The 220,787-nt window shown below is 40.1% G+C and overlaps 5 protein-coding genes, 1 long non-coding RNA gene and 1 pseudogene across 11 annotated transcripts; 3 read left to right on the forward strand and 4 right to left on the reverse strand.

The window, feature by feature from the left end:
- Positions 1–18,925: 18,925 nt before the first annotated feature.
- On the forward strand, positions 18,926–26,479 carry LOC137217190 (uncharacterized). Its single transcript, XR_010940039.1, has 2 exons — positions 18,926–19,051; positions 26,129–26,479. It is a non-coding gene; the product is annotated as an uncharacterized lncRNA (long non-coding RNA).
- Positions 26,480–32,528: 6,049 nt separating this feature from the next.
- LOC137217422 (heterogeneous nuclear ribonucleoprotein D-like pseudogene) lies at positions 32,529–33,669 on the reverse strand (annotated as a pseudogene).
- A 528-nt stretch (positions 33,670–34,197) lies between these two features.
- CENPI (centromere protein I) lies at positions 34,198–95,459 on the reverse strand. Of its 6 annotated transcripts, XM_067724220.1 has the most exons (22): positions 82,288–82,337; positions 81,108–81,177; positions 80,312–80,547; positions 79,552–79,689; positions 75,356–75,474; positions 74,967–75,074; positions 64,080–64,128; positions 63,764–63,810; positions 59,878–59,967; positions 59,411–59,533; positions 59,010–59,177; positions 58,740–58,860; positions 57,517–57,608; positions 55,542–55,659; positions 55,395–55,459; positions 52,016–52,107; positions 48,990–49,125; positions 47,971–48,095; positions 46,912–46,960; positions 46,564–46,782; positions 40,172–40,213; positions 34,198–38,241 (listed from the first exon to the last, which is right to left on the reverse strand). In XM_067724220.1, the coding sequence occupies exons 3-22, from the start codon at positions 80,532–80,534 to the stop codon at positions 38,140–38,142; spliced, it is 2,226 nt and encodes a 741-aa protein (XP_067580321.1). In that variant the 5' UTR covers positions 80,535–80,547; positions 81,108–81,177; positions 82,288–82,337; the 3' UTR covers positions 34,198–38,139. The 6 variants fall into 6 exon arrangements, with proteins under 6 accessions (XP_067580321.1, XP_067580322.1, XP_067580319.1 ...); XM_067724221.1 differs by lacking the exons at positions 81,108–81,177; positions 82,288–82,337 and adding an exon at positions 95,336–95,459; XM_067724218.1 differs by lacking the exon at positions 81,108–81,177 and having other exon boundaries at positions 82,288–82,374.
- On the reverse strand, positions 84,095–95,604 carry TMEM35A (transmembrane protein 35A). The gene is made up of 2 exons (XM_067724224.1): positions 95,336–95,604; positions 84,095–85,908 (listed from the first exon to the last, which is right to left on the reverse strand). Exons 1-2 carry the CDS (start codon positions 95,453–95,455, stop codon positions 85,495–85,497), a joined length of 534 nt encoding a protein of 177 aa, XP_067580325.1. The 5' UTR covers positions 95,456–95,604; the 3' UTR covers positions 84,095–85,494.
- Positions 95,605–109,288: 13,684 nt separating this feature from the next.
- On the forward strand, positions 109,289–193,284 carry TRMT2B (tRNA methyltransferase 2 homolog B; the record flags this gene model as incomplete). Its single annotated transcript, XM_067722701.1, is given in 13 exon segments — positions 109,289–109,550; positions 113,548–113,731; positions 114,432–114,486; positions 115,655–115,712; positions 116,273–116,343; positions 129,774–129,920; positions 131,103–131,197; positions 131,462–131,676; positions 131,847–131,948; positions 133,327–133,447; positions 133,657–133,776; positions 143,424–143,706; positions 192,742–193,284. Coding segments are annotated over 12 exon segments (1,557 nt in total), but the record flags the coding sequence as incomplete, so codon positions are not given.
- Positions 158,998–169,291, reverse strand: ARL13A (ADP ribosylation factor like GTPase 13A). The gene is made up of 8 exons (XM_067722859.1): positions 169,051–169,291; positions 168,612–168,682; positions 163,637–163,886; positions 162,638–162,743; positions 161,938–162,125; positions 161,007–161,097; positions 160,749–160,911; positions 158,998–159,437 (listed from the first exon to the last, which is right to left on the reverse strand). The coding sequence occupies exons 1-8, from the start codon at positions 169,107–169,109 to the stop codon at positions 159,430–159,432; spliced, it is 936 nt and encodes a 311-aa protein (XP_067578960.1). The 5' UTR covers positions 169,110–169,291; the 3' UTR covers positions 158,998–159,429.
- A 1,796-nt stretch (positions 193,285–195,080) lies between the features above and the next one.
- Positions 195,081–211,986, forward strand: XKRX (XK related X-linked). Its single transcript, XM_067722868.1, has 3 exons — positions 195,081–200,210; positions 204,440–204,708; positions 210,341–211,986. The coding sequence occupies exons 1-3, from the start codon at positions 199,876–199,878 to the stop codon at positions 211,084–211,086; spliced, it is 1,350 nt and encodes a 449-aa protein (XP_067578969.1). The 5' UTR covers positions 195,081–199,875; the 3' UTR covers positions 211,087–211,986.
- The last annotated feature ends 8,801 nt before the right edge of the window (positions 211,987–220,787 follow it).

Consider the following 220,787-nt stretch of genomic DNA (forward strand, 5'->3'; position numbering starts at 1 on the left):
CCGGATGGGGTACTTGCTGCCCACTTGTTTTTTTAATTTATTTATTTATTTTTGGTTACATTGGGTCTTCGTTGCTGCGGGCAGGCTTTCTCTCTAGTTGTGGCAAATGGGGGCTATTTTTTGTTGCGGTGCACAGGCTTCTCATTGCAGTGGCCTCTCTTGTTGCGGAGCACAGGCTCTAGGCATGCGAGCTTCAGCAGTTGTAGCATGCGGGCTCAGTAGTTGTGGCTCGTGGGCTTAGTTGCTCCGTGGCATGTGGAATCTTCCCGGACCAGGGCTCGAACCCGTGTGCCCTGCATTGGCAGGTGGATCCTTAACCACTGCGCCACCAGGGAAGCCCTTGCTACCCACGTTGACTGCACCTGGACTGACCCAGATCACCATGAGCAGTCAGAATCCTCCTTAATTTTTCTATCTCTAGAGAAAGCATTCAGGCTGCTGTTACAAAAAGACAATACAAACCTCCAGGAAAATAAACCCACAGAGTTTGTTTTGAGGGATACAACAAAATCTTTCCCTAAATCTCTCTCCCGTTGACTCAATTATGATGGAAAAGACCTCCCCTCCTTGTTCCTTTGCTTTAGGCACTCAGAGCTCTTGTGTAAAATGAGGGTATTACCAGTGAGACAAAAAACGTTATGCTATTATCAGCTAGCAACACTTAAGATTTAATTATTAGATTATAATTATGGCTAACATTATTGAGCATTTACTCCAGGCTAGGCACTGTTTGAAGTGCTTTGAACATGTTATTAGCTCATTTCATTCTCATAGCAGATTAAAAATAGCTTCTATTATCCCCCCACACACTTTATAGATAAAGCACTGTAACACAGTGAGGTTACATGACTTGCCCAAGGTCACACAGCTATGCATTATGGAGCTAAGACTTATCCTAGATCTCTCTGGGCAATGCCCACATGATTAACCATGATGCTATACTGTCTCCATCTATCTTGTAGTGGTCTGATCAGATGTCAAGCCTAGGTAGGTCATTGAGACAAATGTGACTAGGGCAGAAGTCCCTGGATAGTTTTTCTAATCTTTTGAGTCTTTTCTCAGGCTATTTCCTCTACTCAAAATGTCTCCCTTCCCTTTAGAGGTCAGAAACACAAGGGACCTTAGACGTAAGATTTCTCTCTCTGAGAAGTTCCAAGTGAGTAGATTCCATACAAATTTTGGTTAAGACTATGAATGGAGTATGAAAGGGAAAAGACAAATGACCTTGAGATGAGGTGGAGTGCTCCAGTTTGCTATGGTTCCCACACTGCCCACTGTACTCTAGTCGTTTATATTACCTGTTCAGCTCCTGTGGCTTTTCAGTGGGTGCCGTCTCATAGGCTACCGAAGGTACATTCCTTACTGTCATTGGTCTTCTGGTGTATTTAGAAGAGGATTGTTTGGGTTTTGCTTCCTGGAGAGTGTCAGGATGGGTAGAGTCTCTAGCTGTGTTTCAGGAAAGGTAATATCTTGGCTTGAACATCACAACTGGATAGAAAAGTTCACTCTGACATTTAAATCCCAGGGAGAGGCATTTTTACCCAGGAGACATCTCAACAAACCAGAGCAAGCACATAGGCTAGCTTCAACTAGTTTTCTGATGAGGACAAAGAAAGATGAAAGGGGGTCAGGCCACAAGCTTTGATTGTCTCTCCACCCTGGTAACCTACAGGAGGATGTTTGAGACCCATCCTAGTATCACTGAGCAGGACTTTGCTCAGTGGACAAGGATAGGTGGGGCATTTCAGGCAGAGAGAAAGCATGTGAAAAGGCACAAAGCTGAGAGAACACAGCTTGCTAAGGGACTGTAAGTACTAACTCACTTTGATTAACCTAAGATGGGGTTACAGGTGGGAAATGGCAGGATGTGGCAGGAGGTGAAGCTTTGGAAGCACACACAGAGGCACTAGGGTCATTTATGTTTTTGTTGTTTTTGTTTCAAGCAGGGAAGTGGCATGGTCAGATTTATGTTTTAGAAGTATCATTCTAATGGGTTTCATTGAAGAAACAATTTTTTTAAATTGAAGTATAGTTAATTTACAATATTAGTTTCAGGTGTACAACATAGTGATTCAATTTCTTTTATAGATTATTACTCCATTTAGAGTTATTACAAAATAATGGCTATATTTCCCTGGGCTGTAAAAGATATCCTTGTTGTTTATTTATTTTATACATAGTAGTTTGTGTCTCCTAATCCCCTCCCCCATCTCACCCCTCCCACCTCCCCACTGGTAAACACTAGCTTGTTCTTTGTATCTGTGAGTCTGCTTCTTTTTTTTATAGTCACTAGTTTGTTGTATATTTTAGATTCCACATATAGGTGACATCATACAGTATTTGTCTTTCCCTGCCTGACTTGTTTCACTTAGTATAATACCCTCCAGGTCCACTCATGTTGTTGTAAATGGCAAAATTTCACGAGCACTTAGGTTGCTTCCATATCTTGGCTATTATAAATAGTGCTGCTATGAACATAGGGGTGTATGTATCCTTTCTAATTAGTTTTTTTTCTTTTAATATATACTCAGAAGTGGATTGCTGGATCATATGGTAGTTCTATTTATAGGTTTTTGGGGACCCTCCATACTGTTCTCCATAGTGGCTGCACCAATTTAGAATCCCACCAAAAATGTCCTAGGGTTCCCTTTTCTCCACATCCTCGCCAACATTTGTGAAGAACAATTATTTATTTATTGCCCGCTACATGCTAGGTCTGTGCTAGACCCCAAGAGCACAGAGAAAACTTGAAAACTACCTTCAAGTTGCTCACAGTCTAATGGGTGAGACAACTAATGAAACATAAATACAATCGAGTGCAATGAACGATGAATTGGAGGAGAGGAAGGCTGGAAGCTTGGACACCTAGTAGGAGGTGGTTGTAGCACTCATCTGATGAGGGCCTGAAGCAGAGCAGTTGGTAGTGAGGGTGGGGCAGTGCCTCCAGCCTTAATGAATCTTCCTCATATTCTCCTTCCCTTTTATCATTTCTTCCTAGCCTAGCTTTACTACTTGCCAAGTTGCTAAAAGAGAAATAAACTGTGAATAGCTTTTTTGTCCTTGGTGGGTGGGGGAGAGGTAGTATAGGTAATTCCCATTGTCATTCCACAACCTTATTCATTGCCCCCCCCCACCGCCGACCATGTTTACCAAAAGTATTACTTCAAATCATTTCTACTCTTCTCAAACACCCAACCCATGCCCACCTACCTCAGCAAATAACCTCCATTCTTGTTTTGCTGAGAAGGTGAAAGCTATTCCTGCAAAAGTCTTCTCTGCCTCAGAACTTCTTTCTATCTTCTTCCCCTTCCATTATCCCCAGACAAAGAACCTCCCCCTGCTTTTTCCTCACCAAGGTCAATACCTCTGCTCATGACCTCACACCATTCTCTTCCTATCTTCTCTGGTAACTTCATAAATTTTTGTCTCTCTCTGGCTTTCATCTTCAACCTAATCCTTGCTTTTGACACTTTTCCCTGCTTTCTAAAAACATGTGAGGAGAAGGAAGTTTGCTGACTCCAGTGAGCTGGGAAGGGGGAAGAATGTTCCCCCACTAGAGAAAGCCCTCCCCTCTGCCCTGTAGGAACCCACCACACACACAACCCGGTCAAAACTGTCTTACCAACAAGTTTGGAGGGAAGAAACGTCATCAGGGCAAAGAATTCCCAGGTTTCAGGTAAGGTTAGGACATAAAAAGTAGAACTAAGAAAATGCAGAGAATAAGAATAATAAACATTTTTACCAAAAGGGAAAGGGGGGAGGGATAAATTGGGAATTTGAAATGAACATATACACACTATTATACATAAAGTAGGTAAACAACAAGGACCTACTCTATAGCACAGAGAACTGTATTCAATATCTTGTAATAACATATAATGGAAAAGAACCTCAAAAAGTTATATATATATATGTATAATTGAATCACTTTGCTGTATACCGGAAACATTGTAAATCAACTATACTTCAATAAAAAAATTTTAAAGTAAAGAATAATAAACCTTGGCCAGTTATTTGCAGAGTGCTTTTTGCCACATTGTTTTTTATTTTGGTTTTTTTTTTGTTTTTAAATAAATTTATTTATCTTTGGCTGTGTTGCTGCATGCGGGCTTTCTCTAGTTGCGGAGAGTGGGGGCTACTCTTCGTTGCAGCGCGCGGGCTTCTCATTGCAGTGGCTTCTCTTGTTGCAGAGCACAGGCTCGAGGTGCGTGGGCTCAGTAGTTGCCACATTGTTTTATTTATCTAGCAGAGATTGCTTCCAACGAATGGGAATTTCATGTAGCAAAACAGAAAGGATTAAGTAGAGGGGCAGACAGAGGTGAAATGCCTGAGAAGTTGGGATTGTGAGAATGAGTCAGAGAGTAGAGGGGAGGGAGTTTCCCCAAGTGTGTATGACATAGACAACAGAGCAGGAAATTGGGTGATAAGTTGGAGGAACATGTTAGGAATGTAGGGGCGCACTGCTGAAAAGGCTGAATTTTGTCATTGAAGTTGGTAAGGAATAAGGTGAAGCCACAACAGAGAAGGGCTGAAGAATCAGTGTTGTCCCAGTCAATGTCCTGAGCACCCTCTGCTGTTTCTGCTGAACATCTCAAAATGTGGAACTCATCTTACACACTTGGTTACCTCCCACCCTCTTCTCCTGCTTTTCAAGCTTCTGCTGCACCAGACCCAGCAGCTGGGATGTTATATAACCAAATATTATGTTCTATTTATGTTTTTAAATATATTCCATTTAGACCAAAACCATTCAAGCTACGGTAAAATTGGTACAGTGGAAAGAACACTGAATTAGGAGTCAGAAGACAAAGGTTCTAGTCCCAATTTTGCTATTAAATTGCTGTTAACCTTTATGAGCCTTAGGGTTTTTTGCTTCACCAGAAAGAGGGTAATATCTGTCCTATTCACATGATTAGGTTGAGAATCAAACAGGATAATGGATATGAATATATATTGAACATACTGAAATTATAAAATGCTATTTAAATGTAAGAGATTACTATTTCCATTGCTTCAACGTCCTGGTGATTCTTCTATCTGCAGTTGTTGTGAGTATTACACCTAGTAATTACACCTAGTGAGTATTACAAGAGGTAATAGCTGTCAAGTGTCTTACACTGTGTTTGGCACAGAGGATGAGCTCCAAAAATGTTAGTTCCCTTCTCCTCTCAATGCAAGTTACAAGCAAGAAATGGGGCTTCCCTGGTGGTGCAGTGGTTGAGAGTCCGCCTGCCGATGCAGGGGACACGGGTTCGTGCCCCGGTCCGGGAAGATCCCACCTGCCGCGGAGCGGCTGGGCCCGTGAGCCATGGCCGCTGAGCCTGCGCGTCCGCAGCCTGTGCTCCGCAACGGGAGAGGCCACAACAGTGAGAGGCCCGCATACCGCAAAAAAAAAAAAAAAAAAAATGCTCACAACAACTAGGTGAGGTAAGGATTATTGTTCCCAACTCTATAAACAAGGAAACTGCATCTCGGAAATGTTAAGTAACTTGTTCAAGTTCATTAAGCTAATAAGACATGAAAGCTGGAATTCCATCCCAAATCCATCTGACTCCAATGCTGATGCTCCTCCCACTTCTCTCCTTCTTCTAGGCAGGACATCAATATTCAAAGCAGGGCACATCCTAGAAATTACCACTTCTTGTTGCACTCAAAAGTACATATTGCCATAACATCTGGCAAGTACCTTGGCCACCAACAGGTAGAGTCCCCTTTCAGTGATGCCTCTAAATCCTGAAGTTGTTTTGGAATCTAAAGAAAGCCAGGACCTGGACTTCCCTGGTGGTCCAGTGGGTAAGACTCTGCGTTCCCAATGCAGGGGGCCCAGGTTCGATCCTCAGCTGGGGAACTAGATCCCACATTCATGCTGCAACTAAAAGATTTTGCATGTCACAACTAAAGATCCCTCACACCACAATGAAGATCCCACACACAGCAACGAACATCCCACGTGCTGCAACTAAGACTTGGCACAGCCAAAATAAATAGATAAATAAATATATTTTTAAAAAGAAAGAAAGAAAGCCTGGACCTAACAGACAAGAGCTATCTTTTACATCAAGTAGTGAGCTCTACACATCTCGCAAGACAGGCAAGATATTTGCTTGGCAGAGGCAAAGTGACAATTTCAAGCTGAGACTATCAGTGTTAAAAGGATGCCTCACACAGTGTTCTCTGGCCAATAACCAATCAAACTCAGAGCTACCACACTGGCCACTCCTTAGATTCAACCTTATAGGGGTGAATAGAGTTGGTAGGTATCTACCTGGTATGATTTGAGGAGAACTGAAATGCTATCACTAATCAAAATGATTTCCCCTCCTGGCCTTGCCATGAGACCTGCAATTTCCTACTAATCACTTCTTTCAGGTTAAGGCATCTGTCAAAATGTAAGTGCTGTCTTCAGTCATGATATATTATAATCATTCATTTATCACTTTCATTCTAATCACCAGACAGGTATGGGATACAGGGCAAATCATATTGAAGGAGAAGACAGAGAGGAAGCTTCAGTGTGATATATAATGGGCAGCTAGAGTCAAGCAAGTCCAGATCAAGACATTTAGAAACACTAAGCACCGAAGAGATAGTGTTACAAACTCTATAAACTAAACATAAGATGGAAACCTATAAACTAAGCATAAGATGGTTCAACACAATCTGACCTTTCCCGTAATTACAACTGCAATTCTTTTTTTTTTATTATTTTTTATAAACTTTGACTTCACAAAAACTAAAACTGATTGCTTAAGTTTTTAGCACTGATGAGTGCTAAAAAAATAGCACTAATTATGCTATTTTTACCCTATTTTTCATGTGTTCTTATTTGCATTACTCCTGATCTCTTTTTTTTTTTTAACATCTTTATTGGGGTATAATTGCTTTACAATGGTGTGTTAGTTTCTGCTTTATAACAAAGTGAATCAGTTATACATATACATATGTTCCCATATCTCTTCCCTCTTGGGTCTCCCTCCCTCCAACCCTTCCTATCCCACCCCTCTAGGCGGTCAAAAGCACCGAGCCGATCTCTCTGTGCTATGCGGCTGCTTCCCACTAGCTATCTACCTTACGTTTGGTAGTGTATATATGTCCATGCCTCTCTCTCGCTTTGTCACAGCTCACCCTTCCCCCTCCCCATATCCTCAAGTCCGTTCCCTAGTAGGTCTGTGGCTTTATTCCTGTCTTACCCCTAGGTTCTTCATGACATTTTTTTCTTAAATTCTATATATATGTGTTAGCATACAGTATTTGTCTTTCTCTTTCTGACTTACTTCACTCTGTATGACAGACTCTAGGTCTATCCACCTCATTACAAATAGCTCAATTTCGTTTCCTTTTATGGCTGAGTAATATTCCATTGTATACATGTGCCACATCTTTTTTTTATTAACATCTTTATTGGGGTATAATTGCTTTACAATGGTGTGTCAGTTTCTGCTTTATAACAAAGTGAATCAGTTATACATATACATATGTTCCCATATCTCTTCCCTCTTGCGTCTCCCTCCCTCCCACCCTCCCTATCGCACCCCTCCAGGTGGTCACAAAGAACCGAGCCGATATCCCTGCGACATGTGGCTGCTTCCCACTAGCTATCTACCTTACTTTGTTAGTGTATATATGTCCAGGACTCTCTCTCGCCCTGTCACAGCTCACCCTTCTCCCTCCCCATATCCTCAAGTCCGTTCTCCAGTAGGTCTGCGTCTTTATTCCTGTCTTACCCCTAGGTTCTTCATGACATTTTTTTCTTAAATTCCATATATATGTGTTAGCATACAGTATTTGTCTTTCTCTTTCTGACTTACTTCACTCTGTATGACAGACTCTAGGTCTATCCACCTCATTACAAATAGCTCAATTTCATTTCTTTTTAGGGCTGAGTAATATTCCATTGTATATATCTGCCACATCTTCTTTATCCATTCATCCGATGATGGGCACTTAGGTTGTTTCCATCTCCGGGCTATTGTAAATAGAGCTGCAGTGAACATTCTGGTACATGTCTCTTTTTGAATTATGGTTTTCTCAGGGTATATGCCCAGTAGTGGGATTGCTGGGTCATATGGTAGTTCTATTTGTAGTTTTTTAAGGAACCTCCATACTGTTCTCCATAGTGGCTGTACCAATTCACATTCCCACCAGCAGTGCAAGAGTGTTCCCTTTTCTCCACACCATCTCCAGCATTTATTGTTTCTAGATTTTTTGATGATGGCCATTCTGACTGGTGTGAGGTGATACCTCATTGTAGTTTTGATTTGCATTTCTCTAATGATTAATGATGTTGAGCATTCTTTCATGTGTTTGTTGGCAGTCTGTATATCTTCTTTGGAGAAATGTCTATTTAGGTCTTCTGCCCATTTCTGGATTGGGTTGTTTGTTTTTCTGTTATTGAGCTGCATGAGCTGCTTGTAAATTTTGGAAATTAATCCTTTGTCAGTTGCTTCATTTGCAAATATTTTCTCCCATTCTGAGGGTTGTCTTTTGGTCTTGTTTATGGTTTCCTTTGCTGTACAAAAGCTTTGAAGTTTCATTAGGTCCCATTTGTTTATTTTTGTTTTTATTTCCATTTCTCTAGGAGGTGGGTCAAAAAGGATCTTGCTGTGATTTATGTCATAGAGTGTTCTGCCTATGTTTTCCTCTAAGAGTTTGATAGTTTCTGGCCTTACATTTAGGTCTTTAATCCATTTTGAGCTTATTTTTGTGTATGGTGTTAGGGAGTGATCTAATCTCCTCCTTTTACATGTACCTGTCCAGTTTGCCCAGCACCACTTATTGAAGAGGGTGTCCTTTCTCCACTGTACATTCCTGCCTCCTTTATCAAAGATAAGGTGACCATATTTGCGTGGGTTTATCTCTGGGCTTTCTATCCTGTTCCACTGATCTATATTTCTGCTTTTGTGCCAGTACCATACTGTCTTGATTACTGTAGCTTTGTAGTATACTCTGAAGTCAGGGAGCCTGATTCCTCCCGCTCCATTTTTCGTTCTCAAGATTGCTTTGGCTATTTGGGGTCTTTTGTGTTTCCATACCAATTGTGAAATTTTTTTGTTCTAGTTCTGTGAAAAATGCCAGTGGTAGTTTGATAGGGATTGCATTGAATCTGTAGATTGCTTTGGGTAGTAGAGTCATTTTCACAATTTTGATTCTTCCAATCCAAGAACATGGTATATCTCTCCATCTACTTGTATCATCTTTAATTTATTTCATCGGTGTCTTATAATTTTCTGCATACAGGTCTTTTGTCTCCTTAGGTAGGTTTATTCCTAGATATTTTATTCTTTTTGTTGCAGTGGTAAATGGGAATGTTTTCTTGATTTCACTTTCAGATTTTTCATCATTAGTGTATAGGAATGCCAGAGATTTCTGTGCATCCATTTTGTATCCTGCAACTTTACCAAATACATTGATTAGCTCTAGTAGTTTTCTGGTAGCATCTTTAGGATTCTCTATGTATAGTATCATGTCATCTGCAAACAGTGACAGCTTTACTTCTTTTCCAATTTGGATTCCTTTTATTTCCTTTTCTTTGATTGCTGTGGCTAAAACTTCCAAAACTATGTTGAATAAGAGTGGTGAGTGTGGGCTACCTTGTCTTGTTCCTGATCTTAGTGGAAATGTTTTCAGTTTTTCACCATTGAGGATGATGTTGGCTGTGGGTTTGTCATATATGGCCTTTATTATGTTGAGGAAGGTTCCCTCTATGCCTACTTTCTGCACGGTGTTTATCATAAATGGGTGTTGAATTTTGTCAAAAACTTTCTCTGCATCTATTGAGATGATCATATGGTTTTTCTCTTTCAATTTGTTAATATGGTTTATCACATTGATTGATTTGCATATATTGAAGAATCCTTGCATTCCTGGAATAAACCCCACTTGATCATGGTGTATGATCCTTTTAATATGCTGTTGGATTCTGTTTGCTAGTATTTTGTTGAGGATTTTTGCATCTATGTTCATCAGTGATATTGGCCTGTAGTTTTCTTTCTTTGTGACATCCTTGTCTGGTTTTGGTATCAAGGTGATGGTGGCCTCGTAGAATGAATTTGGGAATGTTCCTCCCTCTGCTATATTTTGGAAGAGTTTGAGAAGCATAGGTGTTAGCTCTTCTCTAAATGTTTCATAGAATTCACCTGTGAAGCCATCTGGTCCTGGGCTTTTGTTTGTTGGAAGATTTTTAATCACAGTTTCAATTTCAGTGATTGTGATTGGTCTGTTCATATTTTCTATTTTTTCCTGATTCAGTCTTAGCAGGTTGTGCATTTCTAAGAATTTGTCCATTTCTTCCAGGTTGTCCATTTTATTGGCTTGTAGTGATCTCTCATGATCTTTTGTATTTCTGCAGTGTCAGTTGTTACTTCTCCTTTTTCATTTCTAATTCTATTGATTTGAGTCCTCTCCTTTTTTTTTGGAGAGTCTAGGTAATGGTTTATCTATTTTGTTTATCTTCTGAAAGAACCAGCTTTTAGTTTTATTGATCTTTGCTATCATTTCCTTCATTTCTTTTTCATTTATTTCTGATCTGATTTTTATGAGTTCCTTCCTTCTGCTAACTTTGGGGTTTTTGGTTCTTCTTTCTCTAATTGCTTTAGGTGCAAGGTTACGTTGTTTATTCGAGATGTTTCCTGTTGCTTAAGGTGGGCTTGTATTGCTATAAACTTCCCTCTTAGAACTGCTATTGCTGCATCCCATAGGTTTTGGGTCATCGTGTCTCCACTGTCATTTGTTTCTAGGTATTTTTTGATTTCCTCTTTGATTTCTTCAGTGATCACTTCGTTATTAACTAGTGTATTGTTTAGCCTCCATGTGTTTGTATTTTTTACAGATCTTTTCATGTAATTGGTATCTAGTCTCATAGCGTTGTGGTCGGAAAAGATACTTGATACAATTTCAATTTTCTTAAATTTACCAAGGCTTGATTTGTGACCCAAGATATGATCTATCCTGGAGGATGTTCCATGAGCACTTGAGAAAAATGTGTATTCTGTTGCTTTTGGATGGAGTGTCCTATAAATATCAATTAAGTCCATCTTGTTTAATGTATCATTTAAAGCTTGTGTTTCCTTATTAATTTTCATTTTGGATGATCTGTCCATTGGTGAAAGTGTGGTGTTAAAGTCCCCTACTATGAATGTGTTACTGTTGATTTCCCCTTTTATGGCTGTTAGTATTTGCTTTATGTATTGTGGTGTTCCTATGTTGGGTGCATAAATATTTACAATTGTTATATCTTCTTCTTGGATCGATCCCTTGATCATTATGTAGTGTCCTTCTTTGTCTCTTCTAATAGTCTATTTAAAGTCTATTTTGTCTGATATGAGAATTGCTACTCCAGCTTTCTTTTGGTTTCCATTTGCATGGAATATCTTTTTCCATCCCCTTACTTTCAGTCTGTATGTGTCTCTAGGTCTGAAGTGGGTCTCTTGTAGACAGCATATATATGGGTCTTGTTTTTGTATCCATTCAGCCAATCTGTGTCTTTTGGTGGGAGCATTTAGTCCATTTACATTGAAGGTAATTATCGATATGTATGTTCCTATTCCCATTTTCTTAATTGTTTTGGGTTCGTTATTGTAGGTCTTTTCCTTCTCTTGTGTTTCTTGCCTAGAGAAGTTCCTTTAGCATTTGTTCTAAAGCTTGTCTGGTGGTGCTGAACTCTCTCAGCTTTTGCTTGTCTGTAAAGGTTTTAATTTCTCCATCAAATCTGAATGAGATCCTTGCTGGGTAGAGTAATCTTGGTTGCAGGTTTTTCTCCTTCAACACTTTCAATATGTCCTGCCACTCCCTTCTGGCTTGCAGAGTTTCTGCTGAAAGATCAGCTGTTAACCTTATGGGGATTCCCTTATGTGTTATTTGTTGGTTTTCCCTTGCTGCTTTTAATATGCTTTCTTTGTATTTAATTTTTGACCATTTTATTAATATGTGTCTTGGCGTGTTTCTCCTTGGATTTATCCTGTATGGGACTCTCTGTGCTTCCTGGACTTGATTAACTATTTCCTTTCCCATATTAGGGAAGTTTTCAACTATAATCTCTTCAAATATTTTCTCAGTCCCTTTCTTCTTCTCTTCTTCTTCTGGAACCCCTATAATTAGAATGTTGGTGTGTTTAATGTTGTCCCAGAGGTCTCTGAAACTGTCCTCAGTTCTTTTCATTCTTTTTTCTTTATTCTGCTCTGCAGTAGTTATTTCCACTATTTTATCTTCCACGTCACTTATCCGTTCTTCTGCCTCAGTTAGTCTGCTATTGATCCCATCTAGAGTATTTTTCATTTCATTTATTGTGTTGTTCATCATTGTTTGTTTCATCTTTAGTTCTTCTACGTCCTTGTGAAATGTTTCTTGCATTTTCTCTATTCTGTTTCCAAGATTTTGGATCATCTTTACTATCATTATTCTGAATTCTTTTCAGGTAGACTGCCTATTTCCTCTTCATTTGTTAGGTCTGGTGGATTTTTATCTTGCTCCTTCATCTGCGGTGTGTTTTTCTGTCTTCTCATTTTGCTTATCTTACTGTGTTTGGGGTCTTCTTTTCACAGGCTGCAGGTTCATAGTTTCTGTTGTTTTTGGTGTCTGTCCCCAGTGGCTAAAGTTGGTTCAGTGGGTTGTGTAGGCTTCCTGGTGGAGGGGAGTAGTGCCTGTGTTCTGGTGGATGAGGCTGGATCTTGTCTTTCTGGTGGGCAAGTCCACGTCTGGTGTTGTGTTTTGGGGTGTCTGTGGACTTATTATGATTTTAGGAAGCCTCTCTGCTAATGGGTGGGGTTGTGTTCCTGTCTTGCTAGTTGTTTGGCATAGGATGTCCAGCACTGTAGCTTGCTGGTCGTTGAATGAAGCTGGGTGCTGGTGTTGAGATGGAGAACTCTGGGAGATTTTCGCCGTTTGATATTATGTGGAGTTGGGAGGTCTCTTGTGGACCAGTGTCCTGAAGTTGGCTTTCCCATCTCAGAGGCAGAGCACTTACTCCTGGCTGCAGCACCAAGAGCCTTTCATCCATACGGCTCAGAATAAAAGGGAGAAAAAGTAGAAAGAATGAATTACTAGAAGTAGAAAGAAAGAAAGAAAGGAGGGAGGAAGGGAGGGAGGGAGGAAGGAAGGAAGGAAGGAAAGAGGGAAGGAAGGAAAAAAATAAAGAAAGAAGATAAAGTAAAATAAAGTAAGATAAAATATAATAAAGTTATTAAAATAAAAAAATAAGGCTCGCCGTGCGTTCTCCTGGGGAAGTTGTCCCTGGATCCTGGGAACCTGGCAGTTGCAATTCTTTTTTATTGCCATATAATTCAGTCGTTAGAAGTGTACAATTAAATGGCGTATAATATATTCAAAGTTGTGCAACCCTCACAGCAATCAATTTTAGAATATTTCCATCACTTTTCCCCAAAAAAACCCCATATCAGTCACTCCCTTTACCCCCCACTCCCTCCCAACCCTAGGCAACCACTAATCTACTTTTTTGTGTGTGTGTGTGGTACCCGGGCCTCTCACTGTTGTGGCCTCTTCCTTTGCGGAGCACAGGCCCCGGACACTCAGGCTCAGCGGCCATGGCTCACGGGCCCAGCCGCTCCGCAGCATGTGGGATCTTCCCGGACCAGGGCACGAACCTGTGTCCCATGCATTGGCAGGTGGACTCTCAACCACTGCGCCACCAGGGAAGCCCACTAATCTACTTTTGGTCTATGTAGATTTTTCCTATTCTGGACATTCTCCATAAATGGAATCATACAATATGTGGTCTTTTGTGTCTGGCTTCTTTCACTCAGCATAATGTTATTCTCAGCATAATGTTATCAAGGTTATTCTTTGTTGTAGCATGTATCAGCACTTCATTCCTTTTTATGGTTGAATAATATTCCCTTGTATGGATATAACACATTTTGTTTAGCCATTCATCAGTTGATAGACATTTGGGTTGTTTCCACTTTTTGGCTATTATTGAGTATTGCTGCTATGAACATTTGTGTACAAATTTTTGTATGGACATATGTTCTCAATTCTTTTAAGTATATACCTAGGAATGGAATTGCTGGGTTATATGGTAACTCTCTGTTTAACTTTTGAGGCACTACCAGACTGTTTATCAAAGTGGCTGTACCATTTTACATTCCCACCACACCAATACTTGCTATTGTCTTTTTGATTATACCCATACTAGAGGGTATGAATTTGTATTTCATTGTGTCAATCCTTTTTTGAAATACCAAATATCCAATTCTTTAAAAAAATCTTTAATGCCTCTATTTAGTTGGTTTCCTAAGTATATGCTTGATCTGCCTATTATTAAAGCATCCAGGACTGGGATCAGCTAGAACTGATTTGGTTCCTCGGGTTGGAGGGCTATAAGGGAGGGCCTATCAGGTAAAACATTTCTAACACCAAACCAAGACACAAAGATGACTAAGCCACATTTCCTGTTTAATAGGGGAGCCAGTCACGTACCCAAAACAACTACAAAACAAAGTAGAATGAGGAAAGTGCTATAATAAGGCAAGGGAAGTACAGAGGGGTATCAGGACAAACCAGGTGCAGTTCTCTCAAAATACAGTGCTAAGCAACTCCAAACATCACCAAAGCAAACTGGCTCTCCATCCCTACCCAGCCACAGCGTGAATCCAGAGTCTTCTTGGAAACAGTTACAAGAGCAGGGAACAAGGCTCTTAGAGATATACTGTACTGAGCCTGAGAAGTATATTTGTCATCTTCTCATTTCAATTACTATTCATACTTACTACCCACTGGCTGGCTCTTTCAGACTTGGCCTCATTACTTTCAGTCTTACATCAATTTGTAAGACTGCACTGAAGAATGGTTGTAAAGTACTTTGTAAATCTAAAGTGCATTATAAATAATAATCTCCTATTGCAACCTTCTTAGCAACAAAAAACAAGTCTTATCCCGGAAGTTCCTCATTGCCCTCTCCCCAATCTACCATTTTACCTGAATTGTTCCCAACACACCTCTTTGCACCAGTACACCCCAACTTCTGGAGATGATGCTTACAATCAGCTAAGCCTTCAGAGAACCTTTGCAGTCTTAGAAGCATTTTGATTCTGTATTTTGCTTTGGAAATAGAAAGCAAGCCAAGGAGATTGCTCCCATTTCATCATGGAGAGGCTGAGGCATATGAAGATTAAGTGACCCAATAATTTTAAAGAAATCATGTTATCAGACTGAAGTTCTGTGTGTCCTCCCTGTTTTACCCCTACCTCTACCCATGAGAAAACTACAGCTATTGAGGTTGTGGGATTGGGATACCTACTCCCCAGGTTCCAAGCCTTTCTCCTGAGAGTAGCTAAGAGTAAGCAGGCTGCCTGAGCACAGCTCACTCATATTCAACAGACCAGAGAAGGTAATTTCACTTTTTTTTTTTTTTTGCGGTACGCGGGCCTCTCACTGTTGCGGCCTCTCCCGTTGCGGAGCACAGGCTCCGGGTGCGCAGGCTCAGCAGCCATGGCTCATGGGCTTAGCTGCTTCGCGGCATGTGGAATCTTCCCGGACCAGGGCACGAACCAGTGTCCCCTGCATCGGAAGGCAGACTCTCAACCACTGCGCCACCAGGGAAGCCCAGGTAATTTCATTTTTGAACTGCTCTCTACTTTTCTGAAGTGGAACTCAATTGTGCTTGAAAAAGTCAAGCACAACCTAATTGCCCTCAACCATCTGTCTAAACCCTGCTCAGGGAAATGGGCCAGGGCGTTGTAAAAACACATGATTCTGCCTGAGGGAGCACTTGGAGGAAGCTCTTTGGAAAACAGAGACCTCTAATCACCTCTTTGTTTATTCAAATATTTATTGAGCACTTACTATCTGAATACTTCAGAGTAGTAATAGCAGAGGGGTCACCAGCACAGGTTCTGAAGGCCAACTGCCTGGGCTCAAATCCTGACTCTAATGCCTGCTTACTGACTTTAGTTTCTCTCTTGGTAAAATGAAAATAAAATTACTCATGCCATAGAGTAGACATGAGGACGAAATGAGATCCACATGTGAAGTGGCTAGTGCACTGCTTGGCCCGTGGGAAGTTTTCAATAAATGCTAGCTAATATTGCTATTCATGCAGAATCAGAGCAAACTTGTCAGGGATCAATGGATGAGAGTAAAATTTTACAGCCCTTCGGCCAGTTTCATGGGCCCATTGCTAGAACTTCTCTGGGAAACAAGCACATGCTGAGAAGAGTGGTAGGAAAAGTGTCATGATTGGAGGAGGTAAAGTAGAAACACTTGGATTTCAGGGAACTACTTGTTGCACTATGGAAGTTTCAGAAGAATATCAACACCAAAGAAGAAGTTATTGCACATCAATGCATTCTGCTCTAGGGTAAATGATTCCTGCTATCACAACCCAGCCCCTCCCTGTCCAGTTTTCCATCACACGACAAAGAGGACAATGCAGACTTAGGGAAGTGATTTTTAGGTGCAAAGCCCGGAACCTAACAAATTATTTTAACTTCCTCCCAGCAACACTTTTCCTGGAATTAGTCCTGTGAGTTGGGGTACCCAATTGACCCCAAGGAAAGACAAATATGGCAGAGAGAAAATCCAGTTGATGAGCCAACTTAGGAGAAGACTGATTTAGGACTAACTTGAGGGAGTAGAGGGTCTTTTGCTGAGACAAGGCTCAAAAGGAACGAGGGAGGGTGGGGCATGAAAGTGAGAATACTGTTTTGACCATGCTAATGGCTGTCAAGCAGGAATCTTTAAAACCCTTTCCTGCTTTCATGTTTATCGAGTGTTTCCTGTGTGCACAGTAATGCTGAGTATTGCAAGGGTCCCAAAAGAAGCAACAAATGTGCTTCCTGCTTCCAAACTGTGATTAAACTGAAGTGGGAAAAATAGTCTACACTTTCTGCCTGTAACTTAATTCCAGATTGGAGAGTACAATGGTAACAGCTGCACTAACTGCTTTCATTTTACATACAGCGCATAGAGTCAGAACCTCTTGAACTCAATTCACAAAGTGACATAAAAGCATACGTGGGCACTTCTGTTTGTTATAGGATTGTAGCCAGAACTGTATTAAATTCTCTGTTTATGTTCTCTACTGCACCAGTCTCTCATTGAACTGGCATTCCATAGTCTTTAAACAACAACCAACCCAGTAAAATGTCTCTGGTCCTCCCAGGGAAGGGCTGGAGGGCCCCAAGGGCATACACACAGTGTGTTAACATCATTGGGCATTCTTGTGCCAGGTCTGCTGTTTCCTCTCAATCCCTGTGCCATTTGAAAGCCCTGTTTTTGTTTTCCACTCATGATGGGCTGAACCTCAGAAACAGTGGGCTGGTGAACAACCATTTGTGACCAATCTAATTGTGAGGGAACGAAGGCAATGGCAGACTGAGCAGAATGAACCCAAAGCTCCAATGAGCTACCAACCCACGCATCGGTACACTCTCTGGATTCCTGTATCCCAGTTCCTCACACCTCTCACTTAGGGTAACAAGGCTCACAGTGAGGGGGAGGTACCAGGCAGGGCAAGTAGTTTGCTAGGATTATTTTTCTCTTCTATATGACATTCTCAAAAAGTTCTCCTTTGCTTGTCTAAAGTGGGTTAGGTATAGTTCTGCTGAAAGCAAAGAGATGGCCCCTTCCAGCCATGTGAACCTCTGGTTATACTTCCTGAACCCCACAGAGATGAGCCACCTTGTTTAGTGTCCACGCTGTCTAGTCTTTTTTTTTTCCTGTTTAAATCTACCAAGGACCAAGCTATCCAAAAGATCTCTGCTTATTGAAAGCTTGCTGCTACTGCTATTACTACTTTTTATTTTTTACATCTTTATTGGAGTATAATTGGTTTACAATGGTGTGTTAGTTTCTGCTTTATAACAAAGTGAATCAGTTATACATATACATATGTTCCCATATTTCTTCCCTCTTGCATCTCCCTCCCTCCCATCCTCCCTATCCCACCCCTCTAGGTGGTCACCAGGCACCGAGCTGATCTCCCTGTGGTATGCGGCTGCTTCCCACTAGCTATCTATTTTACGTTTGGTAGTGTATATATGTCCATGCCACTCTCTTGCTTTGTCACAGCTTACCCTTCCCCCTCCCCATATCCTCAAGTCCATTCTCTAGTAGGTCTGTGTCTTTATTCCTGTCTTACCCAGAGGTTCCTCATGACATTTTTTGTTTTTTTTCTTAAATTCCATATATATGTGTTAGCATATGGTATTTGTCTTTCTCTTTCTGACTTACTTCACTCTGTATGACAGACTCTAGGTCTATCCACCTCATTACAAATAGCTCAATTTCATTTCTTTTTAGGGCTGAGTAATATTCCATTGTATATATGTGCCACATCTTCTTTATCCATTCATCCGATGATGGACACTTAGGTTGTTTCCATCTCTGGGCTATTGTAAATAGATCTGCAATGAACATTTTGGTACATGACTCTTTTTGAACTATGGTTTTCTCAGGGTATATGCCCAGTAGTGGGATTGCTGGGTCATATGGTAGTTCTATTTGTAGTTTTTAAGGAACCTTCATACTATTCTCCATAGTGGCTGTACCAATTCACATTCCCACCAGCAGTGCAAGAGTGTTCCCTTTTCTCCACACCCTCTCCAGCATTTATTGTTTCTAGATTTTTTGATGATGGCCATTCTGACTGGTGTGAGATGATATCTCATTGTAGTTTTGATTTGCATTTCTCTAATGATTAATGATGTTGAGCATCCTTTCATGTGTTTGTTGGCACTCTGTATATCTTCTTTGGAGAAATGTCTATTTAGGTCTTCTGCCCATTTTTGGATTGGGTTGTTTGTTAGAGCTGCATGGAATTTTATCACTGTTTCCTCCTCTTGGGGAAGCTCAGCCTGATAGCACAGTCACTAAGAAATTAATTCTGACCACAATGGGAGAGTCTGTGAGACTTCCAACAGAGGCTGATATTTAAATTGGTCACCAGACGGGGAAGGGCATTCCAGGATGAGAGCAACATGAGCAAGGGTTCAGGGGTACATAAGTGCATGGTGGATTCAAGAAAATGAATAGCTGAGCAGGACTACAGTGGAAGGTATCAGTGAAGTGAGAGTGATGCTCAGGAGACTGTAACAAGGTAAGGTGGGGCAGAATGTGAAGGACATTGAAAGCCAGGTTAAGTGGGTGGACTTACTCCTCTAGGCAATGGGGTGTTCTAAGCAGATGAAACACAATCCAATCCACATTTACAAAGAGAGCTCTGTGGGAGTATGGAGGCTTGATAGACAGAGGTAAAGAGACCATTGAGGAGGCTCTAGCAAAGGGCTAGATAAGAAATGAGAGCTATATCTAGGGTAGTGGTAGTGGGAACTGAAAGGTGGCAGATTTGAACACACTAAGAAGCAGTGATGTGCTGGTAAACAACTGGCTCTCCAGAAAAGAAAAGGAAAAAAAAGCCCCGATTTACAGTGTTTGTTGATTTCCATGGTGTAAATACTTCCCCATGGCTGATTTCAAGGTAACACTAGACGTCGCTGGATGTGGAATTGTGAAGAGGTGCGCTCAGTCAGCTCTCTTGAGCCAGTGTGTGCCGGCATACCACTACCAAGTGACCAGTTCAGTGTCGGGGAAGAAAGAGAAAAATCAAAGGTGATGGACATGGCTAATTTGGATGACTCCTTAGATGTTAATAGAGAAAGGGAACTCAGGAGGAAAAACAGACTTTATTTATTTATCTGTCTGTGGTGGGGGAGGATTAGGAGGTAAGAGGCATATCAGGAGGGAATTATGACTTTGGTTTTGGACATGTTGACTTGGAAGTCCTACCCTTGGAATTCAATTTTCAATGAGGCTCTGCCTTATAACAATAACTCACATTAATGGAATACTTATATTGTGCTAGGCACATTATATGTTTTTATGATCTTTCAGTTATACCACAACCCTATGGCTCTAGTAGAAAAGCTGGCAAATAGTAGTTACACAACAAATATCTTTTAAATGAACGAATGAATTAGGTACTCTTGTTTTTTTCATTTTATAAATGAGAGAAATGAGACACAAATTGATAGTAACTTTCACAAGGTCATTCAGCTGGGACTCAAACTCAAGCCTGTGTGATTCCAAAACCACTCTGCTATACTATATGTGTGTGCTGTGGAGATGAACCATGGCAGGGACCTTTTCTTTTTTATCTTTCTAAATCTAATCTATCGCAATGCTTATACATAGTGTTATAGACTGAATGTTTGTGTTCCCCCAAATTCGTATGTAGAAGCCCCAACCCCTAATATGACCGTATTTGGAGATTAGGTCTTTTCGGAGGTGACTGGGGTTAGATGAGGCCATAAGGGTAGGGCCCTCATCCGATGGGATTAGTGTCCTTGTACAAAGAGGAAGTGAGACCAGTGCTCGCTTGTGCTCTCTCTCTCTCTCTCTCTCTCTCTCTCTCTGTCTCCATTCACATGCACCGAGGGAAGTCTATGTGAGGGCACAACAAGAAGGTAGCCATCTGCAAACCAGGAATAGAACTCTCACCAGATGCCAAATTAGCACCTTGACTTTGGACTTTCCAGCCTCCAGAGCTGTGAGAAAATAATGTCTGTGTTTAAGCCACCTAGTCTGTGGTATTTTGTTTTGGTAGTCTGAGCTGACTAATACACAAGTACCGGATCATTAAATATTTGTTGACTGAATGAGGACTGATCCTAATATTTATACTGAAGTTACTATTTTTCAAAGATAAGGTCTAGTAGGACATAAGGAAGAGCTAGGAGTAAAAAGAGGCTCCACCTGAGAGATCTTTGGTAGGGGATTTTTCTCTGATGGAAGTTTTCCGCTGTGGGGCTGGTGAGGAGTTTCTTGCCAGGATTTTACAGCAGTATTACTGACCAGCCTCAGAAATATCCTTTCTTGGGGATCTTCATATTCTGCTTCCTCCATTCTTGATATACTTATGACATTAGGAATGCAATGGGATAATAAGAAAAGTATTTATTAATTTAACAAATACGCATTGAGTATCTTCTGTGCTGTACAATATGTACATTATGGTATTTATTTTTTTACCACAAGCCTGGGAGGTAGTTCATATTATCCCGTTTTTGCAATGAAAAAATTCAAGTTAGTAGAGGTTAATTTGCTCAAGGTTAAATTATAAGTGGAATCACACATTTGAACTTGTGTTTGACTTTTTAAAAACATTACCGTCTCTCTTTCTTCACCCTTCCTAACCAGAGAACACATTTTTATTTTAATTTTTTGCTGTTTGCAATCAAAGGACTCTGATTAAACCAAACTCAGTGAATGGTACTATTTTATTTACCCAGTAGGTTACGTCAGAAACCTGAGAATTCTGGGCTGATAAGATACTCCTATATCATCAGTCACAAGTCTGATACTGAGTCTACTTCTTAAATCTTTCTAATCAGTCTCTCTATTCTTATAGCTACTGCCTTGATTCAGGCCCCGTCTTGCCTTAATTGCAGCAAAAACCTCTTAGTTGGTCTTCTTGCTTTCTGAAAACCCAAATTGATCATGTTGCTCCTCTATTTAATACCTGTTGTGGTTCTTCATACCATTTAATATGAGTTTGAATTCCTTAGCTTAGCACAAAAGGCATTTATGACTAAGCCCCTGCCCACAATTCTCCCTCTTGAATAAAATGTAAAGTAAACCCACTATTTTTGTGCTAACATTCAACTACCCCCCGACACACACACACAGTACAAACCAATAGGCAGGAGATATTTTCAAAATATTCACCTAAAAGACCTTAACTCCTGGAGGGAGCAGACCTTTGTACAGTGCCTACTCATCATAGACACAATACTTAATTCCCTTCACTCTCTTTCCCATGCTGAATATTCCCCAGTAATTCCTCAGTGGTATAATTTCATTCCATTTCCTTCTTGCCTCGACTCTTCTCTACAAGCCAAAATGTACACATTATTGTCTTTTCTTTCTGTGGTGGTCCCCCAATGAGCCCATGCCTCCCTGTATTCACACCCTATGTGACCTATCCCATATCCTTCCCTTCCCCTTGAATCTTGACTGGTCTCGTGATTTTCTTTTAACCAATAGACAGAAGTGACTGTGTGAATGCTGAGGCAAGGTCAGAAAAAGCCTTACAGCTTCTACCTGGGCCACTGGGACCATTCCCTCTCAGAACTCAGCCATTATATTGTGATAAGCCCAGGACACACAGAGAGGGAGCAGGTAGTTGTTCCAGTTGACAGCCCCAGCTGAGTTCCTAGCCCAGAGCCAACATCAGCCACCAGTGATATGAATGATCCACCTTGAACATCCAGTCCAATAGAGCCTTTTGATGACTCCAACCCCAGCCAAGAATTGCCCAGCTGAGCCTAGTCAGCCCACAAAAATGTGAGGAGACAAAAATACAGTAATTTTAACTTTGGGGTAGTTTGTTACGCAACAAGAGATAATCAGAACGCTTTTCTCATTCCACCTTGTATCTAAAAAAAATTCTCATAGGTAAACTAGCTAATGTTGTATTGAACTTTCTTTCCTAGTCATACTATCATCTAGTCTAATAAGTTTTTCATCCTAGGACAAGCATTCAGAGACTCACCTAGATGATTCAGCCTTAATATACATCTTCTGCAGTTTCGAATTTCTCTTTATAAGATTGAATATACTCTTTTTAAACTTTTTAAAAAATAGGACTATTACTGATTACAGGATTTTAGTAATTGTAGGCTTGTGATGAAGTATTCTGAAATTCATCCTAAGTAATGGCTGGTTACTTTTTCTTTCAACTCTAAATGTCTGCCCTAGAACTCTTCTATTGGTAACTACAGATCCCATAGATACCTTTATCCCTACACTTGGTCTCCAGGAGTAAATCCCTCTTCTGTTTGTAATAGAAAGATGCTTAACAAGAGCAGACTACTGACATACCCATTTCTTTCCCAATGCTTCCCTTTCTTTTTTTCGTAGTGGCTATTCACTGGATTGTCAGTTTTACTTTCATTTGGTATGTTTTTCTGACAATATATATCAATGTCAAACGTTAAGAAGAACAAAGTTAACTATTTTCTCTATCTCACAACTCCTTCCTAAAAATCCTCAGTGTCTTCTTGACTAAAGATTCTCACTTCAAAGGAGAATTGCTAGGTAAGGATTCTGAGTCCATCAATTACTATCATGTTAAGCAAAATACTTCCTTCAAAACCAAACTGATGTTGGAGAAATGAAAGCTTATTGTTTCCTCCATATTAGTACTTAACGGTGGTAAATTGCATGAAGAAGTAATGATAATAATGGTTAACATTCATGAAGTGATCATTATATACTAAGCACTGTTCTAAGTGCTTTACATGTATTAATTCACATAATTTTTATAACAACCCTAAAAGGAAGGTGATATTATTACCCTTATTTTACATATAAGGAAACTGAGACACAGAGAAATTAAATAACTTGCCCAAAGCCACACACCTAGAGAGTGGCAGAGTCTAGATTCTAAACTAGACAATCTAGCCTCAGTGTCCACTCTCTTAACCACTATACCATTAGTTCAAGTTTTTATTCAAAGTTTCCGGATACTTAAACTTTAAAGAATGGAATAGAAAAAGCAAAATTACCCAGTATCTATTTTTCTTCTATTTTCTCTGTGTTAGAAAATGATTATTCATTGGTTTGGAAAGGGTAGAACAATTACTCATATGAATATTATATACAAAGATGAATTAAGCAACACTTAATACAACATCTCAACAATCTGTAAAAATTAAATTCTAGGGACCTGTGCCAGTAATTTACTCATTGCCCCTCAACTCTACTCCTACCATTCTATACTTCATGCATTTCCCAGGCTCTCTTGCTAACTAAGCTTACTGTTGGAGTCTGCCAATAAGAGGCAGTGACAGGAGATCAGAAGGTGGAGGAAGAGAGATGCTTCCTGCTTTTGGCTCTGATAGGTTGCAGTTGCTGATAGAAGATGTAGTGACAGCAATAGCAGTTTCTGGCCCTGGTTAGGTGATACTACTTTGGCAGATCTAGAATTGATTGTGATGTCTCTAACAGTGCAATAGTAGATACAAACTTGTGAACTACACTCCAAGAATATTAGTTTCTGATCTCTTGGTATCATCTTTTCTTCCTTTTGCCCACCCACCCTTCTCCATTTTGCTCTACCAGTCCTTTCAAAATTGTCGTAACTAATTCTTTTTATTAAATTCCCTGTTTGAAACACCAAGAGTAATTTCTTTTTACCTGTGTGGACCTTAAAACCCCAAAGAACTTACAGATGAGACTATTGGATCCCTCTCAATGATTTTTGAGAAACTGATAGTTACATCAGAAGATTGAAAGCAGCAAAACATTGTACTTAAAAACTTTTGGAGTTGGGTTTGGGGAAGGAGAGAAATAGGTGAGGGAAATTAAGAAGTACACACCTTCAGTTACAAAATAAATGAGTCATGGGTATGAAATGTACAGTGTGAGGAATATAGTCAATAATTATGTAATATCTTAGTATGGTGACAGATCATAACTAGACTTATGATGATCATTTTAAAATGTGTAGAAATATCGAATCACTATGATGTGTAATAGGAGCTAACATAATGTAGGTCAATTATACTTCAAAAACAAACAATCAAACTCATAGAAATAGAGATCAGATATTTGACCACCAGAGGTGGGGGCAGGGGGAATTAGATGAAGGTAGTCAAGAGGTACAAATTTCCTTTTATAAGATAAATTAAGTACTAGGGATCTAATGTACAGTGTGATAAAGATAATTAACACTGCTGTATGAAAGTTGTTAAGACAGTCCTAAGTGTAAAAAAATCCTAAGGTAAAAATTTTTTTTCTATTTCTTTAATGTTGTACCTATATGAGACGATGTAATCATTTCATGATGTATGTAAGTCAAATCATCATATTGTACACCTTAACCTTATACATGTGCTGTATGTCAATTATATCTCAATAAAACTGGAAAAAAATTAATAAAAGTTTTAAAACTTTTTGTATTGTAAAGAATAACACATACAGAAAAGTGAGCACACAAAAACATATAGCTCAATGTTTACCAAGAATCAGCCAAGTAATCAGCACCCAGATCATGAAACAGAACATTACCGGCACCCCAGAATCCCCCTGCCAATCACTAAGTCCTCTCTCTTCAGCAAAGGTAACCATTAACCTGACTTTTATGAGAATCATGTCCTCATCTTTCTTTATAGCTTTACCACCTAAGCATGTATACCTGAACATAAATGGTTTAGTCTTTCTGTTTTTTGAACTGTTATATACGTAATCAAAAAATATGTGTTCTGGGCTTCCCTGGTGGCGCAGTGGTTGAGAGTCCGCCTGCCGATGCAGGGGACGCGGGTTCGTGCCCCGGTCCGGGAGGATCCCACATGCCGCCGGGCGGCTGGGCCCGTGAGCCATGGCAGCTGAGCCTGCGCATCCGGAGCCTGTGCTCCACAACGGGAGAGGCCACGGCAGTGAGAGGCTCGCGTATCACAAACAAACAAACAAACAAAAAACCCTAGTCTTACAAAATTCTTAAAGAAACCTAATAACACAAAAATGCAAAATATGAAGCGTTTAACTTGTTAAAGTTAAACCTATTTGGTGTTAGAATAAGACAAAATGCTAAGAAAAAATTAACCCTTATTAATGTCAAGGAAAAATCTGAGGTCCAGGGTAAAAGGAGCTAACGTAGTTATTAGTCAATATGTCTCAATATGTCTACTCTTATGTAAATGGCTGATAGGGGTAGGGTTTTTCAAGTGTAGGTCCCAGCCAGACTCAATTACTGTCTGACCCCTAGACCCTAAGTCATAGACCAAGAATCCTCAAGCTGAGGGAAACTCAATTCCTTTCCAAACACAAGGGAAGTGGATCTTTGAAGTCGGGAAGGGCAGAAATCAGAAGAATTGTACTCTAGCTCCCCATTCAGCTCCACACACTCATTTCCTCTTCTTTCTCTGCACTAGGCAGAGGCTAAGTAGCAGAGGTCGAATTCTTAATTCCTTGTAGTGGGGTAAACGTCCAGCAGGGGGAGATGGTAGGATATCCTAGATTCAATAGTAATAAGGAATTCTAAACACAACCAAGAATGTTTTACACAGAGCATCTTAGAAACTCGGTTAAACAATTGAAATAAGGTTAACTTTTACAATTCTCACCTGAAATTAAATAGTTTAATACATTTTTCTTTACAATTATCCATATAAAGACGTGAAAATTGGACTTCCCTGGTGGCTCAGTGGTTAAGAATCTGCCTGCACATGCAGGGGACACAGGTTCGATGCCTGGTCCGGGAAGATCCCACATGCCACGGAGCAACTAAGCCTGTGCGCCACAACACTACTGAGCCTGCACTCTAGAGCCCGCGAGCCACAACTACTGAGCCCGCGTGCCACAACTACTGAAGCCTGCACGCCTAGAGCCTGTGCTCCACAACAAGAGAAGCCACCGCAATGAGAAGCCCACGCACCGCAACGAAGAGTAGCCCCACTCTCTGCAACTAGAGAAAGACCACACGCAGCAACGAAGACCCAATGCAGCCAAAAATAAATAAATTTATTTTTTAAAAAAACGTGAAAATTTTCCATTTCTATTTAAAATATCATTCACTCTGGCTGTATCCTCATTCAGAATAAGGAAAATTAACTAAATATTTTGTTAGAAATTCAGTTGCATTTTATTTGTTTGAATACATCCATTATAGCTATATTATATTTTTATTTTTGGTAGAAAAATATGCAAATACCTCTAAAATTGATCAGAAACCTTTTTAAAGAGAAACAATATTACAATGATTTTTACCCACTATTTCATAACCTACTTCCACTTGCCTATCTATACTTTAGAAAATTATTCCAGCCTATCTTTTTTCCTTACTGACCCTAAAATATCTCAAATAAACATGTAAATCTGGTATCTAACTTTAAAAATTCTTTAAAATGCTTGATGGCTGCACAATTACCACATAAAATTCTCTTTGCATATTCCTAATTTCCTAGACTGAAAGAGGACAAGGTATGACATAGAAGAGAAGCAAATAATGATTTTATGACTATAATTTTTCCAAATTTGTTATTATACAGTTAAGATAATCATTATACAAACATGCGATCTTTAAGATTACTCATCTCATCCTTTCCCAAAACAGGAATTGAAACAGTTCTTGTAAGTTTTTTTTAAGAGCTTTAGTGATATAATTTAATAACATAAAATTCAGTAGTTTTTTATTATATTTACAGAGCTTAGAACACTTTTAGCATCTTAAAAAGAAACCTCATACCCATTAGCAGTCACTTCCCGTCTTAGTCCTTTGGGGCTGCTATAACAGAATACCATAAACTGGGTAGCATATACACTACAGAAATTTATTTCTCACAGCTCTGGAGGCTGGGGAGTCCAAGATCAAGGTGCTGGCAGATTAAGTGTGTCTGGTGAAGACCAGCTTCCTGGTTCATAGACAGCCATCTTCTTGCTATAACATTACCTGATGAAAGAGGCAAGGAAGCTCTCTGGGGCACTCAACCCATTCATAAGGGGTCCACTCTCCTGACCTAATCATCCCCAAAGGCCTCACCTCCAAATATCATCACATTGGAAATTCAGCATATGAATTTTGGGGGCACACAAAATTTCAGTCTATAGTACTCCCCATTACCTCCACCCTATCCCTGTCAGCCCCAGACAACCATTTAACTACTTTCTGTCTTTATCAATTTGCCTACTGTGGAATTTTCATGTAAATGAAACCATACAATATGTGCTCTTTTGTGACTGGCTTATTTCACTTTGTATAATGTTTTTGAGGTTTGTCCATATTATAATATGTATGACTTCATTCCTTTTTTTTTTTTTTTTTGCTAAACAGTATTCCATTATATGGAAATAGCATATTTTATTTATCCATTCATCAGGACATTTGGGTTGATTCCACTTGGGGCTATTATGAATAATGTTGTTATGAACACTTGTGTACAAGTTTTTGTGAGGACATGTTTTCATTTCTCTTGAGTATATATCCAGGAGTACAATTACCATATCAGTCATGGATATGGAATACCATATCCGTCATATGGTATCTCTATGTTTAAAATTTTGAGGAGCTGCCAAATTGTATTCCAAAGTGGCTACAACCATTTATAGCCCAGGCAGCAATGTGTAAGTTTTAATTTCTCCACATCCTCACTTCTTTTTTATTACAGCCATCCTAAAGGGTGTGAGGTGGTATCTCACTATGGTTTTGATTCAATTTACCTAACGACTAATGATGTTGAGCACCTTTTCATGTTCTTATTACCCTTCTTTTCTGGGAAGAAATATTCAGATCCTTTGCCCATTTTTTAATTGAGTTATCCTTATTAGTGAGTTGTAAGAGTTCTTTATGGACTCTGGATACAAGACATTTATCAGATATATGATTTGCAAATATTTTCTCCCATTCTGTGAATTTTCTCTTCATTTCCTTGGTGGTCTCATTTGAAGCACAAAGTTTTTAATCTTGATGAAGTTCATGAATTTTTTCTTTTATTGTTTGTGCTTTTGTTATCAGAGCTACAAAATCAATGACTAACTTAAGGTCATGAAGATTTACTCCAATGTTTTGTCTAGGAGTTTTATAGTTTTAGACATTACATTTAGGCTTCTAACACACTTTAAGTTAATTTCTGTATTTGACGTGATAAACAGTCCAACCAGACTCTTTTGCATGGGGATATCCAGTTTTACCAGCACCACTTTCTTTCCCCATTGAACTGTCTTGGCATCCTTGTTGAAAATCAAATTGACCCTAGATGAATGGGTTTATTTCTGGACTCTCGATTCTATTCCATTGATCTTTGTGTATCCTTATGCCAGTACAACACTGTCTTGATTAGTGTGGCTTTGTAGTAAGCTTTGAAAGCGGGAAGTATGAGGCCTCCAATTTTGTTCTTCTTATTCAGTATTGTTCTGGTTATTCATAGTACTTTTCATTTCCATTTGAATTTTAGGATCAGCTTGTCAATTTCTGCAAAATGCCAGCTGGGGTTTTGATAGGGATTTCATTGAAACTGTAGATCAGTTTGGGGAGTATTACTATCTTAACAGTATTCAGTCTTCTGACCTATGATCATGGGACATCTTTGCATTTATTAGATGTATTTTTACTTTCTTTAAACAACATTTTGGTATGGTGTATTACATTGATGTTAAGCCAACCTTGTGCTACTGGGGTAAATCCCAGTTGGTCATGGATTATAATCCGTTTTATGTTGCTGGATTTGCTTCACTAGTATTTTCCCAAGCTTCTTGAATGTATAGAGTGTTTTTCATCAAATTTGGGGCATTATCAGCCATCATTTCTTTAAATATTTTTTGTCGCTTTGTCTCCTCCTCTGGTATACCCATCATGAGTGTGTTTGTGTACTTAATGCTGTACTACATTTTCATAAGGCTCTGTTCATTTTTCTTCACTGTTTTCAAGTCCAGCACTTCCATTTGGGGTGTGGTGTGTATGTATTCGATTCTTTACTGGTATTTTCTTTTCGATGAGTCATTGTCATTACATATTCCTTTAATTATTTAAACATGGTTTAAGTTCTTTGAACATATTTATAATAGCTGCTTTGAAGTCCTTGTCCACCAAGTTCAATATTTGATCCCCCCTCAAAGGCAATTTGTCTTTTTTTCCCCTGAATATGGGTCACACTTTCCTATTTCTTTATTAATCTGAACAATTAGGTAATATATTGTAACAGCACTGGATTGTCCCTGCTCCAGAGTCTTATAGCAACTTGGCTAGACTAATTCTGTGAAATCAGTTCCCCCATAGTGTGGAGCCTCTAATTTTCCTGTTTGGATTTTTTATTTTTCATCTTGACACCTGGGTTCCTAAGGGTAATCCCTGGGTCAGTATAGTTTAGCAGTCATCCACTGATTGATTGGAGTTGTACTTAAGCCCCTGAGCCAATAAGGTTTTCATTTTTTGCTGTTTGACCTGTGTGGCTTAAAGACTGCTTTCACACTTCAGGGAGCTTACAAGTTTGTCTCACATTTAGTCAAGGACTAATAGTAAAGCAGTTTCCTCTCCAGTTGCTCCTGAGAGAGTGTGGCCTTAGGTATGTACACACTCTTCCTTATCACCAGGCCTCCTTTGCTGGCTCTTTCTCTGGTCTGTTAAACTTCTGGCTGGTCTGCCTCTATTAGTATCATACCATGCTTTTGGCCTCCACTGATTGTTTGCTGATTTTTATTTTGGACAGTTCCTTTGAGGCACAAATTGCTCCACAATACAAATAAAGTCAGGTCCCTCAGGCAGGGCCAGGGTGTTGCCAGCCTTTGAGGTTTTCTCTGACCCTGTTGGAACCTCTATATTATGGAACAGTATCTGGGAGAGATAGGAGCTGCCACTTGGCTGCCAAGCTCACTGTAATACCTCTTCTGCAACGCAGAGTTGGGTGGGAAAATGGGTGTAACCTCTATCTCACATGTTAAAGACTCCTACTACTATTACTGAATTTTGTAGATTTTGAATAAATGATTTTCAATTTGTTGCAAATCCCTTTATCATTCTCCAGAGACTTTGAATGACTGTCTTTGCTAATTTTGACCAATTAGGTAGATATTTTTTTCTGGGGAGAAGTTCCATTGAGCTTGACTATGCAGAAACTGACGATCAAGTTTGTGAATTTAACCTAGTCCACAAAACTGATTACAAATAGAAAAAGGATTCAGTTCTATTTTTTTAAGTTGAAATTCACATCTAATTAAACAATTATATACTACCTTCTTCCTCACTACCCCAGGTAATAGAAAGTTCACCTACAAATAGATACAAGGGGAAAGTACAGCATATTAAAAATGCAATCTTGTTCAATTTCATATGTGATATTAACTATGTTATTGTATCCAGGGCTGTAATACTCATAAATGCTTAGGATGTCAAACTATTAAGTAGGTTCTTATTCATTCATACTTTCAGCACTTTTCTCAGAAAGGCTCAGGAAACCTCTGTTCACACAGAAAGTAAAGTACAGAGAACGTGCATTACTTCAGTAAGCCAATACCTCCTGGAATAGTCTTTTTGTTTGTTTGTTTGTTTAAAAAGCCTTTATTCATTTTTGATCAGGGAAAGGACAATCTCAATGTCAACTTGTCACCTAATCATAAATTTGAACTTACAGGATTCACTGCCCTAAAGACACTGCACCTACTGACTTTGACAAGATAACTTAAAATGAAAATCTCCTTTCTGTTCCCTAAGGTTGCATGTTGAACGAATCAAACAATCCCTTGCAACAGCCAACATTGGTACTTGGCCTAGGTGTAAGGTCAAATAGCAAAACAGGAGCAAAAGGCCAAAAGCATTGTAACTTGATAGCCCAGCAAGTACAAACATCATCGGAACAAAGAAAGTTGCAGGCACCAAATAAAACAAGGCAGGTTCATTAGCATAAAAAAATTTATACTTGGTTGAAGGTGAGGTCAACTATTCCACATATGAACTTGTATGCCAATCCTAATGGCTAACATGGAACCACAGAAACAAAAACAAAAACCTTAAATTCAATAACTACACTGAATGTAAAATTCAAAACTTGAGTTTACCCAGGACATCCTCCAAAATCTACAGCTAAAACTTTTTTTTAATGCACCAGAAGATCTGTTGTGATGACATGACTTGGTCACACTTAGATTTGCATTTACATAAGATTTAAGGGATACCTTTCCCCACTATTCCTTTTACGTTTGAATATGGATATGCTTAACTATTCAGCTCATGCACTAACTGCGCTAAAAATGATGAAACTTACTACCATGATTTTTTCTAAGAACTCACACCACGTAACAGTTAACACCCAATACAGCTTCCTAAAAATGCCCCAACAGAAAACATTTTGTTCAGTTTGGTGCTTGCTGTGACATAATACCAACAGAATAGTATACAATTAATTTACTCATCCACTACGTCATATATTTTAATCTAACTTTTGTTCAAATTTTAGTAACTTCATACCTATTTGCCAAAATCCTTGTGTTAAATGTAACTACATCTGATACTCTTAAACTGTGGCTCCTATAACACAGTTCAAGTGTTTTTTCCCCTGGGTATATTTAGACAGTTTAATCAAGAAAACAAAGTTATGGTATTATGATTAGCCAAAGCTCTTTCTAGCAGACCACTGAATACAGCAAGTCATAACAAATGCCTTTCCAGAGACAAGAGCAAAGCAAAATATTTTCTATTCATAAAAGGAGCTACCAGCATGCTTTGTGCCATTAAAAAGTTACTTTTCAAAATATAACCAGAAGACTTATGGTCTACTAGAAAGCTTCCACTCATCACAACACTATAACTACGCCACAGAAACTTTCATGACAAAGTCCCCAGATATACAAAGAGAAAACAACATTACTTAAAGGTATGTGGAAGCCTCAGTTAACAGGGAAATGAAGCCTTAGAACACAGAATACATCTAACAAAAAGAGAACAGAGTAGACACTGTAGCTGGCTATTTGTAAAGGACCACAGTTTCTCCCTATGGATCAACACTCCCTACAAAATAAACTGTGCCTTAATTATTGCTTATTTAAAATTACACTTTTACAGGGCTATTTAGTACCTGACGCAGAAAAACAATCACATAAGGAAGCATTTATTTGAGGTTTAACATGAAATCATACAAATAAAATTTGTATAAACACAAATCCACGTCGAGTCATAACACAGATAGCAAAAGACAAAGTAAAAACAAAAACTAATTGGCGGCTATATACAGTTGGACACAGTTGTGTCTTGTACACTAGAAAGTCTTTTACAAAATAATCATCTTAGATCAACAGAAGACCAATCTTCAATGTCGTCCTGCAAGATGGGTTACTTTAGCAATCTCTTCCTGTTTTCTCCAACGTCCCCTTTTAGTATGGCTGGTAATTATTTTGGTGATTGCCACCCCCTCGAGATGCCTTGCCATAAGTGCTCTGTTGGCCTCGGCCACGACCCCTAGTACCACCTCGTCCACCAGCTGCAGCACCTCTTCCTCCTTTTTGTTGTTGCTGTTGCTGCCTATATACCTCTTTGGGTTGTGCAACTTTGATTTCACACTTCCCAGAACCAATTTGATGGTATCTGCTTTCTAACAATTTCTTTACTGGCTCTTCGTCTGTATATGTAATAAAACAAAATCCTCTTCTTTCATTTGTTTTTGTATCCATGGGAAGTTCAATATTTTCAATCTCTCCAAAGGCTCCAAAATATTCTTTAATTTGTTCTTCTGAAGTATCTGGGCTCAATCCACCCACAAAAACCTTTTTAGGGGGTTCCTTCCCTTTTAAAGCTTTGGCTCTTTTAGGGTCTATCAATTTGCCATCCAGCTTGTGTTCTTTCATTTCCAAAACCTTATCAACACTAGCAGCATCTTTGAAAAGCACAAATCCAAATCCTCTTGATCTTCCAGTGACTGGATCTGTTTTAATTGTGCAGTCTACAACTTCCCCAAATCGAGACAAATATTCAGTCAGATCTTTCTTGCTTGTATTCCAGCTCAAGCCTCCAATAAACATTTTACCATCATCCTGCTGATTCTTGCTCGCGTTGATCTTAGATCCCTCTGCAAATTCCTCTATGTTGCTGTACTCGTTCATGTCTTCCATAGCGGCTGAGTTATCGGCTGGGAGGCGCTGGCGTGCAATCCGTGTCGCGGCAGTAGCGGCGACAGAACGTTGTATGGAGCTGGATTTAAAATGGCGGCGGAAGAGCTGGAATAGTCTTTAATTGCATTTCTATAAGATATACTTTGATCAAATACAGCTTCCAAAGTAGGAAAAACTTTTCTATCTCTTTTCCCCTTTGTGGGTTTTCAATGAAAATTCTACAAATTTTCTATCATTTTACATGCCAAACCTTTGAAAGACAGACATCAGAATCTAAATTTTACCAAAGAGAGAATCAAGAGGCAAAGTATTTAAGTGACTTCCAAGGTCGTACAATTCACTAATGATGAACCTAAAACTAGAAGCAATAGAAGGACTCCTTAACATCCAGCCTCCAGCTCTGTGCACCAAATCTATTTAGATAAGCTAATATTCTTCCTGGCAAGCTGAAAAATGTTGCATTCCTGTTATATACTTTAAAATGGACTTTAATTCACATGTACTATTATGCTCCTTGGGAAGATATCCTCTTATGAGTATTACAAAAATAAAGCATTAATGATTCTGGTCAACAGTATATTCTGTTAAACACGATTGCCCATCGTCTTAATCAGATCAGGCTGCTATATAACAAAAATACCACAGACTGGGTGGCTTTAAAAAACAAATTTACTTCTCACAATTCTGAAGGCTAAAAGTCCAAGATCAGGGTGCCAGCATGGGTCCTCTTTCTAGCTTGTAGACAGCTGCCTTCTTGCTGGATCTTCACACAGTGGAGAGAAAGACTGTATCTCTCTTGTCTCATCTTATAAAGGCACTAATCCCATTAATGGGAGCGCCACCCTTACAATTGAATTACCTCCCAAAGGTCCCATCTCCAAACACCATCACATTGGGGGTTAGGGCTTCAACATATGAATCTGAGGGAAACAAACATTCAGTCCATAGCATCCATCTTTAATAGAAACAGATTTTTTTTACATGACAGAAACAGAGGCTCTCTATATTAAAAAACCTAATAATTTAAACAAAGTGAAAAGTAGTATCAACTGAAAAAAATCTTAAAAATATAATACTAATTTTAGAGAATATTTTTTCTTCTATCTAGTAAACCATTTTGTGATAAAAAATGTATCTGATATAAAGAGAATTTCTACTATGTTAATAAAAGTTATGTGAGGCACCATAGACTTATCTACTTTTCTTTCCAGATTGTCCCCCAAGACCAAAGGAGAAGTTATGATAAAAAGAAAAATAAAATGTTAGAAATCTAATAGCAGTGTTATTATTGAATATTAAGTCAATATTTAAAACATCAACAATTTTACACAAATACTGGGTAAACAAAGTGTTCTTTTTGTACAATTGGGAAAATAAACCACATTTTCTATTTCTTTTCTTTTCTAGGCATGTTTGGTACTGAAACAAAATAGCTATTCTTATTTAAATTTTGTTTTTCTTTGCCATGAAGATTCTTCAAAAAAGACTTTTCAAATAACTAGATTTGGCATACTTGCATAGCTGTATATCTAATCTTAAGTGGGTTAAAAAATTGATCAAGAGAAGAATATGGTCAAAAAGGTACCCAGGGAATCATTACTGAACAAAAAGGCAAACTAAAGGAGAAAATTTTTTTCTCCCAGAACATAAACTTAAGTTTAGAAAAGTTTCTTCCATGATCTGAAGATTGTTACTGGTTAAATTTCATAAAAACTAATCAAACCCCTTCTCACAATTTAAAGTTCTACATGATCTTAAGGATCAAAATACCATGTTCTGAAAAACAATATGGGAAGTTATTTGGAGTACAAACTTAAAAAAAAAGAGAGAATTCTCTAAATAGTTACCCATTGGGGAAGCTATCAGATTTACTTCAAAGCAGCTAAAGCTTCTTTTATCCAGGTATATAGGCTACATTCCACACCATTAAATAACCCTTCCGTTTTGAAACACTTTCTGTACTTGGCTTCCAGCATACCAGTCTCCTGATTTTTCTTTAAGCTCACTGGTGGGTCCTTCTCAGTCTTTTGCTGGTTCCTCCTCTACTTCTTAACATTGGCATACTCCAGGGCTCAGTCCTTTGCCATTTTCTTTTCAAGCTGTACTAAGTGATCTCATCCAATGTCATGGCTATTCAGTAAAGATTCCCAAATCAATTTTGTCAGTACCAAACTGTACCCTGAACTCTAGATTTGGATAGCCAACTGCCTATTTAGCATCTCCAACCTAACATGACTGAAAAAGAACTCGTGATTCCACATTCCTCCAAATCTGTTCCTCATCTCTCTGTTCCAGAATTCACCCAGCTACTGTTAAAAACCTAGGAGTCATCCTTTACTCCTCCCTTTCTCTCTCCTCATATCCAAGCTATCAGCAGATCCTATCTTCTTTACCTTTAGAGCTTGCGTCCAGTATCTAACTACCCCCCCCCACTCTCCATCATCCACCACACTAGTCTAAGACTCTTGCCTGGAACACTGTAATAACCTAACTGGTCTCTCTGCTTTCACCCTTAATCCTCTTCAGTCTAACCTTCACACTGCAGTTCCATACAGGTAAGTAAAATGATGCCACTCCTCTGCTCTCAGTCCTTCTAATGGCTTCACATTACGTATCCATAACAGGCTATAAGGATCTTCATGAACTACTCTCTGGCTTTCTCCCCTATTTCTTTTCTTACCATGTTTCTCCCTTAATCACTATGGTGTAACCTTACTGGCCTCTGCTATTCCTCAAACATGCCAAGTAAGTTAACATTTTTAAGCCTTTTTACTTGCCTTTACCTCTTCCCGAATGCTCTTCCCCCAAATATTCACATGGTTCATACACTTATCTCATTAGGTCCTCTGCATTGGCCACCTCTTCAAACAGGCCTTCCCTAACCATCTTATCTAAAGTAGCAACCCCCTCAAACATGTATATCTCTTTATGTATAATTTGGTGGAAGGCAGAGTCTGATGATGAAGTCATTTTTCCCTAGTGGACTAAAGAATCTAGATCCTGAAAAATAAAATTAGCCACACTGAGGCTCTCTCTCCTTAGCCATGGATAGAAAGACAATCCAAGCACTCCCTAAGGATGGCAGTGTATTGGTGACGAGCATGGAAACTCAAGTGGAACCACTTGGCCTCTCTACCAATGAGGAAAGAATTTAGTCCCATACACTCAGTTTGTTTCTTTCTGTCCCTATTCCTTGCTTTTTCACCTGATATTGTACATTTGTTTACATCTGTATTATCTGTCTTCTCCAATGGAATGTAGTAAATTCCACAAAAGCAGATACTGTATAACCAGCACACAGAAGAATACATGGTATATGGTAAGCTCAATAAATATGTATTAAATCAAAAATGAATGAAAAAAAATGAATGAATAAATAGTATTTCTAGTTTGAACACCATCCAATAATATAGTTTAGGGTTCTGTTTTGCTTTAAAAGGAAAAAAGAGCCACAATGTGCACTTAAAAATAAAAATAGGGCTTCCCTGGTGGCGCAGTGGTTGAGAGTCCACCTGCCGATGCAGGGGACAGGGGTTCGTGCCCCGGTCCGGGAAGATCCCACATGCTGCGGAGCGGCTGGGCCCATGAGCCATGGCTGCTGAGCCTGTGGGTCCAGGGCCTGTGCTCCGCAACGGGAGAGGCTACAACAGTGAGAGGCCCGCGTACCACAAAAAAAATAAATAATAAATAAATAAATAATAAAATAAAAATAAATTCAGCTTGATTTCTTTCAAATGATACGAATTTTATTAAAAGAGGGACAGTTATTCAGTAGCGCTGAAGCAAAATTTTGTAGTCAATTTTCAGCAAGATACTCTAGCTATTATACAATTTTTTAAAAGCTTCAGAATTATTCCTGAAAATAGTTACAGTTAGTTAATTTGGACCTAAACACTAAAAAATGGGATATATACATACACATACATGTGCACACACACAAAATAGAGCAGTTTTGTGAAATCAAACTGGTATAAATAGGAATGTAGATTATCCCACAATCCTCTTCCCTTCCTTCTCTCATCAAACTGCTACCAGTGAAGGCCCAGAAATCTACCAACTACTTAGAGCCACCTTTTAGAGCTAGAAATGTATCCTCTTAACTTGGTGTTGGTGTGGTTGTTCACAATAAGAAAAATGGCAATATCCACAGAGGTTTTACAGAGGCAGCTGAGTATTTTGCATGAATATGTCTGTAGCTTAACTGCCACCATATATTATTTACCTGCTCTCTTCCATCAAAAATGCAGCTCATAGTCCACAAGAATGTGAAAAATCCCACCACATAACAGATATGTCTCTTTATGTATAATTTGGTGGAAGGCAGAGCCTGATGATGAAGTCATTTTTCACTAATGAGCTAAAGAATCTAGATCCTGAAAAATAAAATTAGCCACATTGAGGCTCTCCTGAGCCATGGATAGAAGGCAAGTGTAAGCACTCCCTGAGGATGGCAGTCTGTTGGTGAAATGAGTATGGAAACTCAAGTTGAGCTACTTGACCTCTCCAGCAACAAGGAAGGAATTTAGTCCCATATGCTCAGTTTGTTTCTGTCAACAATCATTTAATGTTGATCAGGTGGTTTATGCTCTCTGCTCAGGGGACAGAAGAACGATGAATACTGCTTCTTATGAAAAGTTTCAAGCCTTGTAACCCCTCTGAAAATAAATAGTCCAAATACCAGTTCCATTTCTTCCCCTGCAGGCACAAAAAAGGGAAAATTACTTATCAAATATTCCGTTTGCTTATTCTCTACCTCCTCTTCTTTGCCTAGGATAAGTTCCCAGCACCCTGGATGCACATACCAAGAGTTAGCTCGAGTGGCCAGGTTCGTAACTGAAACTCAGTCACTAAGTAACACTCAAACCAGAGAGTACCCGAATTTTAAGGGCTAAATATTCCTTTTATTATACTGGCAAAAAAATTCAGCTGTTCAACTCTATGACATAAATCACAGCAAGATCCTTTTTGACCCACCTCCTAGAGAAATGGAAATAAAAACAAAAATAAACAAATGGGACCTAATGAAACTTCAAAGCTTTTGTACAGCAAAGGAAACCATAAACAAGACCAAAAGACAACCCTCAGAAAGGGAGAAAATATTTGCAAATGAAGCAACTGACAAAGAATTAATCTCCAAAATTTACAAGCAGCTCATGCAGCTCAATAACAAAAAAACAGACAACCCAATCCAAAAATGGGCAGAAGACCTAAATAGACATTTCTCCAAAGAAGATATACAGACTGCCAACAAACACATGAAAGAATGCTCAACATCATTAATCATTAGAGAAATGCAAATCAAAACTACAATGAGATATCATCTCACACCAGTCAGAATGGCCATCATCAAAAAATCTAGAAACAATAAATGCTAGAGAGGGTGTGGAGAAAAGGGAACACTCTTGCACTGCTGGTGGGAATGTGAATTGGTACAGCCACTATGGAGAACAGTATGGAGGTTCCTTAAAAACTACAAATAGAACTACCATATGACCCAGCAATCCCACTACTGGGCATCTACCCTGAGAAAACCATAATTCAAAGAGTCATGTACCAAAATGTTCATTGCAGCTCTATTTACAATAGCCCAGAGATGGAAACAACCTAAGTGTCCATCATCGGATGAATGGATAAAGAAGATGTGGCACATATATACAATGGAATATTACTCAGCCATAAGAAGAAACGAAATTGAGCTATTATTTGTAATGAGGTGGATAGACCTAGAGTCTGTCATACAGAGTGAAGTAACTCAGAAAGAGAAAGACAAATACTGTATGATAACACATATATATGGAATTTAAGAAAAAAAATGTCATGAAGAACCTAGGAGTAAGACAGGAATAAAGACACAGACCTACTAGAGAATGGACTTGAGGATATGGGGAGGGGGAAGGGTAAGCTGTGACAAAGCGAGAGAGAGGCATGGACATATATACACTACCAAACGCAAGGTAGATAGCTAGTGGGAAGCAGCCGCATAGCACAGGGAGATCAGCTCCGTGCTTTGTGACCACCTGGAGGGGTGGGATAGGGAGGGTGGGAGGGAGGGAGACGCAAAAGGGAAGAGATATGGGAACATATGTATATGTATAACTGATTCACTTTGTTATAAAGCAGAAACTAACACACCATTGTAAAGCAATTATACTCCAATAAAAAAAAATTCAGCTGTTCAAATGAACAAGTACTGTGAAATGGAAATGGGTCATCATTCCTGCACTCTAGGAATTTAACATATAAAACAGACAACACAGACATTATTATATTACTTCCTATATTAAATATGTACACAGCAGAGTTTCTATATTGAGACAATTGTGCTTGGCTTTGTTAAATAAGACGCATTACAGTGACACTTTGACTATATGCAAGTGTATTATAAAATAAGATGATGCACAGACACAACAGCAAGAGTCAAACTATGAATAGTTTTATCTATGTAGAGGGTATGTGCCAACGAAGTCACATAAAAGTCACTGGAATTAATTCAGAAGGCAAACACTTCACTTTGACTTTGTCTAGGCATCAGACTTGGGATTTGGGAAAAAGTAAAGGTATAAATTCTTCTAATGAAATGAAGCTTTATGAAATCCCTGAACATGATGAAAATAAATTTACTTACCCGAATAGAGCTCAAATTTACTTTCCTTTCTTTTGGCCATTCCTTTCAAAACAAAAACAAAAACAAAAAAGAAAACGGAGAGAAATGGGGATGAAAATATTTGGTTAGCAAAAATTACCAGAAAATTAAGATGGCTCTTCACTATCTGATTCATTTGCTATGTTCTATTCCTACCAACACTCTTGGATTCCTTTTGAATAAGCACCCACTATAACCTTCCATATTTCTCCCTAGAAGCACAAACAGAAAAAAAAAATCACAGTGGATAAAGTGAGCACCATTTTGCTAATATTTGGCTTCATTTTTTAAAATTCTGTACTCAGCCACTGGGGTGGAGATGGAAGGTGGGCTTTTTCTGAGGAATATGAGTACCTGAATTGAGTTTTGAAGGATGAGGATGAAGTCTGGTGAGGTAGTCTGGGTACCCAGTAGATTCTATGAATTTGTAATTCTTTATAATATCTCAGAGCTATGTGAGCTAGCTAGTTATTCCCCGGTTTTAACTATCACCTACTGTACTTCATTGAAGAGCCATCAATTCTAACAAATTTTTATGTATCACTAAGAAAAAACTCTGCCTGTTAAACTACACATAACACAATGCATTTTTAACACTTAGAAGTTTTTATTTTATAATGATTGAAAGAGTTTTAGATGTAGGCAGATTTTGATCATATATCATTTTTACAAACATGAAATGGTAAATATAAACAAAATTAAGTGATGAAAGTATTTCTAAAACTTCACATTCAGAGTCCAACTCTTCTGAATTACTTTTCTACTCAAGGGTTGTGGATATCTATGTTTTTTCACACAATATCATCCTCTGTGCCAGAGTATCGATTATGTAGCATTTCTTAAAGGGACTAATAAAGGCTATGGTGCTTGGGTCCCAACTGCATAAATCTAACCTACTTTTGGCCCTTGCTTCAAGGAAAGTCCATAACATGTATGGTTCACCACTTCCCTCCCTTCTTCCTCCAAGTCATTTGGTTTTGAGAGCTTAAAACAGTGCTCCAGCATCGTCTCCTATCTTTCCCCCATGCTGCTGACATCCAATCTGCAAGGTCTGATTCTGGCAATCTGCCTGCACACACTCAAAAACAGCAAATGACAACTATATCATGATTGCTGCCTGGCTGACATCAATCACAAGATGCATCTTGATCTCTGAGAAGTTATAAAAAGTGAAAAAAATGTGTGTTTTTGGAACTGATGAAGTATAGTCCATGCTGATGAATTCCATATTGATTCCTCTCATTCCAACCACTCTCTTGAGTTCTAAGCCCCTATTTCAAACTGCCTACTTACACTTCTTCTTGGATATCTAACAGGCATCTCAAACTTAAGTACGTCAAAACGAAACTTCATTCTCAACTTGTCCTCTGCAAAAAACAAAATAACCTATCCTGTTCTTCTATCAGTATTCCTCTTATTAATAAATGGAACCACCATCAACCCACTTGCTCGATTCAAAAAACTCAAAAGTCCTTTCCTTTTTCTCATTCCCACTTCTGATCAAGCCATCAGGCCCTGTCTACTCTATCTCTGCAGTATATCTCCAATCAGTCCACTTCTATGCATCTTCACTACCACCACTTGCATACAAATCACTATCAATCTATTTTGTCTACACCAAGAGCCTCCTAATTGGTGCCTCTGCTTCCACTCAGGCCTCCTCTTATAACTCTATCCTCCACCAAAAAGCCAAAGTGATCTCCACTAAATGTCAACTCAGACCATACTACAACCCTGCTTAAAAATATTTCACAAAAGACCCCGAATAGCCAAAGCAGTCTTGAGGGAAAAAAAGGGATCTAGAGGAATCAGACTCCCTGACTTCAGACTATACTATAAAGCTACAGTAAACAAGACAATATGGTACTGGCACAAAAACAAAAACATAGATCAATGGAACAAGAGAGAAAGCCCAGAGTTAAACCCATGCACCTATGGTCAACTAATCTATGACAAAAGAGGCAAGGATATACAATGGAGAAAAGACAGTCTCTTCAATAAGTGGTGCTGGGAAAACTGGACAGCTACATGTAAAAGAATGAAATTAGAACACTCCCTAACACCATACACAAAAATAAATTCAAAATGGATTAAAGACCTAAATATAAGACCAGACACATAAAACTCTTAGAGGAAAACATAGGAAGAACACTCTTTGACATAAATCACAGTAAGATCTTTTTTGATCCACCTCCTAGAGTAATGGAAATAAAAACAAAAATAAACAAATGGGACCTAATGAAACTTCAAAGCTTTTGCACAGCAAAGGAAACCATAAACAAGACAGAAAGACAACCCTCAGAATGGGAGAAAATATTTGCAAATGAAGCAACTGACAAAGGATTAATCTCCAAAATATATAAATAGCTCATGCAGCTCAATATTAAAAAAACAAACAACCCAATCCTAAAATGTACAGAAGACCTAAATAGACATTTCTCCAAAGAAGATATAGAGATAGCTAACAAACACATGAAAGAATGCTCAACATCATTAATCATTAGAGAAATGCAAATCAAAACTACAATCATCTCACACTGGTCAGAATGGCCATCATCAAAAAATCTAGAAACAATAAATGCTGGAGAGGGTGTGGAGAAAAGGGAAAACTCTTGCACTGCTGGTGAGAATGTAAATTGATACAGCCACTATGGAGAACAGTATGGAGGTTCCTTAAAAAACTACAAATAGAACTACCATACGACTCAGCAAGCCCACTACTGGGCATATACCCTGAGAAAACCATAATTCAAAAAGAGTCATGTACCAAAATGTTCATTGCAGCTCTGTTTACAATAGCCAGGAGATGGAAGCAACCTAAGTGTCCATCATCGCATGAATGGATAAAGAAGATGTGGCACATGTATACAATGGAATATTACTCAGCCATAAAAAGAAACGGAATTGAGTTATTTGTGGTGAGGTGGATGGACCTAGATCTGTCATACAGAGTGAAGTAAGTCAGAAAGAGAGAAACAAACACCGTATGCTAACACATATATATGGAATCTAAGAAAAAAAAAAGGTCATTAAGAACCTAGGGGTAAGACGGGAATAAAGACACAGACCTACTAGAGAATGGACTTCAGGATGGCGGGGAGGGGTAAGCTGTGACGGGGTGGGAGAGTGGCATGGACATATATACACTACTGGGCGTGAGGTGGATAGCTGGTGGGAGGCAGCCATGTGGCGCAGGGAGATCAGCTCGGTGCTTTGTGACCTCCTGGGGGGGGTGGGATAGGGAAGGTGGGAGGGAGGGAGACGCAAAAGGGAAGAGATATGGGAACGTATGTATATGTATGGCTGATTCACTTTGTTATAAAGCAGAAACTAACACACCATTGTGAAGCAATTATACTCCAATAAAGATGTTAAAAATAAATAAATTTTAAAAAAAAGAATTAAACAACAACCAAAAAAGAAATAAAAAGTATTATCAAAACAACAAGGTCCTACTGTATAGCACAGGAAACTATATTCAATATCTTGTAATAAACCATAATGGAAAAGACATTTTTATTTTAAAAAAGTTATCAAGAAATTACATAAAAGCCCATGACCAGATGGCTTCAGGGGTAAAATTTACCAAATATTTAAAGAAGAATTAATGCCAATCCTTCACAAACTCTTCCAAAGAACAGGAGAGAGAATACTTCCTAACTTATTTTTTGAGGCCAGAATTAACCTGAAACCAAAACCAGACAGACATCATGAGGAGAAACCAATATCCCTTATCTTCCACAATCTACTGAGAGACCAAATCTGCAGGAAATTATGCTAGGTGAAATAAGCCAAACACAGAAGGGCAAATACTATAAGATACCACTTATATGATGAATCTGAAATAATCAAACTCATAGAAGCAGAGAGTATACTGGTCATTGCCAGGGGCTGGGGGGAGAAGGAAATGAGGAGGCATTAAAAAAAAGCACAAGCGATAAAAGAAAAAAGTAATAAATAGAGTTCATCAAAACTTAAACTTTTGTGCTTCAAAAGATACCAACCAAAAAATGAAAAGACACCCCAAAGAATAGGGGAAAACTTTGCAAATCATATATCTGATAAGCAACTTGAATCTACAATATAGACATGAGTCTTATAAGCCATTAAGACAAATAACCTAATTTAAAAAGGGGCAAAGGGCTGTTGGTGGGAATGTAAATTGATACAGCCACTATGGAGGTTCCTTAAAATAGATAGTTCTAAAAACAGAACTACCATATGACCCAGAAATCCCCCTACTGGGCATATACCCTGAGAAAACCATAATTCAAAAAGAGACATGTACCACAATGTTCATTGCAGCACTATTTACAATAGCCAAGACATGGAAGCAACCTAAGTGTCCATCGACCAATGAATGGATAAAGAAGATGTGGCACATATATACAATGGAATATTACTCGGCCATAAAAAGAAACAAAATTGAGTTATTTGTAGTGAGGTGGATGGACCTAAAGGCTGTCATACAGAGTGAAGTAAGTCAGAAAGAGAAAAACAAATACCGTATGCTAACACATATATATGGAATCTAAAAAAAAAAATAGTTCTGAAGAACCTAGGGGCAGGACAGGAATAAAGACAGACATTGATTGACATGTATACACTGATGTGTATAAAATTGATGACTAATAATGACCTGCTGTATAAAAAAATAAATAAAATTCAAAAATTCAAAAAAAAGAAAAAAAATACGCAGACATAGAGAATGGACTTGAGGACATGGGGAAGGGGAAGGGTAAGCTGGGACAAAGTGAGAGAGTGGCATGGACATATATACACTACCAAATGTAAAATAGATAGCTAGTGGGAAGCAGCTGCATAGCACAGGGAGATCAGCTCAGTGTTTTGTGACCACCTAGAGGGGTGGGATAGGGAGGGTGGGAGGGAGACGCAAGAGGGAGGAGATATGGGGATGTATGTATGTGTATAGCTGATTCACTTTGTTACACAGCAGAAACTAACATGCCATTGTATAGCAGTTATACTCCAATAAACATGTTTAAAAAAAAAAAAGCAGATCCTGGATATCACCCCAGTTAGTAAATCAAAATGTCAGGCTGGAAGCAATCAAGGATGTATACTTTGGAAAAGCAGCCCGGGTACTTCTGCTGCTGAGTCAGGGTAGAATCCCTGCTCAAGCCCTATAATTCTGCTTAAATTCCTCAAACATAGCATGCTCTAACATAGGGGTCCACAAACCACATCCAGTCCAATGCCTGTTTTTGTAAATAAACTGTTATGGAACACAACTATGCCCGTTTATTTACTCATTGTCTATAGCCACTTTCACGCTACAACAGCAAGGTTGAGTAATCTTAACAGAGACCATGTGGCCTGCAAAGCCTGAAATATTTACAGTCTGGCCGCACACAGAAAAAGTTTGCTGTCCCCTGTTCTAGCTTTACACTTTTCCTCAAATACTGCTCCTGTCTTGACAAGCTCATACTCATCCTTTAAAACTCCAATTAGCATCACTTCTGTAAAGCCTGAACTGGCTCTACAGAAGCCCCCCTGTATATTTTTTCATCATTCTCTGTACTTTCCCTATATTACTCATCATTCTTTATTGTAAGATGTCTGTTTAATGACTGCCTCCCTGACTAGATTCCAAGCTCTACAAGGGCAGTACTCAGATGTGTCTTGTTCACCACAGTGCCTGGTTCTTACATGAATATATTAAACATTTACTCAATGAATATCTCCCCCGTTCTATACACTTTTTCATTTTGTTAGATTTCTCAATGTTCCAGTCTGTTCAGGGAATTCTGAATCCAGATTCTAACAGTGTATTTGTAATCCCATCCTGTTGTGTCATCCACACATATGATATGCACACCATTTGAGTTCTGTGAGTCACTGATAATGTTGAAAATGACAAGGCTGGTGTAAAGTCCTGAGAAGACCTCCTTGCTTACATACTGATATCAACCCATTAAATCAGCAGTCTTTGGCTAAGACTCCAACTCTAATTATAACATCATCTAGCCTACATTTTCCATCTTGCCTAGAAGGATTTTACTAAAGCTTCAACTTCTCTGTACCCTTTTCTTACCTGGCACCACCTCTACGCAGGTAGAACTGAACTAATATTCACTAATTCTCACAATTGTATCTCTTCTCACTTCACCTAACTGTATTGCAGTAATGTTCACAAATTTGTCTCTGCCACAAGCCCAAGCTCTTTGTGGGTAGAAACTAATTACTTAATTTTGAATCCCCAGAGCCTAGCACAATGCCCAAAAGTTAGCTGATACTCAAAAAGTATGACTGAACACGTCTTGCAATTCAGACACGCTAAATTTATGGTGTTTCCTATTTCTGCCATCATAGTATTCCTATAGAAAATCTAAAAATCATTTAAATACTCTTACCTGTAGCAGAAAGAAAACAGCATAACCCAAAAGAGCAGGATGATGGACTAAATTTAAACTGTTTTTGTACTCTGCTACTGAAGCTTTTTCTAAGACTTTGGGGTCAATATATAATCCTTTCTGGAAGGGTTTGGATGTCCACAGGCAACCAACCGTGGCTGTCAAATAGTGATTAAATTCTTGATAGGTCTTGCTGCTGAAGCTGAACTCTGATTTTGTCTATTGGGAAAGAAAAAAAATTGTCATCATCACCTATTCTCCCTTTCCTTCTTATTCCCAACAGATCATATATCTCTACACTCAATTTTTAAACAATGGTGATTTAAAACAGAGATTCATCATCCATACCTTTTGTACCAACTCATTTTTCTTTGCAGCAGTCAAATTTTTACGATACCTAAAGACAGAGCAAAGAGAACTTTTACCATTAAATGCCTTTGATATGTAAACATAAACAAAAGTTTACATTTTAAATGTAAATATATGCACATACACAAATATCCAGCTGTCTATTTAAGTTTTTTTTCCTTTTGTGGTACATTTTCCTCAAAGAATAAAAATTAATAGAGGCTCAAATATTGAGTTGTACATTTAGGATAAGTACTTGTAAATTTAAGATATGCATTTAAGATATGACTCTAAATTATACTTCAGTAAAAAAGGAAATGCTTTTAATGTTTCACTGTTAAAAATTAATAGAGGCTCAAAAGCAGTCACTGATACAAAACATATTACAAAACGTATTTTCCTAATGTGGAAAAAAAGGTGCAGTAGAAAGGATAAAGGGAAAACTTAGAGATGTAATCTTTTCTTGCCTGAGAACTATTCTAAGTAGCTTTTCAACATTTTAACCTTGGCATAGTCTTATAAGTTATGCCAAAAGGGTCTACACTTATGGGCTAAAAAGAGCAATTTCAGTCCATAAGTGAAAAAATTAGAAGAGATCAGAAATAATACTTACAGTTTCATATAATTGGTAATAGCTCCCCTTATCTCCCAGAAAATGTTCTTTTTACCAGAGAAGCTATGTAGACTTAAACCAGTTGTCAGTAAATGACTAATTATTCTTTGAGACACAGCAGTGAGAATTAACAATGCCGAGTGCAACGGTACCACTGCACAAAAGATCCTTAACTGTGAATCCTTTTAATCCATATCCCCTCACAGTGACATTTTAAAAACATAGTTAAAATAGTCCCATGTTGGAAGGTCATTCCCTAAAGAAAGCCATGTTTCCTTTTTCCAAAGGTCCTGGCAGAAAATGGATAACAATATTATTGTATTTTATATTTCACTGTATTATGTACAATAAACTTATTGTAGTATATTCATAAATTATTGTATAGCTGGAAAATGAAGATGGAATTATGATGTATTAATTCATAAAATGGTAAAAAGGCTTTGTACCTGTCCATAATGTAACAGAGCTGGTTCAGGATACTGGAATCCAGGCTGAGGAGTGCAGGATAGAAGACCCCAGGAGGAAACAACACCACCAATGGAAGGTTATAATTTATATATATGTCACACACCTTTTGGGAAGAATGACAACACCAGTATATAAATTATTCCTCAGAACTCCTCAACCAACTTCACTCAAAGAATCACCACTAGAGAATAAGCAATAATATAACATCAGGTTTGGGCCTGCCTGATTCATAAATAGAATACGTAGCCACAACCTGCTTAAAAATGTACCTCACCAAACAGCAACCTTACAAGAGAGGATTATTTCTGCAAGGTAGTTATTAAACTCTTTTATTTTTTTCTGGGGAGAGATCTTAGAGTTAGGGAGAAAGGGGAAGGGAGGATTTCTTTCTTCTTAAGTCCTATAAATACTGAATTATCATATTAGTTAGCTGTCAACCTGGAAAACAAAGGAGCATGCTTCCAAGCAAATATAACACAAGACAACTAAGTATCAATGAAGGGAAGAAGCCAGGAAAACTGAGATTAGTGGGTACTTCCTGGATAATAGTTCTGTCCAGGTTGAATACTATAAAACAATAGAAGAGGACCAGAATCATAGGTACTGGGAGAAATAAGGCAGTTGAAAGGTGGGGGGTGGAGAGCTAAAGAAATAAAAGGTATTTTTGTTTTTTTACCAGGGGTTGGAAATGTACAATGGATGAGAAAAAAGTGATACTAAAGACAGACTTCTGTCTAGGGCCAGCATTATTCAGGGGAACGTCTATTAAAGTGGTACCTGGACTTCAAAAAAAGCTTTTGCTTTTTCCCCTTTGTTTTATGCATGTTAACTATTCAGGCCAGAATACAATCATTAACTTCAAAATACATAGCTTATCTCAAGTATGCTAATAAGGTCATAGCCCAACTTAATAGTTGTGCATAAAATTTAAACAATAGACTAGTAAAGCAGACAGCCATCACAAAAATCAAAGTAGCGAAAATGGGATGTGTACTACCTTCTCATAGAAATCCAAAATAAAGTGCAGCAAGAAGGTACTGTTGTTTTCCAAGCGCATTGCAGTAGTGGACAGCCACCCTACATAGTGAATCAGTTTAGACACAGAATTCATGGATCCACCTAAAGTTGTCTCTCTGCAATAAGAAACCAAGATCCATATTAGCAAAACTCCTCACATTTTCCAAGCTAAAGCTGGATTAAATATACAGCAGAAAGTCGGTGGGAATTTCAGAAAACGATCAGTGCTCCAATGTATAATTCACATTTTTTTTAACTGCAGTGATTAATCATAAAACTATACAGCCCTCTAGGGAACCATTAAGATCAATTCATAGAACATCCCTGAGCAACCATTCTACTAGTAAATACCAGAGAAAGAAAGGATTAAGCTCCAGACTTTAGATAATATCACCAATGTGCAGGGACCATAGCAGTCAGCAAATTAGTTTCTAAGTACACAAATCCAAACCGAGTTTTGCCTAAATTCCTGAACTAAAATGCTGTTAAAAATATTTTCACTTTAATTTAACTGGAATTCAATTCTAAAACTGAATGAGTAAAATTTTTGGCATCTTTTATTCTAGTAAAAACCAGATCTAGATATTTATATTCTTCCCAAATCAGTGAACCATGTCTCTTTAAATTACACATGGGTATAACTGGTTCAATCCATCCATCTCCCCACCCCTCTCCTTCAATCCACTGTTGAGTGGATTAGGAAAAGACTGGGAAATGTGATTTCATAGCTTTAACCTCAGATCTAGGTAGCCAACAACAGTTATGCACAAGGAAAAAGGAATAGCATATATATAGTCTTAAAGCCTGAGATGATGATAACTCTACCATTACCCACCACCATGATGATTCTGTGCCAGAGCAAGCAGGGAAAGATTAAGAGACTGTTCAAATAGGTGGGCATACATACAGTCAGCCCATCACTTGCAAAACTGTACTTTATGATTTCTGGCAGCATCTGACAAATATGTCTGAAATAATTTGTACAATGATGATTGCTCAGGTAGCATCTTTGAAAGTGTTTCTCCACAGGACACTACTGGCATTTTGGATGACACAATTCACCATTCAGGACTGCCTCCTACTCCCCACCCACTACAGAACGTTTAGCACCTCTGGCTCCTACCTACTAAAAGATGCTAGCACCCTCTTCCCAGTCACTGTGCCAACCAAAAATGCCCCCTTGAGAGCCACTGCTGAGAATGGTTTCCCACCCTTCTCTCCTTGTGATCTACAACTACAATTTACTCCCTCTTTGCCAGTCATATGGCATATTGTCATACGATGGAGACATAGCATTACACTCATATCTCCAAGATAGAAAAATTATTGAGAACTTAATAGCTATATTATATAATGCCAAGTAGTATTATGACAAGCAAAGTTACCTACAATTATGTCCATTTATTTGTTTTAAGAATTTTAGAAAGCAGAGCCCCTTTGTAAATGCCCTCTCAAAATTTATGACACTAATTAAAAAGGATCCTAGGATTTTTATAAAGAAAATATATAAATTATAAAGCACCTGTATTAGGGTGCCTAAGACTTACATTGCAAATTGGCCAAAGATTATAAATGCAAACATACTATTCTTAATAGAATTGAGGTGTTTGAAGAGGTTAACTATTCAAACGGAATTTCTTTATGATAGTGGTTCACAAACTTTAGCTTGCACCAAAATTATGGAAGCATTTGTTAAAACACAGATTACTGGGCTCTACCTCCAGAGTTTACTTCAGTAGGTCTAGGGTAGTACCTGAGAATTTGTATCTCTACAGGACCCCCGGTGATGCTGATGCTGCTGGTTCAGGGACCACACTTTGAGAAGCACTGCTTTACAAGATACTTTCACTACGCACTAATGCTCCATTTCCTTCTAAAAGTGATCAGACATACACGATATATGGAAGCACTGCAATAATGAATATGAAGAATTAAAAAGTTTCCAGGCAACTCCCAAGAAGCTTCTATTCTCCTAACAAAGTAGGAGATAACTATAAGGAAAAGAACATATAGAAAAATAGATCTGGGCTAATCTAACTAAGCCAACCACCAGCTACTTGCAGTTGGAGCTAAGGGATCCTTATCTTATAAAGTAAGAATGTGACTGATATTACAGGGAATCTGAACATCCATTAGATATTTGAACATATTAACAACTATTAATTTTTAGGTGTTATACTGGTATCATTTTTCAACAGCTGAAATGATGTCTGGGTTTTGCTTAAAAAATATCTAGTACAAAGGAGGAGGAAAGTGAGGGGTGTTATAGATGAAAAAAAGTTAACCATGAGTTGATAACTGTTGAAGCCGGGTGATGCGTACATAAGGGTAACAATTGTACTATTTTCTCTACTTTTGAATATGTTTGTAATTTTCTATAATATAAAAAAAATTAATGTTAAAAAAGAATACAGGAGAAGCAAAAGACTCTAGGTAGAAAGAGTCAAAAAAAACCTGATCAGGCAGTTCCTTGAAATTCAGTCAGGCTTTTACTTTCACTTTGAGGTTTCACATTTAACAGTAATGAACATAATGGAAATTCAGGGCTCTTTTTTAATTACGAAGTGAAAATAAATTAACATATATAAGCAAAATACATCAGAGAAACATAAAAAAAAATCTGTACAGCAAAATTACAGATCTTCCTAGCCATCATCAAAATTGACTTCACATATAAGCAAGAATACATTTTATAAAATGAGCTAAACTGAATGGAAGTCAAAGTTGCAAGTTCTAACATCAGCTGGCCATTGTTTTGCTATATTAACTCTTGCAAGTGACTCAGAGGCTTGGGGGTTGCTTTCTGACTTATAGAATAAAACTTGAAGAATTAACTTTCCTCACAGGATTGTAGGGAAGAGTGAAAAGTAACAAAAAACATTTTTTTTAGAAAAGTACAATTAAGCATTTACATGAAGCAATTAGGTTTTATGCCACACTATTAAACTCCATATGCAAACAGTTTTGTAGAGATCAACTCTTAAGGAGGGTTGTAAGATAACTCACAGAGGACTGTTCACAGATTTCACGTGGATGTCCATAGAAAGCCACAACAGCCAATTCTGCAGTAGCTCTTTCAGACACTGAAGAACACTACACTGTGGACACAAAACAAAAAAAATCATCAGACATACCATAGTGCTGAGAACTAACAGACTAAACCAGAGGCCTAGAGGTGGAAGGGACTGTGGAGATAACCACATCCAATTCAGAACCCAATAGCTGCTTCTCCAACCTAATCGGTCACCAAGAGACAGATTAATGCAAGTACAAGTTTATTTTACCATTTTCTCTACAAGCCTGCCCCCATCTTATCAGTGAGGAACAGACTCTTGTTTCTTTAAATTATATTCATTCATAACATATATTACATCACCCACCCCTTATTATTTCCCCTCAGAGATCCTTTGAAGCTGCTACAGATAGGAGTTTCCCACCCTTTTCGCCTTGTGTCTACAACTGCAATTTACTCTTTTTGTTGGTCATAAAATTTATCTTCTGTGATTGTGGAAAACAAACAATCCTATAGTTTTTCCTTTGTCAAGCCTTGCCTTGATTTCCCAGGGACTCATTCACATACAAAAAATATAGTCTTGAAATAAGTGTGCCTGGAACACTTATAAGGATAAATCATAATATCTATAAATTTGAAAGCAATCCATACCATCCCAAAACCTAACACAGGAAACCTTTCTTAAATATTCTTAATAAATGATGGTCTAGATACTATTTATATTTGAGTATCTCCAGTGATAAAATGCTTACTGCTACCTCATAGCACAGTTCAATTAATATTTTTTTAGGGACTTCCCTGGTGGCGCAGTGCTTAAGAATCCACCTGCCAATGCAGGGGACACGGGTTCGATCCCTGGTCCAGGAAGATCCCACATGCTGCAGGGCAACTAAGCCCGTGCGCCACAACTATGGAGCCTGTGCTCTAGAGCCCGCGAACCACAACTACTGAGCCCACGTGCTGCAACTACTGAAGCCTGCACGCCTAGAGCCCATGCTCAACAAGAGAAGCCACTGCAATGAGAAGCCTGCGCACCACAATGAAGAGTAGCCCCAGCTCGCCGCAACTAGAGAAAGCCCATGTGCAGCAACGAAGACCCCAACACAGCCAAAAATAGATAAATACATAAATTAATTAAGAAACATATATTTTTTTAGAAAGTGACACCTCACATTCAGGTTATAAATATGTTCAATTTGAAAGCAACCTTGGAATCACCTAAAACAATCCTCTATTTTGGTATCAATTTAACACTTGAAAAGATATTCGATATTACTATGACATATTCAGAAAATCTCCACTCACCTACTCTACCCCATCCAGCCTCCACATTAAAGGAAGGCATGAGATTCTTACGTTTATGAGAAGGGGGCATGGGCTTAAAACAAAAATGGTTGAGAAGCACAGCTCTACACTCCTAAGTTATGGTCTCCAACTTCATCTGGGCTCTTAATGAAGCTCAATAATCCTTTTTACTATATTTCTCTTCAATTAGCTGTCTCTCGCTCCCATTCTTTTTAATGGCTAAGCACATAACACCATCTTGAAGCCCCCTACTCAATTCTGTCCTCTACAATGCACTTCCTATTTTGAGAAATTTAACATTTTTAGGCACAAGTATTTCAATTTCTTGCTCTTTTTTCAAACTGTACAAATGTATCTATATGTCCACCTATCTCTACATCCTCATCCCCAATCTTAGAGAATAAGTAGTACCTCCCAACCTCTTACCAACCATTCAATCAAAGTCCTCTACCTAGTCTTAAACCAATACCTTCATGCTTTTTCTGAAACCCTGCCACTGTCAATTATCCCTCATCTTTCCCCCATTTTCAACCTCTCTCTCTTCTCATCTGGCTCCTTGCATCCTATCTATAAACATGTGCAGGTTTTTCTCACTCTGGGGACAAAGAAAATTACAACCTTCCCTTGATTCAAAGTCCCACTACAGCTCTCTCTCTCTCTCTCTACCTCTTCTTTTTAGCCAAACTTTTGGAAACACAGTCAATACTCATTGTCTTGTCTTCATTTCTCATCAACTCCTCAACCTCCACAATTTGGTTTTTACCCCCACACTCCACTGAACCTGCTCACAAAGGTAGCCAAGACCTCTGTATTATCAATTCCAAAAGAAACTTTTTTTTGGTCCACATCTTTCTGGACCCTCTTGGGATATGTAGCAACATTATCCCTTCACTCCTTCTTGATAGCCTGTATTCTCTCTGTTTCTTTGGCGCTACTGTTCTCCTGGTTCTTTTCATACCTCTTGAAAAGGTTCCTTCATAGACACCTCCTTTTCAGTGAGAATTAAACAGTGAGCATTCCCCTGATTTCTGTCTTTGGCCTTCTGTCTGTTTCCCTTCCTCTCCCCACCCCCCACTCTCAAATATAAAAATATGCATGTGTGTATAAATGTATATATACTTATTAGGCTGGAACATATGAAACTGCCAATTGTCAAACATCTTTGACTTATTAGGTTAAACCTATTCATATGGTTTAACCTAATATTTACAGATAAATAGCGCTCTAGATTGGTAGAATAAGAGAAGAAATAAAGAATAACTGAATTAGAAGATCGGAAGAGAATCACAGAAAGTTGCAAAATGAAGTCTCTGAAAATGTGTTATCTGGGAGAAGCAGTGGGTATTGTCATGTGAATGACATGACATGGTAAGGTACAAAGTTACAAATAATATAAATAAAACTTGAATCCAAGTTAATGTGATAGGTAATTATAAAGTACCAGTTGATTATGACAAACACTAACCAGGACAATATATTTTTCCTGTAAATGTGGCAAACAGTAAGTGATTTAAGGTGAAAAAAAGAAACATTAATTATATTGTCACTCTTTTAGAAAAGGAATAACCATTCTATAAAAAAGTGGCTCTCAAACTTAGTCCTGGAAGCCACAGTGGGTTTTTTTTGGAGCACACCGCAAAATAGTAACAACTTTTAATTTTATTATATAAGGTTAGAACAATTTTATTAGCAGAAAATGACTATATTATAACACATAGTGGGTGCTCAATACACATTTGAGAAATGAATAAGTGTATCTACAAAATTATCAACCACAACAATCAAACTAAGTATGCTTAAGTTATTTCCCAGTTTGTTTTTATTAATACTCATTTGCCACCTGTTCATTCACTTTGTCATCTGTTACAGTTCAGGAAAATTACATGTAACAAAACCTTAAAAACAGAAGATTCTACACATTAACTTTGATTTGAATGATGCAGGACCTCAAGTCCAGGTCCAAGCAACTCCTGTTACAAAACACTGCTATAGTGTGGGTTTAAAACTGTGTACCACCAGCCACAGACTAATATTTCCTATTGAATCTAAGCAAGACAATTTTTTTACCTTGAAATAAATAGTTGATGTAAAGAAGAGCCGTGACAGATGGTCAAAAAGAAGTGGTTTCACCTCTAAAAGTAATAAAAAAAATTATTCATCCTTTTAATTAATATTACATTAAATTAAATGACTCCAAATTTTCGCGATACATACCAGAGAAGCTACTAAAAGGAATCCAGCTCACAAGTTGAAGGAACTGTGATCGACAACAGAGGCCATCCCAGAGAGGAAGGCTCTTATACAGGAATGCTTCACAGGAATAAAACCCCTCCTGTAACACAAGTTGATAGTAAAACCTTGCATGGAACTCTTCAGTTGTAATTACTCTTGAAACAACCAGTTTACTTTGTGCTATAGTTGTTTTACCCTTAGACTAATGTTTTTTGTCATAAATATAATTAAAAGCCTTGGATTAGGTGCCAGACTTTCTCATAAAAAGGATCAGATGATTAATATTTGGATACATTACCATCTTTATCAACATAGTTTTCAAACACCATAAAACTTTACCAATTGGAAAGAAGGTAAGAAGTCAAGTTATGGAATATTTTTAAAGATAAATGAAATTGTATTATTTTGGAGTACATGATAGTCAATAGAGTGTATACAATGTTGTATAATAAGGCTGGAATTTCATTAGGGGCCATAGACCAAACCCAAACTCTGGGCAGCACCATCTGGAGAGGCCTGAATGTCTAGGCTGCCTCTGTTTTTACCAGAGTGAAGATCCAGGGTTTTCCTTAACTTTGTCGTCCTGAGCCTTAAATAGTGGCGTGCACCAAGACTCTATTCTGGACCTTCTTTTCATGACATGAATTCTGTGGACAATCTCATCTATAACATAGCTAAAACCACCACCTATATCATGAGGAGTCCAAAATTTCTGCATCTCTAGCCCAAATCTCACTCCTGAGCTCTAGGCTCATTATCTAACTGCCTACTGGACCTCTTAGATATCCCACAGGCATCTTTCAAATCAAATATATCTTTCCTTCCTAGCCTGCTTTTCTTATATTCCCATCATCATCCTCCCAAGCAGGAAATCTAAAAAATCAACCTAAATTCATCCTTTTATCCTCACCACCATTATCCACACCCAACTTCTAATTCAATGGTTTCACACCATACCCTTAAGATTTATTCAACAAACATTTATTGAGAATCTCTTTTGTATCAGGTACCAAGTTGAACACCCATACATGAAGAAAAGTTAGACATGGTTCCCACCTGTCCACAGCTCATAATGTGTGGAAAAACAGATGCTGAAAGTACCACGATACAGGTAAACACAGAGAGCTAAGGAAGCACGTAGAACAAACATCTAACCCAGACTGAGTAAAGGCTTCTTGATGGTGCTGATATCTGAGTGGCACCTTAAAAGTATAACTCAGGGTTACCCAGGCCAAATAATTAATTGGCTGGAACATATTCGACAATCAAAAAATGTTTGTTGATTATAAGGACACAAGTAGTGACCCTATGAGATTTATCTTACTGGCTAATTCAATTAATTTAATGCATTCAATTACATCTTCAGTTTGTTCTCTTAAATTATAGACCTTTCTCTCTTTTTTGGGGGGGTAGGGGGCTCACGGGATTTTAGTTCCCTGACCAGGGATTGAACACAGGCCCTCGGCAGTGAGAGCGCCGGAGTCCTAACCACTGGACAGCTAGGGAATTCCCTATACCTTTCTCTCTTATTTGCATAATTTAACAAATTCTTTCTTCAAATCCAACAGTACAAAGATAAACGACAGTGCAACTTGGCTCTATTTATAATGAATTTTGAATTGAATAAATATTGTTTACAAAAGATGTCAAGCACTAAAGAAAAGGTTTTTAATGGATATCTAAATAAATTAAGAAGTGGTGGGACTTACCTGGTAGTCCAGTGGCTAAGACTTCACGCTCCCAATGCAGGGGGCCTGGGTTCGATCCCTGGGTTCGATCCCTGGGTTCGATCTAGTTCGTCAGGGAACTAGATCCTACATGCCTCAACTAAGAGTTCGCATGCCACAACTAAAGATCCTGCATGCCGCAACTAAAACCCAGCGCAGCTCAATAAATAAATATATATATATATATATTTTTAAATGGTGAAGTGTGTAGGAAACAAGCAGAATCTTACTTGTAAGAAGCATTCTGCCTTGAGGATAGTGTCCAGGAAGTTGGTAAATTCTTTTCCATGTTCATAATTATTCACCTTGTACCAAATACATTCTGGAACAAAAATATTAAACATAAGGCTCCGGTTGCACAACACTAAAAACTACACAAAACATAACCACCACAACTCTAAAGTGACAAATAAATGACAAATATAAACAAGCTATCTGTCTCATACATCCTAGCCAACTCACACTGGAGACTATAATATATATGTGGAAGTGATAGTGTGATGTTTCTCAAGAACTTGGTAGTATAGGGGGAAAGCTTACGGTGAAAAAATAAACTAGTAAATGTTACATATAATGAATGTGATTAGCTTTATGCCACACAGTAATCCAAAAGACTATAAGTGTATGAATTAAAAGTTTGAGAATGCCTAAACTTCAATTAGGGTGAGCTGGGGGTAATCTAAGGGTGGCAGAACTTTAGTTAGTGGAAATCTAACAAACTGTATCATATCCTATGTAAAGAAAGACTGAGTAGGAAAAGGAGAGTTATCCTGGAACCAACTAAAACTGACCTTAAACACTTGAAGAGTCAGGATTTACTTATCCAGGAAAGAAATAATCTGGTGAACTCAATACTATGTTTAGAGAAATCGACCTCCTTGGAGGAATGAAATGATCAGGCTTTACTATGGCCTGGATGAAAAACTCCCTCACTGCCTTTTCCTTCAGTTCTACAATTAAGAAACTTTCTGATGACTAATGTGGCCCCCATATATATTGATAGCAGAGAGGAGCTATTCTAGTCGGCAAACATGAAAATTTTGGTCACCAGAATTACTTCTATTATGAAATAAAAAGTTGACATTCTGGCTTACACAACAGTCTCTGAGTTTGGTTAGCATTAATCTGATGGTTCTGGGGGCTTAACAGCAAGTTTCTGAACATACAAAGATGAAGAGGCCTTGGACTGTGACAGTCATCAAAGTAGAGCCACCCAGTGAGTTTTGGTGGCCATCCAGCAGTGTTTCCTTAACAATACACCTCCTTTCTTACTACCCCTTAAAATTACAACAGCAGCAGCATTCAGGCTCTGAATACATGATTACCAGAAAAATAATTACAGCATATGAAGGCTCCTCCTGTCTAGAAGTTGGCACCCTTTTAAAAGAAACCCATTTGTAAACCATCTTATTCCTTCTTCATTCATCTAACACTTCTAAGTATCAATTTTTACCTTCTTGTAATGTTTGACTCAACCAGTGATAGAGCCTCAGTAAGACTGACTCATCTCTGACACAGTTAATATAGTGTAGTAGCAGAGAGTTGTTCAGCACTGCGCCCATCTGAGAAGGCAGCTGCAAAGACAGAACAATCGGTCAACTGTAAGTATATAAAAAGGAGATCAGAGCAACAAGGAAATCATCAGATAGGAAATATATAACAAAAATAAAGGCCATGAAGATCAAATGGAAAATGCAAATAAGCACATGGTCCAGTCACATACCTCTAAGCAATGGATGTTCTGTAAGAGTTGAGGGAAGCTTTTAAGCTGTTCCAGTGGAAATGATCCATTGCTACTGAAATAATCAGAAAGATTCATCCCCTTTTTCCCACTTTCTTTACTGTAGTTACGGGAATTTAGCACTGGTATAACTGAGTGAGAATTCCATTTCTAAAAAAGAAAGATAATAAAACAATCCATCAATGGACTAAGCAGATTACAAACTATAAATGTAAAAGCACTTGTTAAGGTGGTTTAATGAATGGAGTCTGAATATAGTTTGCATAGAATACTGGGTAATTAAAATGTACTTAAATATTTATAATCTCTTCCAACATCTGAATGGTTATTGTTTGAATTTAATAAAAGAATACTGCAAGTCACTTGGGGTTTTAGATACTTACTCTTTTTATAGGATGGACATTAGCTAACATCAACTTTAGAGGTTCTGGAGGAAGTCCCTGATTCCTTTGCCTCACAGCAAGTAGAGCTGTCTTCCACAGATTCTCTGAATTCTTAAAATAGATCTATAAATTTGAATGTAAAGTACACGAGAGGAGGTATCCATAAGTCGGAGCAGCATAAAACCTAAAACTCTTCATTAATTGAAAGTATATTAATTATGAAATATTTTACACCCATGCAAATCCATTTAAGTTTTTTTTTCTAATCAGGAATCTATTACATTGAATGGAATACATTGAATGGAATCAAAATGAAGTGCTAATCCCTAAAAACACTCAGAAACAGCGCCACAATATTAGATCTTAAAACAGTATGCTGTAAACATTTTAGTCCAAATCTATAAATTAACTTACTCAAAACAACATATTTCTATCTCAATATGACTTACTGCTCCTTAATCCCTTACCTTCTTCCTCATAGGCAAAGATACAGAAATCAAAGTAGGAACAAAGAATTTATATAGTGACAACAAAGCCTGGAGATGAGGCTGCATTCCCTGAAATAAAATAAGAGTTTCAATTTTCAATTCTGTGGCCAGTAAGAAAAAAAAAGTAACAATAAAATAAAAAGATTAAACATATATTCAGACCCTAATTTTATTATGTGATATAGCTATAGGAAGATGCTATAGAAAATCAAGGAATAGAAACTCAAACATTTAAATCAACTATCATAAAGCAACCCTCGCCAACTTGTCATCTTCTCTTTTGTGACCTTTTTCCATATTTTACTTCTTCCTTATATTTTCTCTCTTCTTCTCTGCCCGTGCCTTAGGCTTACCAGTCATATCTGCTAGCATGGCTTACTCTCACTGGTATAATACTCAGGACTCAAAGTTTACTCATTCTTGATTTAGACAGGAAGGTGGAAGGACAAAAAGGGAAGCCAAGAAAACAGAGCAAAGGAAATATTAATACCTTAGCATCATGATCCTTGGAAAATTCACTAGGATATCTAACAATTAGTATGCAGAAGTCAAACAGCTTGATATAACTGAAGTCTTTACAAAAACATTAATTTTATGACAGAAGTCCTTACTGCTGGATACCTGTGTTTGATATATCTGGCTATCCAGAGGAAGCATACCACTAAAATTCCAAGGAAGAAACCGAACTGTTTTATTATATTACTATGTTATTGAATCAACTACTATACAAAATAAGGAAGGCAGAAAATGGGGATTAGAAATACAGTATTCCTATTTTATAATAGCTTCCTGAAATTAAATTTATGATAACAAAACCAAAATGACCCAGGCTATCTATGCTGAAATATCTTCTGATCTCTGTACTCATTATCAATTAGCACCAGAGTGTTTGCTTTGAGTTGGAATGTTTTTGAAAGAGCAAATACTTAGGAGTGGAGAGACCTTTAGAACTTATTGTCTAGTTAACTAAACCTATCTTTATTGTTAAAAAGTTAACACTTTCTTAAAAGAAAGAGAGAGAGAGACTTCCAGTTAAACATGGCATACTGAACATACATGTTTAATTCTGGGTCCTCATAAAGCCCCACTAAAAAGTAAAGGAATGGAAAAATGCATAAAGCACAAGTTCAAAGAGAACAAGAAGGCAGACAATAGCACATGTGAGGTCTCAACAAGATTTTGGAACCTCAAATGAAGATGGACAAACAATAATCAATTTAGCAGAATAGAGAAAACGAAAGCTAAGGCAGCAACAGAAAAAGCCTCAAAAGCAGCAGATTCATGCTTGAGAACTCCCAGAAAGGCTCAGAAATTTGAGGGAAATTGCACTTCTGTTTTTCAGCCCTCTTGCACCTCTGAAAAGTGGAGGTGCAAGAGGGCTGAAAAACAGAAGGACTGGTTGAAAGCCTACATAAGAAGCAGTTAGAACCCCAAATTCCTTCACTACACTGGCAAACATCAGGGTTTTACTCACTGAAGATAAAAGCTGGACTCATACAGTTTGCAGAACTGAGGGAGTGTACCAGAACCTATCCCCAATCTTTTCTACTGCTTAAGTCCCAGAGTGCTAGTAGCCAGGTTTATAGCCCTGTGGCAAGTAATTTTACATGTCAACTTTGCTGGGCCATGGGGTGCCCAAATCAAATGTTCTGGGTGTTTCTGATGAGATTAACATTTAAATGGGTGGACTCTTGAGTAAAGCAGACTACCCACCATAATGTGGGTGGGCCTCATTCAATCAGTTGAAGGCCTATACAGAACAAAAAGACTAGCTCCCCCAAGCAAGAGAGTATTCTCCACCAGACTGCCGACTGCCGATGAACTCAAACTGGAACATCAGCTCTCCTGGATCTCCAGCCTGCAGGCCCACCCTACAGATGTTGGACTTATGAGTCTCTATAATCTTGTGAGCCAATCCCTTATAAAAATCTTTCTCTATATATACACACATCCTAGTGGTTCTGTTTCTCTGGAGAAGCCTGACGAATACAACCCCTAGTCAGGAAACAGGAGAATTTTTATTTTATTTTATTTTATTTTATTTATTTATTTTTTGGCTGCGTTGGGTCTTCGTTGTTGCACGTGGGCTTTCTCTAGTTGAGGCGATCAGGGGCTACTCTTTGTTGAGGTGCGCAGGCTCTAGGCACACAGGCTCAGTAGTTGTGGCACACGGGCTTAGTTGCTCCGCGGCATGGGGGACCTTCCCAGACCAGGGCTCGAACCCGTGTCCCCTGCATTGGCAGGCGGATTCTTAACCACTGCGCCACCAGGGAAGTCCCCAGGAGAATTTCTTAGGAAAAATTACACCATCATCTGGGGAATTTCCCAATGAAACATCAAGATCCTACAATGAACAAGTCCTGCTCACGTACACAAGTTTCCAATGACCATTTTAGTGCTTTATTATTAAATATGGGCAAACAATGTTTACCAGGTATTTGAGGAAAGCATCTACCATGAAAGACCAAACAAACAAGAAAGGAACTCCCCCTTCCTTTTCCAAAGACTGCTCTCAAAGGGTCTGGTGCGTATAAGATAACAACGTGCCTGCTCCACTTCCCACCATTCATGCTTGCCACCAGAAAGACAATTTCTCTGTTCTGTGTCCATCATGATGGGAAGTTATGGGGCATGGATGGGTATAGAGGGGACACATACCTTTGCAGGTATCAAAAATTCACATACCCAATACATTTGCTTACATGGGCTGATTATGCCTGTTACCATTTTACATGTTCAGTTACATGTGAGCATGGCTATGTCTTCTAGGCTCGGTATTGCTGGATGTGATCAAAGTCACCAAAATCCAGCTTATCAAAACAATTTTATGAATGTATCTTTATAAATAGGCATTGATAATGGGGTAATTTAGTAATGTACTATATAGAATATTAATAATGAAGCCATATATTTAATGTCTGGGTTAAAAATTTTTAGACACTGTACTGAGTCATTTTTTTAACTTGAACATATACTTGTCTCAGTTAATACAAATCAACAAGATGTTATTTATGGTAAGATTTTCTTATTCCATTGAATTGTTTTGCTGTTAACATGGAAAAATGTATATCGTTTTCATAATTTCTATTAATGTGAAATAAAATTAAATTTGGACAAAAACATTATCATTACTATCCTCAGAGAGCTACGAGAATATACTGCACCCAGAGAGCCAAAATAGGAAGCTATAAAACAAGAACAATCATTGAATTGTACCAACAGGAAACCTCACAATGGAGAAGCACACATGTGCGCATGTGTTTGTATTTTTCATGAAATTTGAATGCCTCTACATAGGTTACGCAGGCTTCAACAGTTAGGCATAGGCACTACAACTTCCTATTGTTTTACACCCAAAGCTTCACAGACTTCTGTTACCTGGCAGGTATAGTGGAAATAACAATGCAAGAGAGCTGTAAGGACAAGAGATAAAAGTCAGGGAATATACTGAAGTTTAAGTATCCAGAAAAGAATGCTTTCCTAGATCACAGCCACAGAATAAATAAGCTAGTCACTTTAATAAAATAAAGTAGTCATTTTTGACTACTCCCTAACACTTATTTTCCAGCCATACCAACCCAGTTCCGTAAACGGTTTCTGCTATTTGGTATCGACCTGGCTTTGCTCATGCTGTTCCCTCTGCCAAGAGTGCCCTTCTCTTCTTTCTTGGCCTAGTTAAATTCTACTCACCATCACCACTCCTCCTTGACCCCAGTCTGATTCTGATATTTTATTTTGTTGACTGAGCTCCCCAGGCAATTAAGTTCCTTGAAGGTAATGACGCATTCGATTTTACATCCGCAAAGTCTAGCTCGGTACCTAGCACAAAGTACACTGGCCAGTCTTAGGTCTTTTCAGTACTCACCATTTTGGCCTGAAGATCAAGCAGTTTTCTCACACGAAATGGTTTGACTAGAAAAGGTAAAGAAAAGAATTACTAGTCTGTGGTTCAGAATAAAAAGAAACCTTGTTCAGATAGCTTCTCCTTACAACACATTAAGAATATATATAATTACGCTGTTCAGTTAAGCCATTAAGCAGATGCTCTTAGATAAAAGTACTAAAAAGAAATCCCACAAAACCTTGTCATAGAACTAATGCTAACAGTTAACTTTATAAAGGCCGATACAAATGCTAATTCCACAGAGTGAATGTAATACAATTGGAATGAAAATACTCACCATTCTCTTTTTTGGTAAGTAAATACAACAAATGGCAGACATAAGGGCACTGTCAAAATATAAAAAATAAAAGAAAAAAATGACAATATATCTTGAACAGAGCAACAATGCATTTTCCTCAAATGTCAATCTTATACTAAGAAAAAAGGCTTTGGGACTTCATTGAACAATAGTTTTACAAAGCTTCTCTTTTTCATACTACATAGTAGTGATAAAAAAAAACAATAGTTTTAATTGGCACCCCTTTATGCCATTTTAAAGTTATTTTTGGAATACAACGACAATGCAGACAATTTGAAAACCAGAAAAAGATTCTTCTACCTAACAAAAATTCATGTATTCCTTCTAGTAGGTCCATATTTATTAAGATACAAACTTAAAATTTTTATCCTGATTTCCCACTTAAAAGTGTTTTCCCATGTTACTTGGTCTTCAAAATGATCATTTTCAATGATCTTAATATTCCAGTGAGTGGATATACCAGAATTTAATTAATCATTTAGCCCTCAGTTTGGCAAATATCACATAATAAATTTGTTAAACTACTAAATGATTCCTTGGTTCCCTTATACCACTTCATTTTGAGCGTCCATTTGTTGAGGTTTTATTCTAGATCAGGGGTCAGCAAACTACAGTCCACCTGTTTTTGCAAATCAAGCTTTACTGGAACACAGCCGCAGTCACTCATTTATGTATTGGCCATGGCTGCTTTCTCACTACAACAGCAGAGCTGAGCAGTTGTGACACAGACTGAGTGGCCTGCAAAGCCTAAGATATTCACTATCTGGCCCTTTACAGGAAAAGTTTGCTGATACCTGTTCTAGAAGAAAACTAGAGTAGAATATCTTCAGGACCAGAGGGTGGCAGTGTTTTTCTTTCATTAAAAAAAAATGATAACCATAAAATAAAACATAAAAAAACCCAATAAATTAGAGTTCATTAAATTAAGAATATCTGTTTATCAGACAAGGAAATAATACTCTATTGGAGGGATGGGTAAACAACAACCTGTGGGTCAAATCCAGCCCACTGCTGGTTATTGTGAATAAAGTTTTATTGGAACACAGTCATTCATTTATGTATTTACTGTCTGTAGCTGCTTTTGCACTACACCAGCAGAGTGAGTACTTGTGACAGTATGGCACTCAAACCTAAATATTTACTACCTGGCCCTTTAAGAAAAAAATTGCCAATACCTGCTTTAAACGTTAGGAAACTGAAAAAGTAAATTATTAAATAGGACTAGAGAAGGCAACAAAAGCAAAGATTTTCTTTAAACAAACTCAAATTTAGTAGTCTTGATTCTAAACTTTGAAGTACAGCATTCCATATTGCCACTCCTTTACTTAGAAATGGGTTGATAAAGAATGAACATACTTGTAATAAGTGTGGATTTATATATAGGGTCTTCTTGTTTTTAAGGAAAGAATACATGTTATGACCAAGTCTGCCACATTGTACACAAAATATAGTAACTTTCAGTAAAAAAAAACCAAAAAACAAAAGAAACTCACTGCCTCACATCCCTAGGATATGAACCATTAGCAATACTGTTTATCATGTTGGGTATGAAACGAGTGCCACCCTAGGTCCCAGCATTCTATCTGACATTCTCCTTTAATCACATCTAGAAAGGAAAAATTCATGTGCATCTAAGACTTTACAATTGCTTTTCTGGCAAATAGTTAACCACCACATCTCAGTCACTACAGAGTCAGGCGCCTGCCAAGTTGTGACTTTTAATGCTTTTAAAAGTTAGGATCCCTACTTCTTGATCTGGCTGATATTTATACAAATATGTTCGGTTTATAAAAATTAATTGAGCTGATAACTTATAAGTAATTTTGTGTATGTATACTTCAGTAAGTATTTTTTAAAAGATAGAAAAAAAGAAAAGAAAAAGAAAAAAAGCAGGCCCCCTTCCCCTCTGCCATGCTGAGCAAGAAACTCTCTAGTCAGCATCATGAAAACTACTCAAGTATATTGCAATTATTTGACAAACATTTATGAATAGCTCCTATTCATTCATTCACTCATGAAACAAGTACTTATTAAGCAGTGGATAAAACAGACAAAAAGGTCTGCTCTTATGAAGTTTACAATACTAAATACCTGGGTTATAAGAGGCTCAGTCCCTGCCTGGAAGAACTCCTAAGTATGTATCCAAAAGAATTCTAAGCAGGGACTTGTACAGGCACTTGCATGCCAACGTTTACTGCAGCATTATTAATGTTAGCCAAAAGATAGAAACAACCCAAGGGTTCATCAACAGACAATGGATAAACAAAATGTGGTATAAACATACAATGGAATACTATTCAGCCATAAAAATGAAGTTCTGACACATGCTATAACATGGATGAACTTTGAAGACACGCTAAGTGAAAGAAGCCAGACACAAAAGGACAAATACTGGATGATTCCACTTATATGAGGCACCTAGAATAGGCAAATTCATAGACAGAAAGTAGATTAGAGGTTCCCAGGGGCTGGGTGGAGGAGGAATGGGGAGTTATTGCTTACTGGCTAGAGAGTTTCTGTTTATGGTAATACAAAAGTTTTGAAAATAGATAGCAGTGATGGTTGTACAACATTATGAATGCAATTAATAACAATTAATAACACAAAAATTAATAACACTTAAAAATTTATAACCATTAATAACACTTAAAATAGTTAAAATGGTAAATTTTACATTATGGAAAAAAGATAACAGGTTAAAAGAATGAAGGACTCATACATGCTGACAACATGGCTGAATCTTGAAAGCATTATGCTAAGTAAAAGAAGCCAGTCAAAAAAGACCCCATATTAGGGACTTCCCTGGCGGTCCAGTGGTTAAGACTCCGTGCTTCCACTCTAGGGAACCTGGGTTTGATCTCTGGTTGGGGAACTAGGATCCTGCATGCTGCGCAGGGCAGCCAAAAACAAAAAGAAAAGAAAAAGAAAAAAAGACCCCATATTGTATGATTCCATTTATGTGAAATGTCCAGAATAGGCAAATCTCTAAAGACACAAAATAGATTAAGAGTTGCTTAAGAACCTCTAAATAGGAAGATGGGGGTGATAGCTAAAAGGTATGAGTTTTTTTTTAATAAAGTGAAAGAATGTCACAATAAAGCAAGTCACATGACTTTTTTGGTTTCCCAAGAGGTATGAGATTTTTGAGGTGATGAAAATGTTCTAAAACTGACTCTGTTCATGGTTGAACATATCTGTGAACATACTAAAAACCAGTGGATTTTACTTTAAGTGGACTGTATGGTATGTGAGTTACATCTCAACAAAGCTGTTTTAAAAAAGTATCCAGCGAGAAAAGAAATGACATACTACAATTAGACTGATTCGACAACAATGGAAAGGAGGTGCCAGTGCAATATTGTCAATGTCCTGAGAGAATTTCACTGTCACCCTAGAGTTCTACACACAGCAGAACCAATTTTCAAGAGCAAGGGCATAGTAAAGATATTTTTAGGCAAAGATTTTACTGAAAGAATATTCTAGAAAATGAACTCGATTGAAGGTCTGAGATGCAAAAACAAATGATGAGCAAAGATATTGGCAAATATGTGGGCAAATCTAGACAAACACCAACTGTGAAGAAAATAATGTCTACTGTATGTGTATGTGGAGGAGGATGGAGAAGAAAGAGCCAGAACTAAAACCAGATAATAGCATATAATCTGGGAGGGGTGTGATCAGAGTTAAAGCATTCTAAGGTCCTTGTATCATTCAAGATGAAGGTAAAGATATTAGTTACCTTTAGACTTTAAGAAAAAAAATTAAAAATTTAAACTGAGAACATTATAAAGTTATTAATTCATTAAAAAATAATAAACCCATTATATGCTAGATGACATATTTTATGAAAAATAACTACATTTTCCAAACAAAAGAAAAACAGTAAGAAGGATGACACTGTTTTACATTTTACACTATATATGCATGTTAAAATAGGTACAATAACAGCTAAAACAACACACACAGAATGTGTAATTTCCAACCAAGAATGGGGGAAAACCACAATCAATCCAAAATAAGAGGGATGAGGGAAAGAATCAGAAAAAAGCAGATCATTTAGAAAGCTCAAAATAAGATACTGATATTTCAATTCATTTCTACTGTATCAACAATCACTACAAAAGTAAATAAACTAATTTTCCAGGTAAAAGTGAAAATCATCAGACAGGATTTAAAAATAAAATCTAGTTATATGCTATTGAAAAGAGGCATCTAAGGGATTTCCCTGGTGGTCCAGCGGTAAAGAATCTGCCTTCCAATGCAGGGGATGCAGGTTCGATCCCTGGTTGGGGAGCTAAGATCCCACATGCCATGGGGCAACAAAGCCCACACTGTGAGCCTCAAAGAGACAGCCTGCCCGAGTGCCACAAACTACAAAGCCCATGTGCTCTGGACCCTGTGCGCCACAACTACAGAGCCCACACACCCTGGAGCCCGCGCCACAACTAAAGAGAAGCCCGCGCACCACAACGAAGAGCCCGTGCTGCAACGAAAGATCCCACGTGCCGCAACTAAGACCTGATGCAGCCAAAAATATAAAAAGAAAATAGTTTTTTAAAAATAAATAAATAAAAGGGGCATCTAAGACATGAGGGCAAAAGAAGATTTTTCAAAAAACCAAAAGATGGTAATATACCAAGCAATATACTAGCCAATGTCAATATCAAATGAAATGACTAAAACAAAAAGCATTTCTAACAAAGGGCAACTCCATGATAAAGGTTTGATTCAGCAGGACAATATATGAAAACTATAATTGTGCATATACCTAATAATAGACTCAAAATATATAAAGTAAAATTTGACAGAACTTTAAAGGAAAACTAACAAATCTGCCTTCATAGTGGGAGATTTTCAACATACCTCCCTCTATAATTGATAAATGGGCAGCAACAACAATAAATCCATAAGGATAGAGAAAATTTCAATTCCAATAACCTTCATCCCCTCACACTACTTCAACAACTCACCCCATTGTCACTCTGAATCTTGTCATCACATTGAACCACCCCCTCCTGAAATCTTAAACTCCACTGCTACAATTTCTATTATTCCAGTTTTTAAACCCAATACATTTCCTGAATGTCACCAAGGCATCCTGAACCTCAGCTGCGTGTGCTCCCCATCTGCCCTGTTTTGTCTTCACCTTCTCCCTTTTCTCTCTAGACTTCCTGATCCATCGGCGGTCACTCTCTTGCCTCCTTGTCCCACCCTGGAGAAATTACCTATCACAAATTCGTGCTCCCTAAACTCATCTGGTCCTTCAGAACGGTGTCTCTAACCTCCTATTTCTATTACCACCGAAAGCTATTTCAAAATGTATACTCTCTCCTCAAACATAATATTCTATCTTCCCATCCTCATTCTCAGCAGAAGACCTTGCCTCCTACTTAAGTGAAACTTTGAGGAAAAAAAATCACTAAAACCACTGGCCAGGAATTCCCTCAATCATCTCCCTTACTAACCCACAAACGTATTGACATCAACACCCATGTCTCTTCCTGTTGAAAACAAATTCCTATGACTTTAACCCTGATCCCCAGTCTTATTTTGCTACCTCTCCTTTATACTCACATGGAACTCTGTGGATACTATCACAGGATTTATTCACACTGTACTTATCTTCTCTCCTACTACATTTAAAGACCTTCAAGGCTCAGCCTCTTACTAGATAGCTTACCTTAGCCAAGTTATGTAACTTTTCCAAGCCTCAGTTGTCTCATCTCTAAAATGGGAATATCATTTTCCATAAATTCTGGCTCTAGTCACGTGACTCTGGGTAATTATTTGACTTCTCTGTGCCTCAGCTTCCTCATCTCTAAAATGGGGATAAAAGTGTATACCACAGGGCTTCCCTGGTGGCGCAGTGGTTGGGAGTTGCCTGCCGATGTAGGGGACGCGGGTTCGTGCCCCAGTCCGGGAGGATCCCACGTGCTGTGGAGCGGCTGGGCCCGTGAGCCATGGCCGCTGAGCCTGCGCATCCGGAGCCTGTGCTCCGCGGTGGGAGAGGCCACAACAGTGAGAGGCCTGCATACCACAAAGAAAAAAAAAAAAGTGTATACCACATAAGGCTCGCAAGAGGTTCACGTGAGTTAAAACCACTTCTTATCTAGTGTGTGTTTTACACTTACAACACATTTCAGTTTGGCCTAGCCACATTCCCAGTGCTCACTTAGTCAAATGAAGTTAGTGGCTACTATACTGGTAGCACAAGTGTAGAAAATAGTAGGTGCTCAATAAATTTTTTTTTAGAATACTGATGTAAGAAAAGAACTTTCAGACCCTCAGAACTGGGAAAAAAATATTTTACATAGTCTAACATTTCTTTCTCTACATTTTAACATCTCTGAAAACAGAACTAATCCTAAAATCCATATCATGTGATAGCTTTAATGGCAGCATTCTATTGTAATGGTTCATAAGATAATGATGCATCTTAACACTAATGGCATCTTAGAGATGATGAAATACTGTGTATATAAAGTATACTAGTGCCTGGCATATAAGCCTCATATAATTTAACTATATGAGGCTTATAGTTAACTTATTCTAACTCATATTTGTATTTCTAATACTAGTTCAATGCCATTCATATTATGTGGTTAATAAATGTTCATTGAGTGAATTTCTAAAGGATGTAGCCTCAAACTTTGTACATCTAAAGCCAAACATATTATATTCCTTCCAAAACTACCTCCATTTCACAAATTCCCTTTTACGGTCAAAGGTACCATCATTCTGAGTCATGCTGCCTTAAAAACTTGGCTCTTCATCTCTTGACCCTTCCCTTAATCCAATATAGGTAGCAAGTCAATTCTTCCTTTACAATTTCCCCTAAAATTTGTCCTTTCAATTTTTCATTCCCCTTAGTCTAGGATAGTGATTCTCAAACTTTTTGGTCTTGGGACTCTTTACATTCTTAAAAATTAGAGGACCCCAAAGAGCTTTTGTTTATCTGGCTTATATCTGTTGATATTTACCATATAAGAAACTAAAACTCGGAAATTTTTAAATGTTTACTAACTCATTTAAAAAATAAGCCCAGGGCTTCCCTGGTGGCGCAGTGGTTGAGAGTCCGCCTGCCGATGCAAGGGACACGGGTTCGTGCCCCGGTCCGGGAGGATCCCACGTGCCGCAGAGCGGCTGGGCCCGTGAGCCATGGCCGCTGAGCCTGCGCGTCTGGAGCCTGTGCTCCGCAGCGGGAGAGGCCACAGCGGTGAGAGGCCTGCGTACTGCAAAAAATAAAAATAAAAATAAGCCCATCACATGCTAACAATAAATGAAATATTTTATGAAAAATAACTATATTTTCCCCAAAAATGACTTAGAGTGACACAGTTTTACATTTCTACAAATTTCTTTAATGTTTCTGACTTAATAGAATACAGCTGGATTCTCTGCTTCTGCATTAAATCCGCTACAATATGTTGTTCTGATTGAAGTACATGAAGAAAAGCCAGCCTCACACAGATATGTAGTTGGAGAAGAAAGTAATATTTTAATAGCCTTTTCAGAAAATCGCGGATATTAGTCTTTGATACTTCACTAAAACTTGGTAAGTGATAGCCTCTTAGGGAACAGCTGCAATGTGGAATCTGAAATCTTATCAATGAACCGTCTTTGTACTCTGTTCCATTAAAATTCATTGATATATCTTACACTTTGGATGGCTCTTTTACCCATGCATAATTTCATAATATCATACTTGATAATTTGGAAATCAGCTATACCAAGCTTCCAAATATTGACACATTTCATTATACAATATCTAAAAATCACATTCATTAATATTGCTACCATCCTCATCAGGAAAGTCTTTAAGTATTGGGAAGCTGTCAAGTTCACAGTGGCAGATACAAATTTTCCAAACTTGTAATTTTCGCTTAAAAGCTCAAATTTTATCACTGGCAAAAAACAGTGCCAGTTGTTTTCTTTGAAATGACCAGCTCACTTTGTTCATTTTCAAGAAAACATCTGCCAAATACCCAAGTCTGAATAACCACATTTTATATGTCAGTCACTCTTTGAAGTAAAAATGGTATTCTGTGAAAAAAGCAGCTGGTTTAGCTCACAACTCAATCACACAAGTGCTTTTCCTCAGGACAACTGTTGTACTTTAGTATGCAGAAGGGATTTATTTGTACTTCCCATTTCATCAAACATAATATTAAAGATGTGTCTCACAGGTTGAAGTTTAATATAATTAATGAAGTAATTTTTACTGCTTCATTTGGGACAGTATTAAGTGAAACTAGCATTTTTGTTTTTTACTGCAGTGAAGAACACAATGACCACTAGTACAGTCTGGCCCCACTGCCCTTATTTGTGCTAAGGCGCCAGCAGTTTTATCCACCATCAGTACAAATGTCAACACAGTGAAAATAGCTAATAACATCTTGATATTGCTATAAAGATAACTTGAACCACTGAGACCTCCTGAAAGGTTCTCAGGGAGCCTCAAGGGGTCCACAGAGCGTATCTGAGAACTGCTAGTTTAGGATGTCATCATCAAGTTAGTCTCCTAATTAGTTTTCCTGACTCTAGCCTCCATCATAATTCATAATGTTTGGCACTACTAGATACAGCTTCCTACAGTGTTGCTTTCAACATGTTCTGCCCCAAGTTTTTCAGTGATTTCCCCACTGGATATAGGATAAAGTTCAAATTCCTTACCATCACATTTAAAGACCTCTACAATTTTTCCTCACCCAACTTTTTCAGCCTTACCACCCACCACTGCTTGACACCAATTGTAATTAAGTCAATCTGATCTATTTAAGGTCTCTTGAAATACAATTTACACAGTTCACAACTTTGCTTGAAATATTCCTGTCATATCAAACACCAAATCTCAAATCCTACACAACCTTCACGGCCTAGCTCAATGCCTACATACTTTATGATGCTTTTTCTAATCACTCTGGTTTACAGTGTTCTTTCCTTCCTGGGAATATCACAGCAATTATTATCCTCGTGTTAACATATACTGTCTTTGATAATTTAACTTATACATTATTTAACTTTATCTGCTTTCCTTAGTCCCCCAACTGGATTATAAACCCCTGGAATATGGAAACTCTCTGCTAAACTTTGAATCTTCTACATTGCCTCGATCAATGCAATGAACACAGTCAATTTTTTAAAAATGAAATCAATGAATGAATTCCCTTTCCAGAAGCAAGAGGAATTCAGTTAGATGAATGGTTCACATGGTCTGTGAACTACTGATGGTCCTTGAAAGTCCTCCATGTGGACAGTAGATTGATTTCTTAGAGTTATTAACGTTTTCAATGGGAATAATTATGCTATTTTATCAAAATCAGCCCATTGGCATCTCATGAAAAGTAATCCTCTCCTCATTAATTCTGATGAGGTTTTCACAGTGTTAATCAAGAAACTGGAAACCATAAACAAGACCAAAAGACAACCCTCAGAATGGGAGAAAATATTTGCAAATGAAGCAACTGACAAAGGATTAATCTCCAAAATTTACAAGCAGCTCATGAAGCTCAATAACAAAAAAACAAACAACCCAATCCAAAAATGGGCAGAAGACCTAAATAGACGTTTCTCCAAAGAAGATATACAGATTGCCAACAAACACATGAAAGAATGCTCAACATCATTAATCATTAGAGAAATGCAAATCAAAACTACAATGAGATATCATCTCACACCGGTCAGAATGGCCATCATCAAAAAATCTACAAACAATAAATGCTGGAGAGAGTGTGGAGAAAAGGAAACACTCTTGCACTGCTGGTGGGAATGTGAACTGGTACAGCCACTATGGAGAACAGTATGGAGGTTCCTTAAAAAACTACAAATAGAACTACCACATGACCCAGCAATCCCACTACTGGGCATATACCCTGAGAAAACCATAATTCAAAAAGAGTCATGTACCAAAATATTCACTGCAGCCCGGAGATGGAAGCAACCTAAGTGTCCATCATCAGATGAATGGATAAAGGAGACGTGGCACATATATACAATGCAATATTACTCAGCCATAAAAAGAAACGAAATTGAGTTATTTTTAGTGAGGTGGATAGACCTAGAGTCTGTCATACAGAGTGAAGTAAATCAGAAAGAGAAAGACAAATACCGTATGCTAATACATATATATGGAATCTAAGGGGAAAAAATGTCATGAAGAACCTAGGGGTAAGATAGGAATAAAGACACAGACCTACTAGAGAATGGACTTGAGGATATGGGGAGGGGGAAGGGTAAGCTGTGACAAAGTGAGAGAGTGGCATGGACATATATACACTACCAAATGTAAAATAGATAGCTAGTGGGAAGCAGCCGCATAGCACAGGGAGATCAGCTAGGTGGTTTGTGACCACCTAGAGGAGTGGGATAGGGAGGGTGGGAGGGAGGGAGACGCAAGAGGGAAGAGATATGGGAACATATGTATATGTATAACTGATTCACTTTGTTATAAAGCAGAAACTAACACACCATTGTAAAGCAATTATACTCCAATAAAGATGTTAAAAAAAAAGAAAAAAGAAACTGTACAATAAGTGACTCCAAGGACCCTGTTGAAGTGGTTTAAAAGGGAAAAGGTGGCAATCATTGCTCTAGATCAGCAAAGAGACTCCAATGTGAACTCAATTCTATCTGTTACAATTATTTCCTTAAAAAAGATATAAAGCAAATGCTATAAAAATTTTATTTGTTAAACTGAGAGACAGGTGTAAAGATGTTTTTTATGTTACTCTTTATACTTTTCTATGTGTTTCATATATTTTAAAATAAGTAAGGAAAGTGGTGTGGCACTTTGAAGCACATATGGTGCATCGATATACAAGCGCGTACCATTTGATCGATGCATGATGCTGTCCAATTTTTACTTACCAGTGCATCATCTTGCAATGAAGCAAAAAAGAAGCCATAGAGTAAGTTAATTTGCTCCTTGTGATCAATGAAGTCAAACATTGCAACCAGCCAACGATAAAAAAGTACCTATTGAGAGACAAAATGCTTATCTTTAGAGAAATATAACTTGCAGAGAGCTTAATTTCCCCCTCAGGGCTGTTTTAGAAGCCTCTAGCACAAAGAAGGATAATAAATTTTATCTCTCAGTAAAAATTTCTGTTTGAACAGACTCCTTGCATCAAGCTACATTGTTCCAAAACTACAGGCTTTGCACAAAAGGCCACTGCCATTACTCCATAAGTGGCTCTTCCTTGCCAGCCCTTAAGTAGTTCTGAAGGACTTACCATCAAAGTGTTTAAAAAGATTACCTTGGTGCTACCAGAACACTTGCCAACACAAAGCCAAGAGACCGCCGTAACCACAGAATCTTCTGATATTAGAGTTGCTGGAATCATACACTTGAATATCCGAGTGTTTACAGCACTCCCTGGAAAGCAGACAAACTCTAAATCAAACTACATTTTGGGATCTTGACTGTTTCCTTACTATTATTAACTCTTAGTCCTAAAAAGTTCACTTCACATTGAAGGCAATAAAATAATATTCAATATCTCTTATCATCATTATAAAACATAGTTTGAAACAAAAATGTACCTTTAACTTTTAATATAAACTATAAAGCAAATTCTTTGGTTCTAATATTTTTATCTAACAAGGGAGGATGAGTACAGGATTTCTTCTTGGCATGATGAAAATGTTTGGAAATTAGATAGTGGTGATGGTTGCACAACTCTATGAATATGCTAAAAAAAAAAAAAACCTGAATTGTATGCTTCAAAAGGGTGAATTTTATGGTATGTGAATTACACCTCAAAAGAAGTCTTTTACTCCTAGGAAAATTTCAAGGACTTTTTAAAATGGCATAATAGATTCTGATTTATTTAAAGCTACTCTAAGATATCTTGCATGAGCTGCTACATTTAAGAATAAATAGATATATTTCTAGTCTCCATTCCCCCCCCAAAAGTGGGAAGGATAGCAGAATCAAACAACTATACTATTAGCTGGTAGTAATATCATTCTATATTGGTCCAATCTTTCCATCATACTCTCTTGGCTTCTATGCTATCCTCCCATCTGCTAATAGAAGTGAGTTTGCAAGTAGTTTTGTGTATACCCTATGTCAACTTCTGCTTATTAAGGCTTCAATAATTAAATATACATGTATATCATCAATTTCTTTTTGTATTTAAACATTGTTTTATTCGCATTATACAGTGGTGATCACAACCATTCACTGGAAAAAACAGTGTTCTCAACTTCTCATGCAAGTAGAAGCCTCAACAATATCTTGGATACATGTGTCTTTAACCACTGTTTTACAGGTATTATAGCGTGGTAATCACATCCATTCAGTATAACACTGTTCTCAATTTCTCCCACAAGTAGCATTCTTAGAAACATACAGGTCTTTAAACGCTGTCTTACATGCATTATAGCACGGTGATCACATCCATTCACCAAGATAACACTGTTCTTAACTTCGCCTGCAAGTAGCATTCTCAGAAACATCTTATACATCTTTTCTTTTCCTACTAGTGTAGACCTCTTATTTTTTTAATAAAAACTGTATATATTTAAGATGCACAACATGATGATATGATATAATCAGCCCTCCATATCCATATGGATATGGATAAGATGCACCTGTGGATTCAACCAACCACAGACAGAAAATATTCGTTTAAAAAAAATTCCAGAAAGTTCCAAAAAACAAAACTTGAATTAGCCACACAAGACAACTATTTACGTGGCATTTACATTGTATTTACAACTATTTACATAGTGTTTACATTGTATTAGGTATTATAAGTAATCTAGAGATGATTTAAAGTATATAGGAGGATGTGTGTAGGTTATATGCAAATATTACGCCATTTTATCAAGGGATTTGAGCATCCTAGGATTTTTGTATCCGCAGGGGGTCCTGGAACCAACACCCGGCAGATACTATATACCTATATATAATAAAATGACTACTACAGTCAAGTTAATTAACATTTTATCTCCTCACATAGTTACCATTCTTTGTGTGTGGTAAGAGCACATGAAATCTATTCTCTTGCAAATTTCCAGTATTCTATACAATATTACTAACTATAGTCATCATGTTGTACATCAGATCTCTAGATTTATATATCCTACATAACTTCAATATATCTCATCAATTCCTACCCCATCATTCTGTGGAGAAGAAAGGAAGCAGTGATGGCAGGTAATGAATCACAAGAATAAAAATCTCTGCTTTCCAGTCTCATGGTATCTTGTTTTTACTCCTCTCTTCTCCCCTACTCCCATCCCCCAACCCTTGTAAAGTTTACAACAGTCTGACCGCTAACACTTTACACATGTACCAAATTCAAAGGGAGAATTCAATATAGACTCTATTCTTACTTCCCAGTGACTTTTCAATTACTAAAGAGTCCAAAGTCCCTTTGTACCTAATTATGACATTTCTAGCACACCTGCCCCTCAATATGTATTTCAACTTAGCAAAAGAGCTACATATAAAGATCTGGTAGTGATGGTGGATATCACAGAAATAACTAAAAGGAGAAAAGCAATTAATGAGGCTACATATAATGTCACCAAATTCCAGCTCAACAGAAAAACGAAATTAGACTAGAAAGCCAGAGATTATTTTTTAAATTGTTACATACAAGTTTCTAACTCTGAGGCATGCATTTTGAAACATGCATGCATTTGCAATAAGACCTGGCAAACATCACAAAAACCTTCTAAACATTAATTTCTGAGATATCAAAAAAGAAAAGAGAAATTCCAAAATAGAAAACATCTGTACATTCTATACATGTTTTAAGGGGAGAAGGGATAGATAGAATTGTTCTCGATAAACACTAATCAGTTAAATATGAATTCCTAGAAATTTGTCAAAACCAATTTGAAACCACTTAGAAGAAGACCAATTTTATTAGGTCAAATTTAACTTTGTAGGAAAACAAAGAGAACTAATCAGGTAAAAATAGAGAACTAGGGACTTCCCTGGTGGCACAGTGGTTAAGAACCCGCCTGCCAATGCAGGGGACATGGGTTTGAGCCCCAGTCCAGGAAGATCCCACATGCTGTGGAGCAACGAAGCCCATGCACCACAACTACTGAGCCTGTGCTCTAGAGTCCATGAGCCACAACTACTGAGCCCGCGTGCCACAACTACTGAAGCCCATGCACCTAGAGCCCGTGCTCCGCAACAAGAGAAGCCACTGCAATGAGAAGCCCGTGCACTGCAACGAAGAGTAGCCCCCACTCGCCGCAACTAGAGAAAAGCCTGCACGCAGCAACAAAGACCCAACACAGACAAAAATAAATAAATAAAATTTTTTTAAAATATAGAGAACTAAAATTCCTGGAAGTCATATACTGAATTTGGCTAGTAATGTGTTGTCTCTCTCTCTCAGACACACACACACACACACACACACACACACACCTGCAAACATGATAGGGTATGCACAAAGGAACCCAATATGCAAGGGCTAGAAAATGGTATATAAAGTATTCAATTTTGATAGGTGTCTTAATTTAAAAAAAAAAAGGAGAAAACCCAGTAGCAGTGTGGTGCAGCATAAACACTAGAAGGGGAGTTAGGAGATCTGAGTTCCCCAGTTCTAGCTCTGAGATTAAGCAAGTCTCTTTAACCACTCTGGGCTTCAGTTTCCTCACCTTTAAAATGAGAATGTTCAAGGGCTAAAATACTCTCTAAGTCTAAATTTGGGTGAGGGTAGGTAAAAAGGTTCTTCTCAAGTAAAAAGAATAATGGACAGATATTATTTCTTTCTAAGAATCTCCCCCCACTGCCATTACAAATGAACTTAGAACAGAAAAGGAAGCATTGGCACAAAAGAAAAAGCATCTTGACTATTAAGGCCACAGAGACTGGAATGGAGACAGTATCAACAGGGACTTGCCATAGATAAGTGAACCTAAAGGCAATAAAATAGACCAAGTGATCTCTTAATGTGCCTTCTGGCAACACTATTTAAATTATTATCTATCCTTCCTAAGAGAAATACTAAAAATGGCTCCCATGTATTTGGTGACAAGAATTCATTTTATTGGGGCTTCCCTGGTGGCGCAGTGGTTGAGAGTCCGCCTGATGCAGGGGACGTGGGTTTGTGCCCCGGTCCGGGAGGATCCCACATGCCGCGGAGCGGCTGGGCCCGTGAGCCATGGCCGCTGAGCCTGTGCATCCGGAGCCTGTAGCTCCGCAACGGAAGAGGCCACAACAGTGAGAGGCCCATTTTATTTGTAAAGATATGTGATAACTAGCCATTTTCAGCATATGCACATAGAAACTTTTAGTTCATAAGGTAGTCTGAACACAAGAAAGGCCCATCTTATTGATATAATCTTATCAGATTGGTTTTATGAAGAGAATAGGAAAATATATAGTTCTTTAACTGCAGCTGATTCCAATCAACAATCTAATTCAAAGTCTGAAAGGCAAAACAAATAGCAAACTGAAAAATTTATCCCCTTGACATACCAAATTTGCCACTGAGTGCCACATTTAATAGAATGTCGATTCCTTCTGGAGCTAAGCCATTCTTCCATGCCACATTTTCCACAGTTTTCAAGTGTTTCTCCAAGGTTTTATCTTTACTCTGTGAAGTTTTAATGGAACCTGGAAGAGGAACAGTATTAAATAGTGAGGATTTTAAAACTCTCTCACTCCTCAGCCTCAACAGTTACAAATTAGGATTCTTCAAAGGAATAGCTTTACGTAAAAGATGTCTTCCTAAAAACCCTTCAAAGCCTTTAAAACCCTTGAATACTTCACAGCAAAGCAGGAAAACTGAATCCTGCCCTGGCTTCTCTGCTCTAAACTAACTAAAAGCACTGAACTTAGACTAAGCTGTTTCAAAAACTAGGGCAGTGGTTCCCAAACTTTGCTGCACATTGGAATCACCTAAGGAGCCATTAAAAAATCCCAATGCCTAGCTTGTATCCCATACCAATAAAATCAGAAAGTCTAAGAGTGGATGCCAGGTACCAGTGGGTTTTAAAGATTCTCGGGAAATCCCAATGTGTAACAGTTTGGAAACCACTCTGCCAGGAACATGCTTTGTTGCTATATCCCTAGTACCTAGCATATTGATACGTAGTAAGTGCTCAATAAATGTCCATTAAATAAACAAAAATCACAAATGAGCAAAAATATGCTTTCCTTTAAAAATCCTTAAGAAAAAAAGTCTGAATATTTTTAAAGGAATAGGACTTAACATAAGGAAAACAATCTGTCTTACCTTTCTCAAAGTATGTCAGTGCTATTTGCAGAGCGCCTTCTGCTTGATCATCAGCACGTTCATAATCTTCCACTGGATTGTTTTGTCCATGTTTCGAGATGCTCTTTGAGTCACTTAGGTCCTCTGTTACTTTCCAGGCTGAGAGTGTAGTCTGATAGCTATTACTACCTTGTGAAGTCCTCTTTCGTGCCTGAGAGTTCTTAACTTTCCGTTGAAGTGACATTACTACACGTGTTCTATACAGAAACAAGTGTCAAGTTACCATTAACCAGCCAAACTGTCCCTCCCTTTTTACTCCACAAAGACAGGGATCACACATGCCTGTATTCCCACATTTAGTACAGAGGACCTAGCATACAAGTACACAATAAAAAAACTGACAGCAATCCAGGCAACAAAAGCTATAGGTTAACTTTCTCAAAAAGCCCTTGACCTAAATAGGAACAGAAATGACTCTCCAAGGTAACATTCACTAGCCGGCCTTGTGAGGGGAAAAAAACAGTAAGAGTACAGGCAACATAACAAATTCTCTTAAAAGGGCTATATCACATAAGTGAGTCCAAAACTAATCCATCTCATGAACTCAATGTTACTTTCTCCGCTCCTATTTTTCTCCACCCTGCCTTGATTTTGCTTTTAATCTTTAATACTGCCTGCTTTGTCAGTGCTAAGTTAAAGACAAACTGGTGGCCAAACTAAGGATTCTCAGAACAGAAACATGCCCCGATAATTCACTTATTCAATAAATAATTACTGAGCATCATCTACAATATATGCCACGCACAATTCTACTCACCAGGGATAAAATAACAAAACAGTCAAGGTCTGTGCTCTCATGAAACTTATGGGGGTGGAGTGAAGAGGAGCTGTGAGAGTCAATAAATAAGTAAATAATAGTGAACATAATATACAGTGATGTCATAGAAAAGAGGTGGGGGTGAGAAGCTACTTTGGAATAAGTGTTCAGAGAATGCCTCTCTGATGTGAACTGTAAGCTGAGATTTGAATGCCAGGAGGAACCAACCATGTTAAGAGCTGGTGGAAGGGTATTTCATGGAGAGGAAAGAACAAGATATGCTAAGACCTTAAAGCAAGAGCTCTGTGTGTTAAAGAAACAGCAACAACACCAGTAAGAGGCGAGGGTCGGTGGGGGCAGTAGCATGAAAGAGGTACAGAGTAGTAGGAGACGAAGTCAAAAAGGCAGACAGCGACTGCTATATTGGGGCTTGTAAGCCAGAACAAGGAATTTGGTTTTTAAGTGTCATAGGCAACTATGGGGGAAGGGAAGACTGTTACAGAGGGGAGTGATACCATCTGATTTATGTTTTAAGATCATTTTAGCTGCAGTACGAAGAATAGAATGTTAGGGGTGCAGGAGTGGAAATAGACAATTAAAAGGGTCTAGCAAAAGTCCAGAAGAGATATGACTGCAATCTGAACCTGGCCTAAGGTGTAAATGGTAGGAAAGGTAGAAAATGATGGTATTTGTGAAATGTTTTGGAAGGAGACTGGGCAAGGCCGTAATAAAGGAATTAGATGTAGGGAAAAAGAAAGAGAGGAAGCCAGAATGACTTCTAAGTTTTGGGCTTCAAATAGGAAAAACTAAGGGAATGGTCGTAATGACACTCAACCCCACCTCCCTAGAACAGATGAGGCTGGAGCAGAAGAGCAATATGCATGTCTAACCCACCGAGAGGTTCCAGGTTCCGAGTTGTTTTTTAGGGTCCTACGAAAGAAGGGCGGGCGAGCAGCTTCTGGCCCTTTCCAGTGGAACCGTCCCATCGCTCCCCAAGGACCCCCTTTCACAGCCTGCCCCAGCAAGGACCGAACTTGGCCGCGACAACTGACCCATTGGGCAGATTCCCGTTCTGGGGGAAAACCCGACACCTTGTAGGACAGTCTTACTCAGAAGTCAGGAGATTGATTCCCTTCGGCCTCGGGGCTCCCACTTTGCCCGGTGTTTAAAAGCACCTCACCTAAAATACTCCTCAGTCCCAAAGCCTCTGGAGTCCAAACGTCACCTCCCGGATTCAAATGAGCGGGCTCCGCCCCGCGCATGCGCTTCCGAGGCGACACAGGGGGCTTCAGGGCGGAGCCGCGCGCTCTGCTGAAGCCTGATTGGTTGGGTCACAGCTCAATGGCGCGAGGCGGCGCGCGCGCCCACGCTGACGCAAACGCAATTCCTCAGAGCCGCCGGCCACACCCGCCAGGCCCGGGTACGCCCGGCTAGCGGGCAGTTGCTGCTGAAATCAGCCGATTGGCTGATGTTCCCACTGTTCTAATATTGTTCCCATTCGTCACTGTGCCTAAAACGGAACAATTAGTATCTCGGTTCTTGAGTTTAACAAGACCAATTACAGTGATCCATTTGCTCAGATTGACCCCAAATGTCGGGCTTTGAATCTGTAGGAAAATATGAAACTGCAAACTTCTCAATTAAAGCTGCTTCTCCCATGTTGGGCAAGAGAATTAGGTTAAAGGGTCTGACACCTCTGAAGCTGTCGCTAGGAGGTGGGAGGAAAGGACGGCGGCTGAATTTGCCCTCCTTTTACCGAGGATGGGCACGCATACCTTCTAGAGTATGCTGGAAACGTATATCCTGAGCCAGATGTGGCATCTTGTAGGTAGCCGGCCAGTCAACAAGTAAAGATTCCTAACTTTGAGGAATCGATGGACCTTAAAGAAACTGGCTAAAACAGCAGCAAGGGCTTAGTCTGAGACCTGAACTTAGTCCCTAGTTTAGTCTCTTACTAGAGTAGGAACTGGAGAAGAAAGATAAAAATTTAATGACTCTCACTGATTTTTTGAGGCGAAAATATACCCATAAACTATAGGCAAAAGTGTGGGAGGGGGCTTCCCTGGTGGCGCAGTGGTTGAGAATCCTGCCAATGCAGGGGACGTAGCTTCGTGCCCCGGTCCGGGAAGATCCCACATGCCGCGGAGCGGCTGGGCCCGTGAGCCACGACAGCTGAGCCTGCGCGTCCGGAGCCTGTGCTCCGCAACGGGAGAGGCCACAACAGTGAGAGGCCCGCGTACCGCAAAAAAAATAAATAAATAAAAATAGAAGTGTGGGAGGAAACTTCGCAATCTTGGGGAGAGATGAAGAATCAGACTAAGTTGATGTATTTGGGAAAGACTACAGCAAAAAATGATTATTTACCACATCTTACATTGTTTTCAAAGTACTTTCAAGAAATCATATTTAATCATGTATGAGAACTGAGTGTTCAATATTTACTATGATAGCTGATCTTCCTATCTAGTAAAACTGAAAATTTCTCGAGTCATTTTTTAATAATCATTTCATACTCAAATGTAAATTGGAAAGAATTTTAAGCCTTCAATCCTCTTATTTTTGTAAATGAAATTGGGGCCCTGAGTAGTAAAATAACTTGCCTAATGTGACAAGTCTGTGGCACTGGAATTTATGCCAGTTTGTGGATGCATATATAGTGAGACACTGGTTCATCTTTACTTAATATACCTGCAATTATTTCTGAAATCATTCTTCTACCTTCCCTTGGCATCACCTAATAAAGCAGAACTCCCCAAACCTGGGAATTGTATTGAGATCTAATTTTGTGGCTTTCTGTCTTATGTGCTGACATCACAGAAGTGTGAGGAAACTTAAATGAGATTGGAAAGTTAGTAACCTCATTAGTATATTAAGTTATTGTACTCCCCCTTCTCTTTATTCTCCTCCCTCATCCACTCAAAAATAAGACAACCTGAATCCCATGACATGACCCTTTCTTTCCAGATTTTCATTATTTGTCCAGACCATTTCCTCCAAACTTCAAAAATTTTTATTTTGAAAGAATGAGAGAAATAAGACAGAGAGGTATCAATCAACAAGAACAATGATATCGAAGAAAATACAATAATTTGTACTCCCCCCACACACAACACTCCCACCCCTTTCCCTATCCCTGGCACAATAATATTAAAACCATCAAAGTACATCTAACAAGGAGAAGCAGCAGTACGTAATGAAGAAAGCAAATTTTCATACTGCTCAATCCAACTAACCTATATCAAATGTCCTTCCCCCAGCTAAACTCAACTCACTGGAATGATAAAGAGGTGTAGAGGAGACAGCTGTGGGGGTAACTTGGATCTCTGCTTACACTAGCAAAGCTTAGTGAAAATTCAATAGGAATAGTGAATCTGTTTGGCAGAGAAACACTGGATACGGCTCCTCTGTCAAATTTCAGATGATTTAAGAGAACAGCTAGTTTGAGATTCACAGACTTCTAACGGGACTAATCCTTGCTCCCTCAACCACAACAGTGGAGCAGCTGCCAAATCCTGGTTAGCTGCTGAGAATAGTGGAAGTGAGGCAGCGTTTGGCTTAAGAAAATCCAAAAAAGATGTCCGATATAAAGTTTACTGTTTCAGTTTCCAAGTGTGAGTAAAGGAGCTTAGTAGGTTGGGCTCCGACAAAGGCAAGGTGAAACTTCTAATTTTATCACTTGAAGAATTAGATTATCTATTGACTGCACATTTCCCTTATTTTAATTAAACTCAGTATGGAGTATTTACAATTTAAACAACTGTTAAAGTAGAAGTTAATTCATTTTACATGTAACTCAGTGTCTCAAATTGAAGGAAATTTTTCCTAAAGTGGTAGGTTTAAGTTTTCAGCTTAATCTAGTGAGGGATTCCTCCATCCCATGGGAATACATAGTTTGTTTTATACCAAGAAGTAAGTAGCGTTCTCTTTATAGGAGATTTATTTTATTCTGCCTTCACTAGAATCAGTCGATAAAGGGAAGATACCTATGCAGGATTAGTTCAAGATCAGAGCCTTCTCCTTCGCACGTGTGTGCAAACACGCAAACACACACACACAGTAAGTAACATTTTCCCACACTTAATCTCACAGTCACATGCTTGCTGGAGTCCATCTCACAAATACACTTCAATAGTTAGCCATATACATGTACATGCAGCAAGATGTGAGAGTTGCCCCAGAGTGATTAAAGGTGGTGCACATACATCTATGTGGGGAGGTCATTTTAGGGTATAGGTGTACACAAGCCAATAGGGCCATTAATTTGTAGGTTATATTTGTCCCTTTTCCCCCAAGATAAATAAATCAAATGAAAAACACACACTGACATCTTCCTGGGTGTCATGGAGGCAACTGCCTGGAAGGTCCACTTTTTTGCACTTCCGCTTTCCTACGACAATTTCATTTTGCCCTGAGGGGCCTTCTCATATAAGGACGGCTGCTCCTCGGTATTTCCCGCATTGCCGGTACTCCCCGCATTCCCTGGCAGCGAGGATTTCTTCTCAGAGGACCGGTCTTCGGGCTTTCGGGCAATCAGTAGGCGGCAGGTGAGCAGGATGCCGAACACCAGGGCATGGGCGTAGCGTTTGAGAGGATCACCGACTAGCTGGTGGAAGAAGAGCACAGCCAACACCAGCAAAAGTAGGAAGAAGTTGGCCACATCTTTGGGACGCCCAGGCACAAGGGTCATGACAATGCCACAGGCCACCTCAAGAGCACCAATGCTTTTGCGGAGGAGAATGGAATTGATCCCCATTTTCTTCAGCAGAGGGAGGGCTCGGACATAGCTCTTGTAAGCACGTTTCTAGAGTGGAATACCATAAGGAAATCGCTGCATTAACCATGGTTTTAACATTAGAATGAAGAAAACACAAGCAAGGTCCTTCTTCCCCACCATTCCCTTTCCACACCAGCGAAGCGTGTCATATTCTTTTTTTACTGTGCCCCCTAAATAAAAGCCTTGTAATTAAGGAAAAAAGCAAGCAATCTGTTGAGATCCCTGTGATTTAAACCTTAGTAACAGCACCAAAGGTAAGAGAATTTGGCTTCATAGTTTAAAAAAAAATTTTTGGGGGGGGGGCACACACCATGTGGGCGGGATGCGGGATCTTAGTTCCCCAGTCAGGAATCAAACCCATGCCCCCTGCAGTGGAAGCACCTTTTATTAAAAAATTTTTTTTCTGATCATAAATCATAAACAACATTAAGAATTTAAAAGAAAATTCACTGGGCCCATAAAAACTGGTACCGATTAGCCATATCCACATTTTCTAGTGCCTACCTTGTCCAAACCCAGATGCATATGAATACCAACAAAAATGAGACAAGGCGGTAAAGCCTCACTAATTTGGACTTCCCTAATTTGGAATCTGTGTTAATTCAAAAAAGAGCTGAGTTGGAGTTTACATTTGTGGAATCTGTAAAAATAAAAAAAGTGTGTGCTAAGCAAACAGAAAAATTTAAATGTATGCAAATGTTAGCCCCTTATATATCTTTAAAATATGGTAAGACAAAAATCGTTCTTATGATCATTGAGATAAATCCCTAGGATTTTACAAGACACTACTTTGATTAGCCTGGTTCAAGTTCATTAATTTTAATTCAATAAACATTTATTGAATACCTATTATGGATTATGTGATGGAGATATAGAGATGAATATGATAGGGTCAAGAAGCTCTCAGTGTAGTGGGGGGAAACAGATGCATAAACAACATTATAAAGCAGCACGGTTAGTGGTATATAATAGAGTACTGTATAAGGTCTAATTGTAGCCCAAAGGCAGATATCATGGAACAGAGAAGGGAGGCACTGGATATACTACAAAGTAATAGAATTATACTGACCTTAGAGTAATAGATAATCATATTTTTCACTATTCAGATTGACCCAATCCTCATTTTGTAGTAAATTGATGAGATTTTATCAAGTGTCTTTCTGGTTTTGCCCACTACTTTGTTTTCATGAAGTATCCGTTAATTCATTCAATATTTATTAAGTGCCTCCTGTGCTAGGCATTGTACTCGGTACTCCGGACACAGACATCAATCATTCAAAAGCCCTGCCTTCCTGAAGTTTGAGTTTATGAGAAGAAAAGCTATGGAAGTACATAAGTGCAATAAAGTGTTATGGGTGCTGAAATAAACTATGTAGTAGGTACAGTGGAGGCACACCAGAGTGGTCAAATCTCCCTAGATGGGGACTGAGAAAAGCTAGAGTGGAATCTTAAAAGAAGAGCGGATGTTTGCAAGATCAATAAAGGAAGGGCATCGAGGGCAGAGGAAGCTGGATGAGCAAAGGCCCTGAAGCACAAAATAGACTGGTGTGTTTCGAACACTGCCCCAGCTCAGCATAGGTTGGGGGAGGAAGGGGGAAAGGGTGAGACATGAGACAGAGAAGACAGATATGAATCAGATCATGGACTGTTACGTTGTGGAGCTGGACTTTATCCTATAAGCCAGGGGAACAACATAATTTGCTTTTAAGGAAGGTCCCTCTGGAAGTAGCATGGAGGATGGATTGGAAGGGGTATGCTTGGAAGCCAGGAGATCAGGTGAGAGAACTGGACTAGAGTAATGACAGTAAGGATAAAGGGAAGGGGAGAGACTCAAGGATACTTTGAATGCACAATCAACAGGAATTGATGTCTCATTGGATGTGGACACTGAGGGAAACGGAGAAGTCAAGAATGCATCCAGAAGAAGAGGGGGATGGGGCAGGAAGGAATGAGGAACTCAATTTGGAGTTTTTTAGTTGAAGTATCTCTAAGACACCTAAGTGGAGATTTCTAGTAGGCAGCTCAATAATAGAGGGTAAAGATACAGAATTGACAGTTATCAGTATGCCCAGGTAGAATGTATACAGTGGGAAAATGTGTGACAGACATTTAAAAAATGGGAGGAGGAAGAGAATCCACAAAATAAACAGAAGCAAGTGTGGTCAGAAAAGTAGGAGGAAAACCAGGAGAGATGGGGTCATAGGGGCCAAAAATTTTAAGAAGAGAATAGTCAAAAGCACCAGATGCAAGACAAGTATTACAAGAATCAGGCAGAAAGCCAACTTGACCTGTCAGTAGCATCTGGTGCTTAGAATAGTGTTCACACACTCTAGTTTGGAACAAATGTTAAGTCATTTCTCTAGTGAATGCACCTTTATTTCATGGATTAATTATCATGAGTAGCACAAGATAGTCCTTTATGAGTACTGTTTCAAGACCAGTGGTTTAGTAAAAAATAGAATGGATTTGGATTCAAACAGGCTTGGCTTCAAATCCGATATCTGTCATTTTCTAGTTGGTGTCCCTGGGCAAATTATTTGCCCTCTCTGAGCCTCATTTTCCTGAGCAGGGCTGGGACTAAGATAAAGTAAGCCTATGTCCCCTGAGTGTAAAATTTAAGAAGGCACCAAAACACTCATTGATTAAGGTAAATAATATCCACAACAAATAAAATATCACAACTTTAAATAGAGGCAGGATCTGATTCTGCACTTGCACAACACTGCCTCACACCTCTTCCGAATCCTAGCCCTGTCAGATCCTGTCTTTATTTACCTTTATTCACCTCTAGTCCCTAACCTGTTCCTGAGCATATAGTGAAACACAAAGTATCAGTCGTTCTTCCTCCCTCTTCCCATTTTAGGTTAAATCAGGGATTTTCAGAGAGAAATTAGGAGAGAGGTTGACCAGTAGGCAGAGTAAAACCCTGGGCTGAACTGAGCTAGACCCATGTGGAGCAGAGCTGAGCCGAGGATTAGGGCATCTGGCAGTTTCCTCTCACTATTAACCTAGATGTCACCTGCCCACTCTCTCTCCCTCAACACTCTGGTGATGGTAGCAGGGGGGCATAAGGGAAAGAAATCTAGACCCAAGAGTTTTCCTTAACACTTTTAAGCTAGGACCTTTTAAAATTAGCAACACAAAGCTCCCCAAGAGGCAGTTCCTAAATCCTAAGTGTAACCTTCTGACATAATGAACACAGGAAGCAGGATGAGCTTCTTACAGCCAGTGCACAGCCAAGATTTCCAGATGCTGACTGAATGGCTTCTGGAAACATTCCTTTTTTGCCTAGGGCTAACCACCCATCATTTAGGAATATATTTTTATCTATACTATAGTGAAATCTGTAGGCCAAATTTCAGGTCTCTAAATCAAGTTCCTATGACTTCAGTGATCATTGTTCTCTGCATTTGCTCTAACTACATATTACTTTTTCAGTTGTTTATCTAACCTCTTAAACTGCGGCTGTAGATATTTTTATGCAGCAGTTGCCTCTTTCCTTCTTTTCTCAAGAGGAAACTGCATGTGGATAAGCCATTTCATCAAATCTTTAGTTCAAAGCTGAGTAGGTACAGATAGCATCTATTCTCCACGACTCCAGACAGGGAATGTTTAACTTGTTAGAGATGGGACTAAGCTTGGATGAGGGTTTGACAGTCTAGGAAGCCGTTTATTCTTTCTCCTGTGGAGTAGGATAGAGACATCAAAAGTATCCTACTATTGCCAGCAGCAACAATACTTCGTCTGGGCCACCTCAATTCCAACAACAGAAGGGTCATGTGTCTTAAGTCTATAGTAATTAGATCTCTAACGACTTTAATTGTTCTGACAGTAAGAATAAAGGGAGTTGACTGAGTCACTCTCCCAAAAGGCTCTGGAAGCTCACTTTGTTATGTCTGTTTCTTTTTCATTGCCCAGACCCTGAAACCATAGTTTCCTTATAGAGGAAGGAAGCAGGAGACAGAAGGGTTTAGTCAAATGTTTCAAACCCCTTTAATCAAAGGCAGTCATCTAGCAATATCCTTGGGCTAAGACAAGCTAAATTCCAATTTTAGTTTTGCCCCTAAATTGCTTGCAGAAAATTACTAAGTATTTTATTACCTCAGTTTCCCCTTTTGTAAATTAAATGAGCATTTTGGAGATTTGGTCAAAGAATCATAACGTCATAGCATCAACCAAGGTCCACACACACATATTTTATCATTAATGAACCACACAATTAGAAATCCATATGTTTGCAAGCCACAGTAATTATTTTAATGATAATAGCAATGATTCAAGCAGGTCCGTTTTTATAGTATGAGACTATATGATTCAGACATGAGTCAAAAGCATATGGAGCCTTTCTTTAGTTATACCTTTTTTCTTTTTATCATTTATTCTTCACAACACCCCAGGGGCCATGATCTCATATTAATTACATTAAACTTGAGCAGCTCACAACTGGTTTACTTTAGTTCATTTATGCTAGTTAAGTAAAAGAAAAAAAATAGCTAATATACTGTATAATTCCATTTATATAAAGTTCAAAAACAGGTGAAACTAACTTATATTGTTGGAGTTGGGATTTACCCTTGGGGAGGTAGTAATCGGAAGGGGCCAGGAGGGAGGTTTCTAGGATGCTGGTCATGTTCTGCTTCTTGATATGGGTGCTGGTTACACAGGGGGATTCTGAAAATTCCTCAAGCTGTATACACTTAGGTGCACATTTCAGTATGTATGTTATACTTCAATACAATTTACAGGGAAAAAAACTATATGAAAGCAAAAGAGGACACTGACAAAAATATATTTTGGCTAAAAATCTCAGCCTGGTTGATACCTTAGATCATAAAGGCTACATAAGTGCTGCAAAATTTACTGTTTCAAGTATGATTTTCCTGAATCTCTGTAGGAAAAATAGCCATATGTGAATCATAGATCATTTCTTAAATGCAATAATAAACCATCACATGTTTAATTGCCAAATATCCATGTGAATGAAAAACACCTTTTAAGCAGTTCTACCTTCCACTGTCATATAATGCCCACCTAAAAAGGAAGCTGGCAAACCTGGTCCTACTAACAAAAGTGGATCCCTCCCAGATTGCATCTAAGGGGAGAAGGGTCTGACTTCCACTGTCAGTCAAAAGTCGCTCTGAAACAAGCACAGCTGTTGGCCATTGAGAGGCTATAAGCTCCCTGGCACAAATGTCAATGTAGTTTAGCTTAGGATGGCTAGCTGTGTGAACTACGCAAAGTCATTTCACATCTCAGGGTCAGTTGCCTCTCTGAGGGAATAAACGTACTGTAACACCTCAGAGAACAGTCTAAGCATCAGTAAATTACTATCTTATTATTATTATCTTAGTATTATTACCTTATCATTCCAACTATTATGTAGTTGGAAAGCAATTAATAGTGTGATTGGAAGTATAAAAGATCGCCTATGGACATTAAATAAACTGCCCAAACCTATCTGGAGTATTTTCCTAGGGCTACACAAACCCTGGGGAAATACCAGAGGGCATTTAACTATAAATAAGCAAATCATCCAAATCAACAACAAACCTTCCCTATAAGGGGATGCAAACAAGTGGCAGAGACCTGCCCTGTCAGAGACTTGCCCTCTCTTCCTCATGGTCAAAATCCTTTAGCTTCAATGTGACAGGATTTGTGGTGTTTTCTTACTATTCCATTTGTGGCCCTTTGTGCTTACAGGATAGAACCACTGTCACAAAGAGCTGAATACCAAATTTAGAGCAAGTCAACCATTCATATGTTAAACTGCTTAGCAGCATTTGTAAGTGCTGTCTCACAATTTCAAGTGAATTAATGAAGGCATTTAGTCAGGGGAGTGGTCAGTCGTGTTGAATTCACGTGGGATTTAGAGTACTCTATAATGACACTTGCTAAATTGGGAGGAGGTATGGAGTGACACATACCAAACAGGCTATTCAAGAGAGGCATCCGGAAATTCTGCATGGGATCCACTGTGTATTACCCAGCAGCAAGTGTGGAGTTTTCTATATTAGCTGACTGCATAGAGGTCTGTTCACCATGGCATAAGGAAATAGCATCTTGCTCTTTTACATGCCTGATTTCAATCCCTTAAACTGGCCATTTGAATTAGTCAGGAAACCACTGAGTAAAATAGAATCAATTATCATCACCTCAACCCAGAGCATTTCTTGAACACCTACCATATTCATACACTGTACTAGATGCTTCCATATGTAATCTCAGTTAATATTTACAACAAATTCCTGTGGTAGGTTGTTATCCTCATTTTACAGATGAGGAAACTGAGACAGACACTAAGAGTGTCAGGTCTTGAACCCAAACCTACATGACTCAAAGTCTGTACTCCTTCCACTAACCTTTCCTGACTTCCCCAGTAGAGACAGGAAAGAAATTCATAGTCATTTGTTTGTCTGGTTTTTAGCAGTGATTTTCTATGCAGGGGATAATACCTAAGCATAACACTAATGGCTTTAGAACAAGAAAAAATAGTTGACAGAAAAGCAAAAAAAAAAAAAACAACTCTAAATTTGAAAAATTGGTTTCGAAGTAAAAATGAAACCCCAAAATATGGGATTGGGGCAGTTAAACTGGTACCAAAAAAGGAGAAAAAATGTGCCAGATATTTTCAAGAATCGGTTGTAAGTTCTGACATCCAAAAAAGCAGTTGTAACCATAATGACTCCTCTACTGGGAATACTGAGTCACAGACTTGGTTTCTAATCTCTGCTCCAACAGCAGCTTACCCTAGGATCTTGGATAAGTCATTAAACTTGCTCTGTTTCAGTTTATCCATCAGTAAAATAAGCATAACTTTAAAAAATAAATCTACCTCACAGAGATGTTTTAAAGAATAAACAACAAGAGCAACAACAACACCTTGAGATTTTATACAAAAAGCCACTGCAGTCAATACATGACTAACTCCATCAATGCAAAGGAATCACTCCTAAATGCAAAACAGAAAATCCCAGAGAGTCATCCCAGCTGATCTCTGGTTGGGCAAGAAATGGCTTCTGAACTGCATCATCAAGAGCCAACCAGAGAAATCTGAAGGGTGGTGACAAGCCAAGACAATGCTACAATGACTCATTCATTCACCCAGCCACTCAACAAATATAAACTGAGCAACTTCTGTGTACTAGAACTGAATCGTCCCCACTCCCTATGGATTCAACAATAAAGCTGGGCCGGCCCAGGCACTATGCAGTGGGCCCTATGCCAGAAAGCCATCTCTAGCCTGGGGCCCAATGCTCAATGCAGGAGGGGACCCTGGAAAACGGGCGGTCTGAAAATCCTCCTCAAGCTTCATGCTACTGTGAAGTTTACCTCCCAGCTAGATATAGTTCTTCCATTGCCTCCAGATGCCCCTGAGCACAGAAGCACGGAATTGTGCATACATACACACACACAATGGTTCTGTACTGCTGTATTAGATTATACCTATTTAAATATGTTCCTTTGTATGATATGGAATCGTCATATATTTCTTCTGCCTTTCATTGAACTGTAATAGACAGCTCCACGCCCTAGGAAGAAACCTACTGAAAACCCATTTGTGGCTGGTCCTCCTCATGAGCTCCTGCCAAGCTGATAGGAAGCTTCCCGGTGACTCCATCTTAGTTGGATTGCCTGCAAAACCTAACACTGTACTTAGGGTGCAGCTTGGGAGGCCTCTAAAGCAGCTGAGCAGGATATAGGGAGACAGGGAGTATACTGAAGAGGGGTACTATGTCCCTAAGGCAAGGGAAAGCTTAAATATACCCAAGGCACACACACATAAACATATAAATGTATGCATATATGAAAAGGAAAGAAAAGCAAGAGCATATGCATTTATTTATAATCTAACGCCAAACTACTGCTGCCAAGACAAAAATATAGTGGCAATTCCCCTCCACCTTTTCCCTCTGCCTTTGGTGGCTTCTGCTACCCCACTTCCCCTCCCCTCCCCAATGCAGGCTGCCTTGGATACTCATTTTGACCTGATTTCAATTCCATCTGGTCAAATGTTCTGGGAGGAGGGAAAGGGGGAAGGAGAAACACATTAGGATTTGCAACTGGGGCTAGACCTTGGCCCCTGAGTCCCAGCCACCCTCCCCGACGCCAAGGTGATCCTGTGGTGAGAGAGACATGGGAAACACCAGCTCAAACCCTGAGACAGAAGCCAGAGCTGCCTGCAAACATTTCTGAGCGTCTACAATTTGCCAGACTCCATCCACTTGCAGCTCACGTTGAGGGGCTCTGGAAGGCTCCGCAGTGAGCTCCAGGAGAGCTATTTATTCCTGTCAACTGTCAATGTGTGGAGCTATTCCTCCTTGCGTTAGCCCTAATGGGGAATCCCTCTTGTCTTTCTTCTCTCTCCCTCCTGTTCCTCCCCTAAGCTCTTTTCCTTCTTGACCTTGAGAACCCATTAATGGGCTCCCTCCCATTACTGGCAGCCTGGCAAAAGCAATGAGAAGCAGGTTCTCTTCAGCTGGGGCGGGGAAATGAAGAGGCAAAGTGACAGGGGGAGAAGCGAGAGCGGAAGTGCTGGAAACATCCCCTGCCATCACCTCGTACTCCACAGCATAGGAACAAGTCCTCTTCACACCCAACTGTGGAGAGCAGCCCAGCCCCCAGGTTGCAGAGGAGATGTTTTGGCCATTCACCTTCAGATGATTCTAACTCTGCGGAGGGGAAAACCTGCAGAGGGCCTGGCCCTGGGCATCCACGGGAGACAAGGTGGGGATTAAGGACTATTTTGCAGGAGAGGAAAAGCAGACTTTACAGATTTTGCAGATTAGCCCATATACAAAACAAAATAAAACAAAATATCCAGCTCTCCCTTGAGAGAAGGGGAAGAAGCAGGCTCTCGGTGACCTTTATTTGGGTCAAGTCGGCTTTGTCTCAAGGATATAGACACACACCCAGGCAGCTAGGGGAACACCATCGGCTCTCCGCCAGGGATGAGGAATACCTTCCCCGCCCCTAAAAATTGCTTGTTTCAGTAGCCCATTCGCCCTCAGCTCTTTCCTCCTTGCCTTTTGTTCTTCCCCAAGATAAATAAACTCTCCAGCTTGCTAAACTCTTAGCTCCAAGGGAAGGAATCAGACTTGCAGATTGGCTGCCGGGACTTTGGGTGTGCTGGAAGGAGGGGAGGACTCCTGCCAATGACAGGTGTTACGCAGGTCTCAGCCCTCCGGTTTACTTGGGGGTGGGGGTACTCACTGGGCAACCCCTCCCCCAACTGGCATTCAGTGGCTCCAAAACAGTTGCTCCCGGCATAGCCTGCAAATGAAATCGCTCTCATCCAGCTGCTCCTTCCCAGCTGCAAAGTTGTTGGGGAGAAGGGAGGGTCAGGGGTGGGGGTAGGGGTGAAAGGGCTGGGACCATGGACCGGGAAGGAAAGAAGGGGAGAGGTACTCGCCATCCCTTGGGGGTGCGCTCCTCATCACCCGTTTGCTTCACTTACCATCTCACTGTAGGCATCCTTGCTGAGCCTGGGGGTCAACTTGATAGTCCCCATGAAAACAAAGAAGAGTCCCAGGGCCACTGAGAGTGCCACGACGGTTACGGTTCTAGGGGATGCCATGGGGTCACCAAGGCAGGTCCCGACTAACACTGCTGCTTTGCGCACCCTGTCTAAGGCGCAGGCACTTAGCACAGAGAGAGCTAGAGGGACGCTGCGGAGGCAGAAGGCAGCTAGAATGACAAAGGGAGAGGAGGGAGCTCGAGGGAAAAATTGAGAGACCGAGATTCAACCTCTCTCACTACAACAATCGCTGGGTCCTAATGCCCTACGCTTGCTCCACACTGGCCAAAAGCACAGTCTCGATATTAAATGAAGTCCTAAACTGAGGTGGAAACTTCAAGTCTTAAATGGGGGAAAAGGTAGGTTACGCTTCGAGTTCAGTCCCTGGACTGCCTCTGCAATGAGGAATTAAGGAAGACCGTTCTATCACTTCGCACCAGGAGTGCTTTTTATCTGTATAGTCCTTTAATTATTCACCCCCCTTTTCCAACCTCCCCCCTTCTCTCTCCTTTTCCTTTCCCTCAGTCAAAACATTAGTCCTCAGAGTTGGTGGTTTCTGCAGTTGGTAACACTCGAGGATAAATCTGCAAAGTTGTCCAGCTTGATTGCTGCCAAAGAAGGCTTTATCTTCCTCTTCCTCCAAAACCTTTCATGGCTCCCATTGCCCAGTGGTTAACTCCAGAATTTTAAATTTGGCATTTAAGGGCCTCCACATTTTGACCTCTGCCTCTCTTCAGAGGTTTATCTTCCAGTAATTCCCACTGCCACCCCTCATCTCCTATCCACTCATGGTCCCATCCAACCTGAGATTTCCTACCTCCCCTACATTCCCTTTCCCTGCTCTATCACTCTTCATTAGCATTCAGCCTTTTTTTCAATGTCACCTCCTTTGCCTTCCCTGATCCACTGCTAGCTGGATATGATTTCTCCCTCCTCTGATTTCCTGTGATAGTAACCAATATTTATTGACCATTTACTAAGTGCTAGACACTGCCCTTGACTTGTATTAACTAATTTCATCTTAACAGCAACACTGTGAGCTAGATATGAGTTCCTATTTTATGGATGGGACACTGAGGCACAGGGAAGTTAAGTAACTTGCCCAAGAGTATATATGCTAGTAAGTGGAGACACAGAATTCAAACCTGGGCAGTCATTTCCAGAGCCCAGGTTCTTATCCATTGCTTTACTGCCTCTCTGTATAATATTTTGCATCGTAAATAGGGCACTTACCTGATACTGCCGAGCACTGTAATTACACAGTGTGCGCGTGCACACACACACACACCTTTTTAAGAGGCAATATTCATTAAGAAAGAGAGAACAGTCTGGCATCAGACCCTGAAGGTCCAGGGTTTCAATCCCAGCTCTACCACTAACTCTGTGAACTTGGATAAGTCATTTATCTGAGCCTCCATTTCTACATTTATAAAATGTGAATGAGGGCTTCCCTGGTGGCGCAGTGGTGGAGAGTCCGCCTGCCCTGCCGATGCAGGGGACGCGGGTTCGTGCCCCGGTCCGGGAGGATCCCACGTGCCGCGGAGCGGCTGGGCCCGTGGGCCATGGCCGCTGGGCCTGCGCGTCCAGAGCCTGTGCTCCGCGACGGGAGAGGCCGCGGCAGTGAGAGGCCCGCGTACCGCAAAAAAAAAAAAAATGTGAATGAAAATTCTGCCTCAAAGGTTTGTTGTTAAGAATTCCATGTTCGTAAATTGCCTAGCACAGTGTCTAACATAATGATACCTCAATGGATGTGGTTCTCTTTTTGCTTCTTCCGCCTTCCTAATCAACTCCACAACTAGTTTAGATTATAAGCATTTAAAGGGGAGGAACAACTTCTGTATATCCCCTACAGTACCTAGAACAACCCCTGTTGTGCACCAGATCCTAATATATCTTGATTGGGAAAAATTTGATGAATTAAATGCAAATATCCTGGGGAGTGGTAACACTTTAAGATTTAGCAATCATTTATATCTTATAGTGGAAGCATTTCAGACTCTTTTCTTATTATGATTCGACCTATAAATTAGTGAGTGACTACAACGTGCATACAAGTGAATTAGGCACTGTAGGGAATACACAGATAAATGAGGCATAGACCCTGCTCCCAATGGGCTTGTTGCATAGTAGAGAGTAGGATTTGTTAGAGAGGAGAAAATTTCTTCATACATAAAAGAAAGACTGGAAAGAATAAACCAAAATGAAATGTTTGTCTTTATAATTTGTTTTCCAAATGTCCTACATTGAATATGGCAGTAAAATGAGTACTTAGGGAAGCACATTCACATACTTAAGCAAATGATCAAAATATATATATGCTATTTTCCTTTCAAATTACATGATAATGGGAATAACTCTACTAATTATAAAAATGTATAAAGTACTGAATAATAAATATTACAAGGAAAAAATAACTCTATCCCAGTGTGCAGAGATAAACATTCTTAATATTTTGATGGGTCAATATTTTAATTGACCTTTTTCTTAAATACCTATGTACAAAATATATATAAATTATTTTTCAAAATTTAATCTTACTATAGAGTCAGTTTTATGCCCTGCTTTTTTTTCCGTTGTTAGCAATTTTTCTGTATCATTAGACTGTCTTCAAAAACACAGTCTTTTAAAAATGATTGTATAATGCCCCAGCATCATTTGAATATACTATAATTCATTTAACTATTCTCCTATTGCTAGATATTGATGTTGTTTCCATGGTTTTTCCTTCTGCATATCCTTGTATATCAGTTTTTTCTGAATTCCTGAATTTTTCCTTAAGATAAATTCCTAGAAGGTGAATAGGTCAAAATTATGAATTTTTCATATATACATATGCATATGTATACAAATTTAATAACAGCTAACATTTACTCATCACTTAGAGGATGCCAAATACTATGCTAAGTGACTTGCATGTATTGTGAGATTAGTACTATTAATTCTCTCCATTTCGTGAATGAGGAAACTGAGCCAGCAGGGAAGCAGCTCCCCAAGTCCAGAGCAGGGCTGCCACCTGTTGGGGTACTCAACTTAAACCTGTATTGTTCCTCAGTTTGCTGCTGCTGCTCCTTTAATTCATTTAGAAGATATGAATATTTAAAAGACTCGATACATATTACTAAAGAGCTTTCCAGGAAAAAAATTTACCCTCTGATCAGCAGTATAGAAATATATATGCATCACCACATCAGATCTGCATTGAGAGTATCAGTGCATTTTTCATCTTTACTAATTTCATTATTTCGAATTTTGTATTTTGTGGATTATTTGTGTGTTACAACATTTTTTCATATATTTATTTGTAGTATGTATATCTTCTGTTTATGTCCTTTGCTATTTCTATTTTGAGTGTTAGTGGTTTTTGATTGATTCATAAGAGATCTATATGACATCAATCATGTTTTAAATATTTTTCCAGTTTGTGTTTGTCAATAAATTTGATGGAGTCAAATCTAACAACACTTTTATGATTTTTTCATTGCTTTTATGCTTAGAAAATTCTTCCCAATCTGAAGATTAAACATTTGCCTATATTTCCTTAAAGCAGTTCTATTCTTTCATCTTTTTTTACATTTAATATTGTTGACTAACTCTATCCTCATTGGTCTGTGATGCTTCTTTTATTGTATATCAGGTTCTTATCTTTTTCTAGGTGAGACTCAAGGCTTTCTGTTCAGTCCTACTGATTTGTTTGTTGATTCTTGTGACAGTACTATGTTTTAAATATTATAACTTATGTATACATGTTAATATCTTATAAGCCAAGTCTCCCATCACTATTATTCTTTTTCTAAAATTTCTTTGCCATTCTCCCCTATTTATTGTTTTAGGTGAACTTTAGAATCACTTTATCAAGGTAAAATAACTTTGAATTTTGACTGGATTGAATTAAACATGTAATTAATTTTAAAAGTTGATATCTTACAAAATTTAGCTTTCCCATCCAGAAATATGGCATCAGTTTCCATTTATTCAAATCCCAGTTGCTGAGAGATGTACAAATATCCTTGTTTTCTTTGTGTAGAGCCTATACATTTTTTTAAAAGTTATTCCTATGGATTTTATGCTATTTTTTTGTCATCATGAATGGATTTTTTTTCTCCATTATATCTTCTAACTTGTTGTTGCTGACTTACAGGAAAACTATTGATTGGTATTCAACCACTCTGCTGAACTCTTTTCTGAACTCTCTTGTTAAATCTATGAGTGTTTCAATTGATTCCCTTGGGTGTTTTCTGGATCGACAACTGGATCAGCTGCAAATAATGACGATTTTTGTCTCCCTTACAATACTTATGCCTCCTTTCTTTTTCACATCTTACTGTGTTAGCTACAGGCCAGCTTCTAACATTTGCCTGGCCTGGGGCAAGAGTACAAATGGAGGCCCACTTACCACATGTCAAGGAACCATGATTTGGAGCACAAAAAGAAACATGAAAGCCAATGCTTGTTACTACTGGGAAACAATCATTGTTATGAAAGAATCTATTCCTATTGAGAGAGGAAGGACTTGACAAGTTAATTTGTGTTTTCTCTTACTAAGCACTTCCGCTACTCAAATTCTCCCTGTGCACCAAAGCAGTGTCTGACATCAGCGGCAGCATAACTCACATCATGGCATTTGGATGTATTTGCCTTTTGTTTCAAGTTAGTAAAGAGCTATCATTTACTGAGGGCTTACCATGTGTCAAATGACATTCTAGGTGTTTTACATACATAATCTCATTCATTCCTTATAGCAACCCTAAAAAGTAGGAACTATCATTGTTAGGCTTCGATTAAGTAACTTACTCAAAGTCACATGCCTGTATGTCCCTGGGCTGGCATTTAAAACCCAGGTAGGGGGACTTCCCTGGTGGTCCAGTGGTTAAGACTTTGCCTTCCTAATGCAGGGGGTGCAGGTTCGATCCCTGGTTGTGAGCTAAGATCCCACATGCCTCGCGGCCAAAATATCAAAATATGAAACAGAAGCAGTACTGTAACAAATTCAATAAAGACTTTAAATATGGTCCACATCAAAAAAATCTTTAAAAGAATAAAATAAAACCCAGGTAGGTCTGAAACCAAAAGTTCATTTTGTTAACAACTACATTATACTAACTTCTATTTTATCATTTATCATGATGTTGGCTATTGGTTGAGATAGATATTCTTTATCTGGCTCTGGAGGTGAAATAGAATACTGGATTTTTCAACTTGAAGTTGAAACTGAGCTGAGACCTTATACCTGGTTCCTACAAAGAGGTGGCCCTCTTTGTTGTCTCTTAGGGCCTGAGAAATTCTGTTCTTGATCCATCTCATTCCTTACATCTTACCACTTAAATATCTGTAGGTTTTTGCTTCAACTGTAGAGGTCTCTGGATGGTGACTGCCCAAGGGTTCACAAACTCACATGCCTGCAGAGAGTGAAGAGTTAACATAAATGTGTAAATTAGTGAGACATTAGGCAACAGAACTGGGTTGTTTTTTTGTATTGTGACCCCTGAATGCTCTGGAAATTCTGGGGTAACTGCTAATGAGGTGACCAGCTATAGCACAGATCATCCCGCATTCTTTTGGTGATTCTCAAAGTGTGGTCTGAGAACCCCAAGTGGTCTATTATTCCCTTGAGGTATTTTGTGGGCTGCTCTCTTAGACTATTAATGTTACTTTGTTTCTGGTTTGCATTTACTTGTGTCTTATTCAAATAAGCATCATTTCCTCAGTTTGTTATGGGAGAGGTTTGCTGTGATGTACAGTAGATGTTCTGCAGTCATTTGCCTTGTAATAGCAGTCCTGATTGAAAGACTGTGAGATCCACCCAAGAGTGGGTACAACACCCACATCTCCCATAGGGTCACAATCTGAGGACTTGCTCTGTAGACTGAAGTGGGATGCCTTAATTTTATTACTGGCTACCATCTAGAGAGAGATCGCTCTGTGCTAGGCACTGTATCATTACAGTGCATTATATACCCCAGCCCATTTAATCCTCCAGACAGCCCTATGAAACAAGTCCAATGGGTTCAATTATTATGCCAGGTTTTACAGATGGAAGAAAGCGAGGCTCAGAGAGGTTAGGCCATCTTTTCCTAAGTGGCAGAGCTAGAAGTGGAGTCTGCCCCATAGCAGAGCCTATATTTTTGGATCATTATTGGTCCTTAAACTTGGTTAGCATTAGAATCACCTGGAAATGTGTTTTTAATGCATATTAGTGGGGCCCATCTGCAGAGACTCTGATTTAATTGGTCTGGGGGGGTTCCCAGCACTGGTATTTTTACAAAGCTGTCCAAGCGATTCTAGTGTGCAGCTACACTAATGAACACCTCACTCTGCTGCCTTGAAACTCAGCGGCCTCAGCTGTATCTCAGGAAACTACAAGGCACATGGTGGAAAAAATGAAAAGAGAAATAACGTTATGGTGGGGTAATTGTTATGTTCAACGTGTGCCTCTGTCTACTGTAGGTAACATGTGTTCTTTATAAGGTAGGTGTGAACAACCAGCTCTAAGGAGAGCTTGCAAGGTAATGGCTCTTTCCTCAGCTTCACAAGTGGTGCTAATCGAGCCCCTCCGCAGCCTCAGACTGAATGTGTGAGTTATATCAAAATCCCAACTGACAGGTAGCTATACTCAGCAAATACTGAGCTTCAATTTTAACCCTTCAGGTTACTTCCAAAGGAGAACCAAGATCACATGATACATGCAGCAGGTTTTTATAGCTGTCAGGACTAAGTTAGAAACTGAGCCTAACTCAGGATATGTCCAGTTCTTTCCAGAAATATTGTATTCTATGAAAGCAGCCTATGCACTGTGTACTCCCCCAGGGTGGAGTCTCTAGTCAGTTGTCTGGTCTTCCTGGAGTGGCAGAGGTAGTGACTGAAACCTGCAGATCAGAACATCCCCAGGATCCCTGAGCACTGAGCCATGAGGAGAGCACAAGCCCCCTGTGCTTCATTTCAGCTGTAGGCTCTTCTGCTCTTGACCGGAGGCAGTAGAGTACAGAGTGCAGGTCCTATGCTCCAGCAGCATCAGCATCAGCACCACTTGGGCACTTGTTAGAAATGCAAATTATCAGGCCCTGCCCCAGACCTACTGAATCAGAATCTCTGGAGATGGGACCCAGCAATCTGTGTTTTAAGGAGCCCTCCAGGGAATTTTGATGCATGCTGGCATCAAAATTTGAGAACCGCTGGCTGAAAGTTAAAGGATTAAGAGTGGAGATGTGGCACCAGACAGTTGAATTCAAGTTCTGGTTCCATCACTTACTGTGTGACCTGGGGCAAGTTACTGATCCTTCTCTAAGTCTCAGTTATCGCATCTATAAAATACAGCCGCCAATTTTCTTATCTGTAAAATAGGTACTTACATGGAATAATGCATATAGAACACGGAACACAGTGGGAGGCACAAAGTAAGGATTCAATAAATGTTGGATACTCATTACCTTCTTAAATTAGTTAATTAGTTAACTTTTGGTTGCGTTGGGTCTTCGTTGCTGCGAGTGGGCTTTCTCTAGTTGTGGCGAATGGGGGCTACTCTGTTGCGGTGCGCGGGCTTCTCACTGGGGGGGCCTCTCTTGTTGCAGAGCATGGGCTCTAGGCACATGGGTTTCAGTAGTTGTGGCACGTGGACTCAGTAGTTGTGGCTCACAGGCTCTAGAACGCAGGCTCAGTAGTTGTGGCGCACAGGCTTAGTTGCTCCGCGGCATGTGGGATCTCCCCGGACCAGGGCTCGAACCCGTGTTCCCTGCATTGGCAGGCGGATTCTTAACCACTGCACCACCAGGGAAGCCCTGGATACTCATTATTATTATTATATTGGCTGTTCTGGATAATCAACTTTCATTTCCAATGTGATTGGGTTCCTCTGGAAAAGATCTTAATTATAAGATCAGAAACCAAATAGTGTATCTTAAACAACTCAATGGGAATGGGGCAGAAAGTATTTCATCTAGCAGTCTCTTCACAGAATCATGGAATATAAAAGTGGGTGCATGCCTAAAAGCAGTCTAGTTCTACCATTCCATTCAGCCTAATAATGGCTCTTAAAAGAAATCCAGGTACATAGCATCAGGAAAGAAAGTAGAGATGAGTCTCTTTATTATTGAGCATTTGCTGAGGATGGTGATTTGGAAAGGACTGAAATTTTAGCCTCTAGGTAATTTGTAGAATTTGTGCCCTCAGTGCTGAGTCCCAAGCATGAAGCCAAGGTTCATGTACTGATGGCATTCCAATGTAGAGCAGGACATGGGATAGGTGTCCCCATGTTATTTCTCTACATCTAGATCTAAGGGATGACTGTCAGTGCTGGGATGATACTGACATTGAATTGCAAATTTCAACACTATAAAAAGCAAAGGGTTGAGACCTTATTAAGTCAGAAAATGAACATTAGCACTAGCCATGTAAATGTGAGGTAGTAAATATCTGTGTTACCCTGGAAACCAGAACATAAAGGTAGCTAGGTAGTTTGGTGACAGTTTCCAGGGTAATTCCTCCCACCTCCAACATAAGAGCTTTCCTATTATGTTAACTCTTTCTCTACATGCCCACTGGACCTTCACTCGATGTTGCACTATCATCTCCCTCTCCCAAAAGATTCCCTGATTTCCCTAAGTAAGTGCCAGTGCCATTCTCCTAAGTACTATTGTCAAAAACCCTTAACGTTTATCAGGAAACTGAAGGGCCCCAAAAGTAATGTGTATCTCCAAACCTAAGAGGTAGAGTTTAGAAAAAATTAGACACATAAATCAGGAAATGATAGACTCTTCAACTGAAAATTAAAAAAAAATAAAAGCTCACAGTGGATGAAACTAGCTGTCTGTGACTCTTCCCCGAAGTGGCTTCTTGTAAATATAATTTGTAGATATACTGCAGATGAGATTAAGATGCTTCCCAATATCTCACCTGGGAGCTACCAACCTGGAATGTAATTCATGTAAGATGAGCTGTTACCTTGGCAACTGTGACATGTAATGAGGCTAGGAGGCAGTTAATATTGTAATGACAGAAGATTCTGGCAACTAGTTAGAGATGGTGGAAAAAGAACATTGGAGTGTCAGTGTTTATCCAGCATTGTTCAAGTAACAGGAACACTGATCTGGTAAAATGTGTTACAAATAACCCAGCCAAAGAGCTCCCTCAAAACCATTCAGCTCCATATATTCAAATTACAAATGATCGTTAGTTTGGTTTCACAGGTACATCAATAGTAGGTAGGTATAACCTTATACAGGAGATAAGAATATGTCAGTCACTAGATACTGTATTCCTCACTGGCATTTGGCTCGTAAGCCAGTCTCCTATTAATCTGCTTAGTGTAAATTAGTCCCTCAGAGTCTAAATCACTTCCACGGGAACTGATGAAATCTAGTTCTCAGTTCCATATACTGGACTATGGGAGCTTCACCAAGATTCATCAAGTCACTTTTTTCTCTGATATTTTAGGTGTTTTTCTCTCCCCCCTAATTTTCAATGTAATGACTGTCTATTGTATAAAAAATTAGAAAGTACAGAAATGGAAAAAAATTGCAAATGATCACCCCAAGCCTACTCTCTAGAAGCAACCACTGAAAACAGCTGGCATATTGCCTTCCAATGCATTTTTTTCTTTACAAATTTAAAATCATACTGAATGCACAATTTTTTACCCTGCCCTTTTCACTTAAGGTTGCCTTCTACACATATTTCTATGTCATTATAAACTTTTCAAAGACACAATTTTAAGTTAAAAATTTTTTTAAATTAATTTTTGGCTGCATTGGGTCTTTGTTGCTGTGTGCAGGCTTTTCTCTAGTTGCAGCCAGCGGGGTCTACTCTTCGTTGCGGTGCGTGGGCTTCTCATTGGGTGGCTTCTCTTGTTGCAGAGCACGGGCTCTAGGTGCATGGACTTCAGTAGTTGTGGCACTCGGGCTCAGTAGTAGTTGTGGCTCGCGGGCTCTAGAGTGCAGGCTCAGTAGTTGCGGAGCACGGGCTTAGTTGCTCCGCAGCATGTGGGATCTTCCGGAGCAGGGCTTGAACTCATGTCCCCTGCATTGGCAGGCAGATTCTTAACCACTGAGCCACCAGGGAAGCCCTAAGTTAAAATTTTTATTGAAGTGTAACACATACAGAAAAGCACACATATGAAGAGTATAACAATGAATTTTCACAAAGTGAATACATCTTTATAACCAGCACCCAGATGAAGAAATAGAATACTACCAGCACCTCAGAAGCCTCCTCATACCCCCTGCCAGCCACTCCCTGCACCAGAAAGGTAATGCCATCCTGACTTCTAACACCATACTATGAGCATAATTTTTAGTGTCTAATAGTCTATGGACAGACCATATTTTACATAACCATTCTCTATTTTTCTAATGTTGGACCTTGAAGATGGTTTCTTATTTTTAACTTTGAGAGCCTCTGGGCATATATCTTTGTTCACATCTCTATTTCTTTAGAATAGATGCCTAGACGTGGAATTTCTGGGGCAAATAGTATAAAAATTTTAAAGGCTCTGGATTCTAATTGCTTTCCAGGAAGTTTGTATCAATTTACAATCCCACCAGCAATGCATGAGAGCATCTGCCTCACTGTCCATGGTCTACTTTGAGGAATATCAGTTCTTTTTTAAATCTTCATCAATTTTATAGATAAAATAGTATTATCTACTTGATGTATAGTTTGCATGTTCTGTCATTATTAGTGAGGTAGAACAAAGCATTTTTTGACTAGTTATGTTTCTTTCCTGCGAATTACCTCTCCATGTCTTTGCCAAGGTCTCTATTGTGGTCATTGGATTTTTCTTATCAGTTTATATAGCTCTTTATACAATAAAGAAAATGACCTTTTGCCATAGTCATATATATTTTTCTGTTTGTTTATGATTGAATTTAATTATATTTTTGTCATATAGAAGTTTGTCAGATTTATGTAGTAAAATCTATGTATGTGGTGGTTTTTTCCCACTGCTAAAGTTCTCCTGCCTCCAAATTTCAGATGTATAATCATCTATATTTTATTTTAGGGCTTTTACGATTTTATTTTATTTTTTTGACCTTCAACTAATTCATCTGGAATTTGAGTTGATGCCTGGTAGTAAGGCTCAAATTTTCACGGGCATCACTGGGGTGCTTGTTAAAAACCCAGATATTCTTGGGCCCTACCCCTCTCGGATTTTGATTCTGTAAGTGTGGGGTGGGGCTCAGGAACCTGCACGTGTTACAATCACCCCAGATGATTACGTTGCACACGGGCCCCTGTGCACATTTTGAGAAACTCTTGCAAAGTGCAGTGTAGCCTGCCTTAGTACAGAGACTCAGCACCTCCCATCTGGATGACTATAGCAGTCTCCCTCAGCTTCCAAGTCACTACACCCTAAAATCCATCCTAAACACAGCTGCTAAAGTTCACTTCCAGAAACATCTCATGAAAAATTCTTCACTAGCTGCCTGTTGTTAAGGGAACTAGATCAAACCCCTCATCCCAGCACTACAACTCCAGGCCCTTCTTTTTTTTTTTCCTATTTAATAAAAATGTTTAATGCTGCCCAAAAGTATAAAAATACAGTATGAATGGCTCCAGGCCCTTTATCTTCCTGGACCTATTGATCTCCACTGACTTTGGCACCACAGTCCCTTCCAGCCGGGCCTGCCTCCTCCTGGGCCTTGAACATATATTTTGCTCATTCCTCTTTTCATGCTGCAGCCCCCACCTCCTCTCAGGTGATTAAAATTCTATGCATTAATTCAATTCTCATTCTCTTCCTTCCTTGACTACCAAGAATATCCTCTGCTTTTCTAGAATTACCAAAGCCCATGGTTGTGTATTCTGACTTTGTGAGCCTTGTCTTTCCATCAGGTCACATACTCTCGAGGGTGCAGGCTATGTCTATCCCTCATGGCCTCTAACACAGGCCTAGAGGCCTGGGAAGCACACCTGAAGAACACGGCTAATGCAACCAAATCAGCCCTAACTGCCAAGTGATTTTATTTGTTTATTTATTTTTCCAAGTGATTTAATACATGTTATTTCTGAGAGCTAATGAAATCTTTAGCCTCTCAGAAATCCTTTCTTTGGTCCAAAATGAGAATATTTGACAAATTTCTAGAGATTTCACTTTGTAGTGATTTGGTTTGCTGGTAACAAAGTTAAGCAAAGGTTATCTTGGTTTCGGCTCTTATTTAATTCAACAATATTTCTTATCACCTATGACATGTTCATTTATTGACTTTCCTGTTGACGAGTCTAACCTTTTCTATAATATGGGATATTTTACCCCTCTTACAAATGTAATGATTTCACTTGTAGAGAAGAACATGGTTTATCAGATTAAATATATATAGAAATGTTAAGCCTAAGTAATTACATTATAGCTTCCTTAATCTCTTTTCTCTGGTCACCCCTCAGGGTTCTGCCTTCTCAAATGACAGACCTGCTTTAAATGAGTTCGATTGGATGCTCAGAGCAGGTGAGGGTGGGGGTGAGCGAAGATATGCCCTTTTCCTTTCAGTAGACAAGGTGGGATTCAAATCAATTCAACAAATATTTATCGAGCTCCTATTGGGCACCTGGCTCTGGGCTAGGCACAACAAAAGATGCCAAGATGAGAAATTATAAAGGAGCAGAAGGGCGTGGGAAGGAGAAGAAAGGGGAAGAAGAGGTGAGGAAAGGAGTAGAGCTGGCTTTCTGAATAAGAGGGGATTAAGAGGAGAGAAAGGGAGAAGAGACCCAAAAGCACACTCTCTGGCCTGGTTTCACTTGCTAGCCCAGTGCAGGCCTAGAAACCTGAAGCAGTGGTTTGCACTCCAATTTTGCTCAAGAGCCATTAGAGCAGTTAGGAAGGCCACAATCTGAGTCAAGCAGTTACCTGCTCAAGTCTTTAGAATGGGAAGCAAAGATCTCTCTTCTTTTCTTTTTTTTAGTGGATTAAAAAATTTTTTTCATTAGGGTATAGTTGATGTATAATACTCTATTAGTTTCAGGTGTACAACATAGTGATTCAAAACGCTTACAGATTATACTCCATTTAAAGTTATTATAAAATATTGGGTGTATTCCCTGTGTTGTACAATATATCCTTGTAGTTTATTTATTTTACACATCGTATAAAGACCTTTTTTAAAAAAAGGTATATATGCACATGTGTGTGTATATACACACACAGTATATACAATTATTTTTGAATGATAATAGCTAACATTTATTGAGTGTGTGCTCACTCTGTTCTAAGCACTTTGCATGCATTAACTTCTTTAATCTTTATCAAAACCCAGTGAGGTAGGTACAATTGATAAGGACATTTTTTCAGATGAGAAAAATGAGGCACTGAGCAATTAAGTAACTGGCCCAAATTCACACAGCTTATAAGTGGCAGATCTGTGCTTTGAACCTTGGTCAGGCTGACAATGTTTGCTGTTATGTGAGTTATTGGTCCTTGTTTAACTTACTGCTGTACTCAATAGGGTTAATGCATTGCCTTGCACATAATAGGCATATTATGCTTTGAATAAATAACTGAAATGTTGACTATAAAGTGTTTTCCATTTAAGCCCAATTACTATTAAGCATACAAATCGAGGGTCATAAAATGTAGATTCACTTTGCTGTAAATTTTATTCTGTTAAAGTAACAGAATAAAAACAATTTTTTTTACAGCACATACGTGTGCATCCTTCAATGCTGCGATTTGAGGAAGCCACCCCGCTCTTCCTCTCCCAATCTTCCAATCCATTATGGATCTGATGCCTGCAATTCTACCATTAGAAAACTATTCTTTTGGTTGTAGGCTACCCCTATAGAGGTAGCGCTGTTTACGCTACAGTAGTGAGAATTTCTAAGTGATTTAGGAGATTTATCCAGATCCACCAATGGGAGGGTGAGGCGAGCAGGCAGGGGGCGGGGCCGCGCGGAGGGGTCGCTGGGAAGTGAAGGCGCCGGGCCTTAGCGCAACGAGTTCTTTGGCGGAAGATTTCTAGAGAAGCACCGGGACAAAGTCGGCGGAAGGGCTCACGAGACAAGCTTCCAGGTGTCGGGCCAGCCGGGGGAGCCCAGCGTCCCGTCGCGTCTGTTCCGGGAGTAGAGGCGCTGGGCGCACCAGGAAGTGACTCTCCCCAGCGGCTGCGATGTGGACCGTTAGCTGATTTTGTCGTTAACCGCCTCCGGTTTGTAAGAAGATTTATAGGTTACGAAGGTAAGAGGGGTACGTGGAGTGTCCGAAAACCCGATTTATCCCCTGCGGTAGAGAAAACTGTTTACTGCGCCAAGCTGCCTCCTGGGCGGGGAGTTGGGAAGGCCGGCGAGGTGGGGGAGGGGACGACCGGACGCTGGCTGCTTGTGGTCGCATCCAGCTCTGCTTCCGCCTGTGTTCTGACCTCCCCCTGTTCCCCTTGTCGGCTCTTCTGGCCCTGCAGCCCGCCCAAGTTCAGTGGTAGCCTTTCCTAGTGTCTCTTCCTCGTTACCCTTCTTACAAACACGGTGGGCAGAACTTGCCCAAAGAGGAGAGGGATGGAAGGGCTGGTGAAGGGGGTCTGGTGGGGGAAGGAAGGACCTGACTGCACGTGGGCTGCAGTCAGGACGCAGCAGTACCCATCTGTCCGTCTGGTTTAGCCAGGAACCATGTCTGGGGCCAGGCCAGCTGCAAGAAGGGTGAACGGAGAATGTAAGCAGGATCCTTTTCCGTGGGTGAACATTTGCTCCAAGGAGATCCTTGGCTCTGTGAGGATTAAACCTACTACATAGTCTCTGCTTTGAACCTCTCTGAGCATTTCAGGCTGGTTAGCTATTCAGCCCTAGAGAGTTAGTATACCTTGCTCTCTGGCAGCTCTGGACCTTGGGTCTCTTTCTGATCAATTCCTGAGGCAGAAATAGAGCAGTTGTCACATTCTTTTTTTTTTTTAACCCAAGCATTTATTTAAAACAGGAAACACTATAAAAACAAAATATAACTCACTTTGACTGGTATTACTATACTGCCTTGAAAACTATATTTCACTTGAGAAATTACTAAGTGTGATGAGAGACTCTTTACCAGGAGAGATGTCTGGTTGGCACCCTGAAATAGTAGAGTCCTATTGTAGACTATATCTGACCATTTGGAGAAATGTAGAAGGACAAGGGGTACAGGGCAAGTGGAGCACAGTCATGGTGGCTAGTCACCAGGGAGAGGGCCCACACTCACAAAAAGTCTAAATATCATGGGATAGAGATAGCTGTACTCAAATTCCTCAGCTCCCCTGCCCCTCTGCCAACCCCCAGTGGGCCTGCAGTTTCCTTCTTCCTTCCCTGCCAGCTGGAGGGACAGGGCCCCTTTCCTGGAAGAGCACCACTCTCTCCACCTGTAGTGTGGGCCTCCTCAGTGCCCCTCTCCGTACCATTCTTTATTCTTTGTCTCCTGCCCCTTCGCTCATTCCTTTCTCTGGTTTTGCTTTTCAAATATACACATCTGTCTCACCTTGGAAAAAGGTCTACCACAGGTCACACATTTGGTAGTATTAACAGGTGGTCCTGAGTGGGCCTTAAGTTCACCACACTCCAGCAGGCACTGAGGTTAGGAGAGTTTGCGTGTGTGCGTTGTTTAAGTTTCCACGTAATTGTTCTTACGCTCACAGCACTCGCATGCATTATATCTCACCAGATTTACAGGTTGGACACATTAAGGCGCAAAGAAGTCAGGTGACACACTTCGAATCAGAGCCTGAGGCAGGGCAGTGACACATGTTGAACAGCTGCTGTGTTAGGCACAGACCTGAGTGCTTCCTATATATGAGCTCATTTAATTCTTACCACAACCCTGAAAGGTAGGTGTTACCAGTCATATTTTTATAGATGGTGACACTGAGATTCATAACACTTAAGTAACTTGCCCAGAGTCAGAGCTAGTGAGAAGAAGAGCTGGGATTAGAACATGGCCCCAGAGCCCATGTTCTTAACGACTTGTCCCTTCCTGGGAGCTGGGTGGTGTGTGTTATTGTTAACATCTGAACTCCGGGCCAGCTTAAATTTATTCTGTTAGAAATTTGAAATCCTCAGAATGCTTCCAAGCTATGACAGTTACTTTCTTTAGTACTTTGTAAACATACAAAATACTGTATGGGCTAAATATTACAGCACCCATGTCAGCATCCTCTAAATTATGTAGTGATCATGCATACTAATTTTACAGTAATAGAGGGAGCCATGGAAGAATCTTTTTAATTTTTAAAATAAATTTATTTATTTATTTATTTTTGGTTGCATTGAGTCCATGGAAGAATCTTTGTTAATAAACCTATTCCATATGTTGGACTTGAAATGTATTTCATTATGAATTAAGGTATGACTTAACATTAGGATGAAATCCAAGGTAGAGGGCAAGGGCAAAAAGGTAATTTCATGGCAGATCAGTGAGGTGTCTGGCCAAGTCCATACATGTGTCCTGGGTACTCAAAATAGTTAAACATCAATGATCAGGCACCATTAGGTAAATAGGCAACAACAGAGAGTCCTGTGTGGGAGGAAGAGGGGTTCCTTCCTCTTTCCAAAGTGAGGCCCTCCACCTGTTCTAACTCTTCCAGCTTTTGACTCATAGTTATTCCCACTATTCCTTCCCCCTGCTCCCTTCCTTTAATATTGCCACCCCCATTCAGTCCCATACTGTCTTTAAACATCATGACGGTTGTAATTAACATGTACTGAGTTTTTCCCAGGCACTGGACACTGCTCAGAGCTTTACAAACATCTTGTCTATTTAATCTTCTGCTGAGTGCTTTTTTTTAACATCTTTATTGGAGTATAATTGCTTCACAATGGTGTGTTAGTTTCTGCTTTATAACAAAGTGAATCAGCTATACATATACATATATCCCCATTTCTCCTCCCTCTTTTGTCTCCCTCCCACCCTCCCTATCCCACCCCTCTAGGTGGTCACAAAGCACTGAGCTGATCTCGCTGTGTGTGCTATGCGGCTGCTTCCCACTAGCTATCTGTTTTACATTTGGTAGTGTATATATGTCCATGCCATCCTCTCACTTTTTCCCAGCTTACCCTTCCCCCTCCCCGTGTCCTCAAGTCCATTCTCTACATCTGTGTCTTTATTCCTATCCTGCCCCTAGGCTCTTCAGAACCATTTTTTTAAGATTCCATATATATGTGTTAGCATACAGTATTTGTTTTTCTCTTTCTGACTTACTTCACTCTGTATGACAGACTCTAGGTCCATCCACCTCACTACAAATAACTCAATTTCGTTTCCTTTTATGGCTTAGTAATATTCCATTGTATGTATGTGCCACATCTTCTTTATCCATTCATCTGTCAGTGGACACTTAGGTTGCTTCCATGTCCTGGCTACTGTAAATAGAGCTGCAGTGAACATTGTGGTACATGTCTCTTTTTGAATTATGGTTCTCTCAGGGTATATGCCCAGTAGTGGGATTGCTGGGTCATATGGTAGTTCTATTTTTAGTTTTTTAAGGAACCTCCATACTGTTCTCCATAGTGGCTGTATCAATTTACATTCCCACCAGCAGTGCAAGAGGGTTCCCTTTTCTCCACACCCTCTCCAGCATTTATTGTTTGTAGATTTTTTGATGATGGCCATTCTGACTGGTGTGAGGTGATACCTCATTGTAGTTGTGATTTGCGTGTCTCTAAGGATTAGTGCTGTTGAGCATTCTTTGATGTGTTTGTTGGCAGTCTGTATATCTTCTTCGGAGAAATGTCTATTTAGGTCTTATGCCCATTTTTGGATTGGGTTGTTTGTTTTTTTGATATTGAGCTGCATGAGCTGCTTGTATATTTTGGAGAGTAATCCTCTGTCAGTTGCTTCATTTGCAAATATTTTCTCCCATTCTGAGGGTTGTCTTTTCATCTTGTTTATGGTTTCCTTTGCTGTGCAAAAGCTTTTAAGTTTCATTAGGTCGTATTTGTTTATTTTTGATTTTTGTTTTTTATTTCCATTTCTCTAGGAGGTGGGTCAAAAGGGATCTTGCTGTGATTTATGTCATAGAGTGTTCTGCCTATGTTTTCCTCTAAGAGTTTTAGTGTCTGGCCTTACATTTAAGTCTTTGATCCATTTTGAGTTTATTTTTGTGTATGGTGTTAGGGAGTGTTCTAATTTCATTCTTTTTCATGTAGCTGTCCAGTTTTCCCAGCACCGTGCTAAGTGTTTTTTATTATCCTTTATTTAACTCTTGCAACCACTCTATAAGGTAGATGCTATTATTATTTGCTCCCCTGGTGTGCCAGAAAACCTCCAGGTTGGTCACAACTCTTTCTGGGCTCAGCATGTAAGGGAAACTTCACCCACATGATAGCCAAGAAGTGTCAAAGAAGACAGAAAAGTCAGAAGAAACCAAGACATCTTGGACCACTAGATGATTCCTGGCAGGAAAGGTAAGGCCCTGGGTGATATCCCTTCCCCTTAACAAATCTGAATCTCTGGGCCTACTGAAATTCTGTATGCCTGACGTACAGTGTGGCATTTGCAGGGATTCAGGGGGGCACCTCAGGTAGGATACCCAGGGCAAACTTAAGACATCTAAGGAATGTTGGTGGAAATGCTTTGTGATTGCAGAAAATGTTCTCCTTGCCTTTATGTGTGTTTTTGGCAGAAAGAGAATATTTAACTGGGACCTTGTGTCTCAAAAGGTCCAGGACAGGTATACTGAAAACCAGGGACTTAGAGATGAGATGAATTAGAAATGAATAGTCCCACCGCAGCCATGCAAACACAAATATACCTCATTTTATGCAACAACTGTATTTTCTAAATCAAATTATATTTTAAAAGTGTTAGGGAGGTGAGCTATTTAAAGGAACGCAACAGTGAAGCCTTTTTATAATATGATTAATTACCTCCTGATAAATCTGGATTTTTCTTATATTAGGTTTGCCCATCTGTTCGGCTTTGTTAAGTAGACAGCACCAAAATGGGCTCTCCTCCCAGACTCCATCTCCCCAGGGGCCTGAGAGTTAGGTCTTCTGAATGATAAGTAAAATGCCAGAGCAAATGGTGGCAGGAAGTACTTATGCGTAGTAGGTGCTCAGTACATATTTAGATAATGAATGAGGTGCCTGAATTATTTTATTCAAGGCTGGCTGATGTTGTGATGCCACTCTGGAGGCTGAGCCATGAAGAACAGCTCAAGGTAGGTACCCAGCTTAAGTCTTCACTCCTCCATTCTATCAGGTGCTAGACTTGTAGGAAGCTTGGCTGAACAGGTCTACCCAGATGCCCCAACGTGTCCTTAAACTCAATATGCTAATGACTCTGAAATTTTCACTTTAGGCCAGTTATGTCTTCCAAACTCTAGAGCCTTATATCCGAATGCCTGTTTCCTTTCTTCCTTGCTTTTTTTGGGGGTTATTCTTATAGCTCTGTGTGTGTGAGTAGCAAGTGTTCTTGCTGCTTCATATATAGCTGCACTTTCCAACACAGTAGCCACTAGCTACTGGAAGCCTTTGATGCAGAGCATGATCACAAGATTAATTGGAGATGTGGTATATATATACACAATGGAATATTGCTCAGCTACAAAAAATGAAATAATGCCATTTGCAGCAATGTGGACCTAGAGATTATCATATTAAGTGAGGTAAGCCAGACAGAGAAAAACAAATATATCATTTATATGTGGAATCAAAAAAAAATGATACAAATGAACTTACTTGCAAACCAGAAATAGACCCACAGACATAGAAAACAAACTTATGGTTACCAAAGGGGAAAGTGGGGGAGGGATAAATTAGGAGTTTGGGATTAACATACACTACTATAACATACACTATAAATCCATACAGTGGATTTATACACTACTATATATAAAATAGATGACCAACAAGGGCCTACTGTATAGCACAGGGAACTGTACTCAATATTTTGTAATAACCTATAAAGGAAAAGAATCTAAAATATATATATATATGTATATGTATATATATACATATAAAACTGAATCACTGTGCTGTACACCTGAAAGTAACACAACATTGTAAATCAACTATACTTCAATTTAAAAAAAGGCATTAAAAAATAAGATTAATTGGGGATACTTTTTGGTGAGTAGTCATTGTATTATAGTGCTAGGAATCAACCTCCCCGCCCCCCAGCTTTCTTCCTCTAAAAGCCATATGCCTGAGACCTAGTAAGCACTTCATAAATATTGATGCTGGTGCTGCTGGTCTCATTATCATCATTGTTGTCAACATCGTCGTCATCATCATTGTTATCATTTTATGTTACTTTCTGTACTGGGAGCAGTCTCCTGCTTATTAGAGACATGCCCTTTCTATTTCACATCCCCATATCCCTGAAAGTTAAGAGCTTTCTGCGATAAATCTGCCTTAAAAGAACTGGTAGGGGAGGTGAGTGCTGGTGAGAGAAATCACAGTGGCATATTTCTGAGACTTAATTCCAGTATCCATTCCTAGATTCTATTCCTGAACTTACCATTTGCCCATTTTCAATAAATCCACTTGAAACACCATCATTTTATATTAGTTACACTGTTTAATATCCATATGCCTTAAACTACAGTTCATTAGGGTAGGCACTTGGCTTTCTTTTTTTCCCCTGTGTGCTGAATTAAATGAGTATATGACGTCAGTGTTCTGTTATTCACTAACAGAAAAACAAAACCCATTACATTTTACTTCCCTCTTAAAATCTGAACAGAAAGCAGACATTATCATATTGTACATTTGTGGCATGAGAGAAAATATTGCGGACTAGCTCCATTAAGAATAAGCTTTTTAATGGCCAGACCAGGAAACAGGTTTTCTCTGAAAAATGGCCTTGAGCATGAATTAGGTACTTTGCTTCTTCATATTTGCATATGCCTCTTTGGATTAGGGGATTTGAGTTGCTAGACATTTTATTCTAAATAATCTTTTAGGAAGAAAACCATGTAAATCAAATTCTTTTTCTTTCCATAGACAGGAACATGGTCTGTGTACGGTCTAACCATCTGAAAAACATCCCCAAGAAACACAGTCAAGTGGCACAGGTAATAAGGAACAAAGGCTGGTTGAAGATGACCCCAGGCATTGCAGTCTATAACGGCAGCATGCCTGATATTTTAATCATAGAGCTCTTCTAGTGCTACAGGGGAGGAGGGGTTCTGTTCTGAAAGTGTACTTCTTAACGGTGGAGAGAACATTGCTAGTGTTTCATTTCAGAGAGGGTGGAGAGGAGGAGAGAGAACTGCATCCATTATTGCAAATGTCAAGCATCCAAGGAATTTAATACAAGGGAAATTTAGGACAGAGAGATACTGATAAGGGCAGGATAGCAAGTGGCAGGTGTCTGTATTTGGAAGGCTAGTGTTTTCAGCAGAACAAGGTTGAAACATATCATGAGAGATGTGGGAATGGGCGTAAGGCATCTACATCATTAGATTGGCCTCTGAGACATTTTAGTATCCCTCTATTTCATGTACCCACTATTTATTGAGTACCTACTATGTGTCAGGCACTGGACTAGGTGCTGGGGATCCAGTGGTGATTCAAACAAACATGGTGCCTGCCCTCCTGGAACTTAAAAGAAAAAGGCAAAAGAAACAGGACTTCCAAATGACATACTTGTTCCCTGTTTATACTTACAGCACCCATCCTCCTAATGATTCAGCTTTCTGACACTTGGGTGGTGCCTTCTCATAGGACACATCTTGACCTCAAAGATTTCCTGGCTAGAACACAACTCCCATCATAGGATCATTCTCTGGAAATCTTCCTGCATGACCCTTGTCAGCTTCTTCTCCCATTGTCTTCAGTGACTATTCCAAACTCTTACCTCTCCTCGAATTTCCTATCCCATCACATTTACCCTTGCTCTTGACAGATGGCTGTGCCTGGTTCTTCACTGGAAAATTAAGACCAACAGATGAGGATTCCCTTAGCTGCTTCCCCTACCATCTACCAATTTCGCTGAAATCTTACCCCTCCTTTCCCTCCTATCTCAGTGAAATGCTGTTAGTCTTCTACCTGTCCAAGGCTATTCTTCCTTGAAACACCATCTTGGACTCATCTCCTCTCTCCCCAGGTTCCTTATTCCTTTGTTACATTCCCTCTTTCTCCCGTTTCTTTACCTACTTTTCTCCACCTCTACCGGCTCTTTTCTTTCATAAACATATTCAATTAAAAAAAATCTGATGGTTCTTGCTTCTGCCTCCAACAATTCCTAGAAATTAATCTTGCCAAATTCATCAGTGAGCTCTGTTTTGCCAAATTAAATGGAAACTTTCTGCCCCTAACTTACTCAACTTTTCTCTGCCTTTGGTACCACTTATTATTCTTATTTTCCTCCTTGGGAACACTGTCTTTGTTTGGTTTCTGTGATACCATTCTCTGATGGTTTTCCTCCTATTTCGCTGGCCACTTCTTAGTCGTTCTCATGGGATCTTTTTCTCCCTTTCTTTCCCACGATAAGTGTTGGTGTCCTCCAGGACTCTGTCCTTGGCCTTCTTTTTGAATATATTCATGGGAGATTGCACACCACTATAGCTGATGATTGGAATGACCACCTGTAAATTGACAACTCCTAAACTTATATTTGCATACCAGCTCCATCTTGAGCTTCAGGAGGTGGAGTTCCAAAGGCTACCGAACATCCTCACCTAGTTTTCCTGTAGAGCTCTTCAAATCAGCATTGGCCCAGATCCAGATTTCTCAACCTTCGCACTATTAACATTTTGGGTTGGATGGTTATTTATTGTGTGGGGCTATTAGGTGCACTGGAGGATGTTTAGCAGCATCCGTGGCCTCTGCCCCTAGAGGCCATGAGTTGTGACAACCAAAACTGCCTCCAGATATCTCTTGTGGGGCACAGTCACCTCCGGTTGAGAACCATTGCCCTAAACTAAATTTACCCTCTTCCCTTTCCAAATGTGCCCTTTTTTCTCACGTTAGTAAATGGTAGCAACGTGTACTAGAAACATATGTCCTCTTAGACTCCTCTGTCTTAATCCTACCACTTCCTCCTCAGCCGCATATAATAAATCTCCACGTCCTTTCAGTTTTCCTTTCTTTTTTTTTTGTTTTCTTATTTATTTCGTTCAGTTTTCCTTTCTAAAAATACTTTGACTCTACCCTCTTCTTTCTATTTCCACCACCATCATCACCACTCCAGTCCAAGCAACTGGTCTCTAGCATCTGTATTGTTATGACTGTAGATATTCACTCCTGAGCCAAGTAGATGTACTAAGATTTTGTTTCCTTTATTGTACTGTTTTTTTCTTTCATTTTATGTTGTGGAAAATTACAAACGTGTAAAAGTATAGAATGGTATAACAAACCCCATGTACCCATTACCCAGCTTCAGTAACTATCAACACATGGCCCATCTTGCTTTCACTATACTCTCACCCACTTTCCACCAGCCCCTTTGGATTTGTTTGAGGCAAATTCCAGACATTATATCATATAAGATATAAATACCACAGCATGAGTTTTAACAGAAAGGACTTAATTTTTTAACATAGTTTCATACCATTGTCACACCTGCAAATAAACATTTATCCCATAATATCATCAACTACCTAGTAAATGTTCAGATTAGGCACTGTTTTATCTCATAAAAAGCTTAATTGATATAGTTGGCTTGTTCAAATCAGGATTCAAACAAGGTATATACATTGCATTTGATTAACATGTCTCTTTAGCCTCTTAATTTTTAAGTACCCCTCCCTATTAATTTTTTTGTCCCTGCAATTTACTTTTTGAAGAAACTGGTTTGTTTTCCTCTGGAGATTCTCCCATTCTGGATTTTGCTGATTGAATCCCCTTGATATCATTGAATGTTCTTCCTCTATCCCCTGTATTTCCTCTAAGCTGGTAGATCTAGAGTGTTGATCAGATTCAGGTTTGATTTTTGGCAAGAATGTTTTTATATGTAGATGTCTAATGGGCTCTCTTTTTTGGTGATGTTAACATTGAACAGCGGATTCAGGTGTCATCAGTCTGATTCACTCATTGAAAAGTTCCCTGTCAGCTTTTCGCTTAATGGTTTAGCTGTCATTAGTGATCAGTGCCTAGATCTCTTATTTTGGGGGGGGGGGGTTGCAATGCAGTTCTGTTCTAAATCTATTATTTATTAGCTGGAATTCTTCTAGAAATAACTTTTCCCTATCAACCCTTTGGTTACTCTAAGGTACTCTTACAGGAAAGGCAGGATAAATCCTTGGTTCTTTCACCTTCCTCAAAAGATGATCAGTTAATGTGTTTGTTTTGGTATCATTAGGAACTCATAGATTTTTAACATACTTGATATGTTTCAATCTACTGCAGATACTAGGGGTTTTTTGGTACTCCAGTTACTCCATTTTTGGCCAATTGGAACCTCTTTTAATTGGCTGTGAGACCTAGATGGCCGTGATAGTTCTGGAATGATAAGATATTTCTAGCACATCTAGTCCATTTTATGCCTGGGAGCTGGAATCAGCCGTTTCTTTTTTTTTTTTTGCGGTACGCGGGCCTCTCACTGTTGTGGCCTCTCCCATTGTGGAGCAAGGCTCCGAACGCGCAGACTCAGCGGCCATGGCTCACGGGCCCAGCCGCTCCGCTGCATGTGGGATCTTCCAGGACTGGGGCACGAACCCGCGTCCCCTGCATCGGCAGGCGGACTCTCAACCACTGCGCCACCAGGGAAGCCCTCAGCCGTTTCTTTAAGGAATCCTTGTCTCTGTTAGTGGGAAATGGCAGGGTGCTAGGTGCGTGCTTATTTATACTGAGTTGGTCATATTTCAATGCCTTTTTAGTGGACAGAGCTAGGAAATATTTTTTAAAAGAAAATATATCATGAGTTCACAGTAATATGTCCAAATCAAATTAAAAATTATAGTTTTTACTTAAATCCTTTGATTTTATATTTTTATCTCTTGTCTCTTACAATTAAAACTTTAGTCCTGACAACATTAGAATACTTACAATTGACCCTTGAACAAGGACATAGTTAAGGGCGCCAACCCCTGTGCAGTCGAAAATCCACTTCGTATCTGTGGTTCCACATCTGTGGATTCAATCAGCCATGCGTCGTGTAGTACTGTAGTACACGTTTAGTGAAAAAAACTTCATATAAGTGGACCTGTGCAGTTCAAACCCATGTTGTTCAAGGGTCAGCTGTACTTATTTATTCCATCCTACTCTTTACATATAATTTCAGAACAACAATACTAGTATTATTACTAACAAATGATTACTGAAAAGAGCTCAAGATTTCTGTCCAGTTCTTTTTGTCCAATTATTGTGGCTCTGAAGGAATTCATCTCTTTGTAGTTACACCACCAACTTGACATGATACATGGATTCTTTTTTTTTCTTCATTCTTGCTTTCAAATTTTAGGGATTGATTTTTTTCTTTTTCCTTTTGATTAAATTTTTGTTTTATAATTTTGTAAGATATTTACATGGTTTCAAAGTCATATCTACAAAATAAAGGTGTATTTTCTTTTTGTTTTGTTTTTTGGCCGCGCCACATGCAGGATCTTAGTTCCCTGACCAGAGATTGAACCCGCCCCCCCTGCAGTGGAAGTGCAGAGTCTTAACCACTGGACCTCCAGGGAAGTCCCATAAAGGTGTATTTAAAGAGGTCTAGTTTTCACTTCTGTCCCCTCTGCCCAGTTCCCTTCCTCCTTCTATGGGTAACATTTTTATTCACTTTTATTTATTTTAAAAAATGGAAACATATTTGTATCTCCCCTTTTCTTAGCTAAAAGGTAGCTTAATATGGACACAGTTCTGTACCTTTTTTCCACATAATAATATGCTTCATTTTTTTAATATTTACAATTGTTATATCTTCTTGGATTGATCCTTTGATCATTTTTTTAACATCTTTATTGGAGTATAATTGCTTTACAATGGTGTGTTAGTTTCTGCTGTATGCTTCATTTAAAAAAAATAACTGCTTAGTCCTATGTAATATGATGGATTTTACAACTTCTAGTTTTCATTGGCTTGAATAATTACCTAATTTTCTCATTGGCTTAGTTTTCTCTGAACCTATTGCTATTTTTTTTTCTGAGTGCTCTAAGAGCTCTGTCAAACATCAATGTTCTCCATATGGTCTAAAACTTGAGTTTAGTATTTTCCCTGAAGACCTTTTTTCTGAAGTCTCCATCCTAGGCTCCTGAGGCCTTCTGCCTAGCTGTTATCTTGGGACTCCTTTTGCTGTTCTTCTGTCTTTACCCCTGTTTCTCAGATCCCCTGTCTTCCTTTTTCTGGTTTACATCCTCATTTAGTTGGAATACAACCTCCATTAGCTTCCTGAGGAAGGGTGCCTAGGAGTAAACTTTGAGTCTTTGCATGTCTATAAATGTCTTAGTTCTTTCCTGACATATGACTGAGAGTATTTCTAGATTTCAAATACTAGGTTTGAATCATTTGCCTTTATAAATTTGAAGACATGGTCTCATTGTCATCTGGCCGCTAATATTGTGTAAGCCTGGATGCTACTTTAAGTCCTATTCCTTTGTAGATAATCTCTCCCCTCTTTATTTCTCTAGAAGCTTTTAGGGAATCTCTGTCCGTGAAACTTCATGATCATGTGGCCCTTCTTTCATTAATTGTGATGGACACTTTCTAGTCCTTGTGAAGCTGGAAACTAATACTTTCAGACATGGGAAATTTTCCTGTATTATTATTTTTTTAATTTATTTTTTATTTTTATATTTTTAGCCATGCCACGTGGCTTGTGGGATCTTACTTCCCCAACCAGGGACTGAACCCGGGCCCCTGCAGTGAAAGTGCCAAGTCCTTACCACTGGACCACCAGGGAATTCCCTATTTTTATTTTTTTTATTGAAGTATAGTTGATTTACAATGTTGTGTTAGTTTCAAGTGTACGGCAAACTGATTCAGTTATATATATATATATTCTTTATCAGATTCTTTTCCATTATAGGTTATTATAAGGTGTTGAATATACTTCCCAGTGCCATACAGTAGATCCTTGTTGTTTCTCTATTTTATATATAGTAGTGTGTATATGTTAATCCCCAAATTCTAATTTATCCCTCCCCTGCCCCTTCCCCTTTGGTAACCATAAGTTTGTTTCTATATCTGTGAGTCTGTTTCTGTTTTATTTTATGTATGTATGTATGTATGACTGGCTGTGTTGGGTCTTCATTGCTGTGTGTGGGCTTTCTCTAGTTGCGGTGAGTGGGGGCTTCTCTTTGTTGTGGTGCGTGGGCTTCTCATTGTTGTGGCTTCTCTTGTTGCAGAGCATGGGCTCTAGGCACGCAGGCTTCAGTAGTTGTGGCACATGGGCTCAATAGTTGTGATTTGTGGGCTCTAGAGCTCAGGCTCAGTAGTTGTGGTGCACGGGCTTAGTTGCTCCACGACATGTGGGATCTTCCTGGGCCAGGGCGAACCCATGTCCCTTGTATTGGCAGGCAGATTCTTAACCACTGCGCCACCAGGGAAGCCCTCTGTTTGGTAAATAAGTTCATTTGTATCATTGTTTTAGATTCCACATATAAGTGATATCATATGATATTTATGTTTCTCTGTCTGACTTACTTCACTTTGTATGATAATCTCTAGGCCCATCTATGGGTTACTGCACATGGCATTATTTCATTCTTTTTATGGCTGAGTAATATTTCATTGTATATATGTACCACATCTTCTTTATCCGTTCCTCTGTCGATGGACATTTAGGTTGTTTCCATGTCTGGGCTATTGTAAATAGAGCTGCAATGAACACTGTGGTCCATGACTCTTTTTGAATTATGGTTTTCTCAGGGTATATGCCCAGCAGTGGATTGCTGGATCATATGGCAACTCTATTTTTAGTCTTTTAAGGAACCTCCATACTGTTCTCCATAGTGGCTGCACCACTTTACATTCCCACTGACACTGCAGGAGGGTTCCCTTTTCTCCACACCCTCTCTGCCATTTATTTGTAGACTTTTTTTTTAATTGGAGTATAGTTGCTTTACAAAGTTGTATTAGTTTCTGCTGTACAGCAAAGTGATTCAGTTATACATATATATATATATCCACTATTTTTTAGATTTCCTTCCCATTTAGGTCATCACAGAGCATTGAGTAAAGTTCCCTGTGCTATACAGTACATTCTCATTAGTTATCTATTTTATATATAGTATTTGTAGACTTTTTGATGATGGCCATTCTGACTGGTGTGATGTATTATTTCTTTAAGTACTTCCTCTCATTTTCTTTGTTCTCTCTATACCTCCTATTATTTGGATTTTGGACTTCATGAATTGATTCTGTAATCTGCTACTCATTCCTCTTCTATTTTCCATCTCTTTTCCCTTTTGTTCTTCTTTTTGTGAAATTTTCTTGAAATAAATGCCAACATTTTTATTGACTTTTTTTCTACCACCTTTTAATTTTCAAAAGCTTTTGCTTGTTCTCTGATTGTTCCTTTTGTATAGCATCTTCTTTTTTTAAAATAATGTAATATATATATACACATATATATATATATTTTTTTTAATCTTGCTTTTTCCTTTTTTTCCTTTTTTTTTTTTTTTTTTTTTTTGGCGGTACGTGGGCCTCTCACTGTTGTGGCCTCTCCCGTTGCGGAGCAAGCACAGGCTCCGGACGTGCAGGCTCAGCGGCCATGGTTCACGGGCCCAGCCGCTCCGCGTCATGTGGGATCTTCCCGGACCAGGGCACGAACTCGTGTCCCCTGCATCGGCAGGCAGACTCTCAACCACTGCGCCACCAGGGAAGCCCTTTTTCCTGTTTTTTGAATTGTCTGCTTCCTTCAGGGATTTTTTTTCCCTGTTTGTTTTGGGTATTGTCTTTTGCAATGAAGGCTTTAATCAAGTAGCTGGTGGTAGTTGCCTGACCGTTCATGTTTAAGCATGAGGCTTTAAATTGATTGGCAGTTCAGCTTGAGTGGGTTTGTTGATTCTTGGCTTGACTGCTGGTGCTTGTGGGTGGGGGCCCATATCTCTCTCGGGAGATCATTACTCTGGGACTATTCAGTTTCTTGAGAGAATTTACATTGAATCTTCCTGTTTCCACCCCTGTGCCACCACTCCGCCTGGTATTTCCTGGTATTTGTGTGTTCATTTTTTCCTAAGGGAAAAAACATCCCCAACCTCCTGCTACAGAAGGATAGAGGTTTTTGGTAGGATGAGGTTGTTTACCAGTTTTATGTCCAGACTTTCAACCAAACCCTGTTTTAAGCCCTGTACCTTATCCCATCTCTATCTCCTTGCACTTCAAGTTTGAGCCTTTCCAGGCTTGTGTGGAGCAGATAAGCCTTACCTCTCATCAGATCCCCCTTTGTAGGCAATCCGGATGTAGCTTCCTTCATCTTGCTAAGTCAGTTGCCATTCCAGTCTTTTATCTGGTTTGCTCTTGTTGTCTTCTCTCCCATTATCTCTGTTCTTTCTTTCATTTATTCATTCAACAAGTACAATTGAGTACCTACAAATGCCAGGCACTATTCTAGGTGCTTAGGATACAATAATGAAGAAAATATCCCTTCCCTTGTGGAACTTATATTTTAGTGGGGGGAGACAGATTTTTTTAAAAAAATAATAAAGTAAATTATATAATATGTTAGAAGGTGATAAGTGCAGTGCTGGTCTGAATGTTTCTGTCCCTCCAAATTTCATATGTTGAAATCCTCACCCCCAAGGTAATAGTATTAAGAGGTTGGGGCCTTTGGGCAGTGCTTAGGTCATGAGAGTGGAGCCTTCATGATTAGGATTAGTGCCCTTATAAAAGAGGACCCAGAGAACTAGCTTGTCCATTCTTTTCATTTATTTATTTGTTTGTTTTTTAAAATTTTTTTGGCTGTGTTGGGTCATCGTTGCTGTGCACGGGCTTTCTGTAGTTGTGGTGAGCGGGGGCTACTCTTCGTTGTGGTGCGTGGGCTTCTCATTGTGGTGGCTTCTCTTGTTGCAGAGCATGGGTTCTAGGCACGCAGGCTTCAGTAGTTGTGGCATGTGGGCTCAGTAGTTGTGGCTCATGGTCTCTTGAGCGCAGGCTCAGTAGTTGTGGCGCACGGGCTTAGTTGCTCTGTGGCATGTGGGATCTTCCCGGACCAGGGCTCAAACCCGTGTCCCCTGCATTGGCAGGCAGATTCTTAACCACTGCGCCACCAGGGAAGCCCCTAGCTTGTCCATTCTGCCATGTGAGGTTCCAGTGAAAAGACAGAAGCCGTCATTGAGGAAGCTGTCACCAGACACTGAATCTGCCGGAACCTTGATTTTGGATTTCCCAGTCTCCGGAACTGAGGAATTTTTGTTGTTTATAAGTCATCCAGTTTATGGTACTTTTGTTTTAGCAGTCCAAACAGACTAAGATGAATGCCCTGGGGAAAATGCAGCAGGATAAGGAGGATGAGAAGTCATAAGTTTGGGGGAAATGCGGGTTGTAATTTTAAATGGGATCAATGTAGGCTTCATTGAGAAGGTGATATTTGAATAAAGCAGTAGTTCTCAACTGGAATTAGTTTTGCCCTACAGGGGACATTTAGCAATGTTGGAGACATTTTTGGTTGTCACCACTGGGGGATAGTTGGACGGTGCTACTGGTATCTTTCTAGTGAGTAGAGGCCAAGGATGCTGTTAAACATCCTGCAGTGCAGAGGACAGCCCCCCACAACACAGAATTGACAATAGTGCCAAGGTTGAGAAACTTTGGAATTAAGACTTAAAGGAAATGAGGGTGTCAACCATGTGAAGGTCTGAGGGAAGAGCATTCTAGCCAAAGAGAACAGCCATGGCAAAGGCCCTAAGGTAGGAGTATGGCATGCTTTCTGGAGGAACTGAAAGTAGACTCAGAAGAGTAATAGGAGAAGAGGTAAGGTAGTTAATGGGGACCAGATAGTGTAGTGCCTTAGAGGTCATTGTTGGGACTTTGGCTTTTATTCTGAGCTGTTGGAGGTTTTGATTGGGGGGCGGGCATCTCATGATATGATTTAGGTTTTAAACAGGATCACTCTGGCTATTATATTGTGTATGGATTGTTGCAGGGAAAGGTAGAAGCAGGGAGAGACTAGTTAGGAGGCTCATGTGGTAATCCAGATGTGAGATGATATAGCCCAGTGGGAGCAGCAGAGGAGGTGGATATATCTTGAAGACAGAACTGCAGGATTTCTTGATTGATTGAGTGAAAGGTATAAGAGAAAGAGAGGAGTGAAAAATGGCTCTAGGTTTTTGGGAAGAGAAAGTGGAACAGTGGAGTTACTATCTACGGAAATGGAAAAAGCTGTGGCAGAGCAGATTTGAGCAGGGGGAGGTTAGTAGCTCAATTTTGGACATGTTGCATTGAGATACCTATTAGGCATCTGAGTAGATATGTTAAATAGGTAGTTGGATCTGTTAGGATGAGGTTCAAGAATTAGAAATCTTGGAGTTGTTAACATGTAGATGTTATTTAAAATCATGAGACTGGAAGAGATGACCAAGGGAGTGAGAGTAGATAGAAAGAGAACAGGAACATGGACTGAACCCAGGGGCATTCCCATTTTAAGAGGTCTGGGAGGAGAAGAGGAACCAGTAAAGGTGACTGAGAAGGGGCAGCCAGTGAGGTCAGAGGAAACCAGGAGAGTGTGGGATCCTGAAAGCCTAGTGAAGACAGTGAACTGAGGAGGAGGGGCTCATCAGCTGTGCCAGTGCTGCTAGTAGGTCAAGTAAGATGAGGAGTGTGAATTGACCTTTGAACTGCATGACACGGAGGTCGTTGGTGACCATAATGAGAGCTGTTTAGGTGGAGTGGTGGGGACCTGATTTGAGTGGGTGAGTAGAAGGAGAGGAATGGGAGGCAGTGAATATAGACAGTTCTTTTGAGGAGCTTTGCTACAAAGAGGAGCGGAGAAATGGAACAGTGGCTGGAGGGGAAAGTGGGTTCGAGAAGGTTACTTTTCTTTTTAAAGGTGGGAGAGTTAGAAGAACATGCTTGTGTATTGATGGGAATGATCCAGTAGTGAGGGAGGAAAATGATGCAAGAGAGAGAGAAGGGAGAATTGGTGGATCAATGAGTTTAAGTACATTTATGTCTTTTTTATTCCTTTATTTCATTTTAGTAGGATTTTAAAGAGGAATAGTCTGTTATTTGAACCAGAAGGCCCTTTCACTCTTTTTAAAAATTTTATTTTATTGAGGTATAATTGACATGCAACATTGTGTAAGTTTAGGGTGTACAGTGTGTTGATTTGATACAGTTGACCCTTGAACAACATGGGGGTTGGGGCGCTGACCCTCTGCACAGTTGAAAATGCACCTATAACTGTAGTTGGCCCTCCATATCCTTGGTTTTCCCATATCTGCAGTTCCATGTCTCGAGTTCAACCAACCCCAGATTCAACCAACCACAGATTGTGTAGTAATGTAGTACATATTTATTGAAAAAAATCCACATGTAAGTGGACCCACACAGTTCCAACCCATGCTGTTCAAGGGTCAACTGTATATTGCAATATGATGCTTAGGCATTCCCATGTAAGAATAGGAGTTTCAGGCTCTATTTTATAAATGAAGAAACCAAAGCCTTGGCTCATACAGTGGAGAAGCTGTATTTCATATTTACTTACCCATTATCTTCCAGGTCAGACTCAGTTTTTCAGTTCCCATCCTTCTAGGACCTCAAAGACATTTGAATCTTCTTCCAGAAAACATTCCTTTCCAACCAGCAAGTAAACAACAGTTGAACCAGTCTTTCTTTAAATCACCAACTTCAAAATTTGGAAAAATTTGTTCAGTATAAGTATAGTTAAGCATCTTATGTTGCATTTATATGAAATTATAGCAGAAGTGGTCAAGTGCACCCTTAATTGATTTTTACCCTCTCAAGTGGCACTGTTTTTTGGTGTAACTCTCCCTTCCATGCACTATTTTGGGTTTGTGTGAAAATGCAGTGGATCCAGAACCCATGCATTATGAAAACAAGAGGACCTAGTAGATCAGATAGTGTGTCCTGTTGTGGCAGCAACTGGCTTGTGTTTGAAGTTTGGCTTTAAGGATTTCTGATATCTCAACACTGAATCAGGATTGCTTTTGACCTGTATTTACCAGGGGAAGATGAAGGATCCAACTAAGCTAGTTGGCACCTGGTTATATGAAGAAATACAGAAACAATGGGCTTACATCAGGAAGTTATAAGTAAGAATGGAATTATAGCAGCTTAGTAGTATATTAGGAATTGCTGCCAGGAGGAATTCACAGAAATGGATGATTATTGTATTCCACGCTGTGTACACAACAAGCTGAAATTCTTCATACAGATACCTTTGCTGTTTCATAACTTCTTTCAATAATAATTATTGAGCACTGGTTATGTGCTAGACTCAGGATACAACTCTGAGCCTTCATGGAACATACTTTTTGGGCTGTCATGGATAGGATCCCTCAGTAAGGTTGCAGGGCAGTGATCATGTTTCTTATATCACTGCATTAGTTTGCTAGGACTGCCATAACAAAATCCCACAGACTGGGTGGCTTAAACAACATAAACTTATTTTCTCACAGTCCCGGAGGCTGGAAGTCCAAGATCAAGGTGTCAGCAGGTTTGGTTTCTTCGGAGACCTCTCTCCTTGGCTTGCAGATGGCTGCCTTTCTGCTGTGTCCTCATGTGGGCTTTCCTCTGTGCACGTGCACATCCCTGATGTTTCTGTGTATCCAAATTTCCTCTTCTTATAAGGACAACAGTCAGATTGGATTAGAGTCCACCTTAACTGCCTCATTTTAACTAATCACCTACTTAAAGGCCCTATTTCCAAACACAGTCACATTTTGAGGTACTGGGGGTTAGGACTTCAATGTATGAATCCTAGGGGGACACAGTTCAGCCCACAACACTCTCCTCTGGACCCCCAAAATTCATGTTCTTCTCACATGCAAAATACATTCACCCCCATTCCAACAGCCCAAAATTCTTAACACATTCCAGCATCAACTCTAAGTCCTAAATCTCATCTAAATGAAGTGTGGATGAGAGGTATCAGTCAAGGTATAATTCATCCTAAGACAGAATTAGCTGTGAACCAGTGAAGCTGGACAAATTATCTGCTTCCCAAATACAATCGTAGGACAGGCATAGGATAGACATTCCCATTCCAAAAGGAACAAATCAGAAAGAAGAAAGGGGTCTTGGGTCCCAAGCAAATCTGAAACCTAGCAGGGCAAATTCCACTAAATTTTAAGGCTTGAGAATAATCCTCTATGGGTTGATACTGTCCTCCAGGCCCACTGGTGTGGTGGGCCCACTGGGGTAGCAGCGTGGCCAACTGAAACCACAGCATTCGGACCCACCCTAATGGCCTAATTTTAACTTAAACACATCTTTAAAGACCTCGTCTCCAAATCTGGTCACATTCTGAGGTACTAAGCGTTCAACATATGAATTTGTGTGTAGGGGGGGATACGCTTCAGCCCGTAACAGTCGCTCAGCATGAATAATGAGCTGTCAAACTGTTAGTTTTGCCTGTGTAATAGTACTGTTTTCTTCCTAGTACTACGAAGTATTCCTTCAACAGTCCCCATTGGAGCCCTGCCTTCTGTTTCGTGAAGGTGGGTACTGGCGTGAGCTCATAGCCCACACCAATAGCCAAGGGCACACAATGGCCATCATCTCTTTCCATCCCCAGGAATTAAGGCAGGTGAGACTCAAAGGATGATAAGGAACAGCTTCTATAGCAGCCCTTACTATCAATATGCTGCAGTTGGTATTTGGAGGTTTCAGGGAAGATAGCAGAAACAATGCATCCATAGAATGTATGGGTTGGAAAGAAGGGTTGGGGATGATGATGAGGAGATGGCAAGGATCCTGTTAACCATGCTGCTGGCATAATGAAACCAAAGAGACTGAGGCTAGGTTACCAAGTTAATTATCATGTGAGGACTCCTGAGGATTTTCACAAGAACTTTGCCCACAGAACTTATTAGGTGTTCTACTAATTCCAGAAGCCAATTTAATAGAGATTAGAATATGGTCAGAATTTCATAATCTACATAATACTTTTACATTTGTAATACACTTAGAGCTTTCAAACATGCCTGTATCAAAATATTCTAATACTTATGTGATCATCTCAAGCAACTTGTGAAGTAGGCTGGAGAGGGAGAGGTATTGTTCCCTTCATTTCACAGCTGAGCAAATGGAGGCATAGAGGTACGCAAGGTTAAAGAGCTAGTAAATAGCAAAGCTATAGGGCTTGAACCCAGGTCGTTGATTCCTGGCCTTTTAACTCTATAGCTCCAACATAGTTTATTGTCATATGTCCTTGTGTCTAGCTGATGGATAGGGCTCTCTGTAGTGACGTAAGAATTTTAAAACGTTTAGAACTTGAAGAAAGGATTTAGTTACTGTGCTCATTCTGTTCCGTGCCCTTTCTTTCCTTTCTCTTAGGACGTGTGTCTTCTGAGGTGGTGTTTGGATGGGTGGATGGGATATTTGAAGTAGAGAAGTGTGAAAGGAATTGAAAGGTTATTGCTTGTTTGTGATGGGACAAAAGCTTAGTTTAGCTCCTAGGTTACAACAAGAATAACTCTCACACTTTCTTTAGAGAACTATTAAAGAGGCTCAAACCAGAGAAAGTGCCATGTCTGTTGTATAGCATTTGTCAAAAGCCAATAAGCAAAGGAGTGCTTCTGCTGAGATGTGAAAATAGCTTTTTTTTTTTTTTGGTCCTACAGAACATTGCTTTAAGTGTTATCTATAATAGGATTTGAGTAATGTGCCTTCTTGTCTGACTACTGCAGGGCTGATTACCATAGAGCTTGGAGAGAAAATTTGTCAGAGGTGGGTTTTTGCTTGACTCCTGATTTTGTGGTCTGGGCAGGAGGAGCTCTGTGTTCAGAAGGAGACTGTAAAGAAGTTTTTCACCAAAGGGCCAGGAGCAGTCTGTGACTTGACATCACTTTACTTCCAGGAAAGGTAAACCTGGGACAGCCCAACAGCAAGCCTCAGTCTGATGGCTTGCCATAGTCTGGGTTGTGGATTACTGAGGCAGCGCCGCTGATGACCAAGTGTTTGCATGTACCTCCATCCCCTGAGAGGGAAACTCCTCCAGAGCTCTCAGGGCCATGCCATGGAGGCTTTGTCTCCTAGCTGAGATGCTGGGGCCTCCCTCTCCAACCAACCACTAGAGATAGGTTGGTCTGCCATTCCAAGGTGCTTTCTTCTTTTATTCTTTTCTAGCACTACGACCCGTTGCAGCCATCAGCAGTCCCCCTACCAGCTCCTGTTTGGGGAACCCCACATCTTTGAAGATCTCCTGGGGTTGAAGATCTGCATCTCTCCAGATGCCTTTTTCCAGGTTAACATTGCTGGTGCAGAGATACTGTATCGGACTATGGGGGAGCTGAGTGGAGTGAACTCTAACACCATCCTCCTTGACATCTGCTGTGTAACTGGCAAGTGGCAGCCCAGGGCAGAATCAACATGCAGCTTATCTCCCCAACACCATCCACGCAGCACCCAGGGCCCTTGCAGCCGAGGTGGGGAGGTGGTGATAGTGGTGCAGGCATAACCTCATTGGTAATACCATAAAATACCCTCCTCTTATTCTCTCCTACTTCCCCAGGTGTGATTGGCCTCTCTCTGGCTCAGTATACCTCCTAGGTCCTTGGGATTGAGTTGGTGGAGCAGGCGGTAGAGGATGCCAGGTGGACTGTAGCCTTCAATGGTACACTGCTCACATTCTGGGGAGAAATTAAGAGCTGTAGTTTTTCTGTACTATGGGAACGGTTGTGTGGGAAAGGGCATCTACTGTATCCATGAGTGGGGAGGAAGGGAAGGTGTTCTGGAGTGCTCAGAGTTGGATCCTGATGACTTTCTAAAAGAGGTCCCCCTTTTTTTTTCTTTTTTTTAAAAATTGAAGTATAGTTGATTTCAATGTTGTGTTAGTTTCAGGTATACAGCAAAGTGATTCAGTTATATATATATACATATATATATATATATATATATATACACACATATGTATATATATATATTCTTTTCCAAATCATTTTCCCTGGGCTTCCCTGGTGGTGCAGTGGTTGAGAATCCTCCTGCCAATGCAGGGGTCACGAGTTCAGGCCCTGGTCCAGGAGGATCCCACATGCTGCGGAGCAGCTGGATCCGTGCGCCCCAACTGCTGAGCCTGCACTCTAGAGCCCGCGAGCCACAACTACTGAAGCCTTTGCTCCGCAACGGGAGAGGCCACAGCAATGAGAGGCCCGTGCACTGTGGCGAGGAGTGGCCCCCACTCACCACAGCTAGAGGGAGCCCGGGCACAGCAACGGGGACCCAACACAGCCAAAAATAAATAAATTCATTAAAAAAATTATTTTCCCTTATAGGTTATTACAAAATATTGAGTAGAGTTCCCTGTGTTATACAGTAGGTCTTTGTTGGTTACCTATTTTATATATAGTAGTGTGTATATGTTAATTCCAAACTCCTAATTTATCCCTCCCTAATCTTTTTGTTTCTATCTGGAAAAAGCCTAAGGGAAGGAATAAGCCTAGCTGATAGGAAGGGAACTTGGCAAAACTTTGAATAATATAGAAGAGCCTTCTTGACATTAGACTCATGAGGCATCATAACAATACAATAGGTTTCAAACTATTTTTAGCAGTAGGACCTTTTCTTTGAACAAAGTCTTAGGCCAAACTGCAACATAGAAAAAAGATTTTCTTTCCCCTCTACCTCACTTCTAGACAGCTCCTGAGGCTCCATGTGAAAGCCTCCAATATAGCAGAAGGAGCACTTGAGTTATAGTCAAGGTTCTCTTCTTGGTATAGGTCCTTATGTGCTGTGTGAGTCACTAAGTTGTAAAATAACACATCTAGTCTCTCAAGCTGAAAGGCCTACAGAGATATTGCAAGGGAAAGCGCATTGGAAAAAATGAAGCAGCTCCAAAAGCATTTCTTCCATTGTTATGCAGAAGTATGTTAGATCTAAAGGGAAGATGGCAGAGCCCTCCCTGCTTTCTGTACGTTTCTATAAAGCTGAAGCTCCCCACCCCCAACTGCTTGGCTTACATTTTGAGTTATGGCACGTGGGCCTCTCTTTTGCAGGCATCACCAACTGTGAATTCCATACTGGTCGAGCAGAGAAGATTTTGCCACAGCTACTGAAGTCAAAGGAAGATGGGCAGTTAATTGTTGCTGTAGTGAACCCAGCCCGGGCCGGGACTGCGTAAGGATGACTAGATTTCCTGCTACAGAGCTAGTTAGGTATTCCCATGATGTCCACCAGCTTTGGTCTCTCATTTCTATACCATGTTAAGGCTGCTCTCAGTGAGCTGGCTCTGAACCTGCTTCTCCTCTTTTCCTAACCAGTGCTATGTGCCAGCCAGTTGCAAGTTTGTGATAACCTGGACCATGATAGTTTAATTATATTAATAGCAATGTGTTTCTTCCTTTAGATTACCAGGTGGTTCAAGCCATTCGAAACTACGGGGCCATCCGCATACTAGTTTTTGTTTCCTGCAAGCCCCATGGTGAAATCACAAGGAACATCATTGAGTGAGTCTTGACTTCGTTTTTAAATTATTTTTCCTGGGCTTCCCTGGTGGCGCAGTGGTTGAGAGTCTGCCTGCCGATGCAGGGAACATGGGTTCGTGCCCCGGTCCGGGAAGATCCTACATGCCACGGAGCGGCTAGGCCCGTGAGCCATGGCCGCTGAGCCTGCGCGTCCGGAACCTGTGCTCCGCAACCGGAGAGGCCACAACAGTGAGAGGCCCGCGTACCGCAAAAAATTAATTAATTAATTTTTCCTGATGGTCAAAGTAATCCTTATTGTTATGCTTATTGTGCAGAATTTGGAAAGTGTACAGAAGTATAAAGAAATAAAAAAGTCATTATACTGTCATCAAGAGTCAATTATAAGGCCAGGTCTTGGATGAGGCAAATAAAGCAACCCACATCAGGTACAAAATTTAAGAGGATGCCCCAAATCTTAGTAATCAAGTTGCATTTTTTTTTTTTTTTTTTTTTTTTTTTTGCGGTACGCGGGCCTCTCCCATTGCGGAGCACAGGCTCCAGACGCGCAGGCTCAGCGGCCATGGCTCACGGGCCCAGCCGCTCCACGGCATGTGGGATCTTCCCGGACCAGGGCACAAACCCGTGTCCCCTGCATTGGCAGGCGGACTCTCAATCACTGCGCCACCAGGGAAGCCCCAAGATGCATTTTTAATGCAGTATTTTCAGAAATTAAATTGTCCAAAATACCTGTGAACAAAATATTAAGTTTTTTTAAAAAGTGAGATCCACTCCTGTACTTGGTAAGCCATGCCTCAGTCACCTTACTCTAGTCCTGGCCCTAGTTCCGATAAAACTGTATTTATGAAAGCAGGCAGCCAGCCTGCTGGCCATAATTTTACAATTTGACTTTCCAAATTATTGCATCAAGATATCATTTGTCTTGATTACTGAGTTTTTGGCACCCTCTTAAATTGTGCACCCACGGGGAATGCCTTCTGCTTCACTCCCAGTTCTGGCCCTGCTCAATTATTTTGATTTTTGAAATGTTTTCTTCTTGTAATCTCTCTCTCTTTTTTACATAAATAACACAATTTCTTTGTAATATTGGAACAACATAGGTGGGTATAAAGTACAGATGAGGGAATTCCCTGGCGGTCCAGTGGTTAGGACTCTGCACTTTCACTGCTGAGGACCTGGGTTCAAGCCCTGGTCTTGGAATTAAGATCCCACAAGCTGTGTGGCACAGCCAAAATAAATAAATTAATAAATAAAGTACAGATGAAATACCTAGATGAAACAAATGAGAATTAAAAGGAAATAAATTGAGCTTTCAAGTCAGTGAGCTAGAAGAACAATAAAGCTAACGAAAACTGAAGGAAGAAATCAATAACATTTTAAAAATCCAGAAATTAATGAACTACAAAGGCAAGGCAGAAATAGAGACACAGAAATAGAGAACAAATGTATGGACACTAATGGGAAGTGGATGGGGGGATGAATTGGGAGAATGGGATTGACATATATACACTAATATTTATAAAATAGATAACTAATAAGAACCTTCTGTATAGCACAGGGAACTCCATTTTGCTGTACAGTAGAAACTAAGACAACATTGTAAAACAACTACACCCCAGTAAAAAAAAAACAAAAACCTATAGACTCAACAAATAAACCAGAAGGTGTTATTGGAAGAAGAAAATAAAATAGATAAGTAAACCTAATCAAGAATATGAAGTCTTAAATGAGAAAAAGGAGCATAACTATAGATATGAAGAAATTTTTAAAAATATAAGAAAGTACTTTGTATAACTCCTTCCTAATACGTTTGAAAACCTAGATGAAATGGGACATTTCCCGGAAGAATGCAAATGGCTAATATTAATTCTAGAAGCTACAGTAAACCTAAACACACCAGTACCCATGGGAAAAAATTGAGAAAGTTGTCAAAGAGCTGCTTCTACCCAAAATAAAATCATGAGGCCCGTATATTTTCACACTTATTTCCTTATCTTTTCCTGCATACTCTTCCAGTTGTCCTTTATTTTTATTTTCATTATACAGTTTAAAAATGTTTTTATATACATATCATGAAGGTGGCACCTCAAATCAATGGGGGAACAAATGAACTATTTAATAGATGATGGTGGACAACTGGGTAGCTAAGGCAAAAAAAAAAAAAAAAAAAGGTTGGATCTACATCTCATGTTGCAGACCAGGATAAATTATAGAAGAGTTAAGAGATTTAAGTGTAAACAGGGGAAATCATAAATGTACCCTAGGAAATCAGAGAATTTTTTTTATAATCTTGGAGTGCAGAAGCCCTTTCTAACTATGAAAATTCAGAAGACATATAATAAAAGGTTGTTAAATTTGGCTACATAAAACAAAACTTCCTTCATTACACCATACACAGAAATGAATTCAAAATGGATTATAGAAGTAAATGTAAGAGCTTGAAACATGGGAGTAAATCTTTGTGAACTTGGGTTAGGCAAAGCCTTCATACATATAACATCAAAGACCCAAGGAGCAGCTACAAGAAAGTGTGTGTGTGTGTGTGTGTGTGTGTGTGTGTGTGTGTGTGTGTGTGTAATTGAACATCATCAAAGTTAAAAAAAACTTTGTGCTGCAAATGATACCATCAAGAAAGTGAAAAGATGAAAAGACAACCCACAGAATGGGAGAAAAGATTTGAAAATCATTTACCTGATAAGGGACTGGTATCCAGAAGCCAGACACAAAAGGCCACTTATTCCGTTTATAGGAAAATGTCCAGACTAGGCAAATCTCTAGAGACAGACAGTAGATTTATGGTTGTCTAGGGCTTAGGGTGGGGGGTTTCAGGAGAAATGGGGAGTGACTGCTAAGGAGTTAATGAAAATATTCCAAAATTGATTGTTGTGATAGATGCATAATCCTGTGAATATACTAAAAACCACTGAACTGAATAAGTGGTTGAGCTGTGAATGATATTGCAATAGAACAGTTTTAAAAATCAATAACTTGCATGATAAAAAACACCAAAAGCAAAGAGAGGAAACAATGTACAAACTGGAAAAAAATTTGCAGTTCATATTACAAACTTTTTTCCTTAATTTATTAACAAACTCCTGGAAATCAGTAAGAAAAACAACAGCGCAAAAGAAGAATGAATGCAAGATATAAAAAGAGAACATAAATGTGTATGAACCATGAAAGGATGCTCAGTCTCTTCCATTATAGTGGAAATGCAGATTAAAAGTACCCTGAGATACCACTTTTTGTATCTCAGGTTGGCAAAAGTTCCAAAGTTTGATAATGCACTGTTGGCAATACTATGGGGAAACATGAATTCTAAAAAGTTACTGGTCAGAGTGTAAATTGGCACTATCCCATGGAAGGAAATTTAGCAATATAGATTAAGATCATAAATGTATATATACCTTTTGACCCAGTAATTCCATTCCTGAGGCTTTATCCTACAAATATACTGACACACATGTAAAATGACATGCATTGATTGATTGATTGATTGCAATATTGTAACAGCAAATGATGAGATGTCCTAAAAGTCCATCAGTGAGGAACTAGTTAAATCAAATATGTACATCTATACAATGGAATACCATGCTGCTATAAAAAAGAATGAAGATGTTCTCTGTTTACTGATACGGAAAGATCTCTAAGGTACGTTATTTTCTGTTAACAACTTTATTGAGATATAACTCACATATCATAAAATTCAACCTTAATTAAAATGTACAATTCAAAGGTTTTTGGTACATTCTCAGACTTGTGCAGCCATCACTACTGTCTAATTGTGAACACTTTCATCGCTCCAAAAGAAACCCTGCACTTCTCACCTGTCACTTCCCATTTTTTCCCAACCCCCTGGCCCTAGGCAACCACTAATCGACCTTATGTCTGTATGGATTTGCCTATTCTGCAGAATTCATACAAGTGAAGTTCTTTGCAAATGTGGTCCTTCACATCTGGCTTCTTTCTCTTAGCATGATGTTTGTAAGGTTCGTCTGTATTGTAGCATGTAGCAGTACTTCATTCCTTTTTGTGGCTGAATAATATTCCATTCTATGGATATATACCACATTTATTCACTCATCAGTTGATGGACACTTAGGTTGTTTCCACCTTTTGGCTCTTATGAATAATGTTGCTATGAACATTCATGTGCTAGTTTTTGTGGGGACATATGTTTTCATTTCTCTTGGGTAGATACCTAGTAGTGTAATTACTGGGTCGTATGGTACCTATTTTAACCTTTTGAGGAACTGCCAGACTATTTCCAAAGCAGCCTCCCATCTTAAATTCCCTCCAGCGGTATATGAGTGTTCCAGTTTCTCTACGTCTTTGTTAACTCTACTGTCGTCTTTTTTATTATACACATCCTAATGGGTGAGAAGTGGTACCTCCTTGTGTTTTTGATTGCATTTCCCCATGGTTAATGATGTTGAACATTTTTTCATATGTTTATTGGCCATTTATATATATATATATATATCTTTTTTTTTTTTTTTCGGTACGCGGGCCTCTCACTGTTGTGGCCTCTCCCGTTGTGGAGCACAGGCTCCAGATGTGCAGGCTCAGCGGCCATGGCTCACGGGCCCAGCCGCTCCACGGCATGTGGAATCTTCCCGGACCAGGGCACGAACCTGTGTCCCCTGCATCGGTAGGCGGACTCTCAACCACTGCACCACCAGGGAAGCCCTATATATATCTTCTTTGGAGACCTGTCTATTTAGATCTTTTGCCCATTTTTCAGTTGGGTCATCTTTTTATTATTGAGTTTTAAGAATTCTTTTAAAATTCTAGATATAAGTTCCTTATCAGATATATGATTTACAGAAATTTTCTTTTCTGTGGGTTGTCTGTTCACTTTCTTGACATTATCCTTTGAAGCACAAGATTATTTAATTGTGGTGATGTCCAGTCTGTTTTTTCTTTTGTGGCTTGTGATTTTGGTTCTGAATAGAAATAGCAAGGTATGCAGAATTGTTGATATAATGATAGCTATCTTTGTAAAAACGGACAAAAGGTGAAGAGAATATTGATTTGTATTTGCTGTATATGCATACAGAAACTGGTAAGTTTTATAAGAAACTGATTAGTAGAAAAAAATTAAGAAAAAAAAAGAATTTCCCTGGTGGTTCAGTGGTTAAGTCTCTGTGCTTCCACTGCAGAGGGCACCAGTTCGATTCCTGGTCGGGGAACTAAGGTCCTACATACTGCGATGTGCGGCCCAAAAAAACAAAAACAAAAACAAAAAACTGATAATAGTAGTTATCTATGGTGGGGGAAAACTGCAGGGATGGGAGTCAGAGGTGTGGAGAAACTTCACTATATACCTTTATATGTTTCACTTTTGAATAAAATGAAAATATTTATTTTGCAAAACAATAGATTAAAAAATGCAACGATTAAGAGTAAGCCTAGGATTCTGCTAACACTCAGACTGAGTAAAACAATAAACATGGCCTCAGAAAGGCAAGAAAAAGTTACTTTGAAAAGACAGTGTGTGCATATGGTAGGAAAAAAAAACAGTACATAAGAGTGCATGTGCATGCAGTGAATAATGAGTCTTCTTATTCCTGGCTCCTAGTCCTTCAGATGTCACCACTCTTCCTAGTTTCTTGTGTAGCCTACCAGATATATTCTGTGTGTGTGTGTGTGTACATCGCTCTTTCTTTTGTAAACAGATAGAAACAGACTATAAACACTGTTCTGCTGGACCTAGAGATTATCGTATTAAGTGAAATAAGTCAAAGCCAAAAAAATCATATGATGTCACTTATATGTGGAACCTAAAAAAGTGATATATAAACAAACTTATTTACAAAACAGAAATAGACTCACAGACGTAGAAAACAAACTTATGGTTACCAAAGGGGATAGCGGTGGTGGTGGGGGAGATAAATTAGGAGTTTGGAATTAACGTATACACACTACTGTGTATACAGTAGGTAAACAACAAGGACCTACTGAATAGCACAGGGAACTATACTCAGTATCTTGTAATAACCTATAATGGAAAAGAATTTTTAAAAAATATATATATATATGTATAACTAAATCACTTTGCTGTACACCTGAAACTAACACAACATTGTATATGAACTATACTTCAATTTAAAAAATTTTTAAAAACTCACTATTCTGCACCATGCTTGTCACTTAACAGTAGATTTTGGAGATTGTTCTACAATGATGTAGGATCTGCATCAGTACTTAAAGGTCTACTTAATTTTTAAAATAGGCTGTATAGTTTTAACTTACATAAATATATAATTTAACTTGTCCCTTTGAAGGGACATTCATCCTAATGAATTTTGAGGTTGTTTCTACTCTATTGTTACCACAGTGTTGCAGTGAATGTCCTTGTACATATATCTTTGTGTATTTTTGCAATGACTATGTATATGTGATGAATAAGTGTATGTGATAGTATATTTATTAGATAAATCCCTGATGTGGAATTGCTGGGTTAAAGGATATATGCTCTTAACGTTTTCATGTATTTTCTAACAGAGCTCTAGAATCAACTTATCAAAAATATTCTTTTGGGCTTGTGATTGGAATTTATTGATTCCAATTAATTTAAGGAGAATTGAAATCTTTTACAGTATTTTTTCTATACAGGTATGTGACCTATCTCTTCAATTACTCTAGGCTTATGGAATTCTCTAAATATAAACACGTATTTTTTTCCCAATACAGGTCTTTTTTCTTAAGATTAATACAAGATATTGTAAAGTTTTTATTGCTTTTATGACAGGGACCTTTTTCATGATATTTTCTAACTCGTTATTGCTGATTTTGTGTCAAGCTACCTATTCTTTTATTTGTTTTACAGGTTTTCCAGTTGATTCTCTTTCATTTTCTTGGTAGCTGGCCATATGATCACCATATAAAAGCAGTTTTGTCTCTCTCCTTCTAATACTTTTTTTTTCTTATTACATTGGATAAGAAGATGTTCCAGTGTAGGAGTGATAGTGAATATCTTGTCTTGTTCCTTATTTGAATAGGACAGTTCTATTTAAACGACTGAGTGTTAGCCAGGGAAACAAGAACTCATCTGGTTTGTTGGTTTGAGTGTAAATTAGTACAACCTTTTTTAACAAGGTTTAAAAAGGTTTAGTCATACATATCTTAGGGCCTTAAAAACATACAGGCCCTTCAACTCAGCAGTTCTTCTAAATAACTAAAAATGTAAGCAAAGATATAACTATAAGAATATTCATGAAGGGACTTTTTGAAATAGCAAAAGGTTAGAAACAGCTTACATTTCCAATAGCAAGGAATTAGATAAATAAGCTACATTACATTTATTTAATGAAATACCATATAGCCAATAAAAGTGAGGTAACTACATATAGTGGAGAGATGCTCATGATGTGTTATTATGTGAAGAAGCTGTTGTAAAACAGTGTGTATAGTATGTACAGTATGACTCCACTTTAAGAAACCAATTTAAATGTACATATTTGGAAAGATATATCCTGAAAAGTTAGAAGCATGTATTCTTCTCTGAATGGTGAGTTTATAGGTGAATTTTTGTTCTCATTTTTACTTGACTTCCTGTGATAAGGGAAAAAGTAATTTGCTTAGGAAGTTTTCAGTAGAATAATTCAGTAATATATATATTAATAACCTATTGTGTGTAAATCATACAGAAAAGTGTATGACTCAGGCCCCTTGCTCCATTCACCATTGAACCCCTACTCTGTGTCACACACTGAGAACACAGAGATGAATAATAAGCAGTTTTTGCCTCATTTCTAGCCTCAAAAAGATTATATACTCCCATGAGGAAGATGGTTTAAAAAACCCAGGTAGTTACATTAAATGTGATAGCTGTGGGAACACAGAGGAAGGGCTTAAATTTTAAGGAATTGTGTTCCTGTAGTTTCTCCTTGGTTTATCAAACTGAATATTTTTTCTTTGAATTTTTGAATTTTATTTTATTTATTTTTTTATACAGCAGGTTCTTATTAGTTATCATTTGCCTTATGTATTGAGGTGCTTCTATGTTGGGTGCGTATATATTTATAATTGTTACATCTTCTTCTTGGATTGATCTCTTGATCATTATGTAGTGTCCTTCCTTGTCTCTTGTAACATTCTTTATTTTAAAGTATTTTATCTGATATGAGTATTGCTACTCCAGCTTTCTTTTGATTTCCATTTGCATGGAATATCTTTTTTCCATCCCCTCACTTTCAGTCTGTATGTGTCCCTAGGTCTGAAGTGGGTCTCTTGTAGACAGCATATATATGGGTCTTGTTTTTGTATCCATTCAGCGAGCCTGTGTCTTTTTTTTTTTTTTTTTTTGCGGTACGCGGGCCTCTCACTGTTGTGGCCTCTCCCGTTGCGGAGCATAGGCTCCAGACGCACAGGCTCAGCGGCCATGGCTCACGGGCCTAGCCGCTCTGCGGCATGTGGGATCCTCCCGGACCAGGGCACGAACCCGTGTCCCCTGCATCGGCAGGCGGACTCTCAACCACTGCACCACCAGGGAAGCCCGAGCCTGTGTCTTTTGGTTGGAGCATTTAATCCATTCACATTTAAGGTAATTATAAATATGTAAGTTCCTGTTACCATTTTCTTAATTGTTTTGGGTTTGTTTTTGTAGGTCCTTTTCTTCTCTTGTGTTTCCCGCCTAGAGAAGTTCCTTTAGCATTTGTTGTAGAGCTCGTTTGGTGGTGCTGAATTCTCTTAGCTTTTGCTTGTCTGTAAAGCTTTTGATTTCTCCATCAAATCTGAAGGAGATCCTTGCCAGGTAGAGTAATCTTGGTTGTAGGTTCTTCCCTTTCATCACTTTAAATGTGTCATACCACTCCCTTCTGACTTGTAGAGTTTCTGCTGAGAAATCAGCTGTTAACCTTATGGGAGTTCCCTTGTATGTTATTTGTCGTTTTTCCCTTGTTGCTTTCAATACTTTCTTTGTCTTTAATTTTTGCCAATTTGATTACTATGTGTCTTGGCGTGTTTCTTCTTGGGTTTATCCAGTATGGGACTCTCTGCACTTCCTGGACTTGGGTGGCTATTTCCTTTTCCATATTAGGGAAGTTTTTGACTGTAATCTCTTCAAATATTTTCTCAGGTTCTGTCTCTCTCTCTCTCTTCTCCTTCTGGGACCTGTATAATGCGAATGTTGTTGTGTTTAATGTTGTCCCAGAGGTCTCTTAGGCTGTCTTCATTTCTTTTCATTCTTTATTCTGTTCCACAGCAGTGAATTCCACCATTCTGTCTTCCAGGTTACTTATCCATTCTTCTGCCTCAGTTATTCTGCTATTGATTCCTTCTAGTGTATTTTTCGTTTCAGTTATTGTATTGTTCATCTCTGTTTAGGTGTTTGTTCTTTAATTCTTGTAGGTCTTTGTTAAACATTTCTTGCATCTTCTCAATCTTTGCCTTCATTCTTTTTCCGAGGTCCTGGGTCATCTTCACTATCATTATTCTGAATTCTTTTTCTGGAAGGTTGCCTATCTCCACTTCATTTAGTTGTTTTTCTGGGGGTTTATCTTGTTCCTTCATCTGATACTTAGCCCTCTGCCTTTTCATCTTGTCTATCTTTCTGTGAATGTGGTTTTCATTCCACAGGCTGCAGGATTGTAGTTCTTCTTGCTTCTGCTGTCTGCCCTCTGGTGGATTAGGCTATCTCAAACTGATATTATGATTTCTTTCTACAGGTTGTGCTGTCCTCCAAACTCTGCCAAGAAGCTCCTTGGCGAGCCTTTCGTCCTAAGACAAGCTGTGCCTGTGGATCTGTTCCCCCACACCCCGCACTGTGAGCTGGTGCTTCTCTTCACTCAATAAGCAGCCTCCTACAAGCCTGCAGGTTCTTTGTTAAGGCTGAAGTGTCAGTAACTTCCAGGTCTAGCATATTGCTACATCGCTGACCCTGAGAGCATTACCGAGGAAACCAATCTTTGGACCCTGAGCAGGAAGAATATAGTGGACCTCCTACCTGAGGTAGATTTATAACCTTAGTTTTCACGTTTGCTGCCTCTCTTGCGTGTTTGCCTGGTTGTGACTACTCCTTAGCCCTGGATCTGGACTGTTCCTTCTTTTTGCTGTCAGTCTATCATGGCTCCCTTGATCCTAGTTTACAGTCTGTCTCCTCTGTCTAGCTCTGCCTGTGGTGGAGTGACAACTGAGCTTTTTTCCACATCTGGTCATAATTTCACATTGACTCGGGTTTCTGTATTTGCCTGGAGATTTTACTAGATGTGTTCTGCATTCATGAGGTAGCCAAGGATTAGAACTAGAAACAAGTCTAGCTTTTTTAAAAAGCAGAGTAAGCTATGAAATGATTGCAGAGTGACTGTGTGATCTCAGTAGAGATTCATTACTTTGGGTTTTCTAGGCTTTGAGGCTTCCAGAACAGCTTTTAAAAATGTGGTTTCCCTTAGGAGCAATACCACCAATTAGCTCTCACCTGTGGAGGGAGAAGTGGTTGTAGTAGAGACCCTATGGGAAAGGAGAGCTTCAAAGAAGAAACTGAATACCTATAATTGGGCTGTGTAGTATGGGTATTGAAACTGACGTTCTCTAGTCATGATTTCTTCAACTCCGGAGTTGTTCTTGGATACGTGCCCAACAATTAAATTATGTTTTGAATCTTAACAGACTAAGGACGTGTAACTTAGTGAGCACTGTCTGATTTACAAACTGATATCAGGTCAGCTAGTGTTTTTAATTTTTCTCAATCCTAAATACCTCTAGAGAAGCCCCTTTCTCAGAAAAATATGGCTCTTAAAGCTACTATATAAATATCCATATAAAAAATATTAGAAGGAAATAATCTAAAATGACAAAAAATGTTTATTAATGGTAGTCAGATAAGTTTTATTCCCATTTCCCTATTTTTCATTTTATGTAAATAATATATATTTGTATATTACATACATTATGTTTCCATTTCCCTAGTTTATTTTATATAAATAATATTATTTTTGTAGCTGAAAAACCTTAATGTAAAACATAAATGAAAAGTGACTTTTATTTTCTCCTCCTTTGTTGCCTATATCTGTAAATGGCAATCCCATCTATTAGTTATGTAAACCGGAAGTTGGAGTTATCTTTCTCATTCTCATATCCAACTGCCGACAAGGTGGATTCCACCTGGGTATCTTCTAGGTACTCTGAAATCAACATATCTAATGTTGCATGCTTCACATCTTTCCCCCAAACCTGTTCTTGCTCCTATATTTCCAATCTTTTTTTTTACATCTTTATTGGAGTATAATTGCTTTACAATGCTGTGTTAGTTTCTGCTTTCAAAGTGAATCTGTTATACATATACATATGTCCCCATATCTCTTCCCTCTTGCATCTCCCTCCCTCCCACCCTCCCTATCCCATCCCTCCAGGTGGTCACAAAGCACCGAGCTGATCTCCCTGTGCTATGCGGCTGCTTCCGACTAACTCTATTTTGGTAGTGTATATATGTCCATGCCACTCTCTCACTTTCTCCCAGCTTACCCTTCCCCCTCCCCACATCCTCAAGTCCATTCTATAGTAGGTCTGCATCTTTATTCCATCTTGCCCCTAGGTTCTTCTGACCAGTTTCTTCCTTTCTTTCTTTTTTTTTTTTTTAGATTCCATATATATGTGTTAGCATACAGTATTTGTCTTTCTCTTTCTGACTTACTTCACTCTGTATGACAGACTCCAATCTACTTGGTCACTCAAGCCAGAAGCCTGGGAATTATATCTGAGTCCTTCTTTTCCCATACCCTCTGCCCACATGCAGTGTATCACCAAGTCTCCATCCCTACAAGTTACCATCATCTCTCACCAGATTATTTACTGAAAGGGCCATGTTCTTAACTTGTGCTGCTGTCTTCATTCTTGCCCCCATCCATTCTGTTCTCTACAGCCACAGTGAGTTTTCTAAAATGCCAGTCTCATTGTGTTTCTCTGGTGCTTGAAATCTGTCTGTTATGGGCTCCTTCTTGCCTTTAAAATTAAGTCTCAGATTCTTCATGAAGCCTCAAAGCCCCTTCATAATCTGGGTAGCCTCATTTTTCTATACACATTGAGTTCCTTTCCTTGAAAAAGATAATTTTTTTCCATTCTGGTCCTTTCTCATTCTGTTTCCTCAGCTGGGAATGTGCTTTTTTCTTTTGGCTAACTCGACTCATTTTTCTATTTTTAACTTAGCTATCCCCTAAGGAATATCTGATGAATAAATATAGGATTAGCTGTAGGTAATCAGCTTCCAGGTAATTCTGTTAGTGTTACACCTTGTAAGTAAGATGATCTTAGAATTATGCTTTCGTCACTTCTATAATGAAAAGTTTTAGGCATACAAGAAAGTTGAAAGAATAATACAATGAACACCAGTATACCCACCGCCAGGATTCAACAAATGTTAACATTTTGCCATATTTGCTTTATCTGTGTGTGTATCTATTCTTTGATAAACCATTTGAAAGTAAGTGGTAGACACCATGGCACTTCACCTTTAAACGTCTCAGCATCCATCTTCTAAGTGTAAGGACATTTTTCTACATAACCATAATACCGTAAGCCCAGCCAAAAAAGAAATTACCAGTACCTCAGTGATCTTTGCTAGTGTTATCCATTATCTAGTACAGTGCTTCCCAACGTGTGGTCTGCAAACTGCTTGATGGTTCAGAGGGAGATAAGGAGCTTGTACCAGAGTGTGTATCAGTGCACCACATCCTTCATTGAGGAAGTTTTCTTACCAAAAATATGTCAGCCAGATTAAATAGTATGATTAGTGACCTGGTTCATTTACATCTGTGGGCTAGCTGAGTAGTACGGCTCTATATTTAGATTTCCCCAGCTGTCCCCTGAAGTCTTTTATGGCCAGTTCACATGTTGCATTTGAGTGTGGTCTCTCTTTAGTGTCTTTTAATCTAGAACAGTCTCCCCACTTTTTGTTAATCACTGACTTTTAGAGACCAGGTCTGCCCCACTTATGAATCTTTCTGACTGTTGTGTGTGTGCCCAACCGTCCTAGTTTTCCTGGGACTCTCCTGGTTTAACACTGATCCTGCATCCTGGACAGTCCTCAGTCCTGGGTAAACCAGGATGGTTTGTTTTCTTATGATGGTGTTTAGCTTTCCCTTCCAGCACCTGAGTTTCCTGTAAACTGGAAGTTGTTAGGTCCAGAGGCTTGATTAGATTCAGTTTTGATAAGTATGCTTCATAAATAATGCTGTGTACTTCATGTAGCATCCCATCCAGTGGTACATAATGGCAGTTGTCCACTCTTAGTAAAGGTGATGGTTAAGGTGGTGGCCCTCAGAACTCTCCATGTAATTTTAATTTTCTCTTCCTAATTAGCAAGAAATCTGGGGTGTTACTTTGGTACCATGTGACTGTCCTGTTCCCCAATAACCTCTCACCTAAAATTTCAGCATCCATCAATTCCTGTTTCCTCACTCAGTAATTTGTTTTTCTAATTTTTAAAATGTATTTCCTGACTTTGTGATTTAATCAGGGGTTGCAAGATGGTGATTTCCTAATTCTATCATCCAGTCTATGTTTCTTAGCTGGCATTCTTCTGTAAAGATGAGCTTTTTCTCATCTATAGGATATGAACCAAAAAGATCATGTAAAGGCCTAATTCTTTTCCCTCGAATACCAATTTTCAGAGCAAGTTGTTGTAATAGTTACTTCCAATAGTAGAGAAGTAGTTTTACTTATTGTTTTGGAAGTCACTTAATTCAATGTTTTTCTTAATGTAAATTCAGTGCTTTACATTCAGTTCAGCATTTTCTTTGTAATGCTCAAATTTTCTCCAGTTTGGCCAGTGGGAGTCCCTTTAGTCCTTTTGACATGCTTCCATGAGTCTTTGAGCACTTCCTTAGATTCTGACAGAAAATTCCTAGGCTCACCATACATTTCTCTGCCCTAGTCCTGGAATCAGGTGTTTCCAAGGAGCCCTGGTTCCTTTTAGTGGAGGATGGATGCTGGATGTTAGAAGCAAAATCTAATAGTACTGGGCTTCCCTGGTGGCGCAGTGGTTGAGAGTCCGCCTGCCGATGCAGGGGACACGGGTTCGTGCCCCGGTCCGGGAAGATCCCACATGCCGCGGAGCGGCTGGGCCCGTGAGCCATGGCCGCTGAGCCTGCGCGTCCAGAGCCTGTGCTCCGCAAGGGGAGAGGCCACCACAGTGAGAGGCCCACGTACAGAAAAAATTAAAAAATCTAATAGTACTGTATTCCAATCTGTGAGCTGTAAAACATTACCACAGTGACCAACTGTCCCGATTTACTCTGAATCTGGAACTTTCGGTGCTAAAACCAGGAGCGTCCTAAGCAAACCAGGACAACAAGTTGGTCACCCTAAATTGGTCACATTGTTTTTTTAATTATTATTTTTAATTTTATTGAAGTATAGTTGATTTACAATCCCCATTGTTAATACACAGTAATGATTAAGGAAGAATAGTGGAAATTGGGATTGGGACATCTGGACCAGTAGTAGCTAAAGTAGCTATAAATTCTCAGGAAATTTAAGGGTTTATACTAAATGATCTCTTCCAGCTGTAAAATATCTAGGTCTAGGGCAGTGGATCACAAGCCTCAGTGCACATTTGTATCACCTTTAAAAACGCTGATCCCTGGGCCTCAGACATTACAATTTAATTGGTTTAGGGAGGGGCTCAAACATCAGTATTTTTTAAATGCCCACCAGTGATTCTCATGTGCAGCCAAGGCTGAGAACCAGTGGTCCACGGGGAGCTCTACCTTTCAAAGTGTGGTCCCTGGACCAACAGCATTGGCATCACCTAGGAGCCTGTTAGAAATGCAGACTTTCAGGTTCCACCCTAACTGGATCAGAACCTCTGAGGGTGAGGCCCAGCTATGTGTGTTTTATTTAATGTGCCCTCCAGGTGACTCTGATGCACACTCAAGTTTGAGAACCACTGGTTTAGAGTGACAGTTCTCAGCCTTGGTTGTGTCAACTGAAATAAAAACGCATAACTTGAGAGCTGTGAGTTCAGTTTTATTTGGGGACTTAACTGAGGACTAAAGCCCGGGAGACAGCCTATCAGAGAGCTCTGAGGAACTGCTCCAAAGAGGTAAGGGGGGAGGTCAGCATGTATGTGATTTTGGCGAAGGGGATATGTGCAACCAAGCACACATCCTGGTAGAAGGTTGCTGCTAGTCACGAGGCACAGACATCTTAGCTAATGATTTTAGTGCTTTTCTAAGTATGGGAAGATGCAAGAATCTGGGTTCATAAAAATTTTTCCTGAAAATGTTGTAACTGAGGGCTTGTTCTGCCTGTTTTCCCAGAGCAGAGTGCCTCATTCTTGATCTTCGCTCTGCATTCCTTTCAGGGTGTACTGTAGGTAGAACTGGATGGTGGGCAATATTCTTTGTTTTACAGTTGCAACATTAGAATCACCTGGGGACCTTTTTTTTAGCATTTTTAAGCAATTTTTACTTTTAAAAGTATTTTTATTTAAGATATGTATTTTTAAAAATGTTTATTTTATATTGGAGTATAGTTGATTTACAGTGTTATGTTAGTTTCAGGTGTACAGAAAAGTGATTTAGTTATACATATACATATATCCATTCTTTTTCAGATTCTTTTTCAGATTCTTTTCCCATATAGGTTATTACAGAATATTGAGTAGAGTTCCCTGTGCTATACAGTAGGTCCTTGTTGATTATCTAGTTTATACATGGTGGTGTGTATATGTTAATCCCAACCTCCTAGTTTATCCCTCTCCCTCACCTTTTCACCTGGGGACCTTTTTTTCTTTTTTCTGGGGACCTTTTAAAACAGAGATTCCTGGATGTCATCCCCTCAGAGATTGATTTAATTCACTTTGGGTGTGGCCCTAGCCTCATTATTTTAAAAGCTCCCTAGATGTCTCTAATGTGTAGGTAAGGCTGAGAATCATGGTCTAGGGCTTTTTTCCTCCAAGCCCAGAGTTTGGCTTGGTGAGTAAAAATGCACATGAAGTTGCAGGTAAAAACTAACTAGTTGGATAATTCGTAGGTCAAATAGCCTGCTTTTCTGCTTCCTCCTTGTCTACATCCATGCAGGGTCTCTGAGCAGTGGTTTGCAGCCCTTTGCAAAGGTTTTCATCCCTTTAAAGTACTTTATTTCCCATTCTTTCTGCAGTTATTTTGGTGGGTGTGGTAGGGAGTGGGGCTTAGATACCATCAGTTACTAGTGATCCTAGACAAGCCTTAAAAGTTGACCCTCATACATGGCAAGAGAAAAATGAGCTCATTTTAATATTAAAGTAGGACAGTTGTTCTAAGGGTTTGTCCTCAGCCTGCTTCCCACCTGGCTTCTAGAACTGGCTTCTTCACATTAGGCTCATCTTAGAGTTGCTGAACGTCTGAGTGCAAATTTTGCCTTTGCCCTTATTGCAAGTGTGGAGTTGCACCTACGGCCGTGCTTCTCAGCCTTGGCTGCACATTGAACTCCTCTGGGAGTTCAAAAAATCCTGGTTGTTTGAAAAATCCTTCTCAAAAAATCCTGGTTCCTGGGACTTGAGCACTACCCCCACATCTTCTAATTTAATTGGTCTGGGATGTGGCCCAAGCATCTGGACTTTTTAAAGATGCCCCGAAGATGATTCTAATGTGCAGCCAGGGTTATGATCCTCCGATTAGGGCTGTGGTTCCCAAACTTGTCTGCACATTAAAATCCCCTGGGGTTCTTTTAAAACTTCCAAAACCCAGGCCACACCCCAGATCAATTAAGTCTTCACAGTCTCTGGGGGTGGGACACAGGCATTGGTAATTTTGAAGTTTCCCCAGTGATTCCCATATGCAGCCAGCCTCGAAAACCACAGGGTTAGGGTATTTGATTGTTTGGAGGCTGGGAGAGAGAAGAGAATGATTGTCATTTGCTGAGATTTAAGTCTTCCAGCCCTTCACTTTTAAAATCACGTTGCCAGTTTATAATTTACAGGGTCATCATTGTCATTTTTCTAAGAAATATATTTCAAAATGGAATGCCATATAGTGATGAACCAGTTGAAGCTCCCTTAGAGCTCACCAATTAATGCAAGTGTGAAAAGACAGTTGAAATGGAATATAATTATTGTGTCCCAGACTTTAAAAATTTCCATCAGCTGATTTGATTTCATCATTATATGTATCTGCACATTATAGTTCCCATTGTTTCTCATCAAAGGAGACTAAGTGGCAGGGTGGGGGTGTGTGTGTGCAATGCTGACATCTAGCCCAGAGCCACAAAATGGAGGAACATGTCAGTATCCTCAAGTTCATTCCTAACTGTTAGGGATCCTCAGGGTACACAGAGGGGAAAGGACTTTTCTCTGAGGACCTAAAAAAGGAATTTAAATATATAAAGGTGTTGGGATTCACTGATTGCATTTACTGATCACCTTTACTTGTAACCAATCCAAGGAATACCTAAGGAGAAGAGAGGGCTGTTACTTAGCTCTTTAATGGTCTCTCTCCTCCAACTAGACTGTAAGATTTGAGGGAATAAGGGCTGTTCAGTGTTGTATCTCTGTCTAGCGCAGAGATACAACAGCGCAGTGACTGAAATGGAGCAGGTGCTCAGAGCGGCAATATAGCGTACTGGCCAAGACGACCAGCTCTGGAATCAGGCTGACCCAGCCTTGAATTCTGGCTCCATCACTCTATGCTGTGTGACCTTGGGTGAGTTACTTAACCTCTTAAATCCTCTGGAAACAATATTTGTAAAGCACTTTGCAAATTGCCTGGCACATAGTTGGCATGGATTAAGGGGGGAGTTATTCTTGATTATCCGATTATTTGTTGAAGGAATAAATGGATGTTATAGCCTGCTTTCCCTTTCCTCTCAAGATTAACGAGTCAAAATAACCTAATCAATTTGGGTTTTGTAAGATTTCAATACTTAATTTCAGGCAAACAAAACCAAACACACATTGGAAAGAGTACCTTCCCTGTTGGTGTGGGTGTTTCTCAGCATTTATGTTACACTCAAATATTACAGCTTCTAGTAAAAAGTTTCAATACAGTTTGAAGAAAAATGACACATAGGAAACAGATAAGGCCATCCTGCTCATTTTGTCACCCTCATAATATTGGTTGCTAAAATAACCCACTTGTCAAATCCCTTTGTACTACTGTGAGAAGTGCTGATGTAAGACATGTTTTCTGAAAATAACCATGATGAGGTGTTCTGAATTAAGGGCTTTGGTACAGAAGTGATAGAGTTCCCTTCTGGGTAGAATAGCTCAGGATCATAAATTGCCCAGACACCTACTGGCTTACCTGTTCCACCTCCTAAAAGGAAACTTGTTTCTAGGGGTGTTTTTTTTTAACTAAACATTCTATATATAATCACTACATGGGATCCTGGATTGGATCCTGCACAGAAGAAGGACATTAGTGGAAAAACTGGTGAAATATGAATGAAGTCTGTAGTTTAGTAAATAGTTTTTGTTTTTTGTTTTTTGTTTTTTTGCGGTATGCGGGCCTCTCACTGTTGTGGCCTCTCGCATTGCGGAGCACAGGCTCCGGATGCGCAGGCTCAGCGGCCATGGCTCACGGGCCCAGCCGCTCTGCGGCATGTGGGATCTTCCCGGACCGGGGCATGAACCCGTATCCCCTGCATCGGCAGGCGGACTCTCAACCACTGCGCCACCAGGGAAGCCCTGTAGTTTAGTAAATAGTATTGTGCTAACATTAATGTCATAGTTTTGATCAATATACCAGAGTTATATGAGGTGTTAACCTTAGGGGAAGCTGGGTGAAGGGTATCTAGGAACTCTTTGTACTATATTTACAACTCTTCTGTAAATCTAAAATTATTTCAAAATACAAAGTTTTAAAAAACATCTACACATAGTCTTTTAAAAACTAAACATACTGATTGGAAGCTAATTCTAGAAAAACCAAGTCTGGGCAGGTGTTGAAGCCAGGACCCCAGAAAGAGAATAGTGCTCACCCAGACACCCAAATATGTGCTAGATGTTTGGCTAACTCTAAGCACTACCAGTGACAAGGTGACAAGGGGTGGGGTTGGGGGAGAGCATTTAGCAATTCTTTTTCAATAAGGAATTTCTGTCAGCCTATCAAAAAACAGTTCCTTTCTCTCCATATAAGCTAGCTTAGTTCAAAACACAGCAGTCCGACTTCAGAGAGGTCCAAATACGTGTTTCCTTAAACTCCCATCTTAGAGTTTGGTGGGCTAGGTGTTTTGAAGGAATTTCTCATTGGAGTGCTAAACCTGAAATGATAACGTGCCCTGATCTTGAGAAGGGGCGTGGGAAGAGGAAGAATCCAGTCATTTTAAAGCACCAGCCCCCTTAGCATTCAGTTCTTCTTTATTCCCTGAATTAAATGATCTGCAGAGTTAACTCCTGTGTCACTTAAAAGACAGGTGCCTCAGTAACCTAGCATGACCAGCATGACAGTTTTAAAAAAGTGTATTATAATAAAAGGTGGTGTGTATGTGGGGGGGGGGGGTGGTGGAAACTCAAAGGACTGTGGTGCTCTTCATTTTCTTTGGTTCTTTAGGGATGAACTCTTCGATGTGTGTTTTCCATAGTTGTGATTGGCATGTGTACCTATTTACTACTTTGCTGTTTTCATGTAACATTATTTCGCATTCTGGTTCCCACCTGCACAGTGTGCATAGTTTGCATCTTTAATGGCCGTATAACATTCCATTGTATTGAATAGCAGGATCGTTCTTAGGGCTGGGCTCATTTTTCTGAGCAGATATAAAAGGCCTGCTGTCTCTTAGCATCAGAGGTCTATTTTAGCTCCTGGAAGTGGCGACTGGCAGGAGCGTGGGATTGCGTGGGATTCTTGAGTCATCATAGAACAGCACAGTTTGAGGCTTTGTTAACATCGTTCTGCCCGGCACCTGACAGCAGAGCCTCCCGGGCTCCCTGAACCTGAGCTGGGCACTTCAGGGGCACCGGAGTGGAAGTACAAGCCCCCTGACTCCCACGACCCTCAGCTGATACTATCTCCCTGCCAACAGCAGGAAGTTCCTCCTGCTTTCTCTCTTGCCTGGGATAACAACTCCACCTGTGTTTCCCACGTAACTTGATATGGAAGAAAAGGCAAGGAGGAGTGGGAGGATGGATTATTATAGCTAAAGGAATAAGGCACAGGTCGGGGCGCCATGGCTGCAGTTCTTTTAGGCACACCTGTGAAAATAAAGTGGGATGGGGGATGGTTTCAAGTCCTGGAAAGCTGGGCGATAGAGCTCCTGTTCTCTACACCCCTTCCTGTCAGAAATCCAAGTTTGGCCCATCCAATAAAGGGTTTACAGGGGTGAGTGACAAAGCAGTGAGTCCAGGCTTGAGCGCTACTCCACCCATAGCCAATGGTGTTTTATAGTTAAGGATGCTAATTGGCAAAATTCTCCTGAGTGGTGTTGTGTTCGGTGTATTTGGTTACGTCTTGCCAGTTGCAACTGCCTTGAAAACGAGTGATTTTTAATAGGATACTGGGAGGGAAGAGTGATATTAGAAACACCACTGGGATGGCCCAGACACTCAAATCTCCATGGGATTTGTGACTAGGTTAGTTATTCCTGGTTTCCATCTCCAACCCTAAATTACCACAGTTCTTCCTTAACCCTTATGGTGTACTGAATCTCTGACCCATGTTCTGCACATCATACTGGATACCAACCTTACTGATTGGGCAATACACGGTGGGTAGAAACAGTATATGAAGAGTAGTAACAAGATTTCAGGAGTAAAAACCATTCAGAGCAGAGGGACACCTCTACCTATACATATGGAATTCTCTAGTCTGAAAACCCAGACCTGTCTTTCAAGACAAAGTGGACAAGTATCCGGAGCCACATGGGGCTTGTTGAATGATGGGCCAGGGTTATATGTTCAAAGTGTCTCTGACAGGAGCTAGACTTTAAAAATCCTGGAGGAGGGAGGCCAAGACCTTGACAATGAGAGAAACTCCAAGGCAACCGCTTGCCTGAAAGAAAATTTACCCTCAAGGCTCAAGAAACTCTCACTGATCTTGGTTCCTGGGCTGCCACGCTAAGACAGATTTGTAAGACTTCTTTGGCAGGTTTAGGATTCTCAAACCTGGGAATCATTGCTTGGCAGTGGTTATAGTTACCCTAGATCCCTATACTATTTGTATTTTAGAATCTAAGACCTCTCTCTTTGGGTTGTTCTTTGCAGAAAAGAGGATACTTCTCTCAGAAAGGGGGTATAGCTATCTAATGATCTAAGATCCTCCCCTAATCATAATAATAGTAGCTAACATTTCATGAGCTACTTATTATGTGCCAGGCACTCTGCTAAGCATTTTGCTCTGGATTGTCCCCTTTGATTCTCCCAACAAGCCCGTTAGGTACATACTCTTATTCCAGTCTTCACTGGGGGAAATTGCTTGGCCACCCAGCTTGATAAGGGGTTTGGAGTATGGTAACAGCCTGCAGCAACAAAACTATTCACTGAAAAATAAATAAGAATACACTAATGATGAAAAATCTGAAAGAGAAATTAAAGAAACACTCCCATTTACCATTGCAACAAAAAGCATAAAATACCTAGGAATAGACCTACCTAAGGAGAAAAAAGACCTGTATGCAGGAAACTAAGACACTGATGAAAGAAATTAAAGATGATACAAACAGATGGAGGGATATATACCACGTTCTTGGATTGGAAGAATCAACATTGTGAAAATGACTATAGATTCAATGCAATTCCCATCAAACCACCTATGGCATTTTTCACAGAACTAGAACAAAAAAGTTCACAATTTGTATGGAAACACAAAAGACCCCGAATAGCCAAAGCAATCTTGAGAAAGAAAAACGGAGCCGGAGGAATCAGGCTCCTGGACTTAAGACTATACTACAAGCTACAGTAATCAAGACAGTATGGTACTGTCACAAAAACAGAAATATAGATCAATGGAACAGGATAGAAAGCCCAGAGATAAACCCATGCACCTTTGGTCACCTTATCTTTGATAAAGGAGGCTAGAGTATACAGTGGAGAAAAGACAGCCTCTTCAATAAGTGGTGCTGGGAAAACTGGACAGCTACATGTAAAAGAATGAAATTAGAACACTCCCTAACACCATACACAAAAATAAACTCAAAATGGATTAAAGACCTAAATGTAAGGCCAGACACTATAAAACTCTCAGAGGAAAACATAGGCAGAACACTCTATGACATAAATCACAGGAAGATCCTTTTGACCCACCTCCTAGAGAAATGGAAATAAAAACAAAAATAAACAAATGGGACCTAATGAAACTTCAAAGCTTTTGCACAGCAAAGGAAACCATAAACAAGACCAAAAGACAACCCTCAGAATGAGAGAAAATATTTGCAAATGAAGCAGCTGACAGAGGATTAATCTCCAAAATTTACAAGCAGCTCATGCAGCTCAATATCAAAAAAACAAACAACCCAATCCAAAAATGGACAGAAGACCTAAACAGACATTTCTCCAAAGAAGATATGCAGACTGCCAACAAACACATGAAAGAATGCTCAACATCACTAATCATTAGAGAAATGCAAATCAAAACTACAGTCAGGTATCACCTCACACTGGTCCGAATGGCCATCATCAAAAAATCTAGAAACAATAAATGCTGGAGAGAGTGTGGAGAAAAGGGAACCCTCTTGCACTGTTGGTGGGAATGTAAATTGATACAGCCACAATGGAGAACAGTATGGAGGTTCCTTAAGAAGCTACAAATAGAACTACCATATGACCCAGCAGTCCCACTCCTGGGCATATACCCTGAGAAACCACAATTCAAAGAGTCATGTACCACAGTGTTCTTTGCAGCACTGTTTACAATAGCCAGGACATGGAAGCAACCTAAGTGTCCATCAACAGATGAATGAATAAAGAAGGTGAGAGAATAGCGTTGACATACATACTCTACCAAATGTAAAATAGATAGCTAATGGGAAGCAGCCGCATTGCACAGGGAGATCAGCTCGGTGCTTTGTGACCACCTGGAGGGGTGGGATGGGGAGGGTGGGAGGGAGACAGAAGAGGGAGGGGATATGGGGATATATGTATACATATAGCTGATTCACTTTGTTATACAGCAGCAACTAAACATTGTAAAGCAATTATACTTCAGTAAAGATGTTAAATAAGAGTATGCTGGCTGTATTGGGGGGTATTCTTTAAATTTTTATTTATTAATCATTTTATTATTTATTCATTTTATTATTGATTGATTGATTGCTGCGTTGGGTCTTCATTGCTGCCTGTGGGCTTTCTTGAGTTGTGGCGAGCGGGGGCTACTCTTCGTTGAGGTGCGTGGGCTTCTCATTGTGGTGGCTTCTCGTTACAGAGCATGGGCTCTAGGCGTGTGGGCTTCAGTAGTTGTAGCACGCAGGGTTCAGTAATTGTGGCTCGTGGGCTCTAGAGTGCAGGCTCAGTGGTTGTGGCACACAGGCTTAGTTGCTCCACAGCATGTGGGATCTTCCCGGACCAGGGCTGGAACTTGTGTCCCCTACATTGGCAGGCGGATTCTTAACCATTCTGCCACCAGGGAAGCCCTCTTTAAATAATTTTGGTTGATAGATTTTATGTAGGAAAATTTGGTTGACACCCAGGAACACATATATTGTACAAAGGGAAGTATGCCAATATACTGAAATTCAGTTTTGTCAGAGGTCGTTTCAACCTAAATTCTCCACCCTGCCCATATTCATAGATAGCATTCCCACACCCTTTTAGCCATACTTTTCCTTCTCTCTTGGCTGAGAAAGTATGCCTGCCTCATAGACATACATGCCATATAGAGAAATGTGGGTGGTCCAATTTTCTGAAGAACCTTGGTTTGTTGAATTATAGTCTCCTGCCTGATAAAACTGTTCTTCAGTAGAGGTATTTGCTGCGTCCCTGGGTGAGAATGATTGTCAGCAGAATTCTCCAGTGATATTTATTGGGCAAATTGGAGGAAAGTAGGTGGGTCAAGAGTGGCCAGAGAAGCCCCAGAGAGGGTGTAGTACATTGGGGCATGGAAGATAGCACACTGGCTTGGGCATGCAGGAGATCTGGATTTTAGGAGCATGTCTGTCAGTGATCGCTCTACAGTCATGGGCAAGTCACTTAACCTTTCTGTACCAAATTCCTAATCTGTATAACAACTGGGGTTGGACTAGAGGTGTAAGGTTCCTTCCAGCTCCATGACTAATAAGCTGAGCCTTAGTCAGAATCCTGTCAAAGACCCACAAAGTGCCTGGGGTGATCCTCTTGGACATGAGGCCATATGCAACGCATAAAACAAATGCTGCAGTCTTTGACAGTGTCAGGCCCTCCAGAAGGGGTTGTGAGACTGATCCTTTATGTGCCAGGTTTCTATCTCTCAGAAACAATTATAGGCTAGTTGGTTTATACTGCCTGGTGAGACCATATAGGATAGGAATTAAGAGCATGAGTTATGGAGTTGGAGCTTAGTTTGAAAACCAGTTCTGCCATTTCCTAATGGGTGCCCTGGGGTAAATGATTTGACCTCTCTGAACATTAATTTCTGCCTCCGCAAGATGATGATAATAGAACCGACCTCATAGGCTTGTGACGATGCAAGGCAGTAATGTATGTAAACCACTTAGCCCAGCGTCTGGCAGAATGGAAGTGCTCACTCACCCGTGTCTGCCACTACCATGGGTGTGCTTATTGCTGTCAACGTAGTTCTGACATGGGCGTGGTGAGGCTTCAGCATCTTTCCTGGGTATAGCTTTCTCTTTCTGGGTAGAGTTTGAGCAAAGCATAAGCAGATCTTTCTGGCCTAAAGTAGCTCTAGAGTCAGATCTGGATTTGGTTCCCTGCTCTGCATCTTACAGGCTGTGGGACCTTGGATAAGTTATTTAACTTCCCTACCCCTTAGTTTCTTCATCTGTAAAATGCAGGCAGGTATACTGCCTACCCCCAAGGTTTTTGTGAATAAGATAATGAACGTGAAGAGCTTAGTGCTGCGTCTGACATCCAGAAGGCACTCGGTAAATGGGGGCTGTGGTATTGATGGTGAAAGTAACAGCTGAACTAATAGTGAAGAATGATTACCACCACTACTACTGCCTTCCTTGGGATGGAGAGTTGAATGTGTTTAAGCTCGTACGGTTTTTGCATACCTAACCTAAGTGTTAGGAGAGACAGCAATTGCTATTCCTGAAGGGACAGCAAAAGAATTGTCGCCAGGCTTCTCAGACAGTGGTAGGGAATTTAAAACTGAGTTGTTTTCAGAGGCATGATTGAAATTGATTCAGCAGAGCATAATTCTCAGCAGAACAGTTCTATTTATTTATGCCAGTCCCCTTCCACCCAAGAACATAGGGGGAAAATGTAATTCTAAACTGACCCTGTACTTCTAAGGCTCAACTGCAGTTGGTCACCCACAACATGTTGCTCACAAACTTCATCGGGAGCACCTGGGTACAAAGACGTCAAGGCTCTGATCTTCTTTGCCAACGTTGTCTTCACTCGCAAACGGATGCCGCCTAACTGTTCTTGAGCCTCTCGGTGGGGATAAGATTCATTTTATGGCTCGAATGTCGATGTACAGGCACAATGGGAGTTCTCAGGGATATTATGTTAGAGTAGGTGGAGTTGTAGGGGGACTGTAGAGGTACTAACAAACAGAAATTGAAAAACTGAATAATCCTAATGGTTCTGTAGATGAACCCATTTACTAAAGGAGGGATATGAGATGTTTCTTTTGACTTCCCTTCATTTTCCTCTTTAGCACTCTGTTAAAAGTCTAAAAAAAGAAAGAAAATAGGTAGTCACTGCAAGCAAAGCTAAGCACCAGGCTTCCTGTCCATCCAGGTGAGGAGGGTGTTAGCTACTTTCCAAGGTCCCCAGTGTCTTCTCTCTTTTTTGCCCTTGGTTCTGAGGTTATAGAAATGAAAAATGGATTTCAATTTTGGACAGAGATTTAAAGGTAGATTCTGACATCTAGAAAGACACTTCCTCCACTCTTCTGCCAGATTCCATCCACTCACCTCTCATCCTCCTTCCCAGAGCAGTACCTCTCTCCTCCTCAATGTTCCTATCTAGGGCCCTCTGTGTAGGTGTAACAACCCAAGGCTCTGGGGTAGCCTGAAGGGCCAGATCCTTTGGAGAGCAGAAGTGACATTATAATATTGACAGTTTATTGTCATGGAGACTGGGGCCAAGGAACACTGAGATGGAGAAGACATTAACAACAATGGGCCTTTAAGTCATCACAGATTTTTTTAGTGCCTTTAGTATATTGGGAGAAATCATATATGATTATTAAAAAAATTTCCAGTAATAACAAAAATCCAAAGAAAGTTACCTTGGCTCTTCTCAAAATCACCTAGAATCTTACCCCTAGAGAAAACCACTGCTTGTGTTCGGTGATTCCCCTCCAGATGTTCTATGCATGTGTACACATCATGCTATATGTGCTGTGCTCTCAATTGCCATTTTCTCTAACAAAACTTTGGGTTGTGGAAAACTTTCCATGTCAGTAAATATAAGTCAACATTAGCCCTTTTAAGGTCTGCATAGTATTCCATTGTGTGGGTGCACCATAATTGATTTAGCCATTCACTATTGTTAGGCATTTAGCTTGTTTCCAACTTTTAGCTGTTATACACAATGCTATGATTGAGCAACCATGAGCATCCTTTTTGTGTACTTGTGTAATTATCTTTGGCTTCAGTTCAAGACATGAGATGATTGGCTCATAGGGTTTCCACAGTTTTAAAGTTCTCGATATATATCTATTGAGAGAGAGAGGGAGAGTAGGAGGGAGACATACAACCAAACTACTCTCCCTAAAGGTTGTACCAATTTGTACTTCCACCACTGGAAATCATAACCTTTAAGATAACCTTATAGCCATCCAAACAAAGATCTTGGGGCATCATACTGGACGGCCAGAGGGTGATCCCCAAGCACTTCATCTACATATCTTTCTTCTGACCACCAACCATAGTATGAGAAAAGAGTTTTGGACTCAAAATACGAATACTGTTTTATAAATTGTGAGGAAAAGCCTTTATATCTTTTCTTCTCTGACTAACCACTGATCCAGGATTACCTTCAAAAAGCTTTCTCAGCATATGGAGCTGGGGGCTCTGATTGTAGCCAGGCTCAGTGGTGTTACAAGCTCCATTTCCCCCATAACATTCATCCTCCTCCTTGGGTTCGTCTAAAGCAAATGTTACTGATGTGTTCTTTTTAGGTCTTGTTATACCTTCTTTCTGTACAGCAGGAAGATGAAGGAAAAAAAAGTCAGTTGGTGCCCGAGAGCTCAGGGATTGGTCCCTGGGGCAATAACATTTAGTGAGCCACTTACCTGTAGGATTGGCTTTAGAGGCCTAGGTTCCATTGAGTGTTGTCCTAGGTGCTGTCTTTTTTCTTCGGACTTTCCCATCCTGGTAGTGAAGCTGGGGAAGATAGAAAGGACAAAGCCATAGTGAAAACAGATGCAAGCTCCTTAATCAAATCCAGCTGTCCCCCCATCCCTGCCATATGTCTTTGGAACAATTAAAGGGACAACAGAACAAGAGGACATTTAGTCCCTTTATTCCTCAAAACCTTGATCACCCCGTTTTCTTTATTTTTCTTCTTCTTTTCTATATTCCTGTTCCCTCCCATCTTTCCTTATCATTGGGATGATCAGAGAACAGGAAGCGGAGAATGTGGGGCACCTCCAGGGTATTTAGCCATAGAATATTGCCAATAAGCTCCTTAAGGGGCTCGTGCTCCTTTTCTCCTCTCTGTGACAAACCAGGGAATTGAAACCCTGTTTTGGAGACAATGTAATACTGATGACTTAACTTATCCCACTGACGTGACCACTCAAATTGTGCCGAGGGGAGGGTGTACCTAACAATGTTGGTATGTTTGTGGTCACTGCCCTCGCCCCATTTGGGCCAACTGATCTTGAGAGACTTGCTCAGCACCGCACAGAATCCATGCCCCTCCCAGAACTCACTGCTTAGGTTGAAGACTGACTTTTGCATCTATTCTTTTTTTTTTTTTTTTGCGGTACGCGGGCCTCTCACTGTTGTGGCCTCTCCCATTGCAGAGCACAGGCTCGGGATGCGCAGGCTCAGCGGCCATGGCTCACGGGCCTAGCCGCTCCGAGGCACGTGGGATCTTCCCGGACCGGGACACGAACCCGTGTCCCCTGCATCAGCAGGCGGACTCTCAACCACTGTGCCACCAGGGAAGCCCTTTTTCATCTATTCTTATCAGTACACCTAATAGAGACAGCTTGGTACCTGTCTGATGAGCATATTTCCCCAAAGCCTCTGGTGCTCTTGGGGGCTGGGATGCTCGATGGGAGTGGCTGTTGGTGAGCACACAGCTCTTCATATTTATCCCCAATGGCAGATAACAGCCAGCGCAGGCCTCCAATTATAGGCTCATGGTTCCTTCTCTGGCGGTTTTTGATGGCTGAACAGGGCTCCTGTGACAAAAAGAGAAGGCTCCAGCCCAGCAACCTGGGACCCCTGGGGCTCACAGTCCCAGTCACCCTCAGCCAAAGAGCACAGGTGCACATAAGCTCTGCTGTGCCTAGAGAGGCTCTTAAGACTTCCTAGGAGATTCTCAGCATTCACTCCTGAGAAGGTATATGAAAGGTACAAAAGCTAAGATCCTTTAATCAAGTGTAATGTCTTGGATGTGTGATCTCGGACAGGTCACTCAGAGTCTCTGAGCCTTAACTTTCTTAACCATAAAATGAAGCTATTGAAACTTCCAACTTTAAAGAGCTATTTTGCAGGCCTAATGAGAAAACAGATGTGAAAGTGTTGTAAGAGTGTGATATTTATTATCACTGTTGAGTCAGAAATCATCACTGTAGTTGTTGCCTGGCAAAGAGAGGCTCTGCCTAAGACCCGGCATAGGAGGCTGATTATGGGCCAAGGGAGGCATCGGCCTTGCTTGAGAGGACAAGGGAGGGGAGGGCTAGACACTTACCACTCGGCACAGGGACTGGTTCTTGTTTGTTAGCCTTTCCAGCAGCAGATATTCAGTAATATCACGAAGTAGCAAGGCGTCCTTCTTGTCTTGCTTGTTGGCCAGGCTAAAGCCGGGCATTGGAGAGAGGGAGGGAAGAAGAGAGGATGAGTAAAACTGAGATAGAGGCCAAGGGAAAGAAAAGAAGGGAAAGAGGGGGACAACCAATTCTGGTACAGCTGCTACATATCCAGGGACTAGCTTTTAAGCCATACCCAGTGCGACGAGCCCGACATTTTTCTAGCCAACTCTCAGTGGAGGAAAGAATAGCACAAGTAATTTGAATCCGAGATAATCCCCAGGCCTCATTTCTCACTTCCTCTACACTGCACCATCAAACTTTAATTAGAATTGCTAACTGGGATACGAATGAATTTGGCGCTTCTACATCCTCCCCCAAACTCTGTCCACGCTTGGGTTGGTGGTCCTAACGGGGAACAAAAAAGGCTAAAACGGAGTGGGGGAGGGGTGAGGATTGACTGGCCACCTGAATCATCACCCTGGGGTAAGAGTTAGTTACATAACTCTCGGGCAGTTTACCAGGGGAGGAGGCCATTGGCACTGAATATACAAAATAGGGGTTTTCTGCCATCATCTCAGGGTCAAAGACCGAAGCCAGAAAAAAGAAGCAAATTTAGGAAGGCAGTCTTCAGGAAGAGTCGAGGGATGGGTTGGGGCGGGGGGTGCAGTGGAAGATCCAGATATTACTCTCCATTTCCCTCTGATGCTTGCCTTCAAAATTACCTTTGCACAGTTAGGTAACAGGTTCCCCCATGGCAGTGCCTGGTAGAAAGTGGCTCTTGAAAACAGCCCCCAGAGGACTGGGCCACTCCCCCTCAGCCAAAGAGGAGAGGAAGTCTAACTGGATGTGACACAGGGACCACTTAACCCTTCCTCTGTCTACTTCTTCTAAAGGCACAAAATGGGAAGGGGAAATTGGACACAAAGGCAGACTCTTACAATAGGATGGGTTTCCCGGCCACTCTTTCATCAGACAGCAGGTGTGGTAAGATGACCTTCACTTCCTGCATGCGGCTTAAGTCACTGGAATCCAGGACAAAAACAAGTCCATGTGCCTGCGCGTAGTAGCTTGGCCAGATTTCTCGGCCATTCCTGTCTCCATTCAGATCATAGACGGAAACTTCATAATCATCCAGGAGGAGTGTGGTCAGTTCAGGTTTCATACTACCGCCCGTCCTACTGGGGAGTACTATACATGGGGGAAGAGAGGAGAAGCAACAACAAAATGGGGCTATAGTTAGATGAATTTGTTAAACGATGATCTGAACTTTGACTAGAGCCTGCCCTGAGGAATCCTACGAATGTATCCTGCCATCTGGCTCATGCTCGCCAATCCATCCTCCTAAACCGCACTTTGCTCATGCTACCCTCTCCTGGCTCAGTAACCTTCCGTGAGTACCCACTGCTCCGAAGGTAGAATACAGACTCCTTTGCCTCCTAACCTGCCAGATCCATCTCTTCCCTGACTGGTGTCCAGGGTCCCTGGTACCCAGTCTCTTCCTCCCTATGCTTCTTGATTCATGTGCCTCTCTACCCCCCACTCCACATGATTGTCATGCTCTTTCTTGCCCTGGGCCTTCACAAGATGCTATTCCTGCTGGTTAGAACACTCTTCCACTACTCTCTGCTTGGTTAACACCTATTTTGTTTTTTAAATATCAATTTAGATCTTGTTCCTTCTAGAAAGTTTTCTCTAACTCACACCACCATCCCCCACTTTCTTCTGGGCTTACCACCATCACAGCACATATTACAGTGTTATAAATTCTATGATTTATTTATCTGGGTTATAAACTGCAACAGGATAGGAATCCCTTCAGTTTTACTTACTGTTATATACATAATGCCAAGCACAGAGGTTGGCACACAGGTGCTCAATAAATATTTGTTGAATGAATTTGATGAGTGAATGAATGAATGAACAGGACGCTCTTCTCTCGCATCCTTTCTTCAAGGCCCAGCTCAAGTACCACTTACTTTAGGAAGCTTCTCTGACCAGTCCAGCTCTCACTTCTCTCTCTTTTTGAACACGTGACCTGTTAAACTGGCCCTTCACCTCATTCTGTGCATGTCCTGTCTCCCCAGCTAAAATCTAAGCTCTGTGAGGGAGGGGCTCTGCATTCCCTTATGCACAGTAGGTGTTCAGTAAATGTTTATGGTGCCTGTTACTGTGGATGAGTGTATGAAGTCCTCTTCCTCCTATCTCCTCCGAGAAACCATGCCAAACTCAGATACCTTTGCCCTTTCAAGGCTATGGCCAGACCATACAATCCCACAGGGCATTCCACCCCTCACTCAGCCCCCAGAGAAATGTGGTTCAGCATGACAGTCCATAGACACATTCCAGTCTGTTGAACTGACCGTTCTGGCCCAGCTCTCTGCCCATATTAGTAGCAAAATGATTTTATAGATTCTCTACACTCATACCTGGGAGTTCTAAGACCAGAATCAGTAGCTTCTTATTTATAGTTTCAAATCTACCTGGAACATTTTCCATAGGATTGCCAGAATAAGTCGTTTAACTGACAAGTTAATAGGATGCTTTCAGATCTTTGGAAATGTATGATTATACACACATTTACATGTATACATGTCTCTCTATATGTGTGTATATGTACATATTATTACATTTTAATGTCATCTCATAATGTCCTCTTCTGTTTTTATGTTAGTCAATGATTTATTTTTAATTATAGCTTTCACAGAACATATAATTTTCAGTCACAGCTTTGATATGTTATTTGTTATGTCTGTATTAGACTACTTAAAAATAATAAGTGAAGAGGTTAAAACTCTAAAGGTAATTTTAAAATCTTGTTTTCAGTATCAGTGCAAGCTTTATCTTTCCCCATTTTTTTTCTTTTTACTTGAAACCTTACCATTTCTTCAATAATTCAATGTACTGTTGGCAAACTCTAGATGCCACCAGAAGTTGTCCCCTGAAAATTTACATTTCTCTTATTTCCTCTATTAATTTATAAACACTCTGAGGACAGGTACTGAGATGAATCCATTTCTATATCCCTAGCAGAGTGTTGCATAAAGCATAGTTTGGGGACTGTCTGCTTTAGAGTTACATGTGGGTGATTGTTAAGCCCTACCCTGTACCAAATGAATCAGAATCTCTAGGCTTGGGACCCAAGCATCTGTATGTTTAGCAAACTCCTACATTTAACAAAATCCCCAGGTGATTCTTCTGCACCTTACATTTTGAGACCCACTGCCTTAAAGAGCAGTAAAATTCATGCCTGTTGTGTCTCAGCATCATCTGGTGCGCTTGTTAAGATTTTGATTCCCTGGGCCTTCTCCAGGCCAAAATATCTGAACCTTCAGGTCCCAGATCAGTTGGTGTGAAAGCTCTTCAGGTGATTCTGATTTTTGGCTCTCAGTACTGATTATGCTTCAGGATCACCTGTGGAGCTTTTAAAACCTATGACATTAGGCCTCATTCTCTGAGAGTTTGATGCCATAGATCTGGGGCGGGGCTCAGGCAGCATTTTCTTTTAAAGCTCCCCAGATGATTGAAATGTATAGCCGGGTTTGAGAGAAACTGCTTTAAACGCCCTCATTTAGGGCACCTGCTTGTGCTCATGCTTGGGTTTCTTGCCCCATATGACCATGCCAGACAAAATAGTTATAGTGAATGATGTTGTTAATGATAATGGCTTATGTCCCCAAATATTTTATAGCTGGTGTCTTCAGAGATTCACACAAGTTACTACTTGTAGATTGGAACTTCCTCCCTAGGCTGTTACCTGTTTTTGGCAATCATAAACATTTGCAGGAGCTGGTGGGGGGGCAAGCTATTGCATTTTGGGTACAGAGGAACCTACTAGATTGACTCTGGCAGTCCTGCATGGACAGAGGTGGCCTGAGATGTTCTTTAGAATGTGACATCAGTGGCACTTTGCTTCTTAGCCATTAAAAACTTCTCCGTGAATGAAGTCACAACCATAAACCTATTGGTTTATCAATCAGCCCCAAGTTATTCACCAAGCACAAGGCAAGTTATACAGTAACAAATTAAATAGACTCCAGGCTCTGTCCTCCAGGAATTAGAATGGAAAGCAGATGCTATTCTCATAGGCAAAATAGCATAGGGCTAATTACAGATGAGTGCTTCCCAAAGCTGATTGGCCAATTGAAAGGCCTGGGGAGTTCTTAAAACATAGATTCCCGGGCCCCACCCAGACTGGATGGGAATCTAGGGGTGGGGCTGAGTTGGGCTCTAAAAATTATCCCCACTTTTATCAGTAATTTTGTGATTTACCCTGGCTCCTTGATTTTCTTGGTGCTGCTTACCTTTTTACCATTTCTGCCAATCAGAGAATTGGGAGAGGCAGTCAAGTCTGCTGCCCATAAGGTGGGATACCAGGCTGAACCATTGGCTAAAATGTGCTTGGGGCTGCCACTCTGAGGGTGGGGGGAGGGGAAGAGAGGGAAAAGTTGGAATGAGGCAACATGTAGCCTGAGGAGAATGGTGGAATGAGGGAGAACATTCATTCCACAAGTGAATGAGTACCTACCTGAACGTACTAAAAGTACAGAGACTGAAGATACAGAGCTGAAAAAAATCCATTATTTTTCCTCAAGGGCTCACAGTGTAGGGGATGGACTTGCAGTTGTGCAATGAGGTTGTGATAAGTGCATGATCGAGGGAGGCACAGAATAGAGTAGAAGCTGAAGAAGGAGGCGCTGGGCATTAGGGATGGCTTTCCTGAGGTCAAGCTTAGGCTGTGTCTTGAGGCATTTGATTAAGCAGGTAGATGATGGAGGGGATGAAATGCTAGGTAGCAGGAGAGCATGTACGGAAAGCGTGGGCATGTGAACTAGAATGGTATAGTGGCAGATGAATGGCAAGTCATTTGTTTTGGCTCCATCAAGGGGCCTATGTGCAGAGCATGGGAAATGAAGCTGGAAAAATCAGGGACCAAATCATGGAGGGCCTTCCTTGTGTGCAGCTGAGGAACTTAAGTTTTATTTTGATGACAACAGGGAGGCATTGAGTGGTTTCATGCAGGGTTGGGTCATGATCAGATGTTTGCATTAAGTCCTTCGGGCAGCTGTGTGGACTGAATACTGGGGAGACAGCTACAGACGGCAAGATCAGCCAGCAGGCTGTTGCTGTATTTCAACGAAATTGATGCTGGCTTCAAGTAGGCCAGAGGCAGAGGAGTCAAGTTAGCCCTTTCCTCTACTTTGTAGATTGTTGCCAGCCTATATAAAACAACCACCTCATCATAACCCTTCTTTTATTTAATAAAAATCAGTGGAGGGCATCCTGTGCCAACCACTGTGCTGGGCTCTTTGGCTAGCAGTTAGCTGTGTCTTCACAACCGGAAAAGTAGCTCCCTGAAATTCTGTGTAACGGCTTCTTGAAATGTCAAGGTATTAAACTGGAGATTTGGTATTAAACTTGCACGTCTCTGAACTGACACCATTTCTCAAGCTCCAACCCTCTATATGAACTGTCACAAAGAGTTTCACGTTATTGAACTTCTTCATCATCCCCCACTTGTCTGTCTTATCTAGACCAAATTCCACTTTAATTGAGCTCTGAAACTAGACACTTTCAAACATGCTATCCTTCCTAATCGACTGTGGTGCTTTACATAGTCTGAGTTCATTCATACTGACATTATGAGAAGACCTTCAATTAGGATATCTTATAAAGGGAGCAGGTGACAGGCATTACATAAACAGGCTGATAACACCCAAGGAGAGCAGAGAGAGAGAGAGAGAGAGAGAGGAGAGAGAGAGAGTGTGTGTGTGTGTGTGTGTGTGTGTGGAAGTGTTTACCTTAAAAGAGGAAACTCAAGGGTCATGAAGTAAGGCTAGGAAGGAATGATTGTTTCATTGGTCGCTGGGACCCATGGGAGACCTAAACCAGGATCTAATACTCTCAATTCCTTACGTCTCTGGAATGCCTTCACAAGAACAGTTTTGCCTGAGTTGTCCAGTCCAATGATAATGATGGTCACATTCCTAGAAATGGAAAATGAGCCAAAGCTTTAAAAGTACTGTTAGTTCTTAGGCTAAAGAAAGAATTATACTCTTCCTTGGTGTTTGGGGCTCTGCCTGCAGTGGTCCCAATGCAGTCATAAAAGGCACAGCCAGGTGGTAGAAGGTGGTGTGGGGACCCCTCCCCAAAGCCTCCAAGGATGCTTTTCTTCCCTGATTCACTTGCCTTATAGAATTGGCCATCCTCCCCAACCCTGCCCTTAATCTTGTAGACACTACTTAGTCACTTCCCCTAATAATATATATCATAAAGATTTGTTCTTTGAGGGACTGTGGGCAGGTACATTGGAGGAAATGGTGGAACAGGTCTAGAGAAATAATTACAGTATTACCTTCGTGTCTCTTCAGTTGCGTTTACACGAGGCCAGCAGGAGGTCAGTATCCGGAACATGATTCAGCTTAGTTCTTTAATATTAAGGGAAACAAGTAAACAAGAAATCAGCCCCATTATTAACTCTGAACCTAAATCAGCTTATGAGTACACAGGTACTGATAAACAGGAAGCCTGGGACTGTCAGAAGTCCATTACTTCATTCTATCCAACCTTGTCTATGTCATAGAGGGAGGGACTGGTTATCGTCAACTCTAGTGGCAAAATGGGGTGATTTCTTATTAAAGCAACCCACATAGGCATGATGGCATCAGGTGTGACCTATCCCTTCAGCCATAGTTCATTCCTGTTATGAATATCTTCATGCAACCTTGGGGGTGCGGGTGGGGTGGAGAGATGCCTTGGAGAAGAACCAGCTTAGAGTTCAATTGGAAGACCTGTTCTAATGAACAACAGTTCATTGGGCTTGGTTCTCTTACTGCCTGTGCTTCCAAAATGTGGGTGTTGGTGACCCACTATCATAGATTTCATACAATTCCTAGTGCTATAAGGGATTTTAGAGATTATCTACTCTAACTGATTTCAAACATCAGTCCAGGTACCCTACTCTCAAAGATTCTCAGGGAGCAGCATAAGCTCCCCAGGTGATATCAAAGTACAGCCGTATTTGGAAGTGATTGCCTAAGTAGAAAGGGTAATTTACACAGTCACTTTACAGTTAATCCGTGTTTTAGCATGTATTAGTATTTCATTACTTTTTATGGCTGAATAATATTCCATTGTATGGATATACCACCTTTTGTTTATCCATTTATCAGTTGATGGACATTTGGATTGTATTTACTTTTTGACTCTTATGAATAATCCTGCTATATACATGTGTGTACAAGTTTTGTGAGGACATATGTTTTCAGTTCTCTTGGGTATATACCTAGGAGTGTAATTGCTCGGTCATATGATAACTCTATGTTTAACCTTTTTAGGAAGTGTCAGATTGTTTCTACATTTTACATTCCTACCAGCAAGGCAGGATGGTTCAAATTTCTCCACATCCTCACCAACTCTCACTGTATTTTTTATAGCCATACTAGTGGATGTGAAGTGGTATCTAATTGTGGTTTTGCTTTATATTTTCCTAATGACTAATTACGTTGGGGCCCAGAGCTGGGGGAAGCTCTGGTTGGGTTAACAAAGGACTTAGGCTGATACTCAGATGGGCTTTTCTTAGCTATCTGATGAGCACAGTGTATGTGCCAGCTTATCAATGAATAACTTAGCAGGGTTCTGCAGAGTCACCCACTGTTTTAGAGAATAGCCATCCCCAAATAGGGACTCACATTTCATAGCATGTTTTAGAGCATAGTTCATTCCCTAGAAAATTATTTGGATTCCCATAAGGACCTCCTGGAGAATAGCTCTGGCTTATGCCAGATGAAAGGGAAACCTTATATGTGGCCTGTGATCAAAACCAGCCTTACTCCAGCTTTGCTCATGAAACTGATAAGACCTGGAGCCTGAAACACCAGAGTCTGATTGTCTGGGTTCCATGATAGCCATCTCCCTTTGAGACAAGAAGTAGCAGCTTCATGTCTACTTCCTGATAATTAGCAGAGCTTCCTAACTTGATCTCAGGCAGTCTGTATTTGTTAGTACCACTAAAAAAGGTCAAACTGGCATCACACAAATTCTTCATTAAGAACATATCTTAAAGAAGGATCATGTACCACAATGTTCATTGCAGCTCTGTTTAGCCAGGACATGTAAGCAACCTAAGTGTCCATCGACAGATGAATGGATAAAGATGTGGCACATATATACAATGCAATATTAGCCATAAAAAGAAATGAAATTGAGTCATTTGTAGTGAGGTGGATGGACCTAGAGTCTGTCATACAGAGTGAAGTAAGTCAGAAAGAGAAAAACAAATACCGTATGCTGACACAAATATATGGAATCTTAAAAAAAAGTTTCTGAAGAACCTAGGGGCAGGACAGGAATAAAGATGCAGACATAGAGAATGGACTTGAGGACACGGGGAGGGGGAAGGGTAAGCTGGGACGAAGTGAGAGAGTGGCATGGACATATATACACTACCAAACGTAAAATAGATAGCTAGTGGGAAGCAGCCACATAGCACAGGGAGATCAGCTCGGTGCTTTGTGACCACCTAGAGCGGTGGGATAGGGAGGGTGGGAGGGAGATTCAAGAGGGAGGAGATATGGGGATATATGTATTTGTATAGCTGATTCACTTTGTTATAAAGCAGAAACTAACACACCATTGTAAAGCAATTATACTCCAATAAAGATGTAAAAAAAATAAAATTAAACCTACCATTTTCAGATTTCTTATCTACAGAATGGAGATAATGATACATTTTGCTTACCTTGGGGTGGTTAATTATGTATCTGATTAGAAGTTGGTTCTTTTTGGGTGAAAGAAATAGGATGGGTAGAGTAATAGGAAGGTGTATTGAGCTTTCTAGCCTTCTTGCCAGAGTAACACAGCTTAGTTGCCCCCTTATGAAGAGTAAGTCCACATCCTAACAGTGGCTGTCAAGGTTCTGGCATATCCATGGTAATCACTGCCTAGTTCATAGCAGCCAAACCCCCACATCTCCCTACCTTGTCTGATTAAAGCTAATTACTAAATGAACTTTTTTTTTTTGGCTGTGTTGGGTCTTCACTGCTCCGCGCAGTCTTTCTCTAGTTGTGGTGTGTGGGCTTCTCATTGCGGTGGCTTCTCTTGTTGCGGAGCACGGGCTGTTGGTGCGCGGACTTAAGTAGTTGTGGCTCACAGACTCTAGAGTGCAGGCTCAGTAGCTGGGGCACACGGGCTTAGTTGCTCTGTGGCATGTGGGATCTTCCCGGACCAGGGCTCGAACCCGTGTCCCCTGCATTGGCAGGCAGATTCTTAACCACTGTGCCACCAGGGAAGCCCACTAAATGAACTTCTGGTCATCATGGTTTTTTTAAGTTTACAAAGTATTTATATAGAACTTACTATGTGCCAGCACTCTTTTTAGCACTTTATACATATTAAACTCACTTAATCCTTATTATAACAAAAAATAGGGGCTATCATTCTTTTTAAGAGATGAGGGGGCTTCCCTGGTGGCGCAGTGGTTGAGAGTCCGCCTGCCGATGCAGGGGATGCGGGTTCGTGCCCCGGCCCGGGAGGATCCCACATGCCGCGGAGCGGCTGGGCCCGTGAGCCATGGCCGCTGGGCCTGCGCGTCCGGAGCCTGTGCCCCGCAACGGGAGAGGCCACAACAGTGAGAGGCCCGCATAGTGCAAAAAAAAAAAAAAAAAAAAAAGAGATGAGGTTCAGTATATTAATGCATATATGTGGAATCTAGAAAAATGGTACAGATGAACCAGTTTGCAAGGCAGAAATAGAGACACAGATGTAGAGAACAAACGTATTGACACCAAGAGGGGAAAGTGGGGTGGGGGTGGGATGAATTGGGAGATTGGAATTGATATATATACACTAATATGTATAAAATAGATAACTAATAAGAACCTGCTATATAAAAAATAAATTAAATTTTTTAAAAAAGAGAGAGGTGAGGTTCACAAAGAGGTTGAGTAATTTGCCCAAGTTTACCCAGCTAGTTAGTGGTAAAGCCCAGAATTCAAACCCAGGCAGTCTGGTTTCAGAGTCTGTGTATTAAGTTAAGGGACTCACAGGCTGTGTGAGTGAGATTTCAGAGACCAGAGAAACTGCCTCAGCTCTGGGCCTTTCCATCTTTTCTGGACAGACTATATTGTACTTCTTTTTTTTTTAAAGTCAACTTTAAAAAAACTTTATTTTTTAGAACAGTTTTAGATATACAGTTTTAGAAAAATTACAAAGATAGTACAGAGAGTTCCCATATACCCTGTACACATTTTCCCCTTTTATTAAGTGTTGACCTAAATCACATAGGCTGCTGGTTATTTCTCCAGCAAAAATGGGTTTATTCGGGATCAACAGAGAATTACAATTTGGGGTCTGCAACCATGACAAGCCAAACATAAGCACCCCTCACAGCAAGGAGGAGAAAAGGAAGTTGGGTGGGCTATACTAAACAAAAAGTCCATTCAAGGAATTGAGAGTTTGAAGTATAGTGGCTTTTCATTGGCTGAGTTGTGACAATCTCATTGGCTGAACTCTTGCCAGGCAAGAAAAGGAAGTCTTCCTGTTGGTCTCTGCTGTTGTCATAGGGTGTGAGACCTCCCCCTTCTAGCCTCTTGACTATTTTAATTGTGGTTTTTGTTTATTAATTTTTACATTTCCTCCTTTTGATCATGATCGTTCTCTGAAAGCATCACTGGTTAAGAGTCAGGTTTTCTGGTTTCAGTGGCTTTTTGTCCCTCAGTGCCAGAAGGGACCTTTCCTGGGTGTAGTGTCCCACAATGCAGGGAAAGTGCACATACTGGAAACTTATTGAGATCACATTTGAGTAACAAGGAAGGGCAGGAGGGACAGCTCTGAGGCACTTTTTATCTAAAGTCCATATATCATCAAGATCATAGACATTGGAGATCATATGACATGTTGTATCATCATCAAAGGATTGGCAGACAAACTTCTGACAAGCCTGTCCTAGATATCTTTGGAAAGTTGTCTCATCAGATGTTGTCTGCTTCAATTCTGGGAACTATTTACTTTCAGGTCACCAGATGATGTGCAGGTCCACTCAGGGTGCGGTGCTTTCTTTACATGTGTCATGTGAATCAAAGAGTCTGTTCCCTGGAGTTTGATGGCACAAGGGTTGGTTAGCAGTACCTGATAGGGGCCTTTACAGTGACGTTAAAGAGAGTCCTTCTGGAGGTGTCCTTTTTATAAATTTTTTTAATATTTATTTTATTTATTTTTGGCTGTGTTGGGTCTTTGTAGCTGCGTGCGGGCTTTCTCTAGTTGCGGTGAGCGGGGGCTACTCTTCATTGTGGTGCGCGGGCCTCTCATTGCAGTGGCTTCTCTTGTTGCAGAGCATGGGCTTTAGGCGTGCAGGCTTCAGTAGTTGCAGCACACGGGCTCAGTGGTTGTGGCTCACAGGCTTAGTTGCTCCACAGCATGTGGGATCTTCCCGGAACAGGGCTCGAACCCATGTCCCCTGCATTGGCAGGCAGATTCTTAACCACTGCGCCACCAGGGAAGTCCTGGAGGTGTCTTTTCCAGTACATGAAATCTCCAGGCTGCGAGGGTGCTTAAGGTCTTTGCCTCCTGAGAGCGCACTGTGAAAACATTGCTCTACTAAAACATGGTTATTTTTTAAATTTATTTATTTTTTGCGGTACGCGGGCCTCTCACTGCCGTGGCCTCTCCCACTGCGGAGCACAGGCTCCAGACGCGCAGGCTCAGCGGCCATGGCTCACGGGCCCAGCTGCTCTGCGGCATGTGGGATCCTCCCGGACCGGGGCACGAACCCGTATCCCCTGCACTGGCAGGCGGACTCTCAACCACTGCGCCACCAGGGAAGCCCAAACATGGTTATTTTTAATAGAAGCGATTAGGCCTTTGCAAAATTGGAGTATTTCTCATTTTGTCAGTTGTGGGGCAAAAGAGGTAGGAACCAAGTGCATTGAGTGACCTGTGACTATCTCAAAGGGTGAGCGTTTGAGTTCCAAAAGGGATGGATATAAGATTTAGAAGGATCAATGGCAGTGCTTTTGGCCAACGTATTTGGAGGGCCCATACAAATTTTGCCAATTGAGTTTTAATAATGCCGTTACTGCATTTGAATAAACCAGAGGATTGAAGGTGCTAAGTGCAGTGAAACTGTTGTAAAACTGGCCAAACAGCACAGACGTCAAAAATACCTGACCAGTAAAATGGGTCCCTTGATCATTATGAAGTTTGAGAGGATTTTCCCAGGTAGGTATAATATTTTCCAAAAGGACTTTAGCCACAGAAGAGGCAGTAGCCTCTCTGCAAGGGAAGGCTTCAGTCCAGTGTGAAAACATTCAGGCCATGACCAAAACGTATTTATTTACATCCCTGAGATGGAGGAAGTTGTATGAAATCCAATTGCTAGACCTTGAATGGTCTATAAGGCAGTTTAAAATACTTGGGAGCAGTAAGAATAGGCTTCCCTGGGTTGTACTTTGGACCAGTGGGACAAATGAGGTAGGCATTTTTTTCAGCTTTGTTAATGTTTCCCGACGAACATTGATTCATGAAAATTGTAATTTTGTCAGTAGACCAATGGTTTAATGCATATACAATGATTAGGAGTAGGAATATTAGAGTCTTCAGTAAGACTGAATTGTTATTTGATCTGAACCAAAGCTTTCGCTTTTTATCAAACCAAGAGTTGTTGAATTTCCAATCTTGTGTTTCCTTTTCTGAGGCCAATTATTGGGCTTCTCCAGCCAGTTTTTCTAAGTTATCATTTGGGGAAATATCCCTTGGGACCGTGACAGAAGTTTGACTGCTTTTGGTTCCTTTAAGTGCAGCATTCCGTGTGGAACTGTCAGCAAGGTAATTTCCCTTAGCTTCCAGGGAGTCAAGTTCAGAATTTTCTGGAATTTTAATAATAGCTTAAGTGGCAGGTAAAAGTATTACATTCAATAATTCCTGAACATAGGGGCCATTTAAAATTTTATTTCCACTGGAAGTTAGGAAGCCATGTTGCTTCCACAATATTCCAAAATCATGAGCTTTTCCAAAAGCATGTCTACTATCAGTATAAATATTGGCAGTTTTGTACTTGGCTGAAGTACAGCCCTGTTGGGCTGAAGTAGCCATAGGTAAAGATGCTGCCTCAACAACATAAAAAGGAGTTCTGATAGCATCCCCAGCACAATATTTACTATGATCACCTTTTAAAAAAGAACCATCAGCAAACCATGAGAAGTCAACATTACCCAAATGATTTTCCTGCAGATCATCACGAGGTATCGGGAGGTGATCCATAAGTGTTAAGCAGTTGTGAGGGACTTCGTTGATGATGGAGGAGAGAGGAGTCACAGGGTTAATGTTATTACAACCTAAAAGAGTTATGTGAGGAAGTTAACAAAAGGACTTCTTAGGAGTTGAGGTGGCTGAGAAATGTTGAGTGTGATGAGAATTCAGAAGGGCTTCTACCGCATGAGGTACAAAAATGGTTAAAAGGGATCCCACCACGATCTTTTTGATAGCCTTAACCAAAAAGGCAGTGGCAGTAATGGCTCTAAGGCAAGGTGTGGGGTGGGGGTGTCCCTGTGCCACAGGGTCCAGTTGCTGGCTATAATACCCTGTGGATCAATGGTGGTCCCCATGTTTTTGGGTGAGTACCCCAAAGGCATTACCTTCCTTTTCATACATAAACATGGAAAAGGGAATCTGATCATTGGATGCCCAAGGGTGTGTGGGTTCATCAAACTCTCCTTTAAGGCCTTAAAGGCTATTTTGTCTGGTTCTTCCCATAAAATTGTGTTGGGGTTGCTCTTTAGTAAAATATACAGAGATTTGGCTGTAAGAGAGAAATCTGGAATCCAGTTTCAGCAATATCCACCTAGCCCGAGAGAACCTTGTAGTTGGCGCTTAGTTTTGGATTTTCAGAAACTCAGGACATCATGAAGCCTTCTGGATCCAGGTATAGCCCTTTTTCTGGTATCAGATGCCCTAAATATCGAACCTGGGTTTGGGAAAACTGCAATTTTTTCCTTGGCAACCTTATGTCACTTTAAGGCTAAAAGCTTTAGCAAGTGGATGCTGTTTTCCTATGAGAAGGCTTGAGAAGGAGGGCAAAGAAGCAAATCATCCACATACTGCAACAAAGTAGAACCCCAAAGGAACTTTATACCATCCAGATCAGCCTTCAGGATTTGTGAGAAATAAGGACTCTCAGTAAAACCCTGAGGCATTACTGTGCAGGTGAATTGTTTCTCTTCCCAAATGAAGGCAAAAAGGTATTGGTTAGAATGCGCTGCATAAATCAATCATAGTAAAGAGTTTGCTTCTGTTGGAAACGGATGTTAGTAGCATATGAAAGTCCAGAATAACAGGGTGTTGAAGGATAACAGTCTTGTTTATTGCTCAGAGGTCCTGGACAAACTTCCACCCTCAGCCCTTAGGTTTTCTTTCTGGTAAAATCAGAGGACTACAGGGATTAGTACAAGGGATAATGAGGCCTTGAGCCTTGTTATCTTCTATTAAGGGCTTTTTACCTTGAACGCCTTCCTTACTTACAGGGTGCTGATTAATTCTGGGGAGAAGTTTGGGAGGTATTTGGATCTTGATGGGATGTACACTGTGAATTACCAATATCAGTTGGAGATTTTGCCCACAAGGAGGGTAGTAGCTGATCCAATAGGGACAAATGATCAATGTTTCCAGAATCAGCTGTAGTACCATCAGAGACAGAGCAAATAAAAGATGTCAAAGGGTCATTTAATTCACCTGATTGACTGCTTTGATGACTACTGTCAAACTGTAGAATTATTTCTTCCTTTTGGGAGAGAAAAATTCTGGCATGACGCTGTACTTCTCTAAGAAGACTCAGTGAAATAAATGGATAGGGGTGGAGGAACTAAGGAGAAAAGGGTGTGTATCTCTCAAAGGGCCTAAACAAAAGAGAATAGGTTCAGAGACAGGAACCTCTTGAGGTTCATTAGGGATCCCTACTATTTGAACTGTCTTAGTGCTCCAAGGTAGAAACCATTTTATTGTAGTGGGGTTGAGCATCAAGAGTGTGGCTCTGGTGTCAGGGCTGGAAAAGATTTATCCTTAATCTGGAGAAATGTTCTTCAAGATAATTAAGAGGGAGGGATTGGGAATAGCCCTTATAGTTCCTTTGAATCCTGTCATTGAGAATTGGGAGGATGTTGGATAGGCAAGTTAGAAGGCTGAAGGCACCTGAAGTGCTTAAATTGGTAACAATCTCTTTTCTGATATCCTGGCTCTTTGCAATAATAGCAGAAACTAGGAGGGTTTTGGTTTTGTTTAGGGGCCTCCATTTGCTGGAGTTGAAGATCAAGAATTTTAGCAGTTTTCCTTTTATGTGACTCATCTAGAGTGTAAGAGAGCTGGTTTGCCAGATTAACTAAATCTGGAATGGACAAAGTTTCCCATTCCATCCTGGTCCTTTTTACTAGAAGAGAAAAACCCTGGTTCAGCCCACTAATAAAAATAGAGTTGAAAGCTACCCAGGAAGAACAACATCTGAGGGAAGATTAGAAATTTCCTTAAACACATTCTGAAGTTGATCATAATAGTCATAAACAGGTTCATTAGGCTTTTGTGTGCAAGCCTGAATTTTGTTCCAATCAACAGGCTTTGGAAAAGCACTATGAATTGCTCTATAAAGTCACTTAGCGATTGCCTGAGCTTGACTGGTAAATAGGCTGGTCTCCCAGTTGTAATTCTAGAGACCTTTCAGGATGTCCCCAGTTGGTGATTTTCATCCAAAGCTGGGCCTGGCCTTCACTGACAAGCATATGAACTAGCTGATTTAAGTCAGAGTTGATAAGTCTGAATGACTATATTAAATTCCTCAGCATATCTGTAAGGATTTCAGTTCCTTTGGGAAAATCTTTGACTATAGCTTTGCAGTTCCACTTTAGTCCAGGGGATATAAAAAAATTAAGAGTTTAGTCTCTGGATCCTCACAAGGCTTAATTTTAGAGAGAGAGGTTCTGGTAAGTTCAGAGGAAATGGCAGTGGGGAGAGTTTCAGAGAGAAGGGCAAGTTTGGTGAGAGAATTAGTATGGGGGAACTGAGGGTTACAGAGGAGGGATAGGTGGCATAAAAGGGAAGAAGGAGGATGGCACTGGAGGCAGAGCCAGGGGAAAGGAATAAGATGACACTGGAGGCAGTATCTGTGATGCAGAAGCCAGGGAAGAGGAACATGAGGCTTTTGCAGCCATTCTATCTTTCTTTGTTTGCCTCAGAGGATCTTAAAATCTTATTTTGCAGAGATGCAATTTTAGGCTCCTGATAATGTTTGGAAGCCTCAAAATAATTGAAATAGGCATTCCATTCAGTTTTGGAAATTTTACAGGTGTGGTTGTCAATTTGGTCTTAAGAAAAGTAAGTTTGGAATTTCATAGTTCTCCATAATGACCATTCATGTTCTAAATTGCCTTTGGTTAGGTTGGTCCATTTACTTAGAAATGTACATGAGGAAGGAGTGCGGTTTTTTGTTGTTTTTTTTTTTTGCGGTACGCGGGCCTCTCACTGTTGTGGCTTCTCCCGTTGTGGAGCACAGGCTCTGGACGCGCAGGCTCAGTGGCCATGGCTCACGGGCCCAGCCGCTCCGCGGCATGTGGGAACCTTCTCAGACCGGGGCACGAACCCGTGTCCCCTGCATCGGCAGGCGGACTCTCAACCACTGTGCCACCAGGGAATTCCAGGACTGCAGTTTTTAAACGTAAAATCAGCCAGGGTCCCTGTAGGTAAGGGTGCCCTCAAGTATTTAGATAATTGGGATCCCATTTCTCAGAGGTTTTTCTTTAGAGTAAAATAGTAATTTTCAAACAGCCTAAACAGCTTAAACAGGCTCAAACAGCCTGCAGGACTACTACCAGCCAGTTCTAAGGGAACAATCTAATCTCAAAGGAGCCAGGCCAAAGACTGCTCGGAGCAGCCTAATCCTGAAGGAATCAGGCTGAAGGCTGAATAGCACAGTTCCAATGAAACAACTCCTGTTCCAAAAGAAATCAAGCTGAAGGCTACCACAGTTCCAGTTGGAATAGCCTGATTTCAAAAAAAAAAAAAAATAACAGGCCAAAGTGCCAAAGAAGTACTCACTGACAGAATAAGGCCTTAATCAGAAAGAATAAACCATTAAAATAGATCCCAAATTAAACCTGGAGAGCTTCAAAACACAAAGAGGGCAGGAGCTTGGATCCAGGAGAAAAACTTGCCCTTAAACCTCGGGGTCAGCAATAAAAAACCGTTCAGTGGGATTTTTAGTTACCATACCTGTCTGTGCACCAGCCTCAGAGTTGTTGGGGGTCTCCTCTGGATCCCTGTATGGGCCCGCAAAATGTTGACCTTAAACAAACGGACTGCCAGTTACTTCTCAGGTAAAAGTGGATTTACTCAGAGTCAGCAAAGAATTGTAATTTGGTGTCTGCAACTGTGGTGAGCCACAGGCAAGTCCCTCCGCCACAAGGAGGAGAGACCTCTTACTGACAGTTCGAAGAGGAAGTTGGGAAGGCTAGTAAGCAGAGAGTCCATTGGAGGAATTGAGAGTTTGAAGTATAGTGGCTTTTCATTGGCTGAGTTTTGGCAGTCTCTCATTGGCTGAGCTCTTGCCAGGCAAAAGGACTAAGGTTTTTTTCTGCCTGTTGGGGGCTGCTATTGTCGTAGGTTGTGAGAGCTCCCCCTTCTGGCTTCTTTTTTTTTTGTTTTGTTTTGCGGGGCCTCTCACTGCTGTGGCCTCTCCCGTTGCGGAGCACAGGCTCCAGACGCGCAGGCTCAGCGGCCACGGCTCACGGGCCTAACCGCTTCGCGGCATGTGGGATCTTCCCAGACCGGGGCACAAACCCGTGTCCCCTGCATCGGCAGACGGACTCTCAACCACTGCGCCACCAGGGAAGCCCCCCTTCTGGCTTCTTGACTCTATTTTATTTGAGGTTTCTGTTTGTTAATTTTTACAATACCTCACACTAGTATTTGTTAAAATTAAAGAACCAGTATCGATACATTATTATTAACTAAAGTATATACCTCATTCACATTTCCTTAGTGCATTCTCTTTTGCCTTCAGTGTTACAGACTCCACTTATTTCCAAAGTCAGTTGGGTCACCACACTTACCCTGCCTCCTTCAATGAAGTTGTTTCATACATTTGTAATACACATACTGTAATAAGTTAATTTTGTGTGTCAACTTGACTGGGCCATGGGGTGCCCAGATATTTGGCCAAACATTATTCTGGGTGTTTCTGTGAAGGTGTTTATGGGTGAGATTAACATTTAAATAGACTGAGTAAAGCAAATTGCTCTCCCTAATTTGACTTCATTCAACCAGTTGGAGGCAGGACTAAGAACAAAAAGGCTGACCCTCCCCCAAGTAAGAGAGGAAGGAGTCAGAAGTCTGACTGCCTTTGAGTTGGGACATTGACTTCTTTTCTGCCTTCAGACTCAAAGTGAAACAACCCAGGCTCTTCCTGGGTCTTGAGTCCGCTGGCCTTTGGACTGGAACTACAACCATCCACTCTTCTGGTTTTCAGGCCTTCGGACTCGTACTGGAACTAAACAGTCGGCTCTCCTGAATCTCTAGCTTGCCAATTCACCCTGCAGATTTTGGGACTTGCCAGACTATATAAATGCATGAGCCAGTACCTTATAATAAATCTACACACACACACACACCTCCTGTTGCTGGGATGTGAACAGCTACATGTTCTTGCATCAGGACCTCCTTCTATCCTACCCCTTCTCTCCTGCCTCCAGTTCTCTGCCTCAAATACTCTCCTCCCACCCTTCACTTTCATGGTTCGTTCTCATCTCTCAGTTCTCTCATCTTCCTGTCACCTCCTCAAAAGAAGCCTTTCCTGACCCAGGTTATTTCCATTTCCCTTTTCATCCCTGTTATTTTTATTTTAAACAACTTTTTAGTTAAAATAAAGATACAGAAAACTACACAAAACAAAACTTAGCTTAAAGAGTTACTATAAAGTGAACACCCTAGTAACCATCATCTTATTTAATCTACATGTTTATCCTCTATTCCTTTCTCTTTTCTTTTCAACATTACCATACCTTAAAATAGACTTTAAAAACCCACATCTATACAGTTTTAAGACACATAGATTCATGTATCCACAATCTATAGACAGAACAGTTCCATCACCCCAAAAAGCTCTCTGTTGCTATCCCTTTATAGTTTCACCTCTTCCCCAACCTCCCCCACCCCACTAACCTCTGGCAACTAATAATCTGTTTTCTATTATTATAGTTTTGTCATTTCGAGAATGTTATATATATGGAATCATACATTTATGATTAAAACTGGCTTTTTAACATCAGCTTCATGCCATTGAAATTCATCCAAATAGTTGTATATATAAATAGTCGGTTTCTCTTTATTGCTAAATAGTATTCCATGGTGTGGATGTACCACAGTGTATTTATTCTATCTTTTGAGGAACATTTGAATTATTTCTAATTGGGGCAGTTGTGAATGGAGCTAGAATAAACATTCATGTTCAGGATTTTTTTTTTTTTTTTTTTTTTTCCTGTACGTGGGCCTCTCACTGTCGTGGCCTCTCCCATTGCGGAGCACAGGCTCCAGACGCGCAGGCTCAGCAGCCATGGTGCACGGGCTCAGCCACTCCGCGGCATGTGGGATCCTCCTGGACTGGGGCATGATGTCCCCAATGTCCCCTGCATTGGCAGGCAGACTCTCAACCACTGTGCCACCAGGGAAGCCCTATGTTCAGGATTTTTTTTAACAAGATGAATGTTTATATTTTTTTAATTGAGGTATAGTTGATTTATAATATATTAACTTCAGGTGTACAAGATAATGATTCAGAATTTTTCTAGATTATACTCCATTTATAGTTATTATAAAATATTGACTGTTTTCCCTGTGCTGTACAATATATCCTTGTAGCTTATTTATTTTATACATAGTAGTTCGTACCTCTTAATCCCCTACCCATATCTTGCCCTTTCCCCTTCCCTGTCCCCACTGGTAATCACTAGTTTGTCCTCTATATCTGTGAGTCTGTTTCTTTTTTGTTATATTCACTAGTTTTAGTTCTTAGGTTCCACATATAAGTGATAATATAGTATTTGTCTTTCTCTGTCTGATTTATTTCACTAAGCATAATGCCCTCCAGGTCCATCCATGTTGTTGCAAATGGCAAATTTTCATTTTTTTATGGCTGAGTAATATCCCATTGTGTGTGTATGTGTGTGTGTGTGTGTGTGTGTGTGTGTGTATAACTTCTTTATCCATTTGTCTGTTGATGGTATATTCAGGATTTTTACTTTTTATTTTGAAATAACTATAGATTCACAGTACAAGGAGGTCCTATGTACATTTCACCTGGCTTTCCCTATTATTAATAATAGTTTGTATAACTATAGTACAGTATTAGAACTATGAAACTGACACTGATAAAAATGCACAAACCTTACTCAGATTTCACCGGTTTTACATGAACTCATTTATGTGCGTGTATAGTTCTATGCATTTTAAAAAATAACAGCTTTATTGAGACATAATTCACAAACCATACAGTTCTTCCATTTAAAATGTGCAATTCAGTGGTTTTTAGTATATTCAAAGAGTTGTGCATCCATCACTGCAATCAATATTAGAACATATTTTCTGTATTCTGTAAGTTTTGGTATGTTGTATTTCCATTTTTATTTTTCTCAAGATGTTTTTTTATTTATCTTTTGATTTCTTCTTTGACTCATTGGTTGTTCAGTAGCATTTTGCTTAACCTCCAACTATTTGTGAATTTTCTGGTTTTCTTCTTGTAATTGATTTCTAATTTCATACCATTGTGTTTAGAAAAGATGTTTGATATGATTTCAATCTTCTTAAATTTATTAAGACTTATGGCCTAACATATGATCTATCCTGGAGAATGTCCCATGTGTGCTTGAGGAGAATGTTTATGTTTATGTAATGTTTCTTTTCAACCTACGTATGTCATTATGTTTGAATTGGATTTCTTGTAGACACCGTGTTTGGGTCATGTTTTTTTAAGCCACTCTACCAAACTCGTTTTTTAATTGGTTTTTTTAGGCCATTTACATTCAATGTAATTGTTGATATGTTAAGGCTTATGTTTCCTGCTTTATTTTTGTTTCTTGTTTGTTCCCTCTATTTTTTGTTCCTCTTCTCAATTTTTTCTGCCTTGCTGTGTGTTACTTAAACTTTTTTTTCAATTTTTAATTTTTCTAGAAAGATATTTATTTATTTATTTATTTATTCTTGGCTGCATTGGGTCTTCATTGCTTCAAGCAGGCTTTCTCTAGTTGTGTCGAGCGGGGGCTACTCTTCATTGCTGTGTGCAGGCTTCTCATTGTGGTGGCTTCTCTTGTTGCAGAGCACAGGCTCTAGGCACGCAGGCTTCAGTAGTTGTGGCACACAGGCTCCAGAGTGAAAGCTCAGTAGTTGTGGCGCACGGGCTTAGTTGCTCCGCAGCATGTGGGATCTTCCCAGACCAGGGCTTGAACCCGTGTCCCCTGCATTGGCAGACAGTTTCTTAACCACTGCGCCACCAGGGATGTCCCTTGAACCTTTTTAAAGAATTCCATTTTGGTTTATCTATACACGTTTTGAACATATTTTTCAATAGATTTTTTAGTGGTTACTCTAATTATTACATTATACATAAGTAATTTATCACAGTCTACTAATATCCACATTTTCATCTTTGGGAAGCTTTCAGCCAGTTATTTCTTCAAATACTTTTTAGCCCTATAGTGTTTTTTCTCTTTTTCTGAGACTCCAATGATATAAATTCTGTCCTTCTTTCATTTTCCCACAGCCCCCCTGAGGCTCTGTTAATTTCTTTCCAGTTACTTCCTGAAGGGTGTGGAAGTTCAGCTCCTTGCTAGATCTCCTCAACACCAGATGGAAAAATGGGGAATGGAGGGTTGACTCTCACTACCTCACAGCTGCCAGGTGGGGATGGCCCCACTAACATTACTCCAGTGGGCTAATGGAGTGCCAGCTAGCACCACCTTGCATTGCCTTGTTCCACTTCTTTGCTACCAGGGAGGTAGGGTGGAAGTTCTGTTCTCTGTTTGGTCCCACTGATATCACACTTGTGGGGGAAACAGAGGGCCAACTCTCCCTGTCTAACTGCTGCCATGAGGGGCCAGACATGGGTGACTCTATTTGGCACCACTGACACCACAGGGAAGGGACAGTTTTTCCTCTGATGTTTGGTTAGAGTAGGTTGGGTATTATCAAAAATATTTTTCTGTTCTGGCTAGGCAGCCATTTCCCTGATTATTTAACTAAAGGGAACAATCTTCTCTTGGGGCTTTTCTTGGTCTGGGCCTTTTTGGCAATTTCAGGTTGTAGTCTTCTCCAGTGCCTTATCTGCAATATATGGGAAGCAAAAAGAAATCCCAGGCAACTCACCACTGTAGTGTTCCTCACATCCTAAAGTCTCCAGGCAGTCCACTTTCTTCTTTCCACTTTTCAGAGTCTTCCTACACTTGATTGTTATTTTGTCCAGGTTTTTTTTGTTGTTGTAAGAAGGAAGACTAGAGAGAAGTGGGCCATTAATTTTGAAAAAATATTTAATTATTTCTTTGGGTATATTTTATTGTTATTTATGTGTATTCTTGAGTTGACTTTAATTCATTTTTTGTCAGTGAAAATAATTCATGTATTATCAGTTGAAATATATTTGAATATATTGGAATAAATCAATGAATTTAATGCTACAGCTTTCTTATGAGTACCACTTTAGCTGCATATCATGGGTTTTGACTTCCTTGCTGATCATTTCTAAAAAGTTTGTAATTTCTGTTTTGATTCTCTATTTAACCCAAGGGTTACTTAGAAGAGTGTTTTAAAAATGCTAAGTGGATAGATGAGCACAGAGCTGTCCTTTGTGCTTGCATATTTCTACGTAAGGCCAGGCAGTTCTTCAGAGAGCCTTTTTCTGAGAAGCTATCATAGAAAAATCAGATTAAAAATTTGAATCCTGCTATTCTTTCCTTATTCTTCATTCTTTAGGTGTTTATCATGTACATATATTCAGTAAGTCTCAAGATGCTTGGTCTTGACAAGGAGAAAAAAATAAAGTTAAGACATAGTTCCTGCCTTCAAGAAGTGTACTATTTAGTTGGGGCAATGGTATATATACCCCAAACTAGTTAAATAGCAATACCTGACACTAGTGACTAAATTACTGGCAATGAGGGTCCAGAGAAAAGGGAAATCACTGTAGGCTAAAATAGCTGGGGGAAGACCTTTTGAAGGAGGGAGAAGTGTTTGAGTTAGAACTTAAAGGTAAGTAGGTAAGATTTAAATATACAAGGAGGAAAGGGAAGAATGTTTCAGGCTGAGAGACTAACATATCAAAGGCCACCTTTGATAGAAATGGGAAAGTTGAGTTATGGTGATAGAGGAAGATGATTTCAGTTGTAGCTGTGTTGAGTTTTGGATGATTATAGGACATCTGATGGGGAGATACCCTGGAAATTATTGATCCTCATTTGGTGATAAACTAGTTGAGTTTAGCTTTGTCTAAAATAGTAGTCTGTTCTCTTTTGGCTTGGTCAGAATAGTATTCTGTTTTGGATAGAATTTTGGTTGAGTATATGTGTCATGGATGATGTACCAGATATCTTTTGCTTACCCTTCCTGATCCACCCTCTGCCCTTTTATACCCTGCTCTGTGCCCCAGGAGGCTAACCTATATGGATTACATCAGTGAGTTCCCTTTCCTTCTTGGCCTCTGGTAGGGTTTGGGCAGTGGAGATCCCTGGCAGGACATCAAAGGGAGAAAAGAAACTGAGGTCAGGTTGTTTATTCCTGGCTTCCTTCTTATAGGATTGCTTCTGGTTGGCTGCTATCCCTTAACTAAAGGTCATAGCACCTTTCAAGGGGACCCTCTCTACACCACATTCTCCTTTTTCTGGTATCTGTTCCCTCCCCTCATACTTTTGGGTGTAGGGGTGGTAACAGCACCAAGTTACTGCACTATGTATCCCTCTTTGTTTTCCTATACTCTGCTCACACTTGTGGATAGTCCTTTTCGTAAACTTTCCACTAATTATGCTAATGCAAGTGCACCATCTCTTCCCTGCTGGGACCCTGACTGAAACAGATGAAGTCTCAATTTTCAAAGGCTTAGAATACAATAAAGTAAGCCTAACATAAAATATGACTAAATATGATTCAACATAAAATATGACTAAATATGATTCAATCTGTCTCTCTGTGATTAATCTAGGCTCTTGCAGTGCTTCCAGATAATCATTCTGAAGCAGTCTTCAGAGTATCATAATGTGTAGGAGTGCCAGTTCGTGGAATATTAACAATAACTGGCATTTATCAATTACTTACTCTTTCCATGCACTGGGCTATACATGTTTTATATGCATTATTTTACTTAACCTTCACAGCAAACCTATGAAGTAGGTAATTTTTATCTTTTTATAGGCGAGGAAACTAAGGCTCAGAGAGATTAAATAGCTTACCAGAGATTTCACAGCTAAGAAAGCAGAGCTGGGATTTAAACTCGGGTCTGTCTGGCTCCATAGCTCATGTTGTAAGCACAAAGTATGGTCCTGGATCAGCAGCATCCAGGAGCTTGTTAGAAGCACAGAATCTCAGGTGTCACCTCATATTTCCTGAATCAGAATCTGCATTGTAACTGATCTCCAGGGGATTCACACATACATGAAGGCTTGAGATGCAGTGATCTAAACCATGTTACTTTACAGTCTATTACTGAATACCATAGAAAGTTCTGTTTGATTGGTGCTAGGTAAAAAGAACATTTTTTTAAAAGGTAACTATGTGAGATGATAGATATGTTAATTAGCTTGATTGTAGTAATCATTTCACAATGTATAAATGTATCAAAACATCATGTTGTACACCTTAAATATTTACAATTTTATTTTGTCAATCATACTTCAGTAAAGCTGGAAGGGAAGAATATTTACCATTCTGTGCTCTTTAACATTGGTATCATGTGGCCTTGTAAGTGGAATCCACAAAGCCAGAGCTGTCATTTTTTGAGATGAGGGCATTGAGAGCCCGTTCGGAACTCGACTTGTTGAAAGGTGCCAGGAAGCAGCCAGAGCTGCTGCTCTTGTGGAAAAGAGAACTTGGCCTTTGGTCGCTGCCAGATTTTTATGATTTACTTCAAACATGTTTAACATACACTTTTACATGCACCTTTATAGCACCTTTAGCTGCTGAATTTAAGAGACTCCCAAATCTGTGTACACTTGGCTAGCCCTCAGAAAAACTGGTCTGCTTAGAAAGTGTGATTTAATGTCCTTAGGCTCCCCTTTCTACAGTGTTATCATCCCACACCCATCCCTTAGTCACTACCTCCCCCCCATGTCCTTCCTCTCACCTCTTTCTCATTCTTGTCCATATCTCCTTTAAGAAAGCATATCAGATGATAAACCTATGAAATGTGCTCCATCTCACTAGTCATCATGGGAATTAAACTTAAACCACAGTGAGATCCCACTACACATCCATCAGAGTGGTTAAAATGAAAAAAGACCTACAATACCACGTACTGATGAAAATGTGGGTCAGTTGGAACTTTCTTCCACTATTGGTGGTAGTGTAAATTGGTACAACTACTTTGGAAAAGTATTTGCCAGTGTCTACTAAAGCTGAACTTATGCATACCCTATGACCAAGTAATTCCACTCATGGATTTTTTTTAAATTGTACATTTTATTTATTTATTTATTGCTTGATTGATTGATTGATTGACTGAAGTATAGTTGATTTACAATGTCGTGTTAGTTTCCGGTGTACAGCACTCATGGATTTTTAATCAAGAGAAACTCTCCCACATGTGAATAAGGATACGTATGCACGTACAGATGTCCACTGAAGGATTTAGTTTGTGATAGTCATTTAGGTTGTTTTCCATTTTTTACTATCAACAGAATGAATACATAAATTATAGTATGGTGAATTCATCTGATGATATTCCATAAAGCAGTTGAAATGAGTTATAACTACATGTAGCAATATAGAGCTAGAGCAAAATTTAACAAAACCATACTGTTGAGAAAAAACTTGCATAAAATTCTGTATAATTACGCTTATGTAAAATATAAGAACACAAAACAATACCCTATAATATTTATGGTACATGAATGGATAGTAAAAAGAAAAAAGTTCTCACTAAATATTTGTACACACACACACACACACATACACATGCATAGCCAGTTAGTGGCAGAGCTAGGAAGAGAAGCCAATATTCCTTCTTTTTCTTTTTTTATTAAGACTTTATTGTTTTAATTAATTTTATTGACGTATAGTTGATTTACAATGTGTTAATTTCTGCTGTACAGCAAAGTGACTCCGTTATACATATATACATTCTTTTTCATATTCTTTTCCATTGTGGTTTATCAAGGATATTGAATATAGTTCCCTGTGCTATACAGTAGGACCTTGTTGTTTATCCATCCTCTATATACTAGTTTGCATCTGCTAATCCCAAACTCCCAATCCGTCCCTCCCCCAGACCTTGGCAACCACAGAGACTTTTTTAGAACAGTTTAATGTTCACAGCAAAATTGAGGAGAAGGTACAGAGATTTTCCATACTCCTTATTCTTCTTTAACCTAAGTAATGGAGGCTTCAAACCCTAAAGGGTCTGCATAGTCATTAACGTAGCTCCCTGTCTCGAGTAACTACGCCTTACGTAGCTCAGAACACATTATAGGAGCCTGGTGAGTTTAGGGGATCAACAGGTTGTCTCTTTTACATGAAGTCAGGGCTCAGAGTTGCTATAAACTTTTTTTCCTATATCCTCACCCTCGGTGTACTGGCCACGAATGCTTACGTTTGACCTGCTTAAGGGTATCAGTAAACAGGGCAATGTGAAACACTAGTAAGTAGGTGACTGTTCCAGCCTAAAGCCAGACTCCTCCAGCATTTCTATTATGTTTGACTACCTCTAGTAGTAGCTGCTGGACACAAAGTCTAGCCCAGAGAACAGAAAAGCTATAAACAGTCTCCAGTGTAATTAAAATGGACTATTGGCAGAGTGCTTGAATCGAAATTCCAAGTCCTGAACAACACAAGTTTTAATGTTAAGGGCCTACAGGGTATTTAGGAAAAAACAGAATTCCTGAAAATGAAAGGCAATATATGGTCCCTGCTCTCCCTGACCTACTATGGTTACTTTTTCTCAAGTACTTATTAAGTGGGTTTAAATTCCCCAGGCTGTTAAGACCTTGAAAATCTATCAGAGGCCTATGTGAGATAGAATAAAAGAGAGTTTTAGAAGGGCAGGGAAGAAAAAGGGAGAAAAGAAAAGAAGAGATTCCCTTCGATGGGTTGTTTCCTTTCTTTGATGTTGTAATTGATGGTCTGCCTTGCCTATTTTAGGCATTTGATCTAGTAATGACCCTTGAGAAAAACCTTAAGAGAGGTTTAGGTTTCTAGTCCAAGCACCACCACTTACTAGCTCTGTGACCTTGAGCAAATCAATTAACCTCTTTGAACTTTAGATACCTCATCTATAAAATGGTGATAATAGTATTTACCTAATATGGTTGATGAGGTATGTAAAATGCTTAGCACAGTGCCTTGCACACAGTAAGAGCTCAGTATATTAATGGTGATCGTTCTGGTTGTTACAGCGTCATGGAAGCAAAGGAGGAGAGCATTTTGAGTAGACAAGGGAAATCTGCTCTACATAATGCCACATACAGCCGAGGGGTCAAGGAGGATGAGAGCTGAGAAAAGGCAAGGGTTTTGAGACTTGATTAGAAATGCTGAGTGATATTTACATTCGAAACTTATCTTCTGAGCTCCTTATTTTTACTGGAAATAGGAATCAGAGTTTAAAAAGAAAATGCATCACTTTTTTGTGGTCAGGATACATATTTACTTAACTTCACAGCAAGTAATGTTTATAGGGAGTGTATATAAGAAGGTAGCTGTGGCTGTGACAGCCATAGCAGACTCCTACAACGCTGTCCATTAGAACTTTCTGTGACGTGGAAATGTTCTCTCTCTGTGCTGACCAATACACATGTGTCTGTTAAGCACTTGAAATGTGGCTAGTGTGACTGAGGAATGGAAATTTTAATTGTATTTAATCAATTAGCTTAAATTTAAATAGCCACATGTGGGTAGTGGCAGCCATCAATCTAATTGGGGAAGCAAGGCATATACTCTTGAAACCAGTTAAATACCAAAAGGATTGAGGTCAGACAGTAGAGACTTAATTGTTCAATCCTTCTGGTCTGGAGAGTTTAAGGATTTTAAGTCTTGTAGAGCAGGTGAAACTAGGGCTTTACCTTGAAGGATGTATAGTGTTTGGATAGGAGGAAAGAAGGCAGGAGGTCATTCCAGATGGGTAGGATGGTGTGGGCAAAGGTTTAGAGTTAGAAACGCTTCCTATATGAGAAGTTAGAGGACAATGGCCTTTCTAGAATAGAGTATTCATATCAGGAGTTAGATGGGTTGGGGCCAGGTCATGGACAGCCTTGAATGCTAGAACAGTGTTTGGGCTTTGTCCACATAGGCCAATGTTTTGCAAAGCTTGTTTAAAACACAGATTCCCAGGCCCCACCCTAACCTACTAAATCAAGTTTTCTGGGTCACAGCTTAGGAAATCAGTATTATAAGTAAGCTCCACAGGTGTGTATGATGCACATTCAAGTTTCAGATCTATCAGATAGGCAGAAAGGAGCCCTTGGAAGCTTTTTGATCAAAGGAGTGACATGTTGATAGAGGAATCATAGGAAGCTTGATAAAGACAGAAGATGTAGGATATAGAAACTAGCCAAGGAAACCATTTAAGTGACTGTTCAGATATGGACTTCACAAATCCTGATCTTTCTGGCTGGTGTCCTTGGAATTGTTCAGTCGATTCCTAATATTTCCCTGCAGGCCCTATTTGAATTTTCCACACAATTTGTTTGTTGTTTTAAATGACTAGGGCCCAGGCACCACAGCTTGACTGCCTAGGCTCAAATCCCAGCTGTACTATCTAAGCTGTTTTAGCTCAGACAAGCCACTTAACTTTTCTGCGCTTCAATGTCCTTATCTGTCAGCTGGAAATGATCATAGCCCCATCCCATAAGGGCATCGTGAGTATTAAATCACATCATAAACGACTTACAACAGTACCTGCCACATAATAAGCACTCAATTAATGCTGGTATTAATATTATTTAAACTAAAGAGCTCTTGGGATTTCCCTGGTGGTCCAGTGGTAAAGAATCCACCTTCCAATTCAGGGGACATGGGTTCGATCCCTGGTCGGGGAACTAAGATCCCACATGCCACGGGGCAACTAAGCCCGTGTGCCACAACCACTGAGCTTGTATGCCTCAACGAGAGAGCCCGCGTGCCACAAATTACAGAGCCCACGCACTCTGGAGCCCGTGCACCACAACTAGAGAGAGAAAACCCACACACCACAACTAGAGAGAAGTCCGTGCACCACAACAAAAGATCCCATGTGCCGCAACTAAGACCCGACGCAGCCAAAAAAAAAAGAAGAAAGAAAATTAATAATAATAAAAGAAAACTAAAGAGCTCTTTCATTTATTCCAAGTTATATAATAGTTAAAGCTAATCTTCACCAACAAAGTGTTAAATTTGCCCATCCAGAATATTAAACCCAAGCCTTAGACTTTTTGCTTAATGAGTTGTATTTCAAAGCATGATTCTTCACTAAATTTAACATATGATTATCCTTCATAAAATAAGTCTAAATAGAGGACAAATTGTTCTTCCCACTGAACGTTTTAATCTATGGTTAGTTCTTGGCTATGAATTATATATCTTTTAAAACTTTGTACCTTTTATATTGCTACTAGCTTTCAGTGAATGCTCTTTATGATATTCATTTCAGAAAAAAAGAATGAACTCTTTTTTGTTCTTATAGGGGACTGATAATGGACTGATAATGCAAAGATATATATCTCATCTGGTGTCAGTGAGCTCACGATGTACTGTGGGTGCAGTGACAGGTTTTTCAAGGAATGAGAAATTCTCTTTAGATGCCTACTTGGTAGTTTGTGAACTTTTGGCTTCTGCTTCACTTTTCTTCCAGGCCTCACCGGAATAGAAGCTTCTCCTAGTCTCTCCAGTTTCTGTTGACAGTCAGCTGCCTGAAGCAACTCTCAAGATGTACCTTCAAGCTTGAAGGCAGAGAGGGAAGGAAACAGCTGAAGACCCATCATAGCTACCTACACACTTCTGAGACAGGCTGAGCCAAGAAATTGCCTTAGACTCTTCTTTCTGCTTTCAGAAACAAAGTCTCTTCCCACTTTGTTCACTTACGTTCTGCTAGATGGTTGAAAAAGATGGGTTTGTGACATGGCTCGTTAAGGTTCTTTTTTATGTTTTGAACAGATGAATATCTATTTTCCCTACTACCATCTCCCTCATTGTCCATTTCCCTTCACTGGAGTCAGTCACTGTTACCAGTTTCTTGTGTATCCTTCTTGAGATATTCTATGCATATTTGTATATGTACACCCCTAATTTTTATACAATTGTAGCATACCATAAATGCTATTCTGCACCCTACTTTTTTCACTTTTTACATAGAAGGCTGTTTCATATCAGTACATAAAGAGCTTCTTTATGTCTACATGGCTGCACAGCGTTCCATAATTATTAGAGATATACCAGAATTTATTTAAGCAGTTCTTTGTTGATGGATGTTTAGGTAGTGTCCAACCTTTGGCTGTTATAAACATGCTTATACATATTATATTTCACATGTGAGAGTATATCTCTAGGAGAAATTGATTAGGACACTTTGGTCATTGGCTTGTTCAGTTGCTTGGTGGCGATAAAACCACAGTACTACGTGTGGAATCAAAGATTCTAGGAGGCCTAGCCATGCCTAACTACACCGATGTCATGGGATGTTAAGCTAGACAGAATCTTGGAGATCCCAGAGAGGACCAAGATCACACAAAGATTTAGAAGCAGATCCAGGATTAAAACCCACAGTGTTTTACTCCAGTCTATAATGTAGCTCTTTTTACTACACCACACTGCTGTGGGTCAGAGAGATTTGGCATGGCCTGATTTCTGTCCTGCCAGGCAGGACTGTGCATTATCTGGCCCACGGTGATCTCACTACCCTGTCTTTACATGATTTCTCTTCCCGGGATCTGACTTTGCCAACCTAATTTATCCTACTTTTCCCTGCTGCTCTGACTTCTGCCACTAATAATAACTCCATCTTTTTTAAAAGTTAGAACTGAAGTCCTTGACAATTGGGGGACCCTTTAGTAGTAAAGCCAAGTAGGAGAGGCAGGAGTACTGGGAAGGATGTCTGGTAATGGCGTAAGATTTATGATCTTACACAAGCTTTCTACTCTTAGTTCATCCGTTGAGTCATCGTATAGTGTAGGAGGAGTCCCTTTCTCCTCTTGGCACGGCTGGAATATCTCCTTTCCTTGGCCATAAGGTCAAACACCTTAAGGTCCAACAAGCATATAATGTGCCCAATAGGAAAGAATATGAAAGTGTGTGCGGATAGTTTAATTCTTACTGAATTGTGCTAGGGAGCAAACTACAGGTGATATTCTTCGTGGGCAGCCCAAGGAAATCAAGGACCCATATGTGGACTGACTCTTAAGTCTATCTTCACTTTGGCTCAGGCCACAGAGGGGTCAACTGCTGCCAGTATTTATGAAATGCGCACTATGATGATGGATAAAATTGTTTTAGGAGCAGATTGTAGAGCTGTCCCTGGGACAGTTTTTCTCAAGTTATGATCCTCTGAGCACTTGCATTACTTGAAGGATGGGGCCCTGGAATCTGCAAGTAGTCTTCTTTCCCAAATAATTCTTATGTGAATGTAACTATGAGAACTACTTCCTAAGGAATGGTAAATTGAGAAGGTGGTTGTGAGCCTTTGAATTTGGGGTGGCCTGTAAAATTAGTGAGAAGAGCTGACCAGCAATTCCAGGTAGCATATGGATATTTCATTTGAGAGGATATAAAGACTGGGTTAGGTGCCTCCTATGTGCTTCCACAGATTCTGTGCTTCTATCATAACCCTTGTCACACTGTATTGTAGTTGAATGTTTTTGTCCCTTCCCCTATAATCCAGAGGGTTCTTAGTTGTGAGCAACAGAAATTGATTGGCTAATTTAAGCAGAAAATGCTTGTCTTAAAAGCATATTGAATAGCTCCCAGAATCACAAGTTGGACTGGAGAACCAGACTCAGGGCTACACAGCCAACATCACAGCTGTCACCATTACTACCGCCATGCTAGCACCATTAGTGGGTTGGCTTAGGTCCTCAGAGATGCAGAAACCAAGCTGGGATTAGATATGCAGGAGATTTATTGGGGAAAATGTCAGTGAGAGAACATAGGGAGGAAGCTGGGATCTCTCCCAGCTGGGATCTCTCCCAACCACTGTTAAACTGCAGTGTAAATCTGACCTTTATGGATGAGAGAAGGAAAGAAGAAGGTTAGGTAGGAAGTGTCGTAGACTGAAGTGCAGTGCTAATAAAGTTTGACCAGGCTGATGGGGAGTTCTGTTGCCACAGTCACAGGCCACATAGTCCTGTGTCTCCCAGAAATGGGGCCGACTTAGTATCCCTGCTGTGCTCAGTCACTGGCTGGGAGCAGTGTGGCTTCAGAACAAAGCAGCAAATATTGGGGTGAATTTAAAGCACAGCAGCTGGGGCAAAGGTCAATGACACTTCCCACATTGGAAGAACCAAGAGGCACATTTTCATGACTGTCTGAATTGGAGAAGATTGTCCACTTCTTTGGGTCACTGGCTCCCAATTCAAGGGATGGATCCTTGGATTGAGGGAGCCTAAGCCACATGCCTGTGCCCCAACTACAAGGGGGCCCTGCTTCTTAGCAAGAGTCCTGTGTCCTCTCCCCCAGATAAAGGGTTCAAATGCTGTACAGCGACACCCCTAAAAGGACAAATGTCTATTATACCATTACACTCTGTGAACCCCTTGAGAGCAGAGATCTTTGTCTTACTGCTATTACAAATAAATGTTTATTGAAATAACTGAATGAGTGTGGCCAGCTAGTGTTCAAACGACCTTGTACACACACACACACACACACACACACACACACACATACACACACACAAACAATTTAGCCATCAGGGAAATGCAAATGAAAAACCACTAGGATGGTTATAATGAAAAAAGATAAGTGCCGTTGAGGATGTGGAGAAACACAGTGCTGATAGAAATGTAAAATGGTGCAGCCAGTTTGGAAAATGGATGGTGAGGGAGTGGCTTGGAAAAGGATAATCAAAAGTCTTCGTCCTCAGCGAGCTTAGAGCAAAAAGAGAAGGCCCAGAGGATACCTGACTGATTTTGCATTACATATCTCTTAAGGATTCTAACAGTCCAAACCGAGCATTCTACAGACGGAAGCCATTCTTCCATCCTAACTACTGATTCTCCAGGCCTTGTCCATCACCTCTCACCAGATAGTGTTCTGTGACTGGACTATCAGCCACTTGCAGCACATCTCTCTCCTTCCTCTCCTCTTCCCTCATGGATGCCAGCTACCTCTTATGAATCAGCTCTGGCTGTAGGGGCTTGGTAAGCTCAAACCTATCTCCGAACCGTATGTAGTTCAGAGGGGTTCTGAAAGCTGATAAATACGCCAAGAGCTTTTCGATCAAACTGCTTTTAGACCCGTTCTCTGTTCCTGCTGAGTCGGGGGCTGGAGGTAGGGGGAGTGGGGAGTCAAATCTTGGGTCTCCCTTTCTTGCAGAACCAAACCCCTGAACACGGCCTAGCATTCAAGGGGAAGCACGGGGTTATCACCTCAGATGATCAGTCCTTGGGAGAACAGTGCTCCTAATGGGGAAGGGGTTCCCAGGTCCTCAGCAGTCTGATGAGTATCAACATTTCCAGGTCTGTAGTCTTAAGAAGAGTAAAGGGCTGGAGTCTAGAGATTGTCTAAAAGAGGAAGGAGAGTTGGACAGAAACAGGGCAAATTCTCAGTCAGTTTCTCCCAGCAGGGCAAAAGGAACAAGGAAATAAGAGACCAGAGGACTTAGTGACCTAAAGCGCCAGGGAGTCCTAGGGCTGAAAACAGAGAAGCTAGTGGGTGAGGGGGATCAAATGGCAGGAGATTTACACGTATATATCAACCTTGGGGGTCCAAAAAAAATGTAACAGTAGGGTCTCTGCCTTCAAGGAGCTTATGGTAATTTAGTGGTGAAATAAAGATTAATATACTTGAAATAATTTGTAATTTGGTGCTAAACTGTGGGATTGACCCAAAAAAGTGCTGTAGGAGCTCTGAGAAGGGAGAGATCATGTGGGCTGACATCCTCTGTGAGCTGAATGGCTGACTGAGGCAGTAGGTGTCCCACAGGACTTTATGCTCCAGCTACAGTGGCTACAGCTTTTAGAGATGAGTGTGCCTGAGTCTTGTATGTTTTCCTGGAGGAAACACAGGGGAGGAAGCTTCATCATCATCACTATTTGTTAATCACTATCATCAACAAGAACCACAATAAACATTGAGCATCCCTCCCTGAGTCTACACTTCTGTTTAGGAGGCAGGGCAGACAGAAGGAGTTGAAGGACTAGAGCAAGAGAGTATATGCCAGTAGCACGAAGACAGAGGGAAAAGTGAGAGCTGGGGAGGTGAGGGAAGGCTTCCTGGAGGAGGTAATACTTGAACTGACCCTTGAAAGAAGATTAGGCTTTGGGCTAATGCAGAAAAGAGTGAAGGGGGTTGTAAACGGCCTCAACACGGCACTGAGAGAGCAAGGCAAGTGTGATTAAGTGAGAAAACCTGCTGGACTGAAGCAAAGGGTATGGCAGGGTAGCGTGGGTGATGAAGTTGGAGAGGAAAATAGTCTGATGATTATAGAGAGCCTTAAATGTCAGACAGAAGGAGTCATATTGGAACAAAGTAGGAAGGCAGTGTAGATTTGTGTATTTGGGGAATGAGAAGGGCACAAGGAAGAAGGAGAGGCTAAAAGAAAAACATGGGGATTCTACATTCTTCCTAGTTTCAGTCTCCCATGTCAGGGTGGCCAACTCATCCCAACACAGCAAACAGATGAGTTTCTCACCCTACTTGTGATCCATCTTGGGAATAGGTCCTGAAGAAGCCTACAAGAAGTTCTGCACCGTATACTGTTGGCAGAGAACTTTGTGCCTTTTGGAAAGGCCCAAGCCATCAACACTATGAAGTGTTCTCAGATAGCATTGCCCCGCCTTGTGAAACAGAAAGGAGGAAGGGTCAGCCTCCTAACCCAGCTGCTAACACAGGTACAGACCAAGATGGGACATCTTCTTCAAAAGCAACAACCTTTTGAAGCTGATCTGTTCTTGAATCAGCCCTGGGGAAAGGAGACAGCAATTGCAGGAATCTTAAAAACCAATACAACAGCAAGACTAAGCCTTTCTTGAAGCCATCATTTTGGTGGCTGCTACTTGGCCACTCCTCACATAGATCTTTTTTACTGACTTCCTGCAGCAAAAGGAGATTGGCACAGGCTACATTTATATTATTACCAGGAGGCAGATGTTTTCTCTTTTCCCCTGGGGTTTAGAATTATGCAAATGAAGGCACAGAAACAAAAGCTCAGCAAGGTGGGGGAAGATTGCTCTTAAGAATCTAGGCAATTTTCAGAGCTCTTTAAGACACACCTCTCAGTTCTTACTAACAGCTCTCCTGGCTCCTCTCCAGTCTATTTAGAATTTGGCACCTCTTCAGAACCTTACAGCCAAAGACCTGAAAGTTCATTCTTAAGTTCCCATCCTGGCCTCATTTTGCAAGTGGAGAAATTAAGGCATATAATATGGGTCTGTGGGCTGACTTTGAGTCTTTCTTTGACATTCCCTCTTTCTCTTTCTTCCTTCTGCTACATACACTCTCGCTTGGAAAGGAAACTCTACGGCCCAATTGCCCTCCAGGTCTCTCCCCAGCCCCACCTTGATAAAATCTGTAGGGCAATAGGACCTAGGGAAATTCAACCCTGAGGCCGAGAGAGACATTCCTGCTTAACCGCCTGGCTTGAGCGAGTGTGGAAGCGAGCTAGTTAGGGAGGGCGGGGTAGAACTGGGGATCTGCTGCTGTTGGCGAAGAGGAAAGCTGTGGCTCCCTCCAGGGTCCGGGGGTCGTGATGAGAAGTGCTTCTGAAGGTTGGCCCAAGCCCCTTTTTGTCGCGCCTCTGTGCACCGAGCATCCTTCATCTGCCCGCCCTGGAAGTCGCAGGCTGGTTTTGTTTGGCCCCAGCTGTCTCTCCCATTTCGTGCAGCCCCGCCATCGGTGCCTTCGTTCCTGAAGCCACCGACCTCTCACAGCTGGAACTGCGAGCCAGGCAGGACCCCGGCAGCAGACGGCGCCCAAGAGTTTGCCGACATCCGTCGGGCCGGGTTGGCGCCCCGCACGTCGTGTTTTTCGCTAGTAAAGTTTCTCTGTGGAAAAGAAGCCCCTCCAGCTTTCTCTTGATCCTGCAGCGGGCGCGTGCTCTGCTTCTCTCCCCGGTGACTGCGCTCGGGGCCGGGGTTGTGACTTTGCTCCTGTCCCTGGCCTGGCGGCCTTGGGGGCGGAGCTTGGGGAATTGGAGGAGCCGCCGTGAGAACTCTTGACTGAGCGCGGGTGCGGAGAGAGCACCGGCGAGCAGGCGAGCTAATAGCCGCAGCCTAGCATTAGCTAGGGTGCCTGGGCAGTGAACTGGATCCCCGAAGGGACGCTCAGGCTGCGCCCCCTCTTCTGCCCTGGCTCAGTTCTCAGCTGATTTGAGAGAGCACACTGGTCAGGGCTCCTCAAGAGGAGCTGCTGAGTGTTGGTGCCCGCGAGAGTGGCTACCCGTCCTGCCTGGGGGGCTGCGAAAGGCGGAGCCGCCACGGAAACAGCTGTTCCCATGGCTCTTGACGCGCCTGGAATTGGACTCCGGACTGGGCGCTAAGATGATTGCTTTTGCCTTGTCCAACTTCCACAGCACGTAGTTGACGATTGGAATCCTGGGCCAATCAAGAGTCTAGTTTCAAAGTGGTACTCCTGGGCTCTTCATCCCAGACTCCAACAAGTCTAATTTGAGACGAGAAGAGAGCGGTCTCCTGCTCTAACTAGTAGATCTCCGTTCTGGAATTGGACTTGACAGCTCTCCTAACCAATACTTGCACTGCAGTGGTTACAGGGTTCTCTTGGGAGGTGGGGATGGGAGTGCTCTGAAGACCAGACCACAACACTCAGAACCTCGACAATGGACCGAGTTTTTGAAATTCCTGAGGAGCCAAGCGTGGAGCCGATATCCTCTCTGGAGGAAGATGTCATCCGTGGGACGAACCCCCGATTTACCTTTCCATTTGGCATCCTCTTCTCCACGTTTTTGTACTGTGGGGAGGCAGCATCTGCCTTGTACATGGTTAGAATCTATCGGAAGAATAGTGAAACCTACTGGATGGCATACACCTTTTCCTTCTTTATGTTTTCATCCATTATGGTCCAGTTGACCCTCATTTTTGTCCACAGAGATCTGGCCAAAGACAAGCCACTATCATTGTTTATGCATCTAATCCTCTTGGGACCTGTTATCAGGTGAGCAACTTTTAAATCTTTTCACTCCTCCCCTACCCCCCAACTGTGCAGAGGAAGATGAATTTAATATTTTTAAGGCTGTTACTGTGCCTTGAATCGAATCGATTCTCCCATTCCCTCCCACTCTTGGTTTCCCTGCCTACCATCCAAAAAGTCTTATCTGCAGTCTTAAGTGCCACCACAATGAACATATGGCATGTACCTGTGTTCCGAAACCATGTATGGTACCGTTAATAAGACTTCATTTGACAATGTTTGCTATCTGGATTCGGGTTGTGAAATTGGTATGAGACCAATTGATGTGGTCACCTTGTAAACACAGGCTATAGCTTCAGAGTGTGTTATTTTGACTCTGCCTTTTAGATGCTCTTTAAATTGGGTGGAAGTTCCTTACCCCCTCCATCCCATCTCACATTCAGTTTCTTTACCCTGAGTTGCTTGGGCTGCTGCTACTGATATTTTCAAATTTTCTGGAGTTATTTGACATCTGGAAAGTATTTTAAGCCATTTGTGCTCATCTGGTACCCAAACCCATTGTAGTTTATTTTTCTCTGTCAGTTTATTGGTCTCCTATTTATCTCTGTATCTTTCTGCAATAAAGGTACACGTTAGAAGGGGGCAAAGGAAGATAGCCTATCTCTCCATCTGGATGCTGTAGCACAATGTAATAGTATTGAGTCTTTCCATTCAGATTGTTTTGAAGGGACAAGAATGTGCCTTCAGGGAGATCAGCTGGGTGCTTTGTGACCACCTAGAGGGGTGGGATAGGGAGGGTGGAAGGGAGACACAAGAGGGAGGAGATATGGGGATATATGTATATGTATAGCTGATTCACTTTGTTATAAAGCAGAAACTAACACACCATTGTAAAGCAACTATACTCCAATAAAGATGTTAAAAAACAAAAGAAAGAATGTGCCTTATCCTAGGAATACAGGCATCTGTGTCAGAAGTCTCATCTGAATGCTATGTGATTTTCAAGGTAGAGAGATGTTGCAAAACTTCTGAGGTCAGTAGGAAAGAATGGACCAAATTTATCTTGATTGCAAGAGAGGCAGAAACTTGCAGTCAGCTGAGGAATATGGGTCAGAGTGTTGATGTTGTAATTGCAATGGGAAGATATTTCATCCTTAGAAATAAACACAGTCTGAAGTTCAGGATGGAACTGCCCCCTTTAAAAAAAATTATCAATATGTTTAAATGGGGAGGAATTGATTACGCTCCATCAGCGAAAATATGAGACATCAACAGAAACAGTGGCCTGGAATTCAGGAGACCTGGAATCTAGTTTGCCCTTGCCATTGACTAGTTACATGGCCTTGGTGAAATCCCTGAAGATGCCTTGAGCCTCAGGTCCTTCATCTGTAAAATAAATGGGTTGGGCTAGATCATGGGTCGTAAACTCAAACACTTACGGGGGCCAGGCAGGTATCATAAATGAGTGAAGCAAGCCAAGGATGAGAAAAAACAGTAGTTTCATGTGTGATGATAAGTAAAAATGAAGTCTCGGTGTTAGAGAAATGATGGAGTGTTAGTGAGTACTGTGGTAATCTGGAGTCCGCAAGATCTGCCTAAAGGAGGCCAGCCTCTCTACAGCTCCAGCCCATTGTTTCCCTGTTGGAATTCAGACCCCGTATTGCCAAGGCCGCAACTTTTCAGGACAGGCTCCCAAGACAGGATTTTATGTGAAATGGAATGATTGAACATGTTGACAACTGATTTTGGTAATTAAATAAAAGAACTGTCTGGGCCAAACACGCCACAGCTGTTCGTCAGATGTGACTCAACTGGCCTATGCAACCTCTGTACTAGGTAATCTAAAGGGCCTTTCCAGTTCTAAATCTTTGAAGTTAAACTGTGAAAGGAAGACCTCATCTCGAACTTGGAACCAAGATGTCATTTAGAGATGTCATTAGAGGAGCAAGGAAACCATTCTTCTTGCCCTTTTCAAATGCAATAAATTGAGTTAACGGATCAATCACTCTTCAGATGCAAATTTCAGTAAGTTCTGCCCCAGCTGCGTTTCTACTTCTCTTTGCTTTGTGGCCTCCCAAGCCATCTTTGATTTGGACCATCCATATGGAGTGCTGAGTACTATGTTTCATTTTTGTCATTTAGCTCCCACTAGAAATGATTGGAAAGCATTTATAATCTCAGTCAGCTACCCCACAGCAGGGAAAAAATAATTAAAAGCTCATAAATCATATCCTTGATAATGCTTATTTTCAAGGCAAATTACTTTTTAGGTAGGCAGGAACTTGATGAATGCTATTAGGCACATGAAGGTGTTTGGAGGTCCTGGCTCCCTTATATGTAATGCAAAGATACTTCTGAAAATGAAAATGTACTCTCATTTGCTGCCGCTTATAAGCAAGGCAAACACGCTTACTTAAACCAGTAAATGGCCTTAAGAATAGAAGCACAAACAGAATTCTTCATGCCACCGCCTCCCCCAATGTTTTATTCAGCAATAGTATTGATGGGCTTGGGTTAAAATCTAAACTCTCTTGGTGGAAATGCACTTATGCATTTTTCCTGAATAAGAAGAGAAAGTTGCTTTTTTTCCTTTTCTGTTCTCTCCTTCCATCTTTTTCTCTCCTGGATTTTAGAGTTTTCCCTACAACATGGATGTTTCAAACTATGTGCTTTAGGCCAGTACAATGCACCAGTCTCAAAGGGATCCTGTGGAAAAATGATACAAATGAACTTATTTACAAAACAGACTCACAGACTTAGAAAACAAACTTATGGTTACCAAAGGGGAAAGGTGATGGGGGGAGGGATAAATTGGGAGTTTGGGATTGACATATACACACTACTATGTTTAAAATAGATAACCAACAAGGACCTACTGTATAGCACAGAGAACTCTGCTCAATATTCTGTAATTACCTAAATGGGAAAAGAATTTGAAAAAGAATAGATATATGTATATGTATAACTGAATCACTTTGCTGTACACCTGAAGCTAACACAACATTGTAAATCAACTATAGTCAAATATAAAATATTTTTTTTTAAAAAAGGGATCCTGTGGAGAATGGCAGCCAGCACTGTTCCAAGCTTTTCTATTGGGAGCCAAAGGCCTAGAGAGCATATAAATCTGAGCTCGTCTTTGGTCTGTTTTTTTGTTGTTGTTGTTAAATTACATTGCCATTATTAATTATAATCTTCTCCTTCCATCACTTCTCACCCTGTATTCTTTTTTTCCTTCTAACTCTTTCATTTACTCAGCAAATATTTATCAAATGCCCACTATGTGATAAGGGCGGTGAGTAAGATAAATGCAACCCGTGCCCTCAGCCTATCAGGAAAGACTGCTTAATTTTTGACACAACTGTTCTTACTTAGAAGAAATAGTTCACAGTTTCCATTTATTTCAGTGTGAGTGGGGGAAGTAGTAACTCAGGTGTTCCAAAACAAGATGTTCTAGTTGCTTCTCTTTTCACCACATCAGAACTGCTAAAGACTTCTGATTTATATGGGGGTTATGGGACGGGTACAGCAGGAAATGTGGTCTTAATATTATTTCAAGGATGATAAGATCTCCTAAGTATGTTTTACTCTTTGTAGAGAAAGAATGAAGTTTAAAAGGCTATTGTTCCCAAACAGGTCAAGAGGCCCCAGAACAACCTTGAAAGAGATCTTTTGAGGTTCCCTAGGTATATAGTATATTCGGTTCTGAGTTGTCAAGCCTTTTAAGTACCTCCGTTGCTAAATGGCTTTCCTGTGTATTTGAGAGATTTTTCCAGATCCCTTCCAAGACTTTTTGGCTGAGACAGTTATAGTTGTGGGCTTTGTTTTGAAAAAGCAGAGCTCAAAAGTTCTGATTATGGAGCTGAAAGCTTTGAATAAAGAATGCTTTACCTCAGGAACCTGAGGTGTTATGAAAACCAGAGCCTTTTGGAACCTTCATCATTTTCTCCCAACAAATTTTTAATGTCTTTGTGTTCTAGCCATTTTTCTGTCACAGGCTTATTCTTAAGTCCTCAAGCACTTCTGAATTGGAGTTCTTAGGTTGGTCGATCGCCAACCCAACACAAAGGATTTAGACTGAAGTGACACGTGGAAGGCATGACCAACTCCTTGCCTCATGAGAAGTGAGTAGAACAGGAGAGAAGGAATGGCAAAAAGTAGCACAGCCCTCCTGAGTTATTTTTACCCCCTCACTACAACTTTCCTTCCTAGGACAGCTTTAGTTAAGTACTCATGATGCTTTACTTCTGCAGATGTTTGGAAGCCATGATTAAGTACCTCACACTGTGGAAGAAAGGAGGGCAGGAGGAGCCCTATGTCAGCCTCACCCGAAAGAAGATGCTAATAAATGGCGAGGAGGTGCTGATAGAATGGGAGGTGGGCCACTCCATCCGGACCCTGGCTATGCACCGCAGTGCCTACAAACGTATGTCACAGATCCAAGCCTTCCTGGGCTCAGTGCCCCAGCTGACCTGTCAGCTCTATGTGACCCTGATCTCTGCAGAGGTCCCCGTGGGTAGAGGTGAGTGGTGTCAGGAGAGGGGAGGGCTCCACTGAAATCAAGGGTCTTAGAAATCTAGACCTGAGTGTCCAATATACTGGCCACCAGCTTCATGTGGCTATTTAAATTAAAATTAAAAATTAAAAATTGATTTCCTCAGTCATACTAGCCACATTTCAAGTGCTCAGTAGCTATGTGTGCCTAGTGATTACTCTATTGGTATTATAGAACTAGTTCTATTGTACAGCACTGAGAGTCAACTTGGGGAGCCAGACATCTCAGGCCTACCAGATTTCTGAAACTGGGGTAAGGTGTTTAGACTAAAAATGCCACAGAAAAACCCTCTCTGGACCCAGAAGAAGCGAGTAATACCAGAAGCCAGTAGGACATGTTCCCTATCCACAGTGTTTAAATTGTACTGAGTGTGTTTTGTTGGTTGGTTGGTTGGTTGGTTGGTTTAGGGATGGCTGCCTTTAAGTAAGAGGTTCCCAAATATTACGGATCATGAGAAAACATAATTACTGGATGAAAGCTTCCTTTAAAACTTACATCCCATACTCAGACCTGAATCAATCTGAGTGTGGGGAGGCCAAGAATCTGCATTTTTTAACGTACCCCAGTTGATTCTGATCAGCCACTTTTGGGAACCACTGATTTAATCACTCCTTCCAACTTCAGTGGGGAGAAAGAAAAAGGGGTGTGGAATGAATACTGATGCAAGTCAGGCCTGGTCCGGGTTCTGACCTTCTCTGTAATCTTTAGAGGAAGTTACCAAAGAGGTCACTGTCTTAATTTCCCACTTGTAAAAGAGGGATCCCGAGATGAGTAAGCCTCTAGCTTGGACTGGAGCTGGTACAGCTGTGGGTACAGCTTTGGACCGTTTCCTTATTATTAGGTGCTGACCCTGCTTGGCAAAGCCCTATGTTTCAAATAAAGGAGGAAATGTGCCCTCTTTTTTTCTCTACTAAGAATTGTTCATGAAGTTCTACTGGTCTTGAAGCTTTTTACATACCTAGAATTGACAGTAGTATGGGGAGAAAAATCTGGAAATGATGATGCTCTTCCTCCTGAGAATTTTGAGGGTAATTACATCATCTAATTAAAATATGTATGCATTATAAAAGTAATACATGCACAAACCGGATGGCCTGCAGGTAATTGTATATGCACAGACTATTTCTAGAAAGATATGCAAGGAACCATTTACCTCTAGCGAGTGAAAATGAGAAGTCAGCTGACTTTTATTAGCTTTTACTTTATACCCTTTTATATGGCTTGGATTTCTTTTTACCATGATCATGTATTACTATTTTTGGTCCTTATTGTTTTTAATTATAAAAATCAGACATGGTTATGGTAAAGACTCAAAACTGTACAGAATATATACAAAATAGGAGATGTAATCTCATTTCCCAAAGGTAATCTGTTTACCATTTAGTGTATATCCTTCCAGACTCTTTCCTTCCTCCCTCCCTCCCTCCCTCCCTCTCTCTCTTTCTCTCTTTCTCTTCCTTTCTTTCTCTCTCTCTCTCTTTTTCTTTCTTTCCTGTGCTATACAGCAGGTTCTCATTAGTTATCTATTTTATACAAAGTAGTGCAGACTTCTTTTTATTATGTAAATATAAACATACATATAACATATATATGTGTATATATATATTTGCCAAAAAAGGAAAATTAAACATTCTATTCAGCAGCATGTTTTTTTCAAAAGTATGCCAATATTTCTTCAACAGTTATCTATATATATAATAATAATGATAAATATACTATATATTTCCTTTATATGAATTGGACCATTCTTTCTTATTTCCCTAATCTTCTGTTGGTAGGATTAAAGTTTGTTTATAATTTTTCCATCCATGCAAAAAAGTTTTTCTCTGATTACAGACTATGCTCCTGTGAACACCTTTATAAGCACCTGTGTACTGGAATGAGACTTTGTAGAATAACTTCTTAGCAGTAGAATTGCTGGGAGAAAAGATATGCATATTTAGAATTTTAGCAGTACTGCCAAAAGGTTGCATGAATTTGTATTCCCACCAGCAGTGTATGAAGATGCCTGTTTCTTTATATCTTAAACTAAATATTTATATAATTATAAAATAACTGTTTTAATAATTTACTTTATGAGTGAAACTGAGCATCATTTCATGTTTGGTCATTCTATTCTTTAAATATCTTATTTATATGTTACTCACTTTTTCTAGTGGGTTGTTTATCTTTTCCTCATTAATTTGGAGGATCTATTTACTTATTCTGGCTATTAATCCTTTCTCTGCTGTGGATAAGTGTGTATGTATACATTTGTATAATGTTCTGTATTTGTGTACATACACACATTTTAAATGTGCATATACATGTCATACATGTAACAGATGTGCAACACACTATATGTAAGAGACAATATACTTGTAGTATTTTCTGGCATTTTGAAGTATTACATTTTTATGTATTCAAATTCTTTATTGCTTTTAGGTCTTGTGCCTTTCAAAGGCCTTTCACAGCTCAGATCTAGTAGAGCAATTTAGCCTGATCTTCCAAACAGAATGAATTTTCACAATCAATTTGTCAATTCCCCCACCAGAAAACAAAACAAAGCAAAACAATAACAACAAAAGAAAAAACATTTTATTGAGACTGTGATTGGGATTGCATTCAATTATTTAGGTTATTTTGGAGGGAGTTTACATCTTTACAGGATCAATTTCATATTAGAAGATAATTTAAGTCTCCATTTCATTAAATATTTAAAAATCACTTCATCGAGGTACAATTGACAAACAAAAACCTCTACCTATTTAATGTGTACAACTTGATGAGTTTGGAGATAAATATACATCCGTGCAGCATCACTACACTCTGTGCCATAAATATGTAAGACCCGTAGCAAGAAAACTATACTTGACCCTGGGTATCTTCAGCGGATTGTTTCCAGGACCCCCTGCGGATACCAAAATCCGTAGATTCTCAAATCCCTTATATAAAATGGTGTAGTATTTGTGTATAACCTGTGTACATCCTCCCGTATAGTTTACATCATCGCTAGCTTACTTATAATACCTAATACAATGTAAATACTATGTAAATAGTTATGAATATGATGTAAATGCTAAGTAAATAGTTGCCAGTACATGGCAAATTCAAGTTTTGCTTTTGGAACTTACTGGAATTTTTTCCCGAGTATTTTCTATCCATGGTTTTGGCTGAATCTGTGGATGGAGAGGGCCAACTATATACAAGTTTACCGAAGTACATGTCATTAAATATTTTTAAATATACTTCAGTAAAATTGTATCATTTTCTTATTATAGGTTTTTCACATTTTTGTAAGGCTTATGTCTAGATGTTCTATCAGTTTTGAAATCACTTGATTTCCTAAGTGTCAGGGTAACACCTAAACAAAGTAAATGCATCTCCTGTACTTTTGGAAATAGAGGATGGTGATGATGATGATGATGATGATGATAGGAGCTAACAGATAGCATTTACTATGTTCCAGGCATTTCTCTAATTATTTCATTTAAATCTTCACAACAACACTATGAGATACTTGTTATTATCCACATCTTACAAATGAGAAAACAGAGGCACCAAGAGGCTAAGCAAATTTCCCCACAAGGTTCCATAAGTAATAGATGGCAAAGAGGATTGGAATGCAGGACATCTGCCTTTAGGATCCGTGTTTCTAACTATAGGTCACTCTACGAAGGATGTAAGGGAATCTTTCTACAAGGCCTTGTTTTCAATTCTTCAGTGATTTCTCCTATTAAAAACTTTCGGACAACACCCTCTCTTTTAAGGTTTTGTGAATTACTTTTTGGTTTTAGTTTTCCTCACTTTCACCCACCCTCCTGTCTTCTCTTTGCTACCCCTTTTCTTATTCCTTTTTCTCTGGGAGGCCGTCTGGATCAGCATAGATGAGCAAATTTCACTAGCAGCATTATGACCTCTTATGGCATGTGTCTTTTTGTAGGGAGACAGATGGAAGGTGTTTTTACATTTATTGGAAGCATCAGGCTTTCTGCTTTTTATTACACTACTATCAATAAACGAGTTCTAAATTTAAGGGAAAGCATCACCACACTTAGCTGGCTGTACATACACCCTGATGTTCCAAACTCTACAAGGAGCATCAACTCTTGAGGATGGGACTTAGAGTGGTTTATAAAGCTAAGAGTATATCAAATCATTATGCTGTACACCTTAAACTAATACAATGTTATATGTCGATTATATCTCAATAAAGCTGGAAAAAATAATAAATAATAAAAGTAAAGATAAGAGTAGACACTTTAAGAGAGTCTTCCAGTCTTTGAGACTGCAACCCTCTGCTTAGAGCTGGAAAAGATCTCAGAAACAACGCTGTGCTTCTTTCTGGGTTTCTGTCGGAAGGTCTTTACTTTTCTTGCAGATTAAATTGACATTTCAATGGCTCTAGTTCCCTGGATCCAGTGTTTTTATGGGAACAGAAAGCTCCAGCTTTTCTTTTGGATGAGTATACTCCGGTGTCTCACTCTCCTTGAGAGCACTAGATTTTTCTTAGTGATTGGTATCCTCTGATATAAAGAAAGGAAGAAAAGGAAAGAGCCACTGTGTGACCTATAGTTGAGACTTAGGATAGCAGGATTAGAGGGCATCCTGATCCTTCAGGGCCCCTACTCTAACGCACAGTGGTATGGATGTTATGGGCTAGGAAATAGGATTTAAAAATTTTTAAACCACTCTGCCAGAAGTTTGGGGACTCCTAAAGTATACCAAAGCATTGGGAAATTGGTATTGCTGATGAGTAATACAAGCAACTCTAGAGTATGTCAGTGACCTAGGGGACCGAGGCACATGGATATTCAGTGAGTCACACAAGCTCTCACACTGCTGAACCAAGCACTTCTAATCGTAGGTATGTTATGGTGCCTCTCTAAACTCAGAATTCTTCATTAATTCCACAAACATTTGTTGAGCACCTACTATGCTCCAGGCAGTGTGCTAGGCTCTGGTGATACAGCAGTGAACAAAACAGACATGGTCCCTTCTGCTCTCATGGAATTTCCAGTATATATTTTATGTTCTAGAAGCACACACAAACAAGATTAGTTCCTTGAAGAAGATGTTCATCAAAGCAGGGACTTCTATAACCAAAGGGATTCTCTCTGAGTCTCCTAAGACTGGATTTTTTTCAGATCAAGTTCTCTCTGCCTCCAGCACTGTTTTCTCAGAAGCTTGTTTCATCAGGTAGATGCTGCCCATCCCTTTATATGTACTCTTCTTGGGTTAGTGACCTCTCAATGCTAGTGACCCCTCAGTGATGGTTCTGAGGCCCACTGTTTTTTTACTTTATTTTGTATGTTTATATGATTATTAAAATATTGCCAGTATATGTTCATTTCTTATTTCATGGGAAATTTAGAAACTAGAGAAATGTAGAAAAAATTAAAAACTGCCCCAATCCCTGTCACGCAAAATAATTTAGTTTATTTCCATTTTCTTTCTGTGTATGCTGTTTGTTTACATAGCTCTGTTCATTCGTAGGTTTGCTCTTGACTTGGGCCCTTGAGTCTCACCTATCATCTCTCTGGACCTCTGGGTCAGAGTACAAGCTTCACCAACATTGACTGATTATCTATTTTCTTCTGTTTCTTTTTTTTTCTTACAGCTGTGCTAATAGTCTTTTCCCTGATATCTGTCACCTATGGGGCTACCCTCTGCAATATGTTGGCTATCCAGATCAAGTACGATGAATACAAGATTCGCCTTGGTCCACTAGAAGTCCTGTGCATCACCATTTGGCGGACATTGGAGATCACCTCCCGCCTCATGATTCTCGTGCTCTTTTCAGCCACCTTGAAATTGAAGGCTGTGCCCTTCTTATTGCTGAACTTCCTGATCATCCTCTTTGAGCCTTGGGTTAAGTTCTGGAGGAGTGGTGCCCACATGCCCAATAACATTGAGAAAAATTTCAGCCGACTTGGCACCTTAGTGGTGTTGATTTCCGTTACCGTCCTCTATGCTGGCATCAACTTCTCTTGCTGGTCAGCTTTGCAGTTGAAGTTAGCAGACAGCGACCTTGTTGAGAAAGGTCAGAACTGGGGACATATGGGCCTGCACTATAGTGTGAGATTGTTAGAGAATGTGATCATGGTCTTGGTTTTTAAGTTCTTTGGAGTGAAAGTGTTACTGAATTACTGTCATTCCTTGATTGCCTTGCAGCTCATTATTGCTTATCTGATTTCCATTGGCTTCATGCTCCTTTTCTTCCAGTACTTGCACCCGTTGCGCTCACTCTTCACCCACAATGTAGTGGACTATCTCCACTGTGTCTGCTGCTACCAGCACCCTCGGGGCAGGGTTGAGAACTCAGAGCCATCCATTGATGCTGAAGCAAGGCAAAGCATTGTCTGATTCTGTCTTTTGGGTATTTTGGGATGGGTTGGGGTTGCCAAGAGCAACTGTGAAATTGAAGGAGACGATGAGGCTTATGGGTGAGTACCCACCAGGACATTGTTTTGAGTTTTCTGAAAGCCTATCAGAAGAAAGAGCAGCCCCCAAATAGATTTTATTTCCTTAAGATTGACTACTATGTTTGGACACCAAGGTAACCACTGTGTACCTGGGAGGGTCAGATATATCATTCACATTCCTCCCACCCAGGTCAGCTGTCTGGCTGTCCTATGAGATAACTTACCTCCATGCACCTAAGGCTCTCTGTGACCTTTAAGCTCTGCTCATTCGCTTGAGCATTACTGAGGTTTCTGTGGGCTGAACCAAATGTCCCAGAATCCCACCAGAATATATCCTGACTGATCAGAGGATGTGCCTGCTTATCAGCTATGGGTACCTCCCGGGAAACAGTCTGACTTATGTGAAACCTGTAACTGTGAACGTGGCTGGGGTCTTTTAATTCCAGTGAGAAACACTGATTAAGAGGAAAACCCCCACTATTAAAAGAGCTGCTCCTTAAATGAGTTAGCTCTCCATTAGGACTTTACTAGTGATCATTCATCAAGGATCTTTCCTTTCAGTGGCCCTTCAAAGGCACACTCTGAGGAGGGAGTACAGAGTGGGTTTCCTTCAAGGCATAAAGCAGAATGACTATCTCAGGGACCTGCATGGGCCTCCACTGTGCTGAGTGGAGTGGTTGAATCAAAGCTCTCACTTCATGCCTCCTTATCAGGGATTCCCTCCAACCTGGCTTTTCTGTGCTCGTTGACCAACATTTGATGTATATCTCAGAGAAGCTGAACTGTAATTGAAAATGTTTCTAATGTGTGGAAGAAATGAAGATTGCTTTGTGTTTCCTACTATCCTGAGTATTTTGTTGATTTGTTTTTTAGGGGAGAGAGAGGTAATAATAGCTAGGACATTGCCTTTATGTTGTTTGGGGTTGGGAGAGTGGCTAACACTCCAAGGTAGAGTGAAGGCAGAGGAGGGAAATGAGATCACATTAAATCATCATCGGTACTGCTTTCTGCCCACAGGATTTTATTTTCTAATAAGGAGCATATGCTTATCAACCATCTGCTCACTCCCACACCCCCAGGGGATGAATGCAGTTCTCCCTTCCTTATGTATCTTAATGTTTATATCTTATATGAGTTGGGTATTTTGATGAGAAAGTCAGCTGGATGCCTCTAAAGTCACCAAGGAATTGAAGTTACTATGGCCACTGCCTATTGGGATCGAGTATCCCAGCATCTACCTAACTAATGCTTGCCCCTCACAGACCAGGAAAGTGAGAACTCCTAGTAGCATGTACAGTTGTGCCCACCACAGTGCTGTGAAGAACTGTGAACAATCTAAGCTAAGGCTTTTCATTCTCATCCAGTTTTACTCTTGGGATCATGTTAAGAATTTATCTTTAGCCATTTCCCCTCCTCTTATACAGTGTCAGGACATTATGTTGGAAGAGCTCCCTCTTCTAAGTAGCAGTGCTATGAGCCAGAATTGTCCTATTTGCTGATATGTCTAGTGTGGTTTTCCCATCTTCAACCACTGTTTGGGGCTAAATGGATTGCATACTTAATTGGGGGAGAGTGAAGTGACTTGCTTTGGATCAGTGGAGATTTCCTTTTTCAACCTAACTCCTGCATTCCTCATCCTCATCTTTCATGATGGAGATGTAGGTTGTTGTCATAAGAAGCACACACTGCTGTCTTCTGACTGTTATTCAAGGTGAATTTGAAAGAAATAATCTACCAAACCTCCAGAAGAACACACTGCCTCTTTGGAATTCAAGCAACAATTTCTCCCTAATGGTTAATATGCCTTCCATTAAGAGCAAGAGCAGTGTGGAACTATAATTTGGTCCATAAAAACCATGTGACTCAGCTACTTAAGGGTCAGATGCTATGAGAACACAGAGACACACAGTGAGCAAGGCAAGCCAATTAGAGCTGGAGTGGAGATACACACAGGGCAGAAAAATGTGCCTGATGCCAGACCAGGCATATGTCCCCCCATGTATCCTCTCCAGCCTCAGTGACTTTATATCCCAGGAATGCAGCGAGTTTAGGGTAAAGAGTGTGGAGCAAGTTCCACCTGAAAAACCTGCTGCCCTTACCTACAGAGAAGAGACACTAGTGATACATTATACAAACGAACCTTCAGAACCTCCTATCGGTGGTAGCCTTTCTGTTCCACAGCAATCTCATAAATACACAGGAGATGAAGAAATTGTGGAATACGGGGGATAGAGCAGAGGAAAGTGCTCCCTTCCACCGGCAAACACTTCTTTAATTGACTACTCTCTTTTTATCCTCAAATCTTAAGGTAACACAGGGTACTTTTGTAGGGGCAAGTCTAACGGAGTGGGAGAGGAGGCAGAGATGGGGCCAGCAAATGGGTCTTGAAAAAGGAATGCAGAATCACAAAGTTTGGGTGTAAATGCTAGGCCATTGTAACAACAACTATCCTCGTGTCATTGGAAAGTCAGTAGGCTAAAAAGTATGGGCAAATGAACATATTAAGGAAACGTATTAAATAAACTAATGGTCGTCAATTTCATTTGCTCCACAAATGCCTTAAAGACTATGGGCATAAAACCATGAGGCACTGTCAGATAATTAAATACTAGCTAATATTTATGAGCACTTACGATATGTGTGGCATAGTCCTATATATGCATTATTTCATTCAATCCTCAAAACAACTCTTAGGAGGGTAGGTAATGTTATTCCGCATTTTACAGATGAGGATTCTAAGGCATAGAAAAGTGAAGTGACCTGCCTGAGGTCACAGAGAGTGTCAGAGCCAGATTCAGTCTTGGGCACTCAGGCTCCAGACCTTACACTCTTGATCATGATGTAAACCTCTAAGTTCTCTTAGGTCCTTTGTGAAATTATTTTAATATGTTAGTGGTTTCAAGAATATTTTATGGGCTATGGCTGGGTTCATATCAAGCATGCTTTCTCACAAACACTCCTTATCAAGGGGCACCACTCAATTCACTCTAGAGAAGGGTCAAGTCCTAAAAAGTTTAGGATGAAAACCGAGCATGTGTTCACATGCACTTATAGGCTGGGGACTGGGAGAGTTAGGAAGTGGGGTTGCAGGGGAGGGGAAGGATGGTGAAGGGAATCATTTCCTTTCTAGTTTCAGGATTTTGTCTCCTGTATATTCTTAGACACACACCTTCTAGACCCTGGTTGTGGGAATAAAACTGGAGGGAGCAATTCCCAGTCAGGTTTGTATGAGTACTTCCTCCAGAAATAACCAATCAGAGCAGGGTAGTGCTGAAGCTCATTCTCTTATACTTTCTCTTGCCAACACTGCTCTTACTCCTGCTGAGAAGCTGACTCCCAGAGCAGGCCAGAGGATGGGGATGGTACAGAATAATGCCCCTCTGGGAGCTGTCACAGTCCTGAGAGACTAGGTCAACCTTGAGTGCTCTTTCAGCTAGCCCCCTCATTCCTGCACCTCACAACGTCATAGTCCTTAGCATTACAGAATTGATTGCTACTTCCTGGGATAGGGCGAGGTGGGCGGCTGTAGGGTTGGGTACTCCCCAGAACATTCCATCTAAATCCATGAGACTCTGTCTCTGAGAAATCTTTTAGTACAAAATCAGTTGACTCTGGACCGTCCAAAATATTTATCCAAGAATGGAGATGCTCCTTCTCTGAAGATTTTGCTATTGGACTTTATTACTGTTGGGAGGCGGGGATATTGAGTAATACCCTCTGAACTGAGAAGGAACTTTAAGACCAAAAAGCGAAGCAGGCAACTCCATAAAGTACAATTATGAAGTTTACTGGGGGTAACTTACATACAGGCAGGATCGGGTGGACAATGATCTAGAGGTATTCACAGCTGCACTCTGTGCCCCCGAAAGGGGCATGGGGGAGTTTAAAGGGCCAAAGCTAAAAATAGAATCTGGTTACCAAGGGAGAAGCACGGCTGCACCTATGGGAACCAGGCTTTTTTCCTCCCCCACCCCAGGGGTCTCATTACCATTACCCATCTATGTCAGCAGAAGGTATTCTTCTAGTTTTCATATCAGATGAAGGCAAGGGTAAAAGTTGATAGGGAACTTATCTGGCTTGGGTGCATTCCTAGTGAGTAGGCTAAAGCTCAGTCATGCAGAAAGGGGAGGGGGTAGGACTGCGGGCCTAAGATGGAGCTGACAAAATGGAGTCAGTGTGGTGCAGCCACACAATTACTATCTTCAGGGGACACATATGCCCATAATCTTATCATGCCTTTCCTCCTAAAAGACTGGCACCATCAGTCACACACTTTAGACCTTAGAGCCTGTGGGGTGCACAGTGAAAGTATGTTATGGGCCTTGGCAACAAAGCTTATACCATGTGAACCTGGGAAGCAGCAAGGCCAATCTGTGTGAGATATGAGAAGTACCTGTGAAAACACATTTCCATGTATAGAAGTAACTAACATCTGAATAACACTTTATAATATTCAAGACACACACATATTGCTCTCTTACCAATGTGCCATTGTTAGCACAAGCCCTCTGAGTTGTACACATGAATTTGCATTGTTCTAATGAGAGGGATAAATTAGGAGGATGGGATTAACATATACACACTACTATGTATAAAATAGATGAACGACAAGGTCTTACTGTATAGCACAGGGAATTATAATCAATATCTTATAATAACCTATATTGGAAAAGAGACTGAAAAAGAACTGAAAAAGAAACTGAATCACTTTGCTGTACACTTGAAGCTAACACAATCTTGTAAATCAACTACACTTGAATTAAAAAAAGAAGAAACCTGGCAAGAAGGATGATGTAATAAGGATAAATAAATTTAGCCATGAGTATTAAATAAATAAATAAATACAATAGCTAACTTTCAATTCAATTCATCAAACAATTATTAAACTCTTATTCTGTGCCTGTAAATCCGATACAAATATCTCAAAGTGCTACATAGATGCTGAAAGACAAGTGAATCCAAAATATCAAGTGTATAGCAGAGGGAGGAACACTCCCAAACTCATTCTACGAGGCCAACATCACCCTGATACCAAAACCAGACAAAGATGTCACAAAAAAGAAAACTACAGGCCAATATCACTGATGAACATAGATGCAAAAATCCTCAACAAAAAACTAGCAAACAGAATCCAACAGCACATTAAAAGGATCATACAGCATGATCAAGTGGGGTTTATCCCAGGAATGCAAGGATTCTTCAATATATGCAAATCAATCAATGTGATACACCATATTAACAAATTGAAGGAGAAAAACCATATGGTCATCTCAATAGATGCAGAGAAAGCTTTTGACAAAATTCAACACCCATTTATGATAAAAACCCACCAGAAAGTAGGCATAGAGGGAACTTACCTCAACATAATAAAGGCCATATATGACAAACCCACAGCCAATATCGTCCTCAATGGTGAAAAACTGAAACCATTTCCACTAAGATCAGGAACAAGACAACGTTGCCCACTCTCACCACTCTTATTCAACATTGTTTTGGAAGTTTTAGCCAAAGCAATCAGAGAAGGAAAAGAAATAAAAGGAATCCAAATCGAAAAAGAGAAAGTAAAGCTGTCACTGTTTGCAGATGACATGGTACTATACATAGAGGATCCTAAAGATGGTACCAGAAAGCTACTAGAGCTAATTGATGTTTTGGTAAAGTAGAAGGATACAAAATTAATTTACAGAAATCTCTGGCATTCCTATACACTAACGATGAAAAATCTGAAAGTGAAATTAAGAAAACACTCCCATTTACCATTGCAACAAAAAGAATAAAATATCTAGGAATAAACCTACCTAAGGAGACAAAAGACCTGTATGCAGAAAATTATAAGACACTGATGAAAGAAATTAAAGATGATACAAATAGATGGAGAGATATACCATGTTCTTGGATTGGAAGAATCAACATTGTGAAAATGACTCTACTACCCAAAGCAATCTACAGATTCAATGCAATCCCTATCAAACTACCACTGGCATTTTTCACAGAACTAAAACAAAAACTTTTACAATTTGTATGGAGACACCAAGGACCCCGAATAGCCAAAGCAATCTTGAGAACAAAAAATGCAACTGAAGGAATCAGGCTCCCTGACTTCAGACTATACTACAAAGCTACAGTAATCAAGACAGTATGGTACTGGCCCAAAAGCAGAAATATAGATCAATGGAACAGGATAGTAAGCCCAGAGATAAACCCACGCACATATGGACACCTTATCTTTGATAAAAGAGGCAAGAATATACAGTGGAGAAAAGACAGCCTCTTCAATAAGTGGTGCTGGGAAAACTGGACAGCTACATGTAAAAGTATGAAATTAGAACACTCCCTAACACCATACACAAAAATAAACTCAAAATGGATTAAAGACCTAAATGTAAGGCCAGACACTATAAAACTCTCAGAGGAAAACATAGGCAGAACACTCTATGACATAAATCACAGCAAGATCTGTTTTGACCCATCTCCTAGAGAAATGGAAATAAAAACAAAAATAAACAAATGGGAGCTAATGAAACTTCAAAGCTTTTGCACAGCAAAGGAAACCATAAACAAGTCAGAAAGACAACCCTCAGAATGAGAGAAAATATTTGCAAATGAAGCAGCTGACAGAGGATTAATCTCCAAAATTTACAAGCAGCTCATGCAGTTCAATATCAAAAAAAACCAAACAACCCAATCCAAAAATGGGCAGAAGACCTAAACAGACATTTCTGCAAAGAAGATATACAGACTGCCAACAAACACATGAAAGAATGCTCAACATCATTAATCATTAGAGAAATGCAAATCAAGGCTACAGTGAGATACTACCTCACACCAGTCCGAATGGCTATTCTCAAAAAATCTAGAAACAATAAATGCTGGAGAGGGTGTGGAGAAAAGGGAACCCTCTTGCACTGTTGGTGGGAATGTAAGTTGGTACAGCCACTATGGAAAACAGTATGGAAGCTCCTTAAAAACCTAAAAATAGAACTACCATACGACCCAGCAATCCCACTCCTGGGTATATACCCTGAGAAAACCATAATTCAGAGATAGTCATGTACCACAATGTTCATTGCAGCTCTATTTACAATAGCCAGGACATGGAAGCAACCTAAGTATCCACTGACAGATGAATGGATAAAGAAGATGTGGCACATGTATACAATGGAATATTACTCAGCCATAAAAAGAAATGAAATTGAGTTATTTGTAGTAAGGTGGATGGACCTAGAGTCTGTCATACAGAGTGAAGCAAGTCAGAAAGAGAAAAACAAATACTGTATGCTAACACATATATATGGAATCTAACAACAACAACAAATGGTCATGAAGAACCTAGGGGTAGGACTGGAATAAAGACGCAGACCTATTAGAGAATTGACTTGAGGACAGGAGGAGGGGGAAGGGTAAGCTGGGACAAAGTGAGAGAGTGGTATGGACATATATATACTACCAAATATAAAATCGATAGCTAATAGGAAGCAGCCACATATCACAGGGAGATCAGCTGGGTGCTTTGTGACCACCTAGAGGGGTGGGAGGGAGGGAGACGCAAGAGGGAAGGGGTATGGGGATATATGTATGTGTATAGCTGATTCACTTTGTTATAAAGCAGAAACTAACACACCATTGTAAAGCAATTATACTCCAGTAAAGATGTTAAAAAAATATATCAAGTGTAAGTGATGTTGGAGGTAAATAGGCACTCTCATATATTACTAGTATGAGAGTAAAATATTCACACAAATTTTCAGAAGGCAGCTTGTCAGTATTAGTCAAAATTAAATGGGCATACTTTTTGTCTCAGAATTTTAACCTCTAGGATTTTTTCCTATGGAAACATAGCCACAGTTGTGCAGAGAGATATGTACAAGAATGTTCATTGAGGCACTGTTCATAACCATGAAAAACTGGTAACTTAAATTTCCATCTACAGGGAAATGACTAAATTCTGGCAATTCCATAACTGGAATACTGTCCAGTCATTAAGAAGAATGTGGGTGGGGGCTTCCCTGGTGGTGCAGTGGTTAAGAATCTGCTTGCCAACGCAGGGGACACGGGTTTGAGCCCTTGTCCGGGAAGATCCCACATACCACGGAGCAACTAAGCCCATGTGCTGCAACTACTGAGCCTGTGCTCTAGAGCCCGCAAGCCACAACTACTGAGCCCATGCGCCACAACTACTGAAGCCCACATGCCCAGAGCCTGTGCTCCGCACCAAGAGAAGCCACTGCAATGAGAAGCCCACGCACCTCAACGAAGTGTAGCCCCCACTCTCCACAACTAGAGAAAGCCCACGTGCAGCAATGGAGACCCAACGCAGCCAAAAATAAATAAATAAATTTATTTATTTTTTAAAAAAGAAGAATGGGGTAGGTGTATACAGCATGTGCTGAGTGAAAACATAGGTGAAAAAAAGCAAGTTGGAGAGAAAAATATATAGCATAAGGTTATGAAGAATTACTCAGAATTTGGAAACAGGGGTGTGATAGGAAGAATGATACCCACTCCCTCCCACTCTGCCCCAAAGATCTCCCTTGTTCTAATTCTCAGAACCTGTGAATATGTCATGTTACATGGCAAGGGAGAATTAAGGAGGAATTGAGGTTGCTAATCAGTTGGTCTTGAAATAGGAAGTTACCCTGGATTATCCAGGTGTGCTAGATGTAATCATAAAGGTCCTTATAAGAGAGAAGGTGATGTGAAGATGGAGGCAGAGATATTTGAAGATGTTACACTGTTGGCTTTAAGATGGAGGAGGGGGCCACAAACTTAGAAATGCAGCTCTAGAACCTGTAAAAAGCAAGGAAATGGATTCTCCCATAGAGCCTGCGGAAGGAGCAGGGCCCTGCTGACACTTTGATTTCGGCCCCATGAAACTGGTTTTGGATTTCTGACTGTCAGGACTATAAGGAAATGTTCTTTTTTTTTTTAATAAAAGTACCTAGTTTGTGGTACTTTATTAAAGTGGCACTAGGAAACTAATACAAAGGGGAAAGATGATTACTTGATGCTTTAATGTCACGTTGAGAGCATTTTCTAACAGGCTTGTTTAAGTGTCATCTGACTCTCTAGGTCTAAGAGAAGTGTAATTTAGCACAACTGATCAGGGTTTAGTCATTTTAAAATTCTGTAAAACTGATACAGTGACATTTTCTGTCCACCTAAATAAGACACCATGATTATGGCTCTTATTGCTCTGTTGGACATTTATCAGTTTTGAGTCTAACTTAGCAATATTATTTTAACATTCCTTTGTTTTTTAACTGACTATATATAAAATACCAGTTCTCACATCCTCTTTTGAGTTAACTTTGCCATCCTGCTGGTTTCTTCCTTCATGAGTTAAACTTTGACACATGCTCACAATCTTTGTATAAAACTTTTTCTGAACATTTTGAAAATCATACTTTAACAATGATCCCATTTTTGTAAAAACAAAACAAAAACAACAATATGGTGGTGGGAGGAGCTGGAAGAAAATGGTCCAAACTCTTCACAGCAGTTCTCTGGTTGGGGAAGTGGGGGACATGATTGAGGATTTCTTCTGTGTTAAGTAGTTTGTAATATTTGAATTTTGTATAATTTTACATGATGTTTGTAATCTGAAAAATGTATTACTTTAAAAAGTAAATATATGTAAAGAAA

Source organism: Pseudorca crassidens, chromosome X (assembly GCF_039906515.1).
Source record: "Pseudorca crassidens isolate mPseCra1 chromosome X, mPseCra1.hap1, whole genome shotgun sequence".
NCBI classification, from domain to species: domain Eukaryota; kingdom Metazoa; phylum Chordata; class Mammalia; order Artiodactyla; family Delphinidae; genus Pseudorca; species Pseudorca crassidens.

Coding starts and splice junctions, on each gene's coding strand:
- ARL13A (XM_067722859.1), bottom strand. CDS start 169,109: ATGTTCCGGATACTGACCTCCTGCTGGCCTCGTGTAAACGCAACTGAA. Junction 168,683..169,050: donor GCAACTGAAGAGACACGAAG/GTAATACTGTAA, acceptor TTCCATTTCTAG/GAATGTGACCATCATTATCA. Junction 161,098..161,937: donor GAAATATGCTCATCAGACAG/GTACCAAGCTGT, acceptor TATCTTCCCCAG/CTTCACTACCAGGATGGGAA.
- CENPI (XM_067724217.1), bottom strand. CDS start 82,093: ATGGGACGGTTCCACTGGAAAGGGCCAGAAGCTGCTCGCCCGCCCTTC. Junction 52,108..55,394: donor CATCAACTATTTATTTCAAG/GTAAAAAAATTG, acceptor TTGTGTCCACAG/TGTAGTGTTCTTCAGTGTCT. Junction 46,783..46,911: donor AAAATGAGTTGGTACAAAAG/GTATGGATGATG, acceptor CTTTCCCAATAG/ACAAAATCAGAGTTCAGCTT.
- TMEM35A (XM_067724224.1), bottom strand. CDS start 95,455: ATGGCATCCCCTAGAACCGTAACCGTCGTGGCACTCTCAGTGGCCCTG. Junction 85,909..95,335: donor AGGATGCCTACAGTGAGATG/GTAAGTGAAGCA, acceptor ATTCCACTCTAG/AAACGTGCTTACAAGAGCTA.
- XKRX (XM_067722868.1), top strand. CDS start 199,876: ATGGACCGAGTTTTTGAAATTCCTGAGGAGCCAAGCGTGGAGCCGATA. Junction 200,211..204,439: donor CTCTTGGGACCTGTTATCAG/GTGAGCAACTTT, acceptor TTACTTCTGCAG/ATGTTTGGAAGCCATGATTA. Junction 204,709..210,340: donor AGAGGTCCCCGTGGGTAGAG/GTGAGTGGTGTC, acceptor TTTTTCTTACAG/CTGTGCTAATAGTCTTTTCC.